This window comes from Myotis daubentonii, chromosome 12 (assembly GCF_963259705.1).
Source record: "Myotis daubentonii chromosome 12, mMyoDau2.1, whole genome shotgun sequence".
NCBI lineage: Eukaryota > Metazoa > Chordata > Mammalia > Chiroptera > Vespertilionidae > Myotis > Myotis daubentonii.
The window spans coordinates 15,153,972-15,442,329 of NC_081851.1; the positions used below are offsets into that span (position 1 = coordinate 15,153,972).

At 47.7% G+C, this 288,358-nt stretch overlaps 1 protein-coding gene and 4 non-coding genes across 5 annotated transcripts; 1 reads left to right on the forward strand and 4 right to left on the reverse strand.

Moving 5' to 3' along the window:
• Positions 1–37,575: 37,575 nt before the first annotated feature.
• LOC132213911 (protein Daple-like) lies at positions 37,576–179,807 on the forward strand. The gene is given in 21 exon segments (XM_059660791.1): positions 37,576–37,659; positions 38,676–38,816; positions 39,259–39,377; positions 40,076–40,157; positions 40,471–40,642; positions 45,715–45,842; positions 46,473–46,594; positions 46,848–47,020; positions 48,908–49,053; positions 53,696–53,833; positions 55,310–55,603; positions 55,649–55,840; positions 56,333–56,574; positions 59,451–59,594; positions 62,992–63,103; positions 64,007–64,081; positions 65,711–65,856; positions 70,586–70,675; positions 72,381–72,576; positions 179,094–179,233; positions 179,357–179,807. Coding segments are annotated over 21 exon segments (3,387 nt in total).
• Positions 148,115–148,218, reverse strand: LOC132214029 (U6 spliceosomal RNA). Its single transcript, XR_009448129.1, has one exon. It is a non-coding gene; the product is annotated as a U6 spliceosomal RNA (small nuclear RNA).
• LOC132214038 (small nucleolar RNA SNORA74) lies at positions 151,000–151,202 on the reverse strand. The gene has a single exon (XR_009448138.1). It is a non-coding gene; the product is annotated as a small nucleolar RNA SNORA74 (small nucleolar RNA).
• A 61,881-nt stretch (positions 179,808–241,688) lies between the features above and the next one.
• LOC132214033 (U6 spliceosomal RNA) lies at positions 241,689–241,792 on the reverse strand. The gene has a single exon (XR_009448133.1). It is a non-coding gene; the product is annotated as a U6 spliceosomal RNA (small nuclear RNA).
• Positions 241,793–244,564: 2,772 nt separating this feature from the next.
• LOC132214056 (small nucleolar RNA SNORA74) lies at positions 244,565–244,767 on the reverse strand. The gene has a single exon (XR_009448155.1). It is a non-coding gene; the product is annotated as a small nucleolar RNA SNORA74 (small nucleolar RNA).
• Positions 244,768–288,358: the final 43,591 nt, after the last annotated feature.

Consider the following 288,358-nt stretch of genomic DNA (forward strand, 5'->3'; position numbering starts at 1 on the left):
CCCAAACAAGATGAACTCAAAAAGGCTCACACCAAAACACACCATAATTAAAATGGCAAAGATTCAAAACAAAGAGAAAATCTTAAAAGCAGAAAGAGAAAGGTCCTTAGTTACGTACAAGGGAGCTCCCATAAGAGTGTCAACTAATTTCTCAACAGAAATATTGCAGGCCAGAGGGAATTGGCACGAAATATTCAAAGTGATGGAAAGCAAGGAACTGCAATTAAAACTACTCTGCCTAGCAAGGCTATCATTGAAAACTGACAGGGAAATAAAGAGCTTCCCAGACAACCAATAGCTAACGAAGCTCATTATCACCAAACCAGCATTTCAAGAATTGTTAAAGCATCAAGAAGAAGGGAAAAAAATAGGAACAGAGTTAAAAGAATAGAATGGCAAAATATACTGACCTATCAATAATCACTTTAAATGTAAACGGCTCCCATGTTCCAATTAAAAAACATGGTAACTGAATGGGTAAGAAAACAAGACCTACCTCAGAATGGAATATACAAACTAAAAGTAAAGGGGAGGAAAAATATATTTCATGCAAATGAGAATGAAAAAAAATACTGGGGTAGCAATACCTATATGTGACAAAACAGACTTAAAACAAAGACTGTCTTAAGAGACAAAGAAGGACCCTACATAATGATAAAGGGAGCAATCCAAGAAGAGGATATACCCCTTTAAACATTTATGTCCCCGACATAGGAGCACCTAAATATATAAAGAAAATCTTGATGGATGTAAAGGGAGAGATTGACAGCAACACGGGCATAGTAGGGGATCATAATACCCCACTGACATCAATGGATATGTACATGCCAGACAGAAAATCTAAAAGGAAATAGCGACCTGAAATGACATACTAGATCAGGTAGATTTAATTGGTATCTGCAGAGCATTTCACTGCAAAGCAGCAGAATATACATTCTTTTCAAATGCACATGGAATATTTTCTAGGATAGACCACATGTTAGAACACAAAGGATGTCTCAATAAATTTAAGAAGATTGAAATTATATCATAAATGTTCTCTAACCATAATGACATACTACTAGAAATCAATCAGAAGAAAAAAAAACTGGTATACAAGTGATATATTATAGAATTGTACACACCTAAAACTTGTCATCCCAATAAATTCAACAAAGAAGAAAAAAACAATGAGAAGCAAAACAAACAAACAAACAATTCCGGAGATGGATAGTGGTGATCGTTCCACAACATCAATGTACTTAATACAGCTGAATTGTATATTTAAATGTGGTTAAAATTGTATATCTTACATTCTATGCATTTTGCCATAATAAAAGTTATTATTTATAAGATAAAAAAAGAAGAAAATGTAAAGTACACAAAGACATAAAGACTAAATAACATGTAACTGATGAATGGATTAAAAATTAGATCAAAAAAGAAATCAAAAGATAACTTGAAACAAATGAAAATGGGAACCAAACGATCCAAAATCTATTGGACACAGCAAAAGTAGTTCTAAGGAGGAAATTTCAAAACATTACAGGCCTATATCAAAAACAAGAAAAATCTCAGATAAATAATCTAACTTTACACTTAGAGGAACTAGAAAAGAGAAAAACAAACAGCTCAAAATGAGAACAAGGGAAATAATTAAGAGGAGAGCAGAAATAAAAAAGAGTCTAAAAAATACAAAAGATCAATGAAGCTAGAGTTGTTCACAGTGGTTAGTGCATCCACACACCAAATGGTTATGGGTTCAGTTCCTGGCTAAGGGCACGTACCTGGCTTGCAGGTTCAATCCCTGACCCTAGTTGGGCATGTGCAAGCAGGAACCAAATGAAGAGTCTCTCTCACAGGAGGGAGGAAACCAATTAATATATATATATCTCTCTCTCTGTTCATCTCTTCTCCACTTCCTCCTCCTTTCTCTCCTCCCTTCCATTCACTCTAAAAAATTCAAATGGAAAACGATATCCTCTGGTGGTGATTAACAGCAATGAAAAAAATCAAAAAACAAAAATACATGATTGACAAACTTTTATCCAGACTCATAAAAAAAAGTGAGTAACCCTGTTAATAAAATCAGAAATCAAAGAGGAAAAATAACAACTGACTCGACAGAAATACAATGATTGTAAGAAAACATTACAAACAACTATATGCCAACACATTGGACAATCTGAACAAAATGGATGAATTCCTAGAAATATACAATCTTTCAAAACTCAATCAGGAAGAAGAAGATCTGAATAGACCTATTACAACTCATGAAACCGAAGCAGTAATACAAAAACTCCCAACAAACAAAAGTGCTGGACCAGAAAGAATTACAGGTGAATTTTACCAAACTTTCTCAAATTATTCCAAGAAATTCATTACTAGAGAAGACTCTCAAACTCATGTATAAGGTCCGCTTTATTGTCATTCCAAAACAGAATAAAGATATTAAAAACAAAGTTCAAAAAAAAAGTTCATGCCAATATCTTGATGAACATAGATGCTAAAATCATCAAAAATATTAGCAAACTGAATCCAGCAGTACGTTAAAAAACCCATACACTATGATCAAGTGGGCTTTATTCCAGAGATGCAAGATTGGTACAATATCCGCAGATGAATAAACATGATGCACCATATACACAAAATGAAGGATAAAAACCATCTGAACCTGTCAACAGGTGCAGAAAAAGCGTTTGATAAATCCAACACCCGTTTATGATAAAAGTTCTCAGCAGAGTAGGAATAGAGCGAACATACCTCAACATAACAAAAGCCAAATATAACAAACCCACAGCCAGCATCATTCTCGACCAGAAAAAATAAAATCATTTCTCTTCTGATCAGAAACAATATAGGGATGTCTGTTTTCACCACTCTTATTCAACATAGTACTGGAAGTCCTAGCCACAGCAATCAGACAAGAAGAAGAAATAAAAAACAACCCAAACAGAAAGGAGGAAGAAAAACTCATTATTTGTGGATGACATTTTACTGTATATAAAGAACCCTAAAGATTCCACAAAAGAACTACTAGAATTGATCAATGAATTCAGTAAAGTAGGAGGATGCAAGGTAAATGTTGAGAAAGCAGTTGCAGTTCTATACACCAATAATAAACTATTTGTTTCAAGGGAAACTCAGAGGGCAATCCCAGTTAAAATTGCCTCAAAAACAAAACAAAACAAACACCTAAGGCCCTGAGTGTGTGTCTCAATTGACTGGAGCATCATCCTGTATGCCTAATGGTCACAGGATCAGTTCCTGGTCAGGGTGCATACCTAGGCTGTGGGTTCCATCCCTTGTCAGGGTGTTTGGAAGGCAACCGATTGACACCTCTCTCTCTCTCTCTCTCTCTCTCTCTCTCTCTCTCTCTCTCTCAAATAAATAAAAGGATATTCTCAAGTGAGGATTTAAAAAAAGAAGAAGAGAGACATTGTCACTCCTATAAAAATGAAATAAAGCGAAACACCTAGGAATAACTGTAAGCCAGGACTCAAAAACCTATATTCAAAAAAAAAAAAAAAAGATCTGTACTCAGAAAATTATAAGACCCTGAATAAATAAATTGATGAAGATACAAATAAGCTGATGCACATAATGAGTTCATGGATAGAAAGAATTAACATCATTAAAATGTTCATCCTACCTAAAGGAATCTACAGTCTCAATCCAATCCCTACCAAGATTCCAATGGCATATTTCACAGAACTATAACAAATATTCCAAAAATTGATATGGAACCACAAAAGATCCTGAATAGCCACAGAAATCTGGAAAAAGAAGAACAGACTTGGAGGAATCACGCTACATGATATCAAATTAACTACAGGCCATAATAATCAAAACAGCCTGGTACTGGGATAACAATAGACATATAGACCAATGGAAAAGAATAGGAAGCCCCAAATAAACCAATGACTTTTTGGTTAATATTTGACAAAGGACACAAGCACATACAATGGAGTAAACATAGTCTATTCAATAAATGATGGGGAAATTTGACAGATCTATGCAAAAAAAAAAAAAGAGAGAGAAGAGAAGAGAAGAGAAGAAGAAAAGAAAGAAATTAGACCACCTTCTAACACCACACAAAATAATAAACTAAAAATGGATTAAATACTTAAATGTAAGATTTAAAACCATAAAAATCTTTGAAGAAAACATAAGCAGTAAGATCTTGAACGTTTCTTATAGCAATATATATTTTTTCTGATATATATCCTCAGGCAAAGGAAACAACAAAAAATAATAAACAAATGGGACTACATCAAACTAATTTTTTTTTACACAGCAAAGGAAACCATCAACAAAATGAAAAGACAACCCACTGAATGAGAAAACATGTTCACTAATGATATATCTGATAAAGGGTTAATATCTAAAATTTCTAAAGAACTTACAAAACTCACACAAAACAAACAATCTAATTTAAAAATGAGCAAAGGACGTGAGTTGACACTTCTCCAAGAGGGACACATAGGTGACCCACAGACATATAAAGAGATGCTCAGCATCGCTAATCATTACAGAAATGGAAAGGAAAACTGCAATGAGGTATCACCTTGTACCTGTCAGAATGGCAATCATCAATAAATCAACCAGTGCTGGTGGGAAGTGGAGAAGAGGGAACCCTTGTGCACTGTTGGTGGGAATGCAGATTGGTGTAGCCACTGTGGAAAGCAGGATGGAACTGCCTTATGACCCTTCAGTTTCACTTCTGAGAATATATCTGAAGAAACCTGAAACACTGATTCAATAGGATATATGCCCATCAGTAGAGGAGTGGCTGAAAAAGCTGTGGTACATGAACACAATGGAATACTACTGAGCCGTAAAAAGGAAGGAAATGAAGGAAATCTTACTCTTTGCAACAGCATGGATGGACCTGGTGAGTATTATGCTATGTGAAGTGAAATTAGTCAGAGAAACACAAGTAACTTATGATTTCACTTATATGTGGAATCTAATGCACAAAAATAAAATAACAAAAAAATAGAAACAGACTCATAGATACAGACAACAGACTGACAGCTGTCAGAGAAGGGGGCTGGGAACTGGGTGAAAAGTAAAGGGATTATGCTAAGAAAAAAAAAATCTCAGAGAGCCCTAACCGGTTTGGCTCAGAGGATAGAGCATCGGCCTGGGGACTGAAGAGTCCCATGTTTGATTTTGGTCAAGGGCATGTACCTTGGTTGCGGGCACATCCCAAGTCGGGGTGTGCAGGAGGCAGCTGATCGATGTTTCTCTCTCATCAATGTTTCTAACTCTCTTTCCCTCTCCCTTCCTCTCTGAAAAAAATCAATAAAATATATTAATAAAAAAAATCTCATAGACACAGACAGCAGTATGGAGATTACCACAGGGAAAGGTGTTGGTAGAAGAGGGTATAGAAAAGATAATGGTGATGGAAGGAGACATGACTTGGGGTGGTGAACACAGTACAATATACAGATGATGTATTATAGAATTGTGTACCTGGAAGCTATATAATTTTATTAACCAATCTCACCCCAATAAATTCAATTTAAAAAAAAAAGGAAGGACATTGTGATACATGCTGCAACCTGAAGACATGATGCTCAGTGAAACAAGCCAGTCACAGAAAGACAAATACTGTGTGATCCCACTCACATGAGGCCTCTGGAGCTGTCAGTCATAGAGACAGAGGTAAGATGGGGGGCACCAGGGGTGGGGGAGGAGGATGGGGGCATTATTTAATGGGGACAGAGTTTCAGTTGGAGAAGATGAGAGCAGTGATGGAGATGATGGTGGTGACAACCACACAACACTGTGAGCTCAACAGCACTGAATTGTGCACCAAAAATAGTTAAAATGGTAAATTTTATTGTGTATATTTTACTGTGATAAAAATATTCAAAAAATAAACAGCAACAACAACAACAACAAAAAAAAACAGGCCAGGTCTTACACACAGAACCGTGGTGGGACGTGCTCAGGCTACCTGATCTCTTGCTCCCACGAGGCCGCTGGGCACACAGTGATGAGAAGAACTTGGGGTCCGAGGTCCCTTGAGCAACCTTGGACAAGCCTCGCTCCCTCCTGTTTACCTTACAGGCCTCTTAGGAAAGGAAAGGATGCCTTGTTGGGGGAGTCGCCACTGTGTGCGCAGGCGCAGAAAGGTGTCCCCACAGGCAAAGTGCTGCTTTCTCACACCTTTGAGGACAGCTGAGCAGCCCTGCCTGATGCACAGCCACCCGCAGCTGATGGATGGAACCCGCATGGCGACCCCGTCCACCAGCAGTGCCACAGAGACCTGCGCAGGGGCCCGCTGAGAAGTGCCAGACAGGACTCAAATGGTGACCCGTTTTTAATGTTCACATTAATAAATGTTTTAATCTGGAAAACATTGATTCCATGTAGTAATTGTGCTACTATTACTTTCCAAAGTAATAACTCCTAGGACTGTGCTGGTGATGCTATTACTTGGGGACACACATTAGAATCAGATGGGATCGTTGTTCAAGGCTGTCAGTGTGTTTTTGTTAAACATGTGTTAAATTTGTTTGTTTTAAATATGATTTTCAATTGATTTTAGAGAGAGATGAAGGGAGAGGGAGAGAGAGAAACATTACCAGGGTTTCCATGAAACCCCTCAGGTATGACGATTTACCAGAATGATGCACAGAACTCTATTCCCACAACACGACTGTTCCACTATACACCCCCTTTAAAAACTTTTATTCCTATTCTACCCAAAGTATTTCTCTTCTTTTAATGATACCCTCCTTAACCTTAGGCAAAATTTCATCATTCAGTGCTACTCTTGAACCTAGTTTGCAGGTCTTCTATTAGGCATTTTATTGTAATTTTAGGTTAGTTGCATGTGCCCCTTAATCGATCATTGCCTTCCTAAAATCAAGGCTTATAATAGTTTTGCTCTTTATCCTCTGCAGTGTGTCTTTCATGCACAGGACATATACACTGTGTCTTTCATACACAGAATACATGTACTCCCACATATGGATGTGCATGCATGTATGTATGTATGCATGTATCTATCTGAATATGTTTGTATGTATATACGTGCGTGTATAATGTAGGTAATTTTTTTTGTCATGAGCAAAGGTGCATCCCCCAAAGGAGTCACTCACACATTTGTATGTTCCCACAATGCCAGATTTATTAGGATTAAGAGGATTATTAGATTTAAGAGGATTCTCCACACAGAGGCCTACTCTCCATGGAAAAAGTCTTTATCAGCACATCACCCCATCTAAAAGGAAGGGCATGTATCCATTACCCTCTAGTCTTCCTGTCTCACCTAAGGAGTGGGGAGCCATGAAACACACAGGAAGGTCACAGCCCAGGAATATAGGCTCACTAAAACATTGAGATTTAAGCATAAGATTACATAATGTTTCTCCTCTCCCACACCTTAGCACCACACTAATGGCTCCAGGATAGTAACGTGGATTACTGCCAAACAAGGTACAAGATGCAGGCTCCATCTAAGAGAGAGCTCTTAGGGCAGCTAGAAGTCAAGAGGACAGACAAAAACAAGGGCACTGAAGAAATTTGAACTCTCTGGCACCCACCTATACCAAACATGAAACACAGCCCAACTTTTAGACATATTAACAAAATCTCACACAACAGGTCTATTTATCTCAGTTCCTATTATGCAATTAAATATGTCTGGCTTTCAACAAAAAATAATAAAGCCTACTGAAATGCAAGAAAAATCACAACCTGAAGAAACAGAGCAGCATAAAACCAGAATAAGATGACATAGATTTTTAAATCACAACACAGTAAACTTAAAATAACTATAACTAAAGAAGGATTCTGAGAAAGAGTAGACAATATGAAAGAATGGCCTGGCTGGCATGGCTCAGAGTTTGAGCATTGACCTATGAACCAGGAGGTCATGATTAGATTCCTGATCAGGGCACATGCCTGTTGTGGGCTCAACCTCCAGTGTGGGGCATTCAGGAAGGAGCCAATCAATGATTCTTTCTCAACATTGATGTTTCTATCTCTCTCTCCCCCTCCCTTACTCTCTGAAATCAATAAAAATATATATTTTTTAAAAGTGATGGACAATTTAAACAGAGATATAGGGACTCTGAGAAAGAAGCAAGAGAAACTGGAAAAAAACAACAACACTGTAATAGAAATGAAGAATGCTTTGATGAGCCCTTGGGTAGACTGGATATGGCCAAGAAAAAATAAAGTCTGTGAAATTAGCATAGGTCACTAAAAACCTTCAAAAATAGTAGAAAAAAATGTAAAAGAACAGATCATTCAAGAACTGTGAACAATTTTAAAAGGTATAATACATTTTGGAATACCAGAAGAAGAAGAAATAAATAACAGAGCAGAAGAAATATTTGAATTAATAATCACCAACAATTTTTGTAATGACAGACACCAAACCACAGGTCCAGAGGCTCAGATAACATCAGACAAGATAAATACCAAAAAGTCTATACCAAGACATATTTCAAAGTGAAAAAAGAAAAATTAAAGGCAAAGAGAAAACCTTAAAAAGAGTCAGAGATGGGTGAAACACCATAACAATACAGGGATAAGGATAAAAATTTCATTTGATTTATCAGAAACTATGCAAGCAAGAAGAGAATTGAATAAAAAAGTTAAAGTGCTGAAAGAATAAAACCATTCTTCTAAAATTCTATATCCAGTGAAATTATCCTTGAAGAATTAAGGAGAAATAAAAACTTTCTCAAACAAAAAGTGAGAAAACTCACCATAAGAAAGTAGATCTTGCAAGTTGTGTTAAAATAATTTCTTCAGGGGGAAGGAAAATTATATAGATCAGAAACTCAGACCTACATAAAGAAAGGAAGGATGTCAGAGAAGGAATAGATGAAGGTAAAGTTTTTTTGTTTGTTTGTTTTCATCAATCCTCACCCAAGGATATATTTTTCTATTGAGTTTTTTAGGGAGAGGGGGAGAGAGAGAGGAGAGAGAGGAGAGAGAGAGAGAGAGAGAGAGAGAGAGAGAGAGAGAGAGAGAGAGAGAGAGACATCAATGTGAGAGAGATACATCAATTATTTGCCTCCAGAACACACCCTGGTGGGGCCAGAGTTTGAGGCTATAACTGAGGTATGTGCCCTTGACCAGAATGAAATCGTGACCCTTGAGTCCGCAGGCAGATGCTCTAACCAAACTAACTAGGGCAATAAAGTCACTTTTTAATTTTTTTCTTATTCTTAACTAGAGGCCCGGTGCACAAAAATTTGTGCACTCGGGGGGAAGGAGGGGTCCCTCAGCCCAGCCTGTGCCCTCTTGCAGTCTGGGACCCCTTGGGAGATAACGACCTGCTGGCTTAGGCTTGCTCCCGGGTGGCAGAAGGCAGGCCAAATCCCTAGGTGCAGCCCCTGGTCGGGCTCAGAGCAGGGCTGATTGGGGAGTTGGGGCGCCGCCCCCTGTCATGCACAGAGCAGGGCAGATTGGGAGGTTGCGATGAAACCCTTAGTCATGCTCAGGGTAGGGCCGATTGGGGGGTTGGGGCACCGCCCTCTGTCACACTCAGGGCAGGGCCGATGGGAAGGTTATGGCTCTACCCCGTCACACACAGAGCAGGGCCCGTGGGGGGTGGAGAGCTGCACCCTGTCACACACAGAGCCGCAGGGCAATCAGGGGGTTTGGGCCCTGCCCCCTGTCACACTGATCCCGGTGCCGGGAGGCCTCTCAGCTCCGCTGATCCCGGTGATGGGAGGCATATTACCCTTTTACTATATAGGATATTGGCCTGGTGCATGGGTGGGGGCCAGCTGGTTTTCCCTGAAGGGTGTCCTGGATCAGGGTGGGGGGTCCCGCTTGGGTGCCTGGCCAGCCTGGGTGAGGGGATGATGGCTGTTTGCAGCTGGTCACACACCCTTCAGGGTGGGGGTCCCCACTGTGGTTCCTGGCAAATCTGGGTGAGGGGCTGAGGGCTGTTTTCAGGCTGGCGGGTGACTGAAGCTCCCAACCGCTCCTTTTTTTTCTTTTTCTTTTTTATATTCTGGGCCAGCTTTAGCTCTGGCTCCAGCTCTTAGGCCTCCGCTTCTGAAAGCAGTTATCTGGTTTGTTTAGGTTCTATAACGAGACACTGTATCAACTCCAGCTCTGAGATCCTGGCCGGCTGAAAGCTGGTTTCTGGGGTTTTGTTTAGCTTCTATATTTGTTACAATGTTTCATAAACTGCAAGCTCTGAGGCCGGCAAGGCAGGCAGGGAACGTTGGAGTCCTCCGTCACTGAAGCAAGCAAGCCTCATGTTAGCTTCCAGCTGCCTGGCTGCCTGCCGCCATCTTGGCTGGCAGTTAATTTGCATATCACCCTGATTAGCCAATGGGAAGTGTAGCGGTCGTACACTAATTACCATGTTTCTCTTTTATTAGGTAGGATTGATGTAAAATGTAACTGTTTAAAGTAGTAATAGTGAAAACTTACTAGGTGCTTATACTAGTAGCCTATGGATATGTGAAATGAATGACAGCAATGTAATAAGGAACTGGATGGAAGAATTGGGAATTCCCTGCTATAAGGAACCTGCACTACTCTTGAAGCGATGTAGAGTTTTTAGAAAGTGAATTTAGATTAGTTGTTAATATATATGATAAACTCTAGGATAACCACAAAATTAATTTTTGAAAGAACTGTAATTAATATGCTAACAGAGGAGATAAAATAGAATCATCCTATATAATAAAAGGGTAATAGGCAAATTGACCCTAACAGGAGACGACTGGGAATGACTGGTCACTATGACACACACTGACCACCAGGGGGCAGATGCTCAATGCAGGAGCTGTCCCTTGGTGGTCAGTGTGCACCCACAGAGGGAGCTCTGCTCAGCCACAAGCCAGGGTGATGCCTGCCAGCACAGCGGTGGTGAAGGGAGCCTCTCCCGCCTACTCAGCAGCACTAAGGATGTCCGACTGAAGCTTAGGCCTGCTCCCTGCTGGCAAGTGGACATCCCCTGAGGGCTCCCGGGCTGCCAGAGGGATGTCTGACCACCAGCTTAGGCCCAATTTCCCAGGGAGCAGGCATAAACCAACAGGTGGACATCCTCCAAGGGGTTCCAGACTGCAAGAGGGCATAGGCTGGGCTGAGGGGACCCCCCCGCTCGCCGAGTACACAAATTTTTGTGCACCGGGACTCTAGTCCTATATAATAAAAGGCCAGCCACCGTAAGCATAAGGACTGGAACACCAGAGATCACAACCACCATAGCCTTCACCCGGCTGGCTCCGCCCCCAAGCAAGCGGTTAGGGGTGATCAGGCAGGCAGGCAGCGTGGTTAAGGGTGATCAGGTAGGCAGACCAGCAGACAGGGGCAATCAGGTAGGCAGATGGTTCCTCACAGAGCTGGCCCTGCCCTCCATCAAGCAGTTAGGGGTGATCAGGCAGGCATGCAAGTGGTTAGGGGTGATCAAGTAGGCAGATGGCCCCTTGCAGGGATGGCCCCATCCCCCAGCAAAGAAAGAGGGAGGCTCAGGCCACCGGCAGCAACTCTGTGGCAGGTGGGCAGCCAGCCAGCAATTGCCCCGCAGAGGGGGGCCTAGGCCAGCCAAGACATTGCACCCCACACCTGTCCCCAGCAGAGGGTGGCCACCGGAGGGGGGGGGGCAGTGCTGCACAGGTGGCAAGCAGTGGCAGCAGTGGGGATGGGGCCAGCTGCCTGCAGTCGGAGTTAGGAAAACCCCAATAGGCCCTGATCTCAGGCCAGGCCTATGGACTCTACCCAAGGGTTTAGAGCAGTGGTTCTCAAACTGTGGGTCCTGACCCCTTTGGGGGCCGAATGACCCTTTCACAGGGGTCGCCTAAGACCACAGGACTACACATATATTTTTGTGATTAATCACTCTGCTTTAATTATGTTCAATTTGTAACAATGAAAATACATCCTGCATATCAGATATTTACATTACGATTCATAACAGTAGCAAAATTACAGTTATGAAGGAGCAACGAAAATAATTTTATGGTTGGGGATCACCCCAACATGAGGAACTGTATTAAAGGGTCACGGCGTTAGGAAGGTTGAGAACCACTGGTTTAGAGGGTGCAGGCCAGGCTGAATGACCCCCCAAATTAACGAATTTTTGTGCACTGGGCCTCTAATATTAAAACTATATATATGAATTGTCTTGGGAGGTTTACTGTATTGTATCTTTTAGAAAATTGTGTTAACAAAGACATTCCACTAAAGAAATCATACTATAAGGGACAGTAGAAAGGTAGGTGTTGATGTAGATGTTGCTATATCAATTTCATCATATCTATTGACTGTGAAATTATAGAAAGCTCAACCTAGACCATGCATTTCCCTCATTTTACAGGGAAGAAACTATGGGACTAATATGTGAAATGACTTGTCTATATTTAATTATACTGAGGAAATGGATCTACTACCTATATCCTCTGATCTCCCTATTTGCCACATATAATCATTGGGCAATATTTGATTCTATTCCATTCTATTTTTGTTAGCTTGTTAACAAAGATTAGACATAGGTACCATGACCTTCGTGGCGGGGTTCAGAATCTGAAGGAGGGGCTGACGCACAAATGAAAATGTTACACAAGAAATATGAATTTAGAAGGCATTGGGGGCCAGGTGGAGCCTCTTAATTGAGAGACACACCTACTTCTGGCCTAGTTCGCTTTTTATTTACTTGAATACACATTTGTCCTTTAGCAATGCCTACAGGCATATCAAAGGTAAAGTTTGGTAAATAGTAAAAGGATTATCAGGTTAGGGAATTGCCTTGAGCCAACACTATCTCAACAAGAAAAATCATGCTTAGCAGCAGCCCTGCTAATGCCCAAGGTCCATCGGCCTTCCATGTTCCTTGGTGCACTCTCATGACAGTATCAGCAAGCAGTGGCTTCCTGCACATAGGTTTTGTGTGTGTGTGTGTGTGTGTGTGTGTGTGTGTGTGGTGTTTGCAGGGGCATGATGGACAATCAAATTGTTTTGTGTGTTTTTTTTGTCAAATACTTATTTTCTTTAATTTTTATTTACATTATATTTTTATTTTATTGTTAAATACACACTTTTTTAAAATGTGCTATTTACATAAATCTCATATTAACTACTAATTTTTTCAAAAACAATGAATAAAATTTTCCAATGTTTTAAAGAATGTTATTCATGAGTAATGACCTCTTTCTATCTTCTCTAAATAAACACTTTGGAAAATAACATTTGAAGAGACATTTAAGCCTTTGGATTTTTTTCTTGGTGAAGCTATTTTGTGATATGTGTAATGTAGTTCTTGTGATTTCTGATGCATTAAACTTTAAAAAAAGAAATGATTTTCTTGCTATTACCCCCAGAGTAAGAAGGGAAAGTAGACAGCAAGAAGAATACATTAGAGCCCATGAGTGTCTCCCCATCACTATGTAAATGCCTAACAATGTAAGCACCTATGGCTAAAAATACATTCAAACAAATCAATAAAAAATTCTTCAGGTCCTCAGTAAATATCACTACTTTCTCTGGTCCTGGCCTGAGGCAAAAAAAAAATGAATAGCTGAGTGTAGATTGTGAAGATAGGTCACAAGGAAGTAGAAATATTTGTCAGCTAAAGATAATCATGAATACATGATTCAAATAAGAGTGTAAACTGAATGGAAGCTAAAAACCCATACTATATTTTTTATTACATTTGGAAACCTGTGACTATTAGATCTCACTAAAATATAAATTATTTTAAAACTAAATATAAGATCAAGAAAAAGTAGCTACTGAATGTTACCTATTCAAATGCATTTCATTGCAATAGATTATAAAATTATGAATATAGATGATGATTAGGATTTTGTTTTCTTAATGAAGCTTTGAAAGTTTTAAAGCTGCTATTACACACTTTTTGAGCTTTCAGTACTGCCCTAGGTAAGCACTCAGAGGTTTTATAATTGCCTTCATGTCTAGATATGTCTTAAACATAAAATCTATACAAGAACCTACTATGCTAGTGATGATACTAAGGTTTATTTTGAATAATCTTAGTCAACTGAAAAGTGACTACATTTACATAAAACAATGAATACCAAAATAAGGACCAATGGCAAAAATCAAGTCTATGGAATAGACCAGAGTCCTACCGAGGTTCAGAAGGAAGAACAGCTAACCCTGGGTTTATAATATAACTCTATCCTGTATAGGTACAGTAGAGAATGGTGTGAGGCAGGAGCCCCTTTTGGGTTACATAGGTGTTATAAGTGGTTTTCTTCAGAGAGAGGTCAATTGTGTCTACTGACGTCGTATTACAGAATGGAGTTATCATCCCTGCATATCTTCAGGGATGGTAGTAACAAGAGGCTCTTATGTGGAAATAGGCTCAACTGAAACTAACTACTTCCTGTCAAGCAGTTCCCGAAGGTGGAATAAAAGAATTCAAAGGAAACTGCATTCAAGAGGTATGATCAATGGAGACAAGAAATTGCATTTGAACGGGGGAAAAACACCTGAAAGGGACTTGATGCCCACTGTCAACTTCATGAGATGACTCCGGTGGTTTCAGTTAAATTTATCTAATTAGATTAGTTCTTAATTTAAATTAAACTCTCTAGAAAGTTCAATATTTGAGTTTGAAATGTATTTAAGTTCACAATTTACTAATACATTTAAAACACTGGGATTCACACTTGAAAAGCCATGAAATGTCATATAGCAGCCATAACATATTTCATCAGAGATCAAAGTGAGCAAATCTTACAGACTATAGAGACCTGAAAGTTAGTTTTCCAAATGTGGTTAAAAAAAAAAAAAGTGTTGTGTTTTAGCTTCATTCAGTTTATATTTATTATAACTTTAAAAATTAAAGTTTATTTAAACTAAAAAGCAAAAACAAAAAAGCAGTTTGCCCATACGTTTCTCCCAACCTGCCCAGGAATCAGAGGGTCACACAGAGTTCATCCCAGCCTTCCATCATGGTGATGCCAGGAAGGAGACACATGTCCCAGAGCCCACCACTGTCATGACCTCCAGTCTCACCCATGCTGACAGCACCTTCTCTCTTCTGTCTCTGCCCCTGCAACCCTGCTCTGGACTTGGCCCCACCCAAACATGACTCTTCTCTCCCTCTTCCATCAGGAACCTATTGTATGTAGATTAGGGACCATCAGGGCTGAGAAATGAGGGTGAATGACAAATTCAGTCCTTCAGACCATCCTCTCAGCAAGGACCAGAGAGGGCCCGGGGAGGGCAGCACTGTCCCATGGCACAAGACAGGCGAGGCCCCGACTGGACATGGTGTCAATTCTAGGGGAAGGCAGGAGGAGAAAGAGGGAAAGTTAAATGTCCTGGAGTCAAAGGATTTGTACAAGAGGAACAAGGTTCCCTCTGGGCTCTTTCATTGCCATCTAATGACCCTAGCTGGGCCAAAGTATCTAAATTGATTATAACACTTCATCTGTAAAATGGGCCGACATTGCTACTGATGTCTCTTCCCAATGAAGTTGTGCATCTGAGAGGGAGGTTGTGCAGGTCATACCCGGGACTTGTGAGGATCACAACCTGCTTTATGGCGTGAAGGGACAGAAACAGGCAGAGAGGTAATGAAAAGCTGTTCCAGGTGGGAGAGACGCAGAAACATAAAATGTGTGATTCATGCTGGAGGTGAGGCTGAGTGAGAATACAATATTATTTTCCTAGAGATATGACTCCTTTAATTTTGCTGGAGTTATTTGCTTTGTACAGTAAACCAGAGACTATTTTTATCAACCTAGGGGAGGAAATGAGGGCCCAATCCCTGGGTTGCTGACTGGGAAGTGATTTATTTGAAACAAAGTTTGACCCTTTGCTGATAACAGAGTCTGAAGGGGGCCCTGGGCCCTGCTCTTGTCTGAGCTCAGCACCTCAGTCCTCAGTGACATGGGGACAGCTGAGGGCACCTGGGCTCCACTAAACCAGGCCCAGCCACACAAAAGAAACCAACACCAGGCCGGGCGGGAAGGACATCCTCTCCAGCTTTCCTGGGCCACCAGACCTCCGGCCTGGGGTCACAGAGTCCTAGGTAGCACCACCTGAACTGCCAGCGAGCACATGGACACTTTGTGCCTGACGTCCGCCCAGGCCTGTCATACACTTCCCATTCAGGGTCACATGATGCAGGACTCATCAAACAGACCCATCTACAGAACAGTTGTATTTGGATTTTCTCAACACAGCTCACACAACTCATCTCTTTGCAGATTTGCTGTTTGATTTGCTGGAGTTTCCTGACCAAGAAACAGCCCTTCCCTGTGGACAGCATGTCTGCCTCTTCTATTTCCAAAGCATCTGCTTTCTTAATTCCAGGGGGGCCATCCAGACACCTGACATCAGCCTCTCCCTGAATCTCAAAGGCAGCCAGGAGGGGAGCTGCCATCCAGGAGGGGTAGCTGGGCAGCAGGCCCAGTAAGTGGGGGGCTTTGGGAGGGGTTGACCCACACTACCTGACCCCCTCTCCCTGCAGGCTTGAAGCCAGGAGCAAAGAGCATGGGGCTGCCCCACATTCAATGGTCACAATTTCTGGTCCCCATGTAAGTAATGAACCAGAGCTGAAGGATTAGGATCATCAGAGCATGCACAGCCCTGAGATGGCGTCCCCTGGCACCACCGGAAGTAGTACCAGGTGGGTGAACATGAGATGAGGTGTCAGGACCACTGCCAGTCAACTGGCCACCAGAGGCCTGAGGGCAGGCTAGTGGGGAAAGGTGGACAGGAGGCACATCCAAGTGTGAACCGGGTCTGCTGTCAGGATCCTCTCCCCCTCTGAGGCAGCTCACAGAGCAACTACTGCATTTCTGAACCAAAAATTAACACACAGATTTTGGCAAAAATATTTTTTTGTCATTTGTGAATTTATATATTTGGGATGTCCTAAAGAGGTTTTAAAAATCATATGTAGCCCTAGCTGGTTTGGCTCAGTGGATAGAGCGTCAGCCTGTGGACCAAAAGGTCCCAGGTTCGATTCTGGCCAAGAGCGCATGCCTGGGTTGCAGGCTCCATCCCCAGCAGGGCGTGTGCAAAAGGCAGCCAATCAATATGATTCTCTTTCATCATTGATGTTTCTCTCTCTCTCTCTCTCTCTCTCTCTCTCTCTCTCTCTCTCTCCCCCCTTCCTCTTTGAAATTAATAAAAATATTTCTTAAAAAATAAAAATCATATGTATTTATATGTGAATCAATCAGGTTTATTACAAAAATAACGTTTTATAAAATCTGAAAAGAGCCCTTCACTCCCGAACTCATTGAACACATGTGTGCCCCTCCATGTTCCTCCATGGACCTGGGTCTTTGGGGGGAGGGCCTTCACAGTTTACCTTTCAGGAGCTGAAAGGGGCTGGGAGACAGACAGGAGAACAAGAACCACATTTTATTTCAGAAGATACCCAAAGCCATGGAGAACACAGGCTTGGTGATATGAAGAGGGGGTGACAGGGACTACATGGGCTCCTATTCCTGCCGTAACAAATAACTCAAACGGAGTGGCCCTGTACTGGGCTGCATATCGGGGCGTGCTGTACTGTCTGTTTCTGGAACAGACAGATAGGAAGGTACTGACATCAGGTCATTCCTTGAGTTATGGTCTCATGGTCCCTCCTCAATATACTGTGCTCTCTGTTCCCAGAAAACTTAGATAGGAAGGTGATAATGCTATACTGTGTCGGGAACAAATTGTGTAAACAAGGCTTTGTAACTTTGTAGTTTTTGCAAATAAATAGGCTGTAACGCTTGCAGTCAATGCTGCAGTTCAGCCTTTGCTTTGGTGGAGTGCTGGGACTGCAGACAGCTGGCCAGCTTAATAAAGGTTCCTAAATTTAAATTCTGAGTCGATGGTCTATCTCGCTGAGCCAACCCATAACATTTGGAGGCCCCAGCGAGATACCCAGCAGGCATGAGAGGGACCCCGTGTTTAGGGCAGGAGGCTCTCCCCCGGCAGGGAGGAGAGGGACCCCCTATTCAAGGCAGGAGGATCTCCCCCACTTGTCGCTGGGCACTCAGCGAGATACCCCACACCTGTGGAGAACGACTACCAAGGAGGCCTCCACTCCACCCAAAACTTTCAATTCGGAAACCGAGCCACCTGGACTCTCGAGAGAGGTAAGGACCAGTCTTTAAACAGGAATTGGGACGTCCCACGGAAGGACCTATATGGAGGGCTGGACGCAGCGGTACTCCTGGTCCTGACCCGCTGCCACGACAGTGGCAGGGGTCCCTGGTTAGTGCGGCTGTAGGCTGCACTGGGTTTGTCTGTCTGGTATTTGTTTGTCTTGGTATTTATTGTCAAAAAGTTGCTTGCCTCTGTGTGCACCCTGCTACAATGTTTTTTGAAAAATTTTCAGGACTTCAAGGAGCGAGCTGCAGGTTCTGGGCAACCTTAGGTTGCATTTGGCTGATTTATTTTGTCTTTGTTCTTTGTTGTCTTTGTCTTTGTCAAATGGGATAGGGTCAGTCATCTTCGTCGACCCCCTATCAATCAGGCCCTCTCCTAGTGAGTGGTAGGGGAGCTTGATCACCACCCGGGAAGCCATAGAGCTCCCTTAGACAATTAGTCAGGAATTGGTTGGATTGTTTAAACTCTGAATAAACATTTGGTAGAAGTCAAAAACTCGGACTGTCTGGTGTATGAATGTAAGTATGAGAGTCTGTGTGAAGTGAAAGAAACTGAAGTTCTGGGGTAGATTTAAAAGTTATAATGTTAATGCTTTTTGATTTACAGTGATTCTGTGAACGGGAGTGGCCCACTTTCCAGGAGGGGTGGCCGGATGCAGGGTCTTTTGATCTGACCACTGCCTACTGGGTCCATTATGTCATATACAGCCGCCCAGGGCATCCTAATCAAATTCCTTATATTCAGGTTTGGGTTGACATATTGTCCAAGAAACCCCGGTGGATGACAGCATGCCTCTCGAGGGCAAAATTGGGACAGAGACAGACAGTCCTCTTGGCTTCGGCCCAGAAGGACAAAACTCCCCCTGTTCTCCAGGGTCCAAGTGAGGAGGCACTCCCCAGGGTCAGGCCTCCCCCGTATGCTCCCCCACCCGCCGGCCCGAGGGTGGCTAAAGACCCTGGCCCAGAACCTCTGCCACCTCCACAGCCGGTTTCTTTTCCTCCAAAAACACCAGTCCAGGACCTGGCTTTGTTCTCCCCTCCTCACACTAGGCAAGGGATAGTGTATGGAGAGAGAGAAGGAGAGGGGGAGAACCTGCAGGACCCAGCGGCATCTGCCAGTCCTGCAGTTCCTATGCTGCCACTATGGCAGGCAGGCCCTTTAGATTTGGGTCCAGATAGGCAACCTTTCATGGTCTATGTCCCCTTTTCTACCAGTGACCTGTACAATCAGAAGAACCAGAATCCTTGATTCTCCCAGAACCCACTCTTTTAGAGTCTGTGTTTTTTACCCATCAACCTACCTGGGATAATTGCCTACAGTTGATGCAAACTCTTTTCACTTCAGAGGAGAGAGAGTCAAGGCAGAAGGGAGGAGATTTGTACTGGGTCCGGATGGGCAGCCTACCTCTGACCAAGACAGATTAGAGGCTGTTTCCCTCCAGGCAACCTAACTGGAATCCCAATAGTGAAAGGGGAAAGGAGGCTCTCTATCAGTATCACCAGACTCTATTGGGGGCATCCAAGCTGTTGCTCAGAGACCCACAAACCTCTCTAAGGTGACAGAGACAGTCCTGACCCTAAAGCCCCGGAAAGTCAAAGGGCTGTCATTGTAGCATTTGTTTCCCAGTCCGCCCCAGATATTAGAAAAAAATTGCAGAAGTTAGAAGGTTTTGAGGGGAAATCAATCTCTGAGTTGGTTGAGGTGGCCCAGAAGGTTTTTAACAATCGGGAGGACCCGATGGCAGGTTTAAACATCCGGATGGCCAAGGTCCTCCTGGCCCTAAATGAGGAAAAAGGCCCAAGCGGCCAGAGTGACAATAAAAATAAAGGAAAGCCTCATGGGAGAAAAGGAATCCAACCCAGGTTTGGAAAAAATCAGTGTGCACTTTGCAAAAAGGAAGGACACTGGAAAAGGGAGTGCCCTGAACGTGCGGGGGAACCGACTCCCGTGCTGGTGGAGGAGGTGGATTAGGGTTGTCAGGGCTCAGCTGGCCCCCAAGAGCCCAGGATAACTCTGACAGTGGGGGGCCAAAAGGTGGACTTCCTTGTGGACACGGGAGCCACCTTCTCTGTCTTGCAACAGCCAGTGGGTACGGTCTCTAAGACCAAAATCGCCATCAAAGGGGCAACTGGAAAAGTGAAATCCTACACATGGACTAAAGGTCGGATCAGCGACCTAGGAAACGGCTCAGTGACTCACTCATTCCTAGTAATGCCAGAGTGCCCTTACCCTCTGCTAGGCCGGGACTTGCTGAGTAAATTATGGGCCACAATCTCTTTTGAAGGGCCAGGGCCAGAGGTCAAATTGCAAGACCCAGGGACTGCGGGGATCTATCTCCTGACATTGCCCTTACAGGAGGAATATTTACTACATGAGGAGGAGCCTGGGGAAGTCTCAGCAGATGCCTATCTCCAACAACTAAGACAGGCTATCTTGGGAGTTTGGGCAGAGGACAATCCTCCAGGGTTAGCTAAACACCGGCCTCCAATTGTAGTCCAGCTGACCAGCAGTAACACCCCAGTCAGTGTCCGGCAATATCCAATGAGCCAGAAAGCAAGAGTGGGAATCGCCAGGCACATTAAGAGGCTGAAAGAGGCTGGAATCTTGATTCCTTGCCAATCTGCTTGGAACACTCCCCTGTTGCCAGTACAGAAACCAGGGACTGAGGATTTCAGGCCTGTGCAGGACTTAAGGGAAGTAAACAAGAGGGTTGAGACTATCCATCCCACGGTTCCGAACCCTTACACTCTTCTCAGCCTCCTCAAGCCAGAACACCGGTTCTATACTGTTTTAGACCTAAAGGATGCCTTTTTCTCCCTTCCCTTGGCAAAGCAGAGTCAACCTATTTTCGCCTTCGAGTGGGTGGACCCGACAGAGGGAGAATCTGGACAGTTAACTTGGACTAGGTTGCCACAAGGGTTTAAGAACTCACCCACTCTGTTCGATGAGGCCCTAAACCAAGACCTCCGGGAGTTCCGTCAGGACCATCCACGGGTGACTCTGCTCCAATATGTAGACGACCTCCTACTGGCCACGGAGGAGGAACAGGACTGTAGACAGGCCACTCGAGAGTTGCTGACCACCCTAGATCATTTGGGGTATCGGGTCTCAACCAAGAAAGCTCAGCTATGCACTACCCGAGTAACATATTTGGGTTACAACATAGAAGGGGGTAGGCGAACTTTATCCAGTAGCAGAATAAAGGCCATCTTGTCAATCCCAGGCCTACCACCAAAAGGCAAGTCCGGGAGTTCCTCGGGGCAGTGGGTTATTGCAGGCTATGGATACTAGGTTTCGCAGAAATTGCGAGACCACTATACTCTGCAACGGGGGGAAAGGAGGCCATCCTGGTCTGGACAGAAAAGGAAGAAGAGGCTTATAAAAGACTGAAAGAAGCCCTGATAAGCGCCACAGCACTCGCCCTGCCAGACCTAACCAAACCCTTTCAGCTATATGTAGCTGAAAACAAAGGGCTGGCGAAAGGGGTCCTCACACAACCCCTAGGACGATGGAAATGCCCCGTAGCTTATCTCTCTAAGAGACTTGACCCGGTGGCCTCAGGATGGCCCAACTGCTTGAGAGCCATTGCAGCCACCGCCCTCCTGGTAAAGGAAGCCTCAAAGCTAACCTTTGGCCAAAATCTCCAAGTAGTTGCTCCGCATGCAGTTGAGACCCTATTAAGGAGGCCCCCCGGAGAGGTGGATGTCCAACGCCCGCATTACCCAGTACCAGGTGTTACTGCTAGACCCACCACGAGTCAGCTTCCTGAAAACAGCTGCCTTGAACCTGGCCACACTCCTCACTGACGAGGAGGCAGAGCCCCCTTTGCATGACTGCGAGGAGACATTGACTGCCCTCACTTCCTCCGAGAGGACCTTGTGGACCAGCCCCTGCAGAATCCAGATGAGACCCTCTACACAGACGGGAGCAGCTTCATACAGGAAGGTACCCGGTATGTGGGGGCGGCAGTGGTGACACAAAAGGAGGTTCTCTGGGCACAGGCCTTAGGACAAGGCACCTCAGCCCAAAAGGCAGAACTTACAGCACTCACTCAGGCCCTCCGGTGGGGAAAAGGAAAAAGAGTGAACATTTTCACAGACAGTCGGTATGCTTTCGCCACTGTACACGTGCATGGGGTCCTATATCAGGAAAGAGGCCTCCTGACCTCAGGAGGAAAGGACATTAAAAATGCTTCTGAGATACTTAACCTCCTGGCAGCCACATGTGGGCAAAAGAAGTGGCAGTAATTCATTGCCGGGGGCACCAGAAGGGTATTAGTCCTGAAGCATAGGGAAATTGACTTGCAGACCAAACCGCCAAGGATGTGGCTAAAAGACCAGTAGGGCCCCTAGAAGTTTTCGTAGCCCTGCCAGCACGAAGGCTCCCAGAGAAGCCTACTTATGTGACGGGGGAGCAGAGGCTAGCTGTGAAACTAGGGGCCCAGGAAGGAGAGGCTGGATGGCTAATCCTGCCGGTCGGGAGGCCTATAGTGCCAGAAGCCCTGGGGCAGACCATCGCTTCCCAGACCCACCAGAGCACCCACCTGGGGAAAACGAAGCTATCAAAACTACTGGGAAGAGAATTTTACATCCCAGGGCTCCAGAAAATATCCCAAGATGTGGCTAGGAGGTGCCAAGTGTATGCCCGGGTAAACCAAGGGCCCCCTGTTGTGGCCGCGCCAGGACAGCGATTCCGAGGACAGAACCCTAGAAAACACTGGGAAGTGGACTTCACTGACAAGGACAAGAAGGGTATAAATACTTGCTGGTTTTCATTGATACCTTCTCTGGCTGGCCTGAGGCATACCCAACCAAGGCAGAGACAGCACAGGTAGTAGTTAGAAAACTCCTCACTGAAATTGTCCCCCGGTTTGGCCTGCCACTATACATGGGGACTGATAATGGCCCAGCGTTCATCGCCAAAGTTACACAATCCATAGTTAAGGCCCTGAGGGTTACCTGAAAATTGCATTGTGTCTATAGGCCACAGAGTTCTGGACAGGTAGAGAGGATGAATCGGACCTTAAAGGAAACATTAACTAAGTTAAAATTAGAGACTGGGGAAAACTGGGTGTCTCCTTCCTTTTGCTCTCCTCAGAGCTAGGTGCACTCCATACATAAAGGGACTCACCCCTTTTGAAATTATATTTGGCAGGCCACCACCTCTTATTGCCCACCTAAGGGAGGAAGAGCTTGCCCGACTGTCTACCCGAAATTTGCTTAAGTCCTTACAGGCTTTGCAGAGCAGCGCCTCGTCCGCACGACGGGTGGTGAGAGCCTTACGGGAGGAGGACGTGCTGAGATCCAGTCCAACACAGCCTGCCTTCTCTCCGGGAGATCTCGTTTGGGAGAAGCATCACAACCCTGGCAGCCTGGAACCTAGATGGGCTGGACCCTACCAGGTGGTGCAGAGCACTCCAACCACCATCAAAGTCGCAGGAAAGAGGCACTGGATCCATCATACGCAGGTTAAGAAAACAAAAGACAGCATCGAGGGATGGCGGGTCCAGAAGACCGGAGACCCGTTGAAGGTCAGACTCACTTGGTGTTCTTCCTAACTCTCCTCATCTGCCTGCAGCCGGGACTGGGAAACCCCCATTCGGCCAGAAATTAATCTTGGGAGGTCACAGGTACTATTGATGGGACTGTTATAGGCTCTGTTGTTGGAATAGGGGCACCTGTCATCCCGACAGATCTCTGTAAACTCTTTGGAAAAAACTGGGGAAATTCCCGTAGCAAAACTGCATCCACTGGGTATGGCTCCTGGGGCCATCCCCAGGTCACCAAAGCCAGGGGTTACGGGTGCGGAGAAATAACCCTAGAGCAAGAATTGTGGCACACTCGACATTATGTCTGCCCCCGGGAAGGGGGTAGTAACTGTGGAGGAGAGGGTGCCTTCTATTGTGCCTCTTGGGGTTGTGAGACCCTAGCCCCATGGAAAAAACCTCCCACCAACAAGCCCCTCCGTCCGAACAGAGAGGTTCGACCTGGGGCCCCGAAGAAGAACTGCAGGATCGGAAATTGTAACCCGGTCCTCCTCATGCCTCTCGCCTGGTGGACTGACCAATGGGAAGGAGGAAAGACGTGGGGACTAAGACTCTATGTAAGCGGCCGAGACCCTGGCCAGCTCTTCACCATTCAACGCCGGACTCTTCCCCGGTGGTTCAACCCAATTGGCCCCTTGCGTCCCCTAGACAAGCCAGAGAGGCTGAGCCAGCCACAGTACCCAGCCCCAGCTAAACCTCCTGGTTCCCCTGGGGCACAAAGCTCTGGGAGCCCCAGCCCTACTCCACCTGCAGCCATGACCTCGCCAGCCCTTGGGGACCTACAACAGCTTTTAAATACAGGCGCAGGAAAACCAAACCGGAAGCTACTGGGAACCTTGGACTTAATGTTTTCTTTCCTAAATCGCACCTCCCCAAACCTGACCGCGGATTGCTGGCTGTGCTTCAACCCTGAACCCCCTTATGTTAGGATAGGGGCAGGGGCCCAGCTCGGGAAGGACGCTTCTGCCATCAGGAACCTTTCGGCAGAAAGTCTGCCAGACGGACTGTGTATGTGGGGACACAAACACCAAGGACTTACTCTTGGGGACATCTTAAACCCCGGGACTTGTGTGTACCCTATGAACTACCCCCTTAGCAGTTCCACCTATACAGATCTATGTAATCCATCTATCGTACTTCCAAAGAATTATACAGGACAGACCCCCACCTACTTAGTAGCTCCTAAGGGGACTTGGTGGCCATGTACAACTGGTATAACCCCTTGCATCTTCTCTCCAGTCCTCCAGAATCCGATGAACCCTGGACTATGCATTCTAACTCATATCCTCCCACAGGTATATTACTATTCGGGAGAAGGGGGCCGAGAACATTTAAACCTCGAACCCAGAAAAGTTAAAAGGGCCCCCATCCTAGTCCCCCTCCTTATGGGAATAGGACTAGCAGGATCCACGGCCATCGGAACAGCAGCCCTAGCAACTGGCCACCAGAATTATAAAAAATTAAATAAACAGATAGATCAAGATTTAAACTCTCTCGAAAATTCTGTTAGCCAACTGGAGGACTCCCTTGGTTCACTCGTAGAGGTAGCACTACAAAACAGACGAGGCCTAGATCTGCTTTTCCTGAAGCAGGGAGGCCTCTGTCTGGCCCTAGGGGAGTCTTGCTGTTTCTACACCAACCACTCGGGGGTGATCAGGAAAAGCCTTAGCCAGCTGCGAAAACGGCTGGCTGACCAAAAAGAGGCTAGAAAGGCTAAAGGCCATTGGTATGAGAATTCATTTTCCTGGTCCCGCCGGCTAACCACCCTGCTCTCCTACTTGGCAGGACCAGTCGTTCTGCTCCTCTGAGGGCTCATCTTTGGCCCCTGCATTGCCAGATGCCTCCTCAATTTCATACAAAATCAAATACAGGCTGTAAAGTTAATGGTTTTATACACCCAATACTCCAGAATCTTACAGGAGGACGCTGAAGCAAAGATTTGATTCCCAATAAAACCAGTAGGGAATGTACTGGGCTGCATATCGGGGCGCGCTGTACTATCTGTTCCTGGAACAGACAGATAGGAAGGTACTGACATCAGGTCAGGTCTTGAGATATGGTCTCATGGTCCCTCCTCAATATACTGTGCTCTCTGTTCCCAGAGAACATAAATAGGAAGGTGATAATGCTATACTGTATCGGAAACAAATTGCATAAACAAGGCTTTGTAACTTTGTAGTTTTTGCAAATAAATAGGTTGTAACGCTTGCAGTCATTGCTGCAGTTCAGCCTTTGCTTTGGCGGAGTGCTGGGACTGCAGACAGCTGGCCAGCTTAATAAAGCTTCCTAAATTTAAATTCTGAGTCTGTGGTCTATCTTGCTAAGTCAACCCATAACAGGTTCACAAAGGTAGGTGAGCGGGGTGGATGCCAGAGGTGCCAGGGAGCTGACAACTTGTGGGAGGCAGGCAGACCAGTTGGCCAGGCCCTGCCAAGACCCAGGGACAAGGGTGTTGGGGGGACCTGGGATGAGGACAGTCAGCTAAGAGGGGCTGGCACATTCCAGATCCAGACCCAGGTTCAGGGGAGCGACCACCTGTGGGAAGTGGAGAGAGGAGGGGTCCAGCCTGCACCCCAGGTTTTGGCTTCTGTGATTGACAGCTGGTGGCCTTGAATAAGAAGGCAGCCCAGAGGAGTCAGGGAGAGTGGAGAAGCCTGCAGCCCGGGCAGGGGGTCTAAGGCAGCGACCTCAGGCCTGAAGCTCAGGAGCGGTCAGTGCTGGGGAGCAGTGGGCTCAGCCCTGCAGAGGGGCAGGGAGGGGGCTGCCTCCACGATGGAACCCAGGAGCGAGCACACAGGGAGCTTCAATGAGTGTTTGTGGAAAGGATGAGGGGCGACCCAGGGACCAGCCAGTTGCGCCCTGAAGAGATGTCCCAGACGGGAGAGAATCAGGGGACAGAGGCTGAGAGCTCCCAGGGGTGACCGGTCAGGTTCAGACCCTGCAACAAGCAATGGCGCAGGGGAGGCGGCCTGCAGGGGTCCACATGCTCAGTCTGGCTCCCAGCTTTGGGGAAGGCAGCTCGCGGAGGGGGCAGCTCCCCCAGGGGCAGGGCCTTGGAAAGAAGGGGAAAGGAGGCCACAGGAGGCACCTTACAGAAGAGGCTGGTGAGGGAGCAGGGACACGCAGGCGGCAGCTGGATGGGCCGCCATGAGGTCAGGTCAGGGGGGATCTTCCCCTGCCGTCCTCCTCCCTCCTCAGCCTCTTCCTAGTTGAGTGGCCTTGGAAAACCCAAGGATCATTTTAAGCTGAGCTCCTGCTGTGATATAAATCCCAAATCAAAATGGGATTCAACTTAGAGGGACTTAAAATACACCAAGGCCTGGGAAGATCGGCTGCCTGGGAAACAGGAAACCTGGCTTCCCATTCTCTGGCCTCCTAGCCAAGGGATGTCTGTGTTCCAGGGGCCCAGGACCCGGGGGCGGACGTGGGGAGCCCGGAGCCCGGACATCACTGCCAGTGTGGAGCGGTGAGGAAATCCAGGACTCAATTCTACTCCAACTCATTTTATTAAAAACCCTTCCTTGTGTTCCAGAATCAATACGTATTTAATATATGTGTCAAAACACTCAGACACAGAACACATTAGCACACCCAGTTCTTACTCAGCACATTAACTCCAAAGGAAAACCTCTTTATAGAACCCCAGTCCCCAGGCTTAGCCCATCCCAGGAGAGCACCTTAGTAAACACGAACCCATGTGTCAGGAAACCAGCCAAATTCACACTATAGGTGAAACCCCAGGAGAAAGATTGATGTCAGTTGATGTCAATATAGGCTGTTTCCCAAAAAGATATAGAGAGGGCAGGCTGTTGATGGACAATGAGTCCCCATTGAATGTAAATATAGTTTGTCCCCCAAAACAGATACAAAGAGGTCAGACACGTGATAGAAAATGACACCAACAGAATGTAAATATAAGGTGTCCCCCTTAAACAGGTATAAGAGGTCAGACACATGATGGAAAATGACACCAACAGAATGTAAATATAAGGTGTCCCCCCAAAACAGGTATAAGAGGTCAGACACATGATGGACAATGATACCAATGGAATGTAAATATAAGGTGTCCCCCCAAAATGGTATAGAGAGGTCAGTGAGGAGTTTGGCTCTGGTTGTGAAGGACACAGAAAAGGGTGTCACTCCCAGAGGACTGCCAGGATGGAAGTTATGTTATGAGGCAGGTGCCAGTGACACAGCGCCCAACTCTGAGGGCCCCAGCCAAGTGGTGGGGACATCTGAGCAAGTCACTGAGGTGTGGTGCTGACAGAGGTCGAGGGCACAACCCCTTGTCTCCTGAGGGACATCTCCATCGCGTGCCCGCCACCACTTTGAGCCCAGAACCATGGCCCAGATGTCCTTCATTGCACATTATTAGAAGATAACCCCTCCCTCAGTCCTCTGTCCTGGTGTTTCTCACACGGAGCAATGACTTACAGTTTGGAACTATGAATACAAGATTTTGTTAAAGAGCAGATCTTTCTTTCACCTTTGTACCACAGTCAGCCATTTCTCTAGCCTTCTGAAATCCAGTAGTTGTTCCGGCCAAAGACCAAAGTGCCTGACGGTGGGACGTTGGTCACCCCCAAGTGCACCTACTATGTGCTAGGCAGCGTGAGAAAGTACACAGAGAAAGTGAAATGTTACCCTTTTCCTGGAGACATTACCAGAATGGGGGTGGTATTTTTGATGCTCAGGTGCCTTTATCTTTTCATTGCTGTGTATGTGACCAACCCTGACCATCCACAGGCACCCATCTCATGGCAAGGAAGGGGGTGGTTTTCTTACCTGGGCAAGAGGAATGTGTGTGGTTAGGATTCTGAGAGCAGAAAAGAAGGAAACACATTTGGAATTCAGCTTTTGAGTGCTAACACAGAATTAACAAGACAGTATTTTGAAAGTCATACCTTATTAAGATGTGAAGTAGACATTCCCTAAGTGCCAGTTACCATAGGAGAAGCCAGACCCGCCTGACTTGAAGTGAGAGCCTAGCTCTGCATTCACTGCCATCAGGGGACCAGGCTTCTGAGAGTGGACACACTCTGGCCGCGTTTCCGGGGCTGCGGCCCTCCGGCCAGCAGGGGGCGTTACCCCGGCCCTCCCTGCTCCCTGCTCTCCCCAGGAAGTCCCGCCCCTCCCTGATCCCTGCTCTCCCCAGGAAGCTCCGCCCCTCCCTGCTGCCTGCTCTCCCCAGGAAGTCCCGCCCCTCCCTGATCCCTGCTCTCCCAGGAAGCTCCGCCCCTCCCTGCTGACTGCTCTCCCAGGGAAGTCCCGCCCCTGCTGGAAGTTGGAGTTCCTGTCTCTGGAAGATGGTGGCTTTCCAGTGCTCATGGCCTCAGGCAGGCATGGGCTGGAGCACAGAGGGCAGCGGGCGGGGCCCTGGAGCAGCTAAGCCCTTGGTGAGGAGTCTGTGCTGGGGCCTCAGAAGCCAGCCCCGCGGGGGAGCAGCGCCCATTGCAGGTGGTCCGTTCCTTCCCCAGAAGGTGGCCAGGGCCAGGCAGGGCAGGGCAGGCCGGGCTTGGTCCTCCCAGCTGAGCCCCCGCTCTGTGGGCACCAGCTGCGTAGGGAGCCACCTTCTAAGGTCGGGATTCCCTCCCTCCTCACCTCGCCAGGCCCGCTGCTCCCTGCAGGGTGTAAAGGAGCCAGGGCCTTCCTCCAGCCCATGTGGATCCAGAGTTTCCCAGCCCCGCCCCCCCCCCCCTTGTCAGACTGGGACCCCCCACAGCCACACGGTTCTGACCAGGACAGGATGGCAGGGAGATGCGGGGACAGCCATGGGCCTGACCACCTAGCAGGTCAGTTCACTGACGGGAACACGGGAGGTGATGGCCACTCCTCACTTCACCTTCACTCGTGGCGTGAAGGGCACCAGCAATGACGGTTCCAGGGAAGCCATTGCGGCGCCTCAGCCCAGGGCAGCCCCTGAAGCCTGTGCCCAGCGAGGAGCTCTCCCGACGCTGCGCCCATAGAACTCCAGTTCTGTGGGGCCAGGAAGGGCCTCCCGGGATGAGAGGGGCACGAAGCCCTTGGCGCCAGTCACTGAGTGGCCCTTGAGTCACTTAAAAATAAAACCAGGTCTCTGCTGATTTGGGTTAAAATCCCATCGAATGAATGTATGTGCTTAAATAACTTCACTAACATAAACGGCATTGCTATTTTTAAATGCTATATTAAGTTATATTTATTTTGAAGACATCAAATGAATTTAAAATTTGATAAAATTTGATATAATAAAATAATACCATTCCTGTGTTTAAAACGTCCAACCTGAGTGGCTTTTATGCATGATTTTTTCTTGATATCTAAAGAATTCTAATTTCTCTTTTTTAAGTTATATTTGAACATAATATAGTGGCACTTAAGGTTTATCTTTAGTGAAGGGGCTCAAATGGGGAGTTTACTGGTTACATTTATTTATTAACTAAAGAATATTCCAAGTCTATAGGAGCTGGACTCTTCGAAGTCATTGTACCATCCTGCCCATCGGTGCCTTTCTCTGGGGTCTTCTAACATTTAGTGTTTGCATTTTGTCAGTGACACATGTATATCCTGTTGAGCTCACCTGCACCCACACTTTAACTAGCCCCTACTAATCTGCTCTCCCCCCATTTTCTTTTTCCAGCTTTTGTTCCCCAATGTTCAAACCTTTCCCATCAAGTGTCTGAGTGGCTGGTCACACCTGCTAGTTGTCCGGCACAGCTGTGTTCCTCCAGGTCTAGGTCTCACTTCCTGACTAGACCGTTGACATCCATCCAAGTCATCCTACTTCTACCTCTTCCTCCTCCAGTCTCAGCCTGCATTTCAGAATGAGTGCTATTAGATATGCATTGTTGTGCAGCGTTACAGACAGATGCGTTTGAACACTTCTAACAGGGCTATTTTGCCAGGGGACCAGATGGCTGCTGGCCAAAGCACACCACCTTGTAGGAGACGAGGGGGTGTACTTACAGGGGAGATTTGAGAGCTGTGGCAAATTGCTCTGTGCTTCATTCACCAGTCCATGCTGTTGTGCATCAATACTGTACCCTCAGGCTGGTTTGCAAAGATTATGCCCTGTGGTAGTGTACACCCTATCATATGTATATCTATGTGTTAATTTTAATATATTTTTGTTGACTTCAGAGAGAAAGGGAGAGGGAGATAGAAACATCAATGATGAGAAAGAATACCTGATGGGTTACCTCCTGCATGCCCCCTATTGGCAATTGAGCCAGAAACCCTGGGCATGTGCCCTGACTGAAATTGAACTGTGACCTCCTGGTTTATAGTGGAATGTTCAACCACTGAGCGACACTGGCCCGACTTATGCATTAATTTTTAAAGTACTGACTCTTTCAACATAAACATACAATTTTGTTGAAAAGAAGGATCCCTGAGAGTAACTTGCCAGCATGATTGTCAAGTGTGTGCTTGCAAGGTTCATTGTTCCTGTGCTGGGACCTCCCCAGTCACAAAGCTGACTGGCAGCCATATCTGAGTTTCCATCAGCGTGGCTCTCACTGTTTTCTCCACCCTGGTTATTCCCTGAGACCTCACCCCATCCAATTTGCAGCCCTACCCAAGCTGTTTGTAGCCAATTTTCCATATGAGTGGCCTATCATGGCTCAGGCTTCAGACTTTGCTAGAATCTCAAACAAGCAACAGCTGGCATCGAACCTATCAATAAAAGGCCGAAGACTCTGTACTATCACCAGCCTGTTTGGCTTTACAGCTGGGTCTTGCCTGGGCACTTCCTAGCCCAAAACAAATAGCAGCCATCTGCAGATCCCTCTGTAGCTCCTGCTAGGCGGCCCCAGGCAGTGGCTGACTTTGCATCTCCTGGAGGCCCCAAAGCCAATGAATCTGGTGGACCGCTTCATATCATAACAGATTACAGCTCTGCACATCCACAAGCAACACACTCAAGGAGCTGACTCAGTGAGCACCAAAGCCCCACTGAAACAAGTCCTGTTCCATATGGGTGTCTCCTGCACAGAAGCTCTTCCATTTGGGATGCAGCTGGTCCTCACAGCCCATCAGCCTGGAAATCAATTCCTCCCAGTGATGCCAACAGCAGTCAATTCTCAACTACAACAAGACTGTGCACACAGCCCACACAGGAGCACACACAGAGTGCCCTGCTCAGGTGACTGGGGAGTCTGAACCGTGACTAGGCCCTACAGGAAACCTAATATACAAGTTCTCTCTACCGATTCCAGGAGACATAGTAGTTCTACCTAATACATAGAAACAAATACAGATACAGGGAAGCTGCCAAAATACAGAGACAATGAAACATGTCACAAATGAAAGAAATGGAAGTAAGCAAACTCCTGGAGACAGTGTTCAAAACAATGGTTCTAAGGTCACTCAAGGATCTTAATGAGAGGTTCAAGGGACTTAATGAGAGCTTCAAGGGAATTAATGAGAGATTCAAGGGACTTACTAAGATGTTCAAGGATCTTGGTGAGAATGCCAAAGACATAAAAATAGGACCAGTGAGAAATTAAGCATATACTAACTGAAATAAAGAATAATTTACAGGAATTCAACAGTAGAGTAGAGGATTCTGAGAATCAAATAAATGATTTGGAACATGAGGAAGCAAAAGACACCTAATAAGAAGAATAAAAGGGAAAAGAATAAAAAGGTATGGAGATAATGTAAGGAGCCTCTGGGACAACTTCCAGTGCACCAACATTCCCATTATGGGGGTTCTAGAAGGAGAAGAAAGAGAGAGCAAGATCTTGAAAACTTATTTGAATAAATAATGACAGAAAACTTCCCCCACATGGTAAAAGAAATCGTCTTACAAGTTCAGGAAACACAGTAAGTCCCAAACAAGATGAATCCAAAGAGGTCCACATCATAATTAAAGTGGCAACTGTTAAAGTAAAACAGAGGGTTTTAAAAGCAGCAAGAGAAAAACAATTAGTTACCTACAAGGGAGCACTCATATGACTGTCAGCTGATTTCTCAACAGAAACTTTGCAGGCCAGAAGGGAGTGGCAAGAAATAACGAAAGAGATGAATAGCAAGAACCTATAACCAAGATTACTCTACCCAGCAAAGCTATCATTTAAAATTGAACATCAGATAAACAGCTTCACAGACAAGAAGAAGCTAAAGGTATTCATCCCCACCAAGCCAGTATTACATGAAATGTTGAAGGGTATTCTTAAAGAAGAAGAAGAAGAGGCAGAAGAAAAAAAGAAAAAATATGAACAACAAAATGACAATAAATACGTATCTATCAGCAACTGAATTTAAAAATCAAAATAAATGAACAAGAAATCTTACGAACAAAATAAACTGATGAATAAAATAGCATCAGAGGCATGAAAACAGAACAGACTGACAAATCTCAGAGGAAAGGAGTGAGAGGGGTATGGGAAGATATTCAGGAAAAATCTTATATGCATATATGCATTACCTAAGGACACAGACAATAGGGTGGTGAAGGTCTGGCGTGGGGTGGGATCTGGGTGGATGGGGGCCCTGGAGAGCAAAGGGGGGCATCTGTAATGCTCTCAGCAATAAAGATTTTCCTAAAAAAAAGGATATTTAGATGTGCCCTGACTGTAATCAAACTGAGACCTCCTGGTGTCATAGGTAGATGCTAATAAGTATATTAAAACTACTTAATTATGATATATACATATATAAATAAAAATAAAATATGGTCTGTGTTTCATTTATTTCTTTTTAGGTGCTACAATAAACAGTAATCACAATAGAATTTAGCTATGTTATCCTAGTCTATTATATCATCCTATCTAATAAAAGGCTAATATGCAAATCGACCTAATGGCAGAAAGACCAAGCTATGATGCTGTGTCCCGCACTGACCACCAGGGGGCAAATGCTCAACACAGGAGCTGCCCTCTGGTGGTCAGTGGGCTACCACAGGGGGAGCAGCTCAGCCAGAAGCCTGGCTCACAGCTGGCGAGTGCAGGGGCAGTGGCAGTGGCAGGAGCCTGCCTTTGCAGCAAAGCTAAGGCTGTCCAGCTGCCCACAGGGAGCCCCAGACTGTGAGAGGGTGCAGGCCTGGCTCAGGCCTCTAGTAGTTCATAAAATATGACCTACAAAATTTCCTGTCTCCCACCAGAAACTGTTGCCTGTCATACCTTTTCGATTTGTTGTGTTTGTTCTGTGGCACTATTGAACACATGGCACCAGATACTGTCAGAGGCGGAGATTCAGGACATGACAAGGTATGTTCGGTTTTTGACACATCTTTATATATCGCTATAAACTGTATAATAAGAATCGTAGCTAATAACTTAGGTAGAGTTTTTAACAGAGTCCTCTTTCTGGTGTTGCCTTATCTTTACTTTTTCTCTCCTTTGCTTTGTATACATGTATACATGAACACATTATGGTATCTAGGGTTGTGAGGGAAAAGATAATAGAAAAGTTAGGACATTCTGGATTTCCCTTTTTTCAAGGGTTACTGCTGAGGATCATCTTTTGTTTTATAGAGTAACACTTTGTTAAAGGAAACTTCAAAAGCAACTAATTCTTCATATAATAATTTTTACGTTATCTCCATGAAAAGAATCTGTATCTTGAGCAAAGTACCAGTGGTAACTCTATATAAAACCAAAATCATTCATTTTCTGTTGCATGGGGCCTGCTCTTTTAGGACTCAGCTGAGCCACAGCACAGGGCAGAGGAGTCACTGAATGCGCAGACTGTCCACTGCTCCTGTCTGAGTCGCGCGTGATGATTTTGGACAGCGCTTTTTGGCATTATTGATTTTTGTTAGAAAAATACACGGGACATATCGTTGGCTGTGTCACCTTAGGTTGATATTTGCTTTGTAAGAGGGCATTGAAAAAGGAATCTTTCCTATTTTTCATTTCCAATTGTGCTTTTAACTTTGTAGACATACTGGAGACTTTGTTGATTATCTCTCCCACAGAAATAATCATTGGAACACTCCTTGGAGAAAGAAAATCCAAGATAGTCTCTGTTCTCCTAAGCCCTCTAAAGCAACAGTCACCAACCAGTGGCCCGCAGACCACTGGTGGTCCGTGAGGTCCAAAAGGTTGGCGACCGCTGCTCTAAAGAGCTCAATTTTTTCCTTCCCACTTTCTTTGTATTTGCAAAATGAAGGCTGGGAAGAGGCTTTCTAAGTAATTATGTTATAAAATCTAGGTCACATATTTTTATTTCATGAATGAAAAGGTACACACCTGTCCATTTCTTTATCTTTTTAAAAAAGTATATATTTTATGGATATTGCAAAGAGGAAGGGAAAGGGACAGAGAGTTAGAAACATCGACGAGAGAAAAACATCAACCAGCTGCCTCCTGCATGTCCCCTACTGGGGATCGAGCCTGCGACCAAGATATATGCCCTTGACTGGAAACTAACCAGAGAGGGATCCTTTAGTCCGCAGGCCGACTTCCATCCACTGAGCCAAACCAGTTAGGGCTGTCCAGTTGTTAACACTTTTGCTTTATTAATAACTTTCTCCAAGTAAGGGATTCTGACTTTTTTGTTTCTCACCTCCCCTCTTCCTCATTCCCTTGCAAAATCCCACATGTACAGTCCACATATCTTAAGTGTAGAGGTGTTTGCTAATGTCTCATCGTATGTTTAAAGACTATTATTAAACTTTTCCCAACTAGGAATCTGATTGTAGAGCTGTATCTATTGATTTCCAATCCAACGGCAGAACGTTCTGAGGGTCTGACTCAGATGGCAGTAAAACTGCTTGTATAATAAAATAATTGAATTGTTGGTTTAGTTCGAGTCAAGGTATTCTTTGAAACTATTGGGAATTTTGATAGGAATTTATAACTATTAAAATTTGAAAATTACTTTCTAAGTTTTCTAAGATTTAATAGAACCATTTTCTTTTCATCCTCACCCGAGGATATGCTTATTGATTTTAGAGGGGAGGGGGAAGAGATAGAGAGACAGAGACAGAGATGGAGAGAGAGAGAGAGACAGAGATGGAGAGAAGAGAGAGAGAGAGAGAGAGAGAGAGAGAGAGAGAGAGGAGGGGGAAGAGATAGAGAGACAGAGATGGAGAGAGAGAGAGAGAGAGGAGGGGGAAGAGAGAGAGAGAGAGACAGAGATAGAGAGAGACAGAGAGAGAGAGAGAGAGAGAGAGAGAGAGAGAGAGAGAGAATCATTTAGGTAAGAGAGCAACATTGATCGGTTGCCTCCCATATACACCCTGACTGGGGATTGAACCCACAACCTAGGTATATGGCCTGACTGGAATCAAACCCACAACCTTTCAGTGTATGGAATGCTGCTCCAGCCAACTGAGCCATAGCAGCCATGGCATGGAACCGGTTTTCAGGATAGAAAACCTTATATTACTCCTAGAATTTTTGCATACCTGAGGTCCAACGTTCAGCTAAGTCAGTGGGAGTTGATGGAACACCTGGAGGCCTTTGAGTTGATTGAATGAGCTATAATGTGTGCAACGTGCTCATCACTGTGCCTGGCTTGCACTCACTCTTGTGGTTTCAGTCTGCCTGACCCTGTTTTCTATGTCACTGTTATGTGTTTTCTTTAAAACAGTTCTTGTCCCATAAATTGTGCTGCATTTCTCTGAAACCTTGGCCCTGAAATTTGGAAGCAGAGAGTTTAAAATTTTAGTATCCAGTTAATATCTCATTGGCATAAGCTCATATAATCAACCGTTATTCAAATCTTGATTTGCATATTCATTAAATAAATTTATCAAGAATCTCTAAGTTATATGTAATGTGCTGTGTTCTCAGTTCAGGTAACTACATTTATAAATTTGTTTCCCATTTCGGTCACATTTTGTTTTGCATTATTTTAAATCTCATCATGCTTCTCACAAATGAAGGCTGTTAGACTTTTGGTAGGTTTTATAAGAGGAATTGATTTAGGTGAGTATGAAAAAATAACACCTGTAGGTGGGCTTTTTTTTTTCATTTTTTTTCGTTGACTTTAGGGAATTTGTAATATTTATTGGAGCTGGGTAGTTACTAAAAATGCTAACTGGTACTTTGTCCCCCCTCTATCATAAGTCCAAAGATTTCATTTACTTAAAAAATTAAATTTATTTTAAATCAAAATAAAATTTTTAGTTAACCAAAATAAAACGATTACTAGTTTAGAAAGTAATTAAAACACTTCTAGTTCATTGATTGACAACCTAGATGTTTAAATTTGTTCTGACATACCTGCATATCTGTTCTCTAAATGTCTTTCTTGCATGTGCTAGTTTAATGCTCCTTGCACAGAAAGCTATGCACAGGCTCTTTTTGTTAAAATATTTCCCAAATATGCAGCTTTATTTTGTTCATTTTTCTTTCCTCTAAATTACTTACTAGTTAATATTGTATCAAATCGTTTTGTAGGCAGCTAATTGGTGGGTTTAGGTGTTGTAATGTATGAACTACCAACTGGAGGGTCTCCGTTCACTGTGATGGGAAAGAGAACTCCCAAGCTGAGCTACTAGGTCAGACTTAACAAAATAAAACGAATGGTTACTTCAAAGGAACTGATCAAATTTCTGCAATTTGGCTGATGGAAAAAATAATTAAAAATGGAGATTGGCAAAATTATGTTGAAGTGGTTAATTTACATTTATAAGTACATAGGATGTAGACATAGACCTTTTATATTTCCTCATATTTTATGTGCCCAGAATGATTTTAAATTTCACAGGGAGTGTGTCATAATTTTTGTGTATTCCAAAGCACTTAGCATTGGCCGGGAGCTGCCACAGCCTATGACCCAGCTGTGTTCCCTGCTAGAGCCCTTTGGAATATGGGTCCTAGAGCTGTTAGGAATACAGGCTCAAGAGCCGTTTAGAATTTGGGGAAAAGAGCCTTTTTCGAATGTGGAGCAAATAGCAGTTTAGAATGTGGTGCAAACAGCAGTTTAGAATGTGGGGTGATGAGCCATTTGGAATGTGGGGCGAGTAGCCGTTGGCACTGCTTGGCGCAGAGCTGGTGGGCTCAGAGACGGTGGGCCCAGAGCCTGTGTGCATAGCGATGGACGGTGGACACAGCCTCAGGATGGACGTTACTGTACGAGAGCTCATGGAGCTCTTTCTGCAGAGCACGCTGGTGGCGGGGGTGAGTGCACCTGCCTCCCTGTCCCATTGCTGGTGCCCTGGCTCCTCTCCCGCCCCCCTGGGGTCTCCACAGACCCCACCCTCCTGGACCCTAGCAGTCCTGGGACTCAGGGGTCTTCACAGGTTTCCAAACTGGGGGCGGGGGTCCTGGCCTGAGAACCTGAGGGGTTTCCTACTCTGGAGCCCATGCACCAGGTGCAGGACCCCCTGGCGCTTCCAGCCCTGGACTGAGATGAGTTCACTGCTCCTGCCAGCGGGCTAGGCTGCGGGTCCAGGCTCTAGATGGTTTCGCTCAGTGGTTTAGATTGTTGGACTGCCGACCAAAGGGTCACAGGTTTGATTCCCCGTCAAGGGCATGTCCCTGGGTTGAAGGAGGTGATGTCGGCAGGTGGAGGAGAGGCTGCCCAGTGAGGATGAGGCCATGGGCCTGCGCTCACACCCGGCAGAAAGAGGAACCAGGTGGTCCTGTGTGGCCAGTGGGGATGAGATACAGGCTCTCCTGAGAAGTATTTCAGGTTATGAATGGTTTCCTCAAAATATAAGATTGTCATGGACCCAAACTTCTGACATAAGCGCTCTGATATTTTGCCATCTTCGCGTTAGATTTTATTTGCAGAATAAGATGCCATCCCTCCTGACCCTCCCCTCCCAGGCTTACCCGCTTTGTGTGACACATGGGTGGTGTGTGACTGCAATCCCTGGACAGTTGAGGGAGCTCCCACACTGGGAGGAGTGCTGTCTGGTGGGAAGTCAGTGTCCTCCTCGAGCTAGTGTGACAGCAGCAGTGGTGTGTGAGGAAAGAGCTGGGCTGCAGAGTGTGGCTGCACTTGCTGAGGAGCCTGCCCGCCCCCACAGGAACTTGGTGGCTGAGGGTTAATAATGTCAGTGAGGTGGGTCAACTGTGGGAGAGTGGGCCTAGGTCCCAGGGGGCGTGGCCTTGGGAGGTGGGTGCTCTCGGGGACCCCAGCGCTGCTCCCTGCCCGACCTCTGCAGCACCTTACCCTTGTGTGCCCTCAGGTGACCCGCCACCAGGAGACCCTGTTTAACTTGCAGAGGTTGGAGGTCCCAGACATGGCCCTGGAGGAGCTGGAGTCTCTCTCCAGCAACATGACCTGTCGCCTCAGGAGGCTCTTAATTGAGCAAGACAGTTACAGGGAGGTGTGTTTGCATTTGCGGGTGGCTCAACAGCCTGGGGGACAGTGGGGAGGGGCCTGGGTCTGGGGCCCTAGTTATGGCCGCGCTCCTCATCCTGACTTCCCCTCAAGCTTGCGCACTGTCTGTCCTCCTGGCCCATTTCCGAGGGGGCAGGGTGTGGGCACTTTCCCTGCAGGGCACAGTCCCCTGAGACAACTGTGTGAGCTCAGAGGTTGAGCTTGGGGAGCCTGCTCCATTCCCTCGGCCCTTCTTTCTCACTAAATATATCTTCGCTTCTTAAAAACTCCCCACTTTCTCCTGCCTCCCTCCTGGCTTTGCAGTCTTGGCTGCCATCTTCTCTTTTACTTTCTTCCGTCTTTTGGTCATTCTTCACCACGTTCTAGTGCGGGCACTGTGCCGGGCACAGGAGCTCGCCGGTGAGACCCCTCTGTCTGCCCTGCTGTAGCTGGTCGTGACCCTGACCCAGGAGTGGAACACCAGCAGCCGCCCCAGCGAGGACACGCAGCCCCTGGCCGTGGAGCTGGCGGACACCAAGGCCACACTGCGCGGCGTCAGGCAGGAGCTGTGAGTCCCCCAGTGACCCGGTCTTTCTGCTCTTGTGCCCTGTGTCACCCACGTTGCTCGCACATGTGGTTCACTGCCATGCGGTGCAGCAAACGGGGCAGCTCTCACAGTGCCCTGGGGTGATGGGGCTCTGCTGTGAGCTGGGTCCCTGTTGAGCCCTGGGCTAGCCCGCTCCCTCCCCTCCCCGGGCCTGCACAGCAGGGTTCTGCTGGGCCTGTAGGGTTCCGGCCAGTCCAGACCTGGCAGACTCAGAGCAGCAGCCTGCCGCTCAGCCTCGGGCCCAGTGTGGGTGCTCTTGGCTGGAGGGAGGATGTGTCTCTCCCATCCCGTCCGGTGGGCCTGCTCCCCCTTTCCTGCAGCTGGTGATGGCACCATGCCCACTTCCTGGGAAGCTGCCCCCTTCACCTCCCTGCCAGGGGGCCTCCCTGCCTCCCTGACTGTGGAGGGAGCAGTGGCTCTGGGGGCTCCTTCCCTGTCCGCACCCCCAGAGTAAAGCTCAGGTCTGTGGTGTAGTCTGAGCGCTGCAGTGACAACTTAAAGCTCACCTTGGACTCCAGAGCGTTATTGCAGCCCCACGTGCAGACGCCCTCCTCACTCCTAGAAGCCAGGACCCCCTCCTTCCCCGCTGTGGTCTCCCAGGTGGTGGGCTTTCCGGGTGCTTCTGAGGAGCCCTCACCAGGTGTTCTCATCGCCCGCAGGGAGGAGAAGACGAAGCAGCTGGCGGACGCCAGGCATCAGTTGTACCAGCTGGTGCTGGAGCTGCAGGAGGCCCGGCGCAATGTGAGCAGGAGGCCTATCATATGGGCCGGGGGTAGGGGGCTTCGACGCCCCAGTCACCGGGGCCCCAGGTCCAGGAACGTGACCTGGGACACCTCTCCCTCCCGCTCAAAGCAGCGCTGCCTGAGAGCCAGCTGTCCTGGGAGCTTCTGGGGGGTGACATGCTGCAGTGACAGCATGTGGGGCCCCCACACAGGGGCCTGCACATGGACCAGCTTGGCCGCCCCTGGCTTCTCCTAGGGCTGCAGGGACTTGGGCCTTTCCCCAGCCCCGAGAGTGCCCTGAGCCAGGTCCCCTGCCTTTGCCCACCTCCCAGAACATGGAGTTGGCAGCCAGCGCCCAGGCTGCCCGTGCCCCCCTCCCTGAGCTGGACTCCCTGAGGGAGAAGGCGAGGCACGTGGAGAGGCTGGAGATGGAAGCGATGGGCCTCAGGCAGAAGGAGAAAGACATAGACTTCTATGCAGCCCCATGGAAGTGAGCCCAGCAGGGTCAGGCAGCCCGCGGGCACTTGTTTCCTGGTAGAGGGGAGAGGGGCCGTGATGCCTCCCCAGTTGGCCCTCTCCCTGCACCCCAGACGGTCTGCCAGTCCCCTGGGCTCCCTCTGGTAGTGGAAGGAATAGGATTGGGATTGTGGCTGAAAGGCCCTGATTCTTCTAGGACTTTCCCTTCTCCTCCTTCATGCTATAGTGATGACTTTCTATTCACTGATCTTTTTCTTTAAGACTCCTTGTAATCTCTATGGCTAAATCTTACCAGGACTGTTTCCTCATCTATAAAACAGAGATAAATGTACTAGTCTGTGAGGTTTATACAATAAAAGAGGTAAAATACCTGGTATTTGGGCAAGTCCCATATGAAGCTCTCCGTGGTGTAGCCTACTCAGATCCCGAGGTTATGGGCCTGTTCAGGGTAGGGTGTCAGGGCTGAGGGGGGATGGAGACCAAGACCCAGGCAGGGTTACTGATGCTCTGACCATGCACCCAGCTGCCTCATGTGAGCAGTGGGTTCAGGACCCTCTCTTCCAGTCTTGTTTGCTCCTCCCACCTACTCAGGGAATGGTTGTTCCCGCAGGAATGTTGGTGGCTCACTGCTCTGCCCCCTGGGGAGAAGGCACCCTTGGTGCTGTGCCCAAGCAGCCCAGCCCAGGACGGGTTTGGGTGGGAGGCCAGCTCTCGGCTTTGTTCTGGAAATGGTCCCCTGGCCCTACTGGTGATGAAGGGCATCAATCTGCAGCACAGACAGGTGTGGGGCACGGGCACCCTCACTCACAGGTAGGAGGGTTGCGGAAGGTCATGTGCAAGCTTCCCCAGGCTGCCGCCTCCGCAGCCTCCTGCACACGGGGAACCTAAGGCAGGCCCACATCTCAGCCAACACTCTGCCCCGTGGATGGGGGTAGGTTTCAGGGCTCAGCCTCTGTCTCCGTGTCTTTTCCGGGTCTGTCCAAGCAGCCTCGCTCAGTCATGCAGACGCAGTGACTGAAGGCCTGTGTGGCGCCAAGCCCTGCGCCAGGAGCAGGGGATCTAACACAAAGCGAGACTCACTCCTGGCACTGGGGAGCTTCTGGGCTTTTGCAGGGTTTCCTGTGGGAACCCCTGTTCCGTGTTCTCAAGGTGCATGCCTCTGGATAACAGCAGCAACATTTTTAATATCCTATTTAATAAGAGCCTAATATGCAAATTGTCCCCTTGGATGGGAGTTCCACAGGGAGGCCAGGAGTCCGACTGCTTGCTATGACATGCGCTGACCACCAGGGGACGGCGTGGAACATTGCTGGCATTGGCAATGCGCTGCGACCTCTTGCTGGCTAACCTGGAGCTGGGGTGACAGGGATGGAAGTGCTGTAAGAATGCGAGCTCGTTCTCACTCCCCCTGCAACCCTCCCCCAGGATGCCAGGGCTCGCCCACCAGGGAAGCCCCTGAGCTCAGGTGCTGGGTGCCCAGGAGGAGCCCACCCTGCACCCGCACAACCTCTTTAAGGTGAGCCAGGCCATAGCAGCCGGGACCACAGGGGCCTGTGGGGCTCCTGGTGGGTTCGAGCAGGAGCTGGTCTGCAAGGCCGGCCAGGAGAGAGCGTGCTGCCCGCCGTGCTTCCGTGGGAAACCACTGGGTGGACCAGAGGCCTACACTGCTCTCCGGCCCACAGTGTCTGGCCTTGCTCACCACATCTCCGTATGGAGACTTGGGCACCATGACTCAGGTATGGGGGGGAGGGGGGTGCATAGGGGCCAGGGGCCCAGAGGTCAGCTGTGACCTGCCCTTCCACACCAGGCGCTCACACTTCGATCTCCAGCCAGGCCTAGGGACCAACCCAGCAGGAATTTCATGCACCGGGCCTCTAGTCAATTAATCATTTTGCTGTGAAACTAGTAATGCCTTACACTTTCCATTAGTAAATGAATTACAAGAGAAATAGAGAGGTCCATGGAGACCAGGCCACATAGAGGATGAGTCACACTGTTCTCCAAGGCCCGTGTGCCAGGGCCCAGGGAGCAGCGAAGACAGAGCTTGCACCCACATGCTTACATCACAGTGGTGCCAACAGCCCTGCAGGCTGTGCAGAGAGCCTCCCGTCAGCCCTGCTGGGCCAGGTTTCCTGTGTGCAGCTCGAGCCCCTGAGGGCAGGGGCAGGGCCTGTCTGACTGCATGCCTGGGCCTGGCACACACAAGTCACTTGGTAGTGACCTCACAGGCCAAGTAAAAACACATCTCAGCATGAAAAGACTTGCAACCTGGGGAGAAGGACGGAGGAATCAGAGGTGTTGTCTCCTTCGGACGGTGACAGTGTCGGGTGTGATGGGCAGCAGAGCAGAGAGCCAAACACGACTGTCACGTGGACACCCACCACTCTGGGCCCTCCTATGGGTGTAGGGGGAGCCACAGACGGCCCGGGTGGCCGTCCAGTGTTGCCACTGAGAAACATAAAAGGGGAGGGTGTCAGTGCCACAACCTGAGGAGACAGGCCTGGGCGCCCCTAGGCACAGCTGGGAAGTGGGGGTGCACCAGGGGATCCTTGACTTCCGTCTGCAAACGCTCATCCCACCTCTGCTGCCAGGGCCTGGGGTGGAGGACAGAGGCAGAGAGACAGTGCCTGGAAGGTCCCGCTGGTCCCATGCTTTGTCCTTGGCTGAAATTCCCACTTCCAGAGCGCAGACGTGCGGGTGCCTTGAGGGTCCTGAGCAGCTGAGGGCCAGCTGGGCCTGTCTCTGCCCCTCAGAGAGGGATAGGCACTGAGCTTCCTGGGCAGGTCTTGCTCCCAGAGGCGGCGGAGGCTCCGCAGGGGAGTCCCAGCTCTCACTCCACTTGCTGGGTGTGGAGCAAGCCTTGTCCCCATCCAGCACAGAAGAGGTGGTCGAGGCACCTCTGAGCCCCTCGTGCCCTGGCAGCGGGTGGCGTCGATAGGAACACGTTTCTAGTGAGCTTATAACGTGACGTTCTGTCCACAGATGGGGCCCCTGGATCCGATCTTGCAGGGAGGGGCAGGGCGGGTGGTGGTAAGGCAGGTAGGAGCTGGGTTTAAGATCGGGCCCCGGGGCAGGTGGTCTCACACTCTCTGCCTCCTCCAGGCCCAGCCTTTGCCACTTTAGGACTTGGGCACAGCTTCTCGGGGTCTGGTCTCTCACTTCTGCGGTGGTGGGGTGTGCAAAGCAGGTTTAGATGTTTCTGCTGCCTGATACATGGGGAAGGCTGACACCCCCAGAAAACTGAGGCCCATTGGAAGAATAGCTATAAATCATTTCGTTCCATGCTGTACTCTGCTTCTGGACACTTGTCCATCCTGCCTTTCCCCAGGTCCTTCAGGGCCCAACTCACATGGCACCTCTGACTCCCCCTCATGGTATGATTCAGCTGACAAGTGTCTTTGAACACTTCTGGGGGCCCATGAGAAGAGGAGTGGCATAGTCCTGCCCTGCAGGAATAGCCTTGCGGGGGGCGGGCTCACAGGCCAGTTCAGTGTTGCCTCATAGTGGGCACTCTGGGTGCCCAGCATCTGACTCAGTGGGTGGGATAGAGTGGAGTTGAAGTCCTCAGAGTGGGCAATTCCGGCTGGGTTTTGAAGGCTGAGTAGGAGTTGGTTGTAAGGATGACTGAGAGGCTGTGCTATGGGATCCTTCAGGGCCTGAGAATATGGTGAGACTGGTAAGTACTGGTGGGTAGACACAAGATGAGAATTCTGGGGGCAGTGGCCAAGCGGGGAGAGATGGGCCTCCTTCCTGTAGAAGCCCCTCCATGAGCTCTGGCTCACAGCTCTGATAGTGGTTGGGGCTCCTTACCCACGCGGGCTCCTTAAGGATAAGGTGCAAGGCTGCTGAGGGCAGTGAAGAAACAGGACTGGACCTCTCCTGCCTGAATACAAGCCCAGCTTCACACCTGGCTGGCTTTGTGACTTGGGGTTCATTCCTTAATTGACCCGTCAGCCTCTTCGTGTGTAAGAAGGGACTGTCCCTGCCTGCCTCTGGGGGCTGTTGTGAAGAGTGAATGTGGCAGAGACAGAGTGCACCTAGTGCAGGGCCAGGAACAGGCAGGAAGGGGGCTGCGAGGTTAAGCCAGAGTCACTGACCAAACCCTTCCAGCTGCCAGGCTTTGACCAGAACCGTGTCCACTGGTGGTAGGTGCATGGTTTCCCCTCTACCGAGAATCCGGGGTTCTGGCCCGTGCAGGGAAATGAACACGTGATGGATAAGCAGGAGCTACTGGCCCGCTCCCAGGTATTCGAACCCGTGAGTGGGGCAAGCCTTGGAAAACAGCCCGCCAAGAGAAATGGGCATGTCCCCGTGGATGCATGCTTGCAGACTCTGAGTGCATTCAGGGGAGACTCAGTCGCCCTGAGACTGAGTGGCGCTGGGAGGGCTTGTGGGGGTGGGGTGGGACCAGAGATGAGGGGGATGAGCTGAACAGCTCCCTGGTGTGTGCTGGGCACTGGGACAGGAGTGAGTGCAGTGGACGCCTCCCGTGAGGTTGCCTGTAGGGGCCCCACCATTGTGTTCCACCCCCAGCATGTGCCTGGCACACAGAGGCCATAGTACTGGTTTGCTTGTTGTGTCTTACAGACCCTCATTGCCGGGAAACTGCCCAGAGCTGTTGTTTCTCTAAGAGTAGGTGTGTGACATGTTCAAATAGGACCTGCTATTGAACAAAAGCTCCTCTGAATTTTGTTCCATGACCCAGATCAGTGGAGTGACTGAGAGAGGCCTAGACTCGGCCCTCAAAGCCAGGACAGACTCTCAGCCCCACCCCTTCCTTGTTTAAGAAAGTGGCTCAGCCACGTCCCACACCTGTCAGCAGGTGCACGCGTCCAACCACGGCGGCTGTACATGTCAGACACTCCCACAGTGTTCCCTTCCCGAATTTAAATAGTGTCTTGCTGCGGGGATTTTTCCATCTGGCCTGGCCTAATGGAGAAGGGCAGGGGCTCAAAAGTGGAGACAGAGCTTCCCGAGGCAGCAGGGTCATCCCTAGGTTGTTGGTTTGGGCCCAGTGACTGGAAGAACTGTTGTCATGATCAGGGGCCTTAACCTGATGGCTCTCATGTGTGTTCTTGCTGACCAGGTGCCGACTGGAGACGATTATTTTTCCATGGACACTGAGAGCCATCTCCAGGACCATTGGATTTGGTATTGGATTGATAAGCTATTCGAGCGGGAGGAGGAGAATGTGCAGCTGAAATCTAGGCTGCACCACCTACAATTGGTAGGACAAGCTGTGGTCACCACGTATAGCAGAGATGGGGGCAGTTTTAGGTTCATGTTGTGCCCGTCTCTGATGTTCAGCTACTGGGTCGGTGCTGCTGCCAACACAGTGACGCTCTGAGGGCGGAGAGTCGCTTGCTAAGCTCAGTGGCTTGAGTGGGCACCACTGAAGCCTCCAACACAGAGAGGGCCTGATGCTGTGTTGCTTTCCTGTGAGGATGGAGGGGTTGGGCCTCTGTTGCAAAAAAGGGTCTCCCTGGCGTTTATGATGTGGGTTGAGCTGTGATGTGAGTCCCTACGGCCTTTCCAAGGCATTAGGCCTGCTAAGGGGCCACACCATAGCACTTGCTCTAAAGTCCTGCGCTGTACGTCACTTTGTTCAGACACCCCTCAGAGACCTCGGGTGTCTTCATCCCCTAGGTCACTGGGTCAGCATACCTTTTAGTGGCTGTAAGTCTCACAGCTGGGCCATGTACTGGAGTCATTTCTGTGCAGCTGTGTTTTTGGAATTGAGCAGGGGCATGGAGGACCTTCATCCTGAGGGAATGAGGACAGATGCACGGGGGCCGGGGCTTTTCCAGAGCGTGCCCCAGTCCACATCCTCACCCCCCACCCCCACTTCCTGCACTAGGCCCGGGACACAGACCAGAAATGCCTTGAGGAGCTGCGGGAAGAGATCATGGCCCTCAAGACTGCACAAGGGCAGAGTGTGGAGGAGTCCGCCCACCTGCACTGGGAGCTGGAGCAGCTGTCAGAGGGTAAGCAGCAGCCCCTGGTGGCTGAGAGCCAGCCTGGCTGTGGATTCTCTCTTACCCAGGGAGCTGAGCCCTTGGCTCTGAAACTCATGTGTCAGCCCTTCCTCTACCCAAGTAAATAGGGTTTTATTGAAGGGCCATTTGGAACTGTGTCATTGCAATTCTCCCCAAGAACATGAAGGGCCTGGCCACCTTGAGTCAGGCCGCGAAATGCGAAGGAAGTGCTGCCAGTTTTCTCAGCTTCCATTCAGCCAGTGCCAGGAGCTTCCAGATGACAGCACGCTGATGCCCAGGGGGGTCTTCGATCTGTCGGGGGAGGAGTGGAAGCTCGGGATGCAGGAGGTGTCCCCAGTGGTCACTCGCCTCCATGATAGTTGTACCCGGGGCATGGTTTCCTCCGTTGATTTCATCATCGGACAGATGGGTATGGTCTGCTCTCCGTCTTCCTGGGCTGGGGCTGCTCAGTGGCTGCTGTTCAGGGGACCCAGGCCTCTTCCACTCCCTCTGGTGTTGGCCCCCTCCCAGCCCCCAGAGGAGGTGAGGGGGTGGCCAGGAAACGTGGGTGTGGTGGCTGGCAGTGCAGCAGGAGCCTCAGCACCCGGCAAACAACAAGCCAGTTCCTGTGTCCAATAATAGCACACGTGCACCTGAGAGTGCAGGTTAGGGTTTGCTTAGAGCTCTGCAGAGCCAGGAGGGCCTTAGGTTGGTTTGGGGAGGGGCTGCTTTTTCAATTCTGAGCAACATTCCTCAGCGTCATGGAAAGGCTGTTGAAAGCAGCTGGGTATTCCTTCTCTTCAAGGCGTCCCATCCACTCCAAACCTAAAATCAGTTCACTGAACTGCGAGTCTGTGTGAGAAGTTAGTTCTTTCCTTGGTTTGGTGTCTCCCCAGTCCTGGGAATCCAGGCTCTGGGAGTTCAGGTTCCTGGGGAGCACACTGCCCCCTGGTGGGACACAGAAGTGGTGCCAGCTGGCTGGGCCTGGCTCAGACCAGATGTGCTTGTTAGAGACCAAGGTGGCTGATGGGGTTGGAAAGCCTCCCTGATCCAGATGCTCAGTGCAGCTTGTGAGGCCTTTCACTGACTGACTTCTTCTTCGTGTTCCCAACTCCTACTGCTCAGCTGGCAGCTCACGAACAAAGCGTGAACATACTTTGTGTGGTTGGGGTGGTGGCTTCTTGAGTCAGAAAGGCCTGGTTTAAAGTCCTGGCTCCTATACGTGTTAGCCAGGTGACCTCTTCTGCACCTCAGTTTTCTTATCTGAAAAATGGGGGTAATGAAGCTGCCTCACAGGATTGCTATGGGTATCTTGTGAGAGGAGGCAGTGAAGCATTAGGCTGTGCCTGGCCCACGGGGCGCCAACAAAGGATCGCTGTTCTCCTCTCCCTTGTCTTATCCAAAGATACCCATTGCTCTGATTCTTGGGGTGCTCGTGAGCAGCCCTACTAGCAGTACAGTGTGATAAGGCTCCCAGAGCTGAGTGTGTGGCCTGGAGGGACAGGCGAGGGAACAACCCTGACCCCTCAGACAGTCATGTTTTCCTCCTGAACAAGCCCCGGGACTTTCCCAAAGTCACACACCTGCTGGCGGCAGGGAGGGGCCGCGAACTCCCATTCTTCTCAGGTCTGTGCTCCCTTTCTGTTCCGCATTGAAGCTGTTTAAAAGCAAAGGAGGACATTGCCTTTTTCTACCTTATGTTTTCATCCCACTTAGAATTTTAAAAGCAATTTGGATACACTGTCTCATTCTCTTTCAATGCAACTGTGAAAGTACAAAATGAAATCTCTGACTGAAGGACCTTACCCAGAGATGGCGAGTACTGGGCATATGCGCCCCATAGCCTCTTCCACCCACAGACATGCGGTCAATGATCGTGTCCCCGCTACACCCTCGGCTGAGCCACCTGGATTCCCACCACTCTGAGTCTGGCACAGAGAGCTCACTCTCTTTGCCATCTCCGTTAGTCTCTGAAATCCTTGGCTTGACGGTCAGGTTAAAATGTGGCAGAAAGTGGTGCCAGCAATTCCACTGTCTTGAACGTTTGCATTGGCTCCTCTCTACCATCACCTGCTTTCTTCTTAAGCTCTGCTTGCTCCCCTAACAAACCCAGCTGAGCCAGCAGAGGGGCCATAACCGCCCGAGGAACCCTCAGGTGCAGACAGCAACAGCGCCCTGGGAAAAAGGAAGGGCACCCAGCTGACCATCCCAGACCCTCAAGCCTAGGGCTCAGGGTAATGGCTTTCTCAGCGCCGGGGGCAGAGAGCAGAAGCTGAGGCCCCTGGAATATGGGCTCTGACTCCACTTTGCTCTTCAGCCTCCAGCTGCTTCCTGAAGCTGGACAAGGAGAAGCAGAGCCTCCATGACACCGTCCAGGGGCTGCGCCACGCCTCCCTGGCCCTGCAGGAGAGCAGCCTCCAGCGCCAGGAGCTGGAGAAGGAGAACCAGCAGCTCAGAAAGCAGGTACCCGTGGGTGGTGTCCAGAACATACAGGCATGAAAGTGGCCAGGGGGAGCACCCAGGTGTCGGTGAGCATGCACAGTTGGGGGACAGGCAAAGTCCAGTGCAGCCACTGTTATGGTAGGGGGACAGGAGGCCTCCTGGAGAGGCGTCACGAGGCAGCATGAGGAGTCCCTGCAGCAGTGAGACCGCACACGATGGACCTCTGTGTGCCTCGTTGCCCTCATCTGTGAAATGGGGTTAGTGATGCACCCACCAGTAGGTGTGGTGAGGATGGTGTGAGTTAGTGCAGGCAGAGGGTCCATCCCGTGGTGAATGCCTCATGGAAGGAGAGCAGCGCCCTGTTAGAAACCATCAGGCGGGCCCGGGAGAGAAGCAGCGATGGAAGACTCGCTCCCGTGTGGAGACCATGGATGGGCCGTTTCAGGGCTTGGCTGCTGGTGACAGGAGCGCAGTGCCCACTCTCTCCTTTCGGTCGAGAGGATGAGGAAGAGGAGATGGCTGGACTGCATTGCCTTTCTGGACAAACCAGGTCTTCCCAGTAGCACAGTAGAACAGACATCTGGGAGGACAGACAGGCTTACCAGCCAGGTTCATCCTACAGTTACCAGGACCCCATTCACATGGCAAGAAGGGCCCTGAGAAGCTAGTGACGGCCTCCCTGTGCTGCTCATTCTGGGTCAGAGGGCCTCAGTCCATGTAGCCAACACGGGTGACACAGCTGCGTCACGGGCTCTGAGCACACCTTGACGGGTGCCCGGATTCCGGGTGAGGAAGGCGCAAGGTCACTCTTGCTTGCTGACCACCTGGCAGGACTGGTGCTTTCAGGTGTCTGGGTGTCTGTCCCGACCGGCCCAGGGGTCCTGCCAGCGTCATTTGCTGAGGCTGCCCTGGCAATGGAAGGGACGTGGGCTGCAGACCGGAGACCTGGGTGCCGCTGGTCACAACTCTGCTGGAACTTCATCTCTGGGTGAGGCTGGGACCGCCCCTCCTCCTGTGCAGTGGTTTCTCCAGGCCCCTCGTGGGGCGTCCGAGGTTCCGTGACTCAGGCTTCTCGTCCTTTGAGGCTCCGTGCGCCTAGCAGCAGAGCAGCGGCCAAGCAGCGTGTCCTCTCCCTGGGGGCCCGGAGGAAGGCCCTCCTCGTACCGCGTCACTCTGTGCAGCGCAGCTCAGGGAAAGCCACCAGACAGCCTGGGTTTTAGATTCATGTGGGCGGGCACAGTGAATGCCTCTGTAAATGGCAGCTCAACCTCTGCCGACATAGAAAGGCTTGACCTTTAGAAAGATGAGAACCTCCAATGGGGCGGGTCCTCAGGGGTGAGCTGCAGAGGCCTGCGCTGTAGCCTCTGGCCCAGCTCCCCGCAGGGCTGAGAAATGATCTCTGATGCTTCTCCTGCCCTCGGCGTCGACTCTGGTCCCTCCTCCGCACACACAGGACAGGTGGTGGCTGCCGCCTCCCCACATGACTCCTTAGCCCTGTCTCTCGGGTCCCATCCCCACTTCCTCTCCTGATCAGTTCCCTGTAGGACCCCAGGGCAGTCCTGCCACAGCCCTCAGAGACCTGTCTTGGCTCTGAGCCCCTGGTGGGAGGGAGGGGCCACAGTTCCCAGACTAGCACTGTCCCTTGTTTGCTGCCAGGAGCCCTGCGAAGGCGGCCCTTCTGCTCTCCTCCCTGTCCTGCTCAGCCCGCTGGGGCCTGGCTGCATCATGGGTCCTCCCTAATGTTGGATCGATGGTGCATCTGGGCCATCAGCTAAAAACCACAGGGGACGTGGCCTGACATTGACCTCCCTGGAGCCAGGACAGGCCCATCTTGGACACGTCCAGACAACGTGGCCCTCTGGGAGGTGTCTGAGAAGAAGGGACCAGGGTCAGCCAGGACAGGCGGCTTGGAGTCCCAGGCCCCCAGTGCCAGCTCGGCTCTCCCACCACCCAGTGTCGCCCAGGATGTAGGCTCCCTTCGGTCTGTGTAAACCTTAGTTCCCGAAGTTCACGTCCTTCCCTGTAACTCATGACCTTTCTGTGGACCTTAGAGAGGGTGCGCCCCCCACCCTCACTTGGCACTGACATCCTCAGACTGCATTCCTCTTAGGAAGAGGGCAGCCCTTTGGGGCCTATCGTGGGAACACAAGCGCAGCACAGGGGCTGATGGCAGGCCCCTGGCACCCGTGTGCTCTGGGGACCTGGAGCCTCCACACAGGAGCCCGCGGCCCAAGCCTGGTGCTTTGAGGAAGACAGGAAACCATCTCCGCCCAGTGAGCTCTCAGAGTGGTTCTCAACCTTCCTAATGCCGTGACCCTTTAATACAGCTCCTCATGTTGTGGTGACCCCCAACCATAAAATCATGTTCATTGCTACTTCATAACTGTAGTTCTTCTACTGTTATGAATCGTAATGTAAATATCTGATATGCAGGATGTATTTTCATTGTGCGCGACCCACAGGTTGAGAACCACTGCCCTAGGGGAAGGGAGGGCCTTCAGGGAAGGACAGGAGTGAGAGTTCCAGTTCCATGGCAAACAGAAGCAGAGAAAGATGGGGGTGTCCAGCGGGTGGGGGGTGCTGGGGGGGCATGGGGCAATCACAGCTTCAGACAAGAAGCAGCCATGCCAGATATGCAAAGGTTGGACATAACATTCCTTTCACTGGGACAGATGGGGGGCAGCAGGGAGAAGGATTAACAGTAAGACAGGGTGGGGGGTGAACAAGGCAGGAGGTTGGGGGGCACACACCCCAGGCCCCGTCTGAGAGAGCAGGCCTGGGGTCGGCCCACTGCGGTGCGTTTGGCTCTGCCGCATCCTCACTGTGGGGCTCTGGGCAGATCACTGGACTCCCTGGGCTGGTGTCCTTCTCTGAATGAGGGGGATTGACAGCTGTGCAGGGCCTTCCCCCTCAGGGCCAGCTCCAGAGCAGGCGCTGCCATCAGGGCAGATGCCTGCTTCCTGCTGAGCCCAGACCTGGTGCTAGGAAGTGAGGCAGCGATCAGGAAGGAGAAGAAAGGTGTTCTCACTTGTGAGAAAGACTCAGACACATAGCTCCTTGCAGCGCCTTTTGCTGTTGACCCTGGCTGGGTGGGGCTGCCCCGTCCTCGGTTCCCCATGTTGGGACAGGGGGCTGGGTGTGCCCACAGGGTGCTGTGAGGGCACGGATATGAGCCCCACTGTGCCTGGCCCTCCCCCTCATGGGGAAGAAGCTCCCTGCCTGATACTTCCTAGGAGTCTGGAGACAGTGCCCAGACCTGTGAGATAAAGGCAGGGCGGCCTCAGCCCAGGAAAAGTAGGCAGAGCTGGCATTAGAGCAGCGATCCTTCCAGGAGTTTGTCAACCTGCCTGTACCAGGCCACCCCCAGCCCGGTGAATGGAGCCAGCTCTCGGTCCTGCTGCCCACTGGGTTGCAGGGTGTCTGAAGGTCCTGCCCCCAGAGGTTCTAGTCAGTGGCCTGAGGTCTCAGGTGTCTAAAAGCTCTGAGAGCCACCTGATCTGGATCGTGGGGCTCCTCTGTTTTAGCTTTAGAGCCATCATCCCAAACCAGCATCAGGGTCAAAAGTCAAATGCAGGCTCTTGGGCCCCAGCCCAGAATGACCATGTCAGAAGCTCTGAGGGTGGGAGGGGCCTGGCGCTCTCAGGAGGGGTCAGCTCTTGTTGTACCTGCCCCCTGCCAGGTGTGAGCTGAGCATGTCACCCTGACAGAAGCTGGCGCCCATGCCTGCTGCTTGCTGGCACTGTCAGTTAAGGACACCTGCTCACAGTCACATCGTTAGCAGGGAATGACCCTCTTCCTGTCCCCTGTGGTCATGAGTTTGTTGTCAGTGTGAAGGGACAGCAGCACGGGCCTCGCCTGAGAGTCGCACCTCAGGGCCCACCCTGAGTCTGAATCTGCATCCATCACGGTGTTCAGGTGTCAGGCACAGAGTGTGGGACGTGCAGGTCCAGGCAGTTCATGTTCAGGGAGTGGGCACTGGTGGTTCCCGCAGAAGAGCTCCATGTTGGGCCGCTGATTGGGCAGTCGTCCAGGCAGGACGGAGCTGGTCTGGCCTGGGCAGCAGTGGGGTGTGGAGGGGGAGCCACATGGGGAATGAGGACAGGCCTTGGTGGTCCATTTACTTGGAGGGGAGAGGAGGGAGAGAGATAGCAGAGGACCCCTGAGAGCAGCTGGATGAATAGGAATGTCACCAACTGGGTGAAGTCCCTGTAGGACATCCAGTGGTGGCTGCTGGCCCAGGAATGTGGCCTAACCCTCAGGACAGTAGTGGACACGGCCTAAGACGGAAGCATTGAGAGTGAGCAGTGGAAAGCTGGGAGGGAAGCTGACCGATGGGTGTCCATGGCCTTTTTCTCTACCATGAGCTGGAAGTGTACACCATGGGCTGAGAGGTGATGGTCCAGGGTATGGGGAGCTCACTGCACAACTAGACCTGACCTGGGCAGCGGCTCAGGGACGCCACCCAGGAGCCAGGCTTCTCCCTTCCTGCTCTGCAGCCTTGGCAGTGGCTGATGTACCTCCCCAGGAAGTGGGGCAAGAAGGTTTCCCTTGAGAAAAGGCCTGATAAAGTGTTCCGTGGGGCTGACAGGTTTCGGGTTTGCTTTAAAACACAGTTCACTCCTTGAAACGGACTTTTGCACGGGCTGGGTCTTTGGCTCCGCAGATTGAAGACTGGCAAGTCCAGATGGAAAGAGAAAAGCAGACCAGCCGGGATCTGGCGACTCTCTGTGAGGAGCTGGTGGAGGAGAGAGAACAGCTGCTCCGTGACATCGAGACCCTGAAGGCTGAGGAAGCCCAGGAGGTAGGCCCTCCCGTGCCATGCCTCCCCTGGCGCCCCTGCCTACAAGAGGGAGAGTCCAGGACCATAGGCTGTCCTGGGAATCCAGCAGTGATTCCCGGGTTACCAGTCTCTTCCCTCAGCTGCAGCTCACACCAGCAATTCCAGCCACAGCAGGGGCGCGGGGACAGATATTGCTTCCCAGGGACACTGGCAATCTTTTTGTTTTTTCAATCTATTTTTTATTTATTTCAGAGGGGAAGGGAGAAGGAGAGAGGGATAAATACATCAATGATGAGAGAGAATCATTGATCGGCTGCCTCCTGCATGCCACCTACTGGGATTGAACCAGCAACCTGAACATGTGCCCTGACCGGTAATCGAACCGTGACCTCCTGGTTCATAGGTTGATGCTCAAGCATTGACCCACACTGGCTGGAGATCACTGGCCATCTTGTTTATGATTGTCATGACTTGGGGGAAGAGAGGGGAGGTGCTCCTGGCTGTGCTCCAGGCTGTGGTGGGAGAGGCCAGAATGCTGCTAAATGTCCTGCAGCTCATGGGACAGCCCGTAGGAAAAATATCCCCCTTCAAATGTCCAGCTTCACACTCAGAGCCCTGGATAACCTCCAGGGTCGACCTGCCTCACCCCACAGGAAGTCCTAGGGTAGGCAGCTCAGTGCTGGGGCAGCGGCTCAGGGACGCCACCCAGAAACCAGGCTTCTGTCTTCCTGCTCTGCCAGTCTTGGCAGTGACTGTAGTACCTCACCAAGAAGTGGGCAGGAAGAATGTGGAGTGTGAAGAGACAGAGGGAAGACCTCCCGGGATCCTCTGTGGACATCTCATTGGCCACACCTGACACATGACTAACCCTAGCTGCAAGGGAGGCTGGGTATCAGGTACTTGAGTTCTTCAGCCTCTCTAGTATTGCAGAAAAGGGGCTTGGGGAGGTGCTGTGTAGACTTAAGAGGCATGCATCTACCCTCCCCCAATATGGCTTCCAGTCTAGGAGGTGGAACGACAGGTGACTTGAGATGTGTGCTATTGAGGGAATATACGTGGGTCCAGGGAGAGTCTTATTAGGTGGAGGACATTTAGAATCATGGTGCAGGGCTTCCCTGAGGAGCTGTCAATCACACTGAGCCCTGGAGGATGAGAAGGAGCCAGTGATGCTGGAGGCCGCGGGTGGAGGCAGGTGAGCATTCACAGCAGAGGGAAGATCATGTGCAATGTCTGCAGGGAGAGTGGCGTGAGGGGCGGCCACAGAGGTGGGCGGTCAGCTCTCGAGCCACTGTGAACCAGGGTAAAAAGCACCAAGGAAATCACTTTCATTGTTTAAAAGAAGATGTGGTTTTTGTTTCTAAGTCATTTGGCTTCTGTGAAAGTGTTTAGACTGGAACTGTCTGGGTGGGGATCTCCGTGCCTTCACCTTCTGTCCATATTAGGCCTTTGGGAAACGTTAAGACGTCCTTTGGGTCCATGATGAAATGGGCATTTCAGGCCTACACTTTAGGTCTCCAATTTGGACCGAAATCACGCCTGTGTCATTTCCATTGTGTTTTCCTGCAGTTCAAGGATCTTAAACAACTGGTGCGTTCACTGCGGGATAGTTCACAGACCAGCAGCAAGGCCCGCATGAAGGGCCAGAAGACTGAGAAAAAAGTGCTCCTCCAGACGGTGACGGACACCAAAAGGAAAGTGACCATGATGGAGTGGGAGCGGCGGCAGCTGTGCCGGGACCTGGAGCAGGTGAAGGCGCAGGCGGCGCAGGCACAGGAGCTGGAGCACAGGAAGGTGCGGGTGAAGGAGCACGTGGTGCGGACACAGAAGCTGGAGCAGGAGCTGCATCGCCTGCAGGAGGAGATCGAGAAGCTGGCCATGGAGGTCAGCGCCCTGATGACAGCCCCCGAGAGGGTCCACGCCCTCGAGCGGGAGAGCCCGGACCTGTTGCTGGAGAACCAGAGGCTGCAGACGTCTCTGGACACCCTGCAGCCCGAGGACCTGGAGCAGGACAAGCAGCTGGACACCAGGGTAATTCTGGCCTCAGAATGAGTTAGGACGGATTCCTCCCCGGTCAACTTTCTGGTGGCTTGAATTCGGTTGGATGGGTGTTGTGTAAATATCGGAGAAATGGGTTGGTAGTGCTGTTCAGGTTCTCTATGTCCTCACTGATTTTCCATGCACTTTTCAAAGTGATCAGAGAGGGTACACATGGAGCTTATCCAGAGAAAGGGCACAAATTGCCAAGAAAGGTCACATGTGCAGAGAGGGGCCCAGGACTAAGCTTAGGCCCATGGGGCAGTCCGTTTCTGCCGTGGGCCTTCCCAGAGCAGCTCCTTGAGTGCAGGGAGAACTGTCCTCAGCATGGCTGGGTGCTGCCTCTCCTGAGGGTCCTGCTATTTTGGTGTCGACACTTGACCTGCTCTTGGCCCCTCACTCCGTGTGGGGACGTGGGGATCCGGAGTCTGTGGTCCCCCTGGGCCTGCACCTGGTGAGGCATCATCCCCTTCTCCCTCCCAGCAGGTGGAAAATTCCACTCTGAGCTCCCAGAGCGCCTCGCTCACTGCGCTCACAGAGCAGAACACGCAGCTCCAGCACCAGCAGCTGGCGGCAGCCCACAAGGCCCTGCAGCAGGAACACGCGTGCCTGGGCACGCTCCACGAGCACCTGACTAGGGAGCACGAGGCCCTTCTGGACAAGTACCGCCGCCAGAAGACACTGCTGAGTCGGACCCTGAAGCTGGAGAGCAAGGCTCTCAGTGACAGGTGGGTGCCTGCGGCTGGGGGTGATGGACAGGCTCCCCGGGCTCCTGTCCCCCCTTCACTCTGGCCCCTCATGTTTCCTCTGGTCCCGCTGCTTCACAGTGAAGAGAAGTAAATCCACCTTCACCCTCAGCGATGTGGAGTTGGTGTGGCTGGAGACTGAGGGGCAGGAGGGTCCCCCAGGGGAGAAGGGTGTGCCCACTAATCCCGGCTCAGGGAAACCAGGTGTCAGCATTGGGGTCCCAGCTCCTGGGGGATTCCTACCCCCTCTTCCTTTCCTCTCCAAACCAAGGACCAGGAGGAGAAGTCACCACAGCTGCCAATTTTCAGGGGCGTGCCTTATCTAGCTCCCCAGGCCTTTTCCCTGTCCAAGTCTCAAAGTCTGCACTTCTGATTTTCTTTTTTTACTTTTAATTTTGGAAAGTTTTGAATATATGGACGTGTACAGACTAGTATAGTGAAAACCCCGTGTTCCCCTCACCTGCAGCAGCATTATCAGTACTCTGCCATTCTCATGTCACCTTTACCTCTGACTCTCCATATACCTTTTTAAGGTAAAATTGATGTACCTTAAATGCATAAATCTTAACTTTGCACTTTTTCAAAATCAGGGCTTTGTGTGCATGTTGTCAGCCAACTTCGTCTGAGCTCCTGCCAGGCAGATCCCTGATTGCAATGGCCCCAGCAGGTGCACCGGGACCCAGAGCCTGGGGGAAGTGAGATGTACAGAGGACTCCAATGTGGTGGGGAGAGAGAGGGAGAGATGCACTAAAGAGAGGCTCTCCCACACTTGGAGCAGCCCAGGAGGGAGCTGTCCACTTCCTGTGCTTGTGAGTTGTCCCTGCTGAGTTCTTCCCAGGCCTCTGCCTCAGCAAGATGCTAGGCAAAGGCTGGGGCTCCCTGGGAGCAGCTGAGGTGCAGGGATTTGGCATCACAGGGACCAGGAGGGCACTGAGCCTGCAGAGCCTGCAGAGGGCGCCTGCTGCTGCATGAACTTGGGGGAGATGACATACATTTACACACTCACCCAGTGCTTCCTGTGGACTCTCCCCAGAGCCTTCCACCCCTTTCTCCACCCAGATGCCCATCCTTCGGGGGTGCCGAGATGTCTGCTCCTATCAGACTCTCGTTTCTTCCAGCCAGAATGAGCATCTTCTGCCTCTTGGCATCTCCATCTCTGCCTCCTCCGCACCCATCCTGTGTTCACGAGATGCTTAGTGAGCACCCACTGGGCGCCTGGTGCTGTCTAACATGGTTTGAATGCACCCAGCTGACTACTGATGGGAGCCTCCTGTGGTGCCCACCCCTCACCAGGTGCTGCGGGCCCTCCCCTCAATGATAACCGTGTGGATATATTCTTATGGCTGTTAACATGGGAAGGTTTGTACAGGTGGCATTTGACTGGTCTGAGGGAGGAGTTCATTGCTCTGCCTATGACTCCTTGCTTGGTGGACCTACTGTGTGATTCAGTGGTTTTTGCTGGTTGGACAGATAGCTGGAGGCCCTTGGTGTGTCTGCAGCAGGGCTGCAGGTTAGAGGTGGAGGTGCCTGGAACACAGGCCGGGGGCTCTGTATTCATTTCACCTGACACTTAACTGAGACACTCGCTCCTTCCTTCCCCTGGTGCACATGCACTGGGTGTCAAGCCTCGTACCCGGGATTCAGTGGGGAGAAGCACTCGCAGTTTCTGCCCTGCAGGAGGGTGGTTACTGATGGTTGCGATATGCTTGATCCTGTGCTTTTCCAAGACACAACAGGGAAGCAGGAGGTGGGGACCCTAATGGTCCATAGCCCTGTTTGTCAAACCTGGATTAGAAAGATCGCCGCCCTGAAAGCCCAGCAGAGCCATCACCCCCACCTTCCATTACCCATGTCTGGGCAGCCTCCACTTGTGGCTAAAGGCCACAGGAAGGAATGTTTGTCTTCCAACAGCCGACCAAGCAGGTGTGTGTGTGTGTCTGAGTCCGCACAAGTCTTGGCTCCAGGCAGATGGTACAAGTACAGCTGATATGGGGTGGGCTTGGATGGAGGGCTGCAGGCAGGGGCTGAAACCCTGGAACTTGGGTGGACTCTGTCAGCCTGTCTCTGGGTGTGGACACCTCAGGAAGGGGGTCTGGAAAGGGTTTTGCCTGCCTGGGGAAGATTGAAAGGTGATGACTCAGTCTCCACCTAGGACCTGGGGAGGCCCCTGAGTCACCTGAACAGGGAAGGTTCCTGCAGGAGGAGGAACAGCCTGGGGCTGGTCAGGGGCTCCCTCTTGTGCTCTGCTGCCCTCCGGAGAGGCTGTGTGGGACCCTCTGCAGACTGAGACAGGAAGGAAATAAAAGCCCGAGCTGAGGGGGAGGCTGTGGGAGAGCAAGGGCAAGGGCTGGACTGGGGGTGCCTTGAGGAGCCATGAGGGTGTGCAGTTGCCCATGATGGCTGCTTGGGCCCCACCAGGCAAGACTCTGTCCCCCAAGCTGCCTGGATCAGAGCAAGAAGAGTCGTGTTCCTGAGCTGGGGCGGAGGGCTCACCCAGGGCCCATTGAGGGGGATCAGCTGTTATGGGCGGTGGAATTCTGCTGTGTTTGCAGTGGTTTCTTTGAGAAGGGCGTGGAGTTCATAAAACAGTGGTTTTGTTCCCAGTGGGATGAAGGAGGGAGGCTGCTTTGACAGGGACTGGAAGGGACCATGGAGACACGTCGGGTGGGAGGAGGGAGGACTTGCCTCCTGTGCTGGAGGAGACCCCCGGAGGTGGCCCAGTGACTGTCCCCTCTCTCTGTCCAGCCCTGTCCCACGCGGATCCCCCTCTCCCTCAGCTCTGCAGAGAGAAGCCGCTCACCCAGGCTTTGAGGTCTCCCTGGGTTTCCATTCTTAGCGGGTGTGTTTCCCTTCAACAGATACAAGGACCAGCTCCAACATAAGGCGGCGCTGGAGCAGCTGGGGACGCTCTTGACCACCGAGCGGGAGGCTCTGCAGCAGGAGCAGAGGACAAGCACCATGGCCTCCGAGGAGAACCAGAGGCTGCAGCGAGAGCTGGACAGGTAACCACCAGGCCCCCTGCAGCGCCTCTGCCGGGATGTCATTCAGACCCACTCACTCAGCACCCGCTGAGCTGAGCTCAAGTGAGACCCCTGGTGATGGTGCATTTTTACCAACCCTGCCCTGGAAGCAGCTGGTGGGAACAAGGTAAAGGGGCCTCCAGCTGGTGGCTGGAAGGAAGGACTCGGCAGCTGGGATGGGGCATTGTCTCGGTTTGGACAGTCTCCCCTCCCACAGTTATGATGCTGATGACTGTCGGGCAGGGGTACCTGCATCCTCTCACACCAGCGATCCCATGAGGGAGGGGGCGTGGTCCTCAGCATTCACGCATTCCCATTTGTGAATTCACATCCTGGCTGAAATGCACTGGTGACCCCCAAATCAGTGCCCGTGGCCTGTCATGGACGTGCCCAGAGTGGGAGATACTGGAGTTGCCTGATGTGCACATTTGCAGCTGAGGTTCAACAAGGCCTTTGACCCCAGACTTGTTTCAGCTCTCACCTACCAGCGTCCTCTTCATGGGCCACTGAGTGCCATGGTGTTCTATTTTGTGTGCTTTGGAGGCGATTTCGCTGTTTGAAATGGCCCCCAAATGGAGTGTTGAAGTGTTGTCTAGTGTTCCCCAGTGCAAGGCTGCGCTGGGCCTCACGGGGAATATTCGAGTGGCACACAAGGGTCATTCGGGCCCAGGTATGGTGCTGTTGGCTCTGAGTGTATTACACGAGGCGTCTTTATGTCTTGATGAGCTGACAAAATGTGACCAGAGACTCCCAGGAACCGGTGGGAATAGTTTCAGTACTCACTAATTCAGGGTTCACGTGGTTGGGCAGAACATTATACTGTGAATCACAAGAGTTGACTGAGCTATTGTTATCCTTTAAAAAATCCACAGCAACAGAGGAGGAAACAGGCTCAGGGAGATTAAACAACTTGTTCAAGGTCAATGCTCCTAGTTAGTGACACAGGCAGGATTCGAATCCAAGTCTTGCCTCAACCCAGAGGCGTGACCATATGAACCCTTCCTTCCTACAGCCCTGAGTAAACTCAGCTGCCTGCAGTGGCCGGGCAGGTCCAGCAGGTGGGGCAGGAGAGTCAGCAATAGACCAGGCCCTGGTGGAGAATACAGCCCAGCTATAGAGGCTGTCAGCTGGGAGGCAGGCGGGGCTGCCAGGTCTTCCTTCTGTATGTTTGTTGTTGGTTTTTTTTGTTTGTTTGTTTGTTTTTTTGTTGTTTTTTTTCCCTGAGAAGAAGATATCTGAATGTTGATGAGTACCTTAAAAGATATCTGAATGTTGATGGGTACCTTAAAAGTTTGGAATGCTGATACAGTAATTATTTTTTTGTTTTGTTTGTGTTTTTTATTAAATCTGCTTTTTTGGGGAGGACAGAGGAATGGGAGGACCTGGAGACATATTTGAGGCCAGGGACCCTTAAACCTAACCCGCGAGTATTCACAGGACCACAATGGCGAATCTTTTTATCTTGTTCTGTTTCTTTTTTATGTTATTTTACTAGGGGCCTCGGTGCATGAAATTCGTGCACTGGGTGTGTGTGGGGGGGGGAGTGTCCCTCAGCCCAGCCTTCCCCCTCTCACATACTGGGAGCCCTCAGGCGTTGACCCCCATCACCCTCCAATCGCAGGATTGGCCCCTTGCCCAGGCCTGACGCCTCTGACAGAGGCGTCAGGCCTGGGCAGGGGACCCTCATTTCCCCCCATCACTGGTTCTGCCCCCAGCCCAGGCCTGATGCCTCTGGCCCAGGCATCAGGCCTGGGCAGGGGACCCCCAGGCCCCTCCGATTGCTGGCTCTGCCCCTTGCCCAGGCCTGATGCCTCAGCCAGAGGCGTAGGCCACCATCACCCTCTGATCACCTGATCGGCCCCTTGCCCAGGCCTGACGCCTCCACCAGAGGTGTCAGGCTTGGACAGGGGACCCCCATCTCCCCCTGATCACTGGCTCTGGCCCCTGCCCAGGCCTGAGGCCTCTGGCCCAGGAATCATGCCTGGGCAGGGGACCCCCATCTCCCTCTGATCGCTTGCTCTAGCCCCCGCCCAAGCCTGACGCCTCTGACCCAGGCTTCAGGCCTGGGCAAGGGGACCACCATATCCCCCCAATCCCTGGCTCAGCCCCCCGCCCAGGCCTGATGCCTCAGCCAGAGGAGTTGACCCTCATCACCCTCCAATCACCAATCACCGGATTGGCCCCTTGAACAGGCCTGAGGCGTCCGGCTCCGGCAGCGGGGACCCGCAGCTGCAGCAGCCCCGCGATCGTGGGCTCCGCTTTAGGCCCAGGCAAGGGACCGCTAGCTCCCGGGACTGCCAGCTTCGACCGTGCCCAGCTCCCATCGCTGGCTCCACCCCTACTTCCTGCTATCACTGGCCAGGGCGGCAAAGGCGCCTGATTCTCTGATCATGGCTGGGGGGCAGGGCAAAGGCAGCCCCAGGGCCGCCTTTGCCCTGCCCCCCAGGTCTTAGCTCCCCGCTGGGTTTCTTATCACTGTCAGTGGCAGGGGGCTTCTTCCTGCTTTCCCTTTCGCCTCCCTGCATTGTGCCTACATATGCAAATTAGCCTCCATCTTGTTGGCAGTTAACTGCCAATCTTAGTTGGCAGTTAATTTGCATATAGCCCTGATTAGCCAATGAAAAGGGTATCGTCGAACGCCAATTACCATTTTTCTCTTTTATTAGTTTAGATTTTTTTTAGTTGTCTTTATTGGAGAGACATCAATGAATAAAATCATACACACTTTAAAATGAAATAAAATAGAATAAAATAAGTAAATGTTAAAAAAATATTAAAAAGCTGTGTGGGCCAAACTTCACACACCTGTGTTCACATTGAGTCCATGAGCCTCTGGTCATATGATCTTTTTTGGTATAATCTACCCCAAGGAATCCCAGGTAATGATGATGATGATGATGATGATGATGATGATGATTTACGTGGATATAGGTAACACTCCAGAATCTTCTATTTTATTTATCTCAGTAGTTGAAATTAGAAAGGGGCTTGGAATTGGGGAGAAGAGCTGGATATAGACATAGAGTCTTAGAGCAGTAATGTTCTGATTCAGTGTTTAAATGTTTGAATCAAAGAACCCTTTTTCCAAGTAGGCAGATGTGCCAAAGCCTCAGATAGAAAGGACTTTAACAGGGATGCTCTGTTGCCGTGGTGTCCGAGCCTGCCTGTCCTTCTACCCCAGCTGGCAGTGGGGTACCTGGGGTAGCCTCCTCGAACCCCAATGAACAGAGTTTGAAAACCGCTGATTTTGTTCAACCCTTCATTAACACATGAAAAAAACTGAGGCCCAGAAAGGTTGCAGTTTTGATTAAGGTTGCACAACTGGGACAGTGCCTGGGAGTGCGCCTCAGCCCTTGGCCTTGTGTCTCTCTACCCCTAGGGCCAATTCCCTGCACCAGCAGCTGAAAGGGGAGCAGGAGGAGCTGCAGACCCACACTAAGAAGCTGCAGACCTCCCTGAACGACACCCAGCTGCAGGTGAACCGCTGGCAGGCCCAGTGCAACTGCCTGAGGAAGGAGCAGGAAGAGCTGCTCACAGACAACAAGGAGCTGCAAACCTCCCTTCATGAAAGGCAGCTGGAGGTAAACCACTGGCAGGCCCGGTACGATGGGCTGAAGGGGGAGCAAGAGGAGATGCACACACTCACCAAGGAGCTGCAGACCCACGCCAGTGAGCTGCAAACCTCCCTTCATGAAAGGGAGCTGGAGGTGAACCACTGGCAGGCCCAGTACGAGAGGCTCAAGGGGGAGCAAGAGGAGATGCACACACTCACCAAGGAGCTGCAGACCCACGCCAGTGAGCTGCAAACCTCCCTTCATGAAAGGGAGCTGGAATTGAACCACTGGCAGGCCCAGTGTGAGGGGCTGAAGGCGGAGCTAGAGGAGCTGTACGCTCTCAACAAGGAGCTGCAGGCCGATGCCAATGAGCTGCTCACAGAATACAAGGAGCTGCTCACAGACAACAAGGAGCTGCAACTGTCCCTGAATGACACGCAGCGGGAAGTGAACAGCTGGCAGGCCTGGTACGAGGAGCTGAAGGGGCAGCAGGAGGAGCTGCAGACTCACAGCAAGAAGCTGCAAACCTCCCTGGACAACACGCAGCTGGAGGTGAACCACTGGCAGGCCCAGTACGAGGGGCTGAAGGCAGAGCAAGAGGAGCTGTACGCCCTCAACAAGGAGCTGTACACCCTCACCAAGGTGCTGTATGCCCTCACCAAGGAGCTGCTCACAGACAACAAGGAGCTGCAACTGTCCCTGAATGACACGCAGCAGGAAGTGAACAGCTGGCAGGGCCGGTATGAGGAGCTGAAGGGGGAGCAAGACGAGCTGCTCACAGACAACAAGAAGCTGCGAACCTCCCTGAACGACACGCAGCTGCAGGTGAACTGCTGGCAGAACCAGTGCAACTGGCTGAGGGAGGAGCTCCAGAGCACGGACATCTCGCTGACCGAGCTGGACAACCGCTGCCAGGTGAGGCCTGGGGCTGGAGGGCCTCAGGGCCCTGGGTGGGCCTGTTCCCTGGGCTGACGCCTTGGGCTCAGCCAGGTGGGAATGGGTCCTCATTGGCATCTCTGCTCAAAGGGTGTGTGTGAATGTCACGCAGAGGCAGAGAGGAAGCCAGAGGCAGTTGACTGGGATGAACACCATGACTGGAAGGGGTGTGCTACAGAACACCTTTCACCTGATATTTGCTTTTTGTCGGGGAGGTGCATGGAAGCATCCAAGTACCGTTTCATCTCCATCCTCTCGACTGAGCACTCTGCTCTCTGTGTCATCTCATTTAATTCTCACAATGATCTTGTGAGCCGGGGTTCCCATCCTTGTCCCTCTGAAGTAGCGGGTTGGAACCCCGTTTGTCTGAAGCCAAAGCTTGGGACTTTCCTGCTACACCAACCACGATGATATTCTAGAGCAGGAGCTGGCCAGCCTCAGCCCAAAATTCAGGTCCAGCTTCATGCGTGTTTGTGTTCAGACAACTTTCTAGTAGCCATATTCAAAAAGTAAGAGGAATCAGGTGGGATTAATGTAGGGGTCTGTTTTATTTAACCCTTATATCTAAAATATCACATGTAACCCCAAAAGCTTATTAATGAGATTTTTTAAAATAATATGATTTTTTATTGATTTTTTGAGAGAAACATCCATCAGCTGCCTCCTGCATGCCCTCTACTGGGGAGTGGAGCCAGTAACCCAGGCATGTGCCTTGATCAGTGTGGGGCGCAGCTACAGTGTTTGGACAGGTTCAAGCCTTGGACTGATGAAAGGGCACAGTCCTCTCATTGCGACGTGCAAGGCCCAGCTTGGAGGGCAGAGCCTTCCCAGCACAATTATAGCCAACAGCTACAGTGGTAAGCTTGAACCTGTGGTCCGAACACGTGGCCCCACATGCCTGAGTGATAGAGTTCATGTGCATGTAGTTGAGTAGGACTGAAACCCACGAGAATGTTGTCAACATCTTGATCACGCCCTTCCTTTGCCTCGTGGCATCTGCTATAAAATAAAGACACGGCTTGTGGACGCTGGCGCTGTCTCTATGTCAGAGGAGCAGCATCCCACTGAGACCCAGCTTTCATTCTCTTGCTGTCTTTTCTTAATCCTTCACTGACCCCTCTCAGGGTCACTGAACCAGGCTGAGCTGGCCTGGCACATAAGGCAGCCTGGGGCTGAGTATGCCATGGCCGTGCCGGCTCACCACAACTCAGAAATTACACTGGTGATTTCTTAGTGAATGGGACACTCAACCTACTGAGAAACACACACACCGGGCAGCTTATTAATGAGATACTTTACATTATTTTTAATTGTTATTAAGTCCTCAGAACCTATTATATATTTTGCACTTATGGCTCAGCTCAGACTGGCTGCGTTTTCAGTGCTCAGCAGCCACACGTGGCCAGTGGCTGCCTGATTGGATGGTGCAGCGGCAGAAGGCTTGGCCATCCCCATGGCATTGGCCGTATTGGTCATGCCAGCTGACGTAGATCATACCAAAATGACCACCTTTGTGCACGTGGCCTTTTTCTCCTTTTGGATGTCGATTCCCAGCAGTGGAATCACGGGAGCGTGTGGTGTTTGAGACATTGTCCATCTGTGTTTTAGCTGGTCTCCCGCCTCAAGGGCAACTTGGAGGGAGAAAACCGTCACCTGCAGAGCCAAATCCAAAGGCTGAAAGAGCAGAACCAGAGGCTTCTCCAGGAGGACGTGGAGGACAAGGACCAGCACCAGGAGGAGCAGCAGCTGTACGTGTGAGGGGTGTGGGCTGACGGACGCCCGTCAACAGAGGGGTCGTGGCTTCCAGCTCCACGACTAGACCGCACCATTCTGGGCAGCAGAGAACCCCTGGGTGCATTGGTGTCCCAGGCAAGGGGACGGACCATTCTACCAGCACATCCTTCTCTCGTTTTCCCGGGAATGGTTCTAGATTTCTGCACATAGGGGCGGTTGGCTTTGTTGGCTTTTCAGAGACACTGCCCCCTGCCAGACGCTTCTTAATCTTCTTTTGGGATCAAGTTCACTTTGAAAAATACAACAGTGATGAAGAGAGGTCCCTAGGGAAGGACTTCAGATCGCAGGCTGAGTCCTTTCTGCGTCGGTTTTTCCCTTAATGGGCTGCAGAGTGGGTTGTTGGTGCGCAGTGGCTGTCCTCCCTCTGCGGACATTGTGTTTGACAACAGGCCTGGCCCTGCAAAGTGCACAGAACCAGTTACCTGGTCTCCATGAACCAGTAGGAGTGATGGGATGTGAGCAGAGCTATGTGCACACAGACGTTGAGGAGCACCATGGAGGTAGAAGGAAGCATAGTGGTAGGAGTTGGGGTTCTGCTGCTGACGTGGATGGGAAGAAGGCTGGCCAGTGTGTTTGTGGGGGGATAGGGGCAAGAAGATGGGGCAAGAAGGAAGGCTGGGGGAGGCAGTGCTCAGCTGTGGAAGGCTTCCATGCCTGGCTAATGAGTCGGATTCACTGGGAAGTGGGTGATTAAGGGATGCTGGTGTACAGGGCCTAGGAAGCTGCCAGAAATGAGGGCAGGAGGAAGAGCCTTGGTGCTGGAAACCTTGTGGTTTGGAAGTCAAGTCATCTGAGATGCATCTTGTGGGTCCAGGGTGGTCTTCACCCCTCGGTGCTGTGCTGCTGGGACTGTCCTTCCTTGTGATCGGGAATGGCTGGCCAGTGTGGGACAGAGGGACATGGCCACAGTGACCACTGGGGCACTGTCCCAGCTCCCCAGGGTGACGATTCTGCTCACTGTTCTCCCAGATTCGTCTGCTCATCTACAGGGGGCTCAACACCTACCAAGGATGGTTGACATGGAAAACCTCACTGTACTTTTGGGGTAGAAGTGAGAGTTTGTACCCTGAAGTGGGCTCTCTATAACGCAGCTGCTAAAAATTACCAGCAGAGCTTGGGCAGGTGCAAACTAGAAGAGTAGGGACCTGGTACCCTGGGGGATGATCTGGTGATGGGTTTGCATTAGAAAGTGTCTGTAGGAGGTCAGAGAGTGGGCAGGCTTCCTGAGCCTGCTCCAAGCGGAGTCTTCCCCAGCCCTGGGATAGCTAGGCCATGAGTTTGTGGGGCTAGGGGACGGCTGTGGGAACAGAATAACACAGACTAGAAGAACAGAGTCCGAAATGAGGGCGCTGGGAGCAGAGCAGGTTCGTGGCCAGGGACCCAGTGGTTTGCAAGTGATCACTTCTCGCGGGTGCTCACTTTGCGGTGAACTCGCGGGAAAGCCCTTGGATTAGGGGGCCTGGGCACCTTCTTGACTGAAGGAGCCTGAGCAGCTGCCTGGATGCCGAGGACTCATTTTCAAGCAGGGAAAGCTGGGGTCTGAGATGTCAAGGCCACATGGGTGAGGAGAGGCAGGAACTGGACAGGCGCCGGCGGCCCAGTGGGGGGCGCTGTATAGCGAGCACTGCGTGCATGGCTCCTGGACCAGTGATGGCGTACCTTTAGAGCTCGGCGTGTCAGCATTTTGAAAAACCCTAACTTTACTCTGGTGCTGTGTCACATGTAGAAATTTTTTTTTAATTAAATCTTTATTGTTCAGATTATTACATTTGTTCCTCTTTTTTCCCCCCCATAACTCCCCTCCTCCCAGTTCCCGCCCCACCCTCCGCCCTCACTCCCCACCCACTGTCCTCATCCATAGGTGCACGATTTTTGTCCAGTCTCTTCCCCCATCTCCCACACCACTTTCCCCCCCAAGAATAGTCAGTCCATTCCCTTTCTATGTCCCTGATTCTATTATAATCACCAGTTCATTCTGTTCATCAGATTATTTATTCACTTGATTCTTAGATTCACTTGTTGATAGATGCATATTTGTTGTTCATAATTTGTATCTTTTCCTTTTTCTTCCCCTTCCTCTTCTTAAAGGATACCTTTCAGCATTTCATATAATCCTGGTTTGGTGGTGATGAACTCCTTTAGCTTTTCCTTATCTGTGAAGCTCTTTATCTGACCTTCAATTCTGAATGATAACTTTTCTGGATAAAGTAATCTTGGTTGTAGGTTCTTGGTATTCATCACTTTGAATATTTCTTGCCACTCCCTTCTGGCCTGCAAAGTTTCTGTTGAGAAATCAGCTGACAGTCCTATGGGTATTCCCTTGTAGGTAACTGAGTTTCTTTCTCTTGCTGTTTTTAAGATTCTCTCTTTATCTTTTGCTCTTGGCATTTTAATTATGATGTGTCTTGGTGTGGTCCTCTTTGGATTCCTTTTGTTTGGGGTTCTCCGCGCTTCTTGGACCTGTAAGTCTATTTCTTTCACCAGGTAGGGGAAGTTTTCTGTCATTATTTCTTCAAATAGGTTTTCAATATCTTGCTCTCTCTCATCTTCTGGAACCCCTATAATTCTGATGTTGGTACGCTTGAAGCTGTCCCAGAGGCTCCTTACACTATCCTCGCATTTTTGGATTCTTTTTTCATTTTGCTTTTCCGGTTGGGTGTTTTTTGCTTCCTCTCATTTCAAATCATTGACTTGATTCTTGCGCTCCTCTGGTCTGCTGTCGGGAGTCTGTATAATATTCGTTATTTCAGTCCGTATATGCTTAATTTCTAGTTGGTTCCCCAATATAACATCGAGGGTCTCATTAGTTTTCTTGTAGATCTCATTAAGTTTATCGGCGGCTTCTAAACAGTTCTTGAGAGACCTTAAAAGTGTGGTTCTGAACTCTATATCTACCATTGACAATTTTGTCCTGTTTCTTTGTCTCCACATTTTGTTATGCTTCCTTGGTGCACCCCCTAGTGGTCTTTGTTCGCAGTCTTATAGTTAAACCTTGATTGTTGTAGCTAATACCAGGGAGAGTTTGACCTCCAGGCCAAGTGGCTATGAGAATCAGCTGTGTCAGCAGTGAGAGAACTTCTGTCCTCTAGGGAGGTGCTAATCTAGCCTTTGCCTGAGGCTATCCGGCAAATGCCTCTGTGCAGGGCTTGGGCAGGGCGGGTCGCACAGGATCAACAGGGTGGGCCGGAGAGAGCAATTATGGGGGCTCTCAGTCCTGTCCCCAGGGGCTCTGCCTCTCTGAGTCCCAGCACCCGCTACAAAGCTGGGAGAGAAAGCTGCACTCGCTCTGACTGAAGCCAGACAGTCCCGCTTCTCCCGTTTGAGTCTGGGTCCCTAAAGACTCGCCTGTATCTGGAGCTCAGAGTCTGCGACTCCCTCCCGATTGAAAACGCCAACCGTGCCCTCCGCCACGAGCGGGCTCCACGCACTCCGCACCTCAGAATTTGACTTCAGCACTGCGCCTCCTCTGAGTGTCCGTATGCATTTCTCTTTCCTCCTAGTTGTAGGACTTCCACTCAGCCAGCGTTCCTGTGGTTCTGGGTGATGTCGGTTCCGTCTTTTAGTTTCACTTTTGAAGTAGTTGTTCAAAGCAGCAAACTCCGGCATTAACCTATGCCGCCATCTTGGTTCTCCCACATGTAGAAATTTTTTGATATTTACAACCATAGTAAAACAAAGACTTATATTGTTGATATTTATTTCATATATTTGAATGCCATTTAACAAAGAAAAATCAACCAAAAAATGAGTTCGCGTGTCACCTCTGACACGCGTGTCATAGGTTCGCCATCACTGTCCTAGACAGACAACAGGAAAGCATGCCATGCCCTCTGCTTCAGGAAGGCCAGGCTCCCTCTCCCAGGAGCAGGGGTGCCCTCTGGCAGCCCAAGGTTTAAGAGGTGTCTCTCTGGTCCTTTCTGTGTTTTTAAAAATGTGAACTGACTTCTCACGTTTAGGAATTAAGAGATTGTGCTTCAGAGCCGGGGCTTCTGGATCCTTCTGGAAAAGCTGTCAGAAGCTCCGCCACATGGAGAGCGGCGCTTCGTTTGCAGGCCCCGCGTTAGGTCCCAGGTGGCACCAAGCGCTCAGCCTCGCCGTAGCCCCCACTCCTCCCTCAGGTCCTCCCAGGCCGCTTTGCTCCTGATCATATCTGTTTGGCTCCCAAAAGGCTTTGAGTTTGCTTCACTAGAAGTGTTAGCAGAAGCCCAACATTGGAGTGGGCCCTGGTCGGAGGTCTGACTTTGCTAAACTGACCTTTTTAATCTGATGTGCGTCTAAGTCACCGAGGGCAGACCCCTCCCCACCACTAAAGGTATCGTTGGGCTGCACCCGCAGGAGCTAGCCTAGCCCTGCGTCTGACCCGAGTGCCCAACGTCCTGAGCTGACATGGCAGGAACCCTCGGGGTTTCCCAGCTTGAGTGTCAGATGGTTCGGTGTCTCTCTCCTGAGGTGACGTCCAGCCTGACCCTCGGTGTTCAGTCGTCTCCTCGACGTGTTAGGCTCCTGGACCCACGTCACATGCTTCCTTCCCCGTATTCCCAGCTCAGGGGTCATGGTGGTCATGAGCACCGTGATGTCTGAGTCCCAGAAACACACTGGCTCCTTCTGGGCCAGGTCCCAGGCAGGGTGATGCGTCAATTTATGTGTTTTATTTTAAAAAACAGACTGTTTTTCTCTCTCCTCTGTTAGAGACAAATTCAATGCCTTACAGAGACAAAATGAAAAACTGGAAGAAAAAAGCATGGCTCAGCACAAGTTCCATGATCCAGCGCCAAAGAAGTGAGTTGATTTAAGCGTCAGTAGCTTACACCCAGGACAGAAAGCTTGCTTTTTCACGAGTGGGGGAAGCTGTAGCACCTAGAGCAGTGGCCAGTTTGTTGGGCCCGTACCTTCCGCTGTATGGCAGGTCCCTGTGTGCAGGTCCATCCCAGCATGGAAAGAATTTAGAGTTTCTTTCAGTCCCGCCCTCAGTTCTCAGGGTTATCCGATGAGGGATGGTGAATGCTGCTGGCCAGGAGCCTGTTTAAGGGCAGAATCGGTGCTTTTAGAGCCACTAAAGCAGGCATATCAGCTTTTGTCTCAAGATTGCCGGACCTAGAAAATCATGCTTCTGTTTTGGGAAGGAAGCTTGGGGCGGATACCTGGACCAGCACCCCTGTCTTCAAGCACAGGAACCTTTTGTTCTGCCCTCCATTCCTCTGGGTTCACTGGACCTCCCCAGGGCAGGTTCACAAACACATTCCCTTCCCCAGAGAGCAGCAGCCCGGTGGTGGGCCAATTTGACCCCCAGGACTGCCAGCCTCCGTCCAGCAGGGCTTCCCCCTGGGCCCGGGCCTGAGCCCAGGAGCAGGGCCTTCCCATTGTCCTGTCCCAGCCCAGGCTTGAGGTCAAATCACCATGAGTCCCGCATGGCCTCTCTGTAGAAATCACAAAATTTCAGAACCTCCGCCTGACCCTTCTGTCGACAGGGAAATTGAGGCACCGATGAGGAAATTGAGTGGCTTGTGTAAGCACAGTGCTGTTTCATGGCAGAGCCAGGACCAGAACCCAGCTGTGGTCCTTGTTACATTAGAATGCTTCATTTCCTGTTAGCTGCAGTGAATTACCTTTTACATTCACTATTTTCATTTATTTAGTTATTTTTCCAATCCTCACCCGAGGATATATTTCCCATTGAGATTTAGAGAGAGTAGGGGTGGGAGGAAGGGAAAGGGGAAATGAGAGAGGGAGACAGGGTAGGAGGGAGGGAGGGAGAGAGAGAGAGAGATAGAGAGAGAGAGAAGGAGAGAGAGAGAGAGACATCTATGTGAGAGAGACACATCAATTGGTGTCCATCTTCATACACCTTGACCGGGGCCGGGGATCAAACCTGCAACCCAGGTATGTGCCCTTGTTGGGGGATCAAACCCACCACCCATCAGTGCTCAGGCCGACGCTCAACCACCAGGCAACACCACCCAGGGCTCACTGTTTTTAATTCAAACGGCCCACTCTCCTGCCCTCTTCCCCTCGCCCAGATTCCTCAATGACGAGAATGGGCAGAGTATGCCAGCCAATTTCATGTATTATTACACCTAGCAGAAAATGAGGAGGTCCCTGACTCTTTCTGAAAATGGCGTTTTGGTGGAATTTTGCCAACCAGCATGATTAGGTCAGCACGGCACCACTTCCTGCCCTTGGCACAGTAATCAAGAGCTGAGAGCTGGGTGTGAAGTTCTGTTTTCCCGAGGGGCTAGTGTGGGTTCCTGCCATTTGAAGGCCTCCACCACCCCTGGGTCTGTGCAGATTAACTGCACATTTTGTGCCACCTCCTGAGCCTCAGGTGGGATGAGCATGGTGATGGAAACAAGCACCCTCATTCTGAACCAAATTAAGCGCCACCTTCTCAGGCTGGTGATGGAAATCCCAGCTTGAGTAGGGCACCCAGACACCTGCTGGAGGGGCAGCGAAGCTTGGTTGTGTCCTAAAAACCTACTTCTTACAGGAAAAAGCACTGGATTGGAGCCAAAGTCTTAGTCAAACTCATCAAACTAAAGAAAGGGGGATCCAGAGAACGACCAAAGTCAACCCCACAGAGGCCTCCCTGGCCGCTGGGGTCCTCAGACCAGGCTTCGCCCAGTACTTCTCAGCCTCTTCAATCGCAGCTGGAACCCCTCGAGGCCACCCCATGCTGCTCAAAGGTGACAGAAGAGCAAGACACCTGCAGGGGGCCCAGGGGAAAAGGTAGGAAGGGCTTACCTGGCTGCAGGCGGGAAGTGAAGGGGGGAGGATCTCAGGTCTCCCTCAGGGATGGGAGAACCAAGGAGACTGCGTGGTAGGTGTGTACATGCGTGTGTGTGTGTGTGTGTGTGTGTGTGTGTGTAGGAGCCTGAAGGGGGCATGCTACACACACCACATCTGTCTCCTTTGGTATGTGAACACCCAAGTAGGAAATATAAACCCCCGTCAGTGTGGCTGCATGTTCTCCCAGAACAATTCAGGTCCTTCAGCATGAGGAGCCTCACAAATCATGGACACTGTGGTAGGGACTCGAATATCCAGAACTGATCTCCACACAGTTCCTGCAGAGATAGCTCCACAGCGGATGTTTCCTCCAGGCCACTTCTGTAGGGAGATCCCCGGTGCATTTAACATGTGATGGACAGCTGCAAGGTCTTCAGCGAGGCCTCCTGTGGCTCTGATCTTCCTGTCACTGTGACAAGCGGGTCCAGTTTTCTTCCCTGACTTGATCTGGCCTTGAGTCCTGCCACCACGGTGTGCACTGTACCTCATCATTCAGGGTTGTCATGTGGAATTTCCAGAGCTTTTGAAGTGGATTCCTACTTGCATGTGCTGTATGTATTTCATCGAATCTAAGAGGCTGTCAGACAAGGGTGCTCACATAAGAAGAAGATAAATGGGTTGTGGCAGTGACGATTTTGTCACAGTTGCCACCTGGTCGACAGTGACTGTGAGACAGGCTCGAAGCTGCATCCTGATTTCAGAGATGTTAAGGTTTGGGAGAGGGGGAAAGTGCATCTTACTTGCCTTAAACATGGCTTAGTTTTCGATTTACTTTTAAATATCATGTTCTACATGACTTACCTATAAACCTGCCAAACGTGCACCCTGAGCATTTAAATTTTATGAAGGACACCAGGACTTCCTGAAGACCAACCCAGGCCTGAGACTCATGCCCTTTCAGGGGCAGCTGTGACAGCACCAGGGCCCCTGACAAGCCGCCTCTTGAGTGTGACCTGTGCACACGCCTTTCTGGGTGATATTCACCACTTCGGGACCTGGTGTGTCCCTCGAAACTCATAAAACACAATGTGTACATGCATCTATACTAGTGTTTGGGGACTAATGCTTGCATTCCAAGTCTTTACAGGAGGTGAATTAGGTAAAATCCTCACATGCAGGGAAATGATGATAAACTTATTAACATTTATCTAGAGGTATCTGTTGCCTCTGGTTTTCATACAGGATACATATTTTTTTTCACACTCACACCTCCCCTTGTGTTATTGTCTAAGTTGAGTTAATTAATGATAATCAGCCGAATTGACTTAGCAACCCTTTCAGAGAAAAGATGCTTGACTGCCCAGGCTGGTTTTTCTCAGTGGTTAGAGCATCATCTCTCATATCACAGAGTCCAGGGTTCGAGTCTGTTCAAGGGCAAGTACCTGGGTTTCAAGCTCAATGCCTGGCCCGGTCAAGGTGTGTGGGTGGCACCCAATCAATGTGTCTCTCTCACAAAGATGTTTTTCTCTCTGACTCTGTGCCTCCCTTCCACTCTCTGAAAAAAATATCCTCAGGTGAGGATTAACAAAACAAAAAAATAGGAGAAGTAAGATGGCTGTTGACAGGACTGCAGGCTTCTAGATAGTGTGAGAGTGAGAGAACGAAAGGAGAGTGCATGGAGTATCAGTATTTGTGAGTGAGGGACAGCTATACTCCAAGGGACTGTTGGGACTGGCGGACTGGCCGCCCATGATTGGGCAGACTCTACAGCAGCTGAAATCTCTTCTGGAGTGGCCAGCTCTGCTGTAGAGACCAAGCCATCTTGTAGGGGAGATGGCTGTGATTAGAGACGGACTGTGATCAGAACCCCAGTCTTACCTTCAACTGGGGAGATCTCGGATGCTTCCTGGGACTTTAAAACCAAGACTTCCAGGGACCAGTTATCTCAGCTGCGAATCTAGGAATGCCAGAACTCCAACCTCCCCGACCACGGGCACCTGGCAGGTTTTCTCTGAGGGAGACACATGTGCGAACTCACGGACAAGCCCTGTGCCTTGTCACAGAGCAGAAGGAACAGCTGAATCAAAGAGCACTCACCTGGAACTGGCAAAGTAAACACAGCTGGCATTGCCTGAAGAAAGTCAGTGCAGGAGACAGAGAGCTACATAACCAGAAGCACTGAGAGGAGAGATCATGGGGAGACAAAGAAACAGCCCGCATACAAAAGAAAGGCGGACTAACCAGAAAAGGAAGGAAATGAAATGAAGGCAAGCAGTATGACAGAGAAAGAATTCAGAGAAGTGGTCATAAGGTCACTTAAAAGGATGGAAGACACATTCAACAATATGTGTAGGAACCAAGAAGAAATGAAGAAGAAGCAAGAAGAAATGAAAAAATGACATCGCTGCAATAAAGAACTCAATAGAAAGCATCAACAGTACACTAGAAGAAGCGGAAGACCACATCAGTGTGCTAGAAGACAAGATAGGAAAAATACCCAAGCAGAGCAGCATCTATACAAGAAACTTAAAAAACAGGATGAGAGCCTAAGGGAACTTTGGGACAACACAAAAAGAAACAACATTCGCGTAATAGGGGTGCCAGGAGAAGAGGAAACTGAACAAGGAATAGAAAATCTGTTTGAAGAAATAATGACAGAAAACTTCCCTGATATCAGTAAGAAAAAGCTCACACAGTCCCAAACAAGATGAACCCCAAAAGATTGATAACAAGACACATTATAATTAATTTGGCAAACACCAACTACAAAGTAAGAATCTTAAAGGCTGCCAGAGAGAGACAGAAAGTTACCTACAAAGGATCTGCCATCAGACTATTGACTAATTTCCCAACAGAAACACATCGGCCAGAAGGGAATGGAATGAAATATACAAAGTCATGCAAAGAAAGGGTCTGAATCCAAGAATACTGTATCCAGCAAGGCTATCAATTAAAATTGAGGGTGAAATCAGGATCTTTACAGACAAAAAAAGGACTAAGGGTGTTTATTACCCCCAAACCAACAATGCAAGAAATGCTAAAGGGTGTGCTATAAAAAAGAAGAAATAGGAAGGGAAGAAGGAACACAGGCATAAAGAATAAAAATGGTGACAAACAAGTACCTTTAAATGTAAATGGATCAAATGCCCCAAACAAAAGACATAGGGTAGCTGAGTGGATAAGAAAACATGACCCATATATCTCCTGTCTACAGGAAACTCATCTTAGAACAAAGAACTCACACAGACTGATGGTGAAAGGTTGGAAAAGGTTTTTTCAGACGAATGGAAATGAAAAAAAAAAAAAGCTGGGGTAGCAATACTTATATCAGACAAATTAGATCTCAAAGTGAAGGCCATAACAAGAGATAAGGAAGGCCACTTCATAATACTAAAGGGAGCAATACAACAAGAAGATATAACTCTCGTAATCATAGAGGCTCTCAATAGAGGAGCACCCAAATACATAACAAAACTTCTGGAGGATATCAAGGGAGAGATTGACAGGAATACAGTCATAGTAGGGGACTTTAGTACCCCATTAACACCACTGGACAAATCCCCTAAACAAAAAGTCAGCAAAGAAACAGCAATCCTAAATGACTCACTAGATCAGATGGAATTGACATCTTCAGAACATTACACCCCAAAGCCACAGAAAATACATTCTTCTCAAGTGCACATGGGTCATTTTCAAAGATAGACCACATATTGGGGCACAGGTAAAGTTTTTTTTCAAATTCAAGAAGATAGAATTCATATCAAGCATCTTCTCAGATCACAATGGCAAAAAAGTAGAAATCAACTCAATAAAAACCATTAAAAAATCAAAACCTGGAGGCTAAATAGAATGCTTTTTAGTAATGATTGGGTTACCAAAGAGATCAAAGAAGAAGTAAAAAGCATCATGGCAACAAATGACAATGAAAACACAACATCCAAAATCTATAGGACACAGTGAAAGCAGTCTTGAGGGGGACGTTCATAGCTTTGCAGGCCTATCTCAAAAAAACAAGAAAAAATGGTAATAAATTATCTAACCCTACAACTCAAAGAATTAGATGGAGAGCAACAAGAAAATCCCAGTGTAAGCAGAAAGAAGCTAATAATAAAGATCATCATGGAGATAAGTGACATAGAGACCAAAAAAACAATAATAAAGTTCAACAAAACCAAAAGCTAGTTCTTTGAAAGGATAAACAAGATTGATGAACCTCTAGCCGGGCTCACCAAGAAGATAAGAGAGAGAGCCCAAATAAAATTAGAAATGAAAGAAATGAAGTAACAACCAATCCCACAGAAATACAAATGATTATGAAAAAGTACTTTGAACAACTCTATTCCAACAAAGTGGACTACCTAGATGAAATAGACATATTCTTTGAAAAATACAAGCTCCCAAAACTCAATCAAGAAGAATCAAAAAACCTGAATAGGCCAATGACTCCCGAATAAATTGAAGCAGTGAGCAAAAATCTTCCAGCAAACAAAAGCCCTGGTCAAGATGGCTTTACAGGGGTGTTCTACCAAGCATTCAAAGAACTTCAACCTGTCTTCCACAGACTGTTTCAAAAAATTCAAGAGGAAGGCACACTTCCAAGCTCTTCCTATGAAGCAAGCATTACCCTAATTCCAAAACCTGATAAAGACACCACAAAAAAGAGAACTACAGGCCAATATCCTTGATGAACATAGATGCAAAAATCCTCAACAAAATTCTAGCAAATCAAATTGAGCATTACATTATAAAGATCATACAACATGACGAAGTTGGATTTATTCCGAGGATGCAAAGATGGTACAATATCCACAAATAAATAAATGTGATACATCACATAAACAAACTGAGAGACAAAAATCACATAATCATATCAATCAATGCAGAAAAAGCATTTGCGAAAATCCAACACCCTTTCTTGATAAAAGCTCTCAGCAAAGTGGGAATAAAGGGACCATACCTCAACATAATAAAAGCCTTAAATGACAAACCTGCAGCCAACATCAAACTCAATGGGCAAAAACTAAACTCATTTCCCCTACAAATGGGAAGAAGACAGGGATGCCCACTCTCACCACTCCTGTTTGAAATAGTACTGGAAGTGCTAGCCATAGTGATCAGACAAGAAAAGGAAATAAAAGGCATCCAATTGGAAAAGAAGAAGTAAAACTGTCCTTATTAGCAGATGACATCTTACTATATATAAAAAACCCCAAAGACTCCATTAAAAAACTACTGGACCTAATAAGTGAAGTTGATAAAGTAGCAGGATATAAAGTTAACACCCAGAAATCTATGGCCTTTTTATACACTAATAATGAACTCACAGAAAGAGAAGCGAAAAAAAAAAATCCCATTTACCATTTCACCAAAAAAAAAAAAAATTAAGATACTTAGGAATAAAATTAACTGAGGACATAAAAGACCTGTACTCAGAAAACAACACAACATTGAAAAAAAAGAGATAGAGGAAGATATGAACAAATGGAAGAATATACCATGTTCATGGATTGGTAGAATCAACATCATTAAAATGCCCCTACTACCCAAAGCAATCTATAAATTCAATGCAATCACCATTAAAATACCAATGGCACACTTCAGAGATCTAGAACAAACTCTCCAAAAATTCATCTGGAATAAAAAAAGACCCCAAATAGCTGCAGCGATCTTGAGAGAGAACAATGTAGGAGGGATCACAATACCAGATAGCAAGCTATACTACAAATCCACTGTTCTCAAAACTGCCTGGTACTGGCACCAGAACAAACATAAAGACCAGTGGAACAGAACAGAGAACCCAGAAATCAACACAAGCCAGCATGCTCAATTAATGTTTGACAAAGGAGGCAAGAGCATACAATGGAGACAAGAGAATCCCTTCAATAAATGGTGTTGGGAAAACTGGACAGATACTTGCAAAAAAAATGAAAATAGACCACCAACTTCCACCATACACAAAAGTAAACTCAAAATGGATAAAGGACTTTAAGATAGGAAACCATAAAAATCTTAGAAGAAGCAATAGGCAGCAAAATAGCAGACATTTGTGGTAGCAATATCTTTACTGATACAGCACCTAGGGCAATAGAAACTAAAGAGAAAATAAACAAATGGGACTACATCAAAATAAAAAGCTTCTGCATAGCAAACACACACACACACACACACACACAAAACTATCAATAGAACAACATGAAAACCCACTGCATGGGAGAAAGTATTTGCCAGTGTTATCACCGATAATGGTTTAATCTCCAACATCTACAGGGAACTCATACAGCTTAACAAAAGGAAGATAAACAATCCAATAAAAGGTGGACAAAGTACCTGAATAGACACTTTTCAGAAGGGGACATTCAGAAACCAAGAGACATATGAAAACATGCTCCAAGTCACTAATCATCAGAGAGATGCAAATTCAAACGACAATGAGGTATCATCTCACACCTATCAGAATGGCTATCATCAACAGTTCAACAAAGGACAAATGCTGGCGAGGATGTGGAGAAAAAGGAACACTCGTGCACTGCTGGTGGGAATGCAGACTGGTGCAGCCACTGTGGATAACAGTATGGAGTTTCCTCAAAACGTTAAAAAGGGAACTCCCATTTGACCCAGTGATCCCACTTCTAGGAATATATCCCAAGAAACCAAAACCACCAACCAGAAAGGATACATGTACCCCTATGTTCATAGCAGCACAATTTACCATAGCTAAGATTTAGAAACAGCCTAAATTCCCATCAACAGATGAATGGATTAGAAATCTGTGGTACATCTGCACAATGGAATACTATGCTGCTGTAAAAAAAAAAAAAAAAAAAAAAGAAAAGAGGAGTTCTTACCATTTGCAACAGTGTGGATGGACCTGGAGAGCATTATGCTAAGTGAAATAAGCCAGTCAATGAAAGAAAAATACCACATGATCTCACTCATTTATGGATAATAAAGAGCATTATAAACTGGTGAACAAAAATAGATACAGAGGCAGAGCAGCATGGAACAGACTGTCAAACTACAGCAGGAAGGCTGGGGAGGGTTGGTGGGGGAGGTAAGGGATCAACGGAAGGACTTGTATGCATGCATATAAGCATAAACAATGGACTCAAGATACTGGGGGGTAGGGTAGGCCAGGGGAAGGTCAATGGGGAAAAAAGGAAACATGTAGAACTCTTTGTAATACTTTAAGCCAGTGGTCGGCAAACTGCGGATCTGCGGGCCGCAGCTCACGAGCCACATGTTGCTCTTTGGCCCCTTGGGTGTGGCTCTTCCACAAAATACCGGCTCTTTCACAAAATAACTGACTTCTGTGCATGGGCCACAAAGTCTCAATCGCACTGTATGTGCATGCCCGCACGTGGTGTTTTGTGGAGGAGGCACACTCGGGGGCTGGAGGGGAAGGGCAGGGAGCTGCATGTGGCTCGAGAGCCTCGGTTTGCCGACCATGGCTTTAAGCAATAAAATAATTTTTTTTTTAAAAAAAAGATAAAGAAACAACTGTTTGGATCCATGAATGAGCAGGTCAGTGGTAGATATTAGTAACGGCAGCCATGTAATGGGGGCTCTTTCTGGGCTCAGCACCCTTTAGCTAGTTTCACACTTTACATCTCTCCTTTAGTTCCAACTGCCATGTGAGGCAGGTACGATTCCTATCCCCTTTCCAGGGCTGGGAAAGTGAGGCTTGACAAGGTTAAGCACTTGCCCAGAGAATAAGGGGTGGTGCTGGCATCTGAACCTGTGCCTGACAGATTACAGAGCCTGAACTCTTAAACACTGTGAGCACTGCCTGCAGTTGAGGCTGCTTTGGTGCCTGAAGGTGCTGACCAAGCCTGGGGCACCAGCATTGCATAGTGCAGTGATGGCGAAACCATGACACGCGAACTCATTTTTTTGGTTGATTTTTCTGTGTTAAATGGCATTTAAATATATAAAATAAATATCAAAAATATAAGTCTTTGTTTTACTATGGTTGCAAATATCAAAAAAATTTCTATATGTGACACGGCACCAGAGTTAAGTTAGGGTTTTTCAAAATGCTGACAGGCAGAGCCCAAAAGGTTCACCATCACTGGTAGTGGGTTCCTTCTCCTGTGGTGTGAGCTGTGGCCACCAGGTGGTGCTGTGGAGAGAGAAATAATGGTGGACCTGCTATGAACTTGAATCCTAAGTCAGAAATCAGATAAGTCAGTTACGCTCATGTACATGACATGTTCAGGAAGTTAGGCCAATTGTCTGCTCTGATGAGACTCCATAATTTAAAGGTCATGAAGTGTAGGTTTGCAGTAGAAGATGCATAGGGATCTAAATGGGAATAATTCTTGACGTTGACAGTATTTTGGTCTGAAAAAGATGAATTTCAAACTCATCCTTCCATAGAGGCTGTTTGAGATGCACAAGGACTATTAGTGAGCAGTTCAGGTGGCCTGTCCCATTGCAGCAGCCAGAAGCACACCAGGAAGTGTCCCAAGGTGTTCGAAAAGGAGCAGGAATTAGTTGTGTGAGAGCCAAGTTGCCAGGGATCTTGTCACTAGGGTGGAGGACTAAGAAAAACTGGGTCCTAAACCAATAAACATTCTTATTTAATAATTTAACACGTTGAAATTGAAAAATAGTCTAAGGCATTGGCTCCTAGAGCAATATAGAATCCTCCTCACGTGCTAAGTAAAGTCTGGGCACAAGGATGCCACTAAATTAATTAAGTGGGGTCAAAGCGTAATGGTTCATCGAGTCCTGATTCTGATTGTGCTGTGGGTATTGTTTCCAACTCTCCTGGGCAGGACAGGACTCTGATTTCCCAAGAACATTTAGCTAACGCAGTCATTTGTTATTCATTTCATTTATTTGCTGTTTTGTTTTGTTTTTCCTTCCTCTCTTGGGTTATCGGGGGATCACAATTTAGCAACTCGGCACATAAAGAGTCGCTTTTGCAGAAGTGGAAGTGAAGACAAGGCCAAGTCTTCATCAGCCCGGCCGGCTTTCTGTAAACGCCTGAGGTTCTGGACCTCCTCTGACATCAAACCTGCTTCTCACTAGCCCCTCCATTTCTCAGACAGTGGGGATTTCAAATCCATCAGTGTCTTCACAATGTACCTGCCTTCATGTCTGAAATTCAAAAAACAAACAGAAAAACAGTAGCTAAAGGCCAGATGACCCATAGTGGACCCTTCCTCCTGACCCAAATTCCAAGCCAAGCTTAAAGTAGCCAACCTGGATTCTGACTTTAAAGGAGACCAGTTGTCTCAGACTCTGGACCTGACTCCAGCGCAGCACAGTGTTAGGGGAGGTTTGGGGTATCCATGGCCAGGGTGTCTGTGCTAAGTGAGGCCCCGGGCCCAGTGCCGCCCCCTCTCTCGCACCTGCAGGCTTGTAGACCATGCCCCTGTGCAGTGCAGAACTCATCAGCGGTCGCTATGCTTCCGAAACTGCGCACCTCCTGTCAAGTGAGATTTTTCAGACTCATTTTTGGGCCGCTAACTTTAAATCTGCTGCCCTTGTCTCCACCTTCTGAGTCAGAGCACAGAATCTTGGCTTTTGCAGAGCAGTCCATTTTTAGATGTGTTCTGTGTTTTGAAGAATTTACTGCTCCACTCAGCATCTCAAATAATCGGATCGATGTTGCTCAGCCGGGGTTCAGCCCAAAGTGACGTTTTAGGACTGTGCTGAGGTCCTCTGACGTCTTGGATGCTACTGTGAGGGCAGCAGTGGACAAACAGGACATCAGCTCAAAGTCACCGTCAGCTGGGAGCGCTGGTCCACAGAAGCCTTTAGCTACTGCATTGTTTTCTGTCTTCAGCCATCCTCATACCATCTCCATGATTTTGCAAAGTCTATTTCACCTGAGTGATACTTACATACTTCCCCTTGAATCGACTTGCAGTTTCCACTTTATTTTAAAAGATTGTTATCCGTACCATAAATGGAAAACCACTATCATATAAACACAAGGTCACCGTAAAAGTAAACGGGTGATTCTCACACTGCTCCTGTCAGTTGATGTGGCACTGACTTTGTCACATGCATCCCTCTGATTCCTGGGCTGCTGTGTGCTGGTCCCCTGCCTGCCTGCCCAGCATGCTGTTGGAAACGCGCACTCTCTGCCCTGGCTGCTGTCTGGCGCATCCGCCTCCCGGCTACTGCTCACTCTGACTTCACGCAGTGGACGCCTGTCAGATTCATCCCACCAGACTTGAATCTTGCTTCTCATCAAGGTTATCTTTCAGAATCCAAATCTCCCCTTGGTTTCAATTGCAAGGCTTGGGTGCTTAAAACTTCCCCGTGAGTCCAGACACTGGGTGGCTGAAGGGCAAGGGCAGCAGGTCCTCGGAGAGTGGAGAGCCCAGAATCCCCACAGTGGGCGTGGCTCCGGGACCATAGCCCTCCGGCTGCCTGGAGCAGGACACTGTGCAAAACAGCCTTGTCCTGATGCTCTGAGGAACTCCAACCACATTCGTTTTTCATTTGTATTTGGAGAGCCATCCCCTTTCCTACTACGAGGTAGTCCAAGGTCTTTTAGGTTTGTTTTTGCTCCCAAATGTTGCTGTTTTCATTGGGGTTTTATTTAACTTGGACAAGAGTATATGTTCACAGTAGAAAACTCAGAGATTGCCAAACATACAAGGTAAAACTCATTCTTGCAATCAGTCACCATGAGAGATGAAAACTTCTTAAACAGATGATTATTAGGGTGGCAGTGAACTTCTTTCTCAAATCAGAAGGGAAGCCCGTTTGCAGGGTGCACATCCCGGACCTTGAGGGCCTGGCCCCAGGTCGGGAGTGGTCCTGAGCAGCCACAGGCCAGGTCTACTCACTAGTGATCAGGGATTGAGGGACACGGCAGGGGGGCCAGTGGTGAATGTGTTGGACTTTTACCAGCATTTTTTTGAGCTTCCTGAGCTCACCCTTTATTTCCTCCCGGCTGCTGGGGATTCACACTGTGAGCCATGGTTAGAGCCAGGGCCGGCATCCTGGGGCCTCCAACTCAGGCTGCCGCCAGGGCCCCCCCTTAGACCACAGACTGTGAGGCACACAGCCCCGCTTTTGTCCCTGGGCTCCCTGGCCCTGCTGCCTCTGCTTTTAGGCCTCAGGTGATCACCCCAACTTGGCATGGGATTTTGCAGCCTCATTTCTCACTGTCCTTCTCTGCCCCAGGCCCTGGGGACCCAATACCAAAGGGAGTGGCCCCACACAGAGGCAGCCTTGACCACACTCGAGGAGATGCCTCCGCTGACCCAGCCACCAAGCCCCGGCCATCAGAGCTGGGCTCCGGGGCCTGTTCATCCTCAGCCATCACTACAGCTCCTTCCAGCTCCACCTCCACCTCCCGACACCCAGGCCGCACCCACGGTGAGTCACGGGTCCCTCCAGAACCAAGAGGGATGAGCATCTCGGCCTGAGGTCCTTCCCAAAGACCCCGGCTCACAGGGGCAGGAGGCGCCTCCCAGACTGAGAGGTGATCAGCAGGTGGGTGACGCTGTGGACAGGTTTGGCATCCCACAGACACAGGTTCAGAACTCAGCTCCGCCTACAGCTGTGCGACTTTGGGAGGGTAACTCAGCCATCTGGACGGCTGGGCCTGAGCCCTGGGACCCACACCACTGCTCAGAAATTGGTAGCAACAAGTGGCTCCTGAACGGAGGTGAACCAGAGTTTGGGCTAACTTCAGGCAACATTGGAGGTTTATTCTCCGGGAGGAGACTTGACAGGGTCCCTGCCCTGGAGGCCAGTCCATGGCGAGGAGGGCAGGTGTCCTAGACTGAAAAACAAGGGGAGTCAGGGAGGATTGACAGGTTGGATGCCTCCCAGATGCCAGTAGCCTTGCGTGCTCGCACCTTACATGGGAAATTATGGTCCTCTTCAAGGCATCTGATTAGCGGGAGACTCTCCCAGCAGGGTAGTCGGGTCATATGTTCCAGGGGGAGCCCATGAGAGGTCAGGGTTCCCGGACACCTGAGGAGCGTCTGCAACACCAGAGACAAACCAATGTGAGAGCAACAGGGTCAGCAGGCATTGGGCAGAGACAAAAGCTTTAAAATGCTCATCATGACAGCAGAGTAAACCACTTTGCACAGTGCAACCAGGGCAGGATGCTATGAAAAGGAGCATCTGGGGATGAGCACTGGGAAATTTAAAATGTGCAACAGATGGGAGAAATACAGCTTAAAACTTAAAAAGACATTCTGCTTATGACCTAGAGATGACAGCATCTGAGGACAGCAGAAGAGCTGGAAATGACCGCCCCGGAGGTGTTAGAAACTGACAAGAAGAGAAGGGGTTATGATTTTTCATCATCTTACCTCCCACTGGACCCTGGGAGCTATGACAAGCATAACTGTAATTTGACAAGCCCAGCAAAGACAGACAGGGCCCCGGCTCTCAACGCTCCCTGGCTCAGCTTCAGGACCTGGCCCCTGGTTTACAAATCAGGAGAACCCCTGGTAGAAGGTGAGGTGAGTGAGCACAGGGCAGGAGGCAGTCCCTCTGTGCTCCTGGACAGACACTGAAACGGCAGCCAGCGACTGTTGGGTGCCAGGGTGCTGTGCCCTGTGCAGCTGGGACGGGCTCGCTCTGTGTTCCTTGTGGCCACTCAGCAGTCGGCCCAGTCTCCCAGGCTCTGCAGAGCGGAAGCCCTGCCTGGGCTCCAGCAGGAGCCAGGAGCACCCCCTCCCCTGGGCCTGCCAGCAGGCTGTGTGGCTCTAGGCCTGGCCCTCCAGGCGAACCCTCTGGCTGCCTCAGTCTGGATCCCCCCTGAGCCAGAGCCCAGGCCTGTTCAGATGCCTGCGGAGCCTGCCCCAGGGCCCCCCATACTGCACGCCCAGCACTGCCCACAGCGATTCCTGGCAGCCAAGTGCTCACGCTCAGGGGGACCTAGAACTGTCTGCAAAATGGAGACCCTGGTGTCCCTTTGGAGGGGACCCAGGGCTGCTGTCAGAGAGCAGCTGGCAGGCCTGAGGCACAGGGCATCCTAGCCCTTCTCAGGGAAGAGCAGTGACTGGTGGCCCATGGATTCCTGACGTTGCTGGTGAGGAGATGCTGGTGCAGGCTCATTCTCTAGGGAACCCGCCTCCTCCCTCAGGTGGTGGTTCTTTCCTTTACCTTCCTCCAACACCCCCCCCCGCCCCCCGCTGGAGAGCCCAGGCCCCTGGGAGGGGATTGCGCTCAGGGCCCTGCTTTGGGTGCAGCTGGCCCTGGAGGTGGAGGTGCTCCCAGGATACTAAGTATCAGCTGCCTTTGCTGCATGGCCCTTAGGCCAGGACACTTCTGTCCTTTGGAGTCCCAGTCATTGCGCAGGCGGAAGAGTGATTTAAAGTTAAGTCAGAGAGAGTCCTGAGTGTGAGGCAGTCCCAGCAGGAGAAATGGGGAGATATAGGACATGCAGGGCACGTACTCCCTAAGGGCAGGGTCCACCCATCCCTCCCTCCTCCAGGAGCTGGACACGACCACGACTCAGGGCTGGGCCAGAGTCAGAGGTGGCCGTCTGGCAAAAGGCCCAGGTTCCCCGTGGATGTTCCAGGTCCGCTGACTCACCAGCATTATGTTCTCCACGGGCTAGAATTCAGATGACAGCCCCTATGAGCAGTCCCTGGAGCTCCAGTTCCCCACCACAGGCAGCACGGGGAGTGGGCGGTGCGTGGTGCCCTTCAGCCTGTGTTCTCAGACCTGTTTCCATCAGCATTGCTTTTCCTTCAAGCTAAGGCCTGTGTGCAAGTCCCACACACAAAGGAGGTGAAAGTGGAGGTGTTATGCTGAAGCGGGAATGGGGACCCGCAGTTCCTCAACACCCCTTCCCTGTCTCCCCGAGGGGCCTAAGCATGCAGCTCCTGCTTCCATCCCTCCGTGATGGGGAGTCACTCTCCTGGAGGCTTGGACTGCCCTTTCCTGAAGGAAGGCCTAGTGGCCCAGGCAGAGAGCACTGATTGCAGGAAGGTCTCACTTTCCTCACCTGGATTGGAGTTGCCCAGAGCAGCTCCCAGTGGTAAATTTCATCTTAGAAACTGGTGGAAACTCTTGCCATCTCATGGAGGCAGAAGGGAATCAGGGAATGAGACCAGCCTTCTCGACCATTAACAGTTGCTTCGGGTCTTTATAATTTCCAAAGAACAAAATCCTAGGAGGGTGGGGAGCTAACTTTTTAATTAAAACAAAAACTGAGAGCGTTTACATTGGCTTCGGCTTCTGAAGTATCAACAATAAGTGCAGGAGGAGCCCTATCTCCCACCCTCCCATTGCCTAGAAAGCTCCATGGTGCTGGCATGGGCTCCTGCAACTTATGGGCAGAGACAGGCTCTGTGGGGGGCAGTGTGACACTGTGGAGCCCACCCTCTTCACACTGGGTGGAGGGTAACACGACAGGAGGAGTCGGCCACTGTTCTTGGAAGTGTCACCGAGGGGCCAGATTTATGCTGAATCCGCTGAGGAAAGGGATTGTCTTCCTAAGTGTTCTGATTCCTCGAGCTTCTCTCATCAAGAGACAGAGGCGAAGGGGTGGGCAGAGCAGGGCTGGAATGGACGGAGGCTTTGGGAGCCGCTGATCTGTATCACAGTTGCCTTTCAATGACACATCCTTTTCCAAGAAGAAGGTGGGTTTTTTTGTTCAAGTTTTTCCTTCTCAAAGAGGGGGCTCATTCTGCTTCTGTGCTCTTCAGGGAAACCAAGTACTTGTTGACTCACCCCCAAACCCCGCTGCTAAGAGGCTTTTTCTGGTGCCTGCTATTTGGGGAGCGTGCCAGGGCTGGGGACCTGGGAGCCCTGTGCCCCAGTGAGTCCAGAGCAGACTGCTTGGTGGGGCAGGAAGCAGATCCGCTCCTAGTGTGTCCCTGGTTATCAGTGCAGTTCAGCTCAACACCAGCTGTGTGCAGGGACGACGAGCACACAGTCCCTGTCCTCAGCTGTGACTGCGCAGTAGGACCAGTCTGATGATACCGGAGGGGGGGGTGGAGGGGCTGCGCCGTGGGACTGCGTGTGCTGGAGTCGTGGACCAGGAGGGGAGGTCTGCAGGCCTGGAAGGGACCACCTGCCCTGACCGGGAGGTGCCGCCCTCCCTGCAGCAGGTGCTCCGCCTGTGATCCTAGGGAGGCAGGGAGGGCTGCCCTAAGCACGCTTAGGCGGGCACACACCGCAGACAGGAGGGCAGCTGCCCCACACTTGTCACAGGGGAGGTCTGATTCTTTTCCCTTCGGAGCAGATGTCAATTTGAAACAAAAAAGAGAAGGAGCTGAAGGACAGCAAACAGCCATGGAAAGCCAGCACGTTCTTTCCTCCTGAGACCCCAGCACCCGCCCATCGGACCACCGAGGGGAAGCGGGCCCTGGAGCAGGCACAGGCTACATTGTGCACACGTGGCGCACACACTCTGCCCTGTGCTGCCTCCCGCCCTCACCAGGTGCCACTGTCCTGGTCTAGGCAGGGTGTTTCCATGTGTTCTAGAAAGCTCCATGTGTAGTAAGGGTGGGCTCCACACCCCTCCAACCCTTCGCCTTCCCAGAGCCGCCCTGTTTGGCCTGTACCGGAGTTCTGCGTGAAATTTCCTTTGTTAACAAAATTGTTTGAGCCCAGCCCCAGACCTCACAGACACAGAAACACAGGCTGTCATCCCGTACAGCTCATGCCCACTGTGCATGGGGCCAGGCACTCAGGGGAGGCAGGACCCCTCCTGGGGCGTCTCCAGAAACCGAGCTGTGCTCCTGGGGGTGCTCCCCTGAACTGTGACAGAATCGCTCTGTTATGTCCTTGTTGTCAGACTGGAGGGCTTAGTGTGGGCTAGACTGGGTCATCGGCCCTTTCAGTTAAGAATTGTCCTTTCTGAGAGATTCAACAAGATGGCGGCGATATAGGCAGACGGCTCACAGGTCGTCTCCTGGAGCAAATGGAGTGAGCAGCTGAAACTAATAACACCCACGCCAGATTGGTGAAACTACTCAGCTGGTGAGACGGTTTGCAGCCGGGAAGGGCAGAGCTCCCCTGGAAAGGTAAAAAACCAGGGATCTGGTCAGGAAAGTTTGCCAGACCTCTGAGCCCAGAGGGTTAGAGGGAGACCACGTGGCAGATAGCAACGTCCCTTGGGACAGGCACAGCCCCTGACTGGGGAAAGGAGATCCGCAGGATTCCTGGCGCTGCCAGGGGATTTGAGAGCTGGGTTCTGTAATCACGGAGGACTGAGCCTACAGGGGAGCAGCCTGAAGAGCTGACCAGAGCATGCAGTGCCAGTAATAGAAGAGCTTGTAGAAAGTCAGCCTTCCCTGTTTCCGCGGCTGGCGTTTACTTGTTTATTTTCACTGAATCCTGTTCGTAAGACATTCCGGATACAGACACTCACCTGTGCTGAAGAGAGGGAGAAGGTGCAGACGAGTGCAATCTGGGGAGAGACTGAGGAGAGAGGGGGGGCCGGGAGAGGTGGCAGCGGATTGAGTCCTGAGACACCCCTGGGCCCAGGATCAGGGCAGCCATCCTTTCCAGAGGGTGGGACTCCCCTACCTAGCCCCCAGGCAAGGAGCACAACCACACCCAGATTCCACCCTGAACGAGATCAAGGATTAAAATAACCTGATCAGTCCCTGGGAGTTAACAGGGTCTGGACTATAGAGGGATTTTCAATCCCAGGAACAACACAGAGTGGTGCCTGGTACGTGGTGCCTTGTTGTGTTGTATTTTGTGCCTTTAAATCAATGCAGCAGATCCAAACAACAGCAGCCTCCTGAGCACCACACCCTCTGTCTGAGGAACAGCAGCTGTACCTGAAACCTACCCCCACCAGCCAGAAGAACTACCACAGCTGTGAACAGCACCCACCAGAGGAGCTGCTGCCAACTGAAGAGCAGCTGCTACCGCAACTGCCTGAAGAGCAACCACAGACCAAGGAGTCAATGCCACCCAGGGAGCAGCCACTGAACGACTCAACTTCTAGATATGTCAGTGAGATCAAACATGGGTAGACAAAGAAACCCCCAAAGGAAAGAAAAAGAGGTCTCGCCAGAAAAGCAGCTAAGTGATACAGAGGCATGCAACATGACCGAAAAAGAATTCAGAATAAGGGTCCTAGAGTTCATAAACTGGACAGAGGAAAAAATCAATAACATATGCAAGAAGCTAGAAGAAACAGATGAAAAAATCAACAACTTAAGTAAGACCCAAGAAGAAATAAAGAGCGATATAGCTGCAATAAAAAACACCATTGAAAGTATCAACAGTAGACTAGGAGAAGCGGAGGACCGAATTAGTGAATTAGAAGACAAGGAAGCAAAACACACCCAAACTGTACTGCAATTGGAGGAAAAATTAAAAGACAGGAGGAGAGCCTAAGGGAGCTCTGGGACAACATAAAACGAAACAACATACGAATAATAGGGGTGCCAGAACAACAGAAAGAGGAACAAGGATTAGAAAACCTACTCGAAGAAATAATATCAGAAAACTTCCCTGAGGTGGGGAAGAAAAAAGTCACACAAACCCAGAGAGCCCCAAACAAGGTGAACCCGAAAAGACCCACACCAAGACACATCATAATTACCATGGCAAATGTTCAGGACAAAGAGAGAATCTTATAAGCTGCAAGAGAGAGACGGAAAGTTACATACAAGGGATCTCCCATTAGATTATCAAATGACTTCTCAACCGAAACACAGCAGGCCAGAAAAGAATGGACTGAAATTTACAAAGTGATGCAAAGCAAAGGACTGAATCCAAGAATACTCTATCCAGCAAGGGTATCATTCAAAATTGAAGGGGAAATGAGAAGTTTCACAGACAAAAAAAGGCTAAGGGAGTTTATCACCACCAAGCCAGCAATGCAAGAAATGCTAAAGGGACTGGTGTAAAAAAAGAAATAAAAAGCTCAGAAAGAAAACAGCCACACTAAAAAAGAAATGGCTACAAACAAGTACCTTTCAATAATAACTTTAAATGTAAACGGACTAAATGCTCCAACCAAAAGACATCGAGTGGCTGAATGGATACAAAAACATGACCGATACATCTGCTGTCTACAAGAGACACACCTCATTAGAAGGGACTCACACGGACTGAAAGTAAGGGTTGAAAAAATGTCTTTCAGGCAAATGGAAAGGAAAAGAAAGCTGGGGTAGCAATACTTATATCAGACAAAATAGACCTCAAAGTGAAGGCCATAACAAGAGATAAGGAAGGCCACTTCATCATACTAAAGGGATCAATACAACAAGAAGATACAACTCTGGTAAACATATATGCACCCAATGCAGCAGCACACAAATTCATAAAAAAAAAACTCCTGGAAGATATCAAAGGAGAGATCGACAACAATACAATTATAGTAGGGGACTTAAATACACCACTGACATCACTGGATAAGTCTGCTAGACAAACAATCAGCAAAGAAACAGGAATCCTAAATGACTCACTAGATCAGATGGACTTAATAGACATCTTCAGAACACTTCACCCCAAAGCCACAGAATATACATTCCACTCTGATGCTCATGGGACATATTCAAACATAGAGCACATATTGGTTCACAAGCAAAGTCTCCCCAAATTCAAGAAGATTGAAATCATAAAAAGCATCTTCTCAGATCATGATGGCATAATATTAGAAATAAACTACAATAAAAACAACCCCAAATACTCAAACACTTGGAAGCTGAATAGCATGTTATTAAATATTGATTGGGTTACCAATGAGATCAAAGAAGAAATCAAAAATATCCTGGAAACTAATGACAATGAAAACACAACAATCCAAAACGTATGGGACACAATAAAAGCAGTCCTGAGAGGGAACTTTATAGCTCTACAGGCCTATCTCAAAAAACAAGAAAAAATGGTAGTAAATCATCTAACTCTACAACTCAAAGAATTAGAAAGACAGCAACAAGAAAACCCCAGAGTGAGCAGAAGGAAGGAGATAATAAAGATTAGAGCAGAAATAAATGACATAGAGACCAAAAAAACAATACAGAAAATCAATGAAACCAAGAGCTGGTTCTTTGAAAGGATCAACAAGATTGACAAACCTCTAGCCAGACTCACCAAGAAGCAAAGAGAGAGGACCCAAATAAACAAAATAAGAAACGATAGAGGCGAAATAACAACAGACCCCACAGAAATACAAATGATTGTTAAAAAATACTATGGACAGCTCTACTCCAACAAACTAGACAACATGGAGGAAATGGACAAATTCCTAGAAAAATACAACATTCCAAAACTCAATCAGGAAGAATCTAAAAATCTCAATAGGCCAATAACTATGGAAGAAATTGAAGCAGTCATCAAAAAGCTTCCATCAAACAAAAGCCCAGGACCAGATGGCTTCACAGGGGAGTTTTACCAAACATTCAAGGAAGAACTATCCTCCTCAGACTACTACAAAAAATTCAAGAGGAAGGAACACTTCCAAGCTCATTCTATGAAGCCAGCATCACCCTAATACCAAAACCAGGTAAAGACAACACAATGAAAGAGAATTACAGGCCAATATCTCTCATGAACATAGATGCCAAAATCCTCAACAAAATCTTAGCAAATCGGATCCAGCAGTATATCAGAAAGATCATACACCATGACCAAGTAGGATTTACCCCAGGGATGCAAGGATGGTACAATATCCGCAAATCAATAAACGTGATACATCACATAAACAAATTGAAAGAAAAAAACCACATGGTCATATCAATTGATGCAGAAAAAGCATTTGACAATATCCAACACCCATTTTTGATAAAAACTCTCAGCACAGTGGGAATTGAAGGATCATACCTCAACATAATAAAAGCCATATATGACAAACCCACAGCCAACATCATACTCAATGGACAAAAACTAACAGCATTTCCCCTAAGAACAAGAACAAGACAGGGATGCCCACTCTCACCACTCCTGTTCAACATAGTACTGGAAGTATTAGCCATCACAATTAGGCAAGAAGAAGAAATAAAAGGCATCCAAATTGGAAAAGAGGAAGTAAAACTGTCCTTATTTGCAGATGACATGATATTATACAAACAAAACCCTAGAGACTCCATCAAAAAGCTACTAGACTTAATACGTGAATTTGGCAATGTAGCAGGATACAAAATTAACCCCAAGAAATCTGAGGCATTTCTATACACCAATAGTGAACTTTCAGAAAGAGAGATTATAAAAACAATCCCGTTTACAATCGCACCAAAAAAATTAAGCTACCTAGGAATAAACTTAACTAAAGAGGTAAAAGACCTCTACTCAGAAAGCTACAGGACATTGAAAAAAGAGATAGAGGAAGCCATAAACAGATGGAAGAACATACCGTGTTCATGTATTGGTAGAATCAACATCATTAAAATGTCCATACTACCCAAAGCAATCTATAAATTCAACGCACTTCCCATTAAAATACCAACGGCATACTTCATAGATCTAGATCGAACTCTCCAAAAATTCACCTGGAACAAAGAAAGACCCTGAATAGCTGCAGCAATCCTGAAAAAGAACAAGTAGGTGGGATCTCAATACCAGACATCAAGATGTATTACAAAGCCACTGTTCTCAAAACTGCCTGGTACTGGCACAAGAACAGGCATATAGATCAATGGAATAGAATAGAGAGCCCAGAAATCGGCCCGAACCAATATGCTCAATTAATATTTGACAAAAGATGCAAGAACATACAATGGAGCCAAGATAGTTTCTTCAATAAATGGTGTTGGGAAAATTGGACAGATATATGCAAGAAAATGAAACTAGACCACCAACTTACACCATACACAAAAATAAACTCAAAATGGATAAAGGACTTAAATGTACGACAGGAAACCATAAAAATTCTAGAAGAATCCAAAGGCAACAAAATCTCAGACATATGCCGAAGCAATTTCTTCACTGATACAGCTCCTAGGGCACTTGAAACTAAAGAGAAAATGAACAAATGGGACTACATCAAAATAAAGAGCTTCTGCACAGCAAAAGAAACCATCAACAAAACAACAAGAAAACCCACTGCGTGGGAAAACATATTTGCCAATGTCATATCTGATAAGGGCCTAATCTCCAAAATTTATAGGGAACTCATACAACTTAACAAAAGGAAGATAATCCAATCAAAAAATGGGCAAAGGACCTAAATAGACACCTTTCAAAAGAGGACATTCAGAAAGCCAACAGACATATGAAAACATGCTCAAAGTCACTAATCATCTGAGAGATGCAAATCAAAACAACAATGAGGTACCATCTCACACCTGTCAGATTGGCTATCATCAACAAATCAACAAACGACAAGTGCTGGAGAGGATGTGGAGAAAAAGGAACACTCGTGCACTGCTGCTGGGAATGCAGACTGGTGCAGCCACTATGGAAGACAGTATGGAGTTTCCTCAAAAAACTAAAAATGGAACTCCCATTTGTCCCTGTGATCCCACTTCTAGGAATATATCCCAAGAAACCTGAAACACCAATCAGAAAGGATATATGCACCCATATGTTCATAGCAGCACAATTCACCATAGCTAGGATCTGGAAACAGCCTAAGTGCCCATCAGTAGATGAATGGATTAGAAAACTGTGGTACATCTACACGATGGAATACTATGCTGCTATAAAAAAGAAGGAACTCTTACCATTTGCATCGGCATGGATGGAACTGGAGAGCATTATGCTAAGTGAAATAAGCCAGTCAGTGAAGGAAAAATACCACATGATCTCACTCAGTCATGGATAATAGAGAACATTATAAACTTTTGAACAATAATAGATACAGAGGCAGAGCAGCCTCAAACAGATTGTCAAACTGCAGCGGGAAGGCCGGGGAGGGTTAGGGGGCAGGAGGGAGGGGGGTAAGAGGTCAACCAAAGGTCTTGTATGCATGCATATAAGCATAACCAATGGACATAAGACACTGGGGGGTAGGGGAGGCCAGGGGATTGTCAAGGGCGGGGGGGAAAAAAGGGACACATATGTAATACCCTTTGTAATACTGTAAGCAATAAATAAATAAATAAATAAATAAATAAATAAATAAATAAAAGAATTGTCCTTTCCTCTCAGCGTATCGACCAGGCATCTTGGAGAGCCCTAGTGATGCGTCCAGTGACAGCTCACCTCGTGGCCTGAAGGGTAAGTCGGCTTTCCTTCTGGGCACTTTCCAGTGCCCTTGGATCTGGGCTCTGGGCTTTATGTTGTTTGTGTGATTTAAAGAAGACAATTCGCAAGTTCTTCACAGCATGATGGGTTTGCCTCCATAGGGCACATCATGCAGTTTCAGGCTCAGACCTGAGAGTTTTCACGGATTTGGATCCAGATCCCTTCTCCTCACTGACCAGCTCTGGGCACCTGGGCGAGCCACCCATCCTCCAAGTGTGGGTTCCTGCAGCTTCCAGATGGGGACAGGGCTGGGAGTTCCGGTCCATCGTGGTCAGAGGACACGGGTGAGTGTGATTCCTTTACAGCGTTTAAGTTTGTTAATGGTGCAGAAGATGGTCTGTCTACGCTGTCCCAAGGGCTAAGGAGAGTGGTGCCTCACAGCTGTTGCTAATTTCAGCTTTAGCAGGAGCTCTGTGCTTCCCTCCCACGTTATTTTGTTTTTAAACCCCACTGTGAACTTCTAGAGAATCCCAGCATGTCCTTGACATCCCAGTGCCAGCCTGGGAGAAGTGTGCTCTGGGTTCCCCAGCGGGGCTCCCTGTGTTCCGTGAGCCGGAGGCAGCACAGAGCCCACTGGAGGTAGGTGAGCGAGAGTGAGAGACTGACGTGTGTCCCTCTGTGTCCCCTCGCCCTGACACCAGGTTCCTCCGACTCGGCCGGCTCCACCACAAACCCAAGAGCAGTGAGGACCTGATGCCCAGCAGGGACACAGCACTTTGCCCCGCCCCGCGATGCCAGCACCCCAGGCCACACTACCCTCAGCCTCCAGGAGTACCCGCCCCCCAGGATGGGCCTCTCCACCAGGAGGCATCCAGTAGAGGGGTGGGGCCCAGCCCCAGGCCTTGGGGCAGCCCTGGATCCCCCAGAGCAGAGGATGGTCACCCTGGAGGAGTTCCTGGAGGAGCCTGACCATGCTCCCCCTATGCTGTGTGAGGCCTGGGAGTGCTCTTTCCTCTCTCCCCTCAGATGGACCTGGACCAGAGGGGAGACCTGGACAGCAAAGTCACAGAGAGGGATGGGGTGGGGCTGGCGCCACCTGGCTGCAGAGCTGGCTTGGATGGGGAACATAACCACTAGCCAGAAAGTGACTGTGCTGGCAGCCCACCCAGACCTGGGAGGCTGTTCTCTCCATCTGTGCAGGGAGCGGGCAGAAAGGCCAGCATGGAGGGCCTGAGCCATGCAGTCTGTGTGCAGTTACTCTACGCTGCCGCTGGGCAGGAGGCGGTCCTAGACCATCTGTCAATAAACGGGAAGGCTGTGCTCCAATGACACTTTTGTTATGGACACTGTCCTTTGAATTCTATAGAGTTTTTACAAAAGTCTGTTCTTTAAAAATATTTTGTTTTAATCATTAAAAAATGTAAAGACTGCTTAGCTCACAGGCCATACAAAAACAAGTGGCAAGTCCTAGCTGGCTTGGATCAGTGGTTAGAGCATCAGCCTGTGGACGGTAGGGTCTCAAGTTCGATTCCAGTCAAGGGCATGTCCCTCAGTTGCAAGCTTGATCCACCAGTCTTGGTCAGGGCATGTGCAGGAGGCAGCCAGTCATTGTGTCTCTCTCACATTGATGTTTCTCTCTCTCTGCCCCTCCCTTAACCCCTTCCACTGTCTATAAAAATCAATGAAAGAAATATCCTTGGGTCAGGATTAACACAAACAAAAGAAGGGTGGCGAGCTGGAGTCGGCCTGCACCACCAGTTTGCTGAGCGCTGCTCTGCAGCTCTGACCCCTGGTCATCAGCGGATTTAGGAAACCCTCGAGTCTCCATGTAGCTTTCCTGAACCTGCACATGCACCTGTTACTGAGCTGTTGCCTCCATGCACAGATGAAGGTCACTGCCTGACAGTTGAGACCCTTGGAGGATTTTAGTAATTGTCTCCCTCCCCTTAAGCATACACAGTGGAACTCTCTCCGGCCACATAGCAAATTCTCTGGCCTGCATTAGTGGAGCCTGGTGACACGGAATACAGACTATTTGTTCAGTAGATATGTACTGAGCATGTACTCTGTGTTAGGCAGCACGCATGATGCCTGCTCCCCCCAAAAAATAAAGTAAACCAGGTGCCTAGTCAGGTGGGCAGTCCTGAAGGCAATATGTACATGGTCTCTGCCTCCCATCATTTCTGTTTCTGTCTACAGAGCACTGTGCACTGGGGCTGGAGAGAAACCAAAGCCCTGCCCTCAAGTCAATGGTCTGATGCGTGCTTCTCAGACTGCGGCCTGCCTCACGCTCACCTGGGCTGCCTTGACACAGGACGGACCCTGGGTTTCTGGCTCAGGGGCCGGGGGTGGGGCTCCCTGAGAATCTGCATCACCACCAAGTGCCCAGAGGTCACCTGGTCCTTTTCAGCCTCAGTGAGACCAAAGCAGCCTCGCTGTAGGAGCTGGTTGTGGAAGCTGATACTCCCTCCTGAGAGCCACCTCGCTCCCACTTCCCAGCGTGCTCACCCCACTAACCTGACACCCCTGAGCAGGCCTGAAGAAGTGGAATTCACAACCGTGCCCCTGCCTCCGCTCCCTGAGTCTTGGTGCTGGGTGAGGGTGTCACAGATGGGTCCTCTGGGTGGCCAGGGAGGGTGCACTCATGAAGATGGGTGTCAAAGATGTAGAACTGTGCAGAGAGGGGCCGGGTGGTGTGAAAGACAGCTGCAGAGCCGGGCAGCTGTGGGTTCAACCCCCATCTGCCACTCTCTAGATGTGAGACCTGCTGGACTGTGGCCTCACTGTTGAAGGTTACCTTAATACAACCTTGCAAGATTGCTCTGATAATTGAATGAGTGTGGGGGGGGATGTTGTTTTTGTTCTGTTCTTTTGTAATTGCACCTATAGTTTCTAGCATGGTGCCTGGAACATGGGAAGCAGGTGATACACGGTACCTATTGTATTAGTGACCGCAGGTCTTCCTGGACAAACTCCCAGGGTATATGACTCCTAACTGGCATGTGAAACAGCAGGCTGTGTCTCTGGCCAGTTGAGCATCCAGATGTCTTCATGGGCCAGGGATTTGGTAGGTGGAGGTGTCTCCTAGGATGCTGAGCTATCCCGCAGACTGATTCTGCCTGACACAGTCTGGTGGCCTGGGTCTTAACCCTGACTCACCTTTCACATGCCCTCCTTCTCTCTCCTCTTCTCCTGGTGGCCTCCACCTAGGAGATACCTGTTACAGAAGACCGGAGAAGAACCAAGCAATGCTGAGAGAGATGGAGTTACATTTTTTATTATGCGTGGGCCCAGAGAAAAATGTCTCTAGAATTCAGGGCCCGCACGTAATAATAAATGTAACTCCATCTCTCTAAGCATTGCTTGGTTCTTCTCCGGTCTTCTGTAACATTATTGGTTCCCTGACCAAGAAAACCAACCCATGCTTGGCCTTTTGGCCTCCGCTGATTGGACTAGGTTGGGGACCCAGGGGTGTCGGACAGGCCTCTGAGAGGCATGCACACTGCTGATCTTAGCAGAATTAAACCTGGGGACTCTGAGCACTCCCGCACCTCAGCCCAGGACCTGGCCAGCATCTGGAGAGAGTGGACAGACACCTCTGGACCTGTCGACAGAATTGGTAAGGTAGGGGCCCCTATCAGTCAGGCCCACTCCAAGTGAGTGGAAGGGGGAGCTTGATCACCTCCCCGGAAGCCATTAATTGCCTACAGCTTCCTTAGGCAATTAATCAGGAATCAGATGGACTATTTAAACTCTGAGTAAATATCTGGTAAAGTAAAAAACTCGGATTGTCTGGTGTATAGATATAAGTGTGAAAGCCTGTGTAAAAGAGAAAGCTACTTTGATTTATTCTACATTTCTGTTGATTCGTCTGGCTAAACGTTTGATTTATTAAAGGATGAACCCATGATAATCTGCAAAAGTCTTAAGCAGTGCTGCTGAGTTATTTTTCTCAGAGACGTTTGCTCTCTATCACAGAGGGAATCAGCCCACTTAGCTAATAAAAATTTCTGTCTAGTGGTTGCTCTTCCCTGAGTTGTGAATTTGCTGTATTAAATAGGAATTTTTGAAGTTCTGGGGTAAATTTAAAGGCTTAAACAAAGGCCAGCTAGGTTCCAAGATTGCTTGGTTTTGAGATTGCTTGTAAGAAAAGCAAGAGAGAAGTGTTTTCAAGTTAACTATTTGCAACAAAGTAGTAAACTTCAAAAAACAAAAACTTGTTATTTATGGCTTTTCTTATCTCTTTTGGTGGACAGAGACTTCCAGGGGCAGGGCTTACAGCTCCGCAGGGCAGAGAGATTTAAGGGCCCTGCCCCTGCCTGTGACATCATAGTCCAACATGAGCCACCTGAGGCGGAACTAAGTCTGAAGTTATTATTAACTGTCTATGGACCCCATTAACCTTGTTTGTGTGTCTTGTCCAGTCTGTTGTCTTCGTGGTTGTGTTTTTTGTTTGACTTGCTGTTTTCAGTTACTTATTAGGCTCCTCATAGAGGACATAACCTGGTCTTTCCCTTCCTCCTTCATCCTGATTCTGACAACATCTGTAACTGGATTAAAGATCTTTTCTTTCAGGAGACCCTCCAGGCTTTCAGTTGCAAGATCTCCCTACACACCCTTATCCTCATCTGCTATCTTTCCAGGCTGACTAAAAGTCATTTTTCTCCACAGGGTGGACCCCAGCCTCCAGGAGGGAGGACTACTACAGTGGTAGTCTGTGGTTTTCTCCACAACTCCCACTGTTTCTATTTCCCCCCTCTGTAGGAATTGTCTTCCTCTGACTCACAATAGGAGAGGGAGACAAGCAAAGGGCCCTGGGCTGGGGGACCAGGGGTGTGTCGGCTGTTAATTATGAAGCAGGGAAAGGTAGGTTTTTGTTGATTTTTACTGGCTGCAGACCACTCTGCTGGTGTAGCGGTCTGGTCCGAAGCCTACTAGGTGTCTTATCAGAACTTCACTAGATTCAAGGTCACAAGTTTTCTGCAAGTACAATTAATCTTTCTCTGCCCCAGTTTATTCTTTTTAACCCTTTGAATACTAAATTAGACCGATACAATATACTTTAAGTTCATAAATATTAATCTAAAAATGCTGACTAGGATGATGACACATTTGTAATTCCTTAACTAATAAAGAATTTAAAGAATTAAAAAAATAAATAAAATAAATAAATAAAAATGCTGACAATTCACTTTTGGTAATCATTAAAGGATTGACATTTCTAAAAATAAAGAATTCTAATACATTAAACACACACACACACACACACACACACACACACACACACACACACACTAAATTCCCAAGAGCCAAGTGGAGGAGAAATGGAGCTGAAGTCCGCAGCTGCCCTGGTGATTTAGAACTGGTTGCTAGGCAGACTCAGCCCCAGAAAGCCAGGTGAAAGAAGCGGGGGTAGGGTTCTGGATTCGTGAGCTGCCTGCAGAAAAGTGGAGGACAGCAGACATTTACCTGATACTAGAGCTGCCCCACTGCCGCCTAGTGAGTAATGAGTGTTTTGCAACAAGCAATACAAGACTTAGGCCTTTGGATTGCTGGCTACAGCAGTTAAACCAGAAGCCAGTGACTGTTACTAGCCTTCCTGCAGCCCCAGGAATAGAGCAGTGAGCTCAGGATCTGTGAAAGCAGCAGATAGAGCTAGTGAAAGCTCCCTGTTTGCAAATGTACTGAAAGGGTTCAGTACCTGTTGCTGCTGGAAGAAGAGGGGCTGATATCCCCTTACAGTGCACTCCCTTGGGAGAGGCCTGTTTGCTGCTATGCCACAAAGGGGACTGGTAGGAAGACAAGGGGCCTAATACCCAAGTCACTGCCACAGGAGTGTTTTGCAATATGCAAAGCTGTTTCTAACTTCAACTCTGGCTGTTTTGGACTGGCAGCTTAAAGTCAAAGGGCAAAGGAAAGACACTCTCCCTGGACTGGGGAGCCTTCAGGACTTTGAGATTCTCCAAGAGAGGAGGAGTCTGACCGAGGGACTGGCTGAGACCCCATTGGGTTAGGAGAACCGGAGTTTGCATATTGAACTTATAAACTACAGTTTTCTAGACAGAGGTCCAAGCCCAGTTGTATAGTGGTTAAGCTGCCTGTGTATAGCAAAACAACTCAGAATACATTTTAGGGAAATTGAACAGACTGTGTTTGTGGCTAGAAAAAAAAGGAACTGGCCACCATACACATCCCTGACAGTAGCCTCCAGAAAACTGTATAATAGACTTCGATAATGCCTGCGTCTTCATGGACATGACTCCAGAGAGACAAGGACAGTTTTGCTTTGTGTGAGAAGGTCAAAAATAGAAGGTCGCCTCCCTAAGATGTTTGTATAGCTCTACCATGTGTCATGTTTAGTAGCAAAAGATTTAGCTGTCAGAAGTGGCTGCAGTGCCAGTGTTATACTTCATTATGGGTATGTAAGACAAGGGGCATAGCCAAAGTGGTACTCAACCAAAGTCTCAGCCCCTAGAAAAGGCCAGTAAGCTATTTGTCCAAAAGACTTGACCCCTTTACATTTGGGTGACCTACTTGCCTCTGGGCAGTAGCAGCCACAGCTATGCTTATCAAAAAAGCAAATAAGTTAACCAGAGGGCAGAAACTAATGGCTCACATGCAGTCAAGGCTTTACTCCAGAACACACTGGAGCGCTAGATGTCAAACGCTCGAGTCACCCAGTTTCAGGTTCTCCAGTGGGCAAAAGAAAAATCAGTAACAATTTATAATGATAGCAGGTACTCATTTGCAATGGCTCATGTACATAATGCTATTTACAAGGTAAGGAGACTCCACAGAAGCAAGAGGGAACTGGGCCACAGACAAAGCGGCCTGGGAGGCTGCCCTAAAACCACTGGGGCCTCTACAGATTCTAGTGATTCTTTCAGACGCTGACCTTCCCAATCTCGAAAAGCCGAAATCCATAACCAATCTTTTCTCGAGTTCTTGCAGGCATTACAGTCCATCCAGAAAGCAGTCCAGAAGCACGTTCAAGACGCTCTGCCTGTACCAAATTCTGATCTGGTCCATCCCTTCCAACCTGATGACTCTGTTTAGATAAAGAAATCTGCCACCCAAGGACTGACTCCTACATGAAAAGGACCACCCCCACGGCAATCAAGGTCGACGGGATCCTGAAGTGTCTTCATCACACCCAGCTTAAGACAGCCATGGAAAATAGAGAGTCCAGGACTCTTCGGACCCTCTAGAGATTATTCCTGGCCCTCATTCCAGGCCCTTATAAGCAAGCCCACTGACTTTTTTGGCAGAGAATTAATTCTATTAAGCTTATAGTCCTCAGGTGTCAATATAACTCCCTCCCCAACAATGACCCAAAAGAGTCAATGATTTGACTCCTGTATAGAAAACCAGTGGGGAATGAAGTATCCATCTTCCCCAGACAAAGTTTTCAGTGCTGGCACCAGGCCAAGCCTTTGGTTGAGGTCTCAAAGACCCAGCACATAGGGGCTTTCTAAGAACTCACAAAGGGGACCAGAAAACCCCATATTTGGGAGACTAAGAGGGTAAAAAGATACAAATACAGGAAACTTTCTGAGTGACTTCGCCCAGAATTCTAGAGTCATTTTTCTCTGGGCCTGCGTGCAATAATAAATGTAACTCCATCTCTCTAAGCATTGCTTGGTTTTTCTCCACTCTTCTGTAACACCTGCACTGACTGAAAGATTTAACTGTTAATACTATAATTACAAGACACATTTCAGTATTGGATATTAAGAACAAGGTCAAGTTCCACTCAGAGCATGGTCTAGACTCTAGAATGACAAAAACAACCACTCAGAGAGGTAGGCCAAGTTCTCATTCATTATTACTCTGCTTCTTCTTTTTTAAATTGTAACTTTAAAAAAATATATGTTTTTATTGATTTTAGAGAGAGAGGAGGGGAGAGGAAGAGAGAGAGAGAGAGAAACATTGATGGATGTGCAAGCCCTCCCCCTACTGGGGATGGAGTCTGCAACCCGGGCATGCGCCCTGACCGAAATCAAACTGGTGACATTTTGGTACACAGGATCACGTTCAACCAACTGAGCCACACCGGCCAGGGCTTCCTACTTCTGGACAATCTGCCACAGTGAGCATGTCCTGCTGGACAGTCAGGGTGTGTCCCAGTCATGTCCCGTGCTGTGTGCCCCCTCTACCCGTCCACCGTGCACCTCTGTAGAAAGGCCCTTTCCTGACGTCTTCACAGGGCACATCTCCAATCCTTCAAATCCCATTTCAAATGCCCCTTGTCTTACAAGCTACCTCACACATCTTCACTTAGATCAGTGGTTCTCAACCTTCCTAATGCCGCGACCCTTTAATACAGTTCCTCATGTTGTGGTGATCCCCAACCATAAAATTATCTTTATTGCTACTTCATAACTGTAATTTTGCTACTGTTATGAATCATAACGTAAATATCTGATATGCAGGATGTATTTAGGTGACCCCTGTGAAAGGGTTGTTCGACTCTCAAAGGGGTCGCGACCCACAGGTTGAAAACCGCTGCCTTAGATGAATGCTATGACATACTGCACCAACTACCTGTCATTACATTTGCATTTTTTTACACACTAGAGACCCGATGCATGAAATTTGTGCAAGGGGCTTGGCCCTCGCAGCCCCTCATAGCCTCGGCTGGCCCTTTCTGCCCTGGCTTTATCTGGAAGTTTGTCCGGACGGTTGTTCTGCTGTTTGTTCCAATTAGCGTAATAGCTCTTTTTTATATAGGATATAATTACAACAGCAGTCAATACTTAGAGCTCACACTTTCAGTGTGTTAATGTGTGCCATGCACTATAAATAGTAGCTAAGTACCGTATGTGTATTTTCTCATTAAAGCTCATTATAGGTGATGGGATTATATTTCTGCTGTGCCTGTTTTAAAGATATAGACATTGAGACCCCAGGGAGGCAGCGCTTTCACTTGTCCAAGAGGTTCCTGAGTTAGAAATGGATAGACCTGGATTCTCCTGGTGTAAAGGCTCCCTGCAGAAAATGCAAATCAAAAACCAAAACCCCAGAGAATCCCAAGTGTTGTCAAGAATAACTGGAACGCTCATACACTACTGGTGAGCGTGTAAAATAGTGCGGTCATTTTGGAAAACAGTTTGGTAACTTCGTAAAAACAAACACCAGATGCCCCAGCAATCCCACTCCCAGGTGTCTATACCCATGAGAAATACAAACATATGTCCAACTTAAAAAAAAAAAAAAACTCATACGCAACTACTCAGCACAGTTTTATCCATAATTGCCCAAACTTAGAAACAACCCAGATGTCCATCAACTAATGTATGGATAAACACTCTATGGTGCATCCTGCCAATGGAACACAGGCCCACCTCACTTTATTGTGCATCGCAGATACTGAATTTTTTACAAAAATTGAAGATTTGTGGCAACCCTGCACTGAGAAATTATATTGGCCACTTTTCCAACAGGCTCATATAATGGTAAGCATTTTTAAATTAATATTTTTATTGATTTTTAGAGAGAGAGGAAGGGAAAGGGAGAGAGAAAGAGAAACATTGGTGTGAGAACAGAACATCGATTGGCTGCCTCCTGCATGCCTCCTGCTGACAAGGATCAAGCCTGAAACCCAGGCAATGTGCCCTGAATGGGAATTGAACCAGCAACCTTTTGGTGCATGGGATGACACCCACCCAACTGAGCCACACCAGCCAGGTGCCTACTTTAAATTAAGGTATATATATTGTTTCCTAGACATAAAGACCGAGCTCACAGTATCCCCAAGGTGTGCCTGTACTGTTTAGAATGAAAAAGAACAAACTTCTAATATGTGCATCGGCATGGATGAACCTTGGAAGCATTAGGCTGAGTGAAAGCTTGACTCACAAGGCCACATACTGTATGATCTGATGTATAAGACATTCTGGAAAAGGCAAAAGTATTGGAAAGAAAACAGGAGTGATTGCCTGGGGCTGAGGCTGGGCTGGGGCATTGATGACTAAGAGGCAGAGGTGCTGCTTGGGTGATGGACACATTCTCTATCTGACTGTGTGGACAGTTACATGACTGTATATGTTTGTCAGAAGTCAACAAACTTAAAATTAAAAAGTTACCTGGCCCTAGCTGGTTTGGCTCAGTGGATAGAGCATTGGCCTGCAGACTGAAGGGTCTCGGATTCGATTCCGGTCAAGGGCATATGCCTGGATTGCGGGCTTGATCCCCAGTAGGGGACGTGCAGAAGGCAGCTAATCAATAATTCTCGTCATTGAAGTTTTTATATCTCTTTCCCTCTCCCTTTCTGTCTGAAATCAATTTACATATATATATATAATCTGCCCTCGCCCATGTGCTCAGTGTCAGCCTACGCACCCAAGGTCATGGGTCTGATTCCTGGTCAAGGGCACATACCTGGGTTGGAGGTTCAATCAGAGCCCTGGATGGGGTATATATGGGAGGCAACCAATCAATGTGTGTCTCTCACATCAGTGTTTCTGTCTCTCTCTCCCCTGCCTTCCTTCCCTCCATTCCACTCTTTCTAAAAATCAATGTGAAAAATATCCTCAGGAGAGGATTAAAAAAGAAAAGAAAGTTCTCTGAAGATAGGCTCATGGATCGGTAAGCCCACTTAGAAGTTCTCCACACTATTTCTGACAAAATCTATCCTTTGTGCGAAGTAGTAAGTAGAAGAGTAAGCTAATCTGAACTTTATTACCATTCCATTTCCTTAGAGATCTTTGGCAGACGAGTTAATGAGGAAAAAATAACCAACAAAAGGTGACAAGCAGGGAAGCTGGGAGCAGAGATGGCCCACATGCTGAGTGACCTGAGCTCCCAGACAGGCAGGAGCCGCACCAGCTTCACAAGTCTCTTGATCCTCTGTTCAAAGACCTCAGTGTTACCGGAAGCTGCTGGCTGCCTCCTCCTCCTCATCATCTGAGGGAAAACACTGCCATGTGCTTAAAATGTTAACAAATGTCACAACTTTAAGTAAAACACAACCAAGTATTTTCATTTTAATTAAAAAACAAGGTATTTTGCTATAACACAACAAAGTCTTTTCAGCACCAGTGCCATCCCTGGCAATTTCATCATTGTTGCCAGATTACAAAAAAAAAAAAAAAAAGGTTGGGGGGAGGGGAGTTTAAAAAGCATGTCTGGCCTGGCCAGTGTAGCTCAGGGTTTGAGGGTCAACCCATGAACCAGGAGGTCACCTTTCCATTCCCAGTCAGGGCACATGCCTGGGTTGCGGGCTTGATCCCCAATAGGGGGTGTGCAGGATGATGTTTCTGTTTCGGGCTCCATCCCCAGCAGGAGGCGTGCAGGCAATGGATGTTTCTCTCTCCTCGATGTTTCTATCTCTCCCTTCCTCTCTCTCTAAAATCAATAAAAATACATTGAAAAATATTTTAAAAATAAATAATTACCCTAAAGAATTTTTTTAAAAAGCATATCTGACCTTAGGTCCAACCGCCTGCATGCCAGACCCCGAACTCCTTTCTGTCCCAAGAAGAGGGCCTGGCACAGCCCTGGCAGCAGCAGTGGGGAGGCCTAAGGAGTGAGGGGAAGGTCCAAGGCTGTCAGGCTCAGAGCTGCAGGAGGCACGGACCACCCCTGTCTGACTCTCCATGCCCACTGCCCACGGCAGGGCCTGGCCAGGGAACATACTGGACGGTGCTCCGTATTTCTGGAGGGCAATCTGCCCGATACAACACAACTGCATGTCTACACCCTTGGACAAGGGATAGACAGTCTCTGGATTAACCTGGTTATGCGTTTAGCCGAGTGCTCAATGAGAAGGAGCAAAGACAGGCTCCTCAAACTTGCTCATTTCCTTCAGGAGAGTCTCAGGTGTGCTGTCAAGAAAAGAAGCACTCAGATAAAGTGACCAAGACTTCAGCATGGAGCAAAACATTTTTAACACGTGAATTTCCTATTTGTGTTAGAACAGGGCCATCTTCTCGGATGCCTCCTGTTTGCTTGATCTCTAAGGCCAGGAAGGGAGGTGCCCTGTGGGAGCTATACCCCTTCTGGAGACTGAAAGATCCACTTCCACACCTTTTCCACAAGGGGCAGCACTGTTCAGGGGGAGCTCCAATGTATAATCCTACCAACAGTGCCCAAGGGTTCCCTTTTCCCCACTTCCTCACACCACTTGTCCCTTCTTGTCTTTTTGATAACGGTCTTTCTGGCAGTGGGAGGTGACATTTTGTGGTTCTTATTTGCATTTTCCCTGTGATTAGTGACCTTGAGCATCTCCTATAATTTGATTTTAAATGCTACAGAATAGGCAGCACTATATGTAAAAGTGAAACCACTGCCATCCCCATTCCTCAAGGATTACAATTCTACTACAATAAAAACATCAATTATTTTACTGGTAGATACAAGGTTTTTTTGAAACCTTCTCTTTCAACTAATACATTAGAAAGCTTTAACTTTCAACTGACATACATTGGGAATATAAGACATTCTAAGGTCAAATAATATCCCAAGATCTGGAGATGAAGGATTTGGCCTGATGAAACAATCACCATCAAGCAAGCATGGCAAGGTGCCAGTAACCTGAAATAATGAAAAAATTAAAGTCATCAATAACAATTAAAACGGGGGGTGGGGGGAGGGAGTGTTCAGCCCCATTCACTTGTAAATGCTTCGTGACTTGTAGCACAGTAAAGGTCTCTTACAGGAAACAAAAAGCAGATGGACTGGACTCATCTGAACTAATGATTTGAAATGTAAAACTTTAACTTTGTGTTAAAGGGAAATAACTTTACGTTCACTTACCCTTTCCTTAGAGAGGCTAAGTAAAACAAGTACTACACCTACGCGCCCAGAGGTGTGATGGATGTCATTTGCACATATAAGATCTTTATACTGGCCACAGTTCCTTGTGAACAGAGCTAAAATTAAAGACTTCATACTCACATTGGCATGTGAGCCCTGTGAATTTCCCTTTGCTCATTCTCCTCCCTCTCCTGGGACAACTACATACCTCTTTCCTGCCAATAAAACCCCACCATCCTTCAAGGTCTAGTTCTCCCTCCTCTGTGCTTCCACAGCACAGGAGGCCCATAACTGCTACATTCTGCCATTGAGACAGTTCTAACAGTACCCACCCTGTAGTGTGCTCTAAGGATTCCATGAGATAATGCACATGGTTAGAGCTGCATAAACACAGGTGTTTAATTATGTGTGCACAGGTTCCTTCCCTAACACCATGTAAGTTCCCTCAATACCTAGGAAGAGTGCCTTGTACCTCACAGATGCTTAATTTCATTTTATTAAATGAAATACTTATCCTAATGCCGCGACCCTTTAATACAGTTCCTCATGTTGTGGTGATCCCCAACCATAAAATTATCTTCGTTGCTACTTCATAACTGTAATTTTGCTACTGTTATGAATCATAACATAAATATCTGATATGCAGGATGTATTTAGGTGACCCCTGTGAAAGGGTCGTTCGACTCTCAAAGGGGTCTGGACCCACAGGTTGAAAACCGCTGCCTTAGATGAATGCTATGACATACTGCACCAGCTACTTGTCCTTCCAAACAGTTCACCTCTATGTCTGAGAAAACATTAGAAAACTCTACTCCAAACACTTCACATACACAGACACACCACAGCAGGACTATGAAGTGTTGTGCCAAAATACCAGCAGGAGGAAGCTTAGAGGATCACAGGGCCTTTCAGGAGTTGTACTCCAGACACGTGTGCACACACAGCACACAGGGTGCGGGTACCTCTGGTGCCCTCTCACTGAACCTCTGTCCTGCTTTAAGGTCTTTTGATGCCATAAGAGGGAGTTAATGAAGGTTCTTAGGGTGCAGGGACACACGGGAACTAGTGTGGCAGGGAAGTAAATACTAAAGCAATGAAAATGTGAGGGAAGAGAAAATAAAGTGAAATAAACCACAGACAACTAATCTTATCAAAAGAGCACTGACACCTTCATCTTCATTGCTGCCACGCAGTGCTGACTCAGGGGTTGGAAACCACCAGGTGTCACTCCAGTCCCTTCATCCCTGTATTAACAGTCCCTGGGCGTGATGTCCAGGACCTAGATGTCAACCTTGATTTTATCTGAAGAAAGCACAGCTTTCATCTTTGAAAAACACCTCCTAAATGTCATTTTTCTGTTTTCATCAGAGGGGATTTCTTAGATTTGAACCCTGAAATGCATTGAATGAGATGATTCAGGAATTATGACTTTGCTGAGTCAATAACGAGAGTAATTTTTATGTACATCTTCAAAGAACATTAAATAAAGATTTGAATCTGACCCCATATTTTCTAACATAACCATGCCATTTCAGAAATACACTTTACATTCTCGCCTTAGAAATTAATTGCCTATCAGTTGACAGATAAGAGAAGTTCACCTTCTATTGCATTCATTCAGCAGATGACTCACCTGGGGAGAAAGGTCCATGGGCTTTCTAGGCTGCCATGTGGTTCTCACTGCACAAATGATGCTCAGAACCAGAAATGATATTTTCTCATTTAAGGCATGTAGGAAGCTCTCTGAAACACCAGAGAACCTCAATGCCCCCAAACAGTTAACAGGGAGTATGCTGTCTGGGGCAAGGGGAGAAGGGTCTTTCACTTCTTTCTTTGTGCAATTCTGTGATTCCTTTTCCTTTAATATCAAGTACATATATCACTTTTAAAAAGATTAACAAAAACAAATTTTACAGGACTTATTTATAAAAGAGAAAAGCAACTAATAAAATGAACCCAGACTCAGATCTTTGCACTAGTAATAAATTACATTAAGTGAGATACCTGTGAACTGAACTATATTGATCAGAAAAGTCAGTGAAATTTCGGGTACAAATGACCTTTTAGGACACGTGAACTTGTCAGAGCATTTCATGTGTAGTCCCTCACCTGCCCCTCAGACAGACAAGGCAACAGCTCAGATACATGCTTCCATCTTCTTCAAGATCTCAAGGCCCATCCTACATAATAAAGGTCTAATATGCAAATTGATCAAATGTTGGAACAACTGGACGCTATGATGCACACTGACCACCTGGGGGCAGAAGCTCAATTCAGGAGCTTCCCCCTGGTGGTCAGTGTGCTCCCACAGGGGGAGCACTGCTCACCCAGAAACCAGCCTCACAGCTGGTGAGCACGGCGGTGGTGGTGGGAGCCTCTCTCGCCTCCATGGCAGCTAAGAATGCCCAACTGCTGACTTCTCCCAAGGGCTCCTGGACTTCAAAAGGGTGCAGGCTGGGCTGAGGGGACCCTCCCCATCCCAGTGCATGAATTTCATGCACTGGGCCTCTAGTACATTATATTCTTCCTGCAACTTATTTCTTTTAAAATGCCACTCTAGAACTTAGCCCCACAATATACATAAAACAATGAAACACAAAAGGGGCCAAAACTGTAGAGATGGGTTCATATTCTGTAAATTTATGGTCAAAATTGACATCTTTCAAACGAATAGTAATCAATTTTTATTTTCAAAAAGTGTATTTAATATAGCACTTCTAAAACTAAGCTTTAAAAGTAGTTATAAATTACCCCAAACATGTCAGCTTAGGTCAAATTCAATCCACTGCCTTCTAAGCCCCTACTGGTAGGCAGTTAACAGTATCTCATGGGCATCCTAGTGGTTTTCCACATACGAAAGTTCCCTTCTCCCTCAACACCTAATACACATGAATTTATTTAAACTCTCCCTAAAGTAATATGTATTATCAACCTGGACTCTTGGAGTACAAACTCCTTCTGACTATTATCTTGTGTTTAAAGGGAGACTGCATTTTATTTATTCTAAGGTCCCAAGGAGAGAAGAGTTTGGAGCCAGAATGTAATAGAGAAAATAATGGCTGAAAAATCACCAAATCTGGCAAAAGACATAAGCTACAGATTTAATAAGCTACACAAACCCCAACTAGGATAAAACCAAGAAATCCATGCCAAGATACAACTATTTTACTCCCAGTTCAGATGAAAGAACACCACTTTTCTTGAATCATGAGTTAGATGTCTATCAGGATAAGCTAAGCAAAACCCACCAACCCCTTCAGAGCTTGTCTGCTTTCAGTGTCCTGACCAAAGTGTACATCAGCACCATGGACAGGGCCCATTCTCCTTGACCAGCCACATCTCAAAGGGAGACCTCATCTGCATCTCCTAGGGCTGAAAGCAAGCCTGCCCTTTGTTCCAGAGGCTGACATGCTCTTCCAAAACTGTTCCCTACACACCAAGGAACAAGGGCAGGCAGTGCCCCGTGCAAGACAAGCAGAACCATGGGGGAGCCCCAGAGGACTGTCTCCCATCAGGCAACATGTAACTTTCACTTTCAGGAAATTGTGTTATGAACGAGCACCCTCTCCAATAGGAAGGTTCTTCTATACAATTCAACTAAGGACAGAGAACCTGATTTGATAAAGGACATGGCGTATATTCCTTGCTGTTATCACTAACCTAGTACACATTCCTGGCTATCTGACAGCTTCTGCAGTCAGAAGCAGCACATGGCGTACGCCAGCAATGAACAAACTACGGCCCCCGGGCCGGATCCGACCCATTTGAAATGGATAAAACAAACAAAAAAGACCGTACCCTTTTATGTAATGATGTTTACTTTGAATTTATATTAGTTCACACAAACACTCCATCCATGCTTTTGTTCCGGCCCTCCGGTCCAGTTTAAGAACCCATTGTGGCCCTCAAGACAAAAAGTTTGCCCACCCCTGGTGTAAGCAGTCCCTCTGATTTGGGGCTCAGAAGACCAGGGTTTTGGCTGAGACTGTGGTCTCCCCTGAGTGTCCAGGAGGAAAGGAGATGCTTCCAATCTCACCCCAGTTGTGGGCAGAATTCGGTTTCCTGCAGGTGTAGGACTGCGGGGTGGATCTCCTGTGGCTGCGGCTGCAGGCATCCTCAGCTCCGAGAGGCCACAGGGAGCTTCTTGACCCGTGGGCCACTTGCTGCTGCAGAGCCCACAGAGCAAAGGGCCAGCAACTCCAGCAGAATGGCCACTGCAGTCTGTGTGAGGAACCCGTCAATGTGTCGGTGCCACCACGGTGGACATGTGCTCTCCTGCTGTCTTCAGATGTGTTCCTGGATGGGGCTGGATGGGGTCAGAATCAGTCGGGTGGATGCCAGGGTGTCCTACCAAAAGCCACCATTGGAGTTGAGCGACAGTGTGTGTGTGAGGAGGGTGTGGGCACGAGGAGCCTGTGGATTTAGAAACTTGAGAGAAGTGGCCGCTGAATTGTCATTGAATGATCTGACTGGGTGTGTCTGTGTCCCACAGCCTGACCATTCCCGGACCCAAGGCCCTGACGGTCAGCAAGTGGAGCAGGGTCCCAGGACAGGAAGCATTAACTGGGCTTTTCCCCAAAGGCCTCGGCTGGAAGCCCAACGTCACCGTCCATGGAACCACCAGGGAGGAGGCGTGTTCTCCTGAGAGCTGGGGCTGCATCTGTGATTCTTGGGGGCAGGAGTCCTGCAGCTGTGGGTGCCGGGTTTGCATTTCCTCCAGCTCCCACTCTAGCACCCAAACTAGCCATCCCTGACCAGGCCCTTCAGGGACTTCCACCCTCTGCCCTGTGCACAGGTGCAGGCCCCGGTTCATGCAGCTCAGCCCAGGGCCCTGGGGGCCACCGCAGGGAAGTTCCCGTACCCTTTGCGGGCAATGGGTGAGAACCTGTATGGCAGTGATGCCCACTCAGTCACACAGGACAATCTCCTTGCACCCGAGAGAGAAGAAATGAGACTTCACTGGCTCCTTCCTGCCTTATTCCTACAGATCAAACTTTGCCCCCTGTATCCTCAGGCCAGGGAAATACGGGGATAGTTTGCTTTTAGGGAAATGACCGTAGAGAACGGCAGGCCACTCTAAATTCTAAGAGTGACTCTGTCTTAGTGTTTGGGCTGCTATGACAAAAATACCATAAACCGCATGGCTTATAAGCAACAATTTATTTCTCATGGTTCTGCAGGCTGGGAAGTCCAAGATCACGGTGCTGGTAGTTTCAGTGTCTGCTGAGGGCCTGCTTTCTGGCTCATTGCCAACCTTCCCTTCACTGGGTCCTCACTTTGTGGAAGGGGCACGAATGCCAGTCAGGAATGCTCCACTCTCATGACCTAAGCACCTCCTCCACACACCATCACATACAGCATATGGTTTCCACATGGGAATTTTGGGGCGGGGTGGGGGGACAAGTATTCAGTCCTCTCAGCACATTCCTTCTTGTATTGAAGTCTTCTGAGAAGAGGCATTTGAGCTAAACCCTGAGGGCTGGCATTCCAAATAAAGAAATGAGGATGTACCCAGATCCCAAGACCACAAAGTACAAGGTGTGTTTGGGGATGCTCAGGAGATGATCTTAGTGCAGACATAGGTTTCAGCCAATTTTATATTTCTGGATAAAGAATTTGAACTTGATTTCTTAGGCCATAAGTTGTCTATTGAAAATATATATACAGTTTTCACCTGAGGATATATTTATTTATTTATTTATTTATTTATTTATTTATTTATTTATTTATTTATTTATTTAGAGAGACATCTATGTGAGAGAGAAACTTCAATCAATTGCCTCCTGCATGCCCCTCACCCGGGATCAAACTGCAACCTAGGTATGTGTCCTGATTGGAAATCAAACGCTCAACCTTTTTTGGTTACAAGAGGACACTCAACCAATTGAACAACTGGGTCAGAGCTCCATTGATATTTTTTAAAATATATATTTCTTTATTGATTTCAGAGAGGAAGGGAGGAGAGATAGAAACATCAATGATGTGAGAGAATCATAGATCACCTGCCTTCTGCACACCCCCTACTGGGGATGGAGCCTGCAACCCAGGCATATGCCCTTGGCCTGGATCGAACCTGGGACCCCTCAGTCCACAGGCTGACTCTGTATACACTGAGCCAAGCAGGCTAGGGCTCCATTGATATTTTTAACCTAGACATCCTATGCAGTGGGAGAGCAGAGCTCAGGAAAGTTTTCTAGTTTCCATCAGTGTGAGATTGTACAGCTAAGTCCAAGGAGAGCGAAGGCCGGTAAAGCTGGGGTGCTTCATCCAGGTCTAGGGGTCACCTGGGGGTGTGTCTGTGAAGCTCAGAAATTGCACGCCATGTTTCTGTGAGGACCTCTGTGTCTTTCCTGCACTTTTCACAGGGTCTGACCCTACAGGTGAAAGAGCACCAGCAGAGAGGAAATCAGCGCGCCCCTCCCCGCGCCACCCCCGGCCTCCTTCCCAGCTGAGCTCGGTGTCCCTGCAGCCTCAGCTCAGGGCGGGCCCGCCCAGCGGCAGGCGCTGCTGAGGCCCTGGCTCAGCCTGTGGGTCTCTCAGACCCTGAGGCCCTGGACGCGGCCCTTCTGCCCAGAACTGGCTATGGTGCCTCCTGTGCCTTCGGGTCCCCCCCAGCCGCCTCGCGTGCTCTTGGCAGGTCCGTGTTCCCAGGAAGCGAGGCCACGGTCTCCCTGCGAGTGCATCAGTTCAATGCGGTGCTGTTATAGGGCCCCCTGGAAGTGCACACACAGTTGGGGCTGCAAAGAACTAAATATGCTAATCAGCACAAAGTGGTCATTGTTCTGTGCAGGCGATTCTTTATTACCAATTCTGTGGCTTCCTCTCAGAGTTAATATGTTGGTTATCCCATTGACTTCACTAGAACATAGGAAGGCTGGCTGGATTTTGTGGGTGTTTGGTGTAAGTTTTATAAGGCACTGTGGGGTGCACAGTCCTCTGCCAGGGGCTGTACCCACGTGAACGCCCGGTAGTAGACAAAGAGGACATGAGAAGACAGAGACATATAGGAGAGTCTTTTTAAAAAAATATTTTCATTTTTTTATGTAGAGGAAGGGAGAGGGATAGTTAGAAACATCATGAGAGAGAAACATTGATCAGCTGCCTCCTGCACACCCTCTACTGGGGATGTGCTTGCAACCAAGGTACATGCCCTGGACTGGGACCCTTCAGTCCGCTGGCTGTTCTCTATCCACTGAGCCAAACCGGTTAGGCCAGGAGAGTCTCTTTTGCAGGCCAGGTAGCCATTGCTAACAAGGAGCCAGCAGACAAACAGTGCTTCAAAGTAGCTTCACACAGTGGCTGCGCCAAGCAGCCCATGCTAATACAGCAGCACAACAGGAGCCATACCAAGCAGCCATGCACTGGCTGGTTAGTAACACGTTTATACTAACTTAGACACAAAGGCTTCCTGCCCAACAGTGACATCAGTATTTGGGTTATAGTAAGGTACCCCTGCCCAGTGTGTACAGTACAATCTCTGTGTCCTTGCTTGGATTGGCCTTGAACATCCTGATTAGATTGGCCTTGAACATCCAGCGTACTCTGATTAGGCTCCCACAGGCACTATTTCAGTCATGGCCCAAGTTTAAGTGTTCTCAAAACTGACTTATCAGAAGGAGGAAAAAGTATCATGAATGTGACCGTTATCTCAGGAATAACACTTAATTCACAGAAAACATAACTGCAACCCTAGAGGAGGTGCATGGGAACCACAGGCTCAGATATTTCAGCCAAGAAAGCTGCTGGTGCCAAAAAGACCTCAGAGGAGAAACAAAGTCAAATTAAACTGTTTGTGATGTGAAAGCCATTTCAAACACTGTTTTTAAAGGTTGTCTAGTGCTGATATGAATGTTTGTTTTGATTCCTGTATTTGAGGATTGCAGCTTAACCGCTATGCCACAAAACCGTTTTTCATATAAGAGTTGTCTGAGACAGAACTGTCATCCACCTTATACAGTGGCCAAATTTGACTGGCTGTCAGTTACTGTTCGTAGAAATGTTCTGGAAGTAAGGGGTGAGGGCTCTTTCCACCCACAGCTCATCCACTTCTTTGTAGTAATAAGCTGAACTGTAGTAGATTATGTTCTTTCAAAGCTAGAACTTTTAAGTTTGCAAACAAGCATGACTGTTCCATTGCCAGTAATTTTATTCATGCCTTGGTCTTTTGGGTTTGCACCAGAAATTGGATTTGCTTGCAATTATATGTTTAGGTGGATTGAGGCTCAAAATTAATGCTGACATTTAATAGTTTCTTAAAGCACCAAGTGGTTCAACTTTTGATGAATTAGAAATGATATGTTGTTTTTGTTTGTTTCACTTCAATATGCCAGTGATCTGTTAGGTGTGCTTTTTAAATGTTGTTCCAACATTTGAACAGAAATGCCCTTAAATGTTGATAGCCATTTACTATAAGGTAAAACTTGTCTAAATACTTAAATGTGAAATGTGGAGAAATTAGTGAGTAGTAGTAGGAAATGTAGGATCAATATTGTCAGACATAAGTGCTTATCTCTCAGCCCAGTGATTTCCTACAGTTGATTTTGTCAGCAACTAACATGTAGCTGTAATGTTAATTATGTACTGATAGTGTAAGGTAACTATGACATGGTAACTAATTACCTGAAAGAATCAGATCTGGAATGCCCTTTGATGTTATGATTACTTGTATACCTACAATGTGATAGGATTGTATGACACTCATCTAAGGATTAATGGCTCTTCTGTAAACTTCTGATAATTGTCTTCTCGTTTTGATTCCAACAGCTGTCCAGAATGTGTTTGAATTCATACAGAAATAATATTGATATCTGAAAGCCATGCTGAACTTCTCTGAAGAAAGGGAAACAATGATTGCAGCTGGGGATTTGCAGGAATTTGTTCCTTTTGGTCGAGACCACTGCAGACACCATGCTAATGCTTTGAACCTTCAGCTTCGGCAACTGCAGCAAGCTTCTGAGTTGTGGTCGTCTGATGGTACTGCTGGCTTGGTGGGATCCCTGCAGGAGGTTACAATCCAGAAAAACAGAAGGTTTTATCAAGATTCTTAGTTTGCTTTTGAAATGTAGAGAGATTCAATCTACTTGTAATTTAAGGCTACCCAGAAGCAACTGATAAATGAGTTTGATGCTACTTCTAGGGTATAGGTTAAGATTTGGTAATTTTTATCAAGCTAAAAATAATGACCTTAATTGTATTATAGTGTCATGGCTGTTTAGACATATAACTCAGCATTTATAATGAGAGTCACTATGATTATGGTCCATTTAAATCTCTTTTTCTTCACTTAGTATGTGGGACCAGATTTCATGTTATTTGATGGTTAGATAGTAGAGTTAGCAATGGTCCCTGTTGCCAAAAACTTAGAAGTTTCTAGAGGAGAAAAGAAATGCCACATAAGTAGATACAGTACTAGTTTTCAAATAGGGGAATGAGAAGTAAGTGCATGTTAAACAGTCAATCTTTCTCATCTTAATTCCATTTCTGTATCCCTCTCGGGATACCAAAATTTCCAGGAGCGGAAGTCTGTAGTTAGGAATCCAAACCTTTCTCTGCCCTGTTCATTTTGATGGTTGGCACAAGGGCAGGAAGGTGAATGTATATGCAGTTGTGAAGCAGGGAAGTCTGCATGGTGGGTAAGCTCACCCAGTGTCCCATGTGCACTTCACTGCCCCCTCTGCTTCACCCCCCATATGCTTAATATGTCTTTAGTCTCCCAAGAATGTTGGTTTAATTTTTGGATATATAGATAAGGTCTAATTTTTGTTTATTTATGTTTTTGGCAGCATAAAATGGTAATGTAATAATAAAATACATAATATAGAGAATTCTTGAGGTAAATTCCCATTTTTGAAATCCTGTAAGATACAGTATGATACATACACCCACACCCCCTCCTCTGTTAATCAGTGGCACCAAACCTAAGAGTTGGGCTTGGACTGAGTCTTACTCCACAGACAGAGCTGGAGACTTGTATCTGGATTGCTGTTCAATTTTAATTAATAAATCTTGCTCCATAATGCTGCAAAAGAAATAAAAACCGCTTAAACATGTCTTATGTATGTAAATTTTTAAGGAAAGCTGGCAGTTAAGGAGAGGCCGAAGTGAAATTGGAGAAGTGGATCATGATGAGGAACTCTGTGTGGCTGGAAATATGGTGATCTGGAGCAAAGGAAGTAAAAGCCAGGCATTGGCTCTTTACAAGGCCTTTACAGTTGATAGTCCTGTTCAACAGGTGAGTTGATTTGAATTTTAGTATTTGATTGATTATTGAGTATTTTTTTTAAAAAAAACAAAGCTTTTATCCTAAAATTTAACAGAAATAATAAAAACAATATATATAATGATCCCAGTAGCTATATATATGTTTTAACATGTAGTGAAGATAATGGTAGGGAAATAAACATTTCATTTATTTTCTATATCATCATTTTTTTGCACTGTTGTTTGTCAATTTAATGGAAATGTTTAAACACTTGAGTAACTCAATTAGTTATTGCCAAAAAATTTATAAGACTTAAATTTAAGGGTATAGGAATATATTAGCACATGATTATATTTGGTTGCAAAGTGTTGAATAAATAAAAATCAAGTTCATAGTAAAAATACTCAGAGAGTAAGGGAAAGGAAAAAAAAAATCTAATTTGCTGTCATTGCACATGCTTGGGTTGCTGGCTTGATCCCCAGTAGGGGGCATGCAGGAGGCAGCCAATCAGCGTTTCTCATCATTGATGTTTCTATCTATCTCTTCCTTTCTGAAGTCAATGAAAATATATTTATATATGTATTTATATTTCATAAATTTGTATATATTTTATGTATATTTATTTATATGTAAACTACATATATTTCTAACTGATTATAAAAAACGAATAGAAACAAATAAAAATTAGTAATTAAAGGGAGAGAATTAAGCATTTGCCCTGCCTTTTTTGGAAGCCTTGCAGTTCATCTCCAGTTAATAAAGGAAAACCCTTATTTAAAGAAGAATACCAGCTAATAAATATAGAAGGAATGGTAGAATTTGAAAATCGCTATTCTGTGTAACCTCTTACTCCAGTGTAACCTCTGATTCAGACAAGGATTGTAAACGGGATAGTAATGCCATTGCGTGAAAGGTGTTAGCATGGCACCAAGGTGTCACCCAAAGTGAAGAAACAAATGCATCTCTACTTTGAAGCTGCATGTTGTTCTCCACCTCCACAACCTGGTGGGTTTACCATCACTGATAGGGGACAGAGGACTCTTTTATACCTACAGCTGTAATGTGGCATGGAGACATGATGTCATCTACTCAGTTTTCTTTCCCCAAATATTTGACATGAATATGTAGACCTAACTTCCAGTTATAGGAAGTATGGTGCCTAGAGGATCAGTTTGTAAAATGAGATGAGGAATGGGTGGAGGTATAGATGAAACAAGAACCACCAGAAATTGAGAATTATTGAAGCTGGCTGTTGGAGATTTATTATGTTACTCTGTTTATTTTGTATATATTTGAAATTTTCTATAATAAAGACTTATAGAAAATAAACACTATGAGATACAATTAGAAAAATCCAGAATATGGAATATTCTACATTCTGGTCTCCTTAAAGAGTTAGTCATGGAGAGAAACCAAGATGGCGGCATAGGTAAACACTGGAGTTTGCTGCCGGAACAACCACTTCAAAAATACAACTAAAAGACGGAATGGACATCATCCAGAACCACAGGAAGGTTGGCTGAGTGGAAATTCTACAACTAGAAGGGAGAAGGAAAGAGAAAAGCATACCGAGGCTCAGAAGAGACACAGTACAGCAGTAAAATACTATGGTGTGGAGCTGCATGCGGATCGGGCTGGCGGCTGAGGGCGTGGTTGTCATTTTCAATCAGGAGGGAGTCTCAGGCTCTGAGCTCTAGTTCCAGGGAAGTCTCTAGGGACCCAGACTCATAGGGGAGAAGCGGGACTGTCTGGCATAGGTCAGAACTGGAGGGCAGCTTTCTCTCTGAGGGGCTTGCAGCAATTACCAGGACATTGAGAAGCAGAGCCTCTGAGGGCTGGACTGAGAGCCGCCATAACTGCTAGCCCTGCCCTGTTGATCCGGTGGGACTCGCCCCGCCCAAGCCCTGCAGGGAGGCTTTTGCTGGATAGCCTCAGGCAAAGGCTAGATTAGCACCTCCCTAGAGATCCAGGAGCCAGGAAACCCATAGGTCAAGAGTGAAACCATCCAGTTTTCAGCTCAGTGGAACCATAAAGGACACACTCAGGGGGCAGACTCAGTGAGCACCAAAGCCCCATTGAAGCAAGTCTTGCCCCAGAGGGGTGTGTCCAGCACAGAAGTTCTCCCTCTGCAGACACAGCTGATTCTCACAGCCAACTGGCCTGGAGGTCAATTCCTCCCAGTGATAACTACAATAATCAAGGCTTAACTACAACAAGACTGTGCAGAAAGACCACAAGGGGGTGCACCAAGAGTGTCCTCAGGTAATTGGGGAGGCTGAACCACTGGGCCCTACTGGACACTCAGCACAGAAAACCACTGTATCAACACAGGGAAGCATAAAAATGCAGAGACAAAGAAAAAGGACACAAATGACAGAAATGGAGGAAAGCAAACTACTGGATATAGAGTTCAAAACCACACTTTTAAGGTTTTTCAAGAATTTTCTAGAAACTGCCAATAAACTTAATGAGATCTATAAGAAATCTAATGAGACCCTCGAGGTTGTGATAAAGGACCAACTAGAAATTAAGCATACACTGACTGAAATAAAGAATATTATACAGACCCCCAACAGCAGACTAGAGGATTGTAAGAGTCAAGTCAACGATTTGAAATACGAAGAAGCAAAAAACATCCAACCAGAAAAGCAAAACAAAAAAAGAATCCAAAAATACGAAGATAGTGTAAGGAGCCTCTGGGACAGCTTCAAGCGTTCCAACATCTGAATTATAGGGGTGCCAGAAGAAGAGAGAGAGCAAGATATTGAAAACCTATTTGAATAAATAATGACAGCAAACTTCCTCTACCTGGTGAAAGAAATAGACTTACCAGTCCAGGAAGCGCAGAGAACCCCAAACAAAAGGAATCCAAAGAGGACCACACCAAGACACATCATAATTAAAATGCCAAGAGCAAAAGGCAAAGAGAGAATCTTAAAAGTGGCAAGAGAAAAAAGTCAGTAACCTACAAGAGAGTGCCCATACGACTGTCAGCTGATTTCTCAACAGAAACTTTGCAGGCCAGAAGGGAGTGGCAAGAAATATTCAAAGAGATGAATGTCAAGAACCTACCACCAAGATTACTTTATCCAGCAAAGCTATCATTCAGAATTGAAGGTCAGATAAAGAGCTTCACAGATAAGGAAAATCTAAAGGAGTTCATCAGCACCAATCCAGTATTATATGAAATGCTGAAAGGTATCCTTTAAGAAGAGGAGGAAGAAGAAAAAGGTAAAGATACAAATTTTGAACACCAAATACACATCTATCAACAAGTGAATCTGAAAATCAAGTGAATAATCTGATGAACAGAATGAACTGGTGATTATAATAGAATCAGGGGCATAGAAAGCGAGTGGACTGGCTATTCTTGGGGGTCAAAGTGGTGAGGGGAATGTGGGAAGAGACTGGACAAAAATCGCACACCTATGGATGAGGACAGTGGATGGGGAGTGAGGGAGTAGGGTGGGGTGGGAACTGGGTGGAGGGGAGTTATGGGGGAAAAAAGAGGAACAAATGTAATAATCTGAACAATAAAGATTTAATTAATAAAAGAAAGAAAGAAAAAGAAGAGTAGTAAAAAGCAAAAACGAACAAACAAAAAAGAGTCATGGAGGGGAGAAAAGGTGGGGCCTATTCTAGGTTAAAAGAGACTAAAGGACATCACCAAATGCAATATTTTTTGCACCATTTTGAATGAAGTTTGATTGAGTCCTGGTTCTAGAAAATTGTCTTAAAAAAACATTTTGGGGAAAATTTGAAAAAGTTGCAAATGGACTGAATATTAGGTGATGTTAGAAAAATTTTTTCTTAGGCAAGATGATGGTTTTGTGGTGTATTGGATAGAATACTTATTTTGGGGAAATGCATGATGAAGTCATGATGTGGGGGATTTTCAGGTAGTCAGCATCCCCCAGTCAAACCCCTCACATGCACATAAGCAGATATGGCATAATGGTAACCGCCGTTAGATTTATTTGTTTATTTTTAAAACATTTTTTATTGATTTTAGGGAGGAAGGGAGAGGGAGAGAGAGAGAGAGAGACATCAGTAACATCAATGGTAAGAAGAGAATCATTGATCGGCTGCCTCCTGCATGCCCACTACTGGGGATTGAGCCCGCAACCTGGGTATGTGCCCTTGACTGGAATCAAACCCAGGACCAGTCTGCAGGCCAATGCTCTATTCACTGAGCCAAACTGGCTAGGCCTTAACAACTGTTAGATTTAGATGAAACAGGTGTTCACTGTATTATTTCAACTTTCCTTTCTGAATATTTTTAGAATAAAAAGTTTTGGTGCGGGGGAGAATATATTTATAGCGATTGAATTAATTATTGGGCTATTGACAAGAGATTTCAAGACTTTTTGACTAATGTTAAATTCCTTAGTGGTAAGCACTGCAATCTTGGTACCTGGACATTGCTTTTTTGTGTTTTCCCCCATTAACTGTTTCCTGATGAACATTGGACCCTTCTAACAATATACTGGGAACGATAAACTGAATTATTCCTAAACTTGAGGGCATGTGTAAAAGCATTTCTGTCCAGGAGTGTTGAAGCCTGTGACCATTTTTTTTTAAATATATTTTTATTGATTTCAGAGAGGAAGGGAGAGGGATAGAAAGATAGAAACATCAATGATTAGAGAGAATCATTGATCAGCTGCCTCCTGCACGCCCCCTACTGGGGATTGAGCCCGCAACCCGGGCATGTGCCCTTGACTGGAATCGAACCTGGGACCCTTCAGTCTACAGGCTAATGCTCTATCCATTGCGCCAAACCAGATATGGCGCCAGTGACCATTTTGATGATATTTCCACCCCCCCCACCCCATGTAACCATATGGTTAGTGTAGGTGTGAAAGTGGCATGACAATATCCAAGAAGGGTTTGTTTTTTTAATATGTATTTTTATTTTTCAGAGAGGAAGGGAGAGGAAGAGAGAGGTAGAAACATCAATGATGAGAGAGAATCATTGATTGGCTGCCTCCTGGGGATCGAGACTGCAACTCAAACATATGCCCTGACCTGGAATCAAACTGTGACCTCCTGGTTCATTGGTCGATGCTTAACCACAGAGCCATGCTGGCCGGGCTCAAAGTAATTCTTTGCTTCTATGTTTCCATCTTAAATTCTCCAAAGGATGATTGCATGTTTACTAGATTCCATGGATGTGCAGTTAGATGAATTGTCTCTTTTGACTCCGTTATCTTAAGATTGCTTGTAAATAGAATGATAAGACTTTTAATTTCAGTCCTTTTGGTCTGGAAAACATATTGTTCTTTAGTCTTCTTACTATATGGGGGAAGATATTTTATATTTGGTTAGGAATCAATACCAGGTGTATGTGACTCAGATTTAGTTGAACAAATAAACAGATAACTAAAATGCTGTATGCAGATATATTAAAATGCCATATAATACCTGTGTGTCCACAGTGTGGTGAGAGCCAGGGGACTGGCTCTGAAGGAAGGATTTCTCAAAGAAGTTGCTGATTGAACTGCAAGTTGGGAAAAGAAGGGCATTCTAGGCAGATCCAATCAGCCAAACGATTTATGGAAAAACATGATGTTTTCTAAGTTCAGAATGGATGTACACAGGGTTTGGGTGTGGAGAGATGCTTGCAGGTGCTGAGTGAATCCAAACTGAAGGGCCTTGTTTGTATCTGGGAACTTGAAATTTAAACTGTATACAGAAGGAGCCTGTCAAGCCTGTTAAAATGGAAAGTACATCTTCAGTTCTGTATTTTGAGAAGATATGACTACGGTGGCAGTGTGTAGGATGTGTAGGATTGGCTGGTGAGTAGAGGGACTGTTGTCAAGGATACTGTTCTATGAGAGTTCGGGGGAAAAGAATGGCTCTGAAGAGAGAAGACAGAGATGAGAGACAGAGCTGAGGGAATGTGCAAGTCCTGAGACATCAGGAGTAATGGAGAGTATGAAAATACTATTGGGGTGGGGATGGGAGTGGCACGGAAGAGATTAATGCGGGGAAAGGAGGTCCTATGTAATACTTTCAACAATATAGATTTAAAAAAATAAAAATAAAATACTATCTGCTTTTAGAGACTGGGAGGATGGGATTTCATAAAACGAAGCTGCGTCAATAATAGGTACAGCATAGATTTGGGACATTTAGAGTGGGAGTGCAGCTCTAATGCCGGTTTTTTCTAAATTCAACAACCACAGATCAGATAATTCAATTTAAAACTGGACAGAGGGCTTGAATGGACATTTCTCTAAAGATATGTACATGGCCAATGAGCACATGAAACAGTGCTCAGCATGTTTAATCATTAGGCAAATGCAAATCAAAACCACAGTGAGATACCATGTCATACCTACTGAGATGACTGATATATTAAACAATGAAAAAAAATAAGTGAGGATGTTGAAACTGGAACCCTGTGATTACTGGTGGAAAATTAAAAAATGCCACTGTGGGAAACCATTTGCTGTTTCTCAAAATATTAAACCTAGGCAGGTTGGAGGGGATCAATGGGGGATAGAAAGGGACATCTATAATAATTTCAACAATAAATTTCAAGATAAATTTGAGGGGGGAGTTAAACCTAGAATCACCATATGATCCAACAATTCCCCTTTTGGGTATATATACTCAAAAGACAGAAGCATCGATCAGATGCTCAAACCTCAGAGGGAAGGTAGGGGAGGGTGGGAGTAAGGGATAGAGGTCAACCAAAGGACTTGTATACATGCATATAAGCATAACCAATGGACACAGACCCAGGGGAGTGAGGTCATGAACGGAAGTGGCGTGAGGGGCAATGAGGGGCTAAGGACATATGTAATACCTTAATAAAAATGTTGAAATAAAAAGAAAAGATTTGAAAGCGGGGACTCAGTAGAACACCAGTGTTCATAGCAGCATTATTCACAATAGTTGAAATTGGAAACAACCCCAGTGTGTATGGAGAGATGACTGGATATACAATATGTGGTATATGCCTACAGTGAAATATTTAGCCTTTAAAATGAAGGAAATTCTGAGATGTGCTACAACATGGATGAACCTTGAGGATGTTATACCCAACATAACATAAATACTGTATAATTCCACCTTCATGGGGTACTTTGCTTCGAATAGGTAAATTCATAAGGACAGAAAATATAATAGAAGCTGAGGGAGGGAGAAAGGGGGAGTTGTTGAATTGGCAGTTTCTGTTTGGGATAATGGAAAAGTTCTGGAAATGGATAGCATTGAGGTTACACAACTTTATGAATGAATGTATTTAATGGTACTGAATTTGTACACCACAAAATGGTTAAAATGGTAAATTTTACATTATGTATATTTAACCACAATTAAAAAACCCATAAAATACATACCATTAAATAATTTCAAGTAAGTGATTGTTAGGCATGCTAGTGAAAGTTGAATGGCATTTCCTAGTTTATGTTTTGCAAGATGAAAGGGAAAGTTTAGTTTTTCTAAAGATTTTTTTCTGACTGTCTAAGAATGATAAGATCATTAAGAAACCTGTAGGTTATGAATAGCTCTTCTGGTAATCTCTAGTTTTATAAAGGACATAAAGTCAATACAGGTTGAGCCACGGTTTGAGGTCACTTTTGTGGCAAGGCTTCTATCTAGTAGATTTTTAAATTTTTGTCTACTCTTTTCTTAAAATTTATTTACACACATAGTTTATCTTTTCGTATAATATTTATCATTAATTTGTTTAATTTTATTTTACCTTTTTTAGTTCCCATGGTGCATGTGTTGAGCTGGTGAGAAGATAGTATATATCTATATGTCATAATTATTTATTTATTTATTTTTAAAATCTTTCCTTTTGAAAGTATTATAGATGTCCCCCCTTTTATTATTGTCCCCTTCTAGCTCACCACAATTCTTATTTAGATATTATTTGTTAATAGGCTATTATTTAGATGCAATTCTTAGATAAGCATTTTGTTTTAATTTTAGGCATTTATCATATCACAGGGTAAGTCTGCAAAGGCCTACAATAAGTTTCTTTTTGGAATTTTATTGAACTTTTTGATTCCAAATGTATACCTCTTTTTTTGTTGTTCAAAACAAAATGAATAATTGTGGTTTTGTCTAAGCATTTTTATATTATTCATTAAAAGAAGAGTCCCACATCTCTTTCCGGAGAAGGTGCTGTGGAGACTGTGGAAATGACAACAAAGAGCCTCAAATCTTGTGGAGAAAGTGCTTTGGAGACTGGAAATGACAACAGAGGATTTAGAAGATCACTAAAGTCATTGAGGTGTTTTGATATTCCTTTCATTTTCCAGCATTGTGATTACTTAATTTTAAAAATGTTTTAATTGATTTCAGGGACAGGAAGGGAGAGGGAGAGAGATAGAAATATCCTTGATGAGAGAGAATCATCAGTTGGCTGTCTCCTGCACACTCCCTCCTGGGAATAAAACCAGAAACCTGGGCATGTGCCCTGGTCAGGAATTGAACCATGACCTCTTGGTTCATGGATTGATGCTCAACCACTGAGCCACACTTGCTGGGCCAACATTGGGATTCTTTTTTTCATATTCTTAGATCAACTTAATGTGAAAATGGAACTTGAATTGCTTTAATTGAATTTTTTTTTATTGTTTAAAGCAGCGGTTCTCAACCTGTGGGTCGTGAGCCCTTTAGGGGTCGAATGACCCTTTCACAGGGGTCGCCTAATACCATGGGAAAACACATATATAATTACATATTGTTTTTGTGATTAATCACTATGCTTTAATTATGTTTAATTTGTAACAGTGAAATTGGGGGTCAACATAACATGAGGAACTATATTAAAGGGTCGCAGCATTAGGAAGGTTGAGTTTAACACTGGTTTAAAGTATTACATATGTCTCCTTCTTCCCCCATCGACCCCTCCTCGATCACGCCCACCCCCCTAATTACAAGGAGGCATGATTTAAAAAATCAACATCTGTTTTTCTTCTCGGGATTGGGAGTATTTACTGAATTCAGACCACCACCAGAAGGTTGAGTCTCACCTTTTGAACAGATCTTTATGTCTGAATCCTTTGGAAAGTTTCTCAGATCAAGGATGAAGACTTGTCACAGAATCTCAGTCTGGATTCTTCTACACTTCTCTCACATACCTGCAATCTTTTTCCTACTTCACTAGGTCTCTGAGGAGCCTAAATGGAATACTCTGATGGGAGAAGGAATTCATTCACTTGTTGACACCCCTTGTTCAGTTGGCAAGGTAAATACTGTGTGTAGAGTGAAAACTTCCAGGAGTGCTCAGGTGACTCAGAAATTGGCCTTAAGAACCCAGAGCAGTTTTTGCAAAACACAGAATTGTTTGAAGATACTGGCTATGTAAGGGCTTGTGAGTCATCTTTGTCCCAAGATCAGCAGGAAGTCAGGAAACATGGTAAACACTGGGGGTGACCTGAAGAGCATTTCATGTTGACAGGCTGACTGCCTGCACTGTGGTGGAAGGTCTATAACAATACCTGCTATGCTGTAACAATACCTACATTCTAGTAGTGCTTACAGTTCAGAGAATTGCAGTTTAGCTACATAAATTGTCAACAAGGCCAGGGAATCATGATCCCCATTAGTGATGAGAAAACCTGTCAGAATGTGTTTCCAAGACCATGACGCTTGGTTAGCTGTGGGCTCTCTGCTGCACTTGTGCTGTCGCCTTCTGTGTCTTTCAGGTTCCTAGTGGATCTACATTTAAATGGTGCTAACACTGCACTTTCACAGCCTTGTCAGCACTCTGTTTAAACACTGAATTCTAAAGGTCACACACTTGGGTATTGTGACCCTTGATAATAAAATTGAATGGAATAAAAATATCAACATCTGAGTTAATATTACAGAACATTTTCTAATTTTTGTGATCTTCCTTGAGATAAAGAAGTTGTATTCTGGGACATGGCACTTTTAATTTTTTTATTTCTCTTAGGAAAAATCATTACTATGATGAAATCTGTTTTATAATGAAATGATTTCCAACCCTAATAATGGGCTCTGGTATTTTTCACATATTTTATTTAGTTTTAAAACTTCACAGTGAATTAACTGGTATTTCCCCATTTTCTGGAAGAAAATATTGAGGCTCTAGAGATGGTTTGTTGAAGATCAACAGCTAATAGGTAATGGAAGAAAACCGAGATCACAGTATTTTTACAGTAGTTTCACCTGCACAAAATATGTCTTGCAAAAGTAGTTGAGGTTGCACTTACAATACTGGGCACAGGAAAGTCCAGAAATAGAATAAAGGGGCTCTAGATTTGAATATCTTTTTTCTCATAAGTATGTTTTTAAATGGGAAAGTTCTATTGATGAATCCTAACTGTTGGGGGTAAATATTGGAAAACCTTCCTAGTTATTTGTATTTTATATGTTCTTGTTGTTGTAGGGACTTAAAACTGGAGTTTTACTTAGATCATTACTGCAAGGATTACACAATACTTTTCAGAACAACTGAAGAATTATGCACACTTAATCAAGGTAAGCAACTGAGTCATTAAAAGTTTTGTGAACAATATGGTGACATTTGCTTGAATTTCGGTTTTGTTTGGACTCTATGTTATAAACTCGCTTCTAAACAACATAGAGTACAGCCCAGCTGATGGGGTGTCAGGTCCTGTCACTTCTCTGGTACTCTAGTTCTTGAGGTCCCTTCCTTCCTCTCAGCCTCTCTCTCACTTTCTCTGTGTGTGTGTGTGTGTCTCTGTCTGTGCCACTGACCTGTTGTTCTATCTGGAATCTGAGTCCACACCCTTTTCCTTACCACTTTAGTAAATCTTGGTTTTGGTAAGTTCTCCACTTTGTTCTGAGAGTGTCTTGGTCTGAGAAAAGATACGGCATATCGTGCTACTTTATTATAACTTCTAGACGTAAGCTGTCAAAACCTATGAGTGGGATCGATTTCAACCTTGACATTCCAGATACGACGATTCTAGTGTGAAGCCATCAAGGTGAGCAGCAAGAGTACTAAGCCACATTGACTTCAGGGCCTCCTGATCCCATGTGTTCTCTGCGACCTGTCAACCTCTAGTATCGCCAGGTCCCTAAGCATCCTCTACGGGCAGCCCGAAGGATCTTTTGAAAATGTCAATATGATCATGTCTCTTCTGAAAACTGACAGTGCTCTCTTATGGCCTTTAGAAATGAGTTCCAAATCCTTAGCGTGTCTGTCCAGGCCGTCCATGATCCGACCTTAGCTTCTTTTGCAGTCTTGTCTCTCCCTCACCCCTTTTCTGTGGTCACACTTTGAGATCCTGATTGGCATCACACTCTGCCAGCCCAGCTTAGAGCTGTGCCATGCCCTGTGTCCCGATGTCTCCCTCTGGAGTCGGTGGAAGGCTGGTGTTCTTTCTGGCATCTCCCATCTTTCCCCTGTCCTGCTCTCTGCTCCCATCGTTTTTTCTTTTTGTTTTCATGTTTGTTGTTGTTTTTTCGCAATACCATGAAATGCTACAACCTTGTCCACCCTCAGGAGTTTTAAGGATTTCATTCAGTGTTGATGCTGAGAATTATAAGCAGCAGAATAGTGATGAAGCTAAGAGTAGGGACTTGTCTTTCTCACAAAAGAACAAGTCCACCGGTAGGTGGATCCAATATTGAATTCAGCTGCTCAGTGATGTCAGGGTAAGCTCCGAGCATCAAAGAGAGGAAAAAAATCCTCTCCTCGCTATTGTGCTTTATATCAGGGAGGATAATAGTGTCTCAGAAGTCAACTATGAGACTCTTGTGTGAACCCTTGGGCAGAACGGGCCAGATTTAAAGGGACATGGGGCAGTTTAGTGTCAAACTGCTCCTGAAGGAGGTGCCTCAGCCCAGGAGGAGGTGCTGAGGGGAAAGCAGTGGGGACTTGTCAGATGGAGAGCTTCCTGTTTCTACTGTGATCACAAAGGGCCCCGTACATTTCTTCTGTGTGGACTTGTGAAGAAAAGGTGTCCCGAGTTTCAGGGATGACTGTTTCACAACGGTTTCCCAGTGTTTTCAAGTACCCTGTCTCATAGGGTCCATATTATCCACATATAAGTGGTTAAACATACATGTTTTTATTGATCTCAGAGAGAGGAAGGGAAAGGGAACAGAGAGAGGAGGGGGTGGGGGTGGGGGCGGTGAGGAGGCTGGGGAAGGGGAGAGAGAACCATCAATGATGAGAGAGCATCATCGGTCCCGTAGCCCCTAGCGCGCAACCCAGGTACAGGCCCTGACTGGGAATGAAACGGGGATCTCTTGGTTCTGGAGTGGACACTCAAGCACTGAGCCACTCCGGCCCCACAGCCACATATGACTTTAAAATGAAACCTTTTGTTTTAATTCAAATTTAGTAAAACTTAAAATTCACTGAGACGTTTAGGTTTCTCTTGTTGGATACCTGAGGAGTGTTGGCTTGGTGTATTGAGCAGCTGGTTTGCCTTGAAAGCAAATATGAAATGAAAGGAAGGAAATGTGTCTCCAATCAGAGCAAGAGTGCTGCTCACATGAGAACGATGAGCTTTGGATGATTGGGCCACAGCACTGAATGGATCCCTCTTGCACAGCGTGCCTCCTTTTGAAATATTCACCAGTGGCATTCCTTTGTCCTTTTCTGCTTAGAATTTTCTGACATGATGGTTTTCATTTTAATTATAGATTGTTCCAGTGGTGGTGTCAGTGAACTATGGCCCCTCCGGTAGGACCAGGGCTGTGTACCTTGTTTCCGTACCGTCCTGTTCCAGTGGAACCATTGCCTGTCCCTAAGCTGAGTTTGACTGGTGAGTTAAATTCTGGTCTCCTGGAAGAAGGGAAATGATTCAGGAAGTGTTTAGTGGAGGAAGTTGTTTTGAGTTAATCCTGTTGCAACCAAAGCAATGCTCTTGCTATCCCTAGTGATTTTAAATATGGTTAAGAGCTAGTCTAGTGGTTGTTTCTGTCCTAATAGCAAATACAGCTAAACAGCCAGGGAAGTAGAATGCCCCCCATTAAGTAATTTTTCCTTTCCTGAGACCATTTCAAGATACAAGTTGGCACTTGGGAAAGTTTAGAAAGATATGATTGAGTCTGGCCAGTTTTGCACAGTGGTCTACTGTCCGCCTGTGAAGCAGGCAGGAGTGCACAGTTGGTTTGATTCCGGGTCAGAGCACAGGCCCGGGTTGCAGACTGGATCACCAATAGGGGTCGTGAAGGAGGAAACCGATCAATGCTTCTCTCTCATGGTTTATGTTTCGGTCTCGCCCTTTCCCCCTCCCTGAAATCAATCAAAGTGTATTTTTTAAAATATATACTGAGTCTAGCCCCGGCTGATGGGGCTCATTGGATGGGCATCTCCCCTTGCACTGAAAGGTTTCCGGATCAGTTCCCAGGGAGGGCACGTGGCAGGGTTTTGCGGTCAAATCCATGTCGGGGGTGGGCAGGAGGCGGCTGGTGCACCTCTCATCTATGTTCTCTGCCTCTCCCTTCCTCTCTCTACTGTCTATCTATATATTGGAGGTATGATCCTTGTGTCAACCAGAACCTATACATAAAGCAAAATGAGAAGAAACTGTCACTTCTAGCAGTTTCACTTCTGACAGTTCACTAGTGTGAACATTTTGGTGTATATATTTCCAGATTTTATTTCCCCATTTTATCAGTGTATACGTAGTTATCAGAAGAAATTAAATGTTTCAAAACTTATTTTAAAACTGTATTATACAGTGAGCAGCTTCCATGTCAGCATATACGTGTGCATATGTGTGTGTGTGTGTGTGTGTGTGTGTATGGAATTATGTATATGTACATGAGAATACATGGTCTACACGTGTTTTTAATAAACAACCTTATTTAATCAAAAGGAGTATTTAACTTAATGGGACATAGTCTACATAAATAGGTAGGTTCTTTTAGAAAATTATCCTTATTTACTATTATAAATGTACAGTTGGGATGTATTCCTCTGAATTATTTAAGATAATCGCCTAGAACTCTTCTGACAGCATGAGAGAAGGCTTCCAGCGCAGCCAGTAGCTGGCTCCATAATGGCTTCAGGTACTGCCTCGGGCCAGGCCTGGCCAGGGCAGGGCCTCTCATTGGACCAGGCTCTGGCCCCTGAGCAGGCCCTTCCTCTGCCTCCGGAGAGCTCTGGAGCTCTGGGCATGGACCTGGAGCAGGAGAAAGAGACAGATTGACTCACACTCCTGGCTTTCCTGTGACTTAGTGCAGACAGGAAAGATGCCACCGCCTTTAAGGGAACTCCAGCCCATGAGCCTGCCCTCCCCAGATGATCTGCCCAGATGATCATTCCGCCTCACCTTGTTGAGTTGCCTCGGTGGGCTCAAGGTGCTGCAGCGCCAACCATAGATTTTGGGCGTGGCCCACCAGGTGTGAGGCGGGGGAGTTGACGGGCACCAAGGCCTGCTCTACCTCGAAGCAGGCGAAAGGAAGGGGCTGCCCCAAACCCTGGACGTGGTCCAGCCAGGTCCCCACCTTCGCAGCAAAGGCCCTGGGGAGAGGCAGGTGGGCAGCAGAGTCTGAGACCTGGTGTTTCCTTCCACTCTGACCTCCCATGGCACACTTGTTTAGATCTGAGCCTCTGTGCAGGCCCCCCTTGCCCACCCAGGGGACAGCCCCATGCCACCCCCGGCCCCTGTGTGGCTGTCCTGGTTGTAGCAGTTGTGGGATCCAGCAGGTTCAACACGGAGTCTGTGTCAGACTCTTCTTCCCACTGGCAGCGCTCCTGAAGGTCCGGTGCACTGCCCACCCCCACCCTCTAGGCCCTGGGCATCTGGGCTGAGGACTGAGACAGACTTGTGAGCAGCCTGCTCACCAGAGTCCTGTTCTGAGCCTGGCCACCGCGGTCAGGGGAGATGGATATGGAGGGGGCAGGCAGAGCAGGGTGGGTCTGTGGGGGGTGGGAGGGGACTGTGAGGGACAACTCAGCACAGTGTTCCCTCTGGGTCTACAAGGCCCGGGACCCCACCCACTGTCATCTTTGACTCCTATCCTCCTGGAATAGAAGACTCCAGAGCCCAGGCCTTTCTTGGGAATCAGATGATGTATAAGATTAGGGTTCCGCCAGGCACTCTCTACCCTCCACCCACCACAGTCCCCACAATGCTGACTCTGGGGGCCTTCCCTCTGGACCCGGAGACCACTCACTTTATGACTCGGTCCTGCGGTGTGTCAGCCCGGGCATTGTAAGCAGGTGTGCCTCCAGATGGAAAAATCACTCTGATCGCATCAGCCCTGACGGATGGTGGACACGACCTGCGAATGATGGACAGCGTGACTGCTGGACCCATTGCCCAGAACTGAGGCCCAGGGATTGTGTCTGCTTCATTCCTGGAGTCAGGCTAAGTGTCTCCAAAAGTGCGTGCACATTTTTGAGTAAAGAAACTCCAACCAGAAGCATGCCATACATCTGAGTGGGCCTGGGCCCCTGCTCTCCCCAGAAATCCCCAGTGTGGTCCACCAAGGACCAGGACCGGCTAGGTGAAATCTCACACTGCTTAACAGGTTGCTTTGCATGTGCTTTTCCAACCTGCCACAGGCCGCTGATGGGTGTGTCAGAGTTCTTTCCATGGGATAGAATGAAAGAATTGCCACCAACGACCGCCGCACCTCCAGCTACCCTGTCTGCAGAGCCAGGGAGCAGGTGAGACCTGCCATGGCTTGTCCCCACAGCAGTGCTATGAAGTTCCCCCCCCCCGCCCCCAGCAGCCCACTTTTCAGAGGAGCATCCTGAGACTCGGGAAGATGTGGTGACGTTTTCATGCCTCACAGCTAGCAGTGGGCAGAATCACAAGTGTGTGCTCACCTAGTTAGAAGCTCGTCCACGAACCCTTGGGCTCTGTAGCAGGCCAGCGTGGAGACGTGGGGGACGATTCCCCCCAGGAAAGCTGGTACCATGGCCTTGGCCACCTTCTCCGAGGTGCCTTCCTGGAGCGCCTGCATCCTGCAGGACTCATGCAGGTTACCAGTTCCCTCAGCTGCACACTGGGTGGGAGAAGGAAGGATATCCATGTCAGCGGCATGACCGTGAATCCCACAAGGATGGAGATTTGGAGCTCAGTCGGGAGGTCCCAGCCCCACTGGGACGAGTGCAAGAGGAGGGACAGGAGTGTCCTGGCAGGACAAGGTTCTAGGTCTTCAAAGTGCCACTGAAGTTCCGTACATGTTCATACAATAGCCACCTTCTCGGCATCTTACCCCCCGCCCCCGCCGCCTTCCCTTTAGCTGAGGATCAACCAACCTCCTTTTAGTAATAGTGTATATGAAGAGCCCGGGCCCTGTGAGTCCCAAAGAAAGGTCCTTGTTATAGAGATGAGAACACAGAGGCTTAGGAAATATCAGATGCCTGCTCAAGGGCATGCAGGTCAGAACTGGGTACTGTCCTGCATGACATTCCTTCTCAGGTACCGGGGACTTCCCTGCTACTGACATGGTTGGAAAGGGTGTGGGAACGTTGTCCCTCCCCAGCGTGGGAACAGTGTACACGGTAGATATGGCCTGTGAAAGCCTTTGACTTCAAAAGAGCAAGTTATGTTTTATGCTTTTACATTAAAGGGCATTTTAAGACCCTCATTATGGAGATGGCAGATTCCGCAAGGTGGCAAGTGCCTGGAGACTGCAGATGGGAGAAAGGCGATCACGGGGCAGGAATCTGACCAGAGGACTCGGGGAGGAGCTGATCCATGTGGTGGGTGTAAAGTGACAGGTGCCTCAGTGTCCCCATGAGGCAATTGCCAGGAACAGAACACTGTATTTGAGTTGGACACCTTGACGTCGGCCAGGTGAAAATTTCAATGAGTGAGATTTCCCGGGCCAGGCTGGGAGCAAGGCAGCAGCCATCATCAGAAACTGCTGTTGGCAACGTCCCTGCCACAGCCCTTTGGGTTTGGAATCTGCCTGCAGCCGTTCAAATTTTACACGTGCTCATCCTTCCCCCAGCAGTGGGCGTCCATCTCCAGCTGGGGACATTACATGTCCTGTGGTCTGAATTGTGTACCCCTAATCCCATGACTTTGCAACCCCTCGAACTTGATTATGTGTCTGCATTTGAGGTTTAGTCTTCAAGCAAGTCATTCAGGTGACGTGAATTCAGTGGTGTGGGTCTTCCTCGAATCTGACCAGTGTCCTTAGAAGAGGAGGGGAGGACACGTGGCAGTGCAGAGGGGAGTCCATGTGACACACAGAGAGAAGACAGCCATCTACAAGCTGAGGAGCGACCCCCTCAGGAGATACCAGCCCCGCTGACAGCACCATCTCTCACTTCTAGCCTCCGGAATGGTGAGGAAATGAATGTCTGCTGTTAACACCACCCAGTGTGGCCCTATGTTATGGCAGCGCAAGCAAGCAACCTAACACAGTCCGTTCTGACACACATCAGTGTTCCGGGCAGCACTGCTGACATGGCAGCTGAACTGCATTAGGCCCATGTCCATCAGCACTGAAAGGCCGCATCGCATCGCTGGGCAAACGACCTCCCCGACTGGACCAGGTCTGCAAGGACAGTGGAGCTGAGTGCTCCAGAGGATACGTGGCAAGTGTAGTTTAAGCAACACAAACAGCGAAATGCCCAAGTGCTCATGGTCCACTGTGAAGTCACAGGACATTTCTCTCTCTGATATTGCTACAAATATGTGAGGAGCGTCTCTCTACCGTCCCATGTAGCTGGAGGGGGGCATGGGGGTCCGCATTTTTTTGTCTTGGGGCTGTGGGACACTAGGGAGAGTCCTGGGAGGGTGCCCAGGGAGTCCCCAGATTTGAGTGTGGGTTCTGGGCACTGCCAGGTTGTGTTGAGGTTGTGGGTGTAGAGACCCTCGAGGCCAGCTCTCACCTCAGACAGGCACTGGTCTGTGTCGTCAGCCTGGTGCACCTGCACCCTGACCCCGTAGGTGGTGTAGTCGGGTCCATGGGCCAGCACCTCAATGATGTCCTCCTTGGAGCTCTGCAAAGACAGAGTGGGTACTGAGCCAGGAGGCATCAGGAACCTTCCACACAATCTGTGGTCCTGTGTCATGGCAGACCTAGTCTGTGAGGACACAGTGAGGATGTTCCTGGCAGCCCTGCTGAGCTAGCAACAATTGATTTGTGTCAAGGTGGAGCCACAGTGAAAGCCTGAATCACTGAGGAAAACTCTGTCCTTGTTGGGATGATATGGAGTTGGGTCAGGCCACAGCTCCTGAGCTGGCCACGCTGCAATGGTTTGTCGTCCTCTGTGAGGTGATATGTTGCAGAGAAAAGTATTCAAGAACTTAATCCATTCCTATGCCCCTAACCCCCCTAACCCTTCTTCCCCCCTCTTTTTTTTTTCTTTTTTAAATACACAGCACTATCAAGTGGGATGATCTGTAAGGCTTGGAGAAGGCCTACAAGGACAGTCAGGCTGGGGCTGGTCCACAGGATACTTGGGGCAGGGAGTTCATCAGTTGAAAGGAGCATGAGGCAAAGACAGCAACAGATGCCTTTTCTCTGATCCCAAGAAGCACAGGAAGAAAGACTGCTTTTCTCCCCTACCAGGGAGCTGGTCGGGAGGACTGAAGGTACAGATCACTTTGGGAGTGGACTTGTGAGAACTTTGAGGCCCCAGATTTGAGTCTGACTTCTGGTCCCACCCCAGTCACCTCAGGGTCCTGGGTGTGGGCCAGCTCTCATCTCAGTTTGGCACTGGACGGTTTTCCTGTCCTGACGCACTTGTACTTTGTACCCGTTGAGGGCCTAAGTGAACCTGTCAGCCAGCTCCTCAACGCTGCCCTTGTTGGAGCTCTGCATAGACAGAGCCTGCTACTGGGCCAGGAGGCATCAGGGGCCCCGGGCATTACCAGTGGGGAAGATGCCCACCACCCATTCTGCTCCCCAGATCAGGCAGACAGGGGCATCTGCAAAGACCTCCAGGCAGGGAGTGAAGTTGATGACCCCTTGAACACCCCTGTGATTTAACAAGTGGGTAGCAGAGCTCCGACCCCAGCACTCAGCTTCCCTTCCTGTGAGCCATGACCTGGGCAGTGAACGTGACACACCCTCCAACACCCTCCAGACTTCTGACACTTACCAACCTGCTCCTGAGCCCCGGATGAGCATCCCTCATCCCCTGCTTTCTTCCCCTCACCATCCTGGACACACACACACACACACACACACACACACACACACACATGCACACAGCCGGGATGAGGAGCAAGAGGTGTGGGCTCCCCAGGTGTGACCCCCAGTTGGCGCCCAAGTGTGAGCTGAAAGGGCCTGCCCTTGGTTACCTGTGTGTGCCTCGTGCCAGAGGGCGAGGGGTATTGGTGGTGGTGCTTGCACCTATTTCCCCAGCAATAGAAACATCTCTTGCCCTGGGCGTTCTTCTGCCCAGAGCGTTGGAAGAACGGGAAGCAACAGAGAAACATCCTGGCCTCCTGACGTTCTCCACTCAAGTGAACTGGAAAGGCAGTTGTCTCTAAAACAGGGGTGGGCAAATTTTTTGATTTGAGGGCCACAGTGGGTTCTTGGCGGGCCAGAAGAAAAGCATGGATGGAGTGTTTGTGTGAACTAATATAAATTCAAAGTAAACATCATTACATGAAATGGTGCGGTCTTTTTTTTTTTTTAGTTTTTTTATTTCACACTGGCCAAATCCTGCCCGCGGGCCATAGTTTGCCCATGGCTGTCCCAGGTGCTGGGACTTGGAGTGTCCCACGGGGTAGTGGCTGTTGTGGGCGGGAAGGGCTCCCAAGGGTGAACTTGGGCTTGTCAGGTATTTAAAACGCTTGGAGGATTGGGGTTCCCCTGGGCCATGCTCTGTGGGGGCAGCCAAGGAGTCACTTTCCCGAAGGGTGGGACTTGGCCAGCCCCTGGTTCCTGGGAGAAAGCAGGAGAGTGGAGAGGTTCCATCAAGTTGCAACCTGGGACCAAGAGCCCCAGTGAGAGACCAATAGCCCCAGTGTGGTCTGGTCTCCTGTCATTGTGGGGCAGGTTACATGTGCTCCCTGAACCTGGAGGAGTTGTGGCTGCTGAGCTGACAGGTGGCAGCTGGGGACAGAGTTCCAGCCAGACCCCAGCAGGGCCCCCTGTCTATTAAGCCAGGCAGTGAGGTGTCCTGCTTCTCTGGGGCTTGTGTCTCAAGCCAGTGGACAAGACAGATCTGTAGTCCCTAGAAAGTTAACAACCTGGTCAAATAGGGTGTGTGGGGGGGGGGTGAGCGGGGGAGGGTGGAGAGTCGAGCTGAGGGAAAAAAATGGGCAGGGGCAGAGCTTATTCCAGGCCTGGGAATATGTGTCTTGGAGGGTAGTCACCACGTGAGCCCATATACAACTTGGTGTTTATTCAGCAGTGGCTTCAGTGCAAGGATGATGATTAAATTGTGGTTGGTTGTGGGTGGTTGGTTGGTTGGGTGGGAGGTTGGTTGGTTGCATGGGAGGTTGGTTGGTTTGGTCTCAGAAGAAATAAGAGGTAGAGACAATCGTCAGTCTTTACTTAGAGCCCAGCAGTGGCCTGACTTGGTCTTGGCTGGTAGGGCCTGTCCTTCTCGGGCGGAGATTGGAAGTGTTCTGAGAGAGATGGCAGCACTTCTCCCACCTGTGAGCTGAGGCTGGCATCCTTGCTGCCTAGCGGCTGGCTGTCCGAGGGGCTTAGTGGTAGGAATGATTCACACACAGCTCCCTTCCTCACTGGAGAGAATAGGTGACATGTGGCTCTCAGTCCTTGCACTAAACTAATGTCAGGATGGGGCAGACCTTACATGGAAGTATTTCAGCTTCACAAACCATTTGAGTGAGTTAAATAACAACTCTTATGTTTTTTAACCTTCAAGGCAGAAAATACAGCCACATTTTAATTTGATGTTTACAAGAGTTGATTTTTACACCCCAAAAATTGGCTTCAGCTGAAGTTTTCCATACCTGGAAAGTTACTTGTTGAATTTTAATACAAGTGACATATAGTGCTCAACACATCTGTATTTTCTGAGCCTTTTCACACCAATACAAAGAATATGCAATTGATGTTTTAAAAAGATAATGCTAAATTTACTAATTTGGGTTATAGTACAGTTACTAAGAAATGTTTAATAGTATCTACCAAAATGTTATAGGATAAGTTTTATAGAGATTGTATATTTTTGAAATGAGTAGTATTATAAAACTGTGTTTACATTTTTGTGAAGTTTTGTACCACAAAGTTTAAAACAGGGAAAAGTTTATTATTGCTGAGATATTTAGGAACATTGTAGAAATCTGAACCCACAATTATTTTTTGAAGAGTTTGTAGAAACCTTATTTAAGAGGTCTAATTTTACCCTCATCCTATAGATGCAGCTAGGAGACCCAGAAAGGGTAAGTGAAATCCCCAAGACCACAAGCTATTAATAGCAGAGATCAAATGAGAACCCAGGGCAAGTGCTCATTCTATTTTTCCTGTCAGCCTCTATAGACCCAGTTGAGGTTAGAACCATAGAGCTGTGACTTTGGAGATCTGAATCCTTTAAAAATCTTTTCTGTATATATATGTTTCTCTTAGGAGTCTTGATAGTATTATTTAATTACTAGATTCCCAGTGCATGAATTTGTGCACATTGAAAGGAAATTAATTAGAAGAAATATTGTAAGATCACTATTTGCCCTTTCGCAATAATAGAAGTGTATACCAAATTCACGATCAACAATGACAGATGGAAACACATGCAACTGGCGCCAGTGATTTTATATATATATATATATATATATATATATATATATATATATATATATATATATATATATATACTCGCTTACTTAGACCTGCTTTCTGATTAGGTAAACTTTTTCCAGCCTAGTGAAGTGCCCCAGTTTCTTTTTCAGGATATTTCCAGCAAAACAGCATAAATACCAATATGAAAGTAGATTATTATTGTGGATCATGCAGAGATAACAAAGGGAGAAATATTTACCTATAGCCCTGTTTGACTATATTCCGTGCAGTGAGAAAACCTGAAGTCATGTTCAGGTTCTACCATTTCTTGCTTCTTTTCAGTTGGGTCAATTTTTAAAACATTATAAACCTCCATTTTCTGGCTAATGAAATAAAAACAGGATTCTACCAAGTCTCCTCTCTACCTATTCCGGGACTTCAGTGAGGATCAAATGAGATGAGGCACATGAAAACACTTCAAAGACATTTGGTGAAAGTGTAAAATGTTTGTACCTGGCTATAAAGCAAATGGGTGAAGAAACTCCAAGGAGGCTAGTTGCTAGGAAGAGGAAGCCTGGCATTACTATGTGACATCATTACCTGGTGCCCACAGCCACCATTTCTGTGCTGGGCTGGCCTGTGGGCTTTGTGCCATGGGTTCGTGGCGGGGCCTGTGTCCCACTTGGGAAAAGCGGAGTGTTGCTTGTGGACTCTGGGTGCGCAGTGCCCTTCCTCTGTAAATGGCCAGTTCAGGTCACAGCAGCTCCAGTATTGAACGTCTGCCCCTGGTGGTCAGTGCTCTTCATAGCGAGTGGTCAGGTGGTGGAATCCTTAGCACATTAGCCTTTTACATATATAGATTTTGCAATAAGAACGTCAAAAACCGTTTTAAAAAAAGTTACTGTGGCTCATGTCCTAAGTTTATCAAATCTGAAACTTTACTGTAGATATCAGCCTTCCAATGAGGAATTCTTCAAATACAGCCTGAGCTGTGGACCCTGAGGCATCCTGCCTAAGAGCCTCTCTTCAGGGTTGCTGACCCGCCCCATCCCCTACCGCGCCTCCAACCCCTGCTCATTATTTTTTCCAAGCAGACCCAGCATCTCCAAAGCCCAGTGTTCTCATTCAGGAGCTGTTGGAGTGCAAGAATGCATTTTAAAGGATATTTCACAACCCAAAGCACTTTTTAAGCTTCTCAAAGATAAGTGGATGGTCACTGAACATGGATGCAAAATGCATTTTACACCAAAAAAAGTTACTTAAATGTTTTTTAGAAGATTTTTTTCATTATCAAAATAATATAGGATCATTAGAATTTTAAAAAGAATAGTATAAAGGAAATCACTTCTTTCCACTATCCAAGGTTAACCACTTTCAACATTTCAAAGTATTTACTTTTGTCTTTCGTACATTTATATATCTAGATACCTTTTTGAGATGATACTATTAATTCATTTATATTAATATATGTTGTATTAGGGTTGCGTTGGTGGTATAGTGGTGAGCATAGCTGCCTTCCAATATATGTTGTATTGACTTCAGAGAGGAAAGGAGAGGGAGAGAGAGAGGTAGTAATATGAATGATGAGAACGAATCATTCATCACCTGAATCCTACATGCCCGCTACTATGGATGGAGCCCCATGTACTCTGACAGGGACTCCATGTATGACCTCCTGGTTCATAGATCAAGGCTCAACCAGTGAGCACGCCTCCGGGGCAAGATGATACTATTTGTAATGTGTGTATCCTGATTTGTTTTCTCTTAGTTATGGTGTTTTCATTCCACTGCATCTATAACCACTTTTCCCCCGTTTATTAAGGCACTGTTTATTTTTCCCAGCTTTATTGAGAAATAATCAATATACACCACTGTATAAGTTTAAGGCAGACAAAAGGATGGTTTGATTCACCTACATTGTGAAATGACTACCACAATGGGTTCAGCTAACATGTACTGAAGATGTGACAAACCAAAATTGAAATTTCTAATGTAATTTGGGTTATTTTTTCTTCAAAGTCAAATCTACAATTGTTACCATTGCAAAAAAGAGCTTGTACTTGGAACTAAAGTGCAGGGTGTGGTGGGTCTGCAGGCTGGGGCTCTACTGCCCTGGCCCCTTGCACTTGATCCCTGTGCCTATTCACATGCAGATCCTTTCTCCTTCCAGACTTCACATGAGGCTGGTGATGGATGTGCTGCCCCTGCTGGACGGGGCTCCACAGTCTGTCTTCCCACCACGGAGTGTCAGAGGTGAGAGCCCCCTGTGTAAGGCTGTGGAGCATATGAAGTTCAGAGTCACTTGTGTCTCAGCAGCTCTGGGGGTGACCTCAGCATCAGCATGCGCAGAGCCTATGCTGGCCTCCAGGGTGTGCTCTGTGCGGGTCCAGCTCACCCACAGCTCCTCTCTCCCTGGATTTCAGCCACCTTACTGGTCCTTCTGCTAGAAGCTCTGGTTCTCTCAGAACCTTACAGTCCTCTCCACCCATGAGCTATGTGGAAGCTTCATATAACAGGATGGTTTTCAGGGAAAACTGGCAAGAGAAAAAGAAGAAAAATAATCAGGAGTCACCACAATACTTTGGAGTCCAGGGCCCGGCCAGAAGAGAAGGGGGAAGGGTCCAGGGCAGCCACCACTCTGGCTCCAACAGGCCCCTGGTCCAGTCCTCTCTGAGTCATTCCCGTCCTGCGCACAGAGCAGTGCTAAGACTCAGTGCCTTCAAGACAAATCAGCTCACCACCATGCTGGTCACTGGTCAACTTCTCAATTCTCTCCCCACTCAGCCCACTGCTGCTCTCTCTAGAGTCCGCAGATACTATTCTCTCTGAGACCATGGTTGACATCATTGGGTGGACAGCTGGCCATTGATCTGCTCCATCTCGTTGGCTCCAGAATGATGTGTTTTCTTCTTTTGAGAAGAAGAAAAAAGAGCAAGAATATGGGTCTGGAAAGCAAGTAGCCTTTCTGTAGAAATGCATGGACAGTGAGTTTTTTACTCTTAGTACTTTGAAGTGCTATGTGGATTGGCATGAGGTACTTTCATTTTATTATTCTTTCTGGATGTTCTTCCTGAAGGTGAATGAGTTGGCTGGCTGCACAGGTAAAGGAACAAGAGGGTGAGTGTGCTGCCCTGTGTGCCAAGTAGCAAGGAGTTTGTGCTGTTCTGCATTTCTGAGCCTCTCTCACCATTTGAATGAGCTCTGGCCAGAGGCAAGGATAGCCATGAGTGGCTGCTCCCAGGCCATCCTGACACCACTCATCTGCCCGACCTCTACACCATTGAGCTGTGCTCATTGCCAGCTAAATCCACAAGCCAGGGGAGCCCTAGAGCCCTGAGTCACTGCGTGCAGAGAATGAGCTTTGGTGGCTCCCTGGCCCACATCATGGACCAAAAAGAGCAAGATTTTATGGGGTACAGACACTGAAAAGGCCTTCATGACAGCCCTACATTATTACCCTAATGGTACAGGTTTGGATGGACAATTACAAACTCCCTACTTGACCACAGAGTAAAGTACCAAACCTTTAATGAGTGACACTCTGTCTCTCATCTACGTTTCACCCCTTAAAATAGGGATGTGCTGATTTCATCCACCAGCATTACTTCTTCCATCTCGCATTCAAGTTGACAGGAAAATTGGAGCCATCTGTGGAAGGAGAGAGCATATGAAGACAGGGTATTATTTTTAGTTCATTTTGAGCACCACTCTGTCGAGTACAAAGAGAAAAACTATTTATCTTTCCTGACCTTTAACAGGGCATAGGTATCTTTTCTACAGTTGAGATCTGTAGATGATTAAAAGGCACCTGCTTCCAAGGACAATGCTGCCTTCCTTCATCCTTGTCCTTGGGTTGCGTCACTCCTGGGCCCTGTACCCAGGTCCCAACCAAGGCACGGAGAAGTGAATCTGCTCTGTCGACGAGACCCTGGCCCAGTGTTCCTGGAATGGCACAAAAGGCCCATCCTTGTCACTTGGTGGATGTGGTTTAATGAAGCAGAGGGTCACTGTGGGAGGATTGCACTACCTGTGTTGTGTTTTGTGAGATGGTTAAAAGGTTTGAAGCTCCCTTAAGAAACCAGGTGGCACAGTGAAGGAGCTGTTCCCCCGAGTGATCGCATTAGAGGTGGCTGAGACACAGCAGCTGTATTAAAAGCTGTGGAAGCTTCATGATGGGATGAGAACTTAGCTGTGTAGGTCACTGGTCTGGATGGTGGCCCTCAATCCCACTGACCACCAGTTCCTGTGGGCAATTCCTTATACTCAGCCCTGACCCCAAGTGGACCTGCTGGACCAGATTCCCTGGGGCAAGACAACCAAATCTGGTTGTCACCCCTTTTAGTTTTTAACCTTTTAAAAATATAATTGTAGATTCCATTATTTATAAGAGAGAACGCAGAGGTAGCCCATGGAATCTGACCTGGTTTCTCTCAGTAATATCTTACAAAAATCTCACAGCAGGATATTGACAGTGACCCAACTGCCCATGTAGGGCCGATAGAAAACAGCTCTACCTGATTCTCCCACACCCAGGACAGAGCCTTCTATTTTTTTTTTTTTTGGTATATTATTATCACAGTAATGTATACACAATGAAATTTACCATTTTAACTATTTTTCAGAGCACAGTCCAGTGGTGTCAATTGGTCCTTAACACAACTTAACAATCATATTGTTGTGCTGCCGTTACCACCATCGGCTCCATCACTGTTCTCATCTTCTCCAACTGAAGCTCTGTCCCCACTAAACAACAACTCTGCATCCACTCCCCCATTACTGGTACCCTCCATCTTACCTCTATGACTCTGATGGCTCTAGGGACCTCATGAGAGTGGGATCACACACTATTTGTCCTTTTGTGACTGGCTTATTTCATTGAGCATCATGTCTTCAGGGTCCATCCAGGTTGTAGCATGTGCCACAATGGCCCATTTTTCTAAATTGAATATATTGGGGTGAGATTGGTAATGAAATCATGTAGCTTTCAGCTATACAGTTCTGTAATACATCACCTGTATGTTGAATTATGTATCTCACCTCCCTCCCCTCTTACCCCAGGTCAGGTCTCCTTCCATCACAATTTATCCTTTCTAAGCCCTCTTCTACACACACCCCTCTCTCTGTGATAATCACCAAACTGCTGTCTGTGTCTGTAAGTCTTTTCTTTGCTTAATCCCTTCACCTTTTCCCCTAGTCCCCCAACCTCCTCCCCTCTGACAGTATTCAGTCAGTTTTCTGCACCTATGAGTCTGTTTCTATTTTGATTGTAGTTTATTTTGTTCATTAGATTCCACATATAAGTGAATCCATAAGGAACTTGTATTTCTCTGACTGGCTTACTTCACTTCACTTAGCATAATACTCACCGGCTCCATCCATGCTGTTGTCAAAGGTAAGATTTCCTTCATTTCCTTTTTGTGTGCATGGGTGAGTCGTATTCCGTTGTGTTAATGTACCACAGCCTTTTCTCCACTTATCTGCTGCTGGGCACTTGGGCTGCTGTGAAATCTTTGCTATTGTAAGTAATGCTGCAGTGAACATAGCATTGCATATATCCTTTCCGATCAGTGTTTCAGGTTTCTGCAGAGATATTCTCAGAAGTGGAAATGTTAGGTCATAAAGCAGTTCTATTTTTAATTTTTGAGGTAACTTCATACTGCTTACCACAGTGGTTGCACCAATCTGCATTCCCACCAAGAGTACACGAGAGTTCTCTTTTCTCCACATATTCACCAGCACTTGATGTTTATTGATTTATTGATGATAGCCATTCTGACAGATGGGAGGTGATACCTCACTGTGACTTTAATTTCCATTTCTGTAATGACTAGTGATGCTCAGCATCATTTTGTGTAATAAACACCTGCAGGTCCTCGCTGGAGAGGTGTCTGTTTAGGTTCTTTTCTCATTTTTAAATTGGATTGTTTAATTTTGTTATGATGTTGAGTTTTTTAAGTTCTTCATAATTTTTGGATATTAAACCCTTATCAGATGTATCATTGGCAAATATGTTCTCCCCGTCACTGGGTTGTCTTTTCATTTTCTTGGTGGTTTCCTTTGCTGTGCAACAACTTTTTAGATTGATGTAGTCCCATTTGTTTAGTTTTTCTTTTGCTTCTGTTGCCCAAATAGATATATCAGAATAACAAATATTTCTATGAAAATTTATTACCTTTATTTTCATCTAGAAGTTTTACGGTTTCAAATATCACTTTCAAGTTTTTAATCCATTCTGCGTTTATTCTTCAATATGGTGTAAGAAGGTAGTCTGCATTCATTTATTTTTCCACTTATGTGCCCAATTTTCCCAATAGCATTTTTTGAGTGGACTATCTTTACCACATTGTATATTCTTGTGTCCTTTGTCAAATATTAATGGACCATAAATGTATGGGTTTATTTCTGGACTTTTTGTTCTGTTCCACAGATCTTTATGTCTGTTTTATGCCAGTACCATACTATATTTATTACTATGGCCTCGTAGTATAGTTTGTTATCAGGTAGCATGATTCCTCCCACTTTGTTCTTCTTTCTCAAGATTACTCTATTGGTTTGGTTTTATTTTGTTTGTTTTGTTTGTGTGTGTGCGTGTGTGTGTGTGTGTTGGGTTTTTTGGTGTTTTTTGTGTGTTTTTTGTACTTCCATATAAATTTTTGTGATATTTGTTGTAGCTCTCTGAATTACGTCATTGGACATTTGAACGTTGTTAATTCTTCCTATCTTTGAACACCATATGTGCTTTTATTAATTTGTATCTTCTTCAACTTCTTCCTGTCTTTCCTTCCTTTCTTTCACTTTCTTCTTTCTTCCACTTCCTTCTTTCTTTCTTTCTTTCTTTCTTTCTTTCTTTCTTTCTTTCTTTCTTTCTTTCTTTCTTTCTTCTTTCTTCTTTCTTCATGATCTTTATTATGTTCAGGTGAATTCCCTTTATTCACATTTTCACTGAGAGTTGTTATAATGAATAGGTGTTGTGTTTTGGTGAATGCTTTCTGCGTCTATTGTTGTAATCATGTGAATTTGATTCTTTATTTTGTTTACGATGCATCGTGTTTTTTATGTGTAGATACTGTACCAAGCTTGCATCCCTGGAATAAATCCCACTTCATCCTGATGTGTAATCTTTTAAATGTATTATTGGATCCAGTTTGCCAATATTTTGTTGAGGATTTTAGCATCTACATTCATCAGGGATATTAGCCTATAATTTTTTTTCTTTATAAAGTCTTATTCTGGTTTGGGATTAGGAGAATGCTGGACGCATAAAATGAGCTTGGGAGGCTTCCCCTGTCTTGAGTGTTTCGGATGAGTTTGAGGAGAACAGGTGCTAGTTCTTCTCTGACTGTTTGATGAAATGCACTGTGAAGCCATCCAGTCCAGCACCTGCGTTTGTTGAGAAGTTATTTTTTCTTTTAATTCTCACCTAGTATATATTGTCCAATGAATTTTTTTTTTTTAGAGATGTGGGAGGGAGGGAGGGAGGGAGGTAAGAAGGGAGAAAGAGAGGGAAAGAAAGAGAGAGAGAGAGAGAGAGAGAGAGAGAGAGAGAGAGAGAGAGAGAGAGAGAGAGATACCAGTGTGAGACACACACATCAAATGGTTGTCTCACACACATGTACACCTCAACAGGTGGCAGGGGTGAACCTGCAACCCAGGTACATGCCTTTGACTGGGAATCGAACGCATGATCCTTTGTTCCATGGACCACATCTCTAACCACTGACACACAATGGCCTTAGCTTCATTGATCTCATGTTTGTTTTTTACTGCTTTGTTTATTTCTGCTCTGATCTTTATTATTTTCTTTATTCTTCTCACTTTATGGTGTCTTTGTTTTTCTTTTGCACTAGTTCCTCTAAGTGTCAAGTTAGATGATGTATTTCAGATTTTTCTTGTTTCTTGAGGTAGGCCTGTAATGTTAGGAATTTTCCTCTTAGGACTGCTTATCCTGTGCTCCATAGCGTTAGGATTGTTGTGTTCTCATTTCCATGTGTTTCAAGGTATTATTTCATTCTTTCCTTGATCTCATTGTTATGTATTCATTGTTTAGTAACATGTTAATTAGCCTCCAAGACTTTCTGTGTTTTATAGTTTTTTTCTTTTTCTTTTTTCTTTTAATCCTATAATTACTAATTTTTATTGTGGTCAAATAAATATAAGATTTAGAGTTTTAACCACATTTAAGTATACATCAAGTATATTGACATGCAATTCTCACCACCATGTATCCCCAAATTTTTATTTATTTATTCATTTTTGCTTTTCATTGCTTTTATCTCTGTTAATAAATTTATTGGGGCATGGGTGGTTTTAGGTGTGTACAATTCAGTAATAGATCACTTGTAGGTCAGTTTTTTCTAATTGACTTATAGTTTTATACAGTTATGATCAGAAAAGATTCTTGATATGATTTCAATCTTCTTAAATTTACTGAGACTGTTTTTGTGCCGTAACATGTGGTCTATCTAGATAATGTTGCACGTCCACTTAAAAAGAATGTATATTCTACTGCTTCAGGGTGAAAATGCTCTGAAGATACCAATTAAATCCATTTGATCTATTGTGTTATTTCAGTCCACTCTTTTTTTTTTAAAGACTAGGTGTGAGGCCGCCCTGTGCAAGGGTGAGGCAGCGCCCAAGTCTTCCCCCCCACCTTCTCCCTCCCCCCCCAGCCCCCGCCCATCTCCCTCCCCCCCCAGCCCCTGCCCATCTCCCTCCGCCCCCACCCACAGGGACCCCAGCCCAGGAGGAGGTCAGGGCCCAAGTCTTCCCCCCCGCCTTCTCCCTCCCCCCCCAGCCCCCGCCCGTCTCCCTCCCCCCCCAGCCCCCGCCCATCTCCCTCCACCCCCACCCGCAGGGGCCCCAGCCCAGGGGAGCCAGGGGAGCCTAGGGGAGCCAGGGGAGCCAGGGGAGCATGTCACACGCTAGGGGGAAGGGAACGCTTCACTGATTTGAGTGTCACCCTTGCGCAGGGGCCACCCTAATCTCTTCTGCATCATTCCAGGTTTACTATATGTGCTGCTGCTGCTGCTGCTGCTGCTGCTGCTGCTGCTGCTGCAGAGTCCAGCACCAGGCCACTCTTTGCTTCTTGATTTTCTGTGCGGAAGATTCAGCCATTGATGCCAGTGGGATTGTTCAAATCCCCTACTACGTCTGTATTATTGTTGAACTCTCCATTTATGTACATCAGGATTTGATTTACACATTTACTTGCTCTTATGTTGAAGAAATACATGTTTGCAAGGGTTATATCCTCTTGTTGGATTGCTCTCTTTATCATTCTGTGGTGTCCATTCTTATCGCTCAATATAGCCTTTGTTTTAAAGTCTGTTTTGTCAGCTCTAGGTTTACCTCCCCGGCATATTTCTCATTTGTATTTGCATGAAATACCTTTTGCCATCCCCTTGCTTTTTGTCTGTATGTCTTTCATTCTGAGATAGGTCTCTTGTTGACTGCATATATATGGTTCTTGATTTCTTATCGATTCAGCTACCATGTCTTTTAATTGCAGCAGTCAAGCCACTTACATTTAAAGTGATTATTTGTAGATATGTTTTATTCTTTTAACTCTGTTTCCCTTTTATTCCTTCTCGATAGTTCTTATACTAATGGTTTGGTGGTAACACACTTCTTTTGCTGTTTCTTGTCTGGGAAGCTCTTTATTTCTCCATCAATTTTAAATGACAGCCTTACTGGGTAAAGTAGTCTTGGTTGAAGGTCCTAGCTTGTCATTATTTTGAATATTTTGTGCCAATCCCTACTGGCCTGGTATGTTTTTGTAGAGAAATAAGCTGACAGTCTTATGGGAGCTCCCTTGTAGGTAACTGACCGTCTTTCTTTTGTTGCTTTTAAGATGTCCTGTCTTTAATCTTTGTCATTGTCATGATGATGTGTCCTGGTGTCAAGCCTTTTTGGGTTCATCTTGTTTGGGACTCTGTGCTTCCTGGACGTGTGTCTCTTCCTTCACCAGGTTAGGGAAGTGTTCGGTCATTATTTCTTTTAATATGGTGTAGTCCCTTAACCTTCTTTTGTCCTTGTACTGCTATAATGTGGTTGTTGTTAATGTGTCATGTTGTCCCAAAAGTCCCCTAAACATTCCTCATTTTTAAAAGTTCTTTTTTCTTTTTGCTGCTTTTGTCTTCTGTGACCTTGTCTTCCAAATCACTAATTTGATTCTCTCCTTAATCAAATTATTTATTTTCTCTAGTGTATTCTTCATTTCAAAGATTTTACTCTTTATTTCTGACTGGATCTTTTATATGGCTTAAATGTTCTTTTTCATGCCTACTATCAGTTTTCAAGTTCCCAATGATTTCATCCATTCTTCACCTAACTTAAATTAACTATCTGAAATATTGCTTGCCTCACTTTGTTTAGCATTTTTTCTGGATGTGTCCCCTGTTCTTAAATTTGGGGCATGTTTCTTTGCATTTTGGCTGCCTCTGTGTGTTTCTTTCTTTGTATTAAAATCCAGGTCTTGGTAGTGTGGCTTCGTGTAGTAGGAGTCCTGTGGAACCCCGTGGCAATTTCTTCTTGTTCATCTGAGTTGAGTGCTCCAGGGATGTCCCGTGTGTGTTATGTGAACCTTCCTGTGGCAGTTGATTCTTGATGGCTGTTGGCCCATTCATGTAGTGATTCGATGCTCAGGCTAGTTGGCTGTGACCACAGTGTACCCTGCCTACAGTGTAGTGTATGAGCTGCTGACAGGTGTTGACCACATGGAGCGCAATTCATCTCAGCGGGGTCTGGTGCCTTCCTAGATCTCTCTTTGGATCTGCCGCTTCTGAGGCTAATTGTATCCTTCTCTGATGTGCTCTGAAGCTGGCTATCGGCTTGTTGTTCCTGGGGGTTCCTGGGAGGGACTCTGGTGCTGAACAATGTCAGATGCTTGATGTGACTCTCCCAGGGCAATCTCTTTGCATCTACAAAGCAATTCACAATTTGTGACAGCCTCTGCTAAGGCCCAGTGAGCACAGGAAGGTCCAAGCAGGGCACCAAAGCTGGCTTTGACTAGCATTGAGCCTGGGGGCAGGTCAGCAAAAGCCCCAGAGCACACCATGTTCTGCCTCCCTGTCTGCCTCCATCTGCCGGGTGCCTGTTTGTCTCAGTTAATGAAAGAGTCTCTGGAAGCACTCAAGTTGCATGAGGGAGGTTCTCAGGGTGTCCCCAGGTAGAGGTGAGTGGTGCTCACCAGATGGATGCAGGTTCAAGCTCAGTGTCAGTGTTGGGTCTGAGGCCACTCAGCAAATGTCCCAGGGGATATCAGGTCCAGCTGCCACCCCCTGGGTCCTCACACATCCTTGAGCAGTGTACAGAAGACGCAGACCTGGCATTGTTTGTAGGAGGAGAATGAAAAAGTCAAAAGAGGCTGCTTCCCAGGATTGAAGGTGTCTGGAATCTGTAGTCTGAGATCAGCTGTGTGAGCTTAAGGGCTTTGCAGAAGGTCTGTGGATTCTCAAAGGCCAGAGAGCTGCTTCCTGTTGTAGATGACTCATGGATCCCCACAGGGGAGCGAGAGCATGGTGGCATCATGCAGGTGCAATCCAGCCATCACGTAGTGAAAAGTAGAATCCCCTCATGGGTGGCTGATTTCAGCAGATTCATCCCTCCATTTCTGTCCTAAGAGAACTGGAGCTCTCTCCAGACTTCCGACCAGATGCATGCTCACTGGCTTCCCGGGCAGCACTGTCCCTGCCTTCTTTCCTCAAGGCTTGGTGAGCCAGGCTGGCTGGAGTGTAGGGAAGGGAGGATAGAGGTCCGTTTGGAGGGTTGAAATGCTGTGAGAACTTTTAAGGCTTAAATTTATTTTCTGTGTGTCTGCTCCCACACTATAACTAAGCAGCCAAAGTGATGCTTAGCTCACTCTCAAGGAAGCACAGTTCTGCCCTGCACCAGTGCCACACATCACCAGAGCAGTGAAGGGAGCTACTGGAGGAAGAAGACAGGGCATTCCTCTCCCAGCAGTGTAACACCCTCACAGGCATGATTCTGTCTGGAGAGCTGACCCCTGCTGGAGCACTTAAGGCTTTTAGGCACAGAGTGTAATGATCTGATTTATATTTTTTAAAGAGCACTCTGATTTGCATTTTCATTTTTATTAAAAATTACTTCTTTAATTTTTTTCAATTAGGGATGACATTCAATATTAGTTTCAAGTGTACAAAATAGTGGTTAGACATTTATATAACATATAAAAGCATCTCCTGATAAGTCTAGCATGGGATATCTTTGAAAAGGGTATTAATCCTATTCACGAGGGCTCCACCCTCATAACCTAATCAACCTCAAAAGACCCACCTTTTATTTATTTTTAATCAACCTTATTTGGGTGACATTCATTAATAAAATTGCATAGGTCAGGTGTGCAATTCTATAATGCATCATTTGTATATCGCATTGTGTGCTCACTGGCTTCAGGTCAAGTCTCCTTCTATCACCATTTATCCCCCCTATGCCCTCTTCTCCCTCCCCTACCTGTCACCACCAACCTTACCCCCTACTCCCCACACGCCACCCCACCTGCCACCCCACACCCCACACACCCAGCCCCCATCTGCCTCACCACATCCCCAATGCACAGCCCCCATCTGCCACCCCAACTCCCCTCCCGCCAGCTCTCATCCCCCAACACTACCCCTCACCCCCACCTCCCACTCTTACCCCAACCCAACCCCCCACCGCCCCCCATCACGCACCCCACACCCCACACCTCCCATCCTCCACCCCCAACTTCCCAGCCCCCACCCTCCACCCCCCTTCCCCTGCTTGTGATTTGACATTTGAAATGATATTTGAGATGTGTCTTGAGAGCACGGGTAGGATTTAGACAGATGAAGAAGGTGAGAATATGTTTCAGGTACAGAGAGTGGACATTCGGCCTGGAGGCAGGAGAGATGAACACTGGACAGACCAGAGCATATGCCCTTCAGATGCCTGTGAGTGAGGGGTCAGGGCAGGGAAACAGAAGACCCTGCATGGAGGGAAAGGGCAGAGGGATAAGGGGACCAACCACAGAGTGGTCAGAGCAGGAGAGACAGCAGCCCCTCCATGGGAAGGCAGGGCAGCAGGGTCAGGGGACCAGGGGAGGGGCCGATGGACAGGTATGAGAGGGAATGCTGCCAAGGCGCAGGGCTGGGGGCAAGGGCTCCACCATGGGGAACAGGGAACTCTCCATGGAGGGGTCTGTTTCTCCTGTTACCTATCTCTACTCCCATGTCCCCCCTTCCCTGGCCCCTCCATGGATGGTGCCCTAACCCCCCTATCTTGCTCAGACTATGTGGGGTCCTTTGTCCTCCCTGCCCTGCTACCTCCCTGGATGATGCCCTCTCCCCCCTGCCCTGCCATCTATTTCAGGACCTGTGCTAAAATCCTTGCTGTCTCAAAGTAGGCTTCCCTATCCCCCCAGCCTCTCCTCTCCATGGAGGGTTCCCTGTTCCCTCTCATGCATGCCCTGTCCCTCCATGAAGGATTCTGTCTCCTCCATGCCCTTCTCCCTCAAACCGGGGCTCCCTTTCTCCACTGCTTGCCCCCTCAAAGTGAGGTTCTCTGTCCCCCTGCCGTGCCCCCTCCACGAAGGAAATCTTCCTCCCTGACCCTCCCCCTCAAAGTGGGGTTCTCTACACCCCTGCCATGCCCCATCCATGGAGGGTACCTTCTCCTCCCTGCCTCTCCCCCTAAAGTTGGGATCCCTGTCCCCCTGCCCAGCTCCCTCAATGGATAGTTCTGTCTCCTCTGTGCCCTGCTCTCTCAAAGTGAGGTTCCCTTTCCTCCTGCCCTACCCTCTGCATGGGGATTACCTGTCCAACTGCCCTGCCCCCTGCCCATAGAGGGTTCCTGGTCTCCCCTCTCCTCCCTGCCCTGCCCCCTATAATTGGGGTTCCCTTCCTTCCTGTCCTCCCCACTGCATGGAGGGTTTGCTGTACCCACTATTCCATCCCTGCAAGTGCAGTTCCTGTCCCCCAGCTCTAACTCCTTTCTGAAGGTTTCCCTGTCCCCCTGCCCTGCCCCCTCCATGAAGGTTTCCCTGTCTCCTGCCCTCTACCCTCTATGAAGAGTCCCCTCTCCTCCCTGCCCTGTCCCCTCCATGGAGTGTGCCCTCTCCCCCCTGCCCTGTCCCATCCATGGAGGGTTTCCTGTTCCTCTGCTCTGCCGCCTCCAAGGAGGGTCCCCTCTACTCCCTGTCTGACCCATCCCTGTTGGGTTCCCTGGCCAGCCCCCCCGCCTCGAGCCCTGCCCCCTCCATGGAGGGTTCCCTGCCCCACCTGTTCTGTAGCCTCCATAGAGGTTTCCCTGTCACCACTGCCCTGCCCCCTCCCTGGAGGTTCCCCTCTCCTCCGTGCCCAGTCCACTCCAAGGAGTATGCCCTCTCCCCCCTGCCCTGTCCCATCCACGGAGGGTTCCCTTTTCCTCTGCTCTGCCCTCTCCATGGAGGGTGCCTTCTCCTCCCTGCCTTGTCCTCTCCAAGGAGAGTCCCCTCTCCTCTCTGCCCAGTCCACTCCATGAAGGTCCCCACTTTCCCTGCCCTCCCTCCTCCATGGAGAGTCCCCTCTCCTCTCTGACAAGCCAATCCTTGGAGGGTCCCATGTTGCCAGTCCCCACTGCCCTGCCCCATCAATGGAGAGTTCCCTGTTCCCCAAACCCCCTGCCCTTCCCCCTCCATATAGAGCACCCATGCCCACTATCCTTCCCTTCCTTGGAGGGTCCTTTCTCCTCCCTGCCCTGTTACCTCCACGGAGGGTCCCATCTCCTCTTTAGCTATAACCTCCATGGAGGGTCTCTTCACTCTCTGTCCTCTTCCCTCCATGGTGGGTCCCCTGCTCCACTGCCCTGTCTCCTGCATGAAGGGTCCCCACTTCCCCTGCCCTCCCTTCTTCATGATGTGTCCCCTCTCCTCCCTGCCCAGCCCATCCTTAGAGGGTTCCCTGTATCCCTTCCCCATAACCCTGCCCCCTCCATGGAGGGTCCCCTATTCTCCCTTCCCTGTCCCCTACGCTCCCCGCTCCATGGAAGGTACCTTCTCCTCCTTGACCCATCTCCTCCATGGAGGTTCCCATCTCCTCCCTGCCCTTCCTCTCCCTGGAAGGATCCTTCTCCTCCATGGCATGTCCCCTCCATGGAATGTCCCCTCTCCTCCCTGCCCTGTCCCCTCCATGGAGGGGTCCCCTCTCCTCCCTGTCTGGCCCATCACTGTAGGTTTCCCTTTCCCCGTCTCTGCCCTCTCCTCCCTGCCCTGTACGCTCCATGGATGGATCCTTCTCCTCCCTGACCCATGCCCTCCGTGGAGGGTCCCTACTCCTCCCTACCTGTCCCCTCCATGGAGGGTTCCCATAACCCTACTGTCCCCCTGCATGGAGAGTACCTTCTCCTCCGTGACCCGTCCCCTCCATGGAGGTTCCCATCTCCTCCCTGTCTTGTCCCCTCCATGGAGGGTCCTCTCTCCTCCCTGTCTGTCCCCTCCATGGAGAGTTCCCATCACCCTAACAGTCCCCCCTGCATGGAGGGTCCCAACTCCTCCCTGCCCTTCTCCATCATGGAGGGTCCGCTCTCCTCCCTGCCCTTCCCCTCCATGGAGGTATCCTTCTCCTTCCTGACACATCCACTCTATTGAGGGTCCCCGCTCCTCCTTGCCTGTTCCCTCCATGGAGGGACCCCTCTACTGCCTACGTGTCCCGGAAAGGAGGGTCCTCTCTTCTCCTGGCCCATCACCTCCATGGAGTTTCCCCTCACACCCATGCCTGTCCCCTTCATGGAAGGTTCCCTGTCCCCACTGCCCTGCACCCTCCATGGAAGGTCTCTTCTTCTCCCTACCCTTGCCGCCTCCATGGAGGGTCCCATCTCCTCCCTGCCCTCACCCCTCCATGGAGGGTCCACTCTCCTCTCTACCTGTCCCTTCCATGGAAGGTTCCCCACTGCCCTGCACCCTCCATGGATCCCATTTCATCCCTGCCCTGTTCCCTCCATGGAGGATCCCCACTCCTCCCTGCCTGACACCTCCATGGAGGGTCCCCTCTCCTCCCTGCCTGTCCCGTCCATGGAGGGTCCCCCTTCTCCCTGCCTGTCCCCTCAATGGAGGGTTCCCTTTCCCCATGGCCCTGTCCCCTCCATGGAGGGTCCCCTCTCCTCCCTGCCTGTCCCTCCATGGAGGATTCCCTGTCCCCACTGCCCTGCATCCTCCATGGAAGTTCCCTTCTTCTCCCTACCCTCTCCCCTCCATGGAGGGTCCCCTCTCCTCCCTTCCTTTCCCCTCAATGGAGGGTTCTCTCTCCCCCCTTCCTGTCCCCTCCATGGAGGGTCCCCTCTCCTCCCTGCCCTCTCCCCTCCATTGAGGGTCTCCTCTCCTCCCTACCTCTCCCCTCCATGGAGGGTCCCTTCTCCTCCCTTCCTTTCCCCTCCATGGAGGGTCCTCTCTCCTCCCTGCCCTGCCCTCTCCATGGAGGTTTCACTGCCTCTCCTACCCTGCCCCCACCATGGAAGGACCCCTTTCCCCTGCCCTGCCCCATCCATGCAGGGTCTTCTGTTTCCCTGCCTGTTCCCATCACTCACAGGCTCTGCGAGGCATGTGCTCTGGTCCCCAGTGTTCATCTGTCCTGCCTCCAGGCCGTGTCCACTGTCTGCACATGAAGCACATCTCACCGTCTTCATCTGCCCAAATCCTCCCGGGCTCTCAGGATACATGTCAAATATCATTTCAAATGTCAAATCACCGAGTGATCTTTAAAAAATATAAATCAGATCCCCCTATTCTCGTGCCTAAAAGCCTTCCTGCTGTGACAGCAATTTCAACCCACACTAGGGCCCTCTATGCCCCCCCCGACCCCCCGCTCTCTGCTGTTCCCATCCAGCCTGGCTGTCCTTGCCCTGGGGCACTGCCTCTCCTTTTGGGGTGGCTTCCCCAGGTCTCCATGGCGCCAGCTCTGTCTCAACAGCCATGTCTCAGTTTAAACATTTTGGGGAGCCCTTTCCTGAGCCTGCTAGGGAGTCACTCTGCTCTGAAGCCCCCATGTAGCCAGCCCTATGGTATATCACCTGGCAGTAGGTCACAATACTAACAGAGGTCAGAATGGTAAGACAGGTCATAGAGGTAACCTAGCCACCATGCCAGGCCAGCCATGTGGGCCAACCTCTCAAGTTTTCTGGTGGTGGTGTTGTTAAAAATCAGTGAATAAACATTTATTGACCCCAACATACCAAAGGCCCTCTACAGAAACCACAGGAGGTGTGGCTCTCCTGGGTCCTGGCCCTCAGTAACTACGTGTTCTTCAAAGTGAAAACTGGGTGGGAGGGTGGGTCAGAGAAGCCAGGGAGGGACTCCACTTGAGTTGCTGTCTTTGAGGCTGGAGGAAGGGATCAAAGGCCAAGATTTTGGAGAGCCCCAGGAAGCTGGGAATGGCTTTGGCAGGGACACAGAAGGGAACTGTGCCATAAGGAATGGATTCTGCACCTCCCCATGTGCAGGACCCTGAGGCCTCCTGGGAGGAGGGCAACCCAATGAACCACCTCAGGTTTCTGACCCACAGCACCTGGGATCCCACACTTTGTCCTGTGAACCACTGTGTTTAAGGTCATAGGTCAGGGCACCAATAGAAATCTTTTGTGTCCCTGTGGCTCCCTAGTCATATAAGCTAAGTCTATTTTCTTCATGGCTCTTCCTATCTTCTGAAATAAAGTGTGGCCTTGGTTCTTGTTCGCCTGTCTGTCTCTCAGGCCCTCTCAGCACCTGAAAGGTGACCTGTGAAGGCCAAGCCCCCAAGACCCAGGTAGACAGCACACACTTGCTGAATGATTTCCTGAGCAAAGAGCTCTTTTCGGATTTCATATATTTTTTATTTGTAATAAACCTGATTCATTAACATGTACATACATATGATATCTTCATCCTCTTTAGGACATCCCACATAGATTCATGAATTTTTAAAATATCTTAATTTTTTGGTCAAAACCCGCGTCTCAATTTCTTGTTCAGAAATGCAGTAGCTGCTTTATGTCCTGCCTCGGGGAGGAGAGGGTTCTGACTGCAGACCAGGTTCATGCCAGGATGTTGCTCCTGTTCCTGGTCCTTCACAGGCCAGTCCTTTGGCCTCTGGTGGCCAGTTGACCCATGATGCGCCCTTACACCTCATCTCCTGTTCACCAGCCTGGTGTTGCTTCCTGCGTTGGTCACAAGGTGCAATATACAGATCCTGTAACATAGAACCCACACCTGAAACCTATATGTTTTTGTTGACCAATGTCACCCCAATGGATTTAATAAATAAAAACATTTTTTTAAAAAACACACATTAGTTATTTTGCAGATTGAAACTGGTTCAGGGAGATGAAGTGACTGGTCTGGGGTTCCCCAATATTCCCACTGCCCATGATTCTGAATGCCCAGCACTTTCTTGTCTTTCTCCCATTAGACTTCAAAGGCCCTGCCTTTTAAAAATCCAAAGGAGCTGAAAAAACAGTAGGAAGCTTCAAACCTCCTTTGGAAAGCGAACTTTAAGTCAGCAGAGTGGAACATCTTCTCTATGAGTGTTTCTTTGCTTCTTTGTTCATTCATTTGCCAAATGTATGTTTTACAGACATTTCTAGAACTGACCTTTTCAGTACTGGCTCTCCCTCTCAGAAGGTGCCTAGGCCTGTGCTAGGACCAAAGAGTCCCCAGTGCTGAGTGGGAATTCAGCAATGACTTTTGAAGGTTTCTTTTTAAGAAATATATACAAATTCTGAATTACTTTTATCACTAGATACTAGGAAGGGTTCTCCCCTCACAAGAGCCTTTATGCTATTTTCACAAGACCCCTGCTCAGTATCTAGTGAAAGAAGGTCAGCTTACTTTACAGAAACACAACAGGTGAAACCACAGCATGGTTTTTATAATAAGAAATTTCCTTTGCACATTGTACCGAGGAAGAAAAACCTTTAAGAAGAAATGTCAGATAGAGTTACAGTTTTGTATGAATAAAGATAAGTACGGACCAAAGTTGCAAATATATTCAGTATGTTCAATGTGCAGAAAAAATATAGCTTATTTATTTATTTCTAAATGGATTTTCTCTTGAGTCCCCCACCAGGGGATAGAGGGGACAAGAGCAAAAGAAAATATTTAGCTCAATTTAATATCTGAGTTCAGCCTCATGAACTGAATCCTGTCTTTAAATGAACACAGTGCCTTTCCCATTGGTGTTATATGGGATGGGAGGTGGAGCTATTTTGTTTTTCTGGCAACAGGGGCAGAGTCTTTGTATCGCCTATTGTCGCCCAGGGAGTAGCTAGTCTGGGTCCATGTGTGGGGTCCTACTCCAAGTTTCCCTCTGGAGTTCTCACCCAGAGAGCGAGGACATGCAGCATCCCTGCTGGGGGCTCCCAGTCTGCCCAGATAATCCCAGGGGAGCAGTCCTCAGCCCTCCAATTCTAACCCCAGTGTCTGTGTGTCCCTCTCTCCCCTCTGAGAGTCCTGGCTGCAGAGGAGGGGACAGGAGGCATCTGCAGTTCCCTGCCCTCAATCTCTTCATTTGTTCCCACAGTTACCAGAGCCCAGAAGGCTTTGCTTCTCCTTCCTATCCGTACAGACCTTCCCTGATGGAAAATTTGAGAACACTGGAAAACAGGGCACATGAAGACTTTTCAAGAGTATGTAAGTGTTTACAAAGTATTTGAGAAAATTAATTTCTAAATTCTGTTTCTTCTAGGTACTCTTTTCAAATTTGATCTGCCTGAGGAGTCATCTGTGATTTTTTTTTTTCCATCTCACCTTTCACAGTCTCTCCTCTCATTTTAGTAAAGAAAACTATGCCTTCCCCACCTCCTCAAAGAAATCTTACCATTGCCCCTGGGTGTGACACTCTCTAGCCCTCTGAACTATGAATGCATGCCAACTAATGGCACTGCATGAAGCAAACTCTTTCTGAGAAGGAATTCTTAGGGTAATCTGAAGGCAGCAGGAAAAACAAAAGCAGAGACCTCAGAGGTATTTGGAGCCTTTGTCACCTCCAGCTACACAACTGTTAAACACAGTCTGACACCTGGACAGACAGTGTAAAATCTCACAGTGCTCAAAATGGTTGATAAAAGGGAAAAATGGATAAGTTTTTGTTAAATAAACATCTGAATAAGAACGAAAAAAAAAAACCTAGTTGTCTTCCATAATTCAGGCACCTTACATGTATTGTTCTAATCCCACAATGGTCCCCATGTGCCTCCCATTTTAGAAAGCAGAGAACTGAAGTCAGAGAACTGAAGACAGGAGGCCAGAATTGGTGGGGTTCCCAATCCAGCCAAGTCGGCTCCCCCAGAGCAAGCTGCCTCCTGTGTCCAGGGTTTCCTTGTCCTCCCTGATGGAAAGTCTGACCTTCCGTTCCTAAGACACATGCTGGTGTCTTCATGAATTTCAACCAATTTCCAAAAGGACCAGTGGGAAAAGAATTTTTACGGTTAAGGACAGCAATAGGGACACAGAAGAGACTCTCATTCAGAACAATTGGAGCATAGAAAATGTTTACAGATCTGCTTCCGAATAAATGAATGAATGTCACCCTGGGCTCAACGTTTAGACAGGTGCAGCTACAGAGAGAATCCAGACACCACTCAGCTGCTCTGTAGACATGGGAGCATCCTACGAATGACACTTGCCATGACACCTGTCTTGTTGACAAGAATTATGCAGATGGCTTCAGGGGTTATACAAAACTTTATATAAATCAAAAAAATCTTTAGCCAGTACCAGTTTGGCTCAGTGGATAGAGCATCAGCCTGCAGACTCAAGGGTCCCAGGTTCGATTCCGGTCAAGGGCATGTACCTTGGTTGTGGGCACATCCCCAGTGGGGGGCGTGCAGGAGGCGGCTGGTTGATGTTTCTCTCTCATGGATGTTTCTAACTCTCTATCCCTCTCCCTTCCTCTCTGTAGAAAATCAATAAAACTTATTTAAAAATAATTCTTTAGAAAAAAATCTTTAGTTGTTTTTTTAAAATGAATTACTGAATCTTCTGAAACTTATTTTGGCTTTTGCAAAAGTTCAAAAAATTCCACATTCTTTTTATAGTTTCTTCCTTCGTTGATTTTTTTTTCTCCAATACTGGAAAAAGATAAAAAAAATAAAGGCATGTTGAAAGAAGAACATAAAAAGTTCTCCGTAATTTCACATCCCACAGTTAGATAATAGTATGATCTTTTCCCTTTGTTTCTTTGTGGTTTTTTTGTTTTTATATAGGTATGTATATGTATGCACAGTATAAAGTTGCCAAATTTGGAATTATATATTCAAATGTGTATGCACATATATTTATAAAAATATATGTACACATACTTTTTGCTTCCCCTTGTTCTTAAAATTATACCATAAACCTTCCCGCATATTCTGAGAGTCCTATCTTAATGGCTTTGTAATATTCCAGCATATGTTTAAATCACAATTCAGATAACCAAAATTCTATCACTGGTCATTTAAGTTTTTCCCACTTGTTCAGTGTTATGAATAATAAAAAGAATCAGCACTTTTTAAACTTTTTCTGTTTTTTGAATTAAAGAAAACTAATTTTAAAATCACTAGAAAATCCTTTGAGAATAGAAATGTTTTATTTTGCACTTTGCAGTAGAGTAGCCAGTAGCCGCATATGGCTATTGAGCTCTTGAGAGGTGCTTAGTGCAACTTAGGAGCGTGATTTCACCTTTTACTTCATTTTAAATTAGCCACATGTGGGTAATGACTCCCTTATTGGTCAAAGCAGAACTTGAGAGCGCCGAATCCTAACCACTAGACCTCCAGGGACTGTGGTACATAGAATGAACAACATAAACTGATGAACAAAAACAGATCCAGAGACAGAGAAACATCTATCAGACCATCAAACCCTAAAGGGAAGGTAGGGGAGGGTGGAGGTAAGAGGGGGAGATCAACCAAAGGACTTATTTGCATGCATATAGGCCTAACCACTGGACATAGACAACAGGCGGGTGAGGGCATGAGTGGGGAGGGTGCGGAGGGTAATGTGGGGATAAGGACACATATGCAATAACTTAATCAATAAAGAAATTTTAGAAAAACAGACAAACAACAAAGCAGAACTTGAAACTTGGGAGCTCAGTGCACTTCTTTGAGAATTTGCTTGTATGCAGGAATGCCCCCATCTTGTGGCCTTTTAGAATATTGCTTCTGAAATTTTGGGAACTAAGGTGTATTAGCAAGTATGAGCAAGTATTTTTTCTTGTAACGTCAGAATGTTCATAAACCATAAATGTCACCTGGTAGATTATATAAATTATCTGGAAGTTTTAAGACTGGCATGGCTAAAAGACAGTCAGCACACAGGGCAAATGAATTGCAGGGGACAGAAAATATTTAGAAAAACACTAAGAATAGACTCACTCTTTTGATTGGGACACAGGGAGGATTTTAAACAGAGAGACCTTGTTATCTCCCAAGTCCAACCATATTACTATGTGCAGATAAGGCTTTGTATGGTTATTCCTAGAATTAGTACAATTGGGAAATGACCACTTTTAGGCATCAAGGATATCTTTTTCCAAGAATGGCGAAATGTGAAGAGTTCCTGGAAGTTATTGCATCCTCGAAATTGCCTTGAAACATATTGTATTGGAGATTTATCCCTAAAGCACACCCCTTTGGGGAATGTTAACCAAATATCCGGGATGCTACTTTAGTCTTTTTTTTTTTTTTTTGGAACTTCGAAAGATCAGATTTAATGCCGGGGTCCAACCCCAGCAGGTCCAGGGGTCCCCAAAGGTGTGGACGGAGTTGGCGAAGAAGGAATGACACATAGGCAGCGTTCAGGTGATCATCATAGCCAGGTTCTGTAGCTAGGTTCTCTTGCCATGTTCTCTCGCTAGGTTCTCCAGCCAGGTTCAGTCGCCACGTTCTGTCCAGGTTCTCTAGCCATGTTCTCTTGCTAGGTTCTTCAGCCAGGTTCTATAGCCAGCATCTCCAGCCAAGTTCTGTCTAGGATCTCCAGCCAATTCCTGTAGCCGGGTTCTGTCCAGGATCTTTTGCCATGTTCTCTCACTAGGTTCTGTCTCTAGGTTCTGTCTACTTTAATCTTTAGGGCTCATTCTAAACTTAGCAGAAGAAATGGGAAAAGGGCAATAAAATGAGGTCCAATGTACTTTGTGAAACAAGGCAGAATGGCCAAACCTCAAATCCCCTGCAACAAATGAGGTAAATTATCAAGCATTGGAAAGCTAATCCCATAGCTAGTTACTGGAATTTATTGAGCCATATGTAAGTAATGAGCAGCAACTATCTTGTGATCTGTAATGATTGGGAACAATCAAGTTTTTATAAGGAAGCTCAGTTTTTGTTTGGTTTCAATGTCTCACATTGGCCTTGGAACAGTTCCCTGTTGCATTAGAAGAACTAATACATCTATTGTGTTTCAATAAAAGCTATTGGCTGTTATTTATTTTTCTTTTAGGATAAGTTAGTCATAAATGACTATGGCGGGCGCCCTGGGGCTGTGGTCTCTTCTCCACATCCCGCAGGGTGGGGAGACTTGAACCGGTTCGAGCAAGTTAGGAGGCTCTTTTGGGTTTAAAGAATAATGAAAGACAGACATAAAATAGATTAAAAGCTTGGGCTGGGTGTGGTTTCTGACCTCTGATTCCAGGGACAGACAGACAGAGTCTGCCCTCTGGAGGGAAAGGCACAGAGAGAGCCAGCTCTGAAAGCTGTTTATTATATACTCCAATTACAGGAAGTTACATCACATCTGGGTGGGCCTGAGACATCATGAGATCCATCCCCTTAACACTGGGCAGGAGAGTCAGACTGAGTGACATCCAATCTTTTGACTGGTCCCGCCCTCAGGGCATGGCTCTGACCTTGCCCTGAGTCCCAGCTGATGTCTATTAAGCCAAGTGTATTCTAAGGGCCCTTAAAAAATAAGTGATTCTCTGATAAGTCATCAGAACCCAATGATTAACATCAATTTTTTATTTTTATTTTTTGGTGGTATGTGCAGATTTGGTCTGCATTTACACCATTCACATTTCTCTTGTCAACAAATAAAAATAAATACTTCCATAGACATGTTGCCTTCCTTTTTTATGAAAAGTTATATTTATGGTACAGAAAACATTTAATAGATGTAGAATAAACAGTGTACAATAAACAGCGATCATATCTTGCCCCCTTTCTTTATATTTTCATTTTTTAAGAAATAAGGAAACACTCGGGCTGGGTAGCTCAGTTGGTTGGAGCATCGTCCCATACACCAAAAGTTTCAGGTTTGATTCCCAGTCAGGGCACATACCTAGGTTGCTGGTTCAATCCCCAGTCATGGTACATACAGAAGGCAGCATTCAATGTTTCTCTCTCACATAGATGTTTCTCTCTCTCCCTCTGACTCTCTTTCTCTTTCTCTCACTCTTAAATCAATAAAACTATCAGGTGAGGATTATAAGAAAAAGAAAAAACATAATCCTTATCTAATAAAAGAGAAACATGGTAATTGGCGTACGACCGCTACCCTTCCCATTGGCTAATCAGGGGCGATATGCAAATTAACTGTCAGCCAAGATGGCGGCCGGCAACCAGGAAGCTTAAACTGAACATGAGGCTTGCTTGCTTCAGTGACGGAGGACTGCAACATTCCCCGCCTGCCTTGCTGGCCTCTCAGCCTGCAGTTTAAGAAACATAGTAACAAATAGAAGCTAAAAGAAAACACCCAGAGACCAGCTTTCAGGGAGCTGGGATCTCAGAGCTGGAGTTGATACAGAGTTTCGATTGTAGAACTGAAACAAACCAGATACCTGCTTTCAGAAGTGGAAGCCTCAGAGCTGGAGCCAGGCTAAAGCTGGCCCAGAATAAAAAAATAAATAAAAAAAGAATAAAAGGAGCAGTTGGGAGCTTCAGTCACAGCCTGAAAACAGCCCTCAGCCCCTCACCCAGACTGGCCAGGCACCCCAGTGGAGACCCCCACCCTGAAGGGTGTGTGACCAGCTGCAAAGAGCCATCATCCCCTCACCCAGGCTGGCCAGGCACCCCAGTGGGGACCCCCACCCTGATCCGGGACACCCTTCACGGCAAACCACCCAGCCCCCACCCATGCAACAGGCCTCTATCCTATATAGTAAAAGGGTACTATGCCTCCCAGCACCGGGATCAGTGGAGCCGCGAGGCCTCCCGGCACCGGGATCAGCGTGACAGGGGGCAGTGCCCCAACCCCCTGATCGGTCCTGCTCTGTGTGTGACAGGGGGCAGTGCCCCAACTCCCCTATTGGCCCTACTCTGTGAGTGACAGGGGGGAAGCTCCTCAACCCCCTGATGGGCCCTGCTCTGTGCATGACAGGGTACAGAGCCCCAACACCCCTGATGGGCCCTGCTCTGTGCGTGACAGGGGGCAGTACCCCAACTCCCCTATCGACCCTACTCTGTGCGTGACGGGGGGAGCTCCCCAACCCCCTGATTGGCCCTGCACTTTGTGTGACAGGGGGCAGTGCCCCAACCCCCTGATTGGCCATGCTCTGTGCGTGACAGGGGGTGACGCCGCAACCTCCCCATCGACCCTGCCTTGAGTGTGACAGGGGGCAGTGCCCCAATCCGCCAAACAGCCATACCCTGAGCCCGACCAGGGGCTGCACCTAGGGATTAGGCCTGCCCTCTTCCACCCGGGAGCAGTCCTAAGCCAGCAGGTCGTTATCTCCCTAGGGGTCCCAGACTTCGAGAGGGCACAGGCCAGGGAGAGGGACCCTTCCCCTCCCCCCCTGAGTGCACAAATTTTTGTGCACCGGGCCTCTAGTACAATAACAAAGAAATATTAGCCATTGCAATTAGGCAAGAAGAAGAAATAAAAGGCATCCAAATTGGAATAGAGGAAGTAAAACTGTCCTTATTTGCAGACGACATGATATTATACATACAAAACCCTAGAGACTCCATCAAAAAGCTACTAGACTTAATACATGAATTTGGCAATGTAGCAGGATACAAAATTAACCCCAAGAAATCTGAGGCATTTCTATACACCAGTAGTGAACTTTCAGAAAGAGAGATTATAAAAACAATGCCGTTTACCATTGCACCAAAAAAATTAAGCTACCTAGGAACAAACTTAAAGAGGTAAAAGACCTCTACTCAGAAAACTACAGGACGTTGAAAAAAGATATAGAGAAGGACATAAACAGATGGAAGAACATACCGTGTTCATGGATTGGTAGAATCAACATCATTAAAATGTCCATGCTACCCAAAGCAATCTGTAAATTCAACGCACTTCCCATTAAAATACCAACGGCATACTTCATAGATCTAGAACGAACTCTCCAAAAATTCATCTGGAATAAAAAAAGACCTGAATAGCTGCAGCAATCCTGAAAAAGAACAAAGTAGGTGGGATCTGAATACCAGATATCAAGATGTATTACAAAGCCACTGTTCGCAAAACTGCCTGGTACTGGCACAAGAATAGGCATATAGATCAATGGAATAGAATAGAGAGCCCAGAAATTGGCCCGAACCAATATGCTCAATTAATATTTGACAAAGGAGGCAAGAACATACAATGCAGCCAAGATAGTCTCTTCAATAAATGCTGTTGGGAAAATTGGACAGATATATGCAAGAAAATGAAACTAGACCACCAACTTACACCATACACAAAAATAAACTCAAAATGGATAAAGGACTTAAATGTGCGACAGGAAACCATAAAAATTCTAGAAGAATCCAAAGGCAACAAAATCTCAGACATATGCCGAAGCAATGTCTTCACTGATACAGCTCCTAGGGCACTTGAAACTAAAGAGAAAATGAACAAATGGGACTACATCAAAATAAAAAGCCTCTACACAGCAAAAGAAACCATCAACAAAACAAGGAGAAAACCCACTGTGTGGGAAAACATATTTGCCAATGTCATATCTGATAAGGGCCTAATCTCCAAAATTTATAGGGAACTCATACAACTTAACAAAAGGAAGGTAAACAATCCAATCAAAAAATGGGCAAATGACCTAAATAGAGACACCTTTCAAAAGAGGACATTCAGAAAGCCAAGAGACATATGAAAACATGCTCAAAGTCACTAATCATCGGAGAGATGCAAATCAAAACAACAATGAGGTACCATCTCACACCTGTCAGACTGGCTATCATCGACAAATCAACAAACGACAAGTGCTGGAGAGGATGTGGAGAAAAAGGAACACTCGTGCACTGCTGCTGGGAATGCAGACTGGTGCAGCCACTATGGAAGACACTATGGAGTTTCCTCAAAAAACTGAAAATGGAACTCCCATTTGACCCTGTGATCCCACTTCTAGGAATATATCCCAAGAAACCAGAAACACCAATCGGAAAGGATATATGCACCCCTATCTTCATAGCAGCACAATTCACCATAGCTAAGATCTGGAAACAGCCTAAGTGCCCATCAGTAGATGGATGGATTAGAAAACAGTGGTACATCTACACGATGGAATACTATGCTGCTGTAAAAAGGAAGTTACTCTTACCATTTGCAACGTCATGGATGGAACTGGAGAGCATTATGCTAAGTGAAATAAGCCAGTCAATGAAGGAAAAATACCACATGATCTCACTCATTCATGGATAATAGAGACCATTATAAACTCTTGAACAATAATAGATACAGAGGCAGAGCTGCCTCAAACAGATTGTCAAACTGCAGCGTGAAGGCCGGGGAGGGTTGGGGGGCAGGAGGTAGGGGGGTAAGAGATCAACCAAAGGACTTGTATGCATGCATATAAGCATAACCAATGGACATAAGACACTGGGGGATAGGGGAGGCTAGGGGACTGTCTAGGGCGGGGGGGGGAAATGGACACATATGTAATACCCTGTGTAATACTTTAAGCAATAAACAAAAAGAATAGTGTGTTATAAAAGTTATATTCTTTGGTTTAAAAAATGAGAAAAATTGTGTGGATCCAAAACTTTACCAATTTTACCCATTTTTAAATAAACTACAGATATTCAAACCAATAAAAATAAAATTTACTTACAAAAAAAAAGAAATAAAGGGTATATGATCAAGACAGGGATAAAGGGAAAGGATTATAAATCTTCGTGGTCGGAAAAAAGGGAGAGGCAAGTTAGGGAGGAGAGGGTGGGTGCATTAAATGCAGCATTTCATGGCGTTAGACCAAGCAGAGCTGGCCACTGGAGGCTTGTCTTTGACCTCAACATGCTTCTTTCTGCTCCAAAAGGCACTCTTTCGTTGTTCTGTCGCTAAATTGTCATCCCGGATAACCAAGGGAGGAAGGATAAAAACACAGAAAACAGCAAGTCAATGAACTGAATAATGGACAAATGATGCTACATTTGCCAAATGTACTTGGGAAGTCAGAATCCAGTCCAGCCCGGGAGAGACAGCAACATTCCCCCCAGCACAACCAGCATCAGGGCCCGGTGAACCCTTTCTGCTCGGACTCCAGTCAAGTGTTGGCGTGGCAGCTGGAGCCAGGGCTCCACGTAGCACGAGAGGAGCATTCTGTACTGCTCAAGGAGTCGATGTCTTAGACTGCTTTTCCATTTCCATGGGTTACATTATTAAGCAAGGGTGTTTATTGATGTAGGGGGCAGCTCTCCTTACTCATCCGCTTCTTTGTCCAATGTGTTTTTATTGATTTTCCGAGAGGGGGAGGGAGAGGGAGATAGAAACATCAATGACGAGAAAGATGGATCGGCTGTCTTCTGCACGCCCATACTAGTGTGCCCTGACCGGGAATCAGAAGGTGATCTCCTGGTTCATGGGACGATGCTCACCCAACTGAGCCACACCAGCTGCGCTTACTCATCCATTTTAATGACAGGCTCCCTGACATCCTGTCTCACACACAACTAAATCCTGCTCCTCTCCAAACACTTAGTGGCATGTTTCTGGCCTGCTGCATGCAGTGAAACAGTCCACCTGGACTCCTCAGTCATAATACTTCTTTTTAAAAAGTCCTCACGGGAGGATTTTTTCCCATTGGTCTTTAGAGAGAGAGTGGATGGGAGGACGTAGGTGAAGGGAGGGAGAGAGCAAGAGAGGGAAACATCGATGGGAGAGAGATACATCCACTGGTTGCCTCTCTCACAAACCCCAACCGTGGCCAGGATCAACCCGGCAACCGAGGTATGTGCGCTTGACGGGAAATCTAAGTTGCGCCCCTTCGGTCCTTCGATGCTCTAACCACTGAGACAAACGGGCAGGCTCACTAAGAATTCTGGTACCTCTCACAGCCTCTTATGGCAGGATGACTTTGCACATAATGAAAATACCTACCTCTATCTGATACCAAAACATCCTCAAACTCAAGCGTTATTCCACTGTAGATCGCGCTGCATCCTCTCCTCTTGGTTTAGCCCTCACAGCCTTTAAGTTCTAGTCTTATGAGAGCAGACAATTGGTCTAGTGACTTCCTCAACACATCAATCCATGAACAGAAGGGATTTCTCCAGTTCTGATGGAGGATTCCAGTGCATAGCTGCACCTCTGCTATTTCTTCCCCCACAGCGCCACCTGCTGACACAGCTCACACCACAGGGAAGGGACCCACTCCTCAGTGCTGGGGCCCCAAGTTGGTTGAGCATCTTCAGGGACCAAAGCAGCTTGAAGGGCAGGCAGTGCTCACAGCTGTTAAGAGATTGGGCCCAGGAACCTGTCAGACGCGGGTTCGGGTCCCAGCTCCAACACTGATTCTCTGGGCCAGTGCTGACCCTGGTCAAGCATTCCTGAGCTCACCTCCCAGCACTGAACAGGGGACAGGAATGGAGCCGACCTCCCACTGCAGCTAGAACTCAAGGAGACGGACAAAGTGGGTCAACTACCGAAAGGCTGCTGAGCCCAGAAAGCCCCCTCGCATGGCTGTCGTTACTAACTGCAGCCCCTGACCTGCTCACTCAGGGATCCAAACCACAGCGGGGATCTGTCAAACAGTTTTTTCTCAGAAGGTTTTGCTAACTCAATTGGGCTGATTATAGCTCATTCATCAACTTAGCCAATCACACCAGTGGACGTGATACATGTCCAAAAGTGTGAGGAGCCAGTATGAAAACCCGAGGCCACAGAACCCTCTGGAGAAAACCAATGCTAACAAGGCAGTAAGCTTCATGATCATTTACCTGCACATGAGTGTTTCCCTGACTTCACCTCCTGTGAGACCGGGAACGCAAGCAGCAGCCCCCAGACAGTGTGCCCGCGTGCGCGGACTTCATTTCTGCATCTCGAGTGGCACAGCAGGACTTGCAGTGGTGACTGCCACCAGGAACGGCTGGTGCACCCATCACACTCACAGGGCGCCTTGTCACGGCCCCGGGTCCTGTCAGGGCCTGTCACCCCAGCCCCTGGGAGCCCACGAGTCTCGGGCCTGGCCCGGTCTTCAGAAAGTCCTAGTGTCCTTCATCAAATTGTTAACTTCCTCAGGGGGCATGTTTGGCAGGTTTATAGGCAAATAATCAATAAAATGATATTTCAAAGTGAATGTGAAAACTAAACCACCTTTCAGTCGATGGCTTTGTTTAATTGGTTCTAAGAGAACCCCCCCCCCCCCCCCGCCGCCAACCTTCCATCTCTGAAATCAGGATGCAGCTTGGAGCATCCCTCCCAGTCACTTTCGGCTGGTGGTGATTCTGACAAAACCCTCACTGCCACCACCTGATCACTTTCTTTCTATGAGCACAAAATCGGGCAGCTGACAGCTGACAGCCTCTTAGATCCCAGGAAACATAGGCAGCACATGCAGCTGCAAATCCACTGTGGACCCAATGGCTCACTCCCATCACAGCCCTCAATGAGCAGGTCCAGCGCCCCCTGGTGGGAGGACTCAGGGCAAGGTCAGGTGGGAGAAGAGAACCACACCTGCTTTTCAGAGCCACAGCAAGAGCAGAGCCCGAGCCTGCCTGAAGGCCTGGCAGATGTCCTCGACGGGTTATATGGGGGCTCTCCCGACAGAAATGGCTAATCCGAGGCCTGGCAGAGACCAGGAGCCCCAAACACATCCTCTCCTGAGCGTGTCTCCGCGGTAACTGTCTGGAGATCCGCTCTGGATATCCGAGGACCCACAACAGTGTATGTGATGGGGAGGCTCCTCATGCTGAAGGAACTAAATGGATCTGGATGAAACTGCCACCACAGTGACGTGGGCTTACATGTTATTCTTGGGTGTTCACACACCTGAGGGGGCAGACGGGGGCGTGCGGAGCCCCCTTCAGGCTCCAAGCACACGTGTGTGCACCCAGCTCGCATCTCCTCGGTTCTGCCCTGACCTCGAGGAAGGCCTGAGATCCTCCCCTTCACTGCCCTCCTGCAGCCAGGCCAGCCCTTCCTACCTTTTGGTGGGGGCACACTGCGGGCGTCTCCCTTCTCCTCCCAGTATGAGCACGATGGGGTAGCCTCCAGGGGCCCAGGAGGGCTGTCTGCTGGTGACTTGGCTTGTCTTCGTGAGCCATCTCTCTGGCGTTGGAACAATTTGAGGAAGGCACTGGCTCGACTCCAGCGCTTTTTCCTATTAGGAGTAGAGGGTTAGGACACTGCCAACCCCCACTGCCCATCCAGCCGGGGAAGCGGCCCTTCACTTGGGGTTCAGCACCAGGTTCCCCACGAGTCTGCATCGCCAGCAACAGGATCATCGCATGTGGCCTCAGGGCGTGGAGCACCATTTGCAGTTCATTCGCACAGACCCAGGGACTGGAGAAGCGTTCTCTGTGGCAGAAACCCGCACTAGCCTCTCGGGAAACAGAACCTCACATGCAGCCTCCACTCTGCGTCACCGGGAGGCACCGGGAGAGGTGCTGTGCTCATCTAGGTGTGCTGGCAATTGTGCATCCCAGGGCCATGTCAGGGAGAGTCAGGGCCTCCTCATTTCCCGCTGGAGCTCCCAATAGGTGAGACAGCCGGGCAGACTTAGCCCCTTCCACGCACTGAGGAGTCTGGGTGAGGGGGGAACAGGGTGGGCCCAGTGGGCCATGTGGATGAAAAAGAGTGGACACTGGCTGGTGTGCCCCAGGGGTTAGAGCAGTGGCCCAAGCACTGAAGGGTCAAGGGTTTGATTCTGGGTCAAGGGCTTGTACCTGGGTTGCAGTTTTATCCCTGGAACCACTGGGAGCGTGTGCTGGATGGCAACCAATCAATGTGTCTCTCATATTGATGTCTCTCTCATTGATGTCTCTCTCTCTTCACCCCAACCATTTGTTCCGCTCTACTCTCTCCAAAAATCAATGAAAAATCCTCAGGTGAGGATTAAGCAAAATTAAAATAGCCCTAGCCGGTTGGGCTCAGTGGGTAGAGCATCACTCTATGGACTGAAGGGTTCTGGGCTCCATTCTGGTCAAGGGCACATACCCAGGTTACAGACTTAATTCCCGGTGGGGGGTGTGCAGGAAGCAGCCAATTAATGATTCTCTTTCATCACTGATGTTTCTCTCTCTCACCCTCAGCCTTTTTCTCTGAATTCAGTTAAAATATATATATATATATATATATATATATATATATATATATATATATATATATATACATATATATATGTATATATATATAGTAAAATAAAAATGAATCAATGAAAACAGTGAACTTAAAGGGTAATACAGTGCAGCTAACTGGCGGAAATGGAGGCATTCTAATGTCACAAGAAGAACCGCAGCTGGTTCTAATTCCGGCTCTGCCACAGAGCGATACTGTGCTGACTCAACTCAAGTACTTTCCTCATCGAGGCCTCAATGTCCCCGCCAACACAAGGGACAGGAGGAGGGTGGGCAATTATGTGGTTTTGTGATGTCAACAGAGAGCCCTTGCAGGATTCATGGTGATTTGGCCTCAAGGCTGGGCTGGGGCAGGACAATCTGAAGGCCCAGCTCCTGGGGCTCAGGCCCGGATGCAGGGGAAGGCCTGCTGGACGGAAGCCCGCAGCCTCGGGGACCGAGGCGCCCACCACCGGGGCTGCTGCTCTGCAGAAGGGAACGTGTTGGAGAACCACCCTGGGGTCCAGAGACTCCAGAGGAATGGAGGGAAGACCAAGAGGTTCCTGTGACTGAAGACCATGGGTGCTGGCCCAGGTGTCCTGCCCACGCTTCCTTCCCAAAACAGAAACATGGCTTTCTAGGTCCTGAAACCTGGAGACACAGCCTGATAGTCCTGCTTCAGTGGCTCTAATCCAGACTCTCTGCCCCTTCAACAGGACATGGCAGCTGGCATTTGCCATCCCTCAGAGGATAACCCCGAGGAAGGCCGGAAAGAAACTCTAAATTCTTTCAGAGCTGGGAGGGAGGTGCGCACAGGGGACCTGCCATAGAGGGGAAGGTGCGGGCCCCCCACACACTGGTCACTGCTCCACATGGCTTTCCCCACTCGTGAAAGAGCAGCTTCCTGTTCTGAGTTGAAGTTCCTGCTGCTGAAATCAACTCACTTCCTAGGAGCAGGACACTGAGCCTCCTGAGGTTCCCCAATTCTGTCCTCTTCCGCCTCTCCTGTAGGCATAGTCTGCCGGGTGTCACTGGAAACAGAGGACAAAGAAGAACAGTCTGGTTTTATATAAAACGTGTAAATGGACTCATCGGCCCCGGCTGGAACCTGGCCCAGAAGGGCCGGCATTTTCCTGGGACTCGGGCATCACGGTGCTCATGACCGTCAAGCTCGCCGAGTGGGGAAGATGGGGAGGGGAGCTTGTGGCGTGGGTCCGGGAACCCTAACACGTGAGGAGACCTGCTGCAGCACCAAGGAGCAGGCTGGACCTCATCTCAGGAGAGCAAGCCCCGAACCATGTGCAACTCAGGATGGCAAACCCGTGCGCCTTGACGGCAGAGACCCTGGTTTCCTTGCTTGAACATGAGTCCCCTGGATCAAGGCAGCAGCTCAGGCTCCTTTGGCCCTGAGGCTGCCGAGGTCCCACCTAAGACACGGGCTTTTCTGAGAGTTCACCGTGAAGTGAGCAGCTGTGAAAAGCCATGACTCGCAAACCGCTGGGCCCAGGACCACCGACCCTGACCTGCTCCCAGAGGCCTTGGCTCGGCATCTGTTCTTCTAGTCTGTGTTCCTCTCTTCCCTCAGCCGTGCTGCTGGGCCTTATGCTAGAGCGTTTTCCCATCTGGCTCTGACCGACCTCCACCGCTAGGCGCACAAATTCACACAAGACAGGCCCCCAACCCGCCCCGGGCTGGGAAGACTCCACTCGGAACAGCTCAGGAAGCCTGCCCACTCCCTGGCCTCCTGCACACACTGTTTAATGCAAAACCATCATCAGATCATCCCCCTGGGTACCAGGCCCCCATGCTTCTAGTTGGCACCTACCCAACCTCTGCTGGTCATTGGGACCCGCTGCGCTGTAGAGAGCCAACTCAGGCCACGGTCATTTCCACCCCAACCTACAGTGTGGCTTTCCCTGTAAACCATCCTGGGTAGGTGGCAAGCCAGCTGTAGATGAGCAGAAGAATCCGGGAGAAAAGTGAAGCAGCACCGTGACCCCGGGGGGCTGGGTCAGTGCCCCTGTGGCCACTGTGACCATGTCCCTCTGTCCCTCATGGCCAGCCACTCCCCATCACAAGGAAGGACAGGCCTGCAGCTCAGCACCGAGGGGTGAAGACCACCCTGGGCCCACCAGATGCATCTCGGGTCACTTGACTTCCAACCCCAAGGTTTCCAGCACCAAGCCTCTTCCTCCTGCCTCCTCTCTGGCAGCTCCCTCGGCCCTTAGACCAGCCTCCCATAAACACTCACTCCCAGGGAATCTGACTCCTTAGCAAGGCATGGAGGCCTTTCCCATCTGAGTGCCCCCTGCTCCAGCCTTCCCTCCTACCACTGCCTGCACCTTCCCTGCACCCCGACCACCCGTGCTCCACCTTCACATCCCCCCATCTCCCCCCCCCCGGCTAGCCCTGTCCCCATCCGGGTCAGCTGTAGAACCCCAATTCCCACACCACGCTTCCTTCTCCGCCACCTTGGAGCTCCTCAACATCTTTCTGCTGGGCACACAGCTCTGCTCACATGCCATCACCCCTGCGGGTGCGTGGCCACCAGGTCACTGGTTCTGTGCACCTCGCAGGGCCTCCGCCACAGCCAGGTCCATGTCGTGTCAGCAGAGGGAGGACAACCGCGGCGCACCCACATCCCTCTCTCCAGCCCCTCAAGCGGAAATCAGACAGAGAACGGGCTCAACCCACGACTGGATGGCTTCCCTAGGTACCTCTCTGTACCTGTGTCATCATTTTTAAACTGAGCTTAATTCCAAAAGCAGATTAAGAAGCGGGAGGCAGTGGGCCATGTCGTTGAAGCCAGCAAAATCCAACCACCACTCCTTGCAGAATTCTAGAGCCATTCCGGGGAAAGGAGAGCAGGGTGCACTGGGAAGATGGTCTGTTCCCTTGCCCTGGGGACACCAGTTGGCCCGCGGGCTCTCTGCCCAGAATGTGGAGGCCTGGGTGTGGAGCTGGAAGCCCGCAGCCCTGTGAGGACAGGTGTCGGTCACCCCTCCCCCTTACACGTTCTCAGTGCAGTGCTGGTCACATGCGTCCAGGATGCTCTGGTTCAGCTCTTGCAAGGTGTCTATCTCCCTCCTCAGGCGACATTTATCCTCTTGCCAGTCCTTCTTCGCACGGGTGAGCGACTGAAACACAGATCAACAATGTCCTCAACACCACGAGCCCCTGTGACTCCACTGCTGGGAAGCTGCTCCCAAAAGGAGAAAAGGGCCACGTGCATGAACATGGCCATTGCGGCATGAGCTTCACCAGTCGCAAGGACCAACACAGCCAATGACATGGGGATGGCCGAGTGCACCGGCCAGTCGTGCAGCCCTGCCCACATGTGGCCACTGAGCACTGAAAACACAGCCAGTCTGGGCACAGAGGCACCATCAGTGCAAAATGTACAAGAGGCTCTGAGGACTTGACAGCCATTTTTCAAAAGAATGTAAAGTATCTCATTAGGAAGCAGCCCAAAGGGTGTGGCTCAGGTGGTGGAGCGGCCCCCCATGCACCAGGAGTTCACAAAAGAGATGCCTGGTCAAGGAACACGCCCAGGATGAGGGGTTGATCCCCAGTAGGGGGCGTGCAGGAGGCAGCCCATCAGAGGTTCTCTCTCATCATTGAAGTTCCCATCCCTCTCCCCCTCTCCCTTCCTCTCTCTGACATCAGAAAAATAAATGCCGGGCTGGATAGGAACTCGGGGCTGAGGTTGCTCAACTCTCCACCCAGAACATCATTGGGCTGGAGTGGCGGGAAAGCCCAAGCTTTGGCTTCAAACAAACTGAGTTCAGACCCAACCTCAGAGGATGAGGATGGGCACCAGCTCACAAAAGCATTGTGAGAATTCAGTGAGATGACACGGGGAGCACAGAGCAAAGAGCTCAGCCGCGAGGACAGAATGAAAACAGCACTTAGCTGCTTCCATGCACGCCCCCCGGCCCTGCGAAAAGGGAAGGTCAGGCCCTAACCAGTTTAGCACAGTGGAGAGAGCATCGGACTGCAAACAAAAGGTCCCAGGTTCGAATCCGGTCAAGGACACATGCCCAAGTTGTGGGCTGGAACCCCGCAGGGGTGGTGCAGGAGGCAGCGGAACCACGATTCTTTGTCCTCAGAGATGTTTCTATCTCTCTCTCCGTCTCCCTTGTTCTCTCAAATCAAGAAAAATAGATTTAAAAAATACAAAAGCAAAGGTTGTTGAGAGGTCTTTTCTAACACATCCCCACCAGCCAAGGTGCTTGTCCCCGTTAAATGCCTCTGGCTTCCTCTCGGCCTCTGGGTGACATTCCCACCTAGTCTTTGGGCACAGGTGCCAATGAGGACCCACTCGGACCTGGCTGAGCCCCAGGCTGTCAGCCCGGGCTCAGGCCCGGTGTCCTGAGGGCCACCAGCCCCCGGCCTCACCTCACACTGCATGCTCAGCTTAGTGAGCAAGATTTCCTTGGGCAGTTGCTCTGCCTTCAGGTCTCGGTACTCGGCCTGCAAGATCCGCCTCTTCCGCTGCACCTCCTCCAGGGAGGCCTGCAGCTCCTGGATGTGGGTGCGTAGCTCCTCCTGCTCCGCCTGAAGCAGCTCAGTCCAGGAAGTGAGCCTGCGGGTGGAGAGCCACACGGCCCAGGGTCAGGAGCACTCCCAGCCTCTGTCCCATGGACACCTCAATCACACCCCCGTCCTCTCTGGGCCTCAGGTTGTCCCCTGGGAAATGAGGGCTGAGCACATTCAGAGGTTCTTAAACTGTGTCCGTTGGGGTTCTATGCGGCCACCCCAGCTGCCACACTCTGGGCTGGGACACAGGACAGGCAGGCTCGGACACAATTCAACAGAGCAGCCTGTGAAAAATCCTTCCCGTGGAAGGCTTTGCACGTCTGCCTCCTGGGAAAAAGGGTTCTTCGACTGAAACACTTTTGAAAAACATGGAATCAGAACATCTTTGCTCTGAAACTCTGCCTTTGCCCAGCTCTTCTCCCCAATTCCAAGTCCCTTTCTGATCCCAACTCTTGACACAAATAAGAGATTCTGGAGCATTATGTAAAGCCACTGACATCATCATCATCATTTTCATTGGCATAATTACCCGACTGGCTTTCCAGGGGTAAGGGTTCTACCTGAAATCTCAATGACCAGAGGCTCATGGACTCCATGTGAACACAGATGGGCCCTGTGAGGCCCACACAGTCTCCGTGATTTAATTTAAATTAATTAGTTATTCAATATTTCTAAAAATGTTCCGTTTCACATCAACATTCAGCTACCGAGATTCTGGGAGGGTGGGGAGAAAGCATCAAGCAAAGGCCCTGGCAGGGGCAGCTGAGCAGTGATAGCATCAGCCTGTGTCCGGAACGGTCACGGGTTGAATTCCCAGTGGCATGTCCCTGGGCTGTGGGATTGCTCCCCGGCATAGAGGGGTGTGTGCTGTAGGCATCCAATAGATGTGTCTCTCCCATCGCTGTTTCACCCTCTCCCTCCCTCCCTCCCTCCCTCCCTCCCTCCCTCCCTCCCTCCCTCCGTCCCTCTCTCTCAGAAGGGCAATGGAAAAAGTATCCTGGGATGAGGATTAAATAATAAGAAGAATAAAAAAGTAGAAACAAAAGGATGGCCTGGCAGCCCGGGTCCGCCCCGCAGCTGACCGCCTTCAGAGGGTGTGTATTCTCCAGGATGGCCTGCCCTGCCGCGGACACTCTCTCCCCACCTCCTGGACCTGCCTGGCCCCGCAGGCACCTGACTTTTAGCTCCAAACATATTAAAACAAGGCTGTGTGAAGGAAGGCTTCACGTGGTTAGGCCACTGGGCTGAGACAAGACCTGGATTTGAGTCCTGACTGGGCCACTACACGCAGGACTGGCCTGAACAAGTTATTGAATCTCTCTGAGCCTCTTTCCTCATCTGTTTGAAAAGAAGGATAAAAACGCAGTCAATTCTCAGGATTCACGGTATACTGTCCTATGGAGCCCCCGCGAGCACTGAGCAGTGTAGACTGCAACTGTCCCCTCCAGTTCCTGTGAGTCTCTGACCACATTTCTGTCAACCAATCAAGACATAAGGACGCTTTGTGCCATATGCTCACTGGGACAGCCAACAGCACCAGACCTCGGGCCTGAACAACCCTCATGTGCCATTCGGATATTTTCCCTGAGGCCCAGCGCAGCGTGCACTTGGGACACTAGACAGCACTGCAGCACTCCATCTGGGGGCCGTTCCAAACAGCGAAATCGCCACCAAAAAGCAAGAGAAGAGGACTCCATGGCACTCCATGGACCACAGAAGGGACGCTCGTGTGCAGTGTGAGAGCTGAAACAGGCAGGAGTCAGAGGCCTTGTTCAACCGCAGCTGCAAATGTGCACATCAGGCGATTCCAGGATCTCGCCCGATGGACAGGCCCCTGACAGGCCATGGGGACCAATGGGGGGGTAACAAGTGCATCTCAGCGAGGAGGTGAGTTCGCCAACAGGGAACGCGGGAATGACGTGGAGCAAGCATATGTCCTTCTGGAATGGCTGGTGAGAGAGGATGAAGATGCCCGTGCCCAACACAGTCATCACCATCATCCATGTGGGAGGGGCGGTCCCCCACACCTGGACGATGCTCCATCCCAGCCACCAGCTGGAGGCCCTTCCCTCCTGACCATCAGCTGTGACCGTGACAGGGCGGGTGAAAGGGCACCATGACCAGGGGACTCACCTGAGCTGAGCTCAGCGGGAGCTGAGGGAGTTGGTGTGAATGAAAGGGGGCAGATGCCGCTGCAGGGGCGGGGCGGTTACCTTTCATTCTCTTGCCGCAGCCTCTCATTCTCTCTGGCGGTGGCGGCAAGGGCCTTGGCCTCCTGCTCCTGCTTCAGGGCCTCCTGGACTTCGGGCAGCTGCTTCTCCTGCTCCCCCGGCTCCGCCAGCTCCTTCTCCTCGGCCCCCTGTTGGTTCTGGGGACCCAGACTGGAAGGTTCCTCCTGCCCAGAGGGAAAAGGTGAGGATGCCTCACTGGGTGCAGGCCCCGGGGAGCAACAGACCCCGTATCCCTGCACCACCCCCACACGCAGTGAGGGGCCAAGAGCAGGGCAAGTGCAGACCCCAAAAGAGCAGGGACCCTCGGGGCAGGCAGCACCAGCCGTGCTGAGTGCGGTTCTCCCAGCACTGAAGGAACTGCGCTGGCCGGTCCCACATGGTGCTACAAGAGCCCTGTGCCCTCTCCACAGTCGGGACCTTTAGGGGCACAGGATGCCCGCTCTCTGGATCAGCTCCTTGGCTGCCCTCTGTGACCACATGTAAAAGCCTATTTTTTTTAAAGTACATAGAGATCAACCAAAGGACTTCTATGCAAGCATATAGGCCTAACCAATGGACACGGACAACACGAGGCTGAGAGCATGAGTTCCCTCCCCCCACCAATAGTGGGTAATGTGGGGATATGGACACATATGTAATAACTTAATCGACTGTGGTGGCTGGTAAGCAAGGAGGCATGGAGGAGTGTGCTTGCCTCTGTGGCTTGGGCTCTTCGCGGGGATGTGGGTGTCCTCAGGAGCGCCAGGGCCCGGCTGAGACAGCAAAGGCCGAGGGCAAGCGGTGTCCTCAGAAGCGCGAGCGCCACGCTGAGAAGGCAGCGGCCAAGGGCAAGCTGGCCATGGCAGAAAAGCACCTTGAGGCGGACGCCGCAGCGGGGTGCTGGATGGGGAGTGGAAGAATCGCGAGCCCCAGGCCGCCTCCGCACTGCTAGCTGCAGGACCTGTGGGTGGAGATGCTGGTGGTTATCTTCGCCTCGCTCCCCGTCACCGACCTGGCCAGCCTGGCCCAGGTCTGCACCAAATTCCGCCGCATCCTGCACATCGACAACATCTGGAGAAGGCGTTGCCGGGAGGAGGTTGGCGTTTGTGAAACTTTGCAGAATCTGGGGGCAGTAGGTACCTCTTACCAAGAAGTCTATGCCAAGCTGTTCCAGCCATACAGACACATTTTGGGTTTGTGGGGGCGAGATATTGAGCTCTATAAAACACTGCTGTATGTAGCGGTGGACGGCTTAGGCATTACTGGTTGGACTTACAGGCCTTGTCTTAACACCCATGTGGACGGCCCAATGCAATTCAAGCCCGCGTTCCGAATCTGCCTGAAGGAGCGGAAATCAGCCAAGGTGGAGTGCATGGAAGGCCGCCACCATAGGCCCCACCGCCGCCACCTGCAGATTCGGAAGGATAGGCTCACCAGCCAGTGCAAGAAGAGAGACCACCCAAGGGATTGACCAATGCGGCTTAGGGAGGAATTCCAGACAGCGCTGATATGGAATGTCACAGTGCGGCATCACTGCCAGACCTACCTCCGCCTCTACCTCCCGCCCAGCCATCAGGACGACCTCATCAGGCCAGGCCTCTTCTAAGGCAAATGCGATCGCTTGGGCCTCATGATTTTCATGCTCAGCTTCCACGGGAAGTGTGCCAGGCTCACGCACATCACGGGAATCACATTCCGCATATTAGAGATCCACCTCACGCGCCGCATCGAGCTGCGAGATGGCGAGATCTTCCGCGACTTCCACGAGCTCTCCAGCGTGGTCCGGGAGATGGAGGAGCAGGTGCTCAGGGAGCAGCAGCAGCAGCAAGAAGAAGAAGGGTCCGAGGAAAGCGAGGGCCATGGCTGGCAGAGCCCTGCCCAGCCCAGCGTCGGGGAGTCCGAGGCTGCAGCTGCAGAGGAGCAGCCTGTCCCATTTGTTCTGCCTGTGGGCATGAGCCCAAGGGACCAGAACTACCCCCGGACCTGCAGGATGTGTTTCTATGGCGTGGAAACTGTTCCCGTATGTCCCTCAAACTGGCGCTACCCTGGAGTCGTCATCCTGTTGGATGAGAACCACTTGGGGTTCATGATCTGGAGGAGAAATCCTTCATCCTGTTTGGCAGAGTCCAGAACACCTTCCAAAATGTGGAGGCAGCATCCCCGCAGGCCTTCCTGGAGATGCTCAAGAACATTCACCCCCGACCACGTTTACCACCCGAGAGGATATTTGATGTTTAGAGAGGGTGGGGGAGAGAGGGAAAGAAAGAAAGAATCGATGTGAGAGAAACACATCAGTTGGTTGCCTCCTGCCCAAGCCCGGAACAGGGCCAGGCTAGGTAGGGGCCAGCAATTGAGGTCGAAATAAACCTTAGACCAGTGGTTCTCAACCTTCCTAATGCTGTGACCCTTTAATACAGTGCCTCATGTTGTGGTGACCCCGAATTTCATTGTTACAAATTGAACATAATAAAAGCATAGTGATTAATCACATTAAAAAATAATAACTTAATCAATAAAAATATTTTTAAAATAAAAGAAAAAGAAAAATTACATAGAACATCAGTCAGGATACAGAATATCTGAACAACACTAGCAGCCAACTGACCCTGATATTTACGGAACAACCATCCACTGGGCACAGCCAGCAGCACCGACCTCCTCCTCCCCTCAGTCCTGTCAACCACCACCATGATGGCCAGTGTCCCTGGGAGGCAACACCTGCCCCCGCGGCCGGCAGCGGCTGAGAATGGCTGGTATGAGCTGCAGCTGAGCGAGGGAACTGGTCACCCAGGAATCACTGATCAATGACCAGGACACGGCTGTGATCCCGGAGGCTCCCTCGGGCAGGCAGGGGCGCCAGGGGGACATGCGCTCTGGAGGGCCTACCTGCGTGGCCCTGGAGGGCCTCACGGTGTTGGCGATGTTAGACTGGAGTTCTCCCTCCAGCTCTTCCTTTTGGCTGTTGGCCTCGTCCTGGGTGAGTTGGGTCCCCAACTCTTCCAGCTGCAGAGCCAAAGACCCAGCCCGTGCCACAGTCAGGTCACAGAGTGAACTTGGCTTGAGAGCAAGCCCCAAACCTGTCACCCCACGGGACACCTGGCCACCGGCTTGCCCGTCTATTCCGGACACCGCACGCTGTTACCTCTTTCCGGAGCTGCTGGTTCTCCTCCTGCAGTGTCTTGACTGTGCCCTGGAGGGCATGGGTATTCTCCTCCAAATCGGTGATCCGCGTGCAGGCTGAAGAGCAAAATGCAGTCAGAGCCCATCTTCCAGGGCCTCCACTTCCCCTCTCTGACTCTGGCCCCGAGAGGACCATCCCCCCAGGCGACCACCCCCCCACACCGAGGCCTAGGTGTGAGGGCCGGGGATGGTCAGCTGGGTGTCGTTCACAAGGTGCTGTCGCTGTTGGTTGTGGCCCCTGTGCTGGCTCAGCTGGGGGTCGGTAGGGGAGCCATCCAGAGCTTAAGAAGAAGGCAGGTGACCGTGGAGAGGCCAAAGCAGAAGTTCAAGACGGTGGAACTGCTGGAACCACTTTTTACCGAGTTCTAACCTGACTGTCCAGTCAAGGATTTCCTACACTTACAGAGACGGCAAAGACCTGGCATGGTCCGGGCCAGCCGTCAGAGTGGGGGGGTCTGGGTGGCTCAGCTGGGGAGTGGGAGGCACGGCAATTGACCAGTATGTCTGCGGGGGGTAGTGGATCTGGGGCGCGTGTGTTGAGGACTTGCCACCCGTGGGTGAGGTCCTTCGGGAGGAGAGGTCACTGAGCATCCCCTGCCCAGGGAGACAGAGAGCAGACTGCACCCATCTGCCCGAGGTGGACATGAACGGAGGAAATCAGCCCAGGCCTCTGTTATAATGCAGGTGAGTGAGCAGTGGGGAAGCTCCTGCCATCCAGAGCTTTCAATCCCCCAAGGACAGATCTAAGACAGCCTCTGGGGTCAGCGTGCTCTCATCTGGAAGCTCCCGGGACTGTCCACACGGGCGCTGAGAAATCTGTCAACACTTACTTGTAGTTCATGTCCTGACTTCGAGGCTGCCAGGCCCCTCATGTTCCCCTTGGGGAGAATGGCGATGAAACGGTCCCAAATGGCCCCTGAATCACACCCTACTGACTTGGGCTGAGGGTGGGCTTTCCCAGGAGATTCATAGCCAAGGGCTCAGCTCCCTGGGTGAGGGAGAAGACACAGCCAGGCTGGCTCCCCGGCGCCAGGGGCTGCTGCCTACCTTCTATCAGCAGCTCCGGCTCCCAGCTCTGGTGGGCGGGCTGGTTCCTCCTCTGGACCTGTTCAGCCTCGAGGGCCATGATGTCCCCCAGCAGCTCCTCAAGGAACTGCTGGGGGATGTGTTCACGATCCTAATGCAGGAAGAGGGGTGGGGTGAGGATGCGCACCATGGAACCCGCTGGCCTGCCCCGCCCCGCCCCAGTACAGCTACCCTCATTCCCCAGGATGAAGGGCCTCCATGCACCTGCTCACTTCCTAGAGCACAGCTGCACAGAAGGGACTCCAACACAGGGTCCTGCTGGGAGACCTACAGCCACTAAAAACATGCTGACCCAGTGGTAGGTGATGAAGACCCATGAGGCCTCTGTGGTGTCTGAGCAAAGTGACGCACAGCACAGGGCTGTGACGCAGGTGACAGGAGGACGGGCGGCTCTCAGGCCCCTTTGCTGGTGTACCATGTCTTGGAAAGGCCGTAGGGACTCCCAAATCACAGCTCGGCCCACATCCTAGTTGCCAGCAGAGACCCTTATTACCAGTCACCCACCTACATCCATCCTTAGAGAAAGCAACACGGCAGTCAAGCCCTATCCGTTTGTTTTTTGTTTTTGTTTTTTTTTAACATCCTATAGAATAAAAACCTAATATGCTAAGTGTCCGGTCATCCATTCAACCAATGAAAGCATAATACACGAATGATATGCTAAGGCCACTCACCAGCTTGCCATGACGTGCACTGACGACCACTGGGGTCAGACGCTGCAACTGGCAGGTTGGCTTGCTGCTGGGGTCTGGCTGATTGGGGCTGAACTAGACAGGCCTGACATTCCCTGGGGCCCTCCCAGGTTCCCTCCCCACTAGCCAACCTCCTGTGTCCCTCCCCGCCCTCATCATACACCAATGGAGTCCCACTGCCTCGCCTATGCCCTCTCGCAATCCGGGACTCCTCAGGGGCTGTCAGAGAGCCAGTTTCAGCCAAATTCCCGCAGGCCAGGCCAAGGGACCCCTATGGGGCACGAATTTGTGTACTGGGCCGCTAGTGTGTGTGTGTGTGTATATATATATATATATATATATATATATATATATATATATATATATATAATTTCTTTTAAATATACTTTTATTGATCTCAGAGAGGAAAGGAGAAGGAGAGATAGACACATCAATGATGAGAGAGAATCATTGATCGTCTGCTACCCAAAGCCACCCCTGGGCATGGAGCCCACGACCTGGGCATTGGCCCGGCCGGGCAGGCCCTGCCTCTTTTGAGGGCCTTCACTGCTGCCCACTTAAGCCACTGAGCTTAGCATATGACTCTTCGCTGGTAGCAGGTCACTGTGTCGGCAGCAGCCCCCGCCCAGTAGCAGAAAATCAGAGAAGGGCACCACATAAACCTAAAGTGGCCCCCATCTGTTGTACACAGGATGCGAGAGTGTCTGACATGTACAGCCTCGTCTGGTTGGACGAGCGCACCTGCTGACAGGTGCGGGACTTCCCTGAGCCCGTTTCCCTAACAAGGAAGGGGTGGGGCTAAGATCTATCCCGGGTGTGAGGGCTGAGCCTCGGCCTCTCAATTCCACGGTCAGTCCGCTGATCGGGGAGCTGGAAATAAATGGCTGTTCTGGTGAGTTTTTGTTCAACACCCAGTTCCTATGTGAACAGGTCACACACAACCTCTTGGAAAACCAACAGCCCTGGGCAGTTTCCCGGAAACGAGGGCTAAGGCACAGCAAACGGTACTATGGGCCCTTGGGTGTCAGGCACATGCTGGGTGTGGGACGCCATGGCTGGTCCCTCGCAGGCCCCCTCAGGGGAGGAGTCCGCGGGGCCTATTCCGGTCCCAGGGCCCAGCACACACCGGGAGCCGGTCAGCTCTTTCCCCTCATCTCTGCTCCCACCCAGGAGCCCTCCCAGAACCACTGGGCTGAGTCTCCCCCGAGCGCCTTCACAGTTTGGGAACACGCATGCACCCGACGTGTCCCTTGCTCTCGGTGGCAGTTTCCCAAAGCTGGCCCCACACACGGTTCTAACAACTGGGAGTGGGCGGTAGCTCCTGCTTTTCCATCTTGTGTTCACTTTCCCGCACCAGCCAGAACCCAAGGTTCTTGGTAGAAGGGAAGCCGTGGACCTGCCGCCAGTGGACACGGTTCTGATCAAAGCCTGGCAGCGGGAAGGGTTTGCTCACAGACTTGGGAGTCACCCGGGCACTGTCTCTCTGCCCATCCCCGGCCCTGCGCCAGGTGCCCTCTGTCTTTGCACATTCACTCCTCACAAGAGCCCTGAGAAGGAGGCAGGGACAGTCCCTTCTCACACAGGAAGAGGCTCTGCACTCACCGACTCTACGACCACCGACTCTTCTTACTCCAACTCTTCACACCGACTCTTCACACACAGACAATTCACACCGACTCCGCACCACCAACTCCGCACCACCAACTCCGCACCCACTGACTCAGCACCCTCCAACTCCACGCCCACCGACTCCACGCCCACCGACTCCACACCTAACATTCCACTGTCTCCTTGGCCCCCCAACCAAACTGCTCTAGGCCCAGCATTCTAAACGGCTCTGCCAGAGGCTCATGCCCCATGCTAACTGCTTTAGGAATACACAAAAATTAGGACACTCTCCCCATGAAGATTAAGATCTATCTGGCACATAAAATATAAAGAAACATAAAGGTTATGTTTATAGATCCTATACCATTATAAATGGAAATTAACCACTTCATTCTGATATGTCTGTCTATGTTTCAAAAAATTATTTTCTTCCCATCTGCCACATTACAGAAATTTGATTTGTTCCTTTCAGGGAACAACACAATCATTTTATTTTGTGAAGTCTTACCTACAGAGCCCAGCTCGGAAATTCTCCCCATCGACTGTCAATAGTTCATACATAAGACCCCTCAAGTCCACCAGTCAATTGCCTAAAAAACAATTTGACAGACCACTCACTAATGTGTAGTTTATAAGAAAAATGAACAAAGTAAAGCTATATATTTGAAAAATATTTTATATACATATATATTTTTAAAAATATATATTTTATTGATTTTTTACAGAGAGGAAGGGAGAGGGATAGAGAGTTAGAATCATTGATGAGAGAGAAGCATCGATCAGCTGCCTCCTGCACACTTCCCACTGGGGATGTGCCCACAACCAAGGTACATGCTCTTGACCAGAATCAAACCTGGGTCCCTTCAATCCCCAGGTCAGCCCTCTATCCAGTGAGCCAAACTGGCTAGGGCTATACTTTATATATTTTTTAAAAAATATATCTTTATTGAGTTCCGAGGGGAAAGGAGAGATAGAGAGAAAGAAACATCAATGATGAGAGAGAAGCATTGATCAATTGCCTCCTGCACGCCCCATAATGGGGATCAAGCCCCCAACCAGGGCATATGCCCTGACTGGGTATCTAATGGTGACCTCCTGGTCATAGTGATACACTCAATCACTGAGCCATGCCGGCCAGACTGGAAAATATTTTAACAAAAGGACTTTGTATATAGCTTTCTGTGCAAGGAGTTCTAAATTAGCACATGCAAGAAAGACATTTAGAGAACAAATATACAGGCACTCTCGGAACAGAATTTAAACATTTAGGCTGCCAATCAATTATTTCTAAACTAGTAATGTTTTACTTGTGTTAATTAAAATCTCATTCTTAATTTAAGATAAATTTAAATTGTTTAAAGTAGATGAAATCTTTGGACTTAGATTGGGTGTGAGGGGGAGAGTACTGATTAGCATTTCGATTCATGATCCAGCTCCAATGACTGTTATAAAATTACTGAAAGTGAATCTGGACAAGCAATGGGTCCGGGCTGCTGGTCACTCCTTGAGCCAATGAAGCAGAGACAGGGCTGAGATCATTTATTCCATGAATGCAGCAGAAGGAGAGAGCAGCAGGTCACCCACAAACGTCTGCTCTACCCCCTGTCCCCCACCCCCGATAAGCCAGCTGCTTATCTTGGGTTGAAGGACAAAGATCCCATGGGAAAGCAGACATTTCTGGCCTGGGAAAGTAGGAAGGTATAGTGGTTACAGGTTACAGGCAACTCGGGCTGGGGGTTGGAAGAGGCCGGGTGGCTCCGGGACCAGATTACAGGCAATGAGGTTGCTGATCTAGGCCTTTCTCAGAAAGGAGGGTGGCCTGCATTCCCTTGTTAGCTCCCATGTCCCAGGGCGGACAACTCTCCACCAGATCAGAACGTGATTTCCCTCATTAGAACAGAACAATCATGGTTAACAGAGCACCATCAATATTCCTTGTAATCATAGCGAGTCCCCAACAGTCTAGTCCTGCCCCGAACAAAAGAACAAAACTGAAAAAAATCCCACCTAAAGTGGTTACTTTTTCATAACTATCTCAATCAATTCCTCGTACAGAAGCTATTCCATAAATCTAACCGCCTTCATTTGTCGGCAGCATGATGAGATTTCAATTAATGTCCATTGAAATGTGATGTAACCTGGAAACAAAATTATAGATGCAGTGACCTGAAGTGAGAACACAGCAAATAACATATACTTTAAGGAATCTTGAGATAATGAAAACTATTTATCATTATGCAAATCAAGATTTCAAGAACAGTTGAATTGATGAGCTTATGCCAAAGGGATATAAACTGGATGATAAAATTTCAAACTCTCTGCTCCCAGTTTTCAGGGCCAACATTTTAGAGAAACGATGCAAAATTTATGAACCTAGCGCTATTTTTAAGGAAAATACATAAGAATGAGATAGAAAACAGGATGAGGCCGAGTGAAACCACAAAAGAGTGAGCACAAGCCTGGCACAGTGAAGAGCACATTGTGCACATTGCATCTCATTCAATCAACTCAAAGTCATCAAGGTGTTCCATGAACTCCCATGGACTGAGCTGTATTTTGGACCACGGATATGCACAAAGGTTAGGAGTCACAGAATGTTTTCTTTTCTATAAATTGGTCCACGACATGGCCGGTGTGGATCAGTTTGCTGGAGCATCATTCTCTACACGGAAAGGCTGTGGGTTCAATTCCCGGTCAGGGCAAATACCTAGGTTGGGCATTCAGTCTCCAGTGGGAGTGTGTATGAGAGGCAACCAATTGATGCTTTTCTCTCGCATCAATGATTCTCTCTCTCAAATCAATAAGCACATCCTTGCCATAGGATTTAAGAAAAAGTGGGTTCCATTAGGTCGAAGAAAGTCATTCTCAAATTTTCAGTTATCAATTCTTAGCAACTTCTCCAATAGTTTCAAAGAATACCTTGAAGCTAACTAAACCAGCAATACCATTCTTTTCTTTATACAAGCAGGTTTACCGGCACCCGAGCCTGGTCGGCCTGGTTCAGTGGTTGAGTGTCAACCTATGAACCAGAACCAGGCAGTTATGGTTGGCTTCCAGGTCGGGGCCCATGTCCCAGTTGTGGCCTCCATCCCCAGTGCGGGGTGTCCAGGAGAGAGCCAATCAATGGTTCTCATCATTGGCGTTTCTCTTTCACGCTCCGTCTCCAGTTTTCTGTGAAGTCAATAAAAGTATATGTAAAATAAGAATTCTCCTCAAAAAAATTAACAAAGAAGTAAGGGTAGAGGATGCCCTGACTGGAGAGGGCGGTGGGTCTCTGCTGTGGCCCCAAGTAAAAATACCTGGGGAGGTTACATAGACAAGCCCCTCTCCTGCTGGGCTAACGCCTCCGGTCCTGGTGGGCCCTCTTCCAAAGTGATCAGAAGGTCTATGGTGATTCTGCTGCACAGCCGAGCCCAGCACCACTGGCTAAGTGTGGGGGATGCTGATCTCACAGGGACTCACTGCACACGGGCCCCTCACAGGGTCTCACCGCAGAAACACAGCTGCCATTTGATCCCTCGCAACTCTTGCTGACCAGGCCGGGCACTCGACTCACGGCTCCAACTAACTCCTACCCTTCCACGGTGGGTCCACGTTCACAGGGAACTCACTTCCCCTCTTAGCAATTTCCTCAGTTTCTCCACAGGCTCAGGCTCACAGCCCGGAATCCTCCGCATGTCAATGTTCTTCAGAACCAACATCGTGTCCAGCACACAGCGAACCTTAAAAACATAAAGAAAAGAAAGAGAGAGCCATCCATTTCAAATGGCCATCACTTCAACTTGGGAAGAAACAAACCAACTCTGCACGTGGCCACCACTGCTGATAAACCCGATGGTCGCAGGCAGACCATCCCCACTCCAGCCTCTGCAGCCTTTTGACCTCCCCCGGCACCAGACCCCCGCCAGACCTCCACCGGGGCCTGGACCACTACCCACAGAGCTCCCCTTCCCTCTCCTGCTCCCCTCCACCCTCGTCCTCCCACTGGTTCCCCCTGCCTCCATGCACTCTTCCCTCCTGTCCCTGGGCTCTGAGCCACCCCTCCTCTCCACAACATTGGCCAGTCCTTCTCCACCCCTTGCGTGTACACTCTTTAACTTTTCAAGTGGAAAGAATGTCACACTGAGAGAAAAGTTGCAAGCACAATTCAGAAACCTCCCAGACAAGCCCGTCTGAGATTTCCCCAAGTATTCACTTTTCAGTGAGAGCATTCTCACATCATCACACCCACCCATTCACAGTGTCCACTGTGTATGTTAAGGGCTGTGCGTCATCAGAGGGCTCAGACCACAGCACATCCCAGTGAGCATTTCGGGTTTCAGGATGGTCGCGTCCTCCCTTTTGAGCCTGTGTCTCCTGCATGCACTGCTGTACACTAAAGGCTCAGCTGAGAACATGGGCTGACCCCACCTTCCCTCCCACCCATTCGCCGCCTGGTCAGTTCCAACTCCCACACCCTCTCCCACACCCACATCCACTACCACAGAGCTAATCCTCCCATCACCGTCTCTGACCCCTGAAGGGGGTCTTCCTGCCTGACCACCTCCGTCTTCTAGGTTGTAGCCACGGTGACCGTTAGCACGAACCCTTCCCAGGCCATTTTCCCACTCAGAACCCTCCAGGTGCCTCCAGGATCAACGCCCAAGTCCTTGGAACGGCCTCTGCCCTGCTCCCCTGTGGGCCTCACACGCACCCTCTCCCTACTCCTCACACATCCCTCGGGGCTCCCCTGCCCTCCCCTATCTCTGATCTGCACAAAAGGAAAAGAGGCAGGAGCTCTGCTCAGCCCTGTGTTCTACAAGGGGAAACTGAGGCTTGGAAGACTCAGGTTACATTGCTGTGCACTGCTGAGCCAGAAGTCCAGGTCGCTGACACCTGAGCCCCGAGCCACACGGCCTTCCTCAGTGAACATTTGATGAACAGTTGAGTGTGAATTAAATCGATTCTTAACTCACAAAATACCCGACTTTTAGTAAAGGAATAAGGTTTGCTCACACACTCACGATAAAAACATCTTCATCCCCGGAGCAGACGATAACAGATGGGCTAGGGCATGGCCCACAGCATTTCCCCACTTATTTCACCTGCTGCTCAGCATCTGCGCACTTAGGCACTTAGGAGGCAGCTCGAGGGACCCACCGTCCCTGGTCTGGTCCCGGAACGTGCTGCCTGCCCCGCTGGCTTTGCCCTGGTCTCTCTGATCATTGCCAGGGACATAGCATCGTGTTTTCTCAATGAAAATCCCCATTTCTCAGCCTGAACAGGATCAGTTCCTTATCTTTCTCTGTGAAAGTTCCAGTCAGTTTTTCCAACATGTAGGAGATGCGGAGAGACTGTACCAGGTGGAAGTCATACAACAGTGCAAGGATGGTGAGCCAGCTGCCACCCTCTGTGCCTGGCTTCCCTTTCTATAGACATCATCGAACTTCCTCAGCGCGGCCTCCAGAGAGGGAGCTCAGACCTGCAAGAGTGAAACAGACCCAGCGTCATCGCACACACCTGACCATCGTGGCAGCGCGTTCCTCTCAGGGACCCTTCTTGTCATCCAGCTGAGGCGTTTATGCTGAAAGAGTCAGTCCTTTTAAAACCAGCGCATCAACTGGTAGGACACCTGGTAGGACACTCACGGCCACGGGACATACCCTGTAAGACCCGGTCTGAGTGTGCAGGGTTGGCACAGGGCCACGTGGACTGCTGGCTGCTGCCCAGAGCAACCCGCCACAGCACTGGGACCTGCCTGTGAGCCACCCTCTCGCCTTCTCAGTCCAGTTACCAATGATATCAAAGAAGAAATTAAAAACATCCTGGAAACTAATGACAATGAAAACACAACAATCCAAAACCTATGGGACACAATGAAAGCAGTCCTGAGAGGGAACTTTATAGCTCTACAGGCCTATCTCAATAAACAAGAAAAAATGGTAGTAAACCATCTAACTCTACAACTCAAAGAATTAGAAAGAGAGCAACAAGAAAACCCCAGAGTGAGCAGAAGGAAGGAGATAATAAAGATTAGAGCAGAAATAAATGACATAGAGACCAAAAAATCAATACAGAAAATCAATGAAACCAAGAGCTGGTTCTTTGAAAGGATAAACAAGATTGACAAACTGCTAGCAAGACTCACCAAGAAGCAAAGAGAGAGGACCCAAATAAACAAAATCAGAAACGATAGAGGCGAAATAACAACAGACCCCACAAGAAATACAAATGATTGTTAAAAAATACTATGGGCAGCTCTACTCCAACAAACTAGACAACCTGGAGGAAATGGACAAATTCCTAGAAAAATACAACATTCCAAAACTCAATCAGGAAGAATCTAAAAATCTCAATAGGCCTATACTATGGAAGAAATTGCAGCAGTCATCAAAAAGCTTCCATCAAACAAAAGCCCAGGACCAGACGGCTTCACAGGGGAGTTTTACCAAACATTCAAGGAAGAACTAAAACCTATCCTCCTCAGACTACTACAAAAAATTCAAGAGGAAGGAACACTTCCAAGCTCATTCTATGAAGCCAGCATCACCCTAATACCAAAACCAGGTAAAGGCAACACAATGAAAGAGAATTACAGGCCAATATACCTCATGAACATAGATGCCAAAATCCTCAACTCAGTCTTAGCACATCGGATCCAGCAGTACATCAGAAAGATCATACACCATGACCAAGTAGGATTTATCCCAGGGATGCAAGGATGGTACAATATCCGCAAATCAATAAACGTGATACATCACATAAACAAATTGAAAGAAAAAAACCCATATGGCATATCAATTGATGCAGAAAAAGCATTTGACAAAATCCAACACGCATTTTTGATAAAAACTCTCAGCAAGATGGGAGTAGAAGGATCATACCTCAACATAATAAAAGCCATATATGACAGGCCCACAGCCAACATCATACTCAATGGACAAAAACTAACACCATTTCCCCTATGGACAGGAACAAGACAGGGATGCCCACTCTCACCACTCCTGTTCAACATAGTACTGGAAGTATTAGCCATTGCAATTAGACAAGAAGTAGAAATAACAGGCATCGAAACTGGAAAAGAGGAAGTAAAACTGTCCTTATTTGCAGACGACATGATATTATACATACAAAACACTAGAGACTCCATCAAAAAACTACTAGACTTAATACACGAATTTGGCAATGTAGCAGGATACAAAATTAACCCCAAGATATCTGAGGCATTTCTATACACCAACAGTGAACTTTCAGAAAGAGAAACTAAAAAAAAATCCCATTTACCATCGCACCAAAATAATTAAGCTACCTAGGAATAAACTTAACTGAAGAGGTAAAAGACCTCTACTCAGAAAACTACAGGACGTTGAAAAAAGAGATAGAGGAAGACATAAACAGATGGAAGAACATACCGTGTTCATGGATTGGTAGAATCAACATCATTAAAATGTCCATACTACCCAAAGCAATCTATAAATTCAACGCACTTCCCATTAAAATAACAACGACATACTTCACAGACCTAGCACGAACTCTCCAAAAATTCATCTGGAATAAAAAAAGACCCCGAATAGCAGCAACAATCCTGATAAAGAACAAAGTAGGTGGGATCTCAATACCAGATATCAAGATGTATTAAAAAAGCCAATGTTCTCAAAACTGCCTGGTACTGGCACAAGAACAGACATATAGATCAATGGAATAGAACAGAGAGCCCAGAAATTGGCCCGTACCAATATGCTCAATTAATATTTGACAAAGGAGGCAAAAACATACAGTGGAGTCAAGATAGTCTCTTCAATAAATGGTGTTGGGAAAATTGGATAGATATATGCAAGAAAATGAAACTAGACCACCAACTTACACCATACACAAAAATAAACTCAAAATGGATAAAGGACTTAAATGTGCGACAGGAAACCATAAAAATTCTAGAAGAATCCAAAGGCAACAAAATCTCAGACATATGCCGAAGCAATTTCTTCACTGATACAGCTCCTAGGACACTTGAAACTAAAGAGAAATGAACAAATGGGACTACATCAAAATAAAAAGCTTCTGCACAGCAAAAGAAACCATCAACAAAACAACGAGAAAACCCACTGCGTGGGCAAACATATTTGCCAATGTCATATCTGATAAGGGCCTAATCTCCAAAATTTATAGGGAACTCATACAACTTAACAAAAGGAAGATAAAAAATCCAATCAAAAAATGGGCAAATGATCTAAATAGACTCCTTTCAAAAGAGGACATTCAGAAAGCCAAGAGACATGAAAACATGCTCAAAGTCACTAATCATCTGAGAGATGCAATTCAAAACAACAATGAGGTAACATCTCACACCTGTCAGACTGGCTATCATCAACAATTCAACAAACGACAAGTGCTGGAGAGGATGTGGAGAAAAAGGAACACTTGTGCACTGCTAGTGGGAACGCAGACTGGTGCAGCCACTACGGAAGACAGTATGGAATTTCCTCAAAAAACTAAAAATGGAACTTCCATTTGACCCTGTGATCCCACTTCTAGGAATATATCCCAAGAAACCAGAAACACCAATCAGAAAGGATATATGTACCCCTCCGTTCATAGCATCACAATTCACCATAGCTAAGATCTGGAAACAGCCTAAGTGCCCATCAGTAGATGATTGGATTAGCAAACTGTGGTACATCTACAGGATGGAATACTATGCTGCTGTAAAAAAAAGAAGGAACTCTTACCATTTGCAACGGCATGGATGGAACTGGAGAGCATTATGCTAAGTGAAATAAGCCAGTCGATGAAGGAAAAGTACCACATGATCTCACTCATTCATGGATAATAGAGACCATTATAATCTTTTGAACAATAATAGATACAGAGGCAGAGCAGCCTCAAACAGATTGTCAACTGCAACGGGAAGGCCGGGGAGGGTTGGGGGGCAGGAGGGAGTGGGGTAAGAGATCAACCGAAGGACTTGTATGCATGCATATAAGCATAACCAATGGACATAAGACACTGGGGAGTAGGGGAGGCCAGGGGATTGTCATGGGCAGGGGGGAAAAAGGGACACATATGTAATACCCTTTGTAATATTGTAAGAAATAAAAAACAAAAACAAAATAAAACCTAAAAATGGAACTCCCATTTGACCCTGTGATCCCTCTTCTAGGAAGATATCCCTAGAAACCAGAAACACCAATCAGAAAGGATATATGCACCCCTCTGTTCATAGCAGCACAATTCACCATAGCTAAGATCTGGAAACAGCCTAAGTGCCCATCAGTAGATGAATGGATTAGAAAACTGTGGTACATCTACACGATGGAATACTATGCTGCTGTAAAAAAGAAGGAACTCTTACCATTTCCAACGGCATGGATGGAACTGGACAGCATTATGCTAAGTGAAATAAGCCAGTCAATGAAGGAAAAATACCACATGATCTCACTCATTTGTGGATTATAAAGAACAACATAGACTGATGAAAAGGGACCAATCCAAAGACTGAGAAACAGCAATCAGGCTATCAATCCCCAGAAGGAAAGTTGGGGAGGGAGGGGGTAATGGGAAGAGATCAATCAAAGGACTTGTGTACACGCATAGAAGCCAAACCAATGGACATGGACAACAGGGGGATGGGAGCATGAGTGTGCGGGGAGTGGGGCGGGGAGTCGGGGGCGGAGGTTGGGGGTTAATGGGGGGGATGAGGACACATTTGTAATACCTTCACTAATAATTTTTTTAAAAAATGCAAGGACATTTAGGCAATGCCAAAAAAAAATCAAGTACATATATCACTTTAAAAATGATTAACAAAAACAAATTTTACAGGACTTATTTATAAAACAGAAAAGGAACTAATAAAATGAACCCAGACTCAGATCTTTGCACTAGTAATAAATTACATTAGGTGAGATACATCTGAACTGAACTGGATTCATCAGAAAAGTCAGTGAAATTTCGGGTACCAATGACCTTTTAGGACATGTGACCTTGTCAGAGCATTTCACACGTAGTCCCTCACCTGCCCCTCAGACAGACAAAGCAACAACTCAGATACATGCTTCCATCTTCTTCAAGATCTCAAGGCCCATCCTACATAATAAAAGTCTAATATGCAAATTGACCAAACGGTGGAACGATTGGACACTATGATGCACACTGACCACTTGGGGGCAGGAACTTCCCCCTGGTGGTCAGTGTGCTCCCACAGGGGGAGCACCGCTCACCCAGAAACCAGCCTCACAGCTGGTGAGCACAGTGGTGGTGGTGGGAGCCTCTTTGCCTCCGTGGCAGCGCTAAGGATGTCCAACTGCTGACTTCTCCCAAGGGCTCCTGGACTGCAAGAGGGTGCAGGCTGAGCTGAGGGACCACCCCCCATGCACGATTTTCGTGCACTGGGCCTCTAGTACATTATATTCTTCCTGCAACTTATTTCTTTAAAATGCCACTGTAGAACTTAGCCCCACAATATACATAAAACAATGAAACACAACGAAAATTTATGGTCAAAATGGGCATCTTTCAAAGGAATAATCAATTTTTATTTTCAACAAATGTATTTTAGAATCGCACTTCTAAAACTAAGCTTTAAAAGTAATTAGAAATTACCCCAAACATGTCAGCTTAGGTCAAATTCAATCCACTGCCCTCCAAGGCCCTACTGCTAGGCAGATAGCAGTATCTCACGGGCATCCCAGTGGTTTTCCACATACGAAAGTTCCCTTCTCCCTCAACACCTAATACACATGAATTTATTTAAACTCTCCCTAAAGTAATATGTATTATCAACCTGGACTCTTGGAGTACAAACTCGTTCTGACTATTATCTTGTGTTTAAGGGGAGACTGCATTTTATTTATTCTAAGGTCCCGAGGAGAGTTTGGAGCCAGATGTAATAGAGAAAATAATGGCTGAAAAATCCCAAAATCTGGCAAAAGACATAAGCTACAGATTTAATAAGCTACACAAACCCCAACTAGGATAAACCCAAGAAATCCATGCCGAGATACAACTATTTTACTCCCAGTTCAGATGAAAGAACACCACTTTTCTTGAATCATGAGTTAGATGTCTACCAGGATAAGCTAAGCAAAACCCACCAACCCCTTCAGAGCTTGTCTGCTTTCAGTGTCCTGACCAAAGTGTACATCAGCACCATGGACAGGGCCCATTCTCCTTGACCAGCCACATCTCAAAGGGAGACCTCATCTGCATCTCCTAGGGCTGAAAGCAAGCCTGCCCTTTGTTCCAGAGGCTGACATGCTCTTCCAAAACTGTTCCCTACACACCAAGGAACAAGGGCAGACAGTGCTCTGTGCAAGACAAGCAGAACCATGGGGGAGCCCCAGAGGACTGTCTCCCATCAGGCAACATGTAACTTTCACTTTCAGGAAATTGTGTTATGAATGAGCACCCTCTCCAATAGGAAGGTTCTTCTATACAAGTCAACTGAGGACGGAGAACATGATTTGATAAAGGACATGGCGTATATTCCTTGCTGTTATCACTAACCTAGTACACATTCCTGGCTATCTGACAGCTTCTGCAGTCAGGAGCAGGACATGGCATAAGCCAGCCGTGGGCAAACTACGGCCTGCAGGGCGGATCTGGCCCGTTTGAAATGAATAAAACTAAAAAATAAAAAAAGACCGTACCCTTTTATGTAATGATGTTTACTTTGAATTTATATTAGTTCACACAAACACTCCATCCATGCTTTTGTTCCGGCCCTCCGGTCCAGTTTAAGAACCCATTGTGGCCCTCAAGACAAAAAGTTTGCCCACCCCTGGTTAAGCGGTCCCTCTGATTTGGGGCTCACAAGACCAGGGTTTTGGCTGAGACTGTGGTCTCCCCTGAGTGTCCAGGAGGAAAGGAGATGCTTCCAATCTCACCCCAGTTGTGGGCAGAATTCGGTTTCCTGCAGGTGTAGGACTGTGGGGTGGATCTCCTGTGGCTGCGGCTGCAGGCGTCCTCAGCTCCGAGAGGCCACAGGGAGCTTCTTGACCCGTGGGCCACTTGCTGCTGCAGAGCCCACAGAGCAAAGGGCCAGCAACTCCAGCTGAATGGGCGCTGCAGTCTGTGTGAGGAACCCGTCAATGTGTCCTTGCCCCACGGTGGACATGTGCTCTCCTGCTGTCTTCAGATGTTTTCCTGGATGGGGCTGGATGGGATCAGAATCAGTGGGGTGGATGCCAGGGTGTCCTACCAAAAGCCACCATTTGGGGTTGAGTGACAGTGTGTGTGTGAGGAGGGTGTGGGCACGAGGAGCCTTTGGATTTAGAAACTTGAGAGAAGTGGCCGCTGAATTGTCATTGAGTGATCTGACTGGGTGTGTCTCTGTCCCACAGCCTGACCATTCCCGGACCCAAGGCCCTGACGGTCAGCAAGTGGAGCAGGGTCCCAGGACAGGAAGCATTAACTGGGCTTTTCCCCAAAGGCCTCGGCTGGAAGCCCAGCGTCACCGCCCATGGAACCACCAGGGAGGAGGCGTGTTCTCCTGAGAGCTGGGGCTGCATCTGTGATTCTTGGGGGCAGGAGTCCTGCAGCTGTGGGTGCCGGGTTTGCATTTCCTCCAGCTCCCACTCTAGCACCCAAACTAGACGTCCCTGACCAGGCCCTTCAGGGACTTCCACCCTCTGCCCTGTGCACAGGTGCAGGCCCAGGTTCATGCAGCTCAGCCCAGGGCCCTGCGGGCCACCGCAGGGAAGTTCCCGTGCCCTTTGCGGGCAGTGGGTGAGAACCTGTGTGGCAGGTGTGCCCACTCAGTCACACAGGACAATCTCCTTGCACCCGAGAGAGAAGAAATGAGACTTCACTGGCTCCTTCCTGCCTTATTCCTACAGATCAAACTTTGCCCCCTGTATCCTCAGGCCAGGGAAATACAGGGATAGTTTGCTTTTAGGGAAATGACCGTAGAGAACGGCAGGCCACTCTAAATTCTAAGAGTGACTCTGTCTTAGTGTTTGGGCTGCTATGACAAAAATACCATAAACCGCATGGCTTATAAGCAACAATTTATTGCTCATGGTTCTGCAGGCTGGGAAGTCCAAGATCACGGTGCTGGTAGTTTCAGTGTCTGCTGAGGGCCTGCTTTCTGGCTCATTGCCAACCTTCCCTTCACTGGGTCCTCACTTTGTGGAAGGGGCACGAATGCCAGTCAGGAATGCTCCACTCTCATGACCTAAGCACCTCCTCCACACACCATCACATACAGCATATGGTTTCCACATGGGAATTTTGGGGCGGGGTGGGGGGACAAGTATTCAGTCCTCTCAGCACATTCCTTCTTGTATTGAAGTCTTCTGAGAAGAGGCATTTGAGCTAAACCCTGAGGGCTGGCATTCCAAATAAAGAAATGAGGATGTACCCAGATCCCAAGACCACAAAGTGCAAGGTGTGTTTGGGGATGCTCAGGAGATGATCTTAGTGCAGACATAGGTTTCAGCCAATTTTATATTTCTGGATAAAGAATTTGAACTTGATTTCTTAGGCCATAAGTTGTCTATTGAAAATATATATATATATATATATATATATATATATATATATATATATATATATATATACACATATAGTTTTCACCTGAGGATATATTTATTTATTTATTTATTTATTTATTTATTTATTTAGAGAGAGAGAGAGAGAGAGAGAGAGAGAGAGAGAGAGAGAGAGACATCTATGTGAGAGAGAAACTTCAATCAATTGCCTCCTGCATGCCCCTCACCCGGGATCAAACTGCAACCTAGGTATGTACCCTGATTGGAAATCAAACGCTCAACCTTTTTTGGTTACAAGAGGACACTCAACCAATTGAACAACTGGGTCAGAGCTCCATTGATATTTTTTAAAAATATATATTTCTTTATTGATTTCAGAGAGGAAGGGAGGAGAGATAGAAACATCAATGATGTGAGAGAATCATAGATCACCTGCCTTCTGCACACCCCCTACTGGGGATGGAGCCTGCAACCCAGGCATATGCCCTTGGCCTGGATCGAACCTGGGAACCCTCAGTCCACAGGCTGACTCTGTATCCACTGAGCCAAGCAGGCTAGGACTCCATTGATATTTTTAACCTAGACATCCTATGCAGTGGGAGAGCAGAGCTCAGGAAAGTTTTCTAGTTTCCATCAGTGTGAGATTGTACAGCTAAGTCCAAGGAGAGCGAAGGCCGGTAAAGCTGGGGTGCTTCATCCAGGTCTAGGGGTCACCTGGGGGTGTGTCTGTGAAGCTCAGAAATTGCATGCCATGTTTCTTGAGGACCTCTGTGTCTTTCCTGCACTTTTCACAGGGTCTGGCCCTACAGGGTGAAGGAGCACAGGCAGAGAGGAAATCAGCTAGCCCCTCACCGCCCCAGTCCCACAGGGGAGTGAGCAGAACTGGCCTGGAAGTGCAGCAGCTCCTGGTGGAGGCAGCTCAGGCTCATAGTGACAGGACCCGGCGCAGATGGAGAGGCCAGGACAGTCCGGTCACAGCTCAGACTCCAGCTGACCGGGTCCTGCTTCTGGGCTCCACGCAGCGCGGGGGATGGAGGCGGTACCGGTGGGTGGACCCAGCATCCTCCCCGAGGCGAGCTGAGCAGAACCGCGGACTGCGGCGCCTCCCGCTAGACCTGGTGCTTCAAGGCCCCGCCCCCGGGCCCCGCGCGAAGCAGGACGGGAAATTCAGCTGGGTCTCATCCTTTGGTTTTGGATCGGGAGCTAACGCCCTTGGTCCTCGGCTGCCGCTCACCGGTTCTCGGGAGCGGGGGGCGGAGGGGGAGGAAACGCTGCAGCGGTGGCGGAGTCCCCATGACCTACTCTGCGGTGGCCCCGGGGGCGCAGCCGGGCTCCCGCGCCTCATGCATCCCTAGTGACCCAGGGGAGGCCCGGCCTGCGGCGCTGCTGGTCGCCGCGTGTCCCTGACCCCGCACCCGACCGCCCTGGGCAGCGTGGCCTGGGCTCCCCGCTGCCCCTCCCCGCGCCGCCCCCCAGCCTCCTTCCCAGCTGAGCGCGGTGTCCCTGTGGCCTCAGCTCAGGGCGGGCCCGCCCAGAGGCCGGCGCTGCTGAGGCCCATCTCAGCCCGCGGGTCTCGCAGACCCTGAGGTCCTGGACGCAGCCCTTCCGCTCAGACCCGGCGCCGGTGCCTCCTGTGCCTTCGGGTCCCCGCCAGCCGCCTTGCGTGCTCTTGGCAGGTCCGCAGGTCCCTGTTCCCAGGAAGCGAGGCTGTGGTCTCCCTGCCAGCCCATCAGTTCAATGCGGTGCTGTTATAGGGCCCTGGGAAGCGCGCGCACAGCTGGGGCTGCAAAGAACTAAATATACTGAAAGGACAGAGCAGGACTGATGGCTGTGTCCTTAACCCCTCTTCCAGGAAAAAGCCACAGGGTGTATCAGTTACTCGGCCTGCCCTTATCTTGACCAATGGGAAAGCGGGGGAAACTAGCCCAAGGCCAAAAGTATGCTGGCCACCCCCCCTGTCTTTGTGTAACCAGACCCTAGCTGCACCCTGCCCTTGCTTCACTACCCCCCCCTCACTCAACCAACCAGAATCGGCCAAATCAGTGCCCACCCCCTGACCCCAAGCCCTATAAATTCTTTGTTCTCTTGGGATTCCGGGCTCTCTCTTGCACCCAGTAATGGAGGCAAGGGTGGGGACCAAGCGAGCTTGTATAGGAGACCCTCCGCTTTTGCATCGGACTGGCTCCCTGGCGTGGTTTTTTGGGGATCTTGAAATCTGGGCATAACAATAGGAATCAGCACAAAGTGGTCATTGTTCTGTGCAGGTGATTCTTTAATTACCGATTCTGTGGCTTCCTCTCAGAGTTAATAAGTTGGTTGACCCTTGACTAGAACATAGGAAGGCCGGCTGGATTTTGTGGGTGTTTGGTGTAAGTTTTATAAGGCACTGTGGGGTGCACAGTCCTTCTCTGCCAGGGGCTGTACCCCCCGTGGACGCCGGGTAGTACACAAAGAGGACATGAGAAGACAGAGGCATATAGGAGAGTCTTTTTAAAAAAATATTTTCATTTTTTTACGTAGAGGAAGGGAGAGGGATAGTTAGAAACATCATGAGAGAGAAACATCGATCAGCTGCCTCCTGCACACCCCGTACTGGGGATGTGCTTGCAACCAAGGTACATGCCCCTGGACTGGGACCCTTCAGTCCGCAGGCTGTTCTCTATCCATTGAGCCAAACCGGTTAGGGCAGGAGAGTCTCTTTTGCAGGCCATGTAGCCATTGCTAACAAGGAGCCATCAGACAAAACGGTGCTTCAAAGTAGCTTCACACAGTGGCTGCGCCAAGCAGCCCTTGCTAATACAGTAGCAAACAGGAGCCATACCAAGCAGCCACCCACCGGCTGGTTAGTAACACGTTTATACTAACTTGGACACAAAGGCTTCCTGGCCAATAGTGACATCAGTATTTGGGTTATAGTAAGGTACCCCTGCCCAGTGTGTACAGTACAATCTCTGTGTCCTTGCTTAGATTGGCCTTGAACATCCTGATTAGGATTCTTCTGCTCAGATTGGCCTTGAACATCCGGCGTACTCTGATTAGGCTCCCACAGGCACTATCTCAGTCATGGCCCAAGTTTAAGTGTTCCCAAAACTGACTTATCAGAAGGAGGAAAAAGTGTCATGAATGTGACATAACCGTTATCTCAGGAATAACACTTAATTCACAGAAAACATAACTGCAACCCTAGAGGAGGTGCATGGGAACCACAGGCTCAGATATTTCAGCCAAGAAAGCTGCTGGTGCCAAAAAGACCTCAGAGGAGAAACAAAGTCAAATTAAACTGTTTGTGATGTGAAAGCCATTTCAAACACGGTTTTTAAAGGTCGTCTAGTGCTGACATGAATGTTTGTTTTGATTCCTGAATTTGAGGATTGCAGCATAACCGCTATGCCACAAAACCGTTTTTCATATAAGAGTTGTCTGAGACAGAACTGTCATCCACCTTATACAGTGGCCACATTTGACTGGCTGTCAGTTACTGTTCGTAGAAATGTTCTGGAAGTAAGGGGTGAGGGCTCTTTCCACCCACAGCTCATCCACTTCTTCGTAGTAATAAGCTGAACTGTAGTAGATTATGTTCTTTCAAAGCTAGAACTGTTAAGTTTGCAAACAAGCATGACTGTTCCATTGCCAGTAATTTTGTTCATGCCTTGGGCTTTTGGGTTTGCACCAGAAATTGGAATTGCTTGCAATTATATGTTTAGGTGCATTGAGGCTCAAAATTAATGATGACATTTAATAGTTTCTTAAAGCACCAAGTGGTTCAACTTTTGATGAATTAGAAATGATATGTTGTTTTTGTTTGTTTCATTTCAATATGCCAGTGATCTGTTAGGTGTGCTTTTTAAATGTTGTTCCAGCATTTGAACAGAAATGCCCTTAAATGTTGAGAGCCATTTACTATAAAGTAAAACTTGTCTAAATCCTTAAATGTGAAATGTGGAGAAATTAGTGAGTAGTCGTAGGAAATGTAGGATCAATATTGTCAGACATAAGTGCTTATCTCTCAGCCCAGTGATTTCCTACAGTTGATTTTGTCAGCAACTAACATGTAGCTGTAATGTTAATTATGTACTGATAGTGTAAGGTAACTATGACATGGTAACTAATTACCTGAAAGAATCAGATCTGGAATGCCCTTTGATGTTATGATTACTTTACACCTCCAGTGTGATAGGATTGTATGACACTCATCTAAGGATTAATGGCTCTTCTGTAAACTTCTGATAATTTTCTTCTCGTTTTGATTCCAACAGCTGGCCAGAATGTGATTGAATTCATACAGAAATAATATTGATATCTGAAAGCCATGTTGAACTTCTCTGAAGAAAGGGAAACAATGATTGCAGCTGGGGATTTGCAGGAATTTGTTCCTTTTGGTCGAGACCACTGCAGACACCACCCTAATGCTTTGAACCTTCAGCTTCGGCAGCTGCAGCCAGCCTCTGAGTTGTGGTCGTCTAATGGTGCTGCTGGCTTGGTGGGATCCCTGCAGGAGGTTACAATCCACGAAAAACAGAAGGTTTTATCAATATTGTCAGTTTGCTTTTGAAATGTAGAGAGATTCGATCTACTTGTAATTTAAGGCTACCCAGAAGCAACTGAGAAATGAGTATGATGCTACTTCTAGGGTATAGGTTAAGATTTGGTAATTTTTATCAAGCTAAAAATAATGACCTTAATTGTATTATAGTGTCATGGCTGTTTAGACATATAACTCAGCATTTATAATGAGAGTCACTATGATTATGGTCCATTTAAATCTCTTTTTCTCACTTAGTATGTGGGACCAGATTTCATGTTATTTGATGGTTAGATAGTAGAGTTAGCAATGGTCCCTGCTGCCAAAAACTTACACGTTTTTAGAGGAGAAAAGAAATGCCACATAAGTAGATACAGTACTAGTTTTCAAATAGGGGAATGAGAAGTAAGTGCATGTTAAACAGTCAGTCTTTCTCATCTTAATTCCATTTCTGTATCCCTTTTGGGATACCAAAATTTCCAGGAGCGGAGGTCTGTAGTTAGGAATCCAAACCTTTCTCTGTCCTGTTCATTTTGATGGTTGGCACAAGGGCAGGAAGGTGAATGTATATGCAGTTGTGAAGCAGGGAAGTCTGCATGGTGGGTAAGCTCCCCCAGTGTCCCATGTGCACTTCACTGCCCCCTCTGCTTCACCCCCCATATGCTTAATATGTCTTTAGTCTCCCAAGAATGTTGGTTTAATTTTTGGATATATAGATAAGGTCTAATTTTTGTTTATTTATGTTTTTGGCAGCATACAATGGTAATGTAATAATAAGATACTTAATATAGAGAATTCTTGAGGTAAATTCCCATTTTTGAAATCCTGTAAGATACAGTATGATACATACACCCACACCCCCTCCTCTATTAATCAGTGGCACCAAACCTAAGAGTTGGGCTTGGACTGAGTCTTACTCCACAGACAGAGCAGGAGACTTGTATCTGGATTGCTGTTCAATTTTAATTAATAAATCTTGCTCCATAATGTTGCAAAAGAAATAAAAACCGCTTAAACATGTCTTACGTATGTAAATTTTTAAGGAAAGCTGGCAGTTAAGGAGAGGCGGAAGTGAAATTGGAGAATGATGAGGATTATGACGAGGAACTCTGTGTGGCTGGAAATATGGTGATCTGGAGCAAAGGAAGTAAAAGCCAGGCATTGGCTCTTTACAAGGCCTTTACAGTCGATAGTCCTGTTCAACAGGTGAGTTGATTTGAATTTTAGTAGTTGATTGATTATTGAGTAATTTTTTTAAAAAACAAAGCTTTTATCCTAAAATGTAACATAAATAATAAAAAAATATATAATGATCCCAGTAGCTAGATATATGTTTTAACATGTATTGAAGATAATGGTAGGGAAATAAACATTTCATTTATTTTCTGTATCATCATTTTTTTGCACTGTTCTTTGTCAATTTCATGGTAATGTTTAAACACTTGAGTAATTCAATTAGTTATTGCCAAAAAATTTTATAAGACTTAAATTTAAGGGTATAAGAATATATTAGCACATGATTATATTTGGTTGCAAAGTGTTGAATAAATAAAAATCAGGTTCATAGTAAAAATAGAGAGTAAGGGAAAGGAAAAAAAAATCTAATTTGCTGTAATTGCACATGGTTGGGTTGCTGGCTTGATCCCCAGTAGGGGGCATGCAGGAGGCAGCCAATCAGCGTTTCTCATCATTGATGTTTCTATCTATCTCTTCCTTTCCGAAGTCAATGAAAATACATTTATATATGTATTTATATTTCATAAATTTATATATCAATTTATAAGTATATGTATTTATATGTAAACTACATATATTTGTAACTGATTATAAAAAAAGAATAGAAACAAATAGAAATTAGTAATTAAAGGGACAGAATTAAGCATTTGCCCTGCCTTTTTAGGAAGCCTTGCAGTTCATCTCCAGTTAATAAAGGAAAACCCTTATTTAAATAAGAATACCAGCTAATAATTATAGAAGGAATGGTAGAATTTGAAAATCGCTATTCTGTGTAAACTCTTACTCCAGTGTAACCTCTGATTCAGACAAGGATTGTAAATGGGATAGTAATGCCATTGCATGAAAGGTGTTAGCATGGCACCAAGGTGTCACCCAAAGTGAAGAAACAAATGCATCTCTACTTTGAAGCTGCATGTTGTTCTCCACCTCCACAACCTGGTGGGTTTACCATCACTGATAGGGGACAGAGGACTCCTTTATACCTACAGCTGTAATGGGGCATGGAGACATGATGTCATCTACTCAGTTTTCTTCCCCAAAATATTTGACATGAAAGGAGACCTAACTTCCAGTTATAGGAAGTATGGGGGCTAGAGGATCAGTTTGTAAAATGAGATGAGGAATGGGTGGAGGTATAGATGAAACAAGAACCACCAGAAATTGAGAATGATTGAAGCTGGCTGTTGGAGATTTATTGTGTTACTCTGTTTACTTTGTATATATTTGAAATTTTCTATCATAAAGACTTAAAGAAAAAAACACTATGAGATACAATTAGACAAATCCAGAATATGGGATAGTCTACATTCTGGTCTCCTTAAAGAGTTAGTCATGGAGAGAAACCAAGATGGCGGCATAGGTAAATACTGGAGTTTGCTGCCTCAAACAACCACTTCAAAAATACAACTAAAAGACGGAACAGACATCATCCAGAACCACAGGAAGGTTGGCTGAGTGGAAATTCTACAACTAGAAGGGAGAAGGAAAGAGAAAAGCATACCGAGACTCAGAGGAGACGCAGTATGGCAGTAAAATACTATGGTGTGGAGGAGCATGCAGAGCGGACTAGCAGCTGAGGGTGCGGTTGTCGTTTTCAATCAGGAGGGAGTCTCAGGCTCTGAGCTCCAGTTCCAGGCGAGTCTCTAGGGACCCAGACTCATACAGGAGAAGTGGGACTGTCTGGCATAGGTCAGAACTAGAGGGTAGCTTTCTCTCTGAGGGGCTTGCAGTGATTACCGGGACATTGAGAAGCAGAGCCTCTGAGGGCTGGACTGAGAGTAGCCATAACTGCTAGCTCCGCCCTGTTGATCCTGTGGGACCCACCCTGCCCAAGTCCTGCAGGGAGGCTTTTGCTGGATAGCCTCAGGCAAAGGCTAGATTAGCACCTCCCTAGAGATCCAGGAGCCAGGAAACCCAGAGGTCAGAGTGGGACCATCTAGTTTGCAGCTCCATGGATCCATAAAGGACACACTCAGGGGGCAGACTCAGTGAGCATCAAAGCCCCATTGAAGCAAGTCTTGCCCAAGAGGGGTGTGTCCAGCACAGAAGTTCTCCCTCTGCAGACACAGCTGATTCTCACAGCCAATTGGCCTGGAGGTCAATTCCTCCCAGTGATAACTACAACAATCAAGGCTTAACTACAAGACTGTGCACAAAGACCACAAGGGGGTGCACCAAGAGTGTCCTCCTCAGGTAATTGAGGAGGCTGAACCAGTGGGCCCTAGTGGACACTCAGCACAGAAAACCACTTTATCAACACAGGGAAGCATAAAAAATGCAGAGACAAAGAAAAAGGACACAAATGACAGAAATGGAGGAAAGCAAACTACTGGATATAGAGTTCAAAACCACACTTTTAAGGTTTTTCAGGAATTTTCCAGAAACTGCCAATAAACTTAATGAGATCTACAAGAAATATAATGAGACCCTCGAGGTTGTGATAAAGGGCCAACTAGAAATTAAGCATACACTGAGTGAAATAAAGAATAGTATACAGACTCCCAACAGCATACTAGAGGATTGCAATAATCAAGTCAATGATTTGAAATACGAAGAAGCAATAAACACCCAACCAGAAAAGCAAAATGAAAAAAGAATCCAAAAATACGAAGATATTGTAAGAAGCCTCTAGAACAGCTTCAAGCATACCAACATCTTAATTATAGGGGTGCCAGAAGAAGAGAGAGAGCAAGATATTGAAAACCTATTTGAATAAATAATGACAGAAAACTTCCTCTACCTGGTGAAAGAAATAGACTTACCAGTCCAGGAAGCGCAGAGAATCCCAAACAAAAGGAATGCAAAGAGGACCACACCAAGACACATCATAATTAAAATGCCAAGAGCAAAAGACAAAGAGAGAATCTTGAAAGCGTCAAGAGAAAGAAAGTCAGTTACCTACAAGGGAGTACCCATTCAACTGTCAGCTGATTTCTCAACAGAAACTTTGCAGGCCAGAAGGGAGTGGCAAGAAATATTCAAAGTGATGAATGCCAAGAACCTACAACCATCATTACTTTATGCAGCAAAGCTATCATTCAGAATTGAAGGTCAGATAAAGAGCTTCACAGATAAGGAAAAGCTAAAGGAGTTCACCACCAAACCAATATTATATGAAATGCTGAAAGGTATCCTTTAAGAAGAGGAAGAAGAAGAAAAAGGTAAAGATACAAATTATGAACACCAAATACACATCTATCAACAAGTGAATCTGAAAATCAAGTAAACAATCTGATGAACAGTATGAACTGGTGATTGTAATAGAATCAGGGGGCATTGAAAGGGAGTGGACTAGCTATTCTTGGGAGGCAAAGGGGTGAGGGGAATGCAGGAAGAGACTGGACAAAAATCGTGCACGTATGGATGAGGACAGTGGAGGGGGAGTGAGGGAGGAGGGTCGGGTGGGAACTGGGTGGAGGGGAGTTATGGGGGGTAAAAAGAGGAACAAATGTAATAATCTGAACATAATGATTTAATTAATAAAAAAAGAAAAAAAAAGAACAGTAGTTAAAAGCAAAAAAAAAAAAGTCATGGAGGGGGAAAAAAGGTGGGGCCTATTCTAGGTTAAAAGAGACTAAAGGACATCACCAAATGCAATGTTTTTTGCACCATTTTGAATGAAGTTTGATTGAGTCCTGGTTCTAGAAAATTGTCTTAGAAAAACATTTTGGGGAAAATTTGAAAAAGTCGCAAATGGACTGAATATTAGGTGATGTTAGAAAAATTTTTTCTTAGGCAAGATGATGGTTTTGTGGTGTATAGGAGAGACTATTTATTATGGGGAAATGCATGAGGAAGTCATGATGTGGGGGATTTTCAGGTAGTCAGCACCCCCCACTCAAATCCCTCACATGCACATAAGCAGATTTGGCAGAATGGTAACCACTGTTAGATTTATTTGTTTATTTTTAAAACATTTTTTATTGCTTTTAGTGAGGAAGGGAGAGGGAGAGAGAGAGAGAGAGAGACATCAGTAACATCAATGGTAAGAAGAGAAGCATTGATTGGCTGCCTCCTGCATGCCCACTACTGGGCATTGAGCCCGCATCCTGGGTATGTACCCTTGACTGGAATCAAACCCAGGACCAGTCCGCAGGCCGATGCTCTATCCACTGAGCCAAACTGGCTAGGCCTTAACAACTGTTAGATTTAGATGAAACAGGTGTTCACTGTATTATTTCAACTTTTCTTACTGAATATTTTCAGAATAAAAAGTTTTGGGGTGGGGGAGAATATATTTAAGGCAGTTGAATTAATTGTTGGGCTATTGACAAGAGATTTCAAGACTTTTTGACTAATGTTAAATTCCTTAGTGGTAAGCACTGCAATCTTGGTACCTGGATATTGCTTTTTTGTGTGTTCCCCCATTAACTGTTTCCTGATGAACATTGTACCCTTCTGACAATATACTGGGATCGATAAACTGAATTATTCCTAAACTTGAGGGCATGTGTAAAAGTATTTCTGTCCAGGAGTGTTGAAGCCAGTGACCAATTTTTTTTAAATATATTTTTATTGATTTCAGAGAGGAAGGGAGAGGGATAGAAAGATAGAAACATCAATGATGAGAGAGAATCATTGTTCGGCTGCCTCCTGCACTCCCCCTACTGGGGATTGAGCCCGCAACCCGGGCATGTGCCCTGGACTGGAATCGAACCTGGGACCCTTCAGTCTACAAGCTCAGGCTCTATCCACTGAGCCAAACCAGCTAGGACACCAGTGACCATTTTGATGATATTTACACCCCCCACCCCCACCCCATGTAACCATATGGTTAGTGTAGTTGTGAAAGTGGCATGACAATATCCAACAAGTGTTTGTTTTTTTTAAAATATGTATTTTTATATTTCAGAGAGGAAGGGAGAGGGAGAGAGAGATAGAAACATCAATGATGAGAGAGAATCATTGATTGGCTGCCTCCTGGGGATCGAGGCTGCAACTCAAACATATGCCCTGACCTGGAATCAAACTGTGACCTCCTGGTTCATTGGTCGATGCTTAACCACAGAGCCATGCAGGCTGGGCTCAAACTAATTCTTTGCTTCTATGTTTCCATCTTAAGTTCTCCAAAGGATGATTGCATGTTTACTAGATTCCATGGATGTGCAATTAGATGAATTGTCTCTTTTGTCTCCGTTATCTTAAGATGGCTTGTAAATAGAATGATAAGATTTTTAATTTCAGTCTTTTGGTCTGGAAAACATATTGTTCTTTAATCTTCTTACTATATGGGGGAAGATATTTTATATTTTGGTTAGGAATCAATATCAGGTGTATGTGACTCAGATTTAGTTGAACAAATAAACAGATAACTACAATGCTGTATGCAGATAAATTAAAATGCCATATAATACCTGTGTGTCCACAGTGTGGTGAGAGTCAGGGGACTGGCTCTGACGGAAGGATTTCTCAAAGAAGTTGCTGTTTGAACTGGAAGTTGGGAAAAGAAGGGCATTCTAGGCAGAGCAAATCAGCCAAATGATTTATGGAAAAACATGATGTTTTCTGAGTTCAGAATGGATGTACACAGGGTTTGGATGTGGAGAGATGCTTGCAGGTGCTGAGTGGATCCAAACTGAAGGGCCTTGTTTGTACCTGAGAACTTGAAATTTAAACTGTATACAGAAGGAGCCTGTCAAGGATGTTAAAATGGAAAGTACATCTTCAGTTCTGTATTTTGAGAAGATATGACTTCGGTGGCAATGTATAGGATGTGTAGGATTGGCTGGAGAGTAGAGAGAAAGTTGTCAAGGATACTGTTCTATGATAGTTCAGGGGAAAAAGATTGGCTCTGAAGAGAGAAGACAGAGATGAGAGACAGAGCTGAGGGAATGTGCAAGTCCTGAGACATCAGGAGTAAGGGAGAGTATGAAAATACTATTGGGGTGGGGATGGGAGTGGTCCGGAAGAGATTAATGCTGGGAAAGGAGGACCTATGTAATACTTTCAACAATATAGATTTAAAAAATAAAAATAAAATACTATCTGCTTTTAGAGACTAGGAGGATGGGATTTCATAAAAGGAAGCTGAGTCAATAATAGGTACAGCGTAGATTTGGGACATTTCAGGTGGGAGTGCAGCTCTAATGCCGGTTTTTCCTAAATTCAACAACCACAGATCAGACAATTCAATTTAAAACTGGACAGAGGGCTTGAACGGACATTTCTCTAAATGGCCAATGAGCACATGAAACAGTGCTCAGCATGTTTAATCATTAGGCAAATGCAAATCAAAACCACAGTGAGATACCATGTCATACCTACTGAGATGACTGATATATTAAACAATGAAAAAAATAAGTGAGGATGTTGAAACTGGAACCCTGTGATTACTGGTGGAAAAGTAAAAAAAAATGCCACTACGGGAAACAATTTGCTGTTTCTCAAAATATTAAACCTAGGCACGGTGGAGGGGATCAATGGGGGATAGAAAGAGACATCTATAATAATTTCCACAATAAATTTCAAGATAAATTAGCGGGGGGGGAGTTAAACCTAGAATTACCATATGATCCAACAATTTCCCTTTTGAGTATATATACACAAAAGACAGAACCATCGATCAGATGCTCAAACCTCAGAGGGAACATAGGGGAGGGTGGGGGTAAGGGATAGAGGTCAACCAAAGGACTTGTATACATGCATATAAGCATAACCAATGGACACAGACCCAGGGGAGTGAGGTCATGAACGGGAGTGGGGTGGGGGGCAATGAGGGGCTAAGGACATATGTAATACCTTAATAAAAATGTTGAAATGAAAAGATTTGAAAGCAGGGACTCAGTCGAACACCAGTGTTCATAGCAGCATTATTCACAATAGTTGAAATTGGAAACAACCCCAGTGTGTATGGAGAGATGACTGGATATACAATATGTGGTATATGCCTACAGTGAAATATTTAGCCTTTAAAATGAAGGAAATTCTGAGATGTGCTACAACATGGATGAACCTTGAGGATGTTATACCCAACATAACATAAATACTGTATAATTCCACCTTCATGGGGTACTTTTCTTTGATTAGGTAAATTCATAAGGACAGAAAATATAATAGAAGCTGAGGGAGGGAGAAAGGGGGAGTTGTTGAATTGGCAGTTTCTGTTTGGGATAATGGAAAAGTTCTGAAAAATGCATAGCATTGAGGTTACACAACTTTATGAATGAATGTATTTAATGGTACTGAATTTGTACACCACAAAATGGTTAAAATGGTAAATTTTACATTATGTATATTTAAGCACAATTAAAAAACCCATAAAATACCATTAAATAATTTCAAGTGATTGTTAGGCATGCTAGTGAAAGTTGAATGGCATTTCCTAGTTTATGTTTTGCAAGGGAAAGTTTAGTTTTTCTAAAGATTTTTTTCTGACTGTCTAAGAATGATAAGATCATTAAGAAAACTGTAGGTTATGAATAGCTCTTCTGGTAATCTTTGGTTTTATAAAGGACATAAGGTCAATACAGGTTGAGCCACGGTTTGAGGTCACTTTTGTGGCAAGGCTTTTATCTAGTAGATTTTTAAATTTTTGTCTACTCTTTTCTTAAAATTTATTTACACACATAGTTTATCTTTTCTTATAATATTTATCATTAATTTGTTTAATTTTATTTTACCTTTTTTAGTTCCCATGGTGCATGTGTTGAGCTGGTGAGAAGATAGTATATAGCTATATGTCATAATTATTTATTTATTTTTAAAATCTTTCCTTTCGAAAGTATTATAGATGTCCCCCCTTTTTTATTGTCCCCTTCTAGCTCACCACAATTCTTATTTAGATATTATTTGTTAATAGGCTATTATTTAGATGCAATTCTTAGATAAGCATTTTGTTTTAATTTTAGGCATTTATCATATCACAGGGTAAGTCTGAAAAAGCCTACAATAAGTTTCTTTTTGGAATTTTATTGAACTTTTTGATTCCAAATGTATACCTCTTTTTTTCTTGTTCAAAACAAAATGAATAATTGTGGTTTTGTCTAAGCATTTTTATATTATTCATTAAAGGAAGAGTCCCACATCTCTTTCTGGAGAAGGTGCTGTGGAGACTGTGGAAATGACAACAAAGAGCCTCAAATCTCGTGGAGAAAGTGCTTTGGAGACTGGAAATGACAACAGAGGATTTAGAAGATCACTAAAGTCATTTAGGTGTTTTGATATTCCTTTCATTTTCCAGCATTGTGATTACTTAATTTTTAAAATGTTTTAATTGATTTTAGGGACAGGAAGGGGGAGGGAGAGAGATAGAAATATCCTTGATGAGAGAGAATCATCAGTTAGCTGCCTCCTGCACACTCCCTCCTGGGAATAAAACCGGAAACCTGGGCATGTGCCCTGGTCAGGAATTGAACCATGACCTCTTGGTTCATGGATTGATGCTCAACCACTGATCCACACCTGCTGGGCCAGCATTGTGATTTTTTTTTTCATATTCATAGATCAACTTAATGTGAAAATGGAACTTGAATTGCTTTATTTTTTATTTTTTTTATATACCGCCCTTGACTTCAAGGAGCCCACAGTGTAGGACATGATTTTTATTTTGTAGTATTTAGCAGTATTTTTAATAAAAGGGCATTATACATGGACTCAGAGAAGATAACAGGTTAAAATGAGGACTCTGGACTGGAAGTTCTTAAAGTTTCCTCTCTCATTCATAATATCTGATTCTTTTTTTTATTGCTTAAATTAATACAAAGGGTATTACATATGTGTCCATTTTTTGCCCCCCGCCCTAGACAGTCCCCTAGCCTCCCCTATCCCCCAGTGTCTTATGTCCATTGATTATGCTTATATGCATGCATACAAGTCCTTTGGTTGATCTCTTACCCCCCTACCTCCTGTCCCCCAACCCTCCCCGGCCTTCACGCTGCAGTTTGACAATCTGTTTGAGGCAGCTCTGCCTCTGTATCTATTATTGTTCAAAAGTTTATAATGGTCTCTATTATCCATAAATGAGTGAGATCATGTGGTATTTTTCCTTCATTGACTGGCTTATTTCACTTAGCATAATGCTCTCCAGTTCCATCCATGCCGTTGCAAATGGTAAGAGTAACTTCCTTTTTACAGCAGCATAGTATTCCATCCTGTAGATGTACCACAGTTTTCTAATCCATTCATCTACTGATGGGCACTGAGGCTGTTTCCAGATCTTAGCTATGGTGAATTGTGCTGCTATGAACAGAGCGGTGCATATATCCTTTCTGATTGGTGTTTCTGGTTTCTTGGGATATATTCCTAGAAGTGGGATCACAGGGTCAAATGGGAGTTCCATTTTCAGTGTTTTGAGGAAACTCCATACTGTCTTCCATAGTGGCTGCACCAGTCTGCATTCCCACCAGCAGTGCACAAGTGTTCCTTTTTCTCCACATTGTCTCCAGCACTTGTCGTTTGTTGAATTGTTGATGATAGCCAGTCTGACAGGTGTGAGATGGTACCTCATTGTTGTTTTGATTTGCATCTCTCGGATGATTAGTGACCTTGAGCATGTTTTCATACGTCTCTTGGCTTTCTGAATGTCCTCTTTTGAAAGGTGTCTATTTAGGTCCTTTGCCCATTTTTTGATTGGATTGTTTATCTTCCTTTTGTTAAGTTGTATGAGTTCCCTATAAATTTTGGAGATTAGGCCCTTATCAGATATGACATTGGCAAATATGTTTTCCCACACAGTGGGTTTTCTCATTGTTTTGTTGATGGTTTCTTTTTCTGTGCAGAGGCTTTTTATTTTGATGTAGTCACATTTGTTCATTTTCTCTTTAGTTTCAAGCGCCTTAATAGCTGTATCAGAGGAGAAATTGCTTCGGCATATGTCTGAGATTTTGTGGCCTTTGGATTCTTCTAGAATTTTTATGGTTTCCTGTCGTACATTTAAGTCCTTTATCCATTTTGAGTTTATTTTTGTGTATGGTGTAAGTTGGTGGTCTAGTTTCATTTTCTTGCATATATCTGTCCAATTTTCCCAACACCATTTATTGAAGAGACTATCTTGGCTGCATTGTATGTTCTTACCTCCTTTGTCAAATATTAATTGAGCATATTGGTACGGGCCAATTTCTGGGCTCTCTATTCTATTCCATTGATCTATATGCCTATTCTTGTGCCAGTACCAGGCAGTTTTGAGAACAGTGGCTTTGTAATACATCTTGATGTCTGGTATTGAGATCCCACCTACTTGTTCTTTTTCAGGATTGCTGCAGCTATTCAGGGTCTTTCTTTGTTCCAGGTGAATTTTTGGAGAGTTCGATCTAGATCTATGAAGTATGCCGTTGGTATTTTAATGGGAAGTGCGTTGAATTTACAGATTGCTTTGGGTAGTATGGACATTTTAATGATGTTGATTCTACCAATCCATGAACACGGTATGTTCTTCCATCTGTTTATGGCTTCCTCTATATCTTTTTTCAACGTCCTGTAGTTTTCTGAGTAGAGGTCTTTTACCTCTTTAGTTAAGTTTATTCCTAGGTAGCTTAATTTTTTTGGTGCGATTGTAAACGGGATTGTTTTTATAATCTCTCTTTCTGAAAGTTCACTATTGGTGTATAGAAATGCCTCAGATTTCTTGGGGTTAATTTTGTATCCTGCTACATTGCCAAATTCGTGTATTAAGTCTAGTAGCTTTTTGATGGAGTCTCTAGGGTTTTGTATGTATAATATCATGTCGTCTGCAAATAAGGACAGTTTTACTTCCTCTTTACCAATTTTGATGCCTTTTATTTCTTCTTGCCTAATTACAATGGCTAACACTTCCAGTACTATGTTGAGCAGGAGTGGAGAGAGGGGGCATCCCTGTCTTGTTCCTGTTCTTAGGGGAAATGGTGTTAGTTTTTGTCCATTGAGTATGATGTTGGCTGTGGGCCTGTCATATATGGCTTTTATTATGTTGAGGTATGATCCTTCTACTCCCGCCTTTACTGAGAGTTTTTATCAAAAATGGGTGTTGAATTTTGTCAAATGTTTTTTCTGCATCAATTGATATGACCATGTGGTTTTTTTTCTTTCAATTTGTTTATGTGTTTATTAATTTGAGGATATTGTACCATCCTTGCTTTCCTGGGATAAATCCTACTTGGTCCTGGTGTATGATCTTTCTGATGTACGGCTGCATCCGATGCGCTAAGATTTTGGCATCTATGTTCATGAGGGATATTGGCCTGTAATTCTCTTTCATCGTGTTGTCTTTACCTGGTTTTGGTATTAGGGTGATGCTGGCTTCATAGAATGAGCTTGGAAGTGTTCCTTCCTCTTGATTTTTCTGTAGTAGTCTGAGGAGGATAGGTTTTAGTTCTTCCTTGAATGTTTGGTAAAACTCCCCTGTGAAGCCGTCTGGTCCTGGGCTTTTGTTTGATGGAAGGTTTTTGATGACTGCTTCAATTTCTTCCATAGTTATTGGCCTATTGAGATTTTTAGATTCTCCTGATTGAGTTTTGGAATGTTGTATTTTTCTGGGAATTTGTCCATTTCCTCCAGGTTGTCTAGTTTGTTGGAGTAGAGCTGTCCATAGTATTTTTTAACAATCATTTGAATTTCTGTGGGGTCTGTTGTTATTTCACCTCTATCGTTTCTGATTTTGTTTATTTGGGTCCTCTCTCTTTGCTTCTTGGTGAGTCTGGCTAGAGGTTTGTCAATCTTGTTGATCCTTTCAAAAAACCAGCTCTTGGTTTCATTGATTTTCTGTATTGATTTTTTGGTCTCTATGTCATTTATTTCTGCTCTAATCTTTATTATCTCCTTCCTTCTGCTCACTCTGGGGTTTTCTTGTTGCTCTCTTTCTAATTCTTTGAGTTGTAGAGTTAGATGATTTACTACCATTTTTTCTTGTTTTTTGAGATAGGCCTGTAGAGCTATAAAGTTCCCTCTCAGGACTGCTTTCATTGTGTCCCATAGATTTTGGATTGTTGTGTTTTCATTGTCATTAGTTTCCAGGATATTTTTAATTTCTTCTTTGATCTCATTGGTAACCCAATCAATATTTAATAGCATGCTATTCAGCTTCCAGGTGTTTGAGTATTTTGGGTTGTTTTTATTGTAGTTTATTTCTAATATTATGCCTTCGTGGTCTGCGAAGATGCTTTTTATGATTTCAATCTTCTTGAATTTAGGGATACTTTGCTTGGGACCCAATATATGGTCTATTTTTGAATATGTCTTATGAGCACATGAGTAGAATGTATATTCCCAGGCTTTGGGGTGAAGTGTTCTGAAGATGTCTATTAAGTCCATCTGATCTAGTGAGTCATTTAGGATTGCTCTATCTTTGCTGATTGTTTGTCTAGAGGACTTATCCAGTGCTGTCAGTGGTGTATTAAAGTCCCCTACTATGATTGTATTGTTGTTGATCTCTCCTTTGATATCTTCCAGGAGTTTTTTTATGAATTTGGGTGCTCCTGCATTGGGTGCATATATGTTTAGCAGGGTAATATCTTCTTGTTGTATTGATCCCTTTAGTATTATGAAGTGGCCTTCCTTATCTCTTGTTATGGCCTTCACTTTGAGGTCTCTTTTTTCCGATATAAGTATTGCTATCCCAGCTTTCTTTTCCTTTCCATTTGCCTGAAAGATATTTTTCCATCCTTTCACTTTCAGTCTCTGTGAGTCTCTTCTAATGAGGTGGGTTTCTTGTAGACAGCAGATGTATGGGTCATGTTTTTTTTATCCATTCAGCCACTTGATGTCTTTTGGTTGGAGCATTTAGTCCGTTTACATTTAAATTTATTATTTAAAGGTACTTGTTTGTGGCCATTTCTTTTTTTGGGTGGCTGTTTTCTTTCTGAGCTTTTTAGTTCTTCTTTTTATACCAGTCCCTTTAGCATTCCTTGCATTGCTGGCTTGGTGGTGAGAAACTCCCTTAGCCTTATTTTGTCTGTGAAGCTTCTTATTTCCCCTTCAAGTTTGAATGATAGCCTTGCTGGATAGAGTATTCTTGGATTCAGTCCTTTGCTTTGCATCACTTTGTAAATTTCTGTCCATTCTTTTTGGCCTGATGTGTTTCTGTTGAGAAATCATTTGACAATCTAATGGGAGATCCCTTGTATGTGACTTTCTGTCTCTCCCTCTTGCAGCCTGTAAGATTCTCTCTTTGTCCTGAACATTTGCCATGGTAATTATGATGTGTCTTGGTGTGGGTCTCTTCGGGTTCACCTTGTTTGGGACTCTATGGGCTTGTGTGACTTTTTTCTTCCCCAGCTCAGGGAAGTTTTCTGATATTATTTCTTCAAATAGGTTTTCTCATCCTTGTTCATCTTTCTGTTGTTCTGGTACTCCTATTATTCGTATGTCGTATCGTTTCATGTTGTCCCAAAGCTCCCTTAGGCTCACCTCCTGTCTTTTAATTTTTTTCTCCAATTGCAAAACATTTTGGGTGTGCTTTGCTTCCTTGTCTTCTAATTCACTAAGTCGGTCCTCCGCTTCTCCTAGTCTACTGTTGATACTTTCAATGGTGTTTTTTATTGCAGCTATGTCACTCTTCATTTCTTCTTGGGTCTTACTTAAGTTGTTGATTTTTTCATCTGTTTCTTCTAGCTTCTTCCATATGTTATTGATTTTTTCATCTGTTTCTTCTTGCTTCTTGCATAGGTAGTTGACTTTTTCATCTGTTTCTTCTTGCTTCTTGTAGAAGTTGTTGATTTTTTCCGCCATCCAGTTTATGCACTCAAGGACCCTTATTCTGAATTCTTTTTCTGTCATGTTGCATGCCTTTGTATTACTTAGCTGCTTTTCAGGAGAGTCCTTCTCTTTCCTTTGGGGGTTTCTTTGTCTACCCATGTTTGATCTCACTGACATATCTAGACGTTGAGTCGTTCAGTGGCTGCTCCCTGGGTGGCAGTGACTCCTTGGTCTGTGGTTGCTCTTCGGGCGGTTGCGGTAGCAGCTGCTCCTCAGTTGGCAGCAGCTCCTCTGGTGGGTGCTGTTTACAGCTGTGGTGGCTCTTCTGGATGGTGGGGGGAGGCTTCACGTACAGCTGCTGTTCCTCAGAAGATTGTGTGGTGCTCAGGAGGCTGCTGTTGCTTGGATCTGCTGCGTTGATTTAAAGGCACAAAATACAACACAACAAGGCACCACGTACCAGGCACTAAACACAAATATATTCACGATATTAATAACCCCAAATAAAGGTGACCACCCGAATTAAGAGAATTAGGGGATAAGGAAGAAGGAAGAGAAAAAGAGAAAAGAGAAAAAAGAAAAGAAAAGTAGGGACCAAAAAAAGGAGTTCAAAAATGAAATTGGGAAAAAGGAGGGGGGAAAATAAAAGTGAGAAAAGAAAAGAAAAAAAAAAGCGAAAAGAGAGAATGAAGTGGAAGAGGGGAAGAGACTTTTTATATGAGGAGAATACTCCTATAGAGCCGCCACTAATCCCAACAAATTCCAGCAACAGCTCCCTGGAGATGGATGCAAACTAGAAACAACTGATAATATAACGATGAAAATAGAATGGAGGACACTAATCCCAAAATAAAATAAAGAAAAAATAAAATGGCACTTTAAAAAATGGTAAAATAGTAGCAATAATAATACTGGTTAAAAATAAGAAGGTAGTAATTAAAAGGGTAAAATCAGGTGATGGAAAAAGAAGAAAAAAAAGAAAAAAATGGTTTCTTAGTTAAAAGGTGAAAAAAGAAAAAAAAAATTTGCAGTAGTGAAAGTCCTTCGGTTCTTCTGTTCTTCAGTCTTGCTCGCCTTTAGTCCTGCCAGGTATTCAGGAGTGTGTTGAGTTTCCCTGTGATACACTGTTCCTCTGTGTTGTAAACCACAGTCCTTATTTTAAAGCAGGCCGTATTTGTTTCCCAGACTGCCTTATTTTGTGTTTAGCAAAGACTCAGTTTGTGGCTCAGCCTCTGGGTGGCAGTGTTCTGGGGTTGGCCTCTGAGGCTATAAGGCTTCTCTATCGCATTTAAAACTTATTTGGATAGGTCAACTATCCAGAGCTGGTTCCTTAATAGTTATCCGCTCTGTGTTGTTGCTGGGATTGAAAATCCCTCTATAGGTCAGACGCTGTTAACTCCCAGGGACTGATCAGATTATTTTAATCCTTATTCTCATTCAGGGTGGAATCTGGGTGTGGCTGTGCTCCTTGAATTGGGGCTGGGGGGAGGAGTCTCACTCTTCAGAGAGAATGGCTGCCCCAGTCCTGGGCTCAGGGGTATCCCAGCACTCAATTCGCTGCCACCTCTCCCGGCTCCCCTTCTCTCCTCAGTCTCTCCCCAGATTCCACTCCTCCGCACCCTCTCCCTCTCTTCAGCACAGGTGAGTGTCTGTATCCGAAATATCTTATGAACAGGATTCAGTGAAAACAAACAAACAAACGCTGGCGTCGGAAACGGGGAAGGCTTGGTTTCTGTAAGCTCTTTTCTTACCGGCACGGCATGGTCTGGTCAGCTCTTCAGGCTGCCCCCTTTAGGCTCAGTCCTCCGTGATCACAGAACCCAGCTCTCAAATCCCCCGGCTGCGCCAGGAATCCCGCGGATCTCCTTTCCCCAGTCAGGGGCTGTGCCTGTCCCAAGGGACGCGGCTGTCTTCCACACTATCTCCCTCCGACCCTCTGGGCTCAGAGGTCTGGCAAACTTTCCTGCCCAAATCCCTGTGTTGTTTTTTTTTTTACCTTTCCAGGCGAGTTCTGCCCTTCCCGGCTGCAAACGGTCTCACCAGCTGAGAAATTTCGCCAATTCGGGGTGGGTTTTATTAGTTTCAGCTGCTCACTCCATTTGCTCCCTTGAATTGCTTTAAATGAATTTTTCTTATTGTTTAAAGCAGCAGTTCTCAACCTGTAGATCATGAGCCCTTTAGTGGTCGAATGATCCTTTCACAGGGGTCGCCTAATACCATGGGAAAACACATATATAATTACATATTGTTTTTGTGATTAGTCACTATGCTTTAATTATGTTTAATTTGTAACAGTGAAATTGGGGGTCAACATAACATAAGGAACTATATTAAAAGGTCGCAGCATTAGGAAGTTTGAGTTTAACACTGGTTTAAAGTATTACATATGTCTCCTTTTCCCCCCATCGACCCCTCCTTGATCACTCCCACCCCCCTAATTACAAGGAGGCATGATTTAAAAAATCAACATCTGTTTCTTCTTCTCGGGATTGGGAGTATTTACTGAAGTCAGACCACCACCAGAAGGTTGAGTCTCACCTTTTGAACAGATCTTTGTCTGAATCCTTTGGAAAGTTTCTCAGATGAAGGATGAGGACTTGTCACAGAATCTCAGTCTGGATTCTTCTACACTTCTCTCACATACCTGCAATCTTTTTCCTACTTCACTGGGTCTCTGAGGAGCCTAAATGGAATACTCTGATGGGAGAAGGAATTCATTCACTTGTTGACACCCCTTGTTCAGCTGGCAAGGTAAATACTGTGTGTAGAGTGAAAACTTCCAGGAGTGCTCAGGTGACTTAGAAATTGGTCTTAAGAACCCAGAGCATTTTTTGCAAAACACAGAATTGTTTGAAGATACTGGCTATGTAAGGGCTTGTGAGTCATCTTCGTCCCAAGATCAGCAGGAAGTCAGGAAACATGGTAAACACTGGGGGTGACCCAAAGAGCATTTCATGTTGACAGGCTGACTGCCTGCACTGTGGTGGAAGGTCTATAACAATACCTGCTATGCTGTAACAATACCTACATTCTAGTAGTGCTTACAGTTCAGAGAATTGCAGTTTAGCTACATAAATTGTCAACAAGGCCAGGGAATCATGATCCCCATTAGTGATGAGAAAACCTGTCAGAGTGTGTTTCCAAGACCATGACGCTTGGTTAGCTGTGGGCTCTCTGCTGCACTTGTGCTGTCGCCTTCTGTGTCTTTCAGGTTCCTAGTGGATCTACATTTAAATGGTGCTAACACTGCACTTTCACAGCCTTGCCAGCATTCTGTTTAAACACCGAATTCTAAAGGTCACACACTTGGGTATTGTGACCCTTGATAATAAAATTGAATGGAATTAAAATATCAACGTCTGAGTTAATATTACAGAACATTTTCTAATTTTTGTGATCTTCCTTGAGATAAAGAAGTTGCATTCTGATACATGGCATTTTAATTTTTTTATTTCTCTTAGGACAAATCATTACTATGATGAAAACTGTTTTATAATGAAATGATTTCCAACCCTAATAATGGGCTCTGGTATTTTTCACATATTTTATTTAGTTTTAAAACTTCACAGTGAATTAACTGGTATTTCCCCATTTTCTGGAAGAAAATATTGAGGCTCTAGAGATGGTTTGTTGAAAATCAACAACTAATAGGTAATGGAAGAGAACCGAGATCACAGTGTTTTTACAGTAGTTTCACCTACATAACATTTGTCTAGCAAAAGTAGTTGAGGTTGCACTTACAATACTGGGCACAGGAAAGTCCAGAAATAGAATAAAGGGGCTCTGGATTTGATTACCTTTTTTCTCATGAGTATGTTTTTAAATGGGAAAGTTCTACTGATGAATGCTAACTGTTGGGGGTGAATATTGTAATACCTTCCTAGTTATTTGTATTTTATATGTTCTTGTTTTTGTAGGGACTTAAAATTGGAGTTTTACTTAGATCATTACTGCAAGGATTACACAATGCTTTTCAGAACAACTGAAGAAGTATGCACACTTCATCAAGGTAAGCATCTGTTTCATTAAAAGTTTTGTGAACAGTATGGTGACATTTGCTTGTATTTCGGTTTTGTTTGGACTCTATGTCATGAATTCGCTTCTAAACAACATAGAGTACAGCCCAGCTGATGGGGTGTCAGGTCCTGTCACTTCTCTGGTACTCTAGTTCTTGAGGTCCCTTCCTTCCTCTCAGCCTCTCTCTTCCTTTCTCTGTCTGTGCCACTGACCTGTTATTCTGTCTGAAAGCTGAGTCCACACCCTTTTCCTTACCACTTTAGCAAATCTTGGTTTTGGTATGTTCTTCACTTTGTTCTGAGAGTGTCTTGGTCTGAGAAAAGATACGGCATATCGTGCTACTTTATTGTAACTTGTAGACATAAGCTGTCAAGTCCCATGAGTGGGATCGATTTCCACCTTGACATTCCTGATACGACGATTCTAGTGTGAAGCCATCAAGGTGAGCAGCAAGAGTACTAAGCCACATTGACTTCAGGGCCTCCTGATCCCATGCATTCTCTGTGACCTATCAACCTCTAGTATCACCAGGTCCCTAAGCATTCTCTACCGGCAGCCCGAAGGATCTTTTGAAAATGTCAGTATATGATCATGTCTCTTCTGAAGACTGACAGTGCTCTCCTATGGCCTTTAGAAATGAGTCCCAAATCCTTAGCGTGTCCGTCCAGGCCCTCCATGGTCGGACCTTAGCTTCTTTTGCAGTCTTGTCTCTCCCTCACCCCTTTTCTGTGGTCACACTTTGAGATCCTCATTGGCATCACACTCTGCCAGCCCAGCTTAGAGCTGTGCCATGCCCTGTGTCCAGACGTCTCCCTCTAGAGTCGGTGGAAGGCTGGTGTTCTTTCCGGCATCTCCCATCTTTCCCCTGTCCTGCTCTCTGCTCCCATTGTTTTTTGTTTTTGTTTTCATTTTTGTTGATTTTTTTTTTTTGCAATACCATGAAATGCTACAACCCTGTCCACCCTCAGGGGTTTTAACGATCTCATTCAGTGTGGAAGCTGAGAATTATAAGCAGCAGAATAGTGATGAAGCTAACAGTAGGGCCTTGTCTTTCTCACAAAAGAACAAGTCCACAGGTAGGTGGATCCAATATTGAATTCAGCTGCTCAGTGATGTCAGGGTAAGCTCCCAGCATCAACGAGAGGAAAAAAATCCTCTCCTCGCTATTGTGCTTTATATCAGGGAGGAACTTTGTGTTTCAGAAATCAACTATGAGAGTCTTTCATGAACCCTTGGGCAGAACGGTCCGAATTGCAAGGGACATGGAGCAGTTTAGTGTCAAACTGCTCCTGAAGGAGGTGCCTCAGCCCAGGAGGAGGTGGTGAGGGGAAGGGCAGTGGGGACATGTGGGATAGTGAGCTTGCTGTTTCTACTGTGATCACTAAGGGCCCCGTACATTTCTTCTGTGTGGACTTGTGGAGGAAAGGTGTCCCGAGATACAGGGATGACTGTTTCACAACGGTTGCCTAGTGTTTTGAAGTACCCTGTCTCATAGGGTCCATATTATCCACATAGAACTGGTTAAACATATATGTTTCTACTGATCTCAGAGGGAGGAAGGGAAAGGGAACAGAGAGAGCGGGGGGTGGTGGTGGGGGCGGTGAGGAGGCTGGGAAGGGGAGAGAAAATATCAATGATGAGTGAGCATCAATGGTCCCATAGCCCCTAGCGCGCAAACCCGGTACAGGCCCTGACTGGGAATGAAACGGGGATCTCTTCGTTCTGGGGTCCACGCTCAAGCACTGAGCCATCCCAGCTGGGCAGCCACATATCAGTTTAAAATGAAATTTTTTTAAATTCTAATTTAGTAAAACTTAAAATTCACTGAGGCATTTGGGTTTCTCTTGTTGGATACCTGAGGGCTATTGGCTTGGTGTATTGACCAGCTAGCTGGTTTGCCTTGAAAGCAAATATGAAATGAAAGAAAGGAAATGTGTCTCCCCTCAGAGCAAGAGTGCTGCTCACATGAGAATGATGAGCTTTGGATGATTGGGCCACAGCACTGAACGGATTCCTCTTGCACAGCGTGCCTCCTTTTGAAATACTCACCAATGGCATTCCTTTGTCCTTTCTGCTTAGAATTTTCTGACATGGTGGTTTTTGTTTCAATTATAGATTGTTCCAGTGGTGGTGTCAGTGACCTATGGCCCCTCCGGTAGAACCAGGGCTGCGTACCTTGTTTCAGTACCGTCCTGTTCCAGTGGAACCATTGCCTCTCCCTAAGCTGAGTTTGACTGGTGAGTTAAATTCTGGGCTCATGGAGGAAGGGAAATGATTCAGGAAGTGTTTAGTGGGGGGAGTTGTTTTGAGTTACTCCTGTTGCAACCAAGCAATGCTCTTGCTATCCCTAGTGATTTTAAGTATGGTCGAGAGCTAGTCTACTGGCTGTTTCTGGCCAAAAGGCAAATCCAGCTAAACAGCGAGGGAAGTAGAATGCCCCCCATTAAGTAATTTTTCCTTTCATGGGACCATTTCAAGAGACAAATTGGCTCTTGGGAAAGTTTAGAAAGATATGATTGAGTCTGGCCAGTGTTGCACGGTGGTCGAGCTTCCGCCTGTGAAGCAGGCAGGAGTGCACAGTTGGTTTGATTCCGGGTCAGGGCACAGGCCCGGGATGCAGACTGGATCACCAATAGGGGTCATGAAGGAGGAAACCGATCAATGCTTCTCTCTCATGGTTTAGGTTTCTGTCTCGCCCTTTCTCCCTCCATGAAATCAATCAAAGTGTATTTTTTAAAATATATACTGAGTCTAGCCCCGGCTGATGGGGCTCATTGGATGGGCATCTCCCCTTGCACTGAAAGGTTTCCGGATCAGTTCCCAGGGAGGGCACGTGGCAGGGTTTTGCGGTCAATTCCTTGGCGGGAGTGGGTAGGAGGCGGCTGGTGCACCTCTCATCTATGTTCTCTGCCTCTCCCTTCCTCTCTCCACTGTCTATCTATATATTGGAGGTATGATCCTTGTGTCAACCAGAACCTATACATAAAGCAAAATGAGAAGAAACTGTCACTTCTAGTAGTTTCACTTCTGACAGTTCACTAGTGTGCACATTTTGGTGTATATATTTCCAGATTTTATTTCCCCATTCTATCAGTGTATACGTAGATATCAGAAGAAATTAAATGTTTCAAAACTTATTTTAAAACTGTATTATACAGTGAGCACCTTCCATGCCAGCATATATGTGTACATGTGTGTGTGTGTGTGTGTGTGTGTATGGAATTATGTATATGTACATGAGAAGACATAGTCTACACGTGTTTTTAATAAACATCCTTATTTAATCAAAAGGAGTATTTAACTTAATGGGACATAGTCTACATAAATAGGTGGGTACTTTTAGAAATTATCCTTATTTACTATTATAAATGTACAGTTGGGATGTATTCCTCTGAATTATTTAAGATAATCGCCTAGAACTCTTCTGACAGCACGAGAGAAGGCTTCCAGCGCAGCCAGTAGCTGGCTCCATAATGGCTTCAGGTACTGCCTCGGGCCAGGCCTGGCCAGGGCAGGGCCTCTGGTTGGACCAGGCTCTGGCCCCTGAGCAGACCCTTCCTCTGCCTCGGGAGAACTCTGGAGCTCTGAGCGTGGAACTGGAGCAGGAGAAAGAGACAGATTGACTCACACTCCTGGCTTTCCTGTGACTTATTGCAGACAGGAAAGATGCCACCGCCTTTAAGGGAACTCCAGCCCATGAGCCTGCCCTCCCCCGATGATCTGCCCAGATGATCATTCCGCCTCACCTTGTTGAGTTGCCTCGGTGGGCTCAAGGTACTGCAGCGCCAACCATAGATTTTGGGCGTGGCCCACCAGGTGTGAGGCGGGGGAGTTGACGGGCACCAAGGCCTGCTCTACCTCGAAGCAGGCGAAAGGAAGGGGCTGCCCCAAACCCTGGACGTGGTCCAGCCAGGTCCCCACCATCGCAGCAAAGGCCCTGGGGAGAGGCAGGAGGGCAGCAGAGTCTGAGTCCTGGTGTTTCCTTCCACTCTGACCTCCCATGGCACACTTGTTTAGATCTGAGCCTCTGTGCAGGCCCCCCTTGCCCACCCAGGGGACAGCCCCATGCCACCCCCGGCCCCTGTGTGGCTGTCCTGGTTGTAGCAGTTGTGGGATCCAGCAGGTTCAACACAGAGTCTGTGTCAGACTCTTCTTCCCACTGGCAGCCCTCCTGAAGGTCCAGTGCACTGCCCACCCCCACCCTCCAGGCCCTGGGCATCTGGGCTGAGGACTGAGACAGACTTGTGAGCAGCCTGCTCACCACAGTCCTGTTCTGAGCCTGGCCACCGCGGTCAGGGGAGATGGATATGGAGGGGGCAGGCAGAGCGGGGTGGGTCTGTGGGGGGTGGGAGGGGACTGTGAGGGACAACTCAGCACAGCGTCCCCTCTGGGTCTACAAGGCCCGGGACCCCACCCACTGTCATCTTTGACTCCTATCCTCCTGGAATAGAAGACTCCAGAGCCCAGGCCTTTCTTGGGAATCAGATGATGTATAAGATTAGGGTTCTGCCAGGCACTCTCCACCCTCCACCCACCACAGTCCCCACAATGCTGACTCTGGGGGCCCTCCCTCTAGACCCGGAGACCACTCACTTTATGAGTTGGTCCTGCGGTGTGTCAGCCCGGGCATTGTAAGCAGGTGTGCCTCCAGATGGAAAAATCACTCTGATCGCATCAGCCCTGATGGATGGTGGACACGACCTGCGAATGATGGACAGCGTGACTGCTGGACCCATTGCCCAGAACTGAGGCCCAGGGATTGTGTCTGTTTCATTCCTGGAGTCAGGCTAAGTGTCTCCAAAAGTGCGTGCACATTTTTGAGTAAAGAAACTCCCACCAGAAGCATGCCATACATCTGAGTGGGCCTGGGCCCCTGCTCTCCCCAGAAATCCCCAGTGTGGTCCACCAAGGACCAGGGCCGGCTAGGCGAAACCTCACACTGCTTAACAGGTTGCTTTGCATGTGCTTTTCCAACCTCCGATACCACAGGCCGCTGATGGGTGTGTCAGAGTTCTTTCCATGGGACAGAGTGAAAGAATTGCCACCAACGACCGCCGCACATCCACCTACCCTGACTGCAGAGCCAGGGAGCAGGTGAGACCTGCCATGGCTTGTCCCCACAGCAGTGCTATGAAGTCCCCCCCCCCCCCAGCAGCCCACTTTTCAGAGGAGCATCCTGACTCGGGAAGATGTGGTGACGTTTTCATGCCTCACAGCTAGCAGTGGGCAGAATCACAAGTGTGTGCTCACCTAGTTAGAAGCTCGTCCAGGAACCCTTGGGCTCTGTAGCAGGCCAGCGTGGAGACGTGGGGGACGATTCCCCCCGGGAAAGCTGGTACCATGGCCTTGGCCACCTTCTCCGAGGTGCCTTCCTGGAGGGCCTGCATCCTGCAGGACTCATGCAGGTTACCAGTTCCCTCAGCTGCACACTGGGTGGGAGAAGGAAGGATATCCATGTCAGCGGCATGACCGTGAATCCCACAAGGATGGAGATTTGGAGCTCAGTCGGGAGGTCCCAGCCCCACTGGGACGAGTGCAAGAGGAGGGACAGGAGTGTCCTGGCAGGACAAGGTTCTAGGTCTTCAAAGTGCCACTGAAGTTCCGTACATGTTCATACAATTGCCACCTTCTCGGCATCTTACCCCCCGCCCCCGGCCCCTTCCCTTTAGCTGAGGATCAACCAACCTCCTTTTCGTGATAGTGTATATGAAGAGCCCGGGCCCTGTGAGTCCCAAAGAAAGGTCCTTGTTATAGAGATGAGAACACAGAGGCTTAGGAAATATCAGATGCCTGCTCAAGGGCATGCAGGTCAGAACTGGGTACTGTCCTGCATGACATTCCTTCTCAGGTACCGGGGACTTCCCTGCTACTGACATGGGTGGAAAGGGTGTGGGAACGTTGTCCCTCCCCAGCGTGGGAACAGTGTACACGGTAGATATGGCCTGTGAAAGCCTTTGACTTCAAAAGAGCAAGTTATGTTTTATCCTTTTACATTAAAAGGCATTTTAAGACCCTCATTATGGAGATGGCAGATTCCGCAAGGTGGCAAATGCCTGGAGACTGCAGATGGGAGAAAGGCGATCACGGGGCAGGAATCTGACCCGAGGACTTGTCGAGGAGGTAATCCATGTGGTAGGTGTAAAGTGACAGGTGCCTCAGTGTCCCCATGAGGCAATTTCCAGGGACAGAACACTGTGTTTGAGTTGGACACCTTGATGTCGGCCAGGTGAAACTTTCAATGAGTGAGATTTCCCGGGCCAGGCTGGGAGCAAGGCAGCAGCCATCATCAGAAACTGCTGTTGGCAATGTCCCTGCCACAGCCCTTTGGGTTTGGAATCTGCCTGCAGCCATTCAAATTTTACACATGCTCGTCCTTCCCCCAGCAGTGGGCATCCATCTCCAGCTGGGGACATTACATGTCCTGTGGTCTGAATTGTGTACCCCTAATCCCATGACTTTGCAACCCCTCGAACTTGATTATGTGTCTGCATTTGAGTTTTAGTCTTCAAGCAAGTCATTCAGGTGACGTGAATTCAGTGGTGTGGGTCTTCATCGAATCTGACCAGAGTCCTTAGAAGAGGAGGGGAGGACACGTGGCAGTGCAGAGGGGAGTCCATGTGACACACAGAGAGAAGACAGCCATCTATAAGCTGAGGAGCGACCCCCTCAGGAGATACCAGCCCCGCTGACAGCACCATCTCTCACTTCTAGCCTCCTGAATGGTGAGGAAATGAATGTCTGCTGTTAACACCACCCAGTGTGGCCCTATGTTATGGCAGCGCAAGCAAGCAACCTAACACAGTCCGTTCCGACACACATCAGTGTTCCGGGCAGCACTGCTGACATGGCAGCTGAACTGCATTAGGCCCATGTCCATCAGCACTGAAAGGCCACATCGCTGGGCAAACGACCTCCCCGACTGGACCACGTCTGCAAGGACAGTGGAGCTGAGTGCTCCAGAGGATACGTGGCAAGTGTAGTTTAAGCAACACAAACAGCAAAATGCCCAAGTGCTCATGGTCCACTGTGAAGTCACAGGACATTTCTCTCTCTGATATTGCTACAAATATGTGAGGAGCGTCTCTCTACCGTCCCATGTTGCTGGAGAGGGGCGTGGGGGTCCGCATTTTTTTGTCTTGGGGCTGTGGGACACTAGGGAGAGTCCTGGGAGGGTGCCCGGGGAGTCCCCAGATTTGAGTGTGGGTTCTGGGCACTGCCAGGTTGTGTTGAAGTTGTAGTTGTAGAGACCCTCGAGGCCAGCTCTCACCTCAGACAGGCACTGGTCTGTGTCGTCAGCCTGGTGCACCTGCACCCTGACCCCATAGGTGGTGTAGTCGGGTCCATGGGCCAGCACCTCAATAATGTCCTCCTTGGAGCTCTGCAATGACAGAGTGGGTACTGAGCCAGGAGGCATCAGGAACCTTCCACCCAATCTGTGGTCCTGTGTCATGGCAGACCTAGTCTGTGAGGACACAGTGAGGATGTTCCTGGCAGCCCTGCTGAGCTAGCAACAATTGATTTGTGTCAAGGTGGAGCCACAGTGAAAGCCTGAATCACTGAGGAAAACTCTGTCCTTGTTAGGATGATATGGAGTTGGGTCAGGCCACAGCTCCTGAGCTGGCCACGCTGCAATGGTTTGTCGTCCTCTGTGAGGTGATAGGTTGCAGAGAAAAGTATTCAAGAACTTAATCCCTTCCTATGCCCCTAACCCCCCTAGCCCTTCTTCCCCCCTCTTTTTTTTTCTTTTTTAAATACACAGCACTATCAAGTGGGATGATCTGTAAGGCTTGGAGAAGGCCTACAAGGACAGTCGGGCTGGGGCTGGTCCACAGGATACTTGGGGCAGGGAGTTCATCAGTTGAAAGGAGCATGAGGCAAAGACAGCAACAGATGCCATTTCTCTGATCCCAAGAAGCACAGGAAGAGAGACTGCTTTTCTCCCCTACCAGGGAGCTGGTCGGGAGGATTGAAGGTACAGATCACTTTGGGAGTGGGCTTGTGAGAACTTTGAGGCCCCAGATTTGAGTCTGACTTCTGGTCCCACCCCAGTCACCTCAGGGTCCTGGGTGTGGGCCAGCTCTCATCTCAGTTTGGCACTGGACGGTTTTCCTGTCCTGACGCACTTGTACTTTGTACCCGTTGAGGGCCTAAGTGAACCTGTCAGCCAGCTCCTCAACGCTGCCCTTGTTGGAGCTCTGCATAGACAGAGCCTGCTACTGGGCCAGGAGGCATCAGGGGCCCCGGGCATTACCAGTGGGGAAGATGCCCACCACCCATTCTGCTCCCCAGATCAGGCAGACAGGGGCATCTGCAAAGACCTCCAGGCAGGGAGTGAAGTTGATGACCCCTTGAGCACCCCTGTGATTTAACAAGTGGGTAGCAGAGCTCCGACCCCAGCACTCAGCTTCCCTTCCTGTGAGCCATGACCTGGGCAGTGAACATGACACACCCTCCAACACCCTCCAGACCTCTGACACTTACCAACCTGCTCCTGAGCCCAGGATGAGCATCCCTCATCCCCTGCTTTCTTCCCCTCACCATCCCGGACACACACACACACACACATACACACACACACACACACACATGCACACAGCCGGGATGAGGAGCAAGAGGTGTGGGCTCCCCAGGTGTGACCCCCAGTTGGCACCCAAGTGTGAGCTGAAAGGGCCTGCCCTTGGTTACCTGTGTGTGCCTCGTGCCAGAGGGCGAGGGGTATTGGTGGTGGTGCTTGCACCTGTTTCCCCAGCAACAGAAACATCTCTTGCCCTGGGCGTTCTTCTGCCCAGAGCTTTGGAAGAATGGGTAGCAACAGAGAGACATCCTGGCCTCCTGACCTTCTCCACTCAAGTGAGCTGGAAAGGCAGTTGTCTCTAGAACAGGGGTGGGCAAACTTTTTGATTTGAGGGCCACAATGGGTTCTTGGCGGGCCGGAAGAAAAGCATGGATGGAGTGTTTGTGTGAACTAATATAAATTCAAAGTAAACATCATTACATGAAATGGTGCGGTCTTTTTTTTTTTTTTTTAGTTTTATTATTTCACACTGGCCAAATCCGGCCCGCGGGCCATAGTTTGCCCATGGCTGTCCCAGGTGCTGGGACTTGGAGTGTCCCACGGGGTAGTGGCTGTTGTGGGCGGGAAGGGCTCATTCCAAGGGTGAACTTGGGCTTGTCAGGTATTTAAAATGCTTGGAGGATTGGGGTTCCCCTGGGCCTTGCTCTGTGGGGGCAGCCAAGGAGTCACTTTCCCGAAGGGTGGGACTTGGCCAGCCCCTGGCTCCTGGGAGAAAGCAGGAGAGTGGAGAGGTTCCATCAAGTTGCAACCTGGGACCAAGAGCCCCAGTGAGAGACCAATAGCCCCAGTGTGGTCTGGTCTCCTGTCATTGTGGGGCAGGTTACATGTGCTCCCTGAACCTGGAGGAGTTGTGGCTGCTGAGCTGACAGGTGGCAGCTGGGGACAGAGTTCCAGCCAGACCCCAGCAGGGCCCCCTGTCTATTAAGCCAGGCAGTGAGGTGTCCTGCTTCTCTGGGGCTTGTGTCTCAAGCCAGGAGACAAGACAGATCTGTAGTCCCTAGAAAGTTAATGACCTGGTCAAATAGGGTGTGTGTGTGGGGGGGGGGGTGAGCGGGGGAGGGTGGAGAGTCGAGCTGAGGGAAAAATATGGGCAGGGGCAGAGCTTATTCCAGGCCTGGGAATATGTGTCTTGGAGGGTAGTCACCACGTGAGCCCATATACAACTTGGTGTTTATTCAGCAGTGGCTTCAGTGCAAGGATGATGATTAAATTGTGGTTGGTTGTGGGTGGTTGGTTGGTTGGGTGGGAGGTTGGTTGGTTGCATGGGAGGTTGGTTGGTTTGGTCTCAGAAGAAATAAGAGGTAGAGACAATCATCAGTCTTTACTTAGAGCCCAGCAGTGGCCTGACTTGGTCTTGGCTGGTAGGGCCTGTCCTTCTCGGGCGGAGATTGGAAGTGTTCTGAGAGAGATGGCAGCACTTCTCCCACCTGTGAGCTGAGGCTGGCATCCTTGCTGCCTAGCGGCTGGCTGTCCGAGGGGCTTAGTGGTAGGAATGATTCACACACAGCTCCCTTCCTCACTGGAGAGAATAGGTGACATGTGGCTCTCAGTCCTTGCACTAAACTAATGTCAGGATGGGGCAGACCTTACATGGAAGAATTTCAGCTTCACAAACCATTTGAGTGAGTTAAATAACAACTCTTATGTTTTTTAACTTTTAAGGCAGAAAATACAGCCACATTTTAATTTGATGTTTACAAGAGTTGATTTTTACACCCCAAAAATTGGCTTCAGCTGAAGTTTTCCATACCTGGAAAGTTACTTGTTGAATTTTAATACAAGTGACATATAGCGCTCAACACATCTGTATTTTCTGAGCCTTTTCACACCAATACAAAGAATATGCAATTGATGTTTTAAAAAGATAATGCTAAATTTACGAATTTGGGTTATAGTACATTTACTAAGAAATGTTTAATAGTATCTACCAAAATGTTATAGGATAAGTTTTATAGAGATTGTATATTTTTGAAATGAGTAGTATTATAAAACTGTGTTTACATTTTTGTGAAGTTTTGTACCACAAAGTTTAAAAAAAGGAAAAGTTTATTATTGCTGAGATATTTAGGAACATTGTAGAAATCTGAACCTACAATTATTTTTTGAAGCGTTTGTAGAAACCTTATTTAAGAGGTCTAATTTTACCCTCATCCTATAGATGCAGCTAGGAGACCCAGAAAGGGTAAGTGAAATCCCCAAGACCACAAGCTATTAATAGCAGAGATCAAATGAGAACCCAGGGCAAGTGCTCATTCTATTTTTCCTGTCAGCCTCTATAGACCCAGTTGAGGTTAGAACCATAGAGCTGTGACTTCGGAGATCTGAATCCTTTAAAAATCTTTTCTGTATATATATGTTTCTCTTAGGAGTCTTGATAGTATTATTTAATTACTAGATTCCCAGTGCATGAATTCGTGCACATTGAAAGGAAATTAATTAGAAGAAATATTGTAAGATCACTATTTGCCCTTTCTCAATAATAGAAGTGTATACCAAATTCACAATCAACAATGACAGATGGAAACACATGCAACTGGCGCCAGTGATTATATATATATATATATATATATATATATATATATATATATATATTCGCTTACTTAGACCTGCTTTCTGATTAGGTAAACTTTTTCCAGCCTAGTGAAGTGCCCCAATTTCTTTTTTAGGATATTGCCAGCAAAACAGCATAAATACAAATATGAAAGTAGATTATTATTGTGGATCATGCAGAGATAACAAAGGGAGAAATATTTACCTATAGCCCTGTTTGACTATATTCCGTGCAGTGAGAAAACCTGAAGTCATGTTCAGGTTCTACCATTTCTTGCTTCTTTTCAGTTGGGTCAATTTTTAAAACATTTTAAACCTCCATTTTCTGGCTAATAAAATAAAAACAGGATTCTACCAAGTCTCCTCTCTACCTATTCCGGGACTTCAGTGAGGATCAAATGAGATGAGGCACATGAAAACACTTTAAAGACATTTGGTGAAAGTGTAAAATGTTTGCACCTGGCTATAAAGCAAATGGGTGAAGAAACTCCAAGGAGGCTAGTCGCTAGGGAGAGGAAGCCTGGCATTACTATGTGACATCATTACCTGGTGCCCACAGCCACCATTTCTGTGCTGGGCTGGCCTGTGGGCTTTGTGCCATGCGTTCGTGGCGGGGCCTGTGTCCCACTTGGGAAAAGCGGAGTGTTGCTTGTGGACTCTGGGTGCGCAGTGCCCTTCCTCTGTAAATGGCCAGTTCAGGTCACAGCAGCTCCAGTATTGAACGTCTGCCCCTGGTGGTCAGTGCTCTTCATAGCGAGTGGTCAGGTGGTGGAATCCTTAGCACATTAGCCTTTTATATATATATAGATTTTGCAATAAGAACGGCAAACACCGTTTTAAAAAAAGTTAATGTGGCTCATGTCCTAAGTTTATCAAATCTTAAACTTTACTCTAGATATCAGCCTTCCAATGAGGAATTCTTCAAATACAGCCTGAGCTGTGGACCCTGAGGCATCCTGCCTAAGAGCCTCTCTTCAGGGTTGCTGACCCGCCCCATCCCCTACCGCGCCTCCAACCCCTGCTCATTATTCTTTCCAAGCAGACCCAGCATCTCCAAAGCCCAGTGTTCTCATTCAGGAGCTGTTGGAGTGCAAGAATGCATTTTAAAGGATATTTCACAACCCAAAGCACTTTTTAAGCTTCTCAAAGATAAGTGGATGGTCACTGAACATGGATGCAAACTGCATTTTACACCAAAAAAAGTTACTTAAATGTTTTTTAGAAGATTTTTTTCATTATCAAAATAATATAGGATCATTAGAATTTTAAAAAGAATAGTATAAAGTAAAGGAAATCACTTCTTTCCACTATCCAAGGTTAACCACTGTCAACATTTCAAAGTATTTCCTTTTGTCTTTCGTACATTTATATATCTAGATACCTTTTTGAGGTGATACTATTAATTCATTTATATTAATATATGTTGTATTGACTTCAGAGAGGAAAGGAGAGGGAGAGAGAGAGGTAGTAATATGAATGATGAGAACGAATCATTCATCACCTGCATCCTACATGCCCCCTACTAAGGATGGAGACCCATGCATTCTGACAGGGACTCCATGTATGACCTCCTGGTTCATAGATCAAGGCTCAACCAGTGAGCACGCCTCCAGGGCAAGATGATACTATTTCTAATGTGTGTATCCTGATTTGTTTTCTCTTAGTTATGGTGTTGTCATTCTACTGCATCTATAACCACTTTTTTCCTGTTTATTAAGGCACTGTTTATTTTTCCCAGCTTTATTGAGAAATAATCAATATACACCACTGTATAAGTTTAAGGCAGACAAAAGGATGGTTTGATTCACCTACATTGTGAAATGACTACCACAATGGGTTCAGCTAACATGTACTGAAGATGTGACAAACCAAAATTGAAATCTCTAATGTAATTTGGGTTATTTTTTCTTCAAAGTCAAATCTACAATTGTTACCATTGCAAAAAAGAGCTTGTACTTGGAACTAAAGTGCAGGGTGTGGTGGGTCTGCAGGCTGGGGCTCTACTGCCCTGGCCCCTTGCACTTGAGCCCTGTGCCTGTTCACATGCAGATCCTTTCTCCTTCCAGACTTCACATGAGGCTGGTGATGGATGTGCTGCCCCTGCTGGACGGGGCTCCACAGTCTGTCTTCCCACCATGGAGTGTCAGAGGTGAGAGCCCCCTGTGTAAGGCTGTGGAGCATATGAAGTTCAGAGTCACTTGTGTCTCAGCAGCTCTGGGGGTGACCTCAGCATCAGCATGCGCAGAGCCTATGCTGGCCTCCAGGGTGTGCTCTGTGAGGGTCCAGCTCACCCACAGCTCCTCTCTCCCTGGATTTCAGCCACCTTACTGGTTCTTCTGCTAGAAGCTCTGGTTCTCTCAGAACCTTACACTCCTCTCCACTCATGAGCTGTGTGGAAGCTTCATATAACAGGATGGTTTTCAAGGAAAACTGGCAAGAGAAAAAGAAGAAAAATAATCAGGAGTCACCACAATACTTTGGAGTCCAGGGCCCGGACAGGGGAGAAGGGGGAAGGGTCCAGGGCAGCCGCCACTCTGGCTCCAACAGGCCCCCGGTCCAGTCCTCTCTGAGTCATTCCCATCCGGCGCACAGAGCAGTGCTAAGACTCACTGCCTTCAAGACAAATCAGCTCACCACCGTGCTGGTCACTGGTCAAGTTCTCAATTCTCTCCCCACTCAGCCCACTGCTGCTCTCTCTGGAGTCCGCAGATACTATTCTCTCTGAGACCATGGTTGACATCACTGGGTGGACAGCTGGCCATTGATCTGCTCCATCTCGATGGCTCCAGAATTATGTGTTTTCTTCTTTTGAGAAGAAGAAAAAAGAGCAAGAATATGGGTCTGGACATCAAGTAGCCTTTCTGTAGAAATGCATGGACAGTGAGTTTTTACTCTTAGTACTTGGAAGTGCTATGTGGATTGGCATGAGGTACTTTCATTTTATTATTCTTTCTGGATGTTCTTCCTGAAGGTGACTGAGTTGGCTGGCTGCACAGGTAAAGGAACAAGAGGGTGAGTGTGCTGCCCTGTGTGCCAAGTAGCAAGGAGTTTGTGCTGTTCTGCATTTCTGAGCCTCTCTCACCATGTGAATGAGCTCTGGCCAGAGGCAAGGATAGCCATGAGTGGCTGCTCCCAGGCCATCCTGACACCACTCGTCTGTCCGACCTCTACACCATTGAGCTGTGCTCATTGCCAGCTAAATCCACAAGCCAGGGGAGCCCTGGAGCCCTGAGTCACTGCGTGCAGAGGATGAGCTTTGGTGGCTCCCTGGCCCACATCATGGACCAAAAAGAGCAAGATTTTATGGGGTACAGACACTGAAAAGGCCTTCATGACAGCCCTACATTGTTACCCTAATGGTACAGGTTTGGATGGACAATTACAAACTCCCTACTTGACCACAGAGTAAGTACCAAACCTTTAATGAGTGACACTCCGTCTCTCATCTACGTTTCACCCCTTAAAATAGGGATGTGTTGATTTCATCCACCAGCATTACTTCTTCCATCTCGCATTCAAGTTGACAGGAAAATTGGAGCCATCTAAGGAAGGAGAGAGCATATGAAGACAGGGTATTATTTTTAGTTCATTTTGAGCACCACTCTGTCGAGTACAAAGAGAAAAACTATTTATCTTTCCTGACCTTTAACAGGGCATAGGTATCTTTTCTACAGTTGAGATCTGTAGATGATTAAAAGGCACATGCTTCCAAGGACAATGCTGCCTTCCTTCATCCTTGTCCTTGGGTTGCGTCACTCCTGGGCCCTGTACCCAGGTCCCAACCAAGGCACGGAGAAGTGAATCTGCTCTGTCGACGAGACCCTGGCCCAGCGTTTCTGGAATGGCACAAAAGGCCCATCCTTGTCACTTGGTGGATGTGGTTTAATGAAGCAGAGGGTCACTGTGGGAGGATTGCACTACCTGTGTTGTGTTTTGTGAGATGGTTAAAAGGTTTGAAGCTCCCTTAAGAAACCAGGTGGCACAGTGAAGGAGCTGTTCCCCCGAGTGATCGCATTAGAGGTGGCTGAGACACAGCAGCTGTATTAAAAGCTGTGGAAGCTTCATGATGGGATGAGAACTTAGCTGTGTAGGTCACTGGTCTGGATGGTGGCCCTCAATCCCACTGACCACCAGTTCCTGTGGGCAATTCCTTATACTCAGCCCTGACCCCAAGTGGACCTGCTGGACCAGATTCCCTGGGGCAAGACAACCAAATCTGGTTGTCACCCCTTTTAGTTTTTAACCTTTTAAAAATATAATTGTAGATTCCATTATTTATAAGAGAGAACACAGAGGTAGCCCATGGAATCTGACCTGGTTTCTCTCAATAATATCTTACAAAAATCTCACAGCAGGATATTGACAGTGACCCAACTGCCCATGTAGGGCCTATAGAAAACAGCTCTACCTGTTTCTCCCACACCCAGGACAGAGCCTTCTATTTTTTTTTTTGGTATATTATTATCACAGTAATATATACACAATGAAATTTACCATTTTAACTATTTTTCAGAGCACAGTCCAGTGCTGTTAAGTGGTCCTTAACTCAACTTAACAATCATATTGTGGTGCTGCCGTTACCACCATCGGCTCCATCACTGTTCTCATCTTCTCCAACTGAAGCTCTGTCCCCACTAAACAACAACTCTGCATCCACTCCCCCATTACTGGTACCCTCCATCTTACCTCTATGACTCTGATGGCTCTAGGGACCTCATGTGAGTGGGATCACACACTATTTGTCCTTTTGTGACTGGCTTATTTCATTGAGCATCATGTCTTCAGGGTCCATCCAGGTTGTAGCATGTGCCACAATGGCCTATTTTTCTAAATTGAATATATTGGGGTGAGATTGGTAATGAAATCATGTAGCTTTCAGGTATACAGTTCTGTAATACATCACCTGTATGTTGAATTATGTATCTCACCTCCCTCCCCTCTTACCCCAGGTCAGATCTCCTTCCATCACAATTTATCCTTTCTAAGCCCTCTTCTACACACACCCCTCTCTCTGTGATAATCACCAAACTGCTGTCTGTGTCTATAAGTCTTTTCTTTGCTTAATCCCTTCACCTTTTCCCCCTAGTCCCCCAACCTCCTCCCCTCTGACAGTATTCAGTCAGTTTTCTGCACCTATGAGTCTGTTTCTATTTTGATTGTAGTTTATTTTGTTCATTAGATTCCACATATAAGTGAAACCATAAGGAACTTGTATTTCTCTGACTGGCTTACTTCACTTCACTTAGCATAATACTCACCGGCTCCATCCATGCTGTTGTCAAAGGTAAGATTTCCTTCATTTCCTTTTTGTGTGTGTGGGTGAGTCGTATTCCGTTGTGTTAATGTACCACAGCCTTTTCTCCACTTATCTGCTGCTGGGCACTTGGGCTGCTGTGAAATCTTTGCTATTGTAAGTAATGCTGCAGTGAACATAGCATTGCATATATCCTTTCCGATCAGTGTTTCAGGTTTCTGCAGAGATATTCTCAGAAGTGGAAATGTTAGGTCATAAAGCAGTTCTATTTTTAATTTTTGAGGTAACTTCATACTGCTTACCACAGTGGTTGCACCAATCTGCATTCCCACCAAGAGTACACGAGAGTTCTCTTTTCTCCACATATTCACCAGCACTTGATGTTTATTGATTTATTGATGATAGCCATTCTGACAGATGTGAGGTGATACCTCACTGTGACTTTAATTTCCATTTCTGTAATGACTAGTGATGCTCAGCATCTTTTTGTGGAATAATCATCTGCAGGTCCTCGCTGGAGAGGTGTCTGTTTAGGTTCTTTGCTCATTTTTAAATTGGATTGTTTAATTTTGTTATGATGTTGAGTTTTTTAAGTTCTTCATAAATTTTGGATATTAAACCCTTATCAGATGTATCATTGGCAAATATGTTCTCCCCGTCACTGGGTTGTCTTTTCATTTTCTTGGTGGTTCCTTTGCTGTGCAACAACTTTTTAGATTGATGTAGTCCCATTTGTTTAGTTTTTCTTTTGCTTCTGTTGCCCAAATAGATATATCAGAATAAAAAATATTTCTATGAAAATTTATTACCTTTATTTTCTTCTAGAAGTTTTACGGTTTCAAATGTCACTTTCAAGTTTTTAATCCATTCTTTGTTTATTCTTCAATATGGTGTAAGAAGGTAGTCTGCATTCATTTATTTTTCCACTTATGTGCCCAATTTTCCCAATAGCATTTTTTGAGTGGACTATCTTTACCACATTGTATATTCTTGTGTCCTTTGTCAAATATTAATTGACCATAAATGTATGGGTTTATTTCTGGACTTTTTGTTCTGTTCCACAGATCTTTATGTCTGTTTTATGCCAGTACCATACTATATTTATTACTATGGCCTCGTAGTATAGTTTGTTATCAGGTAGCATGATTCCTCCCACTTTGTTCTTCTTTCTCAAGATTACTCTATTGGTTTGGTTTTATTTTGTTTGTTTTGTTTGTGTGTGTGTGTGTGTGTGTTGGGTTTTTTGGTGTTTTTTGTGTGTTTTTTGTACTTCCATATAAATTTTTGTGATATTTGTTGTAGCTCTCTGAATTACGTCATTGGACATTTGAACATTGTTAATTCTTCCTATCTTTGAACACCGTATGTGCTTTTATTAATTTGTATCTTCTGCAACTTCTTCCTGTCTTTCCTTCCTTTCTTTCACTTTCTTCTTTCTTCCACTTCCTTCTTTCTTTCTTTCTTTCTTTCTTTCTTTCTTTCTCTTTCTTTCTTTCTTTCTTTCTTTCTTTCTTTCTTTCTTTCTTTCTTTCTTTCTTTCTTATTCTTTCTTCTTTCTTCATGATCTTTATTATGTTCAGGTGAATTCCCTTTATTCACATTTTCACTGAGAGTTGTTATAATGAATAGGTGTTGTGTTTTGGTGAATGCTTTCTGCGTCTATTGTTGTAATCATGTGAATTTGATTCTTTATTTTGTTTACGATGTATCGTGTTTTTTATGTGTAGATACTGTACCAAGCTTGCATCCCTGGAATAAATCCCACTTCATCCTGATGTGTAATCTTTTAAATGTATTACTGGATCCAGTTTGCCAATATTTTGTTGAGGATTTTAGCATCTACATTCATCAGGGATATTAACCTATAATTTTTTTTCTTTATAAAGTCTTATTCTGGTTTGGGATTAGGAGAATGCTGGACGCATAAAATGAGCTTGGGAGGCTTCCCCTGTCTTGAGTGTTTTGGATGAGTTTGAGGAGAACAGGTGCTAGTTCTTCTCTGACTGTTTGATGAAATGCACTGTGAAGCCATCCAGTCCAGCACCTGCGTTTGTTGAGAAGTTATTTTTTCTTTTAATTCTCACCTAGTATATATTGTCCAATGAATTTTTTTTTTTAGAGATGTGGGAGGGAGGGAGGGAGGGAGGTAAGAAGGGAGAAAGAGAGGGGAAAGAGAGAGAGAGAGAGAGAGAGAGAGAGAGAGAGAGAGAGAGAGAGAGATCAGTGTGAGACACACACATCAAATGGTTGTCTCACACACATGTACACCTCAACAGGTGGCAGGGGTGAACCTGCAACCCAGGTACATGCCTTTGACTGGGAATCGAACGCATGATCCTTTGTTCCGTGGACCACATCTCTAACCACTGACACAAAATGGCCTTAGCTTCATTGATCTCATGTTTGTTTTTTACTGCTTTGTTTATTTCTGCTCTGATCTTTATTATTTTCTTTATTCTTCTCACTTTATGGTGTCTTTGTTTTTCTTTTGCACTAGTTCCTCTAAGTGTCAAGTTAGATGATGTATTTCAGATTTTTCTTGTTTCTTGAGGTAGGCCTGTAATGTTAGGAATTTTCCTCTTAGGACTGCTTATCCTGTGCTCCATAGCGTTAGGATTGTTGTGTTCTCATTTCCATGTGTTTCAAGGTATTATTTCATTATTTCCTTGATCTCATTGTTATCTATTCATTGTTTAGTAACATGTTAATTAGCCTCCAAGACTTTCTGTGTTTTATAGTTTTTTCTTTTTCTTTTTAATCCTATAATTACTAATTTTTATTGTGGTCAAATAAATATAAGATTTAGAGTTTTAACCACATTTAAGTATACATCAAGTATATTGACATGCAATTCTCACCACCATGTATCCCCAAATTTTTATTTATTTATTCATTTTTGCTTTTCATTGCTTTTATCTCTGTTAATAAATTTATTGGGGCATGGGTGGTTTTAGGTGTGTACAATTCAGTAATAGATCACTTGTAGGTCAGTTTTTTCTAATTGACTTATAGTTTTATACAGTTATGATCAGAAAAGATTCTTGATATGATTTCAATCTTCTTAAATTTACTGAGACTGTTTTTGTGCCCTAACATGTGGTCTATCTAGATAATGTTGCACGTCCACTTAAAAAGAATGTATATTCTACTGCTTCAGGGTGAAAATGCTCTGAAGATACCAATTAAATCCATTTGATCTATTGTGTTATTTCAGTCCACTCTTTTTTTTTTTTTTAAAGACTAGGTGTGAGGCCGCCCTGTGCAAGGGTGAGGCAGCGCCCAAGTCTTCCCCCCCACCTTCTCCCTCCCCCCCCAGCCCCCGCCCATCTCCCTCCCCCCCCAGCCCCTGCCTATCTCCCTCCGCCCCCACCCACAGGGACCCCAGCCCAGGAGGAGGTAAGGGCCCAAGTCTCCCCCCCGCCTTCTCCCTCCCCCCCCAGCCCCCGCCCGTCTCCCTCCCCCCCCAGCCCCCGCCCATCTCCCTCCACCCCCACCCGCAGGGGCCCCAGCCCAGGGGAGCCAGGGGAGCCTAGGGGATCCAGGGGAGCATGTCACACGCTAGGGGGAAGGGAACGCTTCACTGATTTGAGTGTCACCCTTGCGCAGGGGCCACCCTAATTTCCTCTCCATCATTCCAGCTTTACTATATGTGCTGCTGCTGCTGCTGCTGCTGCTGCTGCTGCAGAGTCCAGCACCAGGCCACTCTTTGCTTCTTGATTTTCTGTGCGGAAGATCCAGCCATTGATGCCAGTGGGATTGTTCAAATCCCCTACGACGTCTGTATTATTGTTGAACTCTCCATTTATGTACATCAGGATTTGATTTACACATTTACTTGCTCTTATGTTGAAGAAATACATGTTTGCAAGGGTTATATCCTCTTGTTGGATTGCTCTCTTTATCATTTGTGGTGTCCATTCTTATCGCTCAATATAGCCTTTGTTTTAAAGTCTGTTTTGTCAGCTCTAGGTTTACCTCCCCGGCATATTTCACATTTGTATTTGCATGAAATACCTTTTGCCATCCCCTTGCTTTTTGTCTGTATGTCTTTCATTCTGAGATAGGTCTCTTGTTGACTGCATATATATGGTTCTTGATTTCTTATCGATTCAGCTACCATGTCTTTTAATTGCAGCAGTCAAGCCACTTACATTTAAAGTGATTATTTGTAGATATGTTTTATTCTTTTAACTCTGTTTCCCTTTTATTCCTTCTCGATAGTTCTTATACTAATGGTTTGGTGGTAACACACTTCTTTTGCTGTTTCTTGTCTGGGAAGCTCTTTATTTCTCCATCAATTTTAAATGACAGCCTTACTGGGTAAAGTAGTCTTGGTTGAAGGTCCTAGCTTGTCATTATTTTGAATATTTTGTGCCAATCCCTACTGGCCTGGTATGTTTTTGTAGAGAAATAAGCTGACAGTCTTATGGGAGCTCCCTTGTAGGTAACTGACCGTCTTTCTTTTGTTGCTTTTAAGATGTCCTGTCTTTAATCTTTGTCATTGTCATGATGATGTGTCCTGGTGTCAAGCCTTTTTGGGTTCATCTTGTTTGGGACTCTGTGCTTCCTGGACGTGTGTCTCTTCCTTCACCAGGTTAGGGAAGTGTTCGGTCATTATTTCTTTTAATATGGTGTAGTCCCTTAACCTTTCTTTTGTCCTTGTACTGCTATAATGTGGTTGTTGTTAATGTGTCATGTTGTCCCAAAAGTCCCCTAAACATTCCTCATTTTTAAAAGTTCTTTTTTCTTTTTGCTGCTTTTGTCTTCTGTGACCTTGTCTTCCAAATCACTAATTTGATTCTCTCCTTAATCAAATTATTTATTTTCTCTAGTGTATTCTTCATTTCAAAGATTTTACTCTTTATTTCTGACTGGATCTTTTATATGGCTTAAATGTTCTTTTTCATGCCTACTATCAGTTTTCAAGTTCCCAATGGTTTCATCCATTCTTCACCTAACTTAAATTAACTATCTGAAATATTGCTTGCCTCACTTTGTTTAGCATTTTTTCTGGATGTGTCCCCTGTTCTTAAATTTGGGGCATGTTTCTTTGCATTTTGGCTGCCTCTGTGTGTTTCTTTCTTTGTATTAAAATCCAGGTCTTGGTAGTGTGGCTTCGTGTAGTAGGAGTCCTGTGGAACCCCGTGGCAATTTCTTCTTGTTCATCTGAGTTGAGTGCTCCAGGGATGTCCCGTGTGTGTTATGTGAACCTTCCTGTGGCAGTTGATTCTTGATGGCTGTTGGCCCATTCATGTAGTGATTCGATGCTCAGGCTAGTTGGCTGTGACCACAGTGTACCCTGCCTACAGTGTAGTGTATGAGCTGCTGACAGGTGTTGACCACATGGAGCGCAATTCATCTCAGCGGGGTCTGGTGCCTTCCTAGATCTCTCTTTGGATCTGCCGCTTCTGAGGCTAATTGTATCCTTCTCTGATGTGCTCTGAAGCTGGCTATCGGCTTGTTGTTCCTGGGGCTTCCTGGGAGGGACTCTGGTGCTGAACAATGTCAGATGCTTGATGTGACTCTCCCAGGGCAATCTCTTTGCATCTACAAAGCAATTCACAATTTGTGACAGCCTCTGCTAAGGCCCAGTGAGCACAGGAAGGTCCAAGCAGGGCACCAAAGCTGGCTTTGACTAGCATTGAGCCTGGGGGCGGGTCAGCAAAAGCCCCAGAGCACACCATGTTCTGCCTCCCTGTCTGCCTCCATCTGCCGGGTGCCTGTTTGTCTCAGTTAATGAAAGAGTCTCTGGAAGCACTCAAGTTGCATGAGGGAGGTTCTCAGGGAGTCCCCAGGTAGAGGTGAGTGGTGCTCACCAGATGGATGCAGGTTCAAGCTCAGTGTCAGTGTTGGGTCTGAGGCCACTCAGCAAATGTCCCAGGGGATATCAGGTCCAGCTGCCACCCCCTGGGTCCTCACACATCCTTGAGCAGTGTACAGAAGACGCAGACCTGGCATTGTTTGTAGGAGGAGAATGAAAAAGTCAAAAGAGGCTGCTTCCCAGGATTGAAGGTGTCTGGAATCTGTAGTCTGAGATCAGCTGTGTGAGCTTAAGGGCTTTGCAGAAGGTCTGTGGATTCTCAAAGGCCAGAGAGCTGCTTCCTGTTGTAGATGACTCGTGGATCCCCACAGGGGAGCGAGAGCATGGTGGCATCATGCAGGTGCAATCAAGCCATCACGTAGTGAAAAGTAGAATCCCCTCATGGGTGGCTGATTTCAGCAGATTCATCCCTCCATTTCTGTCCTAAGAGAACTGGAGCTCTCTCCAGACTTCCGACCAGATGCATGCTCACTGGCTTCCCGGGCAGCACTGTCCCTGCCTTCTTTCCTCAAGGCTGGGTGAGCCAGGCTGGCTGGAGTGTAGGGAAGGGAGGATAGAGGTCCGTTTGGAGGGTTGAAATGCTGTGAGAACTTTTAAGGCTTAAATTTATTTTCTGTGTGTCTGCTCCCACACTATAACTAAGCAGCCAAAGTGATGCTTAGCTCACTCTCAAGGAAGCACAGTTCTGCCCTGCACCAGTGCCACACATCACCAGAGCAGTGAAGGGAGCTACTGGAGGAAGAAGACAGGGCATTCCTCTCCCAGCAGTGTAACACCCTCACAGGCATGATTCTTTCTGGAGAGCTGACCCCTGCTGGAGCACTTAAGGCTTTTAGGCACAGAGTGTAATGATCTGATTTATATTTTTTAAAGATCACTCTGATTTGCATTTTCATTTTTATTAAAAATTACTTCTTTAATTTTTTTCAATTAGGGATGACATTCAATATTAGTTTCAAGTGTACAAAATAGTGGTTAGACATTTACATAACATATAAAAGCATCTCATGATAAGTCTAGCATGGGATATCTTTGAAAAGGGTATTAATCCTATTCACGAGGGCTCCACCCTCATAACCTAATCAACCTCAAAAGACCCACCTTTTATTTATTTTTAATCAACCTTATTTGGGTGACATTCATTAATAAAATTGCATAGGTCAGGTGTGCAATTCTATAATGCATCATTTGTATATCGCATTGTGTGCTCACTGGCTTCAGGTCAAGTCTCCTTCTATCACCATTTATCCCCCCTATGCCCTCTTCTCCCTCCCCTACCTGTCACCACCAACCTTACCCCCTACTCCCCACACGCCACCCACCTGCCACCCCACACCCCACACACCCAGCCCCCATCTGCCTCACCACATCCCCAAATGCACAGCCCCCATCTGCCACCCCAACTCCCCTCCCGCCAGCTCTCATCCCCCAACACTACCCCTCACCCCCACCTCCCACTCTTACCCCAACCCAACCCCCCACCGTCCCCCCATCACGCACCCCACACCCCACACCTCCCATCCTCCACCCCCAACTTCCCAGCCCCCACCCTTCACCCCCCTTCCCCTGCTTGTGATTTGACATTTGAAATGATATTTGAGATGTGTCTTGAGAGCACGGGTAGGATTTAGACAGATGAAGAAGGTGAGAATATTCTTCAGGTACAGAGGGTGGACATTCGGCCTGGAGGCAGGAGAGATGAACACTGGACAGACCAGAGCATATGCCCTTCAGATGCCTGTGAGTGAGGGGTCAGGGCAGGGAAACAGAAGACCCTGCATGGAGGGAAAGGGCAGAGGGATAAGGGGACCAACCACAGAGTGGTCAGAGCAGGAGAGACAGCAGCCCCTCCATGGGAAGGCAGGGCAGCAGGGTCAGGGGACCAGGGGAGGGGCCGATGGACAGGTATGAGAGGGAATGCTGCCAAGGGGCAGGGCTGGGGGCAAGGGCTCCACCATGGGGAACAGGGAACTCTCCATGGAGGGGTCTGTTTCTCCTGTTACCTATCTCTACTCCCATGTCCCCCCTTCCCTGGCCCCTCCATGGATGGTGCCCTAACCCCCCTATCTTGCTCAGACTATGTGGGGTCCTTTGTCCTCCCTGCCCTGCTACCTCCCTGGATGATGCCCTCTCCCCACTGCCCTGCCATCTATTTCAGGACCTGTGCTAAAATCCTTGCTGTCTCAAAGTAGGCTTCCCTATCCCCCCAGCCTCTCCTCTCCATGGAGGGTTCCCTGTTCCCTCTCATGCATGCCCTGTCCCTCCATGAAGGATTCTGTCTCCTCCATGCCCTTCTCCCTCAAACCGGGGCTCCCTTTCTCCACTGCTTGCCCCCTCAAAGTGAGGTTCTCTGTCCCCCTGCCGTGCCCCCTCCACGAAGGAAATCTTCCTCCCTGACCCTCCCCCTCAAAGTGGGGTTCTCTACACCCCTGCCATGCCCCATCCATGGAGGGTACCTTCTCCTCCCTGCCTCTCCCCCTAAAGTTGGGATCCCTGTCCCCCTGCCCAGCTCCCTCAATGGATAGTTCTGTCTCCTCTGTGCCCTGCTCTCTCAAAGTGAGGTTCCCTTTCCTCCTGCCCTACCCTCTGCATGGGGATTACCTGTCCAACTGCCCTGCCCCCTGCCCATAGAGGGTTCCTGGTCTCCCCTCTCCTCCCTGCCCTACCCCCTATAATTGGGGTTCCCTTCCTTCCTGTCCTCCCCACTGCATGGAGGGTTTGCTGTACCCACTATTCCATCCCTGCAAGTGCAGTTCCTGTCCCCCAGCTCTAACTCCTTTCTGAAGGTTTCCCTGTCCCCCTGCCCTGCCCCCTCCATGAAGGTTTCCCTGTCTCCTGCCCTCTACCCTCTATGAAGAGTCCCCTCTCCTCCCTGCCCTGTCCCCTCCATGGAGTGTGCCCTCTCCCCCCTGCCCTGTCCCATCCATGGAGGGTTTCCTGTTCCTCTGCTCTGCCGCCTCCAAGGAGGGTCCCCTCTACTCCCTGTCTGACCCATCCCTGTTGGGTTCCCTGGCCAGCCCCCGCGCCTCGAGCCCTGCCCCCTCCATGGAGGGTTCCCTGCCCCACCTGTTCTGTAGCCTCCATGGAGGTTTCCCTGTCACCACTGCCCTGCCCCCTCCCTGGAGGGTCCCCTCTCCTCCGTGCCCAGTCCACTCCAAGGAGTATGCCCTCTCCCCCCTGCCCTGTCCCATCCACGGAGGGTTCCCTTTTCCTCTGCTCTTCCCTCTCCATGGAGGGTGCCTTCTCCTCCCTGCCTTGTCCTCTCCAAGGAGAGTCCCCTCTCCTCTCTGCCCAGTCCACTCCATGAAGGTCCCCACTTTCCCTGCCCTCCCTCCTCCATGGAGAGTCCCCTCTCCTCTCTGACAAGCCAATCCTTGGAGGGTCCCATGTTGCCAGTCCCCACTGCCCTGCCCCATCAATGGAGAGTTCCCTGTTCCCCAAACCCCCTGCCCTTCCCCCTCCATATAGAGCACCCATGCCCACTATCCTTCCCTTCCTTGGAGGGTCCCTTCTCCTCCCTGCCCTGTTACCTCCACAGAGGGTCCCATCTCCTCTTTAGCTATAACCTCCATGGAGGGTCTCTTCACTCTCTGTCCTCTTCCCTCCATGGTGGGTCCCCTGCTCCACTGCCCTGTCTCCTGCATGAAGGGTCCCCACTTCCCCTGCCCTCCCTTCTTCATGAAGTGTCCCCTCTCCTCCCTGCCCAGCCCATCCTTAGAGGGTTCCCTGTATCCCTTCCCCATAACCCTGCCCCCTCCATGGAGGGTCCCCTATTCTCCCTTCCCTGTCCCCTACGCTCCCCGCTCCATGGAAGGTACCTTCTCCTCCTTGACCCATCTCCTCCATGGAGGTTCCCATCTCCTCCCTGCCCTTCCTCTCCCTGGAAGGATCCTTCTCCTCCATGGCATGTCCCCTCCATGGAATGTCCCCTCTCCTCCCTGCCCTGTCCCCTCCATGGAGGGGTCCCCTCTCCTCCCTGTCTGGCCCATCACTGTAGGTTTCCCTTTCCCCGTCTCTGCCCTCTCCTCCCTGCCCTGTACCCTCCATGGAGGGATCCTTCTCCTCCCTGACCCATGCCCTCTGTGGAGGGTCCCTACTCCTCCCTACCTGTCCCCTCCATGGAGGGTTCCCATAACCCTACTGTCCCCCTGCATGGAGAGTACCTTCTCCTCCGTGACCCGTCCCCTCCATGGAGGTTCCCATCTCCTCCCTGTCTTGTCCCCTCCATGGAGGGTCCTCTCTCCTCCCTGTCTGTCCCCTCCATGGAGAGTTCCCATCACCCTAACAGTCCCCCCTGCATGGAGGGTCCCAACTCCTCCCTGCCCTTCTCCATCATGGAGGGTCCCCTCTCCTCCCTGCCCTTCCCCTCCATGGAGGTATCCTTCTCCTCCCTGACCCATCCCCTCTATTGAGGGTCCCCGCTCCTCCTTGCCTGTTCCCTCCATGGAGGGACCCCTCTACTGCCTACGTGTCCCGGAAAGGAGGGTCCCCTCTTCTCCTGGCCCATCACCTCCATGGAGTTTCCCCTCACACCCATGCCTGTCCCCTCCATGGAAAGTTCCCTGTCCCCACTGTCCTGCACCCTCCATGGAAGGTCCCTTCTTCTCCCTATCCTTGCCGCCTCCATGGAGGGTCCCATCTCCTCCCTGCCCTCACCCCTCCATGGAGGGTCCACTCTTCTCTCTACCTGTCCCTTCCATGGAAGGTTCCCCACTGCCCTGCACCCTCCATGGAGGGTCCCATTTCATCCCTGCCCTTTTCCCTCCATGGAGGATCCCCACTCCTCCCTGCCTGACACCTCCATGGAGGGTCCCCTCTCCTCCCTGCCTGTCCCGTCCATGGAGGGTCCCCCTTCTCCCTGCCTGTCCCCTCAATGGAGGATTCCCTTTCGCCATGGCCCTGTCCCCTCCATGGAGGGTCCCCTCTCCTCCCTGCCTGTCCCTCCATGGAGGATTCCCTGTCCCCACTGCCCTGCATCCTCCATGGAAGGTCCCTTCTTCTCCCTACCCTCTCCCCTCCATGGAGGGTCCCCTCTCCTCCCTTCCTTTCCCCTCAATGGAGGGTTCTCTCTCCCCCCTTCCTGTCCCCTCCATGGAGGGTCCCCTCTCCTCCCTGCCCTCTCCCCTCCATTAAGGGTCTCCTCTCCTCCCTACCTGTCCCCTACATGGAGGGTCCCCTTTCCTCCATGCCCTCTCCCCTCCATGGAGGGTCCCTTCTCCTCCCTTCCTTTCCCCTCCATGGAGGGTCCTCTCTCCTCCCTGCCCTGCCCTCTCCATGGAGGTTTCACTGCCTCTCCCACCCTGCCCCCTCCATGGAAGGACCCCTTTCCCCTGCCCTGCCCCATCCATGCAGGGTCTTCTGTTTCCCTGCCTGTTCCCATCACTCACAGGCTCTGCGAGGCATGTGCTCTGGTCCCCAGTGTTCATCTGTCCTGCCTCCAGGCCGTGTCCACTGTCTGCACATGAAGCACATCTCACCGTCTTCATCTGCCCAAATCCTCCCGGGCTCTCAGGATACATGTCAAATATCATTTCAAATGTCAAATCACCGAGTGATCTTTAAAAAATATAAATCAGATCCCCCTATTCTCGTGCCTAAAAGCCTTCCTGCTGTGACAGCAATTTCAACCCACACTAGGGCCCTCTATGCCCCCCCCCGACCCCCCGCTCTCTGCTGTTCCCATCCAGCCTGGCTGTCCTTGCCCTGGGGCACTGCCTCTCCTTTTGGGGTGGCTTCCCCAGGTCTCCATGGCGCCAGCTCTGTCTCAACAGCCATGTCTCAGTTTAAACATTTTGGGGAGCCCTTTCCTGAGCCTGCTAGGGAGTCACTCTGCTCTGAAGCCCCCATGTAGCCAGCCCTATGGTATATCACCTGGCAGTAGGTCACAATACTAACAGAGGTCAGAATGGTAAGACAGGTCATAGAGGTAACCTAACCACCATGCCAGGCCAGCCATGTGGGCCAACCTCTCAAGTTTTCTGGTGGTGTTGTTGTTAAAAATCAGTGAATAAACATTTATTGACCCCAACATACCAAAGGCCCTCTACAGAAACCACAGGAGGTGTGGCTCTCCTGGGTCCTGGCCCTCAGTAACTAGGTGTTCTTCAAAGTGAAAACTGGGTGGGAGGGTGGGTCAGAGAAGCCAGGGAGGGACTCCACTTGAGTTGCTGTCTTTGAGGCTGGAGGAAGGGATCAAAGGCCAAGATTTTGGGGAGCCCCAGGAAGCTGGGAGTGGCTTTGGCAGGGACACAGAAGGGAACTGTGCCATAAGGAATGGATTCTGCACCTCCCCATGTGCAGGACCCTGAGGCCTCCTGGGAGGAGGGCAACCCAATGAACCACCTCAGGTTTCTGACCCACAGCACCTGGGATCCCACACTTTGTCCTGTGAACCACTGCGTTTAAGGTCATAGGTCAGGGCACCAATAGAAATCTTTTGTGTCCCTGTGGCTCCCTAGTCATATAAGCTGAGTCTATTTTCTTCATGGCTCTTCCTATCTTCTGAAATAAAGTGTGGCCTTGGTTCTTGTTCGCCTGTCTGTCTCTCAGGCCCTCTCAGCACCTGAAAGGTGACCTGTGAAGGCCAAGCCCCCAAGACCCAGGTAGACAGCACACACTTGCTGAATGATTTTCCTGAGCAAAGAGCTCTTTTCGGATTTCATATATTTTTTATTTGTAATAAACCTGATTCATTAACATGTACATACATATGATACCTTCATCCTCTTTAGGACATCCCACATAGATTCATGAATTTTTAAAATATCTTAATTTTTTGGTCAAAACCCGCGTCTCAATTTCTTGTTCAGAAATGCAGTAGCTGCTTTATGTCCTGCCTCGGGGAGGAGAGGGTTCTGACTGCAGACCAGGTTCATGCCAGGATGTTGCTCCTGTTCCTGGTCCTTCACAGGCCAGTCTTTTGGCCTCTGGTGGCCAGTTGACCCATGATGCGCCCTTACACCTCATCTCCTGTTCACCAGCCTGGTGTTGCTTCCTGCGTTGATCACAAGGTGCAATATACAGATCCTGTAACATAGAACCCACACCTGAAACCTATATGTTTTTGTTGACCAATGTCACCCCAATGGATTTAATAAATAAAAACATTTTTTTAAAAAACACACATTAGTTATTTTGCAGATTGAAACTGGTTCAGGGAGATGAAGTGACTGGTCTGGGGTTCCCCAATATTCCCACTGCCCATGATTCTGAATGCCCAGCACTTTCTTGTCTTTCTCCCATTAGACTTCAAAGGCCCTGCCTTTTAAAAATCCAAAGGAGCTGAAAAAACAGTAGGAAGCTTCAAACCTCCTTTGGAAAGCGAACTTTAAGTCAGCAGAGTGGAACATCTTCTCTATGAGTGTTTCTTTGCTTCTTTGTTCATTCATTTGCCAAATGTATGTTTTACAGACATTTCTAGAACTGACTTTTTCAGTACTGGCTCTCCCTCTCAGAAGGTACCTAGGCCTGTGCTAGGACCAAAGAGTCCCCAGTGCTGAGTGGGAATTCAGCAATGACTTTTGAAGGTTTCTTTTTAAGAAATATATACAAATTCTGAATTACTTTTATCACTAGATACTAGGAAGGGTTCTCCCCTCACAAGAGCCTTTTATGCTATTTTCACAAGACCCCTGCTCAGTATCTAGTGAAAGAAGGTCAGCTTACTTTACAGAAACACAACAGGTGAAACCACAGCATGATTTTTATAATAAGAAATTTCCTTTGCACATTGTACCGAGGAAGAAAAACCTTTAAGAAGAAATGTCAGATAGAGTTACAGTTTTGTATGAATAAAGATAAGTACGGACCAAAGTTGCAAATATATTCAGTATGTTCAATGTGCAGAAAAAATATAGCTTATTTATTTATTTCTAAATGGATTTTCTCTTGAGTCCCCCACCAGGGGATAGAGGGGACAAGAGCAAAAGAAAATATTTAGCTCAATTTAATATCTGAGTTCAGCCTCATGAACTGAATCCTGTCTTTAAATGAACACAGTGCCTTTCCCATTGGTGTTATATGGGATGGGAGGTGGAGATATTTTGTTTTTCTGGCAACAGGGGCAGAGTCTTTGTATCGCCTATTGTCGCCCAGGGAGTAGCTAGTCTGGGTCCATGTGTGGGGTCCTACTCCAAGTTTCCCTCTGGAGTTCTCACCCAGAGAGCGAGGACATGCAGCATCCCTGCTGGAGGCTCCCAGGCTGCCCCGATAATCCCAGGGGAGCAGTCCTCAGCCCTCCAATTCTAACCCCAGTGTCTGTGTGTCCCCCTCTCCCCTCTGAGAGTCCTGGCTGCAGAGGAGGGGACAGGAGGCATCTGCAGTTCCCTATCCTCAATCTCTTCATTTGTTGCCACAGTTACCAGAGCTCAGAAGGCTTTGCTTCTCCTTCCTATCCGTACAGACCTTCCCTGATGGAAAATTTGAGAACACTGGAAAACAGGGCACATGAAGACTTTTCAAGAGTATGTAAGTGTTTACAAAGTATTTGAGAAAATTAATTTCTAAATTCTGTTTCTTCTAGGTACTCTTTTCAAATTTGATCTGCCTGAGGAGTCATCTGTGATTTTTTTTTCCCATCTCACCTTTCACAGTCTCTCCTCTCATTTTAGTAAAGAAAACTATGCCTTCCCCACCTCCTCAAAGAAATCTTACCATTGCCCCTGGGTGTGACACTCTCTAGCCCTCTGAACTATGAATGCATGCCAACTAATGGCACTGCATGAAGCAAACTCTTTCTGAGAAGGAATTCTTAGGGTAATCTGAAGGCAGCAGGACAAACAAAAGCAGAGACCTCAGAGGTATTTGGAGCCTTTGTCACCTCCAGCTACACAAATGTTAAACACAGCCTGACACCTGGCCAGACAGTGTAAAATCTCACAGTGCTCAAAATGGTTGATAAAAGGGAAAAATGGATAAGTTTTTGTTAAATAAACATCTGAATAAGAATGAAAAAAAAAACCTAGTTGTCTTCCATAATTCAGGCACCTTACATGTATTGTTCTAATCCCACAATGGTCCCCATGTGCCTCCCATTTTAGAAAGCAGAGAACTGAAGTCAGAGAACTGAAGACAGGAGGCCAGAATTGGTGGGGTTCCAAATCCAGCCAAGTCGGCTCCCCCAGAGCAAGCTGCCTCCTGTGTCCAGGGTTTCCTTGTCCTCCCTGATGGAAAGTCTGACCTTCCGTTCCTAAGACACATGCTGGTGTCTTCATGAATTTCAACCAATTTCCAAAAGGACCAGTGGGAAAAGAATTTTTACGGTTAAGGACAGCAATAGGGACACAGAAGAGACTCTCATTCAGAACAATTGGAGCATAGAAAATGTTTACAGATCTGCTTCCGAATAAATGAATGAATGTCACGCTGGGCTCAACGTTTAGACAGGTGCAGCTACAGAGAGAATCCAGACACCACTCAGCTGCTCTGTAGACATGGGAGCATCCTACGAATGACACTTGCCATGACACCTGTCTTGTTGACAAGAATTATGCAGATGGCTTCAGGGGTTATACAAAACTTTATATAAATCAAAAAAATCTTTAGCCAGTACCAGTTTGGCTCAGTGGATAGAGCATCAGCCTGCAGACTCAAGGGTCCCAGGTTCGATTCCGGTCAAGGGCATGTACCTTGGTTGTGGGCACATCCCCAGTGGGGGGCGTGCAGGAGGCGGCTGGTTGATGTTTCTCTCTCATGGATGTTTCTAACTCTCTATCCCTCTCCCTTCCTCTCTGTAGAAAATCAATAAAACTTATTTAAAAAAAATTCTTTAGAAAAAAATCTTTAGTTGTTTTTTTAAAATGAATTACTGAATCTTCTGAAACTTATTTTGGCTTTTGCAAAAGTTCAAAAAATTCCACATTCTTTTTATAGTTTCTTCCTTCATTGATTTTTTTTTCTCCAATACTGGAAAAAGATAAAAAAATAAAGGCATGTTGAAAGAAGAACATAAAAAGTTCTCCGTAATTTCACATCCCACAGTTAGATAATAGTATGATCTTTTCCCTTTGTTTCTTTGTGGTTTTTTTGTTTTTATATAGGTATGTATATGTATGCACAGTATAAAGTTGCCAAATTTGGAATTATATATTCAAATGTGTATGCACATATATTTATAAAAATGTATGTACACATACTTTTTGCTTCCCCTTGTTCTTAAAATTATACCATAAACCTTCCCGCATATTCTAAGAGAGTCCTATCTTAATGGCTTTGTAATATTCCAGCATATGTTTAAATCACAATTCAGATAACCAAAATTCTATCACTGGTCATTTAAGTTTTTCCCACTTGTTCAGTGTTATGAATAATAAAAAGAATCAGCACTTTCTAAAAGTTTTTCTGTTTTTTGAATTAAAGAAAACTAATTTTAAAATCACTAGAAAATCCTTTGAGAATAGAAATGTTTTATTTTGCACTTTGCAGTAGAGTAGCCAGTAGCCGCATATGGCTATTGAGCTCTTGAGAGGTGCTTAGTGCAACTTAGGAGCGTGATTTCACCTTTTACTTCATTTTAAATTAGCCACATGTGGGTAATGACTCCCTTATTGGTCAAAGCAGAACTTGAGAGCGCCGAATCCTAACCACTAGACCTCCAGGGACTGTGGTACATAGAATGAACAACATAAACTGATGAACAAAAACAGATCCAGAGACAGAGAAACATCTATCAGACCATCAAACCCTAAAGGGAAGGTAGGGGAGGGTGGAGGTAAGAGGGGGAGATCAACCAAAGGACTTATTTGCATGCATATAGGCCTAACCACTGGACATAGACAACAGGCGGGTGAGGGCATGAGTGGGGAGGGTGCGGAGGGTAATGTGGGGATAAGGACACATATGCAATAACTTAATCAATAAAGAAATTTTAGAAAAACAGACAAACAACAAAGCAGAACTTGAAACTTGGGAGCTCAGTGCACTGCTTTGAGAATTTGCTTGTATGCAGGAATGCCCCCATCTTGTGGCCTTTTAGAATATTGCTTCTGAAATTTTGGGAACTAAGGTGTATTAGCAAGTATGAGCAAGTATTTTTTCTTGTAACGTCAGAATGTTCATAAACCATAAATGTCACCTGGTAGATTATATAAATTATCTGGAAGTTTTAAGACTGGCATGGCTAAAAGACAGTCAGCACACAGGGCAAATGAATTGCAGGGAACAGAAAATATTTAGAAAAACACTAAGAATAGACTCACTCTTTTGATTGGGACACAGGGAGGATTTTAAACAGAGGGACCTTGTTATCTCCCAAGTCCAACCATATTACTATGTGCAGATAAGGCTTTGTATGGTTATTCCTAGAATTAGTACAATTGGGAAATGATCACTTTTAGGCATCAAGGATATCTTTTTCCAAGAATGGCGAAATGTGAAGAGTTCCTGGAAGTTATTGCATCCTCGAAATTGCCTTGAAACATATTGTATTGGAGATTTATCCCTAAAGCACACCCCTTTGGGGAATGCTAACCAAATATCCAGGATGCTACTTTAGTCTTTTTTTTTTTTTTTGGAACTTCGAAAGATCAGATTTAATGCTGGGGTCCAACCCCAGCAGGTCCAGGGGTCCCCAAAGGTGTGGACGGAGTTGGCGAAGAAGGAATGACACATAGGCTGCGTTCAGGTGATCATCATAGCCAGGTTCTGTAGCTAGGTTCTCTTGCCATGTTCTCTCGCTAGGTTCTCCAGCCAGGTTCAGTCGCCAGGTTCTGTCCAGGTTCTCTAGCCATGTTCTCTTGCTAGGTTCTTCAGCCAGGTTCTATAGCCAGCATCTCCAGCCAAGTTCTGTCTAGGATCTCCAGCCAATTCCTGTAGCCGGGTTCTGTCCAGGATCTTTTGCCATGTTCTCTCACTAGGTTCTGTCTCTAGGTTCTGTCTACTTTAATCTTTAGGGCTCATTCTAAACTTAGCAGAAGAAATTGGAAAAGGGCAATAAAATGAGGTCCAATGTACTTTGTGAAACAAGGCAGAATGGCCAAACCTCAAATCCCCTCAACAAATGAGGTAAATTATCAAGCATTGGAAAGCTAATCCCATAGCTAGTTACTGGAATTTATTGAGCCATATGTAAGTAATGAGCAGCAACTATCTTGTGATCTGTAATTATTGGGAACAATCAAGTTTTTATAAGGAAGCTCAGTTTTTGTTTGGTTTCAATGTCTCACATTGGCCTTGGAACAGTTCCCTGTTGCATTAGAAGAACTAATACATCTATTGTGTTTCAATAAAAGCTATTGGCTGTTATTTATTTTTCTTTTAGGATAAGTTAGTCATAAATGACTATGGCGGGCGCCCTGGGGCTGTGGTCTCTTCTCCACATCCCGCAGGGAGGGGGAGACTTGAACCGGTTCGAGCAAGTTAGGAGGCTCTTTCGGGTTTAAAGAATAATGAAAGACAGACATAAAATAGATTAAAAGCTTGGGCTGGGTGTGGTTTCTGACCTCTGATTCCAGGGACAGACAGACAGAGTCTGCCCTCTGGAGGGAAAGGCACAGAGAGAGCCAGCTCTGAAAGCTGTTTATTATATACTCCAATTACAGGAAGTTACATCACATCTGGGTGGGCCTGAGACATCATGAGATCCATCCCCTTAACACTGGGCAGGAGAGTCAGACTGAGTGACATCCAATCTTTTGACTGGTCCCGCCCTCAGGGCATGGCTCTGACCTTGCCCTGAGTCCCAGCTGATGTCTATTAAGCCAAGTGTATTCTAAGGGCCCTTAAAAAATAAGTGCTTCTCTGATAAGTCATCAGAACCCAATGATTAACATCAATTTTTTATTTTTATTTTTTGGTGGTATGTGCAGATTTGGTCTGCATTTACACCATTCACATTTCTCTTGTCAACAAATAAAAATAAATACTTCCATAGATATGTTGCCTTCCTTTTTTATGAAAAGTTATATTTATGGTACAGAAAACATTTAATAGATGTGGAATAAACAGTGTACAATAAACAGCGATCATATCTTGCCCCCTTTCTTTATATTTTCATTTTTTAAGAAATAAGGAAACACTCGGGCTGGGTAGCTCAGTTGGTTGGAGCATCGTCCCATACACCAAAAGTTTCAGGTTTGATTCCCAGTCAGGGCACATACCTAGGTTGCTGGTTCAATCCCCAGTCATGGTACATACAGAAGGCAGCATTCAATGTTTCTCTCTCACATAGATGTTTCTCTCTCTCCCTCTGACTCTCTTTCTCTTTCTCTCACTCTTAAATCAATAAAACTATCAGGTGAGGATTATAAGAAAAAGAAAAAACATAATCCTTATCTAATAAAAGAGAAACATGGTAATTGGTGTACGACCGCTACCCTTCCCATTGGCTAATCAGGGGCGATATGCAAATTAACTGTCAGCCAAGATGGCGGCAGGCAACCAGGAAGCTTAAACTGAACATGAGGCTTGCTTGCTTCAGTGACGGAGGACTGCAACATTCCCCGCCTGCCTTGCTGGCCTCTCAGCCTGCAGTTTAAGAAACATAGTAACAAATAGAAGCTAAAAGAAAACACCCAGAAACCAGCTTTCAGGGAGCTGGGATCTCAGAGCTGGAGTTGATACAGAGTTTCGATTGTAGAACTGAAACAAACCAGATACCGGCTTTCAGAAGTGGAAGCCTCAGAGCTGGAGCCAGGCTAAAGCTGGCCCAGAATAAAAAAAAATAAAAAAAGAATAAAAGGAGCAGTTGGGAGCTTCAGTCACAGCCTGAAAACAGCCCTCAGCCCCTCACCCAGACTGGCCAGGCACCCCAGTAGAGACCCCCACCCTGAAGGGTGTGTGACCAGCTGCAAAGAGCCATCATCCCCTCACCCAGGCTGGCCAGGCACCCCAGTGGGGACCCCCACCCTGATTCGGGACACCCTTCACGGCAAACCACCCAACCCCCACCCATGCACCAGGCCTCTATCCTATATAGTAAAAGGGTACTATGCCTCCCAGCACCGGGATCAGTGGAGCCGCGAGGCCTCCCGGCACCGGGATCCGCGTGACAGGGGGCAGTGCCCCAACCCCCTGATCGGTCCTGCTCTGTGTGTGACAGGGGGCAGTGCCCCAACTCCCCTATCGGCCCTACTCTGTGAGTGACAGGGGGGAGCTCCTCAACCCCCTGATGGGCCCTGCTCTGTGCTTGACAGGGGGCAGTACCCCAACTCCCCTATCGACCCTACTCTGTGCGTGACGGGGGGAGCTCCCCAACCCCCTGATTGGCCATGCACTGTGCGTGACAGGGGGTGACACCAGAACCTCCCCATCGACCCTGCCTTGAGAGTGACAGGGGGCAGTGCCCCAATCCGCCAAACAGCCATACCCTGAGCCCGACCAGGGGCTGCACCTAGGGATTAGGCCTGCGCTCTTCCACCCGGGAGCAGTCCTAAGCCAGCAGGTCCTTATCTCCCGAGGGGTCCCAGACTTTGAGAGGGCACAGGCCAAGGAGAGGGACCCTCCCCCTCCCCCCCTGAGTGCACAAATTTTTGTGCACCGGGCCTCTAGTACAATAATAAAGAAATATTAGCCATTGCAATTAGGCAAGAAGAAGAAATGAAAGGCATCCAAATTGGAATAGAGGAAGTAAAACTGTCCTTATTTGCAGACGACATGATATTATACATACAAAACCCTAGAGACTCCATCAAAAAGCTACTAGACTTAATACATGAATTTGGCAATGTAGCAGGATACAAAATTTACCCCAATAAATCTGAGGCATTTCTATACACCAGTAGTGAACTTTCAGAAAGAGAGATTATTAAAACAATGCCGTTTACAATCGCACCAAAAAAAATTCAGCTACCTAGGAATAAACTTAAAGAGGTAAAAGACCTCTACTCAGAAAACTACAGGACGTTGAAAAATGATATAGAGGAAGACATAAACAGATGGAAGAACATACCGTGTTCATGGATTGGTAGAATCAACATCATTAAAATGTCCATGCTACCCAAAGCAATCTGTAAATTCAACGCACTTCCCATTAAAATACCAACGGCATACTTCATAGATCTAGAACGAACTCTCCAAAAATTCATCTGGAATAAAAAAAGACCCTGAATAGATGCAGCAATCCTGAAAAAGAACAAAGTAGATGGGATCTCCATACCAGATATCAAGATGTATTACAAAGCCACTGTTCGCAAAACTGCCTGGTACTGGCACAGAATAGGCATATCGATCAATGGAATAGAATAGAGAGCCCAGAAATTGGCCCGAACCAATATGCTCAATTAATATTTGACAAAGGAGGCAAAAACATACAATGCAGCCAAGATAGTCTCTTCAATAAATGGTGTTGGGAAAATTGGACAGATATATGCAAGAAAATGAAACTAGACCACCAACTTACACCATACACAAAAATAAACTCAAAATGGATAAAGGACTTAAATGTGCGACAGGAAACCATAAAAATTCTAGAAGAATCCAAAGGCAACAAAATCTCAGACATATGCCGAAGCAATGCCTTCACTGATACTGCTCCTAGGGCACTTGAAACTAAAGAGAAAATGAACAAATGGGACTACATCAAAATAAAAAGCCTCTACACAGCAAAAGAAACCATCAACAAAACAAGGAGAAAACCCACTGTGTGGGAAAACATATTTGCCAATGTCATATCTGATAACGGCCTAATCTCCAAAATTTATAGGGAACTCATACAACTTAACAAAAGGAAGGTAAACAATCCAATCAAAAAATGGGCAAATGACCTAAATAGACACCTTTCAAAAGAGGACATTCAGAAAGCCAAGAGACATATGAAAACATGCTCAAAGTCACTAATCATCGGAGAGATGCAAATCAAAACAACAATGAGGTACCATCTCACACCTGTCAGACTGGCTATCATCAACAAATCAACAAACGACAAGTGCTGGAGAGGATGTGGAGAAAAAGGAACACTCGTGCACTGCTGCTGGGAATGCAGACTGGTGCAGCCACTAAGGAAGACACTATGGAGTTTCCTCAAAAAACTGAAAATGGAACTCCCATTTGACCCTGTGATCCCACTTGTAGGAATATATCCCAAGAAACCAGAAACACCAATCAGAAAGGATATATGCACAACTATCTTCATAGCAGCACAATTCACCATAGCTAAGATTTGGAAACAGCCTAAGTGCCCATCAGCAGATGAGTGGATTAGAAAACTGTGGTACATCTACACGATGGAATACTATGCTGCTGTAACAAGGAAGGAACTCTTACCATTTGCAACGGCATGGATGGAACTGGAGAGCATTATGCTAAGTGAAATAAGCCAGTCAATGAAGGAAAAATACCACATGATCTCACTCATTCATGGATAATAGATACCATTATAAACTCTTGAACAATAATAGATACAGAGGCAGAGCTGCCTCAAACAGATTGTCAAACTGCAGCGCGAAGGCCGGGGAGGGTTGGGGGGCAGGAGGTAGGGGGGTAAGAGATGAACCAAAGGACTTGTATGCATGCATATAAGCATAACCAATGGACATAAGACACTGGGGGATAGGGGAGGCTAGGGGACTGTCTAGGGCGGGGGGAAAAAATGGACACATATGTAATACCCTGTGTAATACTTTAAGCAATAAAAAAAAAGAATAAGTAGTGTGTTATAAAAGTTATATTCTTTGGTTTAAAAAATGAGAAAAATTGTGTGGATCCAAAACTTTACCAATTTTACCCATTTTTAAATAAACTACAGATATTCAAACCAATAAAAATAAAATTTACTTACAAAAAAAAAGAAATAAAGGGTATATGATCAAGACAGGGATAAAGGGAAAGGATTATAAATCTTCGTGGTCGGAAAAAAGGGAGAGGCAAGTTAGGGAGGAGAGGGTGGGTGCATTAAATGCAGCATTTCATGGCGTTAGACCAAGCAGAGCTGGCCACTGGAGGCTTGTCTTTGACCTCAACATGCTTCTTTCTGCTCCAAAAGGCACTCTTTCGTTGTTCCGTCGCTAAATTGTCATCCCGGATAACCAAGGGAGGAAGGATAAAAACACAGAAAACAGCAAGTTAATGAACTGAATAATGGACAAATGACGCTACATTCGCCAAATGTACTTGGGAAGTCAGAATCCAGTCCAGCCCGGGAGAGACAGCAACATTCCCCCCAGCACAACCAGCATCAGGGCCCGGTGAACCCTTTCTGCTCAGACTCCAGTCAACTGTTGGCGTGGCAGCTGGAGCCAGGGCTCCACGTAGCACGAGAGGAGCATTCTGTACTGCTCAAGGAGTCGATGTCTTAGACTGCTTCTCCATTTCCATGGGTTACATTATTAAGCAAGGGTGTTTATTGATGTAGGGGGCAGCTCTCCTTACTCATCCGCTTTTTTGTCCAATGTGTTTGTATTGATTTTCAGAGAGGGGGAGGGAGAGGGAGATAGAAACATCAATGACGAGAAAGATGGATCGGCTGTCTTCTGCACGCCCATACTAGTGTGCCCTGACCGGGAATCAGAAGGTGATCTCCTGGTTCATGGGATGATGCTCACCCAACTGAGCACACCAGCTGCGCTTACTCATCCATTTTAATGACAGGCTCCCTGACATCCTGTCTCACACACAACTAAATCCTGCTCCTCTCCAAACACTTAGTGGCATGTTTCTGGCCTGCTGCATGCAGTGAAACAGTCCACCTGGACACCTCAGTCATAATACTTCTTTTTAAAAAGTCCTCACGGGAGGATATTTCCCATTGGTCTTTAGAGAGAGAGTGGATGGGAGGACGTAGGTGAAGGGAGGGAGAGAGCAAGAGAGGGAAACATCGATGGGAGAGAGATACATCCACTGGATGCCTCTCTCACAAACCCCAACCGCGGTCAGGATCAACCCTGCAACCAAGGTATGTGCGCTTGACTGGAAATCTAAGTTGCGCCCCTTCGGTCCTTCGATGCTCTAACCACTGAGACAAATGGGCAGGCTCACTAAGAATTCTGGTACCTCTCACAGCCTCTTATGGCAGGATGACTTTGCACATAATGAAAATACCTACCTCTATCTGATACCAAAACATCCTCAAACTCAAGCATTATTCCAGTGTAGATCGCGCCACATCCTCTCCTCTTGGTTTAGCCCTCACAGCCTTTAAGTTCTAGTCTTATGAGAGCAGACAATTGGTCTAGGGACTTCCTCAACACATCAATCCATGAACAGAAGGGATTTCTCCAGTTCTGATGGAGGATTCCAGTACACAGCTGCACCTCTGCTATTTCTTCCCCCACAGCGCCACCTGCTGACACAGCTCACACCACAGAGAAGGGACCCACTCCTCAGTGCTGGGGCCCCAAGTTGGTTGAGCATCTTCAGGGACCAAAGCAGCTTGAAGGGCAGGCAGTGCTCACAGCTGTTAAGAGATCGGGCCCCGGAACCTGTCAGATGCGGGTTCGGGTCCCAGCTCCAACACTGATTCTCTGGGCCAGTGCTGACCCTGGTCAAGCATTCCTGAGCTCACCTCCCAGCACTGAACAGGGGACAGGAATGGAGCCGACCTCCCACGGCAGCTAGAACTCAAGGAGACGGATAAAGTGGGTCAACTACCGAAAGGCTCCTGAGCCCAGAAAGCCCCCTTGCACGGCTGTCATTACTAACTGCAGCCCCTGACCTGCTCACTCACGGATCCAAACCACAGCGGGGATCTGTCAAACAGTTTTTTCTCAGAAGGTTTTGCTAACTCAATTGGGCTGATTATAGCTCATTCATCAACTTAGCCAATCACACCAGTGGACGTGATACATGTCCAAAAGTGAGAGGAGCCAGTATGAAAACCCGAGGCCACAGAACCCTCTGGAGAAAACAAATGCTAACAAGGCAGTAAGCTTCATGATCATTTACCTGCACGTGAGTGTTTCCCTGACTTCACCTCCTGTGAGACCGGGAATGCAAGCAGCAGCCCCCAGACAGTGTGCCCGCGTGCGCACACTTCATTTCTGCATCTCGAGTGACACAGCAGGACTTGCAGTGGTGACTGCCACCAGGAACGGCTGGTGCACCCGTCACACTCACAGGGCACCTTGTCACGGCCCCGGGTCCTGTCAGGGCCTGTCACCCCAGCCCCTGGGAGCCCACGAGTCTCGGGCCTGGCCCGGTCTTCAGAAAGTCCTAGTGTCCTTCATCAAATTGTTAACTTCCTCAGGGGGCATGTTTGGCAGGTTTATAGGCAAATAATCAATAAAATGATATTTCAAAGTGAATGTGAAAACTAAACCACCTTTCAGTCGATGGCTTTGTTTAATTGGTTCTAAGAGAACCCCCCCCCCCCCCGCCAACCTTCCATCTCTGAAATCAGGGTGCAGCTTGGAGCATCCCTCCCAGTCACTTTCTGCTGGTGGCGATTCTGACAAAACCCTCACTGCCACCACCCGATCACTTTCTTTCTATGAGCACAAAATCGGGCAGCTGACAGCTGACAGCCTCTTAGATCCCAGGAAACATAGGCAGCACATGCAGCTGCAAATCCACTGTGGACCCAATGGCTCACTCCCATCACAGCCCTCAATGAGCAGGTCCAGCGCCCCCTGGTGGGAGGACTCAGGGCCAGGTCAGGTGGGAGAAGAGAACCACACCTGCTTTTCAGAGCCACAGCAATAGCAGAGCCTGAGCCTGGCTGAAGGCCTGGCAGATGTCCTCGACGGGTTACATGGGGGCTCTCCCGACAGAAATGGCTAATCCGAGGCCTGGCAGAGACCAGGAGCCCCAAACACATCCTCTCCTGAGCGTGTCTCCGCGGTAACTGTCTGGAGATCCGCTCTGGATATCCGAGGACCCACCACAGTGTATGTGATGGGGAGGCTCCTCATGCTGAAGGAACTAAATGGTTCTGGATGAAACTGCCACCACAGTGACGTGGGCTTACTTGTTATTCTTGGGTGTTCACACACCTGAGGGGGCAGACGGGGGCGTGCGGAGCCCCCTTCAGGCTCCAAGCACACGTGTGTGCACCCAGCTTGCATCTCATTGGTTCTGCCCTGACCTCGAGGAAGGCCTGAGATCCTCCCCTTCACTGCCCTCCTGCAGCCAGGCCAGCCCCTCCTACCTTTTGGTGGGGGCACACTGCGGGCGTCTCCCTTCTCCTCCCAGTATGAGCATGATGGGGTAGCCTCCAGGGGCCCAGGAGGGCTGTCTGCAGGTGACTTGGCTTGTCTTCGTGAGCCATCTCTCTGGCATTGGAACAATTTGAGGAAGGCTCTGGCTCGACTCCAGCGCTTTTTCCTATTAGGAGTAGAGGGTTAGGACACTGCCAACCCCCACTGCCCCTCCAGCCGGGGAAGCGGCCCTTCACTTGGGGTTCAGCACCAGGTTCCCCACGAATCTGCATCGCCAGCACCAGGATCATCGCATGTGGCCTCAGGGCGTGGAGCACCATTTGCAGTTCATTCACACAGACCCAGGGACAGGAGAAGCGTTCTCTGTGGCAGAAACCCGCACTAGCCTCTCGGGAAACAGAACCTCACATGCAGCCTCCACTCTGCGTCACCGGGAGGCACCGGGAGAGGTGCTGTGCTCATCTAGGTGTGCTGGCAATTGTGCATCCCAGGGCCATGTCAGGGAGAGTCAGGGCCTCCTCATTTCCCGCTGGAGCTCCCAATAGGTGAGACAGCCGGGCAGACTTAGCCCCTTCCACGCACTGAGGAGTCTGGGTGAGGGGGGAACAGGGTGGTCCCAGTGGGCCATGTGGATGAAAAAGAGTGGACACTGGCTGGTGTGCCCCAGGGGTTAGAGCAGTGGCCCAAGCACTGAAGGGTCAAGGGTTTGATTCTGGGTCAAGGGCTTGTACCTGGGTTGCAGTTTTATCCCTGGACCCACTGGGGGCGTGTGCTGGATGGCAACCAATCAATGTGTCTCTCATATTGATGTCTCTCTCATTGATGTCTCTCTCTCTTCACCAAAACCATTTGTTCCGCTCTACTCTCTCCAAAAATCAATGAAAAAAATCCTCAGGTGAGGATTAAGCAAAATTAAAATAGCCCTAGCCGGTTGGGCTCAGTGGGTAGAGCATCACTCTATGGACTGAAGGGTTCTGGGCTCCATTCTGGTCAAGGGCACATACCCGGGTTACAGACTCAATTCCCGGTGGGGGGTGTGCAGGAAGCAGCCAATTAATGATTCTCTTTCATCACTGATGTTTCTCTCTCTCACCCTCAGCCTTTTTCTCTGAATTCATTTAAAATATACTAATATATATATATATATATATATATATATATATATCCTATCTAATAAAAGAGAAACATGGTAATTGGCGTACGAGCGATACCCTTTTCATTGGCTAATCAGCGAGATATGCAAATTAACTGTCAGCCAATATGGCGGCCGGCAGCCAGGCAGCTTGAAACTAACATGAGGCTTGGTTGCCTCAGTGATGGAGGAAACCAACATTCCCCGCCTGCCGCTGCCTCTGAGCTGGCAGTTTAAGAAACTCTGTAACAAATACGCCCAACTTCAGCCAGCAGAATCGCAACATTGTAAGCAAAGGCCAGAAACCTACTTTCAGCCGGAGGCCTAAGAGCTGGAGCCAAGCCTTAAGCTAAAGCTGGCCCAGAATTAAAAAAAAAAAAAAAAAAAAGGAAAAAAGGAGCGTTTGGGAGTTCAGTCACCCCCAGCCTGAAAACAGCCCTCAGCCCCTCACCCAGACTGGCCAGGCACCCCAGTGGGGACCCCCACCCTGATCCAGGACACCCTTCGGGGCAAACCAGCTGGCCCCACCCATGCACCAGGCCTCTACCCTATATAGTAAAAGGGTAATATGCCTCCCAGAACCGGGATCAGCGGAGCCGAGAGGCCTCCTGGCACCGGGATCAGCATGACAGGGGGCAGCGCCCAAACCCCCTGATCGCCCTGCGGCTCTATGTGTGACAGGGGGCGGGGCCACAACCTCCCTATCCACCCTGCTCTGTGCCTGATAGGGGGGAGCTCCCCCCCCCCACGGGCCCTGCTCTGTGTGTGACGGGGTAGAGCCATAACCTCCCCATCAGCCCTGCCCTGAGTGTGAGAGTGGCGGCGCCCCAACCCCCTGATCCGCCCTGCTCTGTGGGTGATAGAGGGCAGCACCCCAACTCCCTGATGGGCCCTGCTCTGTGCGTGACAGGGTACAGAGCCCCAACCCCCCTGATGGGCCCTGCTCTGTGTGTGACAGGGGGTTGCTCCACAACCTCCCCATCGACCCTGCTTGAGTGTGACAGGGGGTGGCGCCCCAACTCCCCAATCGGCCCTGCTCTGAGCCCGACCATAGGCTGCACCTAGGGATTGGGCCTGCCCTCTGCCACCCGGGAGCAGGCCTAAGCCAGCAGGTCGTTATCTCCCGAGGGGTCCCAGACTGCGAGAGGGCACAGGCCAGGCTGAGGGACCCCCCGCCCCCGAGTGCACAAATTTTTGTGCACCGGGCCTCTAGTATATATATACATAAAAATGAATCAATGAAAACAGTGAATTTAAAGGGTAATACAGTGCAGCTAACCAGAAATGGAGGCATTCTAATGTCACAAGAAGAACCGCAGCTGGTTCTAATCCTGGCTCTGCCACAGAGCGATACTGTGCTGACTCAACTCGAGTACTTTCCTCATCGAGGCCTCAATGTCCCCGCCAACACAAGGGACAGGAGGAGGGTGGGAAATTATGTGGTTTTGTGATGGCAACAGAGAGCCCTTGCAGGATTCATGGTGATTTGGCCTCAAGGCTGGGCTGGGGCAGGACAATCTGAAGGCCCAGCTCCTGGGGCTCAGGCCCGGACGCAGGGGAAGGCCTGCTGGACGGAAGCCCGCAGCCTTGGGGACCGAGCTGCCCACCACCGGGGCTGCTGCTCTGCAGAAGGGAACGTGTTGGAGAACCACCCTGGGGTCCAGAGACTCCAGAGGAATGGAGGGAAGACCAAGAGGTTCCTGTGACTGAAGACCATGGGTGCTGGCCCAGGTGTCCTGCCCACGCTTCCTTCCCAAAACAGAAACATGGCTTTCTAGGTCCTGAAACCTGGAGACACAGCCTGATAGTCCTGCTTCAGTGGCTCTAATCCAGACTCTCTGCCCCTTCAACAGGACATGGCAGCTGGCATTTGCCATCCCTCAGAGGATAACCCCGAGGAAGGCCGGAAAGAAACTCTAAATTCTTTCAGAGCTGGGAGGGAGGTGCGCACAGGGGACCTGCCATAGAGGGGAAGGTGCGGGCCCCACACACTGGTCACTGCTCCACATGGCTTTCCCCACTCGTGAAAGAGCAGCTTCCTGTTCTGAGTTGAAGTTCCTGCTGCTGAAATCAACTCACTTCCTAGGAGCAGGACACTGAGCCTCCTGAGGATCCCCAATTCTGTCCTCTTCCGCCTCTCCTATAGGCATAGTCTGCCGGGTGTCACTGGAAACAGAGGACAAAGAAGAACAGTCTGGTTTTATATAAAACGTGTAAATGGACTCATCGGCCCCGGCTGGGACCTGGCCCAGAAGGGCCGGCATTTTCCTGGGACTCGGGCATCACGGTGCTCATGACCGTCAAGCTCGCCGAGTGGGGAAGATGGGGAGGGGAGCTTGTGGCGTGGGTCCGGGAACCCTAACACGTGAGGAGACCTGCTGCAGCACCAAGGAGCAGGCTGGACCTCATCTCAGGAGAGCAAGCCCCGAACCATGTGCAACTCAGAATGGCAAACCCGTGGGCCTTGACGGCAGAGACCCTGGTTTCCTTGCTTGAACGTGAGTCCCCTGGATCAAGGCAGCAGCTCAGGCTCCTTTGGCCCTGAGGCTGCCGAGGTCCCACCTAAGACACGGGCTTTTCTGAGAGTTCACCGTGAAGTGAGCAGCTGTGAAAAGCCATGACTCGCAAACCGCTGGGCCCAGGACCACCGACCCTGACCTGCTCCCAGCGGCCTTGGCTCGGGGCATCTGTTCTTCTAGTCTGTGTTCCTCTCTTCCCTCAGCCGTGCTGCTGGGCCGTATGCTAGAGCGTTTTCCCATCTGGCTCTGACCGACCTCCACCACTAGGTGCACAAATTTACACAAGACAGGCCCCCAACCCGCCCCGGGCTGGGAAGACTCCACTCGGAACAGCTCAGGAAGCCTGCCCACTCCCTGGCCACCTGCACACACTGTTTAATGCAAAACCATCATCAGATCATCCCCATGGGTACCAGGCCCCGATGCTTCTAGTTGGCACCTACCCAACCTCTGCTGGTCATTGGGACCCGCTGCGCTGTAGAGAGCCAACTCAAGCCACGGTCATTTCCACCCCAAACTATAGTGTGGCTTTCCCTGTAAACCATCCTGGGTAGGTGGCGAGCCAGCTGTAGATGAGCAGAAGAATCCGGAAGAAAAGTGAAGCAGCACCGTGACCCCGGGGGGCTGGGTCAGTGCCCCTGTGGCCACTGTGACCATGTCCCTCTGTCCCTCATGGCCAGCCACTCCCCATCACAAGGAAGGACAGGCCTGCAGCTCAGCACCGAGGGGTGAAGACCACCCTGGGCCCACCAGATGCATCTCGGGTCACTTGACTTCCAACCCCAAGGTTTCCAGCACCAAGCCTCTTCCTCCTGCCTCCTCTCTGGCAGCTCCCTCGGCCCTTAGACCAGCCTCCCATAAACACTCACTCCCAGGGAATCTGACTCCTTAGCAAGGCATGGAGGCCTTCCCCATCTGAGTGCCCCCTGCTCCAGCCTTCCCTCCTGCCACTGCCTGCACCTTCCCTGCACCCCGACCCCCCGTGCTCCACCTTCATGTCCCCCCATCTCCCCCCCCCCCCGGCTAGCCCTGTCCCCATCCGGGTCAGCTGCAGAACCCCAATTCCCACACCACGCTTCCTTCTCCGCCACCTTGGAGCTCCTCAACATCTTTCTGCTGGGCACACAGCTCTGCTCACATGCCATCACCCCTGCGGGTGCGTGGCAACCAGGTCACTGGTTCTGTGCACCTCGCAGGGCCTCCGCCACAGCCAGGTCCGTGTCGTGTCAGCAGAGGGAGGACAACCGCGGCACACCCACAACCCTCTCTCCAGACAGAGAACGGGCTCAACCCGCGACCTGGATGGCTTCCCTAGGTACCTCTCTGTACCTGTGTCACCATTTTTAAACTGAGCTTAATTCCAAAAGCAGATTAAGAAGCGGGAGGCAGTGGGCCATGTCGTTGAAGCCAGCAAAATCCAACCTCCGCTCCTTGCAGAATTCTAGAGCCATTCCGGGGAAAGGAGAGCAGGGTGCACTGGGAAGATGGTCTGTTCCCTTGCCCTGGGGACACCAGTTGGCCCGCGGGCTCTCTGCCCAGAATGTGGAGGCCTGGGTGTGGAGCTGGAAGCCCGCAGCCCTGTGAGGACAGGTGTCGGTCACCCCTCCCCCTTACACGTTCTCAGTGCAGTGCTGGTCACATGCGTCCAGGATGCTCTGGTTCAGCTCTTGCAAGGTGTCTATCTCCCTCCTCAGGCGACATTTATCCTCTTGCCAGTCCTTCTTCGCACGGGTGAGCGACTGAAACACAGATCAACAATGTCCTCAACACCACGGGCCCCTGTGACTCCACTGCTGGGAAACTGCTCCCAAAAGGAGAAAAAGGCCACGTGCATGAACATGGCCATTGCGGCATGAGCTTCACCAGTCGCAAGGACCAACACAGCCAATGACATGGGGATGGCCGAGTGCACCGGCCAGTCGCGCAGCCCTGCCCACATGTGGCCACTGAGCACTGAAAACACAGCCAGTCTGAGCACAGAGGCGCCATCAGTGCAAAATGTACAAGAGGCTCTGAGGACTTGACAGCCATTTTTCAAAAGAATGTAAAGTATCTCATTAGGAAGCAGCCCAAAGGGTGTGGCTCAGGTGGTGGAGCGGCCCCCCATGCACCAGGAGTTCACAAAAGAGATGCCTGGTCAAGGAACACGCCCAGGATGAGGGGTTGAGACCCAGTAGGGGGCGTGCAGGAGGCAGCCCATCACAGGTTCTCTCTCATCATTGAAGTTCCCATCCCTCTCCCCCTCTCCCTTCCTCTCTCTGACATCAGAAAAATAAATGCTGGGCTGGATAGGAAATAGGGGCTGAGGTTGCTCAACTCTCCACCCAGAACATCATTGGGCTGGAGTGGCTGGAAAGCCCAAGCTTTGGCTTCAAACAAACTGAGTTCAGACCCAACCTCAGAGGATGAGGATGGGCGCCAGCTCACAAAAGCATTGTGAGAATTCAGTGAGATGACACGGGGAGCACAGAGCAAAGAGCTCAGCCGCGAGGACAGAATGAAAACAGCACTTAGCTGCTTCCATGCACGCCCCCCGGCCCTGCGAAAAGGAAAGGTCAGGCCCTAACCAGTTTAGCACAGTGGAGAGAGCATCGGACTGCAAACTAAAGGTCCCAGGTTTGAATCCGGTCAAGGACACATGCCCAAGTTGTGGGCTGGAACCCCGCGGGGGTGGTGCAGGAGGCAGTGGAACCACGATTCTTTGTCCGCATAGATGTTTCTATCTCTCTCTCCGTCTCCCTTGTTCTCTCAAATCAAGAAAAATAGATTTACAATATACAAAAGCAAAGGTTGTTGAGAGGTCTTTTCTAACACATCCCCACCAGCCAAGGTGCTTGTCCCCGTTAAATGCCTCTGGCTTCCTCTCGGCCTCTGGGTGACATTCCCACCTAGTCTTTGGGCACAGGTGCCAATGAGGACCCACTCGGACCTGGCTGAGCCCCAGGCTGTCAGCCCTGGGCTCAGGCCCGGTGTCCTGAGGGCCACCAGCCCCCGGCCTCACCTCACACTGCATGCTCAGCTTAGTGAGCAAGTTTTCCTTGGGCAGTTGCTCTGCCTTCAGGTCTTGGTACTCGGCCTGCAAGATCCGCCTCTTCCGCTGCACCTCCTCCAGGGAGGCCTGCAGCTCCTGGATGTGGGTGCGGAGCTCCTCCTGCTCCGCCTGAAGCAGCTCAGTCCAGGAAGTGAGCCTGCGAGTGGAGAGCCACAAGGCCCAGGGTCAGGAGCACTCCCAGCCTCTGTCCCATGGACACCTCAATCACACCCCCGTCCTCTCTGGGCCTCAGGTTTTCCCCTGGGAAATGAGGGCTGAGCACATTCAGAGGTTCTTAAACTGTGTCCGTTGGGGTTCTATGCGGCCACCCCAGCTGCCACACTCTGGGCTGGGACACAGGACAGGCAGGCTCGGACACAATTCAACAGAGCAGCCTGTGAAAAATCCTTCCCGTGGAAGGCTTTGCACGTCTGCCTCCTGGGAAAAAGGGTTCTTCGACTGAAACACTTTTGAAAAACATGGAATCAGAACATCTTTGCTCTGAAACTCTGCCTTTGCCCAGCTCTTCTCCCCAATTCCAAGTCCCTTTCTGATCCCAACTCCTGACACAAATAAGAGATTCTGGAGCATTATGTAAAGCCACTGACATCATCATCATCATTTTCATTGGCATAATTACCCGACTGGCTTTCCAGGGGTAAGGGTTCTACCTGAAATCTCAACGACCAGAGGCTCATGGACTCCATGTGAACACAGATGGGCCCTGTGAGGCCCACACAGTCTCCGTGATTTAATTTAAATTAATTAGTTATTCAATATTTCTAAAAATGTTCCGTTTCACATCAACAATCAGCTACCGAGATTCTGGGAGGGTGGGGAGAAAGCATCAAGCAAAGGCCCTGGCAGGGGCAGCTGAGCAGTGATAGCATCAGCCTGTGTCCGGAACGGTCACAGGTTGAATTCCCAGTGGCATGTCCCTGGGCTGTGGGATTGCTCCCCGGCATAGAGGGGTGTGTGCTGTAGGCATCCAATAGATGTGTCTCTCCCATCGCTGTTTCACTCTCTCCCTCCCTCCCTCCCTCCCTCCCTCCCTCCCTCCCTCCCACCGTCCCTCTCTCTCAGAAGGGCAATGGAAAAAGTATCCTTGGATGAGGATTATATAATAAGAAGAATAAAAAAGTAGAAAAAAAAGGATGGCCTGGCAGCCCGGGTCCGCCCCGCAGCTGACCGCCTTCAGAGGGTGTGTATTCTCCAGGAGGGCCTGCCCTGCCGCGGACACTCTCTCCCCACCTCCTGGACCTGCCTGGCCCCGCAGGCACCTGACTTTGTAGCCCCAAACATATTAAAACAAGGCTGTGCGAAGGAAGGCTTCACGTGGTCAGGCCACTGGGCTGAGACAAGACCTGGATTTGAGTCCTGACTGGGCCACTACACTCAGGACTGGCCTGAACAAGTTATTGAATCTCTCTGAGCCTCTTTCCTCATCTGTTTGAAAAGAAGGATAAAAACGCAGTCAATTCTCAGGATTCGCCGTATACTGTCCTATGGAGCCCCCGCGAGCACTGAGCAGTGTAGACTGCAACTGTCCCCACCAGTTCCTGTGAGTCTCTGACCACATTTCTGTCAACCAATCAAGACATAAGGACGCTTTGTGCCATATGCTCACTGGGACAGCCAACAGCACCAGACCTCGGGCCTGAACGACCCTCATGTGCCACTCGGATATTTTCCCTGAGGCCCAGCGCAGCGTGCACTTGGGACACTAGACAGCACTGCAGCACTCCATCTGGGGGCCGTTTCAAACAGCGAAATCGCCACCAAAAAGCAAGAGAAGAGGACTCCATGGCACTCCATGGACCACAGAAGGGACGCTCGTGTGCAGTGTGAGAGCTGAAACAGGCAGGAGTCAGAGGCCTTGTTCAACCGCAGCTGCAAATGTGCACATCAGGCGATTCCAGGATCTCGCCCGATGGACAGGCCCCTGACAGGCCATGGGGACCAATGAGGGGTGACAAGTGCATCTCAGCGAGGAGGTGAGTTCGCCAACAGGGAACGCGGGAATGACATGGAGCAAGCATATGTCCTTCTGGAATGGCTGGTGAGAGAGGATGAAGATGCCCGTGCCCAACACAGTCATCACCATCATCCATGTGGGAGGGGCGGTCCCCCACACCTGGACGATGCTCCATCCGAGCCACCAGCTGGAGGCCCTTCCCTCCTGACCATCAGCTGTGACCGTGACAGTGCGGGTGAAAGGGCACCATGACCAGGGGACTCACCTGAGCTGAGCTCAGCGGGAGCTGAGGGAGTTGGTGTGAATGAAAGGGGGCAGATGCCGCTGCAGGGGCGGGGCGGTTACCTTTCATTCTCTTGCCGCAGCCTCTCATTCTCTCTGGCGGAGGCGGCAAGGGCCTTGGCCTCCTGCTCCTGCTTCAGGGCCTCCTGGACTTCAGGCAGCTGCTTCTCCTGCTCCCCCGGCTCCGCCAGCTCCTTCTCCTCGGCCCCCTGTTGGTTCTGGGGGCCCAGACTGGAAGGTTCCTCCTGCCCAGAGGGAAAAGCTGAGGATGCCTCACTGGGTGCAGGCCCCGGGGAGCAACAGACCCCGTATCCCTGCACCACCCCCACACGCAGTGAGGGGCCAAGAGCAGGGCAAGTGCAGACCCCAAAAGAGCAGGGACCCTCGGGGCAGGCAGCACTAGCTGTGCTGAGTGCGGTTCTCCCAGCACTGAAGGAACTGCGCTGGCCGGTCCCACATGGTGCTACAAGAGCCCTGTGCCCTCTCCACAGTCGGAACCTTTAGGGGCACAGGATGCCCGCTCTCTGGACCAGCTCCTTGGCTGCCCTCTGTGACCACATGTAAAAGCCTATTTTTTTTAAAGTACATAGAGATCAACCAAAGGACTTCTATGCAAGCTTATAGGCCTAACCAATGGACACGGACAACACGAGGCTGAGAGCATGAGTTCCCTCCCCCCACCAATAGTGGGTAATGTGGGGATATGGACACATATGTAATAACTTAATCGACTGTGGTGGCTGGTAAGCGAGGAGGCATGGAGGAGTGTGCTTGCCTCTGTGGCTTGGGCTCTTTGCGGGGATGTGGGTGTCCTCAGGAGCGCCAGGGCCCAGCTGAGACAGCAAAGGCCGAGGGCAAGCGGTGTCCTCAGAAGCACGAGCGCCACGCTGAGAAGGCAGCGGCCAAGGGCAAGCTGGCCCCGGCAGAAAAGCACCTTGAGGAGGACGCCGCAGCGGGGTGCTGGATGGGGAGTGGAAGAATCGCGAGCCCCAGGCCGCCTCCACACTGCTAGCTGCAGGACCTGCAGGTGGAGATGCTGGTGGTTATCTTCGCCTCGCTCCCCGTCACCGACCTGGCCAGCCTGGCCCAGGTCTGCACCAAATTCTGCCACATCCTGCACATGGACAACATCTGGAGAAGGCGCTGCCGGGAGGAGCTTGGCATTTGTGAAACTTTGCAGAATCTGGGGGCGGTAGGTACCTCTTACCGAGAAGTCTATGCGAAGCTGTTCCAGCCATACAGGCACATTTTGGGTTTGTGGGGGCGAGATATTGAGCTCTATAAAACAGTGCTGTATGTAGCGGTGGACGGCTTAGGCATTACTGGTTGGACGTACAGGCCTTGTCTTAACACCCATGTGGACGGCCCAATGCAATTCAAGCCCGCGTTCTGAATCCGCCTGACGGAGTGGAAATCAGCCACGGTGGAGTGCATGGAAGGCCGCCACCGCAGGCCCCACCGCCGCCACCTGCAGATTCGGAAGGATAGGCTCACCAGCCAGTGCAAGAAGAGAGACCACCCAAGGGATTCACCGATGCGGCTTAGGGAGGAATTCCGGATGGCGCTGATATGGAATGTCACAGTGCGGCATCACTGCTGGACCTACCTCTGCCTCTACCTCCCGCCCAGCCATCCGGACGACCTCATCAGGCCAGGCCTCTTCTAAGGCAAATGCGATCGCTTGGGCCTCATGATTTTCATGCTCAGCTTCCACGGGAAGTGTGCCAGGCTCACACACATCACGGGAATCACATTCCACATATTAGAGATCCACCTCACGCGCCGCATCCAGCTGCGAGATGGCGAGATCTTCTGCGACTTCCACGAGCTCTCCAGCGTGGTCCGGGAGATGGAGGAGCAGGTGCTCCGGGAGCAGCAGCAGCAGCAGCAAGAAGACGGGACCGAGGAAAGCGAGGGCCATGGCTGGCAGAGTCCTGCCCAGCCCAGCGTCGGGGAGTCCGGGGCTGCAGCTGCAGAGGAGCAGCCTGTCCCGTTTGTTCTGCCTGTGGGCGTGAGCCCAAGGGACCAGAACTACCCCCGGACTTGCAGGATGTGTTTCTATGGCGTGGAAACTGTTCCCGTATGTCCCTCAAACTGGCGCTACCCTGGAGTCGTCATCCTGTTCGATGAGAACCACTTGGGGTTCATCGATCTGGAGGAGAAATCCTTCATCCTGTTTGGCAGAGTCCAGAACACCTTCCAGAATGTGGAGGCAGCACCCCCGCAGGCCTTCCTGGAGATTCTCAAGAACATTCACCCCCGACCACGTTTACCACCCGAGAGGATATTTGATGTTTAGAGAGGGTGGGGGAGAGAGGGAAAGAAAGAAAGAATCGATGTGAGAGAAACACATCAGTTGGTTGCCTCCTGCACAAGCCCGGAACAGGGCCAGGCTAGGTAGGGGCCAGCAATTGAGGTAGAAATAAACCTTAGACCAGTGGTTCTCAACCTTCCTAATGCTGTGACCCTTTAATACAGTGCCTCATGTTGTGGTGACCCCGAATTTCATTGTTACAAATTGAACATAATAAAAGCATAGTGATTAATCACATTAAAAAATAATAACTTAATCAATAAAAATATTTTAAAAATAAAAGAAAAAGAAAACTTACATAGAACATCAGTCAGGATACAGAATATCTGAACAACACTAGCAGCCAACTGACCCTGATATTTACGGAACAACCATCCACTGGCACAGCCAGCAGCACCGACCTCCTCCTCCCCTCAGTCATGTCAACCACCACCAAGATGGCCAGTGTCCCTGGGAGGCAACACCGGCCCCCGCGGCCGGCAGCGGCTGAGAATGGCTGGTATGAGCTGCAGCTGAGCGAGGGAACTGGTCACCCAGGAATCACTGATCAATGACCAGGACACGGCTGTGATCCCGGAGGCTCCCTCGGGCAGGCGGGGGCGCCAGGGGGACATGCGCTCTGGAGGGCCTACCTGCGTGGCCCTGGAGGGCCTCACGGTGTTGGCGATGTTAGACTGGAGTTCTCCCTCCAGCTCTTCCTTTTGGCTGTTGGCCTTGTCCTGGGTGAGTTGGGTCCCCAACTCTTCCAGCTGCAGAGCCAAAGACCCAGCCCGTGCCACAGTCAGGTCACAGAGTGAACTTGGCTTGAGAGCAAGCCCCAAACCTGTCACCCCACGGGACACCTGGCCACCGGCTTGCCCGTCTATTCCGGACACGGCCCACTGTTACCTCTTTCCGGAGCTGCTGGTTCTCCTCCTGCAGTGTCTTGACTGTGCCCTGGAGGGCATGGGTATTCTCCTCCAAATCGGTGATCCGCGTGCAGGCTGAAGAGCAAAGTGCAGTCAGAGCCCATCTTCCAGGGCCTCCACTTCCCCTCTCTGACTCTGGCCCCGAGAGGACCATCCCCCCTGACGACCACCCCCCCACCCCGAGGCTTGGGTGTGAGGGCCGGGGATGGTCAGCTGGGTGTCATTCACAAGGTGCTGTTGCTGTTGGTTGTGGCCCCTGTGCTGGCTCAGCTGGGTGCCGGTAGGGGAGCCATCCAGAGCTTAAGAAGAAGGCAGGTGACCGTGGAGAGGCCAAAGCAGAAGTTCAAGACGGTGGAACTGCTGGAACCACTTTTTACCGAGTTCCAACCTGACTGTCTAGTCAAGGATTTCAGAGACTCACAGAGACGGCAAAGACCTGGCATGGTCCGGGCCAGCCGTCAGGGTAGGGGGGTCTGGGTGGCTCAGCTGGGGAGTGGGAGGCACGGCAATTGACCAGTATGTCTGCGGGGGGTAGCGGATCTGGGGCGCGTGTGTTGAGGACTTGCCACCCGTGGGTGAGGTCCTTCGGGAGGAGAGGTCACTGAGCAGCCCCTGCCCAGGGAGACAGAGAGCAGACTGCACCCATCTGCCCGAGGTGGACATGAACGGAGGAAATCAGCCCAGGCCTCTGTTATAATGCAGGTGAGTGAGCACTGGGGAAGCTCCTGCCATCCAGAGCTTTCAATCCCCCAAGGACAGATCTAAGACAGCCTCTGGGGTCAGCTTGCTCTCATCTGGAAGCTCCCGGGACTGTCCACACGGGCACTGAGAAATCTGTCAACACTTACTTGTAGTTCATGTCCTGACTTCGAGGCTGCCAGGCCCCTCATGTTCCCTTGGGGAGAATGGCAATGAAACGGTCCCAAATGGCCCCTGAATCACACCCTACTGACTTGGGCTGAGGGTGGGCTGACCCAGGAGATTCATAGCCAAGGGGTCAGCTCCCTGGGTGAGGGAGAAGACACAGCCAGGCTGGCTCCCCGGCGCCAGGGGCTGCTGCCTACCTTCTATCAGCAGCTCCGGCTCCCAGCTCTGGTGGGCGGGCTGGTTCCTCCTCTGGACCTGTTCAGCCTCGAGGGCCATGATGTCCCCCAGCAGCTCCTCAAGGAACTGCTGGGGGATCTGTTCACGATCCTAGTGCAGGAAGAGGGGTGGGGTGAGGATGCACACCATGGAACCCGCTGGCCTGGCCTGCCAGGCCCCAGTACAGCTACCCTCATTCCCCAGGATGAAGGGCCTCCATGCACCTACTCACTTCCTAGAGCACAGCTGCACAGAAGGGACTCCAACACAGGGTCCTGCTGGGAGACCTACAGCCACTAAAAACATGCTGACCCAGTGGTAGGTGATGAAGACCCATGAGGCCTCTGTGGTGTCTGAGCAAAGTGACGCACAGCACAGGGCTGTGACGCAGGTGACAGGAGGACAGGCGGCTCTCAGGCCCCTTCGCTGGTGTACCATGTCTTGGAAAGGCCGTAGGGACTCCCAAATCACAGCTCAGCCCACATCCTAGTTGCCAGCAGAGACCCTTATTGCCAGTCACCCACCTACATCCATCCTTACAGAAAGCAACACGGCAGTCAAGCCCTATCCGTTTGTTTTTTGTTTGTTTTTTAACATCCTATAGAATAAAAACCTAATATGCTAAGTGTCCGGTCATCCATTCAACCAATGAAAGCATAATACACGAATGATATGCTAAGGCCACTCACCAGCTTGCCATGACGTGCACTGACGACCACTGGGGGGCAGACGCTGCAACTGGCAGGTTGGCTTGCTGCTGGGGTCTGGCTGATTGGGGCTGAACTAGACAGCCCTGACATGCCCTGGGGCCCTCCCAGGTTCCCTCCCCACTAGCCAACCTCCTGTGTCCCTTCCTGCCCTCATCATACACCAATGGAGTCCCACTGCCTCGCCTATGCCCTCTTGCAATCCGGGACTCCTCAGGGGCTGTCAGAGAGCCAGTTTCAGCCAAATTCCCGCAGGCCAGGCCAAGGGACCCCTATGGGGCACGAATTTGTGTACTGGGCCGCTAGTGTATATATATATAAAATTTCTTTTAAATATACTTTTATTGATCTCAGAGAGGAAAGGAGAAGGAGAGATAGACACATCAATGATGAGAGAGAATCATTGATCATCTGCTACCCAAAGCCACCCCTGGGCATGGAGCCCACGACCTGGGCATTGGCCTGGCCGGGCAGGCCCTGTCTCTTTGGAGGGCCTTCACTGCTGCCCACTTAAGCCACTGAGCTTAGCATATGACTCTTTGCTGGTAGCAGGTCACTGTGTCGGCAGCAGCCCCCGCCCAGTAGCAGAAAATCAGAGAAGGGCACCACATAAACCTAAAGTGCCCCCCATCTGTTGTACACAGGATGCGAGAGTGTCTGACATGTACAGCCTCATCTGGTTGGACGAGCGCACCTGCTGACAGGTGCGGGACTTCCCTGAGCCCGTTTCCCTAACAAGGAAGGGGTGGGGCTAAGATCTATCCCGGGTGTGAGGGCTGAGCCTCGGCCTCTCAATTCCACGGTCAGTCCGCTGATCGGGGAGCTGGAAATAAATGGCTGTTCTGGTGAGTTTTTGTTCAACACCCAGTTCCTATGTGAACAGGTCACACACAACCTCTTGGAAAACCAACAGCCCTGGGCAGTTTCCTGGAAACGAGGGCTAAGGCACAGCAAACGGTACTATGGGCCCTTAGGTATCAGGCACATGCTGGGTGTGGGACGCCATAGCTGGTCCCTCGCAGGCCCCCTCAGGGGAGGAGTCCGTGGGGCCGATTCCGGTCCCAGGGCCCAGCACACACCGGGAGCCCGTCAGCTCTTTCCCCTCATCTCTGCTCCCACCCAGGAGCCCTCCCAGAACCACTGGGCTGAGTCTCCCCCGAGCGCCTTCACAGTTTGGGAGCACGCATGCACCAGATGTGTCCCTTGCTCTAGGTGGCAGTTTCCCAAAGCTGGCTCCACACACGGTTCTAACAACTGGGAGTGGGCGGTAGCTCCTGCTTTTCCATCTCGTGTTCACTTTCCCGCACCAGCCAGAACCCAAGGTTCTTGGGAGAAGGGAAGCCGTGGACCTGCCGCCAGTGGACACGGTTCTGATCAAAGCCTGGCAGCGGGAAGGGTTTGCTCACAGACTTGGGAGTCACCCGGGCACTGTCTCTCTGCCCATCCCCGGCCCTGCGCCAGGTGCCCTCTGTTTTTGCACATTCACTCCTCACATGAGCCCTGAGAAGGAGGCAGGGACAGTCCCTTCTCACACAGGAAGAGGCTCTGCACTCACCGACTCTAAGACCACCGACTCTTCTTACTCCAACTCTTCACACCGACTCTTCACACACAGACAATTCACACCGACTCCGCACCACCAACTCCGCACCACCAACTCCGCACCCACCGACTCAGCACCCTCCAACTCCACGCCCACCGACTCCACGCCCACCGACTCCGCACCTAACATTCCACTGTCTCCTTGGCCCCCCAACCAAACTGCTCTAGGCCCAGCATTCTAAACGGCTCTGCCAGAGGCTCATGCCCCATGCTAACTGCTTTAGGAATACACAAAAATTAGGACACTCTCCCCATGAAGATTAAGATCTATCTGGCACATAAAATATAAAGAAACATAAAGGTTATGTTTATAGATCCTATACCATTATAAATGGAAATTAACCACTTCATTCTGATATGTCTGTCTATGTTTCAAAAAATTATTTTTTTCCCATCTGCCACATTACAGAAATTTGATTTGTTCCTTTCAGGGAACAACACAATCATTTTATTTTGTGAAGTCTTACCTACAGAGCCCAGCTCGGAAATTCTCCCCATCGACTGTCAATAGTTCATACATAAGACCCCTCAAGTCCACCAGTCAATTGCCTAAAAAACAATTTGACAGACCACTCACTAATGTGTAGTTTATAAGAAAAATGAACAAAGTAAAGCTATATATTTGAAAAATATTTTATATACATATATATTTTTAAAAATATATATTTTATTGATTTTTTACAGAGAGGAAGGGAGAGGGTTAGAGAGTTAGAATCATTGATGAGAGAGAAGCATCGATCAGCTGCCTCCTGCACACTTCCCACTGGGGATGTGCCCACAACCAAGGTACATGCTCTTGACCAGAATCAAACCTGGGTCCCTTCAATCCCCAGGTCAGCCCTCTATCCAGTGAGCCAAACTGGCTAGGGCTATACTTTATATATTTTTTAAAAAATATATCTTTATTGAGTTCCGAGGGGAAAGGAGAGATAGATAGAAAGAAACATCAATGATGAGAGAGAAGCATTGATCAATTGCCTCCTGCACGCCCCATAATGGGGATCAAGCCCCCAACCAGGGCATATGCCCTGACTGGGTATCTAATGGTGACCTCCTGGTCATAGTGATACACTCAATCACTGAGCCATGCCGGCCAGACTGGAAAATATTTTAACAAAAGGACTTTGTATATAGCTCTCTGTGCAAGGAGTACTAAATTAGCACATGCAAGAAAGACATTTAGAGAACAAATATACAGGCGCCCTCGGAACAGAATTTAAACATTTAGGCTGCCAATCAATTATTTCTAAACTAGTAATGCTTTACTTGGGTTAATTAAAATCTCATTCTTAATTTAAGATAAATTCAAATTGTTTAAAGTAGATGAAATCTTTGGACTTAGATTGGGGGTGAGGGGGAGAGTACTGATTAGCATGTCGATTCATTATCCAGCTCCAATGACTGTTATAAAATTACTGAAAGTGAATCTGGACAAGCAATGGGTCCGGGCTGCTGGTCACTCCTTGAGCCAATGAAGCAGAGACAGGGTTGAGATCATTTATTCCATGAATGCAGGAGAAGGAGAGAGCAGCAGGTCACCCACAAACGTCTGCTCTACCCCCTGTCCCCTACCCCTGATAAGCCAGCTGCTTATCTTGGGTAGAAGGACAAAGATCCCATGGGAAAGCAGACATTTCTGGCCTGGGAAAGTAGGAAGGTATAGTGGTTACAGGTTACAGGCAACTCTGGCTGGGGGTTGGCAGAGGCCGGGTGGCTCCGGGACCAGATTACAGGCAACGAGGTTGCTGATCTAGGCCTTTCTCAGAAAGGAGGGTGGCCTGCATTCCCTTGTTAGCTCCCATGTCCCAGGGCGGACAACTCTCCACCAGATCAGAACGTGATTTCCCTCATTAGAACAGAACAATCATGGTTAACAGAGCACCATTAATATTCCTTGTAATCATAGCGAGTCCCCAACAGTCTAGTCCTGCCCCGAACAAAAGAACAAAACTGAAAAAAATCCCACCTAAAGTGGTTACTTTTTCATAACTATCTCAATCAATTCCTCATACAGAAGCTATTCCATAAATCTAACCGCCTTCATTTGTCGGCAGCATGATGAGATTTCAATTAATGTCCAACGAAATGTGATCTAACCTGGAAACAAATTTATAGATGCAGTGACCTGAAGTGAGAACAAAGCAAATAACATGTACTTTAAGGAATCTTGAGATAATGAAAACTATTTATCATTATGCAAATCAAGATTTCAAGAACAGTTGAATTGATGAGCTTATGCCAAAGGGATATAAACTGGATGATAAAATTTCAAACTCTCTGCTCCCAGTTTTCAGGGCCAACATTTTAGAGAAACGATGCAAAATTTATGAACCTAGCGCTATTTTTAAGGAAAATACATAAGAATGAGACAGAAAACAGGATGAGGCCGAGTGAAACCACAAAAGAGTGAGCACAAGCCTGACACAGTGAAGAGCACATTGTACACATTGCATCTCATTCAATCAACTCAAAGTCATCAAGGTGTCCCATGAACTCCCATGGACTGAGCTGTATTTTGGACCACGGATATGCACAAAGGTTAGGAGTCACAGAATGTTTTCTTTTCTAAAAATTGGTCCACGACATGGCCGGTGTGGATCAGTTTGTTGGAGCATCATTCTCTACACGGAAAGGCTGTGGGTTCAATTCCCGGTCAGGGCAAATACCTAGGTTGGGCATTCAGTCTCCAGGGGGAGTGTGTATGAGAGGCAACCAATTGATGCTTTTCTCTCGCATCAATGATTCTCTCTCTCAAATCAATAAGCACATCCTTGCCATAGGATTTATAGAAAAAGTGGGTTCCATTAGGTCGAAGAAAGTCATTCTCAAATTTTCAGTTATCAATTCTTAGCAACTTCTCCAATAGTTTCAAAGAATACCTTGAAGCTAACTAAACCAGCAATACCATTCTTTTCTTTATACAAGCAGGTTTACCGGCACCCGAGCCTTGTCGGCCTGGTTCAGTGGTTGAGTGTCAACCTATGAACCAGAACCAGGCAGTTATGGTTGGCTTCCAGGTCGGGGCCCATGTCCCAGTTGTGGCCTCCATCCCCAGTGCGGGGTGTCCAGGAGAGAGCCAATCAATGGTTCTCATCATTGGCGTTTCTCTTTCACGCTCCGTCTCCAGTTTTCTGTGAAGTCAATAAAAGTATATGTAAAATAATTCTCCTCAAAAAAATTAACAAAGAAGTAAGGGTAGAGGATGCCCTGACTGGAGAGGGCGGTGGGTCTCTGCTGTGGCCTCAAGTAAAAATACCTGGGGAGGTTACATAGACAAGCCGCTCTCCTGCTGGGCTAATGCCTCCGGTCCTGGTGGGCCCTCTTCCAAAGTGATCAGAAGGTCTATGGTGATTCTGCTGCACAGCCGAGTCCAGCACCACTGGCTAAGTGTGGGGGATGCTGATCTCACAGGGACTCACTGCACACGGGCCCCTCACAGGGTCTCACCGCAGAAACACAGCTGCCATTTGATCCCTCGCAACTCTTGCTGACCAGGCCGGGCACCCGACTCACGGCTCCAACTACCTCCCACCCTTCCACGGTGGGTCCACGTTCACAGGGAACTCACTTCCCCTCTTAGCAATTTCCTCAGTTTCTCCACAGGCTCAGGCTCACAGCCCGGAATCCTCCGCATGTCAATGTTCTTCAGAACCAACATCGTGTCCAGCACACAGCGAACCTTAAAAACATAAAGAAAAGAAAGGGAGAGCCATCCATTTCAAATGGCCATCACTTCAACTTGGGAAGAAACAAACCAACTCTGCACGTGGCCACCACTGCTGATAAACCCGATGGTCGCAGGCAGACCATCCCCACTCCAGCCTCTGCAGCCTTTTAACCTCCCCCGGCACCAGACCCCCGCCAGACCTCCACCGGGGCCTGGACCACTACCCACAGAGCTCCCCTTCCCTCTCCTGCTCCCCTCCACCCTCGTCCTCCCACTGGTTCCCCCCCCTCCCTGCACTCCTCCCTCCTGGCCCTGGGCTCTGAGCCACCCCTCCTCTCCACAACATTGGCCAGTCCTTCTCCACCCCTTGCGTGTACACTCTTTAACTTTTCAAGTGGAAAGAATGTCACACTGAGAGAAAAGTTGCAAGCACAATTCAGAGACCTCCCAGACAAGCCTGTCTGAGATTTCCCCAAGTATTCACTTTTCAGTGAGAGCATTCTCACATCATCACACCCACCCCTTCACAGTGTCCACTGTGTATGTTAAGGGCTGTGCGTCCTCAGAGGGCTCAGACCACAGCACATCTCAGTGAGCATTTCGGGTTTCAGAATGGTCGCGTCCTCCCTTTTGAGCCTGTGTCTCCTGCATGCACTGCTGTCCACTAAAGGCTCAGCTGAGAACATGGGCTGACCCCACCTTCCCTCCCACCCATTCGCCGCCTGGTCAGTTCCAACTCCCACACCCTCTCCCACACCCACATCCACTACCACAGAGCTAATCCTCCCACCACCGTCTCTGACCCCTGAAGGGGGTCTTCCTGCCTGACCACCTCCGTCTTCTACGTTGTAGCCACGGTGACCGTTAGCACGAACCCTTCCCAGGCCATTTTCCCACTCAGAACCCTCCAGGTGTCTCCAGGATCAACGCCCAAGTCCTTGGAACGGCCTCTGCCCTGCTCCCCTGTGGGACCAACAGGCACCCTCTCCCTACTCCTCACACATCCCTCGGGGCTCCCCTGCCCTCCCCTATCTCTGATCTGCACAAAAGGAAAAGAGGCAGGAGCTCTGCTCAGCCCTGTGTTCTACAAGGGGAAACTGAGGCTTGGAAGACTCAGGTCACATTGCTGTGCACTGCTGAGCCAGAAGTCCAGGTCGCTGACACCTGAGCCCCGAGCCACACGGCCTTCCTCAGTGAACATTTGTTGAACAGATGAGTGTGAATTAAATCGATTCTTAACTCACAAAATACCCGAGTTTTAGTAAAGGAATAAGGTTTGCTCACACACTCACGATAAAAACATCTTCATCCCCGGAGCAGACGATAACAGATGGGCTAGGGCATGGCCCACAGCATTTCCCCACTTATTTCACCTGCTGCTCAGCATCTGCGCACTTAGGCACTTAGGAGGCAGCTCGAGGGACCCACCGTCCCTGGTCTGGTCCCGGAACGTGCTGCCTGCCCCGCTGGCTTTGCCCTGGTCTCTCTGATCATTGCCAGGGACACAGCATCGTGTTTTCTCAATGAAAATCCCCATTTCTCAGCCTGAACAGGATCAGTTCCTTATCTTTCTCTGTGAAAGTTCCAATCAGTTTTTCCAACATGTAGGAGATGAGGAGAGACTGTACCAGGTGGAAGTCATACATCAGTGCAAGGATGGTGAGCCAGCTGCCACCCTCTGTGCCTGGCTTCCCTTTCTATAGACGTCATCGAACTTCCTCAGCGCGGCCTCCAGAGAGGGAGCTCAGACCTGCAAGAGTGAAACAGACCCAGCGTCATCGCACACACCTGACCATCGTGGCAGCGCGCTCCTCTCAGAGACCCTTCTTGTCATCCAGCTGAGGCGTTTATGCTGAAAGAGTCAGTCCTTTTAAAACCAGCGCATCAACTGGTAGGACACTCACGGCCACGGGACATACCCTGTAACACCCGGTCTGAGTGTGCAGGGTTGGCACAGGGCCACGTGGACTGCTGGCTGCAGCCCAGAGCAACCAGCCACAGCACTGGGACCTGCCTGCGAGCCACCCTCTCGCCTTCTCAGTCCAGTTACCAATGATATCAAAGAAGAAATTAAAAACATCCTGGAAACTAATGACAATGAAAACACAACAATCCAAAACCTATGGGACACAATGAAAGCAGTCCTGAGAGGGAAGTTTATAGCTCTACAGGCCTATCTCAAAAAAAAAGAAAAAATGGTAGTAAATCATCTAACTCTACAACTCAAAGAATTAGAAAGAGAGCAACAAGAAAACCCCAGAGTGAGCAAAAGGAAGGAGATGATAAAGATTAGAGCAGAAATAAGGACACAGAGACCAAAAAAAAAAAAAAAAAAAAAAACAATACAAAACATCAATGAAACCAAGAGCTGGTTCTTTGAAAGGATAAACAAGATTGACAAACTGCTAGCAAGACTCACCAAGAAGCAAAGAGAGAGGACCCAAATAAACAAAATCATAAACGATAGAGGCGAAATAACAACAGACCCCACAGAAATACAAATGATTGTTAAAAAATACTATGGGCAGCTCTACTCCAACAAACTAGACAACCTGGAGGAAATGGACAAATACCTAGAAAAATACAACATTCCACAACTCAATCAGGAAGAATCTAAAAATCTCAATAGGCCTATACTATGGAAGAAATTGCAGCAGTCATCAAAAAGCTTCCATCAAACAAAAGCCCAGGACCAGACGGCTTCACAGGGGAGTTTTACCAAACATTCAAGGAAGAACTAAAACCTATCCTCCTCAGACTACTACAAAAAATTCAAGAGGAAGGAACACTTCCAAGCTCATTCTATGAAGCCAGCATCACCCTAATACCAAAACCAGGTAAAGACAACACAATGAAAGAGAATTACAGGCCAATATCCCTCATGAACATAGATGCCAAAATCCTCAACCCAATCTTAGCACATCGGATCCAGCAGTACATCAGAAGGATCATACACCATGACCAAGTAGGATTTATCCCAGGGATGCAAGGATGGTACAATATCTGCAAATCAATAAACGTGATACATCACATAAACAAATTGAAAGAAAAAAACCCATATGGCATATCAGTTGATGCAGAAAAAGCATTTGACAAAATCCAACACGCATTTTTGATAAAAACTCTCAGCAAGATGGGAGTAGAAGGATCATACCTCAACATAATAAAAGCCATATATGACAGGCCCACAGCCAACATCATACTCAATGGACAAAAACTAACACCATTTCCCCTATGGACAGGAACAAGACAGGGATGCCCACTCTCAGCACTCCTGTTCAACATAGTACTGGAAGTATTAGCCATTGCAATTAGACAAGAAGTAGAAATAAAAGACATCGAAACTGGAAAAGAGGAAGTAAAACTGTCCTTATTTGAAGACGACATGATATTATACATACAAAACACTAGAGACTCCATCAAAAAACTACTAGACTTAATACACGAATTTGGCAATGTAGCAGGATACAAAATTAACCCAAGATATCTGAGGCATTTCTATACACCAACAGTGAACTTTCAGAAAGAGAAACTAAAAAAACAATCCCATTTACCATCGCACCAAAATAATTAAGCTACCTAGGAATAAACTTAACTGAAGAGGTAAAAGACCTCTACTCAGAAAACTACAGGACGTTGAAAAAAGAGATAGAGGAAGACATAAACAGATGGAAGAACATACCGTGTTCATGGATTGGTAGAATCAACATCATTAAAATGTCCATACTACCCAAAGCAATCTATAAATTCAACACACTTCCCATTAAAATAACAACGACATACTTCACAGACCTAGAACAAACTCTCCAAAAATTCATCTGGAATAAAAAAAAGACCCCGAATAGCAGCAACAATCCTGAGAAAGAACAAAGTAGGTGGGATCTCAATACCAGATATCAAGATGTATTAAAAAAGCCAATGTTCTAAAAACTGCCCGGTACTGGCACAAGAACAGACATATAGAGCAATGGAATAGAACAGAGAGCCCAGAAATTGGCTCGTACCAATATGCTCAATTAATATTTGACAAAGGAGGCAAAAACATACAATGGAGTCAAGATAGTCTCTTCAATAAATGGTGTTGGGAAAATTGGATAGATATATGCAAGAAAATGAAACTAGACCACTAACTTACACCATACACAAAAATAAACTCAAAATGGATAAAGGACTTAAATGTACTACAGGAAACCATGAAAATTCTAGAAGAATCCAATGGCAACAAAATCTCAGACATATGCCGAAGCAATTTCTTCACTGATACAGCTCCTCCTAGGACACTTGAAACTAAAGAGAAATGAACAAATGGGACTACATCAAAATAAAAAGCTTCTGCACAGCAAAAGAAACCATCAACAAAACAATGAGAAAACACACTGCGTGGGCAAACATATTTGCCAATGTCATATCTGATAAGGGCCTAATCTCCAAAATTTATAGAGAACTCATACAACTTAACAAAAGAAGATAAACAATCCAATCAAAAAATGGGCAAATGACCTAAATAGACACCTTTCAAAAGAGGACATTCAGAAAGCCAAGAGACATGAAAACATGCTCAAAGTCACTAATCATCCGAGAGATGCAATTCAAAACAACAATGAGGTAACATCTCACACCTGTCAGACTGGCTATCATCAACAATTCAACAAACGACAAGTGCTGGAGAGGATGTGGAGAAAAAGGAGCACTTGTGCACTGCTAGTGGGAATGCAGACTGGTGCAGCCACTATGGAAGACACTATGGAGTTTCCTCAAAAAACTAAAAATGGAACTTCCATTTGACCCTGTGATCCCACTTCTTGGAATATATCCCAAGAAACCAGAAACACCAATCAGAAAGGATATATGTACCCCTCCGTTCATAGCATCACAATTCACCATAGCTAAGATCTGGAAACAGCCTAAGTGCCCATCAGTAGATGATTGGATTAGAAAACAGTGGTACATCTACACGATGGAATACTATGCTGCTGTAAAAAAGAAGGAACTCTTACCATTTGCAACGGCATGGATGGAACTGGAGAGCATTATGCTAAGTGAAATAAGCCAGTCGATGAAGGAAAAGTACCACATGATCTCACTCATTCATGGATAATAGAGACCATTATAATCTTTTGAACAATAATAGATACAGAGGCAGAGCAGCCTCAAACAGATTGTCAA